At 34.2% G+C, this 227017-nt stretch overlaps 25 protein-coding genes, 1 non-coding gene and 1 pseudogene across 34 annotated transcripts; 12 read left to right on the top strand and 15 right to left on the bottom strand.

Moving 5' to 3' along the window:
* Nucleotides 1-10319: 10319 nt before the first annotated feature.
* LOC110723996 (prolycopene isomerase, chloroplastic-like) lies at nucleotides 10320-16867 on the bottom strand. Its single transcript, XM_021903411.1, has 9 exons — nucleotides 16299-16867; nucleotides 15097-15320; nucleotides 14689-14799; nucleotides 13808-13861; nucleotides 12721-13008; nucleotides 11843-12034; nucleotides 11605-11763; nucleotides 11144-11380; nucleotides 10320-10774 (listed from the first exon to the last, which is right to left on the bottom strand). Exons 1-9 carry the CDS (start codon nucleotides 16465-16467, stop codon nucleotides 10460-10462), a joined length of 1749 nt encoding a protein of 582 aa, XP_021759103.1. The 5' UTR covers nucleotides 16468-16867; the 3' UTR covers nucleotides 10320-10459.
* Nucleotides 16868-17576: 709 nt separating this feature from the next.
* LOC110723992 (alkane hydroxylase MAH1-like) lies at nucleotides 17577-19420 on the bottom strand. Its single transcript, XM_021903407.1, has one exon. The coding sequence runs from the start codon at nucleotides 19217-19219 to the stop codon at nucleotides 17711-17713; it is 1509 nt and encodes a 502-aa protein (XP_021759099.1). The 5' UTR covers nucleotides 19220-19420; the 3' UTR covers nucleotides 17577-17710.
* Nucleotides 19421-42757: 23337 nt separating this feature from the next.
* On the top strand, nucleotides 42758-44664 carry LOC110723974 (alkane hydroxylase MAH1-like). Its single transcript, XM_021903394.1, has one exon. The coding sequence runs from the start codon at nucleotides 42987-42989 to the stop codon at nucleotides 44454-44456; it is 1470 nt and encodes a 489-aa protein (XP_021759086.1). The 5' UTR covers nucleotides 42758-42986; the 3' UTR covers nucleotides 44457-44664.
* Nucleotides 44665-44818: 154 nt separating this feature from the next.
* On the top strand, nucleotides 44819-46106 carry LOC110723981. Its single transcript, XM_021903398.1, has 2 exons — nucleotides 44819-45210; nucleotides 45784-46106. The coding sequence occupies exons 1-2, from the start codon at nucleotides 45017-45019 to the stop codon at nucleotides 46010-46012; spliced, it is 423 nt and encodes a 140-aa protein (XP_021759090.1). The 5' UTR covers nucleotides 44819-45016; the 3' UTR covers nucleotides 46013-46106.
* Nucleotides 46107-46210: 104 nt separating this feature from the next.
* LOC110723956 (probable serine/threonine-protein kinase WNK11) lies at nucleotides 46211-48629 on the top strand. The gene has a single exon (XM_021903375.1). It carries the CDS (start codon nucleotides 46954-46956, stop codon nucleotides 48511-48513), a length of 1560 nt encoding a protein of 519 aa, XP_021759067.1. The 5' UTR covers nucleotides 46211-46953; the 3' UTR covers nucleotides 48514-48629.
* Nucleotides 48630-48738: 109 nt separating this feature from the next.
* On the bottom strand, nucleotides 48739-51937 carry LOC110723965 (uncharacterized protein At5g64816-like). The gene is made up of 2 exons (XM_021903384.1): nucleotides 51735-51937; nucleotides 48739-49359 (listed from the first exon to the last, which is right to left on the bottom strand). The coding sequence occupies exon 2, from the start codon at nucleotides 49296-49298 to the stop codon at nucleotides 48918-48920; it is 381 nt and encodes a 126-aa protein (XP_021759076.1). The 5' UTR covers nucleotides 49299-49359; nucleotides 51735-51937; the 3' UTR covers nucleotides 48739-48917.
* Nucleotides 51938-53232: 1295 nt separating this feature from the next.
* Nucleotides 53233-54645, bottom strand: LOC110688972 (LRR receptor-like serine/threonine-protein kinase ERL1). Its single transcript, XM_021865750.1, has 2 exons — nucleotides 53797-54645; nucleotides 53233-53742 (listed from the first exon to the last, which is right to left on the bottom strand). The coding sequence occupies exons 1-2, from the start codon at nucleotides 54643-54645 to the stop codon at nucleotides 53233-53235; spliced, it is 1359 nt and encodes a 452-aa protein (XP_021721442.1).
* Nucleotides 54646-58914: 4269 nt separating this feature from the next.
* On the bottom strand, nucleotides 58915-62350 carry LOC110723938 (LRR receptor-like serine/threonine-protein kinase FLS2). Its single transcript, XM_021903354.1, has one exon. The coding sequence runs from the start codon at nucleotides 61314-61316 to the stop codon at nucleotides 59094-59096; it is 2223 nt and encodes a 740-aa protein (XP_021759046.1). The 5' UTR covers nucleotides 61317-62350; the 3' UTR covers nucleotides 58915-59093.
* A 100-nt stretch (nucleotides 62351-62450) lies between these two features.
* Nucleotides 62451-69779, bottom strand: LOC110723948 (small GTPase LIP1-like). The gene is made up of 7 exons (XM_021903365.1): nucleotides 68995-69779; nucleotides 68041-68132; nucleotides 67810-67951; nucleotides 66268-66572; nucleotides 64727-64780; nucleotides 64495-64625; nucleotides 62451-62871 (listed from the first exon to the last, which is right to left on the bottom strand). The coding sequence occupies exons 1-7, from the start codon at nucleotides 69095-69097 to the stop codon at nucleotides 62679-62681; spliced, it is 1020 nt and encodes a 339-aa protein (XP_021759057.1). The 5' UTR covers nucleotides 69098-69779; the 3' UTR covers nucleotides 62451-62678.
* Nucleotides 69780-74014: 4235 nt separating this feature from the next.
* Nucleotides 74015-77466, top strand: LOC110723928 (ras-related protein Rab7-like). Its single transcript, XM_021903344.1, has 7 exons — nucleotides 74015-74566; nucleotides 74684-74710; nucleotides 75083-75182; nucleotides 75262-75408; nucleotides 76321-76401; nucleotides 76646-76809; nucleotides 76922-77466. The coding sequence occupies exons 1-7, from the start codon at nucleotides 74511-74513 to the stop codon at nucleotides 76992-76994; spliced, it is 648 nt and encodes a 215-aa protein (XP_021759036.1). The 5' UTR covers nucleotides 74015-74510; the 3' UTR covers nucleotides 76995-77466.
* Nucleotides 77467-80322: 2856 nt separating this feature from the next.
* Nucleotides 80323-84628, top strand: LOC110723913 (iron-sulfur assembly protein IscA, chloroplastic-like). Of its 2 annotated transcripts, none has more exons than XM_021903335.1 (3): nucleotides 80323-80629; nucleotides 83142-83357; nucleotides 84192-84402. In XM_021903335.1, exons 1-3 carry the CDS (start codon nucleotides 80467-80469, stop codon nucleotides 84326-84328), a joined length of 516 nt encoding a protein of 171 aa, XP_021759027.1. In that variant the 5' UTR covers nucleotides 80323-80466; the 3' UTR covers nucleotides 84329-84402. The 2 variants fall into 2 exon arrangements, with proteins under 2 accessions (XP_021759027.1, XP_021759018.1); XM_021903326.1 differs by having other exon boundaries at nucleotides 80341-80629; nucleotides 83136-83357; nucleotides 84192-84628.
* A 734-nt stretch (nucleotides 84629-85362) lies between these two features.
* On the bottom strand, nucleotides 85363-89980 carry LOC110723904 (probable ATP synthase 24 kDa subunit, mitochondrial). Its single transcript, XM_021903319.1, has 7 exons — nucleotides 89811-89980; nucleotides 88931-89030; nucleotides 88627-88771; nucleotides 87895-88005; nucleotides 87625-87771; nucleotides 86946-87068; nucleotides 85363-85731 (listed from the first exon to the last, which is right to left on the bottom strand). The coding sequence occupies exons 1-7, from the start codon at nucleotides 89847-89849 to the stop codon at nucleotides 85668-85670; spliced, it is 729 nt and encodes a 242-aa protein (XP_021759011.1). The 5' UTR covers nucleotides 89850-89980; the 3' UTR covers nucleotides 85363-85667.
* Nucleotides 89981-91176: 1196 nt separating this feature from the next.
* LOC110723894 lies at nucleotides 91177-94087 on the bottom strand (annotated as a pseudogene).
* Nucleotides 94088-95065: 978 nt separating this feature from the next.
* LOC110723889 (RNA cytidine acetyltransferase 1-like) lies at nucleotides 95066-110603 on the bottom strand. The gene is made up of 26 exons (XM_021903298.1): nucleotides 110380-110603; nucleotides 110172-110263; nucleotides 109383-109554; nucleotides 109151-109273; nucleotides 108876-109049; nucleotides 108564-108674; nucleotides 108314-108447; nucleotides 108081-108174; nucleotides 107898-107996; nucleotides 105364-105500; nucleotides 104371-104465; nucleotides 102711-102834; nucleotides 102507-102594; nucleotides 102327-102426; nucleotides 102165-102217; nucleotides 101344-101520; nucleotides 101213-101250; nucleotides 100419-100524; nucleotides 99609-99788; nucleotides 98499-98607; nucleotides 98351-98423; nucleotides 98127-98274; nucleotides 96684-96812; nucleotides 96189-96314; nucleotides 95884-95949; nucleotides 95066-95801 (listed from the first exon to the last, which is right to left on the bottom strand). The coding sequence occupies exons 1-26, from the start codon at nucleotides 110482-110484 to the stop codon at nucleotides 95565-95567; spliced, it is 3090 nt and encodes a 1029-aa protein (XP_021758990.1). The 5' UTR covers nucleotides 110485-110603; the 3' UTR covers nucleotides 95066-95564.
* A 3108-nt stretch (nucleotides 110604-113711) lies between these two features.
* Nucleotides 113712-119098, top strand: LOC110723879 (protein SLOW GREEN 1, chloroplastic-like). Its single transcript, XM_021903286.1, has 5 exons — nucleotides 113712-114918; nucleotides 115734-115880; nucleotides 116986-117066; nucleotides 118029-118232; nucleotides 118746-119098. The coding sequence occupies exons 1-4, from the start codon at nucleotides 114277-114279 to the stop codon at nucleotides 118212-118214; spliced, it is 1056 nt and encodes a 351-aa protein (XP_021758978.1). The 5' UTR covers nucleotides 113712-114276; the 3' UTR covers nucleotides 118215-118232; nucleotides 118746-119098.
* A 207-nt stretch (nucleotides 119099-119305) lies between these two features.
* LOC110723874 (glucan endo-1,3-beta-glucosidase 8-like) lies at nucleotides 119306-121441 on the bottom strand. The gene is made up of 3 exons (XM_021903272.1): nucleotides 120776-121441; nucleotides 120094-120670; nucleotides 119306-119839 (listed from the first exon to the last, which is right to left on the bottom strand). Exons 1-3 carry the CDS (start codon nucleotides 121117-121119, stop codon nucleotides 119318-119320), a joined length of 1443 nt encoding a protein of 480 aa, XP_021758964.1. The 5' UTR covers nucleotides 121120-121441; the 3' UTR covers nucleotides 119306-119317.
* Nucleotides 121442-123199: 1758 nt separating this feature from the next.
* On the top strand, nucleotides 123200-130705 carry LOC110723857 (S-adenosylmethionine carrier 1, chloroplastic/mitochondrial-like). 2 transcript variants are annotated; one of them, XM_021903255.1, is made up of 13 exons: nucleotides 123201-123366; nucleotides 123645-123718; nucleotides 124505-124612; nucleotides 125034-125116; nucleotides 125288-125364; nucleotides 125824-125914; nucleotides 126730-126783; nucleotides 126863-126958; nucleotides 127207-127296; nucleotides 128418-128469; nucleotides 129338-129399; nucleotides 129513-129593; nucleotides 130334-130705. In XM_021903255.1, the coding sequence occupies exons 2-13, from the start codon at nucleotides 123664-123666 to the stop codon at nucleotides 130463-130465; spliced, it is 981 nt and encodes a 326-aa protein (XP_021758947.1). In that variant the 5' UTR covers nucleotides 123201-123366; nucleotides 123645-123663; the 3' UTR covers nucleotides 130466-130705. The 2 variants fall into 2 exon arrangements, with proteins under 2 accessions (XP_021758953.1, XP_021758947.1); XM_021903261.1 differs by lacking the exon at nucleotides 123645-123718 and having other exon boundaries at nucleotides 123200-123366.
* Nucleotides 130706-131049: 344 nt separating this feature from the next.
* LOC110688802 (PE-PGRS family protein PE_PGRS33-like) lies at nucleotides 131050-131676 on the bottom strand. Its single transcript, XM_021865590.1, has one exon. The coding sequence runs from the start codon at nucleotides 131674-131676 to the stop codon at nucleotides 131050-131052; it is 627 nt and encodes a 208-aa protein (XP_021721282.1).
* Nucleotides 131677-135388: 3712 nt separating this feature from the next.
* On the bottom strand, nucleotides 135389-142239 carry LOC110723842 (ubiquitin carboxyl-terminal hydrolase 17-like). 2 transcript variants are annotated; one of them, XM_021903238.1, is made up of 11 exons: nucleotides 141595-142235; nucleotides 139078-139867; nucleotides 138902-138990; nucleotides 138371-138456; nucleotides 138108-138258; nucleotides 137910-138024; nucleotides 137636-137793; nucleotides 137445-137529; nucleotides 137135-137347; nucleotides 136881-136942; nucleotides 135389-136123 (listed from the first exon to the last, which is right to left on the bottom strand). In XM_021903238.1, exons 1-11 carry the CDS (start codon nucleotides 141867-141869, stop codon nucleotides 135757-135759), a joined length of 2391 nt encoding a protein of 796 aa, XP_021758930.1. In that variant the 5' UTR covers nucleotides 141870-142235; the 3' UTR covers nucleotides 135389-135756. The 2 variants fall into 2 exon arrangements, with proteins under 2 accessions (XP_021758930.1, XP_021758938.1); XM_021903246.1 differs by lacking the exon at nucleotides 135389-136123 and having other exon boundaries at nucleotides 136915-137009; nucleotides 141595-142239.
* A 1936-nt stretch (nucleotides 142240-144175) lies between these two features.
* TRNAS-GCU lies at nucleotides 144176-144257 on the top strand. The gene has a single exon. It is a non-coding gene; the product is annotated as a tRNA-Ser (tRNA).
* A 2901-nt stretch (nucleotides 144258-147158) lies between these two features.
* On the top strand, nucleotides 147159-148726 carry LOC110723834 (mitochondrial uncoupling protein 5-like). Its single transcript, XM_021903226.1, has one exon. The coding sequence runs from the start codon at nucleotides 147450-147452 to the stop codon at nucleotides 148413-148415; it is 966 nt and encodes a 321-aa protein (XP_021758918.1). The 5' UTR covers nucleotides 147159-147449; the 3' UTR covers nucleotides 148416-148726.
* Nucleotides 148727-153276: 4550 nt separating this feature from the next.
* On the bottom strand, nucleotides 153277-165990 carry LOC110723806. Of its 5 annotated transcripts, none has more exons than XM_021903184.1 (23): nucleotides 165607-165990; nucleotides 165403-165493; nucleotides 165061-165285; nucleotides 164662-164792; nucleotides 164502-164573; nucleotides 164249-164383; nucleotides 163737-163855; nucleotides 163358-163651; nucleotides 161994-162081; nucleotides 161811-161916; nucleotides 160491-160604; nucleotides 158421-158584; nucleotides 158224-158338; nucleotides 157597-157821; nucleotides 157326-157513; nucleotides 156659-156826; nucleotides 156471-156576; nucleotides 156199-156342; nucleotides 155420-155575; nucleotides 155097-155297; nucleotides 154230-154424; nucleotides 154069-154140; nucleotides 153277-153965 (listed from the first exon to the last, which is right to left on the bottom strand). In XM_021903184.1, the coding sequence occupies exons 2-23, from the start codon at nucleotides 165442-165444 to the stop codon at nucleotides 153852-153854; spliced, it is 3174 nt and encodes a 1057-aa protein (XP_021758876.1). In that variant the 5' UTR covers nucleotides 165445-165493; nucleotides 165607-165990; the 3' UTR covers nucleotides 153277-153851. The 5 variants fall into 5 exon arrangements, with proteins under 5 accessions (XP_021758876.1, XP_021758885.1, XP_021758893.1 ...); XM_021903193.1 differs by having other exon boundaries at nucleotides 156199-156336; XM_021903201.1 differs by lacking the exon at nucleotides 165403-165493 and having other exon boundaries at nucleotides 165607-165989.
* Nucleotides 165991-167801: 1811 nt separating this feature from the next.
* LOC110723790 (protein CURVATURE THYLAKOID 1A, chloroplastic-like) lies at nucleotides 167802-172755 on the bottom strand. Of its 2 annotated transcripts, XM_021903173.1 has the most exons (6): nucleotides 172186-172755; nucleotides 171546-171614; nucleotides 171346-171401; nucleotides 168374-168478; nucleotides 168203-168274; nucleotides 167802-168085 (listed from the first exon to the last, which is right to left on the bottom strand). In XM_021903173.1, exons 1-6 carry the CDS (start codon nucleotides 172304-172306, stop codon nucleotides 168014-168016), a joined length of 495 nt encoding a protein of 164 aa, XP_021758865.1. In that variant the 5' UTR covers nucleotides 172307-172755; the 3' UTR covers nucleotides 167802-168013. The 2 variants fall into 2 exon arrangements, with proteins under 2 accessions (XP_021758865.1, XP_021758857.1); XM_021903165.1 differs by having other exon boundaries at nucleotides 171346-171614; nucleotides 172186-172444.
* An 801-nt stretch (nucleotides 172756-173556) lies between these two features.
* On the top strand, nucleotides 173557-182602 carry LOC110688717 (14-3-3-like protein D). The gene is made up of 5 exons (XM_021865508.1): nucleotides 173557-173584; nucleotides 173946-174673; nucleotides 176830-176952; nucleotides 181451-181567; nucleotides 182287-182602. The coding sequence occupies exons 1-5, from the start codon at nucleotides 173557-173559 to the stop codon at nucleotides 182305-182307; spliced, it is 1017 nt and encodes a 338-aa protein (XP_021721200.1). The 3' UTR covers nucleotides 182308-182602.
* Nucleotides 182603-200439: 17837 nt separating this feature from the next.
* Nucleotides 200440-203748, top strand: LOC110723778 (cyclin-D4-1-like). Its single transcript, XM_021903154.1, has 6 exons — nucleotides 200440-201175; nucleotides 201358-201444; nucleotides 201614-201712; nucleotides 201811-202030; nucleotides 202190-202311; nucleotides 202641-203748. Exons 1-6 carry the CDS (start codon nucleotides 200855-200857, stop codon nucleotides 202899-202901), a joined length of 1110 nt encoding a protein of 369 aa, XP_021758846.1. The 5' UTR covers nucleotides 200440-200854; the 3' UTR covers nucleotides 202902-203748.
* Nucleotides 203749-210784: 7036 nt separating this feature from the next.
* On the bottom strand, nucleotides 210785-220857 carry LOC110723769 (ATP-dependent 6-phosphofructokinase 5, chloroplastic-like). Its single transcript, XM_021903143.1, has 13 exons — nucleotides 220212-220857; nucleotides 218057-218147; nucleotides 217909-217982; nucleotides 217229-217340; nucleotides 215962-216057; nucleotides 215712-215813; nucleotides 215521-215595; nucleotides 214693-214833; nucleotides 214421-214537; nucleotides 214224-214328; nucleotides 213628-213708; nucleotides 212655-212783; nucleotides 210785-211316 (listed from the first exon to the last, which is right to left on the bottom strand). Exons 1-13 carry the CDS (start codon nucleotides 220535-220537, stop codon nucleotides 211149-211151), a joined length of 1617 nt encoding a protein of 538 aa, XP_021758835.1. The 5' UTR covers nucleotides 220538-220857; the 3' UTR covers nucleotides 210785-211148.
* Nucleotides 220858-222897: 2040 nt separating this feature from the next.
* On the top strand, nucleotides 222898-224710 carry LOC110698231. The gene is made up of 2 exons (XM_021875655.1): nucleotides 222898-222997; nucleotides 223726-224710. The coding sequence occupies exon 2, from the start codon at nucleotides 223796-223798 to the stop codon at nucleotides 224324-224326; it is 531 nt and encodes a 176-aa protein (XP_021731347.1). The 5' UTR covers nucleotides 222898-222997; nucleotides 223726-223795; the 3' UTR covers nucleotides 224327-224710.
* Nucleotides 224711-227017: the final 2307 nt, after the last annotated feature.

The raw sequence follows: 227017 nt of genomic DNA, 5'->3' as shown, positions 1-227017 counted from the left end.
TTTATTTTTAGGTAGTTAAAATTAGCGGCCTATTTCTATTTAAAAATTATACTTTTTTTTTATGAGTTGTCATTATTTTTCTTTCATTTTTTATGTACATTTTCTTTCTCTCTATTTCTCTCTAACCGCAAATACATATTTATATTCCTAATCATTAGTTTTAAGAAATCAACAACTTTCTTAAATTCTCGTGAAAAAAATCTAAATATGTCACTATATAAGAGATGGAGGGAGCATTGTACTGTGGTACAGACGATAAGTAGATCTCAAATTCTCAACTCATAAGAAAATCCTTCTACTTACTCATATGAACAATGATTAAATATTATCATAACATTGAGTTTTATGACTTGAAAGTTTAGATCAATGAAATTTGAAGCATTTACTCATAAGACTAGGTTTGTTTTTTTTTTTTTTTCTTTTTTTCTATTTTTTTGGGACAAAGACAATACTTATAAGAACTATAGTTTTATTTATGTGTTTTCATAATACTGAGTACTGACATGTTTTATAGTGACATCCCATAATTTTAGGGTAAAGTAAAGAAGGGCCTCCCTATCATAGGGAGAGGAAAGGGAATAGTGAATACAATTCAAAGTATCAAACCTAGTAAGTACTGTAGGCCAACTACCACACTATCCACTGATTAATTCCCTCTCTTGATTATATACTAATTAATTTCTTAATCAAGTTTCTAACTTGTCGTGTTTAGATTACACTACCACTTATATGTAACTACTTCGCTAATAGTACATTTTGATGCCAAATGAAATGACAATTTTTGATGCCTTAATAAAGGGAGTAACGCCAATGTCAATATATACTTATCAATATTAATAATTAAGTTGTATTAGCATCGGCGTTATGGTTTAATCACTCGAAAATAAGGATTTGATGTATCTAATGGCATGCTTGACCACAAAATTGAATTTGGTGTTTAGGTTGTTACTAAGTTTGGAGGAAGTCACTATGAGGTATTAGTCGACTTGATACATTTTTCTCTTAAAAATCTACCTGTATTAGTTGTATGAGTATTTCGAAATTTATAATATGTAACACCCACATCCTAAGGCAATTGTTAGGTTCTTCCCATCTACTCCTTTAGATTAAGACAAAAAAAAAGACCTTAATTTTCTCCCTAATCTTCACCATCTTCTACACGTTGAGCAAATTCTGCCCCCAGTTTTCTGAGCTTCAGTCTCATCTATTGATTTAACCGCCCATAAATGATGGAGAAATTAGAAGTGAATTAAAGTGCCCACTAAACAAGCACAGTCAGGTAAGTGGGAAAGTATTTTAGGTTCTTTTGGCTTACCTTTCCATAAAGGAACATAAAAGATCAAATTAAACCAACTTATATACAAGTACGTAGTACTACTTTTTTTTTCAGGTTTTTTTTTTTTTTTTTTTTTTTTTTTGATGTAGAAATAGCTACAAAGACAAATAGTTTAGATGGAATTTGATATCAGATTTTGAGTTTTAGCCCTAATATTTTAACCAACTAAGTTAGATAATCATCCACAAACTAACTCATAGATAGTAGGACAAGTACTAAAGTACAAAAAAAAAAAAAAAAAAAAAAGGTTGTTCATCCTGCTTTATAGGAGTTAAATACTCTGTAAAAGTTAACAAGTTCAAACAATTAAGACAAGTTACAAAACAATAAAGCCCGTCCCGTCAAAAAAAAAATATACAGAACAAGAGGGATAGAGCTGCCAAAAGTTGACCCGATCCAAAATATCGACTCAAATCCGATTATTAACCGACCCATCTAAACCCGAAAAAATGGTGACCCAAACCCAACCTGAAACCAACCCTAGACCCGAGTTGACCCGAGTATGTGAGACCCGAATCCGAACATGAACTGACATGAAGATGACCTGACCCGAATGTAACCCGTAAATTATTGACCTGAACCGAACCCGACTTGAACCGAAATTGACCCAAACCTGTTTTAACCCGTCAAAACCCGAATTTAACCTGACTTGTTACTAACCTGACCTGAATTTAACCAGACTCGTTCCTAACCCGACCTGAAATTAACCCAACCTGTTATAAACCCGACTTGAAATCAATCGGACTTGTTATTGACCTGACCCAAATTCAACCTGACTTGTTATTACCCTACCCCGAATTTTACTAGACCTATTACTAACCCGACCCAAAAATCCAACCCGGTCTGTTACTAACCCAACTCGAAATCAACACGACTTGTTATTGACCCGACCTAAATTCAACCTAAATTGTTCCTGGCCCGATTTCAAATCTCCTTAAATGCAATTTAGACCACCTTATTATTATGTTAAAAGCATTTTATCTAGGGAGATCAAGTCAGTCCAGGCTAGCAAAAGATAGGAGCATCATCCTCAAATTTAAGCGTTAAATATAGTATATATTTGTTGTATGGTCAAAGGAGATAATTATCTTTCTAAATTATAGACTATAGTTCCCTTGTATATTGCCATATATATTATAATCAAAGAAAATAATTAGCTTGATAAAAATGATAATTATGTATTTATAGTTAGTTAAATCCGAATATGACCTTACTTGGACATGACCCGACCTGATTGTAACCTGCAAATTATTGACTCGAACATAACCCGACTTGAATCCAAGAATGACCCGACTTGAAAATGACCCAACCTAATTATAACCCGCAAATTATTGAATTGAACCGAACCCGACTTGACCCCGAGAATGACCCGAACTGATTATAACCCGCAAATTATTGACTTGAACCGAATCTGACTCAAACCCGAGAATGGTCCGACCTAATTATAACCCGCAAATTATTGACTTGACTCGAACCCGAGAATTACCCTAACCCATTTTATACCTGAAAAAACCCGAATTAAACCCGACCTATTGTTCATCCGATCCAAATGTAACCCGACCTGTTATTAACCCGACCAAAACCAGATAAGAATGATGACCCGACGTGACCGGTTAAGCATGACCCACTCCAAACCCAACCCGCATAGGTTATGGAATTAATCCAAATTGACCCGACCTGAGTTTACCCGACCTACTCTTACCGACCCAAACCCGACACGTTTACCCGAATTGATAGCTCTACCCGAAACCTCAGCTCCAAAATTTATCAAAAAGCGTGGATATTAGTCTTCAATTTTGGAAAATTTTGACTTTTTTTCATGCCGAAATGTTTACCATGATCACTAATATCCTCCGGGAGTCCAATTGGCTGGGTGGAACCATCCAATTTGCCTTTAAATGACCAATTTACCGATTTACAACTTGCACCAATTTCATTAACTCAAGCCTACCATGAACATTTATGACAATAGATAATGATCATATATGGTTCCAAATGTCATTATATGACCCCGAAATGTATCCCCTAAAATCTCAATGCTTTTCGACACCGGTCCCGGAAACATTCGAAATTTCTCAAAAAGCGTGGATATTAGCCTTCAATTTCGGAATATTTTGACTTTTTTTGCCCGGATATAAAAATTACCGAAATTTTTACCATGATCCCTAATACCCTCCGGGAGTCCAATTGGGTGGGTAGAACCATCCAATTTGCCTTTAAACGACCAATTTACCGGTTTACAACTTCCGCCGATTTCATTAATTCAAATATACCCCGAACATTTGTTACAACAAATAATGATCATATATGGTTCTAAACGACATTATATGACCCCGAGATGTATTCCCAACAATTTCAAGACTTTTCGACACCGGGCTCCGAAACCTCCAAAATTTCTCAAAAAGCGTGGATATAGCCTTCAATTTATGAATTTTTTAACTTTTTTTGGCCCGGAAATAATAATTACCGAAATGTTTACCATGGTCTCTAATAATCTCCGGGATTCATATTGGGTGGGTGGAACCATCCAATTTGCCTTTAAACGATCAATTTACCGGTTTACAACTTACACCGATTTCATTAACTTTAGTCTATCCTAAACATTTATGACAATATATAATGATCATATATGGTTCCAAACGGCATTATATGACCCCGATATGTATCTCCTATAATCTAAAGAATTTTTGACACCGAGCCCCGAAACCTCCAAAATATCTCAAAAAGCGTGGATATTAGCCTTTAATTTTGGAATTTTTCGACTTTTTTCGCTTAGAAATAAAAATTGCCGAAATTTTTACCATGGTCCCCTCTGGGAGGCCAATTGGGTGGGTGGAACCATCCAATTTTCCTTTAAACGACTAATTTATCGAATTACAACTTGCACCGATTTCATTAATTCAAGCGTACCATGAACATTTATGACAATATATAATGATCATATATGGTTCCAAACGGCATTATATGACCCCGAGATGTACCCCTAAAATCTCAATCCTTTTCAACACCGGGTCCCGTAACTTCAAAAATTTGTCAAAAAGCGTGGATATTAACCTTTATTTTGGAGTTTTTTGACTTTTATTTGCCCGAAAATAATAATTTTCGAAATGTTTATCATGGTCCCAAATACTCTCCGGGAGTCCAATTGGGTGGGTGGAAATTGGAATTATCCAATTTGCCTTTAAACGACCAATTAACCAGTTTACAACTTGCACCGATTTCATTCACTAAAGCCTGTCAAGAACATTTATGAGTTATGACAACATATAATGATCATTTTTGGTTCCAAACGTCATTATATGACACCGAGACGTATGTCTAAAACTTTATTTCTTTTCGACACCGGAACCCGAAACCTTCGAAATTTCTAAAAAAGCATGGATATTAAACTTCAATTTGGAATTAAAAATTACCGAAATGTTTACTATGGTCCATAATACCCCTCGGGAGTTCAATTGGGTGGGTGGAACCATCCAATTTTCCTTTAAATGATCAATTTACCGGTTTACAACGTGCACCGATTTCATTAAAACAAGCTTACCACGAACATTTATGAAAACAAATAATAATCATAAATGGGTCCAAACGACATTATATGACCACGAGATGTATTCCCTACAATTTCTAGACTTTCAGACCCCGGCCCCGAATACTCTAATATTTCTTTAAAAGCGATGATATTAGCATTCAATTTTTGAATTATTTGACTTTTTTTTGCCCGAAAATAAAAATTGCCAAAATGTTTACCATGGTCCCTAATACCCTCCGGAAGTCCAATTAGGTAAGTGAAACCAACAAATTTGCCTTTAAACAGCCAATTTACCGATTTACAACTTGCACTGATTTCATTAATTCACGCCTACCACGAACAATTATGACAACATACAATGATTATATATGGTTTCAAACGACATTATATGACCCCAAGATGTATTCCCTAAAATCTCAAAGCTTTTCGACACCATGACCAGAAACCTCCAAAATTTCTCAAAAAACGTAGATATAAGTCTTCGATTTTTGAACTTTTTGACTTTTTTTGTCCCGCAAATAAAAATTGCCGAAATTTTTACCATGCTTCCTGATACTCTCCGGGTGTCCAATTTGGTGGGTTGAAATATCCAATTTGCCTTTAAACGACCAATTACCGGTTTACAAATTGCACAGATTTCATTAAATCAAGCCTACCACGAACATTTATGACAACTTATAATGATCATAAATGGTTCCAAACGGCATTATATGACCCCAAGATGTATTCCTTAAAATCTCAAGGCTTTTCGACACCATGAGTTGAAACCTCCAAAATATCTCAAAAAGCGTAGATTTTTGAACTTTTTGACTTTTTTTCGCCCACAAATAAAAATTGCCGAAATTTTTACTATGGTTCTCGATACCCTCCGGTGTCCAATTGGGTGGGTTGAAATATCCAATTTTCCTTTAAAAACGACCAATTTACCAGTTTACAACTTGCACCGATTTCATTAAATCAAGCCTACCACGAACATTTATGACAACATATAATGATCATAAATGGTTCCAAACGGCTTTATATGACCCCCAGATGTATCCCATAAAATTTAAAAGCTTTTCGACAACGGGCCTCAAAACCTGCAAAATTTCTCAAAAACGTGGATCTTAACCTTCAATTTTGGATTTTTTTTTGAATTTTTTAGCACGAAAACAAAAACTCCTGAAATGTTTATCATGGTCCCTAATACTCTCCGTGAGTCCAATTGGGTGGGTGGAACCATCCAATTTACCTTTAAACAACCAATTTACCGGTTTACAACTTGCACCAATTTGATTAACTGAAGCCAAATTTGTGACAACATATAATGATTATATATGATTCAAACGACATTATATGACCTCAAGATGTATCCCTTAATTTTTTGAAGCTTTTTGACACCGGTTCTCAAAATCTCCAAAATTTCTCAAAAAGCGTGGATTTTAGCCTTTAATTTTGGAATTTTTGACTTTTTTCGCTTGAAAATAAAAATTTCCGAAATGTTTACCATGGTCACTAATACCCTCCGGGAGTCCAACTGGGTGGATGGAACCATCCAATTTGCCTTTAAACAGCCAATTTACCGGTTTACAACTTTCATCGATTTTATTAACTCAAGCATACCACGAACACCTATGACAACATATGTATTTCCCTATATATGGTTCCAAATGGCATTATATGACCCCATATGTATTTCCCTAAATTTCAAAACCTTTCGACACCGGGCCCCAAACCTGCAAAATTTCTAAAAAAGCGTGGACATTAATCTTCAATTTTGGAAAATTTTGACTTTTTTTCGCCCAAAATTAAAAATTTTCGAAATGTTTACTATGGTCCTTAATACCCTGCGGTAGTCCAATTGGTGGGTAGAACCATCCAATTTGCCTTTAAACGGCCAATTTACCGGTTTACTACTGGCACCGATTTCATTAAATCAAGCCTACCGCGAACATTTATGACAACATATAATGATCATATATGGTTCTAAACGTTATGATATGACCCGGGGATGTATGCCCTAAAATCTCAATTCTTTTCGTCACCGTGCCCCATAACCTCTAAAATTTCTCAAAAAGCGTGTATATAAAGACTTTAATTTAGAATTTTTTAACTTTTTTTTCGCCCGGAAATAAAAATTGCCGAAACTTTTACCATGGTCCCTAATACCCTATGGGAGTCCAATTGGCTGGGTGGAACCATCCAATTTGTCTTTAAACGGCCAATTTACCAGTTTACAACTTGCACTTATTTCATTAAATCAAGCCTACCACGAACATTTATGACAACATATAATGATCATAAATGGCTCCAAACGACATTATATGACCTCGAGAAGTATCATCTTGAATTTCAAGACTTTTCGACACCGGGCCTCGAATCCTCCAAAATTTCTCAAAAAGCATGGATATTAGCATTCAATTTTGTAATTTTTGACTTTTTTTGCCCGGAAATAAAAATTGCAGAAATGTTTACCATTATCCCTAATACCTTCCGGGAGTCCCATTGGGTGGGTGGAACCATCCAATTTGCCTTTAAACGACCAATTTACCGGTTTACAACTTACACCGATTTCATTAACTCAAGCCTACCATGAACATTTATGACAACATATAATGATTATATATGGTTCCAAACGGAATTATATGACCTTGAGATGTATCCCCTAAAATTTCAAGGCTTTTCGACACCGGGCCCCGAAACCTTCAAAATTTCTTAAAAAAACGTGGATATTAGTCTTTATAATTTTGGAATTTTTCGACTTTTTTTTGTTCGAAAATAAAAATCGCCAAAATTTTTACCATGGTAATTAATACCCTACATTAGTCCAATTGAGTGTGTGGAACCATGCAATTTGCTGTTAAACGGCCAATTTACCAGTTTACAACTTGCACCGATTTACCGATTTACAGTGGCCAATTTAATTAACTTGCACCAAACCCGAATTGAACCGAAATTGACCCTAACCCGTTTTAACCCGACTTGTTACTAACCTGACCTGAATTCAGCCTGCCCCGTTCCTAACCCAACCCGAATTTAACACAACCTGTTACAAACCTGACCCGAAATCAACCCGACTTGTTATTGACCCGACCCAAATCAACCCGACTTGTTATTGATCCGACCCAAGTTTTACCAGACCTATTACTTACCCGACCCAAAAATTCAACCCGATTTGTTACTAACCCGACTCGAAATTAACGCGACTTGTTATTGACCCGACCTAAATTCAACCCAATTTGTTCTTGACCCGATTTCAAATCACCTTAAATGCAATTTAGACCACCTTATTCTTGTTGATCAAAGCATTTTGTCAAGGGAGACCAAGACGGTCCAGGCCAGCAAAAGAAAGGAGCATCATCCTCAAATTTAAGAGTTAAATATAGTATATATTTGTTGTATGGTCAAAGGAGATAATAATTTTCCTAAATTATAGACTATAGTTCCCTAGTATATTGTCATATATATTATAGTCAAAGGAAATAATTAGCTTGATAAAAATGATAATTATCTATTTATAGTTAGTTGAACCCGAATATGACTTGACTTAGAAATGACCCGACATGATTGTAACCTGCAAATTATTGACTTGAACACAACTCGAATTAATCCGAGAATGACCTGACTTGGAAATGTCCCAACCTGATTGATTATAACGCGCAAATTATTGACTTGAACCGAACCCGACTTGAAAATGACCCGACCTGATTATAATCCGCAAATTATTGACTTGAACCGAACCCGACTCAAACCTGAGAATGACCCAACCTGATTCTAACCCGCAATTTATTGACTTGACTCGAACCCGAGAATTACCCTAACCCGTTTTAACCTGTAAAAACCCGAATTAAACCCGACCTATTGTTCACCCGACCCGAATGTAACCCGACCTGTTATTAACCCGGCCTAAACCCAACCCAAACTTGATAAGAAGTATGATCCGACGTGACCCGACTCAAGCATGACCCAACCCAAATCCAACCCGCATAACTTATGGAATTAATCCGAATTGACCCGACCCGAGTTGACCCGACCCACTTTTACCTGACCCAAACCCGATCCGTTTACCCGTATTAACAACTCTAAAGAGGGATATGGAAATTCATAACTTTTATAAGTCTAGATTAAGTAGATTAAGGGTGTGTTTTCTTCAGCTTAATTTTTGTTCAGTTCAGCTCAGCTTCAATTAGTTCAATTCATTTCCTAATTTCCCTTTTCTCATAAAATATTCATTTCAGCTCTATTCAGTTAAGTTCAACTCCAATCAATTCAGCTCACCTTAGTAAATCAGAACATACCCTAAGTTGATGAAAAATAATAAGCTAAACGAAATTTAAAATCCGAAGTCAATGTATATAGTTCAAGTAAATAGTATTCAGAGAGATAATTATTAATGATGCACCTTAAGGATTGTGCCTGAAACCTGAACATGTATGTTTATAGATCTACTATTTTTTTTTGAAGTAAATAATGTAAATATCATTGCTTATAATTGTTTAGGTTACTTTTGTGAAATTTAATTTTGACCATTATTTTTTTAAGAAAACATATTTTACATGCAAAAGTTATAAAAAAAAAAACACCCTTATAATTGTGCATGTACTCGTATATTCCTAATAAATATCATACGTGTCGAGTAGGTCAAATCAGCTTTAAACGATAAGAGTAGTTCATTCTAGATTAAGTGCATGTTAATATATTAATACTAGATATTTATTGAAGTCACCTGGATCAAAACTCTTCTTCATTTACCATAATCAAGTCATCTTACAATTTTTTCTAATTTAGGGGAATTCATAATTAATTTTGGTAAGTGGCCTACTCTAAAAGAAGGTTCCAACTGATGAAAGTGTTAGTTCAAATTTCCAAATAAACAACAAAGTAAATTGATTGTTTCAAATTCAATGTCATTGGTTTAGTCCCAACTACTGCTTTAACTTTAAGTCTAGCTCGTTCTCTCTTCAAGAACTCTTGCTATATTCAAGATGAAAATGAAATTGATGACAAAGTTAATTCAACAACTTTCATATTAATTTATTTCTGGTTGAAATATGAACATCGTTACCTCAAATACACTGATACACATTGAGGTAAAAATCATCATATCTAAGATATGGAAATCGAATTTAATTTCTTGTTCTTTTTGTCAAGGATGGTGCATAAATGTAAATGTTGATGTAGCTTACGTACTTTGTAGGTTATTTAGAATTTTGAACCTCCAACATCTTATTCGGACTAGCTTATATTTTAAAAAGTTACCATTTTGTCATAGATATATGTTCTAGTTGTATGCTATGGTAAAAAATTTGACCAATGTGATACAATCAATTTCAAAATTCATTTTTGCTGTATTTTTTTATTTTTAAAATGTATGAGTTATGAGTCTTATGAATGAACTTGTTTGTGTTGCACTAGATCATTTGCTGACTATGTAGGATGAAGTTTTTCAAAAGAAGCTGATCATTTACATCTCAATTCAGAGTCTAAAAAATAGAATTATGCATTTTGTATACAGGATTTGTTAAATCAATCCAGAATGCTGAAAATTTTAGTATGCAATGAGGAATAGATTTATACACCAGCTAAAACAGTAAACACGTATTCGATTAATAATATTAGATGCCAATCGCATCAAGAAGCTGAGAGTGTTGAGATACAGAAACGAGGGAATTAGCAACAATGGCTCCACTTGCAGCAACAGCAGGAACACCAATGCCTGGAAATGTAGAATCTCCACAGCAGTATAGTTGTGGAATAGAAGTTGCATGCCCAGGAAAAGTGCCTTTGCCAGCTTCAATTGCTGGACCATACGTTCCCCTATTTCTTCGAAGAAACCTTTGATGTGTTAATGGTGTACCAATCATCTTTACTTCACATTTATCCCTGTTGAAACCTGGACCAAGTGCTCGCTCTACTGCTCTCCACATTACCTGTGTGTGTTCACAAATGATCTTTTTCATCAAGTGCTGAGTAAATGTAGGAAAATTTTAAACATGACTATAACTAGGCAGTGAATACCATTTGCTTGCCTGTCAACCAAATCCGCACATACCATATCAACCTCAAAATATCAGGGTGCTATAGGATAGAGACGAGAGAGTGGCTGCATAATTTTCTTTCCGGATTGAGAGGGGATAGAATTTGCAAACTAGTGCATGAACAAGAAAAGCAACTTATAATGGGTTGTTGAATTCTATAGTTATTCATAGCCTAGTGAGGGAAACACAGCCAAGACAGCAAAATATTTTGTGACCAACAAAAAAAAAGGAAAGATGAACAACGAGAATTAGGAGATTCACCTCGGCTCTTTCTGCTTTGAGTTTTTTGTATTCATCACTTCTACGATCAAGCCCTTCCCATATTTCAAAAGGTTCTGTTCCTGGTGTGTATGCATGTAGTACATGCTTACCAGGAGGTGCTAAATCTGGACTCAAAACACTGGGAACTGATATCAAAACAACATTCTGATCTGCATCAACTCCTCTCTTCCAATCATTCACAACAATATGATGAATACCAAGGTCTTCACGTAAACCCTGAAAGCTCAAGCCTTAAGTAATGGTACAAACATTCTGTAAAAATCATGCTAAGAGACAAGTATGATGGAAGATGACAGGATCACAGGAAGAGAAAATTGCAGAAACATGCATATTAAACACAACATTATCACAAAAACTGAAGAGCAACAACGTGAACAGAATTTTGGCACAACATAAAGCCAACCAGAAATAAGCAGACTAGAAAACTGAAGATAACTCACCTCTGCATTCAAACCCAAATGAAGATGCATAAAAGATTCACATTGTGGGGTTGAATTAACTCTCTCTTGAAATGTCTTAGGTACAGATTCTTCCGGTAACAGATTCACGGTGTCCCACATTGATGCATTACTGACAACTGCCTTCTTTGCGCGTATAAACTGTGGGAGAGCAGAATAAACATAAGATTCTACACAGCAGATGTATCTATCTGCCATCTCGTTCTCTTTATCCACTTACTTGACCGCTTCTGAGTTTAACACCAACTGCTCTTCCATTTTCAACAACAATTTTCTCAACATGAGATCGAAGGGAGATCCTTCCACCAAACTTTTGAATTCCTCTAACCAAGGCCTCAACAATTGCTCCACTTCCATGTAAGGGGTACTCAAGAACACATCCTGGCTTGTACCACTCAGCAAACATGTAAATCTGCAGAAAAGGAACAGATAAAGTGACTGATTATTTGTCACAACATCTTCACAATGCAAGCACTTATTTATTAAAGGATTTAAATAGGTGAACATGCAAGCACTTAATTATTAAAGGATTATTTGTCACAACATCTTCACAATGTAAGCACTTAATTATCAAAGGACTATTTGTCACAAAATCTTCACAATGCAAGCACTTAATTAACCTAAGAAGATCAATGTACTTCGTATTATACAATTCCAATGTAAAAATTGTTAGAGTCGTGTCTCTAAGACAATAAGCAATTCAGTACTCAATCCACAGGAATTAGATATCTTACTAGGCCAGTCATCTTCGACTGTAAATTAGAAACACAGGAGACTATGCTCTTGGCACTTTCCAGACTGTTATTGCTCATTTTTTTGGTTCAGTAATTGTCTTAAATACAAGAAAAGGCAGAATATAACTTTTCCAGTACCTTACTGAGTTAATCTCAAGTTCTCAGCACATCAAATTTGCTGTTATTCAGAAAAGTAGTACAAAGACAGATTTTTGGTCTTCATTTTTTATACTGCCAATGCCAAATTTAAAAAATGCAACCAAAGTATTCTACTAACATCCATTATATTGTGAGAAACGAGAATAATTTTATAATATTTCATGCAACTAAAGATGTGAGCTGGTCACAAAGGGGTAATAGTTACCATCTCTGCTGAGAGAATACCATTAGATTTGACACCAGCCAGAAGGAAAGCCAGAAGATCCACCCAGTTCCGTACAAAAGGATCTTTTAGTCCCAGGGAATCAACTATTTCAGAAAAAGGTCGGAGAAGCTTTGTTGCACCTAAAGCTCCTTGAGGTCCCATTGCAGCAAAAGACTTCAATAAAGAAGGAGCATATCTAGCTCCAGCAGTTGAAATGACACCCAGATCACCTCTTATAGACAAAGGAGGGAGAGCCATTGCTGCTGTAGATAGAGGCATTATGGCATCCTGTTATAAGAAGCAGTTTGTTAAAGGTCAATACGATTAAATCATCTATTCCCTAACTATAGAATTCCATGTCACATTACACTACAGTTCCCCATAGCCATGAGTTATAAAATAAGCCTCCTATAATTTTATAGATGACTTTGCAAACAGTGCTCACAAAAATTAGCATGCCTCCATGAGTTACCAGTTCTCATTTCCCAAGTTTGTGGTAATAAGGAGCTGAGCTTAGCTGAGAATGGCAAGCTCAAAATTCACATCTCGATTTGGACCCAAACAAAATGCTTAGTTTAGGCCAGATTTTAAAGCTAATTATTTTTCTACTTGAAACACTTACAAGACTTTTGTGAAACTCATGCGATTGCAAAAAGAAATTGTCCTTATAACTTTATAAGTTGTACTTGTATATAAAATTTGAATAACCCTACTTTTTTTATTTAATTCACCCATTTTGACTATTTGCATGAAACAAAACTACTATCTGTTATATATGACTTTCATCAAAATTGAGCTCAAATTGTTAAGGACTGTATTAGGCTTAATTAGCTCATGAAGAAGGTGGGTTCATCATCACTCCTATATCACTATATAAAGCATAAGTGATCGTTTATTATGACAGCCATAACTACCAGATAGCAGTTTTAACATGAGTGAGAACTTCTTCAGTATCAATTTACCACGATAAGTTTGGGACACAATATCTGAGAAAAATAGCATACTTCAAGACACAACAGAGACCCTTTGGATCTTGACGCCCCCCTAAATGTTCAAACATAAGAAAAGAGAGGATAGTGGTACTCACAAGAAGCTTTTTCCACTCTTGCACTGCATTGGCACTTGCATACTTCTCAAGATCCTGTAAATCTACTTTGTTGGGTTAGAACTGGAATAAGTGCACTTGGTAAAATTAAAGCTAAAATATAATCACACTTAAATGTCAAACAATATGTGCCAAGAGATACTTTTTAGACTATAGAATGAATGTCTAACTATCTATCTGAAGAATGGAAGTGCGGCCAAAGTCATCTGTCTACCTAGCTAACAAATAGTAATTTGCTGATTCTCCTATCGTTTCATTTCACTTTAGTTTCTTCTGCTCCCTCTTTTTTCATTTGATGTACCCAACTTATTTTTCTCACTTTTGGATGCTCTTCTTTAATCGTTAATATTTTTAATTCCGTATTATCAAAATAACAAAAGGTTACTTATTGGAAACTAAATATCAAGAAGATTTTAACAAGACCTGAAATGACTATATATATATTTTTTTTCCTTGCATATTGGTTAGAATCCGTGGTCAAATTTTGAGCTCTTTAACCAAGACACCAGTAAATAGGTACATATTTTGTAAACTAAGGGAATCCCATACTTCTTTACTGGTCAAACCAAATTAGTACAATTCTTAGGAAATAAATAACACTACGCCTTTATGAGTTAATTTGGCAGAGAAAGGCTTTGTAGATATAGCTTGGCTACAATATTTATAGAGTAAGTGCACCAAACAGAGCAGATTCACTCTTCCTCCCCATAAATAACACTCAAATTTCTGTTTCATGATATATTCTAATACCCTCCCTCACAACATAATTAAATCTATAACAGAATACAATATTAGAATACAAATATATTCTAAAAAAAGTTAAGCAAGAAAATCAAAGAACAAACTAGCAATTATGGAATCACCTTCAAAAATTCTGTGGGTCCAATTCGTGACAAAAATTCTGCTTCAGGTAAATAAACCATCCATGAATCATACTTTGCACAGGGTATTGTTTCACCAAGGGCATCCAACACCTGCAAGAAGGAAATTAGTAGAGTTCAAGGAAGCTATAAGATATTCTGCATATAATTTCAATTTTTTTCTTGATATGAAGGTATGTTAGTAAATATCCTTGACAAATATGTATTGCTCATTCACTTCTTGTGGTTCTAGATTAAGTATAGTTGTTACTTAATAAATCAATTTAGTGATTCACTTGGATCTATCAAGCTAGTTTCATCTTGCCAAACAGAGTATAATACTAAGATCAAGGATCTAGAAACATTTAAACAAAACACAAGAGTAAAGTTAAAGGGACTGAAGAAAATTACTTGTGCAAGTGGATTTGCCTGAGGACCTCTTGATTGAAATCCAGAAAACAGAGAAGGTCCAGAGTCAAATTTATAGTCTTTAACTTCAAATGCATGAGCAGCACCCCCAGGTTGGTCATGACTTTCTAACACGAGAACATCTTGCTCATATCTTGCTAAAAGTCCAGCACAACATAGTCCTCCGATGCCACTCCCAATGACTACTACATCAGCCTCAGGTCTGCCTGCAAGATGTGCAAGTAGGAAAATATTATTCAGATTGCCTCTACATTGAATTGCAATCCTAAAGCATGTCTTTTAGAAGGAGTTCATGATTTCTTTTGTTTGAGAAATGACACAACCCCCTCATCACAAATATAGTTGTAAACATAGGGATGAATGAAGGGAACATTTAAGGTGTTTCCAATTAAATCATTTTGCCCTTACCATGTAAGACAAGAACAAATGCAAGGAAAAGCAATGCCTATTGTTAATCCGACGGTTTGCTCCTTAGTCATATAAGTCTTACATGAAATCTAATTGGATTCCTTTCTCGACATCCCATCATTAGGATTTTAACTCATGTCCTATACTTTTATATGAAAGTTAATATGAAAACACAGGAGAAACAAAAAGGCTACCTTCTCGAGTGCCAAAAATCTTCCCACAACACTTAATGCCCAAGCATTCTAGTATAGTGGCATAGTCCAATACTCCATAGAGCAAAGAAAAGGTTGCCTAAGATGACAAGGTCATTGCATATAGCTCGAATGACAACGCTAAGTAAGACCTAATTTAACCTCTTAGGATCCAGCATACCTTTGCCAAAACAACCCTCATAATTTACATGTCATCCCTTAGGATTGCCCCGGATACCATATTGCAAGACCTAATCTGATACCAAATTACTAACAGTTTTATACCACATTCACAATTTAACATCCCTAATTTCATCATGTCAACATAATTCTACTAGAAAATCCAACATTTGAAAAAGCAATATAATCGAAACCCTAATCGCAAATTTCTATCGAAATCAAGGGTTACTACTTAAGAACTGGAAATAATTTATCAAATAAACGCAAACCATAATTTGGCCGGAATATAGTATCACAACTATAATTAACAAGTCTAATGCATAAATTATGATGAATTAAACCAAAATCAAGAAATAGCAAATGAAAATTTTCGAATTGAATCAACTAAAAGAGATTGAGAAAAACCTGAAATGGAAGAAGGGAGACCGTTGGTGGAAGAAGGTGGCTGACCGTTGGAAATTCGCGCCAAAATTGAAGATTTATTTGAATTTGATTGAGAATTTTGAGGGAAAAACTTAGTTGAAAATGGGAGATGATGGAATTTAGGGAGGATTGAGATACCAGAAAACGCCATTAAAGCTGAAATAGTAGAAATGAGGAGTGAGAGATAGGAAGTTTTTTTTGGGTAGAATTTGATCCATTTTTGTTTCCTTTTGGCCTTTTGATTTCTATAGCTCTTAACTAACCACGTTTGCTTCCTTTGGTCTAGTATTCTCGATTGGACACGGGCCGATCAATCCAAGCTCACGTGTCATGTCAGCGTGTCTCGTGTTTAAATGAGTTGTACTTTAATAGAGTTAAGAAAGGAATCATGTTGCATCGGACTTGTGTTGTATTAGCTTATCAAACCATAGAGAACTTGCATGCAGGTTGATCTATCTTATTTATGCCAGACTTAAAAAAAGAAATTTGATGCACAACCCACCCATGAGCCATGACTCACTAGTGTACCTTTTGTGCTGAGTTGAATCATTTTCGTGTCATGTCTAACCGATCCTCGTGTCGGCCTAACCCATGTCCAACTCTAATTTATTTCTATTATTTAGTTGACCATATTAATTTTTTTTTATTTTAAAATAACTAACATGGTTTGACCAGATGTGTTTACCATCACGCAAATTTGACCTTATAGTAATTACAATAGTACTATTATATATGTGAAATATTTAAAATATAATCGATTTCCAAATTTTCAATATATATGATAATAATGGCCTGACTTATATAATAAGCCGTGCTTGTGACATCATATTTATATATATATTCATATCAGTTTTTACCTTATTACTATTAATTTTTAGAGTAATGATATGCGACCTTTAATGCAACGTAAAATACATTTTACTGATCAATATAAGTAGGTATTTCGATTAATTAGAGGTGTATGACAAAATCATATATTAATGAATATAATTAATATTTAAATTTAAATTTCAGCTCTTTTTATGTATGTTGTCTTCAGAATTATATACTAGTATGCAGTATAATACTAAGTAGTGTTGAAAATTAAAACTCTAATTTTAAAGATTATTAAATCGTTATATGGTTGAGACTTTAGAAACATAAAATGTTAAGGAGGATGCTATCTTTAGGAAGAAAGTACCAAACGATTTGCATGTGATACCACATATAACGCAATAAATTCTGCGTACAATAAGACAATGTAGGGCTAGTGTAACTTCACATTAACGTAGCTTGTTTAATTACATACCTAACTTTATTTATTCAAGCAAAACCACAAATTAGACACACTCAAATATCATTAACAACAAAATCTACACAATTATTCAGTGATTACTACTAATTAGGTTTACTAATTACTGAGAACGAAGTATCTTAACCTTAAACCCATACTTCATGTGAAGGATTATAGAGAGATTAGGAACAACAAGATGTTCTTTTACCGGTTCAATGTCATAGTTTTGGATTATAGTAGCCGCGATAATCTTCATTTGTGTGAAGGCCATTTCTTTCCCTAGACAAGTTCTTGGCCCAGCGTTGAAGGCTAAAAACTTGTACGATGGCTCATGTCTAACCTTCCCTTGTTCCGTTATCCATCTCTCCGGCTTAAACTCGTAACAATCGTCTCTCCATATAGATTTCATCCTTCCCATCGCGTACATATTGAATATAATTTCCATGTTTGGATTCACGGGGTGACCGCTTGGCAATATGTCCGGCTCAAGAGGGGACTTGGCCTCGAACACTACTGGAGGGTATAATCGTAAAGTTTCACATAATGCGCTATGAAGATACACTAACTTGCCACTCACCTCTTTAAAGTTTGTCCTATTTATTAGTACACCATCTAATTCTTTTTTAACCTTAGAAGCAACACGTGGGTGCTGTGAAAGGAGGTAAAAGAACCAAGTTAACGTGGCACTAGTTGTGTCACGTCCAGCTACAAAAAAGTTCAAAATTGTATCCCTTAAGAATTTATCGCCTTGATTATCAAGTGGAGTCTTGTGATTCTCATCCTGTTTAATATATAGCGTTAATAGATCGTTACTCACCTCAATATTGTCTTCCTTTTCCTTGGAAAATTGCTCCTTACTCAATTCTTCTCTTTTAATAGCTATACATTTATAGATGAAATCATCAAGAGTTTCCCAAGCCTTCCTATGCTTCTTCTCTTCTCCAACATCCAACCACCTTAAGAACTTCCAAACACAAGATGGCACGACATGTCGATAGAAAATCACTTCCTCAACATCGTCCAAGGCCTTCGAGGATGGAACCCTAGGCAAATCGACGGATAGAGACCTTGGATCATGGTCCATAATGATGGTACATATTGTATCGAACGTGAACCTTGAAAACAAATCTTGCAAATCGACCTCCTTAGAACGCTCGGACACATGATCAAGGACCGAGATAAGTCCATTTTCCACCTTATCCCATGTTTTCTTGACCAAAAAATGATGGAAATTTGGATGACCAAGGAAAGAATGAGCCATTTTTCGATGATATTGCCAAACCATAAAATCCGTGTTAAAAATTCCATCTCCTAGTACATCAAGAATTGCATTTAACTTAGGACCCTTTGGATAATTCCCAAAGTTCTTGCTCATAATATAGTGAACGTTGACCGGGTCAACGGTAGCAAGCAAGTACATGTTGGTGAACCAAGGACCCTTAAGAAAAAAGGTCAATTGAGATTTTAGCATGATCTCAATGAAATAGTCATGAATTCGATGTACGTTTATGAGGAGTGCCGGAAGCATCCCAACTATAGGCCAATTCGTCGGGAGCCCGATGTTGTTTCGATAGAGGTTGACAAAGAGAAGCATGGAGAGGAGTACTAGAAAGATTTCAAGGTACTCCATTGTTGGTAAAAAGGAGTAATATTATGGGCTTAAGCTAGAAAAGATGAGAAAATATGGTGTATTGTTTTCTAGGAGAATTATTATTAATGTTTTTGTTTATTATGTATATGGATGGATGGACTATAGTGATGGCCCCTTTATATAGAAAGGAGTTAAAGAACATTATTGATATAAAATTGTGGAAGAAAGATAATGAATAATGGATGCAACCCTAATTAGGAAATCTTTGTGCAAGATGTAAATTAAAGAGAAGCTATACAATGTACAAAAGATTAAAAATGGAAAAAAAATTGTCCTTAACATACATTTTTAAGACACGTAAAGACATTATGAAACGGAGGAAAAATAAATTTTGATAAGGATTAATAAGTTCTGAGATATTCAGATTGAAAAGTCACATAAGTTTAGCTTAGTTTAGAGTTAACAAGGGTTATCAAAATTTAATATACAGCTAATAAGTTTAATAATTGCTAAAAAAAGCTCATAAGTCATGTTAGTTAAGATAAAATCAAATACGGAGTAAGTTTCACAGGTTTAGAATTAGCGAAAAATTAGGTGAAAAAAACACACTTTAAGGATAGTTTAAATTGGTAGGATTAGATGGGTGGAAATAATGTACAGTTAATAAATGTATCAATTTTATTTATTTTTTTAATATGTGATCAATCCACATTTCAAATATAGAAATGGTAAGTATTAGAGATATCATCAATATATCTCTTGGTAATTTGGTATCAAATATTATTATGCTAGTATCTTCGACATTATTTTTTGTAATCAGATCATGCACTAATGTTTACGCTTTGATCTATACACTACGTACATCTTATCCATCGCATGCATTTAATCAAACTGAAACTTTACCATATGGAGTATTTTATTTTCAATACGTGGTGACACACCTTTTTTTTTTTTACACTACTGTACACTGGATGTACACTATATTAAAAAAAAAAAAAATAAATAAATAGGGTCGCTTTTACAATTTTTGGGTAACTTTTATCAATCTAATCTAATATATATCATATAACTAATACATAAAACTAAACTTTTAGCCAGGTCACGACGTTGCGACACTTGGCGTTCCAACTTTTCGCCAGGTGTCGCGCCACGTTGGAGTGATTTAAATAAACTTCATAAGATAAGAAAAAATATAGAATTTTGGGATAAAATTTAAAGTTTAGAATTTTATTTTCGATAAAAGACCAATATTTCAGAGATACAAATTGAATTATAATTTATCTAAAAAAATTATTAGATTATAATTCTTAAAAATTATCATATAAATTAATTTTTTTTTATGACATAATTTTTTTTGGAGCGAAGGAATTAGTTTAAAGTGTAAAACATCTATTTATAATATATACTAATCGGTTAAAATAATATACTTCACAACTAATAGAATTTTATTACTACATAGACCTGTCAATTAGGGTTGAGTCATGAGTCATCTCGGATTGGGTTACTTTAGGTTACGAGAAATGTTCAACCCTTGCCCAAAGTTTTGGGTTCGGGTCAACCCAACGGGCTTTGAGCATTTATCTTATTTAATTTATTATATGTTTATTTTCTTAAAGTATTAAATCGAACATTTCCACCAATATTAGTATTAGTCATTATATGCCTACTAGATAGTAAATCGTCACAAAAATACATCAATAAACTAATTTGTATCAATGGTATATTTTATAATTTGACATATAGATTAAAAATTTTATCTTTAAATTCAATAAACAACCTGGGCATCGCACGGGCACAAAACTAGTATATATATAAAGGGGAGTTTTTTCCCGAGTTTTTAGAGAGCCACGTAGGATCTAATTTTCTCAGCGCGCCATGTAGGATTATAAATCTTAGTAGTAGCCAATTAAATAAGAGATTATTAATTTCTTTTAGAATTAAATAATTTAAATGCCTTGTAAGCAAAATTGGCGAATGAGATTTTTAAGTTTAAATTAATAAAATATTATATATTATCTTTTAATACTAGGAATTTTATCTAAATATATAACAAATTTTAGGCTCATAAATACAAAAAAAAAATTATTTAAAAAAAATCAAACAAACCGTGCATCGCACGGACTTCATCTAGTAAATATATAAATATTTTATAATTTTTATTTATATCAAGGTAACTTTTATTCTTATTAGGATAAGTTTTGCTCATTTGATATTAACATTATAACAGATGTACAATATTCGATTTATTTAAAAGTTTGTCTAACATGTGACACTTAATTTGGGACAAACCAATACAAATGAAAAAATCAGATGAACAATAAAGATTGTACATCAATTAATTTGGAAAGGATATTATTGGAATTGAGAATTAAACAGAGAAGTTGATAATTACAATGTTATTATTGGATTTCATGTTTAAAAATTAGCACTGTTCCTAAATTAAAAACCCACTTTTCAGCCTATTTGATTTGTATACACACTTAAGGGCTTGTTCTAATTGGCTGAACTGAATTGAACTGAACTAAATTTATTGGAGCTGAAGTGAACTGAATATTTTATGAGAGAAGGAAATTAAGAACTAAACTGAACTGAAGAGATCAGACCCTTAAACTTAGAAAATGATATTGAATAGTATGCCCTTTCTTTGCCCATTAATTAATTTGTCGTCCTGTTTTCTGCATGCTAATAAGTAATAAGTTGGATAGAATACGACGACATAGTGTTAGAAGCTTAGAACACTCTGGATGATATGATACAATACCAAACTTTGCTATCCAATATACAGTTGTATATTGGTGTCCCTATCAATTCAATATCTACGTATGAGATAGGAGATTGGAGTAATTACTACTTTTTTGACTTTCAGACGTGAGGTTAAGGGTCGAATCTCACCAAGCCTATTCTAAGATAGATTTCTTATAAATTTTTCCCTTTTCGGATGGACCTTCTCAATGTATTACCTATAAATTAGGATATATATCCTATGATTTAAATATGGGTAATATCAACAAATAATTAGCAATGTCAATGAGACAGTGTGGGGTGAATGTTGGTCTTTCTATCCCCAACACATAATTTCATCTCCATCCACGGGTCCAAACTCCATCCCCATTCTTACCACGGCGGATACAATTCCACAACCATTCTTACTAGATTATTGATAGTGTATACAAAAAATTCCTCTCATAATCCATCAAAATCCTTCATTTTCATCACTAACACATTAATTTTGCTTAATGTTTCTTCCATGAGGATGTCATGATAGCAAAAGTTGTGTCACTAAATGGCACACTTTTACAAATGTAGGACTAACTAATTAAGGGTAATCACCCATTGTCCACTATCAATTTCCTTTGTACAATATCAATAAATTGGTAGTGCACTCCATCACCTACGATAGATAGAGACGACGTACTCACTATACTTCCCAATTTGGAGTGTTGTAGTTGACTAGTTGTGGAATTTAATGGCAATTAAAATTGAAGAGATGAGGACAAGAAGTAACTATAAGTACAATAGATGCTCATATGGGTGGTAATTGATATTTGGTAGTATGAACAAAAATATGAGATTATTGAGATAAGATTGTTAGAAGTTGATGTTTTAACCATGAATAACCTGTTTGTCTTTATATCACAAAACAAAATATATATAGAGTATACAAAGGTATTACTCACTCCCTTTGTTTTATAATAATCGCAACACTTTGACTGACACACATGTCAATACATAACTTTGACCATTACGTCCACAAATCCACTAGACAGTAAAAGAACAAAGGCGTACCATACCTTGTTGCTTTATGCTACAATGCACAAGTAAAAAAAACTACTTATTTCCTTGCAAGATTGTTTAAATAGTAAAATGGCGACACTATGAAAATATAATGAACGAGTGCGTAAAATTGAAAAATAACTCAATTTCAATATAAGTACATTCTATTAAAATGTGATTCATGCTTGATTGCTAGGGGAATTGCATGTGAAATGTCTATCTGATCTAAAAGGCTTAAAGAGCAAAAATTTGGAGACATAATATTTAAGAGGTTTGGTGTTAATTTTTTAAGAAATTTTGGAGGTCCCTAAAATCACAATTTTGAAGCTCCTTTGAGATGGCCTAGCTTATTTGTGCAATGGCACATGCCGTGTCGACGTCGTTGTCTATCAGCTTCAGTGAAAACAAACAATAATGAAGATGATACTTAATCAAATGAATTGTGATTTGTGACATGAATGGAATTATTATCTTCAACTTTTGTGTTATGTGTCAATTGCACTGTCTAAAGATGAAATGGAAATGGAAAGGCAACTATTAATTAGGAGTTTGAAAAAGAGGCAGAAATGCCATTATAATTAAACTAGATGATTCCCGAGCCATGCTCAATTTTTATCTAGCTCTACCTTCATCCATATACAAACGTTTTAAAAAAACTAAAAAGTCATTATTATACCAATACTCAAGAAATCATAAAAAAAAAGCACCTTATTATTATGGTATCAAATTGTTCAAACATGTTCATTAAAATCCAAAAACAATTTAGTTTCATGTATAGTCGTTCCATATTACATTAATAACGAGAATACTAAGACATACTTTCTCCGTTCTGTTAATATTGCAACAAGGAGAAAATTACGCATCCCAAAACACATTTTATATGCTAAATATCTATAATTATGTAAGAATAAAAATTATAAAAAGTTGATATTGTGTAAGTATTATATGAGACGAATCCAACAAGATCCCACTTGACTATATGTTGCTTAACGTATAACTCATATTATATGGTCAAACAAAAGTGATGAATAGTGCAAAAAGTCTATTGTTGCAATATTAATAGAACGGAGAAATTATATATTTCTATAATAAAATAATAAGGGTAGGTCATCTCTAGTCTCTACAATAAAATAGTCAACAGAAATCAAAATAGTCAACATAAATCAAGTTTAATTTTGTCCCTTTAACAAATTTCCAACATATTGTTTTACAAATTTATGGCTATATATCCTCAAAAGGTCAAGCTCGATCGATGAGTACATTTAACTGATATGAACGAATATATTCAAAGATTATATATCTCCATGAAAGCAAACCTTTAAAAGGTGACTACATTCGATAATTTCCACACAAAGTAATTGCAGACCCTCAAAGGCACTAGATTTGTCATGGCTTATATTTGCGTATCGGGCATGGAAGGCTTCGTGAGGTCCATATATGTTATGCTAACCAAAGTATACGGAAAGTTTAGGATCATCTGCTCTTAAGGAGAATTGACATTACTTTGTCACGCCCCTTTATACGAGAGCCTATCACGCTTAAATTATGGATGCAGTATGGGTGTTCTGGCCTCATCCACTCCAATCCCTTTGTCGTTATTGTGAGAATAAGGCCAAGTATCATAATTAATTAATTATATAGTTTGGAAGTGTAATGTTTTGTCCAAAATAACACACCTACATATTGTCAATTACATCTTATCAATTATATCATGAGTAGTGACTACTACACTTTATGACTATATAATATGTACTTCGCACCATTTATAACAATATCGACTCAAATCCGATTATTAACTGATCCATCTGAATCCGAAAAAATGGTGACCTAAACCCGACCTGAAACCAGCCCTAGACCCGAGTTGATCCGAGTATGAGAGACCCGGACCCGAACTGACTTAATTGGAGATGACCCGACCCGAATGTAACCCGTAAATTAATGACCTGAACCGAACTCGACTTGAACCGAAATTGACTTAACCTCGTTTTAACCTGTCAAACCCCGAATTTAACCCGACTTGTTACTAACCTGACCTAAATTTAGCACGACCCGTTCCTAACCCGACCCGAATTTAACCCAACCTATTACAAACCCGACCCGAAATCAACCCTACTTGTTATTAACCTGACCCCAATTCAACCCGACTTGTTATTAACCCGATCCGAATGTACTAGACCTAAGGTTCTTTGCAAAAGCTTTAGAGAGTCGAGTTGCCCTATGATAATCTCCTTGACTCTTTCCCGTGTGATTGGGTCTGTTACAAACCCGACCAAAAAATTCAACCCGATCTGTTACTAACCCGACTCGAAATCAACACGACTTGTTATTGACCCGACCTAAATTCAATCCAAATTGTTCCTGATCACCCGTTTCAAATCACTTTAAATGCAATTTAGATCACCTTATTATTATTAATCAAAGCATTTTGTCTAGGGAGACCAAGTTGATCCAAGCCAGCAAAAGAAAGGAGCATCATCCTCAAATTTAAGAGTTAAATATAGTATATATTTGTTGTATGGTCAAAGGAGATAATCATCTTCCTAAATTATAGACTGTAGTTCCCAAATATATTGCCATACATATTATAGTCAAAGGAAATAATTAGCTTGATAAAAATGATAATTATCTATTTATAGTTAGTTGAACCCGAATATGACCTCACTTGGAAATTAAATGACCCGACCTGATTGTAACCTGCAAATTATTGATTTGAACATAACCTGACTTGAATGTGAGAATGACCCGGCTTGAAAATGACCTTACCTGATTATAACCCATAAATTATTGACTTGAACCGAACCCGACTCAAACCTGAGAATGACCTAACCTGATTCTAACCCGTAAATTATTGACTTGAACCGAACCAGACTCGAACCCGAGAATTAACCTAACCAGTGAAAACCCGTATTAAACCCGCCTATTGTTCACTCGACCCAAATTTAACCCGACCTGTTATTAACCTGACCCAAACCCGATAAGAAGAATGACCCGACATGACCCGACTAAAGCATGACCCAACCCAAACCCGACCCGCATAGGAATGAAATTAATCCAAATTGACCAAACACGAGTTGACCCGACCCACTCATACCGATCCATACCCGACCTGTTTACCCCCGAATTAACAGCTCTACCCGAAACCTCCAAAATTTCTCAAAAAAAACGTGGATATTAGTCTTCAATTTTGGAAATTTTTAACTTTTTTTCATTCGAAAATAAAAATTGCCGGAATGTTTACCATGGTCCCTAATACCTTTCGGGGGTCCAATTGGCTGGGTGGAACCATCCAATTTGCCTTTAAACGACCAATTTACCTGTTTACATACTTTACAACTTGCATCGATTTCATTAACTCAAGCCTACCACGAACATTTATGACAACATATAATGATCATATATGGTTCCAAAAGGCATTATATGACCCTGAAATGTATCTGACAGGGTAAAGTCGTATCCCCTAATCAAAAGTAATTCCTAAATCCTCTAACCAATGTAGATAGGGAAGTAGGGTCGAATCCACAGAGAAACGAGTCTTTCTATTCCTAATTAAATAAAGTAATCTAAATTATAAAGTAACCAATATGTAAGTTTGGATGTGAAACTAAACTACGGAGATTAAGAAAAGGGAGAAAACAATATATAAAAGGATCTAGGGTATAGGCTCACCAATAAATAATACTCCAGGGTAAAACATAGTAATCAATCATTGACATTGCATAAATAAAATGATTAACAGGCTCTCGCAATTTATTAATCAACATAGATCTAACAGGCTCTCGCAATTTACTAGATCTAAGTTCTTATTGAAAATAGCCTTTAATATCAAATTAACATCTGCTCGATTCATCAATTTAATATTGCTATACTTTTACAAGCCGCAATTGTAAAACGTTAAAACAATTCAATAAGAAATTATCACGCAATACCAATAATCAATAATAGTCAATCATCAATGCATCAATTAACCAGATTGTAAAGGGCCTTCGCTATGTATTACAATCACACAATTAATTTACCGGTATTAAACCTCATCTCTCGAATCTCGACTTAACCATTTATAAATTAATCTACCTATTGAAACTAGACCTAAACATTAATTCTCATCTCTCGAATCTCGAATCAATGTAGTCAAACTCATGCATAAAAGATAGGCCTAATCTAGTCACAGAGCATTAAATCCATCAATAGGAAATTAATCTAGCATTGACAATCAACAACAATAAATTACCCCTTCATATTATTTATGGATTCCCATCAACCCTAAAAATAAAATTACTCACACATAGTAAAAACTAAACTAATCAAAGTAATAAAATAAGTCATGATGAAAGGAATAAAATAAACAACTAAGATTAAGATAAGAGAAATCGTTACCAAAATAAATCTGGAATTAAGAGTAGATTAAGAGCAAAGCTTTAGGAGAAAGAAATCTAAGAGAATAATTAAGAGAGTAAGGAAAGAGTAAAAGAAAAAGAGAATGAAAGAGATAGATCCTAAAATCGTATTACGGAGGAGTATTTATACTCCGTACAAATCCTAAACTAAAACAAACTAAAACGACGCTAATCGTCAACTAATAAATACACGCGCCCGATCGGGCGAGGCACCGCCCGATCGGGCTCGCCTTTTTGCTCATAATACTAATCTCGCGTCCGGCCGGGCGCGTCACCAGGCGCCAACCATAGCTTCTCCCGCCCGGCCGGGCGCGCCTCCGGGTGCCAGCCTCTTTGGCCGGGCGGCTCACTTGGGCCACTATTTGGACTATGATTGGGCCTCAATTCTTCGGGCCAATCTGGGTTTCCTCTTCCAGTCTTGAATACTTGGTCCAAATGCCCCGGTATCACCTATACCGAGCCCTTAATCACCGGTTCGATGGCTCTAACCGGCCCTGGGCTATAAAATCTGGTCGTGCTTCTCCAATGTTCGTGATTGCTCCAAAATATCTCGGGAAAATACTCCAAAAGCATAATTCCCTGCAAAAGTCAACCAAATATACGAAAACACTAGAAAACACCAATTAGTAATAAAAGTGGCTCTAAAGAGCCAAAAACACTACTAATTATGACCAAGGGACGGGGGTAAAATACTATATAAAATAGACACATCAAACTCCCCCAAGCCAAATCTTTGCTTGTCCCTAAGCAAAGATCTCATCAATGAATCAATAAATATACTTTACCCCAAAAAGTAAAAATCAAGCATAAACGATCCAGGGTAAATCAAATAAACATGCTTCAAAGTCAACCAATCAAATCCATCTAATTACCAATCTTCCCTAACAATTGTCAAATAAAGCAAACCACAAGAGCATATAGAATTCAAGACTAGTGCTCATACACTCAACTCTCATTTTTGTGGCGAGTAAAAGATGTACTCGATCGCTCTCCATCCAACCCCTTTATGTGAACAATCCCCTCCCAACTCACACTCTCGTGTGTATAAAACAATGAACGCTCACTCCTACTAGTCGACTCGAAATATGTCAAATCATAACTTGCATTGACAAACAGCACTTTCACATTCATACAATTCTATGCACAAAGGTCGAAAGGTCTTTAAAACTTGTAATGTAAGGCTAGGGTAAAGGGTAGGAATCATTTGGAAACAAGTGAGAGAAAAGCTATGCTTAAAGGAGCCAATCCTAATAAAGCCCATGATCAAAATAAATAATGATCAACATCTCCTACATAACCAACTCTAATATCAACCAAATATACTCCAATCATAATAAATAAACCCAACTCTTACAATTTCACTAATAAGATATAATAATGAAGAAGTAGAGTGAATAAACAAACTTTATTTTCCAAACTTGAATATTTTTTTTTCATTGAAGCTCTATTATTTTTCTTTTGATCAACCTCCAACTAAAACATTTGAACATTTTTTTTCTTTTCTTTTGAAGTTCACTTATTTTTTTACATTTTTTTTCTTGAACTTCTTTTTTTTTCATAACATCATACTTTATTTTTTCAAGAAAATATAACTCTTAAACTCGTCAAAAATAAACATGAATAACAACAGAACAACTTCCCAAAAGCCCACCCAAGTTGTGCAAATAATAAGCACACTACAAACTCCCTCACCTCACTCACTAATAGCTCCCCCAAGCCAAGCTTGGGACTAGTAACCAATGGGACAAAATAGGCTTGTAATATGGCTAATAAACAACAAAAAGTCAAGGCAACAACATAGGTAGCAAGAAGGGAACAAATGTATCTACAATATCTGGAGGCTACCTAAAAGAACAAATGCCTTCGTCCTCCACAGTGTGCATAATAATGAATCATATAAACATTACTTATAGTTGCAAATCAATACTCAAATTCAATGACATACCAGGAACTATGAAACTATCACACATTCCTTACCAAATCAACTAGTCAAGCACTATATTCACAAGTAGTTGGACAAAATTGACGCAAGCTAAGGTTTCAAGGCAATCCAACATCAAATCATGATCAACTAATCCACAATGCTTATCATCAAATACCAAGAATCAAAACAATTTTTCTCAAGTAAGGGGCACAGGGAAGCATAATTTACAATTCATTGGAACGTATTTTTGAATTTTTTTATTTTTGAATTTTTTTGTATTTTTCATAAATAAGAAAGCTATAAAACTAACCTAGAAAGAAGGAAATCTAACCTAAGAAAACACACCAAAAATAAAAGAAAAGAAAAAAAGAAAGATACCAAAACCAAAATCTTCCCCAAGCCAGAATCAGACAATGTCCTCATTGGCTCGGGAAACTAGCCCAGCATAGCTAGTCCTGATCATCCTCATCCATCGAGCCGAAACCCGCACCTCCACTGCCACCTGCACCACCTGCACCAGAAGAGCTACCACCAAAATAATCAGCGTGAAAACTCCCTCCCCCCGCCGGTCCCCCGAAAGGAATCTCCTGGCCGTACCCGAAGAAAGAAGAATAGTTAGTGTAAATACCACGGGCAGTGGGATCCCTATCGTATCCCTAGGGTGGAGGCTGAAACCAGTCAGGGTGAATAGCGTCGTCCGGAATGTTGCCCCGACGAGCATAATCATCGTACATAGGGTAGAGAGCTCTACCCTGGTTCCGCTCTAGGTACCCTAACCTCTGGTCTAAGGAGCCTACCATCCTCCTAAGGTCAATATGGGAATGCTCGATACGTCCTAAGTCCTGACCTATACTCTGAAGATCCCAAATTGGGTCAGAGTCAACATGAGGGACGGAGTGGGACATACGAGGTGGAGAGAAAGCCACCTCGGGTTGAGGCTGGGGTGGTGGTGGTGCCTGCCCCCTAGCGTTGGCAACCAAAACATCATAAGTGTAAGAAGGTTGCCTTGGGGGAAAGGCGGTCAAGTCAGGACTAGGTAGGGGAAAAATGGGCAAAGGTTGCTCGCTCCCAGTCCGAATACACCAAAATGGTGTCTGCTCGCTATCCGGTATAACCCACCCCAACTCCTCAAAATACCTAGCAGTCATATAGGTATCTGATCCACAGTTGGTCAGCTGGTGGGGTCTGTCCACTACAAAACCGGCCTTTTTCACTGCTATTCGAGTGATAAGGCCACCTAAACGGATAGGGGTCTTGGATGTGGTGCTGGTCGTGGCATGCCTACTCAAATGGTGAACTATAAACCTGCATATGTTCAATTTCCCGTACCCGTACACATAGTGTCCTATGACAGCTAGTTCGTTAGATTGAGCGTTATGGGGCTCGGCCCTACCTAAAAAACACAAACCCGCAAATCTTTGCCAGATTTTTGGGACAGGGTGGTGAATAGGTTTGATACTAGCATGTTGGGGGTCGGAGGTAGGAAAACCAGTCAAAGCATTATATATGTCACCCATTTTATAGTCCGCATGCCACTGGTGAGATAATTCAGAATTTAATTCAAAAATTTTACAACATTCTACAAAAGTTAAACTAATATTTCTATTGTTTAACCTAAAAAATAAATTTGGCCCATTTCTACTACTAACAACATGGAAAGTGGACAGGAATTCACAAGTAAGTTCTCGGAAAGTAGGATAGTGCATATCAACAAATTTTCTCATGCCAATGTCATTCAAAAATCGTTTTACAAAATCATACAAACCAAATGATTCTAGGGTAGGGCGGTGTACCACCGAGAAGGAATTACCTCACGACCGATTAAGTGCTCTAGCCGTTCCTTTTGCTCTCGGCTCACAATCCGGATCGTCGGCCAGTACGGGAGTTGCAAGTCCGGGTCGTATTCCTCCCTCGAACTGGAGCTCCTACCAAAAATGGACCTAGCCCTTTTTGAAGCCATGTTAGGAAATGGGTTTGAGAATTTATTGAATTAAATCTGAAAATTTTTTATATGGGAATGTAGAGGATGAAGAGAGGATCACAAATATGTAAAGAGTTTGGAATTTGGGTGAGAATTGGAGGAGAAATCTTAGAGAGAAGGTAGAGAGAATTCGAGTTTTAGAGAGAGAAAGTAATGGAGGAAAGAAGAAATGGAGGAAGAAAGAAGAAAAGAAAGAAGAAGAAGGGGGCGGACGCCGCTCGCGCCCCGTCGGGCGCCTTTCGCCCGATCCGGCGATCTATCGGTCCTATTTTGTCCAACTCACGCGCCCGATCTAATGTTCAAATTTTTGCCTCTTCTCGCGCCCGGTCGGGCGAGAGTCGCCCGATCGGGCGGACAATTAAGTCCGTATACGACGAGTTTTGCGCCCGGTCGGGTGAGCTTAGCTTGATCGGGCGAAAACATTTAATTTTTAGACCCTTGCTCTCGCACCCGGTCGGGCTAGCTTCGCCCGGTCGGGCTCGAGACTTAATCGGCGAAATAATATTTTTCTTCTTTTCTCCAAAATTTGGCTAACTCTTTTCCTTCAAACCTGTACAAACACTCATAAAACTCGTTAAATTCCCTCATCTCTCCTCTCATAAGAAAAAGGAAAGAAAAACTAGTCTAAAAAGCATTAAAAATACGGGTTGCCTCCCGCAAAGCGCTGGTTTATCTAGGTCCCGCACGACCTTCTTACCACGTACAATAACTAGGATCCTTGGCCTAACGCTTGGTCGGGTGGTTTTTCACCCGGTCTAGCGGTGTTTAAGATACGGTGTGGCTTCCTGACATACCCTGTGGGACGCCAAATCACCTTATCTGGTGGATCCTCCTTGACTTGGAATGGTGGATCTACCATGCTACGCACTAAAGATCCTTCATTGATCGAGGATTGCTTCAAATTTTCCTTGCATGCAATACTTGCAACTCGATCTGGCGGAACACTTACCGTAGGCTCAAATCGCACAACTTGCTTGATCGGTTCCACCTTTTCAACCTCAAAACCAAGACCAACATTGTAGAGTGCTCTTTCTATTGCATCGACTTCCTTCTGCCATTTGTTTATCTCATCTGAAAAGGATGCAACACAAGATACCGCCTCCAAGGGATCTTTTTCAAGAGCTTGGGGCTTGTTAGAATAATTTTCAACCACATTTGCATTGAAACATTTCTCCTAAATCATGGAGCTTTTAGGGGCATTATTCAGATTAAAAACAACTTTATCATCCCCTACTGATAATGTTAAATTACCACTTCTTACATCTATGACTGCTCCTGCAGTGTTAAGGAATGGTCTACCCAAAATAATTGGGGTTTTCATATCCTCAGCCATATCAAGAACAACAAAATCTACAGGTATATAAAATTTACCTACTCTAACGGGGAGATCCTCTAAAACACCTAAGGGGTATTTGAAAGAACGATCGGCCATTTGTAGAGTTATATTGGTAGCTTTTAATTTATCCATATTCAACTTAGAACACGCAGATAATGGCATGACGCTAACACTAGCACCCAAATCACATAATGCATTATCAATCAAGAGATTGCCAATATGACAGGGGATAGAAAAACTACCCGGATCTTTTAATTTAGGTGGAGACTTATTTTGAAGTACGACACTACATTCTGCAGTGAAAGCTACCGTCTCTACCTCACTAATAGACCTTTTTCTCGTCAATATTTATTTCATAAATTTTGCATACGAGGGGATTTGTGTGATCAATTCAGTAAAGGGAACTGTTACTTTCAAATCTTTTACCACCTCTAGGAACTTACCAAACTGCTTATCCAAGTTTGTCTTCAATTGACGATTGGGGAATGGAAGTTTGATAATTGGCTTTGGAGCACTATTACTCTTGTCTGGAGTAGCCACCTTCTCTGGAGTTGTATCCTGAAATGTAGAATTAGATATGTTAGTATTATCTTTTAGCCCTGCAGGGCTATCAACTACATTGTTTGGTTTAACGGAATTAAGATTAGCATTATTTAACAAAACAAGTTCATCAACTCCGGGCATAGAGGGCCCTTCGTAGTTTGAACCACTCCTTAGAGTAATTGCAAATGCTTGATCCGTAGGCCTAGTCGGCTGTGCCGGCAGAGCTCCCTGTTGGCGGGCTTGTAGGGTAGCGGAGAGTTGCGCAATTTGATTATCTACAATTTTATTGTGCGCTAGAATTTAATCAATTGTCGCATCTCTGCTCTCCATGTGCTTTTGCATATTAGCCAACATTGCTCTAATTTCCACCAGAGAAGGGTCAGAAGATGAGGAGGGTTGTTGTGGTTGGTTCTTCTGGCTAGCATTTGGATGATAATATTTCTGCTGCTGTTGCTGTGGCGCCTGTGGTTCTTGTGGTGGTGGGTTTTGAACATTAGTGCTCCGGTAGGAAAGGTACGGATGATTCCGATACCCAGGATTGTAAGTGTTAGAGTATGAGTTATTTTGCCTATAAGCTTGGAAGGCATTGACTTGCTCCACGGAACTCCTACAATCTTGCTCCCAATGACCTACAATACCACAATTTTCACAGAAAGCCTCATTAAAATTATTATTAATCGCAGAAACATTAGCTACATTAGCAGTGCTCAGATTATCTAATTTTTGGCAAATAGAGGTTAGTTGAGCTTGCAAAAAGGATACAGAGTCTACACTATGCTTCCCCTTGTTCACAAATCCCCTAGGATTCCCATATTGGGAATTGTGTATCGCCATGTCTTCAATAACCTGACCTGCATCTTCAACATCAAGATTCATAAATCTCCCACTAGCTGCAGAGTCTAAAATTATTCGAGAAGAATTTCCAAGGCCATTATAAAAGGCTTGGATTAACTGCCATTGCGCTAAATTATGGTGGGGGCAATCTCTTTGTAAATCCTTGAACCTCTCCCAAGCCTCATATAAAGATTCATCGGCTTCTTGGGCAAAGTTCTGGATCGCACTCCGTAGTACTGTTGTTCTCTCTGCAGGATAATACTTGTTATAGAAATTCAAAACAAGAGTTTCCCAATCAGTTATACCAAGTGTAGTTCTATTTAAACCATTAAACCACAATTTAGCTTTTCCAGTTAAAGAGAAGGGAAAGAGAATCTCCCTGATTTGGTCTTGAGTGACCCCGACTTGCCTGATGGTGTTGCAATATCGACAATAGTCGGCAATGTGAAGATTCGGGTCTTCACCCTTGGCTCCACTGAATTTCTTCCTCTCAATCATCGTTATAAATTGAGGTTTAATTTCAAATTGAACCCCATCAAGAGCCGGAGTAGGGGTGAGATGTGGAAAATCCGTAAGCTTTGGTTGTGAATAATCACTAAGCTTCTTTGGAGCCGTCATCTCTGATTCTGCGTTTGATGATACCTCTGAATCGCTAGAACCAGTAGGAGGATCTCGGTGATTATTGTTATTATCACCAGAATCCGCCAGGATTTGCTTGTAGAGATTTTTATGTCTATGGAAGGAACGTTCGATCTCAGGATCGAATGGTATGTAACCTGATCTGGAACACCTGGGCATAAACAAAAACTAGAAGCAAATATGAGATTTGTCTCAGAGAACTAACGCACTCTGAGACAAAAGGGAAATAACCTAGACTACAAAATTAATCAAAAATAAAAATAAAACCGTCTCCCCGGCAACGACACCAAATTTTGACAGGGTAAAGTCGTATCCCCTAATCAAAAGTAATTCCTAAATCCTCTAACTAATGTATATAGAGAAGTATGGTCGAATCCACAGAGAAACGAGTCTTTCTAATTCCTAATTAAATAAAGTAATCTAAATTATAAAGTAACCAATATGTAAGTTTGGATGTGAAACTAAACTACGAAGATTAAGAAAAGGGAGAAAACAATATATAAAAGGATCTAGGGCATAGGTTCAACAATAAATAATACTCCAGGGTAAAACATAGTAATCAATCATTGACATTGCATAAATAAAATGATTAACAGGATCTTGCAATTTATTAATCAACATAGATCTAACAGGCTCTCGCAATTTACTAGATCTAAGTTCTTATTGAAAATAGCCTTTAATATCAAATTAACATCTGCTCGATTCATCAATTTAATATTGCTATACTTTTACAAGCCGCAATTGTAAAACGTTAAAACAATTCAATAAGAAATTATCACGCAATACCAATAATCAATAATAGTCAATCATCAATGCATCAATTAACCAGATTGTAAAGGGCCTTCGCTACGTATTACAATCAAACAATTAATTTACCGGTATTAAATCTCATCTCTCGAATCTCGACTTAACCATTTATAAATTAATCTGCCTATTGAAACTAGACCTAAACATTAATTATCATCTCTCGAATCTCGAATCAATTTTGTCAAACTCATGCATAAAAGATAGGCCTAATCTAGTCACAGAGCATTAAATCCATCAATAGGAAATTAATCTAGCATTGACAATCAACAACAATAAATTACCCCTTCATATTATTTATGGATCCCCATCAACACTAGAAATAAAACTACACACACATAGTAAAAACTAAACTAATCAAAGTAATAAAATAAGTCATGATGAAAGGAATAAAATAAACAACTAAGATTAAGAGAAGAGAAATCGTTACCAAAATAAATCTGGAATTAAGAGTAGATTAAGAGCAATGGTTTAGGAGAAAGAAATCTAAGAGAATAATTAAGAGAGTAAGGAAAGAGTAAAAGAAAAAGAGAATGAAAGAGATAGATCCTAAAATCGTATTACGGAGGAGTATTTATACTCCGTACAAATCCTAGACTAAAACAAACTAAAATGACGCTAATCGTCAACTAATAAATACACGCGCCCGATCGGGCGAGGCACCGCCCGATCGGGCGATGCACCGCCCGATCGGGCGATGCACCGCCCGATCGGGCTCGCCTTTTTGCTCATAATACTAATCTCGCGCCCGGCCGGGCGCGTCACCAGGCGCCAACCATAGCTTCTCCCGCCCGGCCGGGCGCGCCTCCGGGCGCCAGCCTCTTTGGCCGGGCGGCTCACTTGGGCTACTATTTGGACTACGATTGGGCCCCAATTCTTCGGGCCAATATGGGTTTCCTCTTCCAGTCTTGAATACTTGGTCCAAATGCCACAGTATCACCTATACCGAGCCCTTAATCACCGGTTCGATGGCTCTAACCGGCCCTGGGCTATAAAATCTGGTCGTGTTTCTCCAATGTTCGTGATTGCTCCAAAATATCTCGGGAAAATACTCCAAAAGCATAATTCCCTGCAAAAGTCAACCAAATCTACGAAAACACTAGAAAACACCAATTAGTAATAAAAGTGGATCTAAAGAGCCAAAAACACTACTAATTATGACCAAGGGACGGGGGTAAAATACTATATAAAATAGGCACATCAAAATCAAGTCAAACAAGAACATTTATGACAACATATATTGATTATATATAATTCCAAACGGCATTATATGACCCCGAGATGTATCCCTTAAATTTTCGAGGCTTTTCGACATCGGGACTTGAAATCTCCAAAATTTCTCACAAAGCGTGGATATTAGCCTTTAATTTTGGAATTTTTTGACTTTTTTTCGTCTGGAAAGCCGAAATGTTTACAATGGTCACTAATACTCTCTAGGTGTCCAATTGGGTGGATGGAACCATCCAATTTTCCTTTCAACGACCAATTTATCGGTTTACAACTTGCACCGATTTCATTAAATCAAGCCTACCACGAACATTTATGACAACATATAATGATCATATATGGTTCCGAACGTCATTATATGACCCCGAGATTTATTCCCTAAATCTTCAAGGCTTTTCAACAGCGTGATCCAAAACTTCCAAAATTTCTCAAAACACGTGGATATAAGCCTTAAATTTTTTATTTTTTTGACTTTTTTTTTGCCTTCAAATAAAAATTGCTGAAATTTTTACCATGGTTCCTAATACCCTCCGAGTGTCCAATTGGGTGGGTTGAAATATCCAATTTTCCTTTAAACGACCAATTTACCAGTTTACAACATGCACCGATTTCATTAAATCAAGCCTACCACGAACATTTATGACAATATATATAATGATCATAGATGATTACAAACGGAATTATATGAATATGAGATATATCCCCTAAAATTTAAATGCTTTTTTCGACACCGAGCCTCAAAACCTGGAATTTTTTTCTAAAACGAGGATCTTAGCCATCAATTTTGGAATTTTTTTGACTTTTTCGCCCAAAGATAAAAATTGCCAAATTTTTTACCATAGTCCCTAAAATCCTCCAGGAGTCCAATTGGATGGGTGGAACCATCCAATTTGCCTTTAAACAACCAATTTACCGGTTTACAACTTGCACCGATTTCATTAACTTAAGCCTACCACGAACATCTATGACAACATATAATGATCATATATTGTTCCAAACGGCATTATATATATGATCCCATATGTATTCCCCAAAATCTCAAGACTTTTCGACACCGGGCCTCGATCCGCAAAAAATTCTCAAAAAGCGTGAACATTAACCATCAATTTTTGAAAATAATGATCATATATGGTTCCAAACGACATTATATGACCCTGAAATGTATTTCCTAGAATCTCCAAGCTTTTCGATATCGAGCCCCAAAACCTCCAAAAATTTTCAAAAAGCGTGGATATTAGCCTTTATTTTTGGAATTTTTAGACTTTTTTCTTCTGGAAATAATAATTGCCGAAATGTTTACCATGGTCCCTAATACCCTTCAAGAGTCCAATTGGGTGGGTACAACCATCTGATTTTCCTTTAAACGATATATTTCCCAGTTTATAACTTGCACCGATTTCATTAAATCAAGCCTACCACGAACATTTATGACAACATATAATGATCATATATGGTTCCAAATGTCATTATATGACCCCGAGATGTATTCCCTAAAATTTTAAAACTTTTCGATACCGTGCCCCGAAACCTCCAAAATTTCTCAAAAAGCGTGGATATAAGCCTTCAATTTTGAATTTTTTTGACTTTTTTTCGCCCGGAAATAAAAATTGCCAAATTTTTTTTTACCATGATTCCTACTACCCTCCGGGAGTTCAATTGGGTGGATTGAAGTATCCAATTTACCTTTAAACAACCAATTTACCGGTTTACAATTTGCTACGATTTCATTAAATCAAGCCTACCACGAACATTTATAACAACATATAATGATCATAAATGGTTCTAAACATCATTATATGACCCCGAGATGTATTTCTTAGAATTTCAAGACTTTAAAACATCGGGCCCCGAATCCTCCAAAATTTCTCAAAGCGTGGATATTAGCCTTCAATTTTGTAATTTTTTTACTTTTTTTTCGCCCGGAAATAAAAATTGTCGAATTGTTTACCATGATCCTTAATACCGTGCGGGAGTCCTATTAGGTGGGTGGAACCATCCAATTTTCCTTTAAATGACCAATTTACGGGTTTACAACTTGCACCGATTTCATTAATTCAAGCCTACCACGAACATTTATGACAACAAATAATGATCATATATGGTTCCAAACAGCATTATATGACCCCGAGATGTATCCCCTAAAATTTCAAGATTTTCCACACCGGGCCCCGAATTCTCCAAAATTCCTCAAAAATTAGTCTTCAATTTTGGAATTTTTTGACTTTTTTTCGCCCGAAAATGTAAATTGACGAAATTTTTACCATGGTCACTAATATCCTCCGGGAGTCCAATTGGGTTGGTGGAACCATCCAATTTCCCTTTAAACGGCCAATTTACCGGTTTACAACTTGCATGGATTTCATTAACTCAAGCATATACTACGAACTTTTATGACAGCATATTATGATCATATATGATTCCAAACGAAATTATAAGACCTCGAGATGTATCCCTTAAAAGATCAAGACTTTTCTACTCTTGTTCCCGAAACCTACAAAATTTTTCAAAAAAGTGGATATTAGCCTTCAATTTTGGAATTTTTTAACTTTTTTTCGTCCAAAAATAGAAATTGCCGAAATGTTTACCATAGTCCGTAATAAATTTCGTGAGTCCAATTGGGTGGGTGCAACTATCCAATTTGCATTTCGTGAGTCCAATTTAACGGTTTATAACTTGCATCGATTTCAATAAATCAAGCCTACCACGAACATTTATGACAACATATAATTATCATATATGGTTCCAAACGTCATTATATGAACCCGAGATGTATTCCCTAAAATCTCAAGACTTTTCGACACCGGGCCCTGAAACCTCCATAATTTCTTAAAAAGCTTGGATATTAGCATTCAATTTTGGAATTTTTTTGACTTTTTTTTTGCCCGAAAATAAAAATTGCCAAAATATTTATCGTGGTCCTTAGTATCCTACAGGAGTCCAGTTGGGTGTGTGTAACCATCCAATTTGTTGTTAAACGGCCAATTTACTGGTTTACAACTTGTACCGATATTACCCGTCAGACCCCAAATTTAACCCCACTTGTTACTAATTAACCTAACCTGAATTCAGCCCGACCCGAATATAACCCAACCTGTAACAAACCCGACCCGAAATCAACCTGACTTGTTATTGACCTGACCCAAATTCAATCCGACTAGTTATTGACCCGACCCGAATTTTACCAGACCTATTACTTACCCGACCCAAAAATTCAACCCGATCGGTTACTAACCCGACTTGAAATTAATACGACTTGTTGTTGACCCGACCTAAATTCTACCCAAATTATTCCCGACCCTGTTTCAAATCACCTTAAATGCAGTTTAGAACACCTTATTATTGTTGATTAAAGCATTTTGTCTAGGGAGACCAATTCTGTCTAGGCCAACAAAAGAAAGGAGCATTATCCTCAAATTTAATAGTTGAATATAGTATATATTTGTTGTATGGTCAAAGGAGATTATTATCTTCCTAAATTATAGACTATAGTTCCTTAGTATATTGTCATATATATTATAGTCAAAGGAAATAATTAGCTTGATAAAAATGATAATTATCTATTTATAGTTAGTTGAACCCGAATATGATCTGACTTAGAAATGCCTGACCTGATTGTAACCTACAAATTATTGACTTGAGCATAACCCGACTTGAATTCGAGAATGACCCGACTTGGAAATGACTCAACTTGATTATAACCCGCAAATTATTGGCTTGAACTGAACCCAACTTGAAACTAAGAATGACCTGACTTGAAAATGACCCGACCTGATTATAATCCGCAAATTAATGACTTGAACTGAACCCGACTCAAACCCGAGAATGACCCGACCTGATTCTAACCCGCAAATTATTATCTTGAACCGAACTCGACTCGTACCCGAGAATTACCCTAACCCGTTTTAACTTGTAAAAACCCGGTCGAATTAAACTTGACCCATTGTCCACCTGATCCGAATGTAACCCGACCTGTTATTAACCTCACCTAAACTCGACAAGAAGTATGACCCGACGTGACCCGACTCAAGCATGACCCAACCCAAACCCGACCCGCATAGGTTATGTAATTAATACGAATTGACCCGACCCGCATAGGTTTTGGAATTAATCCGAATTGTCTCGACCCGAGTTGACACGACCCAAACCCGACCCGTTTACTCGAATTGACAGCTCTATTTATAACCATGTAATATAATTTCATAAATAAGAATGTTATTTTTGGACTTTTCACGATGATTACTCTCTATCCCCTTAAAGTCTTAGCTTAATCCTCAAATTGTACATGTTTCATCATGAATAAGTTTTTAAAAAGAAAAGAAAAAAAAAATACTACCTCATATTTTTTTTAGTTGTAACTTTGGGGTATTATTTGATAGATATAAAATAATCATTCAAAGTTGCAACAAAAAAAAAAACGGAAGTAGTAGTACCATTAGATAACGATAGATATAGACGTATATGTGGTCGTACGTGTTAGAGATATGATATATCGGAAAATATATGTGAGAATTGAATTTGAGTTTACTCTCTTTTGAATTTGAGTTTGGTTTTACTCTAAAAGACCAATAAGATATTTGAGTGTGGTTGACTCTAAAAAAACCAATAAGAGATTTGAGGGTGGTTTACTCTGAAAGACCATTAAAAAATTTGAGTGTGGTTTACTCTAGAAAAACTAATATTTGATTGGAGCTCTGTTTTGCTCTGGAAAAACCAAAATTGTTATATTTGTAGGTTTGAAAAGAATGGCGTTCCTGCTTGATTAATGATTGATGAGTTCGAAAAGATGAACGTTCTCATCGTTGAAAAAGAAGAAACAAAAATTGAAGGCGACATCACAAGAGTGTGCATCTCGACTTCAACAAATTCAAGAATTTCCAATCGCAACGTTTGTGTCATTGCCGTTACAATTGCGGGAGAGTGTTAGAGATATGATATATCTATATTTTCCGTATAGATTTTGTTATGAGAATATTATATTTAGTATTATCTTATGTTAAGATATTATTTATTAGAGAATAATATATGATATATCTTTTAGGAATACTGTTTCTTATCTTATGTTCGTAGATTTTGTATAAATACTCTACCTATTGATGAATAATAAATAAGTCATTCTATTCTATTTCCTCTTTAATTTGTCAGTACGTTCATTATATATACAATTAATAATTTACTATGGTACTAGTGTACTATCATGGCTCCAATAATTAGCTTAAACTGCACACGCAACTACACAAGTATTGGACTACAACTCAATAAATGTGAATTCAAGGTCGTTAGTTTTACAAAGAAGGATCATATACGTTACATTTGATTTATACATGCATCTTTAAGATTATGCAAACAAAAATTAAAATGTGTTTCTAAGGTACTCCCGATTTGTCCTAATTTAATCCACTGCGTAATAAACTTTTTATAGAGCTTAATGCCATAAGTTGTAGGGGCACATTATCATCCACTGTGTTAACTTAGTTTTAATATGCTATTTTAATTTAATCATTGTAGAGTTTAATGAGGAAATGTGCGTGAGACCCTATGATATTATTACTTCCTTTGTCCCTTAAGTTATACTACCTCTGATTTTTATTATTCACAAATAATACTCCAAAGTTATAAATAATAAAAATCGGAGGTAGTATTAAAATTTTATAGGGATTTATCTTAGCTAACTCGAAAATGTACAATATAGATTTGAGTTTCCTTAGAGTCAATAGAGGATTTTTGTGGGTAACTTTAACATGAAGCTCTTCTTAAAGAAACTAGTGGCATCCACAAAATAATAAGGATATTTAGGGGTCTACTATGGTTGATAATAATAAATTTTACGCAAACAATATAATGCAAGTATGCAACTAGCTTCTACATTGATTGACGTCTAGCTATGTTGTTGTTCGTTGTAATAATGTATTAGTAACATCAACGTTGAATATTCTTGGATTTGCATCACAATTTGCACACAATAAAACAAAAAAATAAAAAATTATTGAATTTGCATTATTACATCTTGCGTATTTAATACTCCATCCGTCCCATAATATATTAATACGAAAATGACATGGAAGAAAGAGAGGATAAAGACATGAGGTAAAACATTTCTATATATGCTCTAACTAACTTTGTACGACAATCGAAAGAAAGCTTTAATAACATCCCAAACTCCATGAAGTTCTAAGAAACTTTTCAAAGGCTTGAAAATTCTTGGCCTATAAATTTTTAAAATTTTTATTTTTATTTGTTTAATTATTTTTTTATTATTGATTTTTGTAATCTAGAATGAATAAGCATAATATATACGCACGAGTACTACGACACTATTATTTCTAGGAAATTCAAATACTTTGCTTAAAAAAATGGAGTTTCTTGTTATCTTCATGATATTTTTGTCCATTTTCTTCCTTTGCTACCTTTTTCGCAACAAAAATGGCATTCCTACTAATTGGCCTATAGTAGGGATGTTGTTTGCACTACTTGTAAACGTTCATCAAGTTCACGATTGGCTAACCGAATTGTTAGAGAAATTAGATATGAATTTCCTCTTTAAAGGTCCTTGGTTAGCCAACATGAAGATGTTTATTACACTAGATCCATCAAATGTTCACTACATTATGAGCAAGAACTTTACAAATTATCCTAAGGGAACCAAGTTTAATGAAATGTTCGACGTTTTTGGGGATGGCATCTTCAATGTAGACTCTGATTTGTGGAAGCTCCATAGGAAAATGGCGCATACTTTCATTGGCCACCCTAAGTTTCATCAGTTTTTGCAAGATAAAATTTGGGAGAAGGTAGAGAAAGGTCTAATTCCGCTCCTTGATCATGTATCTAAACAAGGGTTAGTAATCGATTTACAAGATTTGTTTTATAGATTTTCGCTTGATACTATATGTACTCTAGTTACAGGGTGTGATTTAGGATCTTTGTCTATCGATTGGCCTCATGTTCCATTTGCAAACGCGTTAGATGATGCTGAGGAGGTAATATTGTATCGACATTTTGTTCCTATGAGTGTATGGAAGTTTTGTAGGTGGCTTGGGGTAGGAAATGAGAAGAAGTACAAAAAAGCTTGGGAAATATTAGATGATTTTGTCTATAAATGCATTGCTAAAAAAAGAGAGGAGAAAAAACAAGAATTAATGAAGCCTCAAGTAGTTGGTGTTGATTTATTGACATTATACATGGATGAAAGCCAAAGTATAAACGTTACAAGTGCTAGTGACAAGTTTTTAAGAGACACTATACTAAGTTTTTTCATAGCAGGACGTGACACAACTAGTACTGCTTTATCATGGTTCTTTTATCTCCTCTCTAAGAACTCGCGAGTAGAATCCAAGATCCGAGATGAATTAAGCACAATGGAGACGGTCCATGATTACCACAACTTAATTTATGTTCATGGTGCATTATGTGAGGCCTTAAGATTGTACCCTCCTGTGGCTTTTGAACAAAAGGCCTCAATTGAGTCGGATGTACTTCCAAGTGGCCACCAAGTTGATCCGAATATGCAAATTATATTCAACATGTACGCAATGGGAAGGATGAAGGCGATATGGGGAGAGGATTGTTACGAGTTTAAGCCAGAGGGATGGATATCTGAGCGACGGAACATTCGACATGAACCATCCTACAAGTTCTTAGCCTTTAATGCAGGGCCAAGAACTTGCCTAGGAAAAAACATGTCTTTCTTCCAAATGAAGGCCGTTGTTGCTACAATACTTAGAAACTACACGTTCCAAGCAGTCGAAGGACATCAAGTTGTTCCCGATATCTCTTTGATTCTTCGTATGAAGCATGGATTCATGGTTAAGGTTTATCGTTATTAGGTGTATGTATGATTTCTCTTAATTATATGGTGTATTAGTCGTCTTACTGTGCTTTAGGTGTAAGTTTAGATCATTATTATGATGATTTCCTTAAATAATTGGTGTTTGTAAGATAAGGTAAGGTAAGGTATGTTGAGTTGCTTTTATGTATGTGGCTTTGTTATTCATGTAGTCTTATGCCTAGCTAGGTGTTTACGCATTTGCGTGCCAGAGATGTGGATGTATGATAAAAGAACTCTCGTTCATTTATGTATAAAATGTTTTATCAATGTTAAATGACATGCTCAGCTCGATACAAGTAAGACGAGCTGAATAATAATAAATAAAAAATTATTAAAAGTTATAGGGTCTAATTAAAAGTAAATGAACTTTTATTTACATCCTTATTTAAAAATAAAAAATAACACTTTTGTTTACATCCATTCACCTTAAAAGACAAACTACATTTAAGCCAAGGATACCACGTACAACTAACAAAAAAATATGATCCAATCATATCTAAGATCTACAAAGAATAAATCAAATTACTAAGCAATTTTTTAGTTACCTTATGAAAAACAATGAATAAAATTCAAATTACTTCTGTTTTTGTTTTACTATTACTTTCTCATCCTATTACTTTATCAAAAGCGTTTGACGTTTCTGAAGGAAATGGTGTAAATTCTATTGTAACATCTCTTCTTATTAGTTCTTGGGATAAGGTTAAATACCTTTTGCAGGAGGTGCAAAACAAATATTTACCTCCCAATTTGGAGTAAGTTCTTTTTGTTTTTATTTGAATTAATCACAATAAGTATATAATAAGAGTAAATTGTCAAATGCATAATTTTTTTTGTTTAAATATACATTTTTGACGTTCTTGGTTGAAATTTTACTTGTATGTTTATGTGCATGCAACAATTTTGGATCAAACAAAATTAAATTAAGTTTTCATCAACCCTTGTTCAATTAATAAATTACATATTAGGTATTTTTTGGCGATACAAGATGGTCTAGCAACGAAATATATATTGTGTTTAATGCGTCTCATAAACACACACTTTCTATCTCAAATACTTGTTTATGGATTATTTTCTCATCATTTCAATGAAGAAATTTAACTAATTAATAACATACTTTGCACAACATGAGATTTTTATTTTTTTAAAATATGAGTAGGTGCATATCAAATTCTTGGATTAATATAAGAAATTTCACTAGGAAACACTTTAAAACAATATCAAAGACTATCAAAACAAATAATCGATCAATTTTTTTTTTTTTTACAATTATCTTAACAAATAGGATGGACTAATTAATATATTATTGATATTATGTTGTTAATTAGTTTCAGGATCCAAGAGAAAGATGGAGCTGATGAATTTGAAAGCCACGATTCGAGCAAACGAATAAGAACGGCAGCAAAGAAGAGTTTCAAAGAAGGGGAAGCAACCCTGGAAAAAACAGCTGAATCCGCAGCCACGGTAATGGATCATGCAATGCACAAGGCAAAGGATAAGGTGGAAAACAAATTTTCTCATCATAGACATGGAAGAGAAGCTGATGATGAACTATAAATTCATAATCAATTTAATTTAATTAATTTTCTAGCTATAATCTTATTAATTTCTTTTCCATGCATTGTTTTTACCATAACATTATGTATGTAACACCAAGAATTTCACATATCTACTAATATTACGTACTCCATTGGTGAATTAAGCTTCCACAATTTAACAATTATAATTTTATCATTGTGCATTAATGTTGCAATTACTACTAAAAAGAAATAAATAAATTATAATTTCTTATCTAAAGAAACGTTTTTACTAGAGATATATAGGCCAAATTAGATTAAATTTGATTTTGCTTCAAAAAAAAAAAAAAGGGTTTAATTTGATTTTAAAATTTTATTTTATTTAAAAAAAAAATTCAAAATTTGGAATCATTTTTGGATATTTTCTGTTATACTTGAAACTTTATCCTTCGTATTTTGAAAAAGTCCTACCCTAATTTTATATCCCATAATATTTTCCTAGTTTGTTATACACAATATAATTTATCTTCTGAATTCGGATATAATTTATCTTTTAATATCTTTTCTAAAACAAAAAATTTCAGAAAAAAAAAATATCCAAATCTTTTTCAGTTACTCTCTAAGAAACATAAACCAAGATTATCTTAGATTATAAGTCAAGGTTAAAAACCTAATAACCTACTCCTTTATAAACTAAGATCCAAAGCTAACTTTCTCTTGGAAAAAACTTAACTGCTCTTCTAAACTAAATAACCCTAAATTTTCTCATCAATTTTTCTCTCTTTGAAACACAAATTTCATTACCCTTTACCTTCATGGATTGCAAACCCACAAAAAATCAATCAGATTCATCCAAAATCACTCGTTTCAAGCCATTGTCTTCTGTTTTCTTCCCTGTTCATTGATAAACAGTTGATCATTGTTTGATACATTCTTTAAAAGAACTCAGGAAAGAATTAATTTTGTTAGTACAGTGAAATCATGGGTTCGAGTTCAGGGGTAGACAATGTCGATGAGCTTGAGGTCGAGGATGAGGGTGTTGAGACGGATTCGACAGGGCGGTATGTAAGGTTCGAGGAGGTATTGGGAGAAGGGGTGTTCAAGAAGGAATACAAGGGGTTTGATGAGTTGAAAGGAATAGAGATTACTTGGAGTAAAGTTGAGTTATCGGAGAACGTATTCGACTCAGAGGAATGTCAGAGGAATGTGAGAGCAGAAGTTAAGCTGTTGAAGTCTTTGAAGCATGAGAACATCATGTGGTGTTACCATTCGTGGGTCGATAGCGAAACAAAGACAGTTAACATAATTACTGAATTGTCTACCTCTGGAACTATGAGTCAGTATCGCAAGAAACATAATCTTGTTGATAAGAAGGCAATTAAGAATTGGGCAAGACAGATTCTGAAAGGATTAGATTACCTGCACTGTCAGAATCCTCCAATTATTCACGGAGATCTTAACTGTGATAACATCTTTGTGAATGGATACTCTGGCAAGGTTAGAATCGGAGATGTTGGACTTGCGGCAATGCTTCAAGAAGACACTACAGTTCGCGCTGTTAGTGGTAAGCCTGAGTTCATGGCACCAGAGCTTTTCGGAGAGGAGTATGATCACCTGGTGGATATCTATTCTTTTGGGATGTGTTTGTTGCAGATGGTTACCCGGGAATTGCCGTATGCTGAGTGCAGTAACTCAGAGCAGGTTTATAAGAAGGTGAGATCTGGTATCAAGCCTGCTATTCTAGACAGAGTGACAGACCTGCAGTTAAAGCAGTTCATTGAGAAGTGTTTGGGTCCTGCATCAGAGAGACCGTCAGCAATTGACCTTCTGAATGATCCGTTTCTTGCAGTGATGACTGATTCTGGATTGTCTGCAGCATCTAGAACTCCGAGTCAATCTGAATCTGCGTGTTCATCTTCTGTAGTAACATGGGATCAAGTGCCTAGTCCACCTGATTCATCATCTTATAAATCATGTGATCATGTGGCTAGCTCACCTGTTGTTTCTCTTGTTGGCCCATTGACGGCTGTTGTCAGTGAGAATATCGAGTTCAAGTTAGATGGGCAGCTGATCAAGGAGATTGACTACATATCAATGGTTCTTCGGATTGGTGATAAGAGAGGTCATGCTCATAAGATCGAGTTTGTGTTCTCTATAAAAAAGGATACAGTTCACTTGGTTATGCAAGAGATGATTAAGGAGCTCCAGTTGTCAGTCAGAGAAGCAGTCCTTGTAACTGAGCTTATGGAAAATCTGGTTAAGAAACTTGTAAACCCAGAGGCAGAATCTTCAACATCAGAAAGTAATGTCAGCAAACCCAACGAGCCTGCAAAACCGCCTAGTGACACAAACCAGGACGCCCAATTACTTGCATCCAAGAAACCAAGTGAACATGATCATGCTGGTGAATCACGGATAGCTAATTCAACTGGTCAAGACAAACAAGTTACAGATAGTAGAGTAGGCAACAAAAAAGTGGTAGCCAAGACAAGTTCGAGATCGTTGAAGAAGCTATTATTCTTTTGTGGGAGCAAATTTTAGATTTAGATTGAATTTTCAGTGTAGTAGAAGTTATGTACACTTCACCAATTAAGTAATATGATTCAATTTTAATCAAAGCCTGTTATGACTATCATTTTTTTTTCTTTAAGTATTTTTTTGAGGTATCTATCATGATACTAGTATAAAAAAAAAAAATACTCTATATTAATTATAGAAAAGAATTCAATCTGTACCAATACTGCCGAACAGTAAATTACTAACCAATTTTAACAGAGAATATTATCTATAAAATCATTCAAAAAATTAAGCAAAAAGTGCAAACTTGAATAAGCAGTAAGCTAAATATTTTTCAAATATTAACAGCAATTCCTGCTTCTACCAATTTCAGCACACTAAACAACCAACTTAACCTTTCAGAAACAAAATCCAATGGTTCCTATGGCCTAGGATGCACGAGATGCAGAGAGTTTAAGACATTCACTTTGACATCTTCGAAGACAAACATCATTCCAGTTTGGAACATGATGCTGATTGACACAAACAGTTCTTGCACAAGCATCAGTGCATGCATCGAGTTCTGAGACTCCGCAGACAGTAACACAAGTATCAGGGATTGGATCCTTAGAGAAAGCACCAACCTTCTTCAACATACGTTTTGAGGTGCAAACCCTTTCACAAACGAATATGTCATCTGAGCTCTTTTCCCGGCCCCTTGCACTCTTAATCCTCTGCTCCTCATCCCGCTTTCTCTTAATTCTCCAGGCTTGCCCTGCAACAACAGCTGGAATAGCAGCACCCAAAAGAGACCACCAAACTTCCACCATGGTATTGAGATAATTGAGCTTTTTCTTTGTTTATTCCTCAACTCTTGCACTAGGCTTTAAGCTGCATTTCACAAAAGATAAACATTAGCAACAAATAACCAACCAAGTTCAGAAGTCGATCATAATGGTATTCAAGAGAAATCTTCATAGATCACGCACAAAAAAAGTTGGACCAGAAAACATGCATACAGTAGGGCATCATGATTACTTCAAGATATAAGATATAAGAGCAGTAGGGAACAAAAAAAGTTGGACAAAAAATGGAGTCTTTGAAAGAACAGTAGTATGACGCAATTGCTTGACAACTATGACAAGTATCTTTGTAGTGCTTGCAAAAAAAAAAAAAAAAAAACCAACAAAAAACCAAAAAAAAACAAACTGAATAGATTATGGCTTTACATATCACGAATTTTCTTCTTTCGACAATAACCCATTCAGCTAGAACTATTGATAATTTGACAGTCCATAGCTCCAATACTCCCTCAACTCCTCAAGGCAATGAAGTATATCAGTCTAGACAAATTTGATACATCAGGACTAAGAATAAAGTTTTAAGAAAAATGAACAACAGCAAATCCAGCATGAATCATTATATCAATTCTTGCAACAAAATTAATAAGATCCAACAAAAAACCAATCAAGTGTGGATGTATTATGCTAAATGTAGCAATTTCCCAGCAATTATAATCACACAGCAATGCCATTTCAGCCTTTTGGGCATACCACTCACTAACCCCACCATATTAAGACTTTGAAGGTCCAATGTGACTTTAAAGAATTAAAACCATAACCACTAACATCAATAAACACACTCTACAATTATCTATGTGACAAAAAGCAATATTAATAAAAGCTATAACAAGAACTCAATCTTGAGTTTTACCCAGTAATCCAGTAGACCAATATAGAACCTGTGCAACCTTGAAATAACATAATTTACCCCAACATCCCCAAAGTGCCTTGCACTTGCTGAGACAAAGATTCCAATCATACCCTTGACTGAAAAGGCATTCATAACATGCTATCTTATGACTAAAAACAGAAGCATAGTGAATTGTAGATAACAACTAATTTAGTTCATACACTTCATAGTAACCCTACACTGAAAATTGCCCACAGGTTGCTCCTTCAATTAATTTGACATGAAAATGATGAAAACTTCAGTGGTTTGGCAATCCTGCAGTTCCCCTTAGTAATAACAAAAGAACAATCATTATATGATTCAATGATTGTACCAGAATATGCCAACCGCAACTCAAATCTATACTTAGATTCAGAATCTTCTCACAACACTTGCAAAAGAACACATTTCAAGAGCATGACTGATCTCATGTTCTGCCACAAAATCACACAATGTATTCATCAATTCAGGATACTATATCACTAAATTACTACAATTATTCAACAAATATTTCCCTGTAATACCTGTAATAGGCTATAGAGTAGTGATCAGTAATATCCAAAATTCCTCCAACCAAAATCAACTGTCGGCTAATCACTCAAACAATTAACCAAAGTTTAAACCCAATATTTACCCTAAAGCCACAAAAAAACTGAACAAAACTTGGGGTGTGAGACATCTATAAATCAACAACTCCCAGCCTTGAGACTCTGCCCCCATTTTGTACTTGCTAAGGAATCATTTCAGTATTGGAGTCATCATTTAACTTGCTGCCAAAAGAAAAATTCCTAATACAAAGTCCTAGGGAAGCCGTCACCTTATCCATGTATATACAAAACCATACAATGGTTTCAAACTTTCAATAATATCCTATGCACAAAGAACACTGCATTGATACTATAAATTCAGCACAATAAGATATCACAATGTCCTCGGTAAAATTGGACGGCATCTTCATAAGACCTTTGGCTAAAGTTTCTCATTGATCACAAACCATGAACTTTATATTATACAGTGTAATCAAAGTAAATCAATTCTAAATTAAGTTTTCTAATGCACATAACCTTATAGAAGAATAAGGCCATACTACCATCGAAAATATGATAAACACTATTCACCAAAATTCTTCAACAACTTGAAAATCAACTAACAGAGGCAAAATTATTCAATAAAACTTCAAAAAATCAAGGTTACATCAATGGCATTAAACTCAATTATGCTTATAAACTCAAATGCACTGTTCTATCTTCAATTTATCAAACGAGGAAAATTGAAAGCGATGCCCAGCCTACATTATCATACAATAAAACACTGCAATTTCGAAGAATCACCCAAATTGAGGAAACCTAATTACACAAGCACCTAACAACCATCTTCTTCCTCGGAAAACACCCAAACTTACTTAAATTAAAGCCAAATTCCAGAAATATATAACAAAGAATTAAAACCCTAGAAATTCATAAAGAAATTCGGAAACAGCGTTGTAATTCAGCTTGAATTGGAAGAGGATAAGGAGATAGAAGAGAGAGATATACCAGGGCAATAACAAAATGATGGTTTTAGCAGCGGAGAAGGAGATATCGCCGGAAATGTTTGCAGACGTCGGCGATGGCGGCGGCGGAGAAGGCCGTTGGTGGAGGAGGAGAGAGAGAGAGAGAAAAAGAGAGAGTTGTTAGTGGAAATGGAAGCGGCGTTTTAATTTTTAAGTCATCATCAAAGATACCAAGTTATACTACTCCACAGTATTTTATATATATATACTTCTTCCGAATCGTATTATATGCAACTCTGGGCTAAATAAAAATACTACGATTACGAATTGGAGGTAATACTGCATTTTGCTAAATGAAGGTAGAGGAGTTTAATTTTTCAAACATAGACCTTAATTCTTACGTGGTTAATTGACATTATTTAGCGTGGTTAATTGACATTATTTGACGATAGCTTAGGGCTTATTGTGAGGAATCAAACTCAAATACCTCATCTTAAAATAACTTGATTAACTTCAAAATGTAACAAAATTAGAAAATCTTGTGATGAAAATAATTGATTGACGAACTTAACTTCGAAATGTACCAAAATTAGAAAACCCCGTGATGAAAATAATTGATTGACTAACTAATACGAGTAGTTATAAATTCAAATTTGACTGAACTTGAACTCGAACTCAAAATCAAGTGTTTGAATTAAGTCATTTGGATCGGTTCACGTCGAATCATATTCCGTTTTGTTGCCAATATGGTTATTTATTTTGATCAAATATGTGTCAATTCGGATTTGGTTGGGTTGGTTTAAAATCAAGTCAAAATTAAACCAAGTCATATCAAGAATAATCCAGGTTTTAGTATGTGTATCAAGGGTTGGGTGATTGAGTTTGCGTCAATTTTACCAAGAATAGCTAAATCGAATAACCAAAAACTAATTATTGAGTTTGAAATTACAATTAATTGTATCTTGTTATTGTAGGGGTAGGCAAAGTGCTAGAAGCCTAGAACATTTTAAACTTTGTCTTTTTATCGGGCATTCAACTCAGAGTAGCACTTGAACTCGAGAGGGTTTTAAAAGGGAGACTGTGTGCATGGAATTAATCATACATATATTATATATATCATGCCTCCTAGATTGGAATTTTTGCAAAATATTTTTATATATCTTACAATTTTTTATTTTTTATTTTTTACAGTATTTATTTACTTTGGCCTAAAGAGTAAGAAAGCCTAATACTTTATTTATGAGTTTGTAATATGTAAATGCCAACAAAAATTAATGGATAACATACTTGTAAAAACAAGTAAAACAATATAATACATGAAAGGAAATCAACCACCAACAGTAGTTTCCTACCCTTGACAAACAATGATCAAGCTCATCTCCTTCTATATTAAACAAAATTATTTGGAAATCCTGATAAGCTTCAATTCTGACATAGAAATATGATGAATAACAAATCAACATACACACTACTACAAATACAATCGCAGAGCTGGGCACTGCGTGCTAAGATTACGCGAAAATGCAGAATCAGGAATACTATTACAGGTAGAAACGACGTTTACAAGGAGGGAGCGGAGCACCACACAGGCCAGGATTACCCGAAAATGCAGAAGCCGGAAAGCTTGTGTTGTGTTGAGGTGTTCTTCCACTCAGTTGATTATTTGAGACATTAAACACTTGCAAGAACTCCAAATTCAAAACCTCCTTCGGAATACTTCCTGAAAGTCTATTACTTGACATCTCTAACACTTCCAGGCTTATCAGGTTCCCAAACGATTTTGGTATGGTTCCTTCTAGTGGGTTCTTGGACAGTTTCAAGGAAAGTATGCGAGCAATTGCCGGCTTATTACCTATGTCTTCATCAAGCGGACCTGTAAACATATTGCTAGACACGTCGAGGTAGAAGTATTTGTCTGCTCTATTAAAAATTTCTCCTAAATAACCAGAGAAGTTGTTTGAGTGAAGATCAAGGGTTCGAGAGGATAGGAAGATTTGTGACCTCCTTCGGAATTGTGGAGTAAAATCTGTTACTGGATAAGTTAAGATACTCTAGAAAATTCATATTCCCTATCCATGATGGCAACTCCCCTGTGATTTCGTTACCTGATAAATCGAGGTGACTAAGATATATGGGGGTAGAAATTGATTGTGGCAACTCCCCTTTGATCCCTGCCTCAGCTGAGTAGGTAGAGGGCCAATGAGATGATTATTAGACAGTTGCAGAGATGTTAGTCTGAGATTGCCAAAACTTAAAGGTATTTGACCGAGAAACCGGTTATTAGAGAACAAGATATCATACAATGCAGTTAGATGCCCCATACTTGGTGGCAACTTTCCTGTAATCATATTGTTCTCTAACACAATTCTTTGAATCTTGGTAAGATTGCCTATGCAATAAGGTAACATACCGGTCAATTTATTGTAACTGAAATTTAAAACCTCTAATGAAATAAGGTCACATATGGAAGAAGGAATAGGTCCTGTGAGTTTATTATGGTCAAGGTATATATTCCGCAATTTGGAGAGTAGACCTACAGATTTTGGTATGATTCCAGCAATTTGGTTATGGTCCAGATGTAAATCTTGCAACACAGAGAGTTTACCTACAGATTTTGGTATAATTCCAGTAATCCTGTTATGGTCCAAATGTAAATCCTGCAACTCAGGGAGTTCAACTATAGAATTTGGTATGGGTCCAGTGAGTTTGTTGTGGTTGAGAAATAATGCTTGTAATTTGAAGAGTTTACTACCTATGGAATCTGGTATGCTTCCGGTTATACGATTGTATGACAAATCTATGTAGGTAAGGTTTTTTAGTGTACGAATATCGAGTGGGATCGAACCAGAGAGATTATTTCTTGTAAGATAAATCTTGTCAAGTGAAACCAGATTAGAAATCGAAGATGGTATTGAACCTGAAAATTGTTGAATAATTTTGAGAATTGGAGACATAATTCATGTTAATTAATTATATTACTTAGGCAAAGGTGTTGTGTATAATTAATAAAGAATATTATAAGTTTTTGTTCGTGGTATATCGATTCGGGAGCATCGAGGCATGTGTGCAATGATAGATCATTGTTCAAGACCTTCTTGGAGGTTGATGATGGAGAAATTCTCTATATGGGCAATGACTCTACAGCTAAGGTGCTTGGCAAAGGACAAGTGGAGCTAGTCTTTAGTTCGGGAAAATATCTTATTTTAAGAGATGTGTTGTATTCTCCCGAACTTAGGAGGAATCTTGTATCCGGTGCAATCTTGAATCGATTAGGTTTTAAGATGGTGTTTGAGTCAGATAAATTTATTTTGTCTAAAGGAGGTCAATTTGTAGGACTTGGTTATTTGTGTAATGGTATGTTTAAATTAAGTATTTCAAATACTTTGAATGATGTTGTGTATGTTGTTAATGATAATTCTTCTCTATGGCATTTGCGACTTGGTCATGTTAATTATAAAAAGTTATATTTTATGTCAAAGCATGATATGATACATGTTTTTGATCCAAGAATAGAGAAGTGTAGAACATGCATGTTAACCAAAATCACAAGGAAACCATTTCCTCAAGTTGTTGAGAAAAATAATTCATTGCTTGAATTAGTGCATAGTGACTTGTGTGATTTTCACAACACACCTTCTTTAGGGAATAAGAAATATTTGGTAACTTTTATTGATGATTATTCAAGGTTTTGTTACATTTATTTGTTATTCTCTAAAGATGAAGCCCTTGATAAATTTAAAATTTACAAAAGTGAAGTAGAATTGCAAACCAATGAAAAGATTAAAAAGCTAAGAACTGATAAAGGAGGTGAATACTATGACCCAAGTTATTTCCAATCTTTAGGTTTAGTACATGAAACTACCGCAACATATACACCACAACAAAATGGTGTAGCGGAAAGGAAGAATAGGACACTAGAAGAAATGGTAAATTCTATGTTGTCATATTCAGGTTTAAGTGATGAATTTTGGGGTGAAGCCGTTTTAACAGCTTGTTAAGTGTTAAATCGTGTTCCCATGAAAGGGAAAGATGTAACCCCATATGAGCTTTGGTATAAAAGAAAACCAAACTTGAGACATCTTAAAGTTTGGGGTTGTAGGGCAATTGTAAAAGTGTCGGAACCTAAACGTAAAAAGTTAGGTGAAAGAGGAGTTGAATGCATTTTTATAGGATATGCGGATCATAGCAAATCCTATAGGTTCTATGTAATAGAACAAAATGACTTTTGGTCGGTTCACACCACCATTGAGTCAAGGGATGCATTGTTTGATGAAAATCGATTTTCTTCAATTCCTAGACCAAAGGATATAACTCCAAGTGTCAATGCTCAAAGTATTGATCAAATTGTCATTGATCAAGAGATGGATGACCAAACTCATTTAGAGAAGGCATCTACATCATCATCACAACCTAGGAGAAGTAAGAGGGCAAGGAAAGAAAAATCTTTTGGCCCGGACTTTCATGTGTACTTAGTTGAAGGATCAAGAGAATCTGTTTCAACACAATTTTCATACATTTTTAATGTGGAAGATGATCCTTTGACCTATTATGAGGCCATGAGGTCTCGTGATGCTCCATTTTGGAAGGAAGCTATTAATGATGAGATGGAATCCATCATGGGAAACAATACTTGGGTTTTAGCTACTTTACCACCAAAATGTAAACCAATTGGGTGCAAATGGATCTTCAAAAGAAAATTGAGGATTGATGGAACGGTTGAAAAGTTCAAAGCCCGGTTAGTGGCACAAGGTTTTACACAAAAACCTGGTATCGATTATTTCGATACATATGCACCTGTTGCTAGAATCTCAACTATAAGATTGTTGATAGCACTAGCGGCTATCCACAATCTTGTGATCCATCAAATGGATGTCAAGACAACATTCTTGAATGGAGATCTAGAGGAAGAAGTTTACATGCGACAACCGGAAGGGTTTGTTGTGGAAGGTCAGGAAGAAAAGGTTTGCAAGTTGATTAAGTCTTTGTATGGGCTAAAGCAAGCACCTAAGCAATGGCATCAAAAATTTGATGAGGTTGTGTTGTCTAATGGTTTTAAGTTGAACAATTCAGACAAGTGTATTTATAGCAAATTTGATGACAACGGTCAAGGTGTCATAATTTGTTAATTCTCAAAATGGGGGAGGATTGTTGAATTGCATAAGATTGTTTTGTGATGATGATGTTTTTGCAATGTATCTAGTTTAATTCTCAAAATGGGGGAGGATTGTTGAATAATTTTGAGAATTGGAGACATAATTCATGTTAATTAATTATATTACTTAGGCAAAGGTGTTGTGTATAATTAATAAAGAATATTAAAGCAATTAACCTTGATTAAAGGTTGATAAAGAACAACTCAAAACTCTGGTTTGCTGCCCCTGTACATCGCCCGGTCAGACGCCCGATCGTGGTGGTGCTCGCCCGATCGGGCGCGAGGGTAGTCTGGAAATCGTAATTTTCGCCGCCCGATCTGGCAGTCGTTGCCCTATCGGGCGCGAGAATGGACTTCTGGAGTTTGGGGCAGCCGCCCGATCGGGCCACCACCGCCCGATCGGACGCGAGAAGATGCCTGGATTTGACGTCGATTTCCGCCCGATCGGGCGGCAGCAGGCCCGATCGGGCGCGTGTCAGAGAGGAAGTTGAAACTGACGGTTTCGTTAGTTTTGCTTGAAGGATGTCAGTTATTTTCGTGGCTGTTGGCAAAGATTATGCTTTAATATATATATGTTCTAAGAACATATGTTGAATATACTTGAGAAAAATCAGAAGTTTATTTTTCTTGAAACCTCTTTGCAACTTATTATCATCATCATAAATCCAAAGGATTATTTACATTGAATTGTAATCATCCTACTTGTGATTGCAATTGTTTCTTCGTTGTATCTCCTAAGTAACTTTCCGTGAAACCCGGTTGTAGTATAGGGTCGGAATTATACTTTTGGGAAAGTGATTCCGTTCACGCCTCGAAGTTTTCCGTTCTAATTTGTTTGATATTTTTGTGACCCTTGTTTACACTCAAATTCCCCAACAATCCAAAAGTATAAATTGACAAAGATGGGAAATGTTAAGGAATTGATGGCCAACATTCAAAAGTTGGACAAATTCGAGGGTGTTGATTTCCGAAGGTGGCAGAGGAAGATGCATTTCTTCTTGACTACAGTTGGGGTGGCTTATGTTCTTGCTACTCCGAAACCTGAGGAAAAGGAGGAGGATTTTGTATAAATTAGCAACGGATTTTTTTTCCGTTGATGAATCTAGCAACGGATTTTTTTCCGTTGCTAAATTTAGAGACAGATTTTTTTCCGTTGCTAAGTTAGCAACGAATTTTTTTTTCCGTTGCTAATATGAGCTAACGGATTTTTTATTCCGTCTCTAGATAATTTTTGAAACTAATTATTTAAAATATTACATTAGAGACGAATTATGTAAGTTAAATTCATCTCTAAACTAGAAACGGATTTTCAATCCGTCTCTAAACTGGAAACTGATTTTTAAATCCGTCTCTAAATTAGGGACGGATTTGAAAATCCGTTTCTAAATTAGAGACGGATTTTAAATTCCGTTTCTAAACTAGAGATGGATTTTAAATTCCGTCTCTAATATTTCTTTCATTTATTATCAATTATGTGCGTAAAAGTAAACAGATAATATTTGGTATAGTTGGTAAGAGTTTCAATATTTGACATTGAGGTCACGGGTTCGACTTTATTTTTTCCGTTGCTAAATCCAGCGACGGATTTTTTTTTCTGTTGCTAAGTCCAGCGACGGATTTTTTTTTCCGTCTCTAAATTCATTTAGCGACAAGGTTTTTACCAACGGAGTGATTCCGTTGATAAATCCGTAGCTAACTATGTCCAGCGACGGATTTTTAGCAATTAGCAACGGATTTCAGCTGTTGCTAAAAGGCCAAATTTTTGTAGTGAAATAGCAAGCTGCAATATATGAAGATATATTATACATGGATGGAATGAAACGTATTTTGGAATAAACTAAGTCCAGTTGTGTTTTAATTTGGATAATCAAACCATAGTAATGGTACTATTAAGCAAAACTACTGTTGACTTCATAACTAGTCTTTTCTCAACACAATACAAAAGCAAGCTGTAAGTAAAACCCAGAACCAAGATTTCAGGTTTCAAGTGGAAGTTCAATAGAGCTGATGAAGTGAACTAAACTGAATTGAAATTTAGAAAAATAAGTCTAAATGAAAAGAGGCCTCAAGCTAAACAGGTTAAGTTTAGATAATAAAATTACTTAGTAGTAAAAAGGGATACAATTGATTCTTGCGAAAGGTGCAACAGGCTAACATATACTTCCATTTCCTTTAAGCAAACCATCTTTCGCTATATAACAGTAAAATAATATAACTACTCTGATAAGCAGAGTGTATATGATACTACAACTATAAACGATTACAAGGGGGTAATGGAGCATCGCATAGGCCAAGATTTCGCAAAAATGCAGAGGCAGGAATGCTAGAGTTATGAGGAGGTATACTTCCACTGAGTTGATTCCTTGAGACATCAAACAATTGCAGCTTCTCCAAATTCAACACCTCCTTTGGAATACTTCCGGTCAAACTATTCCTTGATAGCAAAAGCGTCATCAACTCCTTGGCTTTCCCAAGTTCGGGTGGAATTCTTCCTGATAGTCTATTATTCATCATCTCTAATACTTGCAGTTGCGTCAGGTTTCCTATCGATTTTGGTATGGTTCCTCCCAGTGGATTCTTCGACAGTACCAGGGAAGATATGCGTGCCATTACTGGCTTGGTACCTAAGTTCTCATCGAGTGGACCTGTGAACCTATTGCTTGACACATCAATGGAAGTGTACTCCCAGCCTTCTTTGTTAAAAACTATTCCCAAGGAACCAGAAAAGTTGTTCGAGTGAAGATCAAGTACTGTGAGTTGATGAAGGTTAATGAATTCCACAGGAATTGTAGAGTAAAATCTATTATTAGACAAGTTGAGGGAGCTTAGATAACCCATATTGCCCATCAATGAAGGCAGCATCCCTGTGATCTGATTACTCGATAAATCAAGGTAAGATATATACTGGAAGGAAGATACTGATTGTGGCAAGTTCCCTTTGATCCCTGTCCCAGCTAATGTCAGATTATTCAACTTTAGCTTGAAAATCCAAGAAGGTATTTTCTCCAACCCAAGTGGATTGTAGGACAAATCAAGGTTGTATATGCTTCCATTAGCAAGTTCAGGAGGAAGTGGACCAATGAGCTGATTGTTAGACAATTGCAATGTATAGAGGCTGAGGTTGGCAAAACTCGAAGGGATTTGACCGATAAACTGGTTATTTGAAAACAAGACATCAGACAGTGCAGTTAGATGCCCCATAGTTGGTGGCAGCTTCCCTGTAATCATATTGTTCTCTAAGACAATGCTCTGGATTCGGGTAAGATTACCTATGGAATAGGGTAACACACCCATCAGATTATTGTGACCGAAATTCATGAACTGTAAGGAAACAAGGCCACCTATGGAAGAAGGAATAGATCCAGTGAGTCTATTATGGTCGAGGTAAAGATTCTGCAACTGGGAGAGTTTACCTAAAGATCTTGGTATGATACCAGTAATCTTGTTATGGTCCAGGTATAAATTCTGTAATTGGGAGAGCTTACCTACAGAAGTTGGTATGGGTCCAGTGAGGTTATTATGGTCAAGGTATAAGTTCTTTAGATGGCAAAGTTCACCTGAAGAATAAGGTATGATTCCAGTAATTTCATTATGGTTCAGATATAAATCCTGCAGTTGGGAGAGTTTACCTACAGAATTCGGTATGGGTTCAGTAAGGTTGTTATGGTTGAGGAATAATGATTGTAATTTGGAGAGGTTACCTATGGAATCTGGTATACTAGCAGTGATGTAATTATTTGATACATCTATATAGGTGAGGTTCTTTAGTTTGCCAATACTAAGTGGAATCCTACCAGAAAGAAATTTTTTATTAAGATAAAGCCGGTTAAGTGAAACCAGATTTGAAATCGAAGATGGTATCGAGCCAGTTAACTGATTCCCCTCTAGCTCCAAAGTCGAGAGAGACTTCAAGGATTGAAAAAGAGAGCAAGGTATAGTGCCAGAGAGGCTATTATTACCAAGATTGAGAGACTCTAGCTTATGAAGATTACCAAGTGATTCGGGTATTGAACCATTTAGCCTGTTGTAGGTTAGTGAAAGATGAGTTAAATGAGACAACTTCCCTAGTTCAGGAGGGATTGGACCACTTAACCCAGCTAGAGCATATAGGTAAAGGCTTTGAAGATAGGTAAGGTTGCCAAGGAAAGGGGAAAGTGTACCTATTACACCAAAATCGCCATCGACACCAAAATCACTATCCACAAAGCCAACTCGGCTGACTCGAGTTACTCTCCCGGTGTCAGGATCACAAATCACTCCTTCCCATGCTGTGCAACAGTCAGTCGTAGAGACCCATGTGCCTAGTCTTTGGAACCAGTCAAACTGTATCCCACTCTTGAATTGAAGCAATGCCTCTTCATCTATAGGATTACAGGATTCTACCAGTAGAGGACAGAATATACTGTTTAAACCCAATATTATGATGAAAATTGGGGTAACTACTGTTGGATAATTTTTCTTAAGGGTTTCCATTGTTGGAGATAATTCAGTGAGGGTTTACTACTAAAAGAAGAAGTATGCATCTCTATATATACCCGTCTAGACAAGATTACTCGAAAATATAATATTTCTTTGTATAATCAACATTATCTGTAATCTGATCTGATGAAGCAGTAGTATAGTACTCCTAGTAGAGAAACAATATAGTTTCTTCCATGGTCTTAAGGCAATTCAGTCAATCTGAAATGGTTGAAATACGTACCATGTGCATCCTCTAAAAATTCAAAGTTAATAAAATCGCAAGCTGCGATATTTCTGACTGTCTAAGGCTTGACAGATTGCAGCTATTGTTATCTTTGGTTAAACTAAGTGCACTTGACAAAACTGTATTGACTTTCTCTTTCCTGTTGCTTTGAGCAGACGACAGAGGCGCGGATTGAACGAAGTAAATGCTGAAAACCAGCACTGCCGTAGTACACGGTAAATGCTTGGAAGTAGCGAGAACAGAAGGAAGATGCCAAAGATTGCGGCAATCAAGTGGCAGATAGTGATATTTTATGGATTGACAAAAAGTCAGTTAGTACTATGAGGTTTAAAAGGCTTTAATGCGAAGGGGTTCAGGATCAAAGATCCAGATTGTTTGGGGTGACAATCACAGTATTTGTGACTATCATTTCGGGATGGAAGGAGTATGTGACTATGTGTATTATATTTATGAGACTAAAGAAAAATCCTTAGTAACCCTCTGATATAGAACCTCAAGCTCTGCCCCCAGGCCTGAACCCCTTTGCTATACACGGAAGGTTAGCCTAGGAATTCTGTCCTGCACCCTATAGAATCTCATCATCTCATGCGCGAACATGTTAAGATATGGTCTTTCTAGGTCCTAGAAGACCTGCTGAAATCTCCCACGCATAATTGCAAATATACTTTGTGATATTTTGCGTTTATGAAATCCACATGAGAGGGAGTGGTGTGGCTCGATAAGAGCATACCTCAAATTCCAGGAGTAATTCCCAGGCTTGACTCTTCATCCCGTTTCACAGGCTGCTGACTATCACGGTTCTTCTGAGGTAGGAATGAGTTTACCTTCAAAACATATGTTATTCACATTAGGAATTTTTTTTTTTTCGGGGGTGGGAGAGGGGGAATGTTCACTTGTTCAAATAGCAAAAACCATGTTACTCTATTCAGCAAACTGATAATTGAATTATACACTTGATTATTGGTAGCAATATTACAAGCTGAGAGGAGGCCAAAACTTCCAAAAATAAATAATTGGCCAGTTCAACAAGGAACTTGTAGAAAAATAAAGCACATGACATCAGTTTTTTTTAAATATAAAAAAATCACAATATGGTTACCAAACTATTGACTATAAAACGTATATATTCTTCAAACATTAATATCCGTACGTTTTGTTTTAGTATAACTGAGCTCTGAAGCACTGGCCAAATTATACCGTGGCACATGATTGACTTCCGGGGTCAACATTGGCCGCTGAGGATAGAGCGTGGGTGGAGGAGTAAGGTTGTGTTGAGCGGGCAAGGGAGGAAGCACATTGTACTTGTAAGGATCCCCGCTTAAACTGCAAGAAGAAACAAGTTACTCTACATTGGATCTGGTCAACACAAACACTACATAGAACAAATGCCAAACAAGTTCAAGCTTCAGCATAAAAAATCTATCTAATATAAAATCCTCTGTTCAAGTAAATATTGTCGTTTTTCTTGAAACCACCAAAATATTATCCAATTTTCTGGCTGCAAGGATTAAATCTTTGTTATATGAAATGCTTCATTCATTAAACATAGCTCCGGCAACAAGTTAGCAATTGTATATTAGATTGTCAATTTTCCATAAACCATCAAAATTGTATCCAACTTTCTGACTGTAAGGAGTAAATCAAAGTTATATGAAATGCTTCATTAATAATAGCTTCTGCAACAAGTTGGAAATGTGTATCTAACTCTCATCCAATATCAATTTACAACTGATGAAATTCAAGCAAGAGGGGGATTTACCTCCAAGGATTATATTTCATCAACAAAAATCACATTGTTCCACCTCCTTACATTGAAGAATTAAACATGAATTTACTACAATATCCTTCAACAAAGCTGTGGCACACCTACCCTCTCCCAAACTTCATTTTCATAGAGGGCATCTTTGCTATTACTGCCTCATTTCTTTGAAAAAAAAAATAGATAAAAGCCACATTAGGTTTGCTCAAAATGAAACGGGACAATCTTTTAGGAACGGCCCAAAAAGGAAAACAAGGCAATCTTTCATAGTCCAAAAGTATGGTTTGTCCATTTATATCATTGGTGGCCTAATAAATGAATGTCAAGATTTTTGGTCATGAGTGCTAATCTACTTTGTACTTCAGTTTTGTTAACCAACTGTGGGCACTTCTACAATTCTACTGACTGCAGATCAAAACAATTTTATAGGTTACATGTTAAAAATCAACAAAAACTCCTTGTATTTTGGGTAAAGGAAATTCCACTTTTAAGGTCACACACCTTACACATGCTTGATTAGATTTTTGCACTATATAAGGTATCCTATGTCATATAACATCAACTTCTTAAAAGTCAAATGAACATAAGTAAAATGTCATTAGATTTTTGTACTTTATTAGGTATCCTATGTCATTATTGCACTTTGTAATGAACACATTAATAGCCTGAAATACAGCCTCTACAGTTTCCATTGGCCTTTAGAGATGAAGGTTTATTCTTAGTCAAAATCAAGTGAAATATGTAAGGAATAGAATTAGAATGTGTCCAAATAGGCTAGGTAGTTTAGAATCTTCGCTGCTTGGGTAATTAAACTCTCTCCAAATTTTTTAATTGTTCCATTTTAACTTTTGCACTAAAAAATCGCATCTTTTCAGACAATTTTTCTAGAAATATTTTTGAAAAAATCACATGACATACTTTTGTACTTCGTATAAGATATTATTGTATTTGTCCCGGGTATAATCACAAAATATCAACTTTTGTACAAATTTTTACTTTTAAAAAACAGAGGGCGTTTTAAAATTTAGAGCATAGCCAAAAAAATAAAATAAAATAAAATAAATCAAATCACTATTGCACTGATCACATGTCCAAAGAAAGCAAAAGTAAAAATAGAAACAGCTTGATTCAAGTCTGTCAGACAAATTACAGAAAATGATACATAAAGCAGGATGACTAAAAAATACCTTGTACGGCTTACGGATTGATCGTTGCTACTTGTTATTTCATCAGATGATTGAAATGATCTCTGAATTGGTGAAATTGACCATGGATTTGATGGGGGTAATTGATCTGAAAAATATCTCCTTCTTATCAACTGTAGAAACAAATGTTTGACAACGTAAGCAACAGTGTCCAGTCCAGATATGGGAGAAGTGAGTATAATCTCCAGAAAGCCTACAGAACTAAGAGACAAACCATGCGGAAGAACTTCGTCACAGCTTCTTTATCAAACCTTGCTTCTTTGGCAGCCTGCACAAATAATAAAATGTATTTCAATATGTAATCAACTTATGGGAAGTCACAGGAAGGTAAAGCAAAGAAGTTCAGTAATTTCAACTTCTTCTAACAGATCATGCCAAAATATCAGAACTTATTCACTAATTACAATAGTAACCTAACAAAGTCACAAATACAATAAAAGATTAGCAAAAGATTGACAGTCTAGCAAACGTGATACAAGTTCAGTAGAATGGAGAGTACCTTTTGCACAGATCAGTTAGTTCTGCTACTACAAATAAGGATTGCAAATTTGTAATGGAACCCACAAAAGACACACACACAAAAAAAAAAAAAAAAAAAAAAAAATAATAATAATAATAATAATAATAATAAAACAGCTTATACCAATTCAGCAGTTAAATCACTACATCACCTAAACCAAAAACAAGAACTTGCAAACCCCTAAATAGCCCATCAAATTTACCTGCACCATGGGATAATAACTCTTTATGATTTTAAATGGAATTTCAGTACTTTATTTAATATTAGTTTCCATAAAAGAGGGATGACAACTACACCCCTCCCCCAAGAAAGCTCTCTATGTCTGAAATACTCCGTAACTAGACTACAAGAGGATCAGAAAGTTACGATAACTTACAAACCACTCAACTAAAAATGAGAACCTGAAAGGCAACACCCCCCCCCCCCCCAACACCTCATCATCCCCTCCAAAAAATATAAAAAATAAGAAATGATTAAAATAATGAAGGCAGCCATGGAGCCAGACAACCAAAAATATAATTAAGGATATGTGTGGAGACTAATCCAGTGATAAGTCTGATAACTACATGGAGGCAGACCCTTGTTCCACAAAATCAAGCACTAAGACTTTGTTGGGATTGCATTTAACTTATCAAGCAAAGCCATGATGTTCTGATTATCTAGTCTATGTGAATTAAAATAGGAAATGTGAAGAGGGAATGTCAAAGAAGAAACTGAACAGTCATTATAAACACTAGCAAGTTTTCGAGGCTTTTCATCTTAAGTTCTGAATTGTTATTGGCTGCTTTATCAACTTGGTCATTGAAATTTCACTATCCAAACTAAACACTACGAAGTTTATGCTAATATTTCTAGCTAAAATGAGGTAGATACAATCATACAACTCATACAATATTACAATGTCTTGACCTATCCAAGATCTTAGTATCTTCAACTCAAAGTTTAATTGTATGACAAGAAGCTGACTATAATTTGATCATGTTTTTAATTTTTCAAGGACTAATTCTTCTTTATCAAACTTTCAAGTAGATACTAGCCACTAGGCAGCCATTCGTTTAAGAAAGTTGGAAAGATAGTAAGTCAATAATTCAATATATGTTGAACAAAGGGAAATAGATATTATTGAAAGCAATCTTCTAATTAGAGCTTAAAAAAATAAAAAAAAAAAAATAAATAAAAAAAAAAAAAAAAAGGTTGACCTAGAAACTCTAAAAATTAGGGAAACCAAATCTTACAGCTAACAATGCTCCATAGCCTGGGAAACTCTCAGTCAGTGGCAATTCCTCACTTGGCGGAAGAAGCCCCTGCTTCTCAACCCATTGCCGAGCCACATCCACAAGATTACCACTGCTTCCTTGAGTACCTTCTTTTGCTGCAATATCTGCTTTATTACTGACAACAATGTATGGGACAGGAAGGCCACCAGGACCTCCAACCCCCATTGGAGCAGAGAAAGTCCCAACTGCTGCAATTTCTGCAGCCCACTTATGCAAACTTGTTTTTGTTCTCCGTTGTGAAAGATCATAAACAAAAATAACACCTGCATATAAAGGTTTGACACAGTGAAAGAAGATACCAATACGTACTACTGGTTTTGGTTCAATAAATCACTATTTTCAGAACAGTTGTCCAATGAAGGGATTCAGAAACTATGTAAGACTTCAATCAGAATGAAGTCCACTTAATATTGCCTTTTTTTAGTCTTCGGATAAAATTTGTTTTACAGACAAAAATCCCAATCTAAGTTTACATTTTTTCTATTATTTGAAAATTTTAAACTCAAACATATTAGACATAGGACTTTGCAAGTTACATTCACCATTCCTCATCAATTACACTATCCCCAAAATTCAATTTCAATTCAATATCTAGAAAATGACATGGTCCTTGGCTCATGAGACATGACTGTTCTCTACATAGACCATGGCTTGTGAATTACTGAGGAAACTCATATTTTCAAAGTTTTGAAAAAGTATATAAAATGTGCCCTCTGTTTGAAATCATAGCCATGTTATCCCAAATTCCCACTCCTCATAATTAAGGACATGACACTTTTTTTCTGCAAGACCCGTTGTAGTAGTAGGACTAGTCCAACACTCTCCTCATTACTCAGCCTTAGTTTGGGAAAGATAACCACAAACCATTATCATTTGAGAAAAATAATATAACATGCACATTATCAGATATACGATTAATATAATATATGTGACTATTATTTCCATGCGGGAGCATCATAGATTAAGCAGAAGCAGAAGTTCGACTATATTAGGTTGCAGCACAAGAACTTACAAGTACATGTTGTAGAGCATTTATTCACTAATTGTAATGTACAGAAATGTAGCTATTTAAGGTAAAAAGGTTATCTAAATTCGTCAAATTGATACCTAACAAACATTAACCTCAAGAAGGTATACTCCTCATACTTAAGGCAGACAGTGATTACAGAAGTTTTAGATTTCATCATCCACCAACGATATTGAGAGTTACATACATATTTAAATTTAAGGATCTTCAATGCTCATAAAATCAATAGTGCAATCCACGCCTCAAAAGGCCAAGAACTATATCCTTGCAATAAAATACTTAGGTCTTAACCACTGTGTAAAGGAAAACTTTGTTACTTATTTACGCTACAGGTACAATAAACATAAAAGAAATTAGAACCTAAAAGCCACCCTTGCATAAAACCACTAGGCCGCTAATTGCCTCTCATGGCCTCGTCGACTAAAGAAAATATTTCATCACTAAAATAAAAAAGCATTACTTAACCATCTTACCATTAATTTGGGTGTAGAAAAGCGATCGACAGTCTTTATATCGCTCATGGCCTGAGATATCCCATAATTCAACAAAAAAATCTCTTTCAGCATCACCTTTAATGCTATTTGAGGAACTACTAGGGCTTCCATAAGTAATGTGCTGAAGGCAAAAAAAGAGTAAAACATCAGCAACTACCTCAGTAATTGTTTCAAATTGCACAACAAATGCACAAGGAAACTTGAAGTAACCTTCACATTAACTGAACATCCTATTGTTCGAGAAGGACGAGTGACTGTAGAACCTTTAGTAATTAATTGTACAAGAGAAGTTTTTCCCACACCTGCCCCAAAAGGAAAAAAAAAATATTTCAATTCAAGAATAAATAAACCAATTTGCAAAGTAGCACTAGACATTAATACAACTACACACTACTGCACTAGAATTAAAATTGTTCAAATCAGAAAAAAACTAATATACTCGTATTAAGCACTGCCATAGTGCTGGAGCCACTACAAATTAAGTTAGTCGGCTTTAAAGGCAAGATGGTGCAAGCATTACTCAGAAATAGAATTATTACTACATGTATTACAAAACAATAGGAGACATCAGCTTTGTTTGATTTGCAAAGGAGATAAAAAGATTGCAACAATTTGATTCCTGGATTCATATGAATTTGTACAGCTTACAACTTACACAACAAAACAATTATGACCAACCAATTGTAACACAAACCCAGAAGGCTCTAATAGAGCAACGAAGCCACTATCATCAAACAACCTTCCAAACACAAGACCACACATTACTCATGTACCTCACTCAACACTTATTAGAATGCCATAAACATAATACAATTATTATAAAGCATAAGCAAGTATGTCATAACTTCATCAAAGACTTCTATAATTCAAGTCCAAACAACCCCATTTCCAACCCAACCCTAGTTAATTCATCATTCCGGTAATTCGAAATACTCAAATTATAAACCAACAAACTCTAATTTTCACCATTCCCATCATCTGGATCATCATAATCAGCTCAAATCACCATTTTTAACATATAAGCAACTATACAAATCAAACACTCAAAATCACTGCACCATTATGATAGATAATATACAGATCATAATCAAATAAAGCATCATATGAAGATTATAACAAATGAAACATCATAAATTGATTATTAATAAATGGAAAAAAGAATACCTGAATCTCCAACTACAAGAACTCGAACCTGCCCACAAAGTGAAAGTGGCCCTCCATTTTGCTCCTTGTTATTATCTCTCTCCCTATCCCTCCAGAACATCATCTCCCAGAAAAATCTAACAAAAACCCTTTTGATGCTTTTCAATCATACATCAATTTTAGCTCCCATTGAACACAATGTAGGATTTTTGGTGTAACAAAACCCCAAGAACAAGTTCCTCTGATTATCGATTAAATGCTTAAAAATCTGGAAAACCAATGAATCCCAGAAAATGAAATTGCATAAACTAGTGATGCAATGGTTCAAGGAATCACTGTGAAAAATGACACAGATCTGGGTAAATGAGAAATTGTGATGAACTTGGGAATAAATAAAAAGTAATGGAGTATTACAACGGTAAACGCCAGCAAAGGGTGGTGGATTGAAGATCAAAACACACACTCAGAAGAAGAGAGAGACAGCGAGGAAGGAGAGAAAAAGGAAAGCGTTGGAACTGAAAAACTGTCTTAGGCTCTTAGCAATATGGCGGTGTATGCCACGCTCGCTACTTTTTTTTTTTTTTTTTTTTTTTGGTGTTGTTGTTGTTGTTGTTTGGAGAGCCACGGGCGATGAGAACTCTTGGAATTGGGAGGGACGCTCTAAGAGCATCTCCAATGGTAAGCTACAAAGGCTTGTAGCTTGCTTTGTCATGTTAATTTTTAAGGCTACAACCTATTTAAGCTACAAAGTATTCCAATGGCAAGCTACAAGAAGTTGTTGCTTGATTTGCCACATCATTATTTCAAGCTACAAAGTACTCCAATGGATGGCTATATAATTTTGTAGCTTGCATGTAATACTTTATTTACTACACTATATGAGCTGAAAATTTCATTGCTATTTTACTTACTTTTACCAAAAAAATTCTAATTTATAATATAATTTTATAAGTTGTGCCTGCTATCAATATTAAAATTTATATGCAATAATTTATATAATTTCATATAAGTTGTTTTGTACTCGTATTATAAGACGACTTGCTTGCGATTTAATTATTTGAGCTTGTACGAAGTATTTAATATTTTCATCAAGAGAATTGATAACCTTTTCCATTTAAAAAAAATAAAAAAAAAAATTATTGATAACTTTTCTCCCTAAATTTATTTGCATATTTTATTATCAACATTTGACAATACAACTAAATAAAACTAATTAACAAAACAACCTTCCTTAAACAAAAAAAAAAAAAAAAGAACCAACTTAGCAACTTAAGATCAATTCAAGTTATAGCTACCAAAACGTGACCAAATATGCTCAAATAAATTAGCCTTTAGCTGATGATGCATTTGTCTATCTCGGATTGTTGCATCTCTTTCAAGATATGACTCAAAATTCTCTTCGATGCACATCATCAACAACACTTGGTGAAAATTCATCGTTAGGAAAGTTTTTGTTATAAGTGTGACGCTCGTCTTCAACAATCATATTATGTAATATAATACACGCATCCATAATATCGTGGATATTGCGTTTATGCCAACAACGTGCAGGCCCACGAACTATAGCAAAACGAGATTGGAGTACCCCAAATGCCCTCTCAACATCTTTCCTTGCACTCTCTTGCTTTTCCTTAAACAAAAGCCTCTTCGGGTCCCGAGGATGGTAGCTTGACATGTTGTCTTGCAAATTAGGCATTGTAGTATTGGGATAATAGTAGCCAGGGTGGTAGTGTGTTTGAGGGTAGGAATTTTCGGAGGTGAAATTTCCACTATTTGATGAATTTCCCAAACCAAAATGTTTACTAAATGGATTATCCGTATCATCCATCCAAATTTTTTACGAGGAATTAATCGTAGATATGAAAGTATTTGTAGATTATGTTTTTTTGAAACAATATACTGGTTGTATTCTTAAGGTTAAAAAACTTATTTATAGATGTATTAGCTAATAATTCAAAGTTAAATATGGTTACCAAATATTGTACATTGGCTAAAATTTTGGCGAAATCTTTTATTGACAAAGTCTAATTTGTTATCATATATAACGTAATAAAAAATTTTAAATTTTAAAATACCTATAATCTTGTACAAGTGATCTTAGGAATATAATGAATGTTACTAAATTTTTTAACAAAAAGAATAAAACAAAGTATACCTATAACCTATAAGCTAGGAAGCACATTAGTCAACATTAGCTAGAGCATGTCAGTTACACCTTCTGATAAAGATGAAAAATTGATTTTAAAATGTTTTTTTTTTAGAAAAAGATAAAATAAAAAAAAAATAAAAAATAAAAAAAAAGTTGTTGCATTATCTTTTGAGCAATTGTAGATCACGTAGAGCATTTCCATTAGCCGTGCATACCACTCTCCAATTTTTTAAAATAATATATAAATCTTGAAAATTTCCAAGCAGTGTTGCTCAAGTGAGCAGTGCTGCTCTTCCAAGCAGGTATGTCAATTTTGTTCCAATGGTCAAGCTACAGTTTTAATATTTTTAAATATTGCAAGCAAGACCCTAAAACTAACCATTGGAGATGCTCTAACCAATTGAGTAATTTTCCAACTCATTACTCCTTCAGTCCCCTTCTTTTCGTATATGTTTTTATTCGGTTTACTCTTTGGGTTAATTCCTATTTGGGTTTCAGTTTTGGGTACTTTTTTTTCCAAATTAAATTCATCCTTTGGGCTAATCCGAATTTCGGTTTTAGTTTTGGGTAATTAGATTTCACTCTCATTCCAATTGTTGTTAATGAGGATTTAACACACGATTTTTTATACCAAATGCAGCCTCAATCACCACTCCACCAACAACCAATTGTTTACTCTATTACAAATACAGCATTAGAGTTAAAAAAAATGTTTCGTTCATTTAGTGGCTATGTTTCCATATCTATTTTATTAACTATTATTAAAACAGAAGATGCTGACGTCACCACTACCCACGTGTCGCTCTCTTAATAAAAATAAAAAAATTAAAAAAATTAAAAAAAAATAAAAAAATCTGGCTAAATGCAATGATGATGTTATTTTTTTTGCTTTGTACAACTATTTTATATTTAACATTTTTGAAATTTAAATATTAGAAGGTTTTACATTACAACTAAAACATATCAATTTATCGTAGGAATTGAAACAATTTTAAATAGCACACTAATAAATGACTTCCTACACTGAGTTGACGATGTTCAACAGATAATATCATGATTTTGATGAATATGAAAATTTTTAAAACTACAAAATGTATGTAATCTTATTTATATTCAATTATTCAAGTATAATAGCGATTTATTTTTAAAATGTACAAATTAAAAATAGGTTTTATATAAACCGTGTATCGCACAGGTTCTAACCTAGTTAGCACTATTTATATGCTAATTAACATTTAACTGCATTTGGTGATTGATATGTATGCCAAAATAAAATCAAGTTAGATCTTATTATATTTCGTCTCAATATTCATAATACTCCGTATCAAATATATACATATCTACAATTAGAGATATCAGATATGAAAGGTTTAAATTATATGTTAACAAGCGTGAAAATCAAAATGTTGCAACTAATAGTGAACGGTGGAAGTTAGTGATAAATGTTAATGTAGTCATATCAAATCTTATTGGATTAGTCTCATTATATATTTTATTTTGATATTTACAGTAGATATTATATTTTTTTATGAGTATGATAATGGATGAATGTAACTCCGAATCCTCAAACACATTTGATTTTTGGTTGGTTGATGCAGATTCAAGTCATACAATTTGGGTACAGGTGTATTCAATTTTGTCAAGTTTACTCCGTAGCAATACGAGCATATTTTATAATAGGGTTTATTATTCATTGGTCCAAGACTGATTGAATCAAATCAAAGACCGAATACTTAAAATTACTGCATCTGTTTTACTCACAATATCCACACATTTTCGTTTAACATCTCTTGTCTATCTATTCACATTTTTTCATAATCTCATTCACATTTTTACAATATCCCTTTTTACCCTTTTCTTACACTCACGTAGCACATCAACACTCTCTCAATTCGCCTTAAATTGTATGCAAAAGATGAACTATAAATGAAGGTTGTATGTTAATTTACAAAATGTCCAACATCATTGCACCACTTTTACCTTTACCACCCTTGGTCCCTTGCTTGAGTTATTCTTGGCCCTCTCACTCCCTCAAATGACACCATACTTTTTGCCCTCTACCGACCTCACTAGAGGCTAGAGCTAAGCATTTGCTTCTCTCTTTTCACCTTTTGCTATCGTTTGCCTCACCATACCACTCATGAGATTAAACTATTTTTGCATGACCTAACTTAGGTTAAAAACCTATCAGATTGTTTTTGATATTCATAACAATGCATTTTTAGAGACATATAGAATTTGGTCGGCACACATTATTAGTCTTAATTAATCACATTTCTAACCATAACAAATGACCAAATTATATCTAAAAATAAATAGAAGGGACAAGGGTGCTTATACATATTCGTCCTTAGATGGAACACGTGATGCAAGCTTGCAAAGTTTTATGTCATGTTGTAAGTTGCATTCAAGTATTATCCAACACACAACCCTACTTGGTTCAAACTCGAGTCAAGTCAAATTTTTTGACAAAGTGTTTCAATCAAATCAGCCTTTTGGTTGAGGACTTGAGGTAATACCGGGTCCTAGGACCAAGATATTAGTTCGAGATTTCGGGTCTTCCAACCCAATCCGAGTTAGGACTTGTTCTTTTCAGCTTATTTTCAGTTCAGCTCCAATAAATTCAATTTAGTTAATCAGAACAGGCCCTTAGCCTTCTAGACCCATTTTCAACCGGGCCAAGCTTTCTTGATCACCTCTAGTTCAAACCCAGTGTTTGTGTCTAAGCCCAACCCACAAAGTGTCTTAGGCTGGCCGACATAGCTTCAATCCCACCAATCCCACCTTTAGAGAGACATCCTACCATACAACAGTTATCACAACAAATCCTAACAAAACTGAAATAAAAAGCTCTTGTTTAAAAGGTCTTTCTATCTAAAGTGTGCTCCTCAACAAACTACAGTTGAGGCTACCACGACCCATTAAACCAACAATATTCAAACAAAAAACCCACCTTCAAATTTTATTTATTTATTTTGACACATTCAATTTTTCAAATTTTATAAACTTTTAATAGTATCACATCATTATTTTTTCCACCCCTTTTTATTATATTTTTATTTTAAAGTTGTGTCTTTAATAATTGATAATATGCACAGCTAGCTAACTGCATCATCTTTCTGTGATCACATGAAAGTTTTCTGCTGCTGCTTTTGTCAATTGCTATCTTCCTCAAATTTAAACTGTACAAAAACAATCATCCTTTTCCCCTGATTTTTAAACCAACCAAAAAGATAATATTTACCCAAACCTACCCTATTTATTATTTATTTATTTTATCATATTCTTATAAATTCATCTTTTCATACAAATAGTAGTCTTGCAAAAACAAAACAGTGGTCACATTATTAGTCATTGAAGTAAAAAAAAATTATAGTCCAAGATAACAATGTCGCCGCATATGCAGAGAACTTTGCTCAAGGTTATTGTCCTTGGAGATATTGCGTAAGTTTTTTTTTTTTTTTTTTTTTTTTTTTTTTAAATAATTTTGTTTGAGATGATGAGATTAATATGATGTTGTTCCTTATTAAATTGGTTTATTTTTATGTGTTTGTTTTTCAGAGTAGGAAAGACTTCTCTAATTACAAGGTAATATTCATACAATTATTTATGTACTCCCTCGTCTTTAAAGGTTTTTCTGTTTTATTGGTAATTGTTAAAACAAACAACTTTTAGAGACGAAGTGAATGTTTATTTTTTGCTGAACTCGTAAACTTGCAAAATATATGAGCTAGTTTTGTGTTTGACTAGCCTATTTCTAGCGTTTTAATGGTCCTTATATTATCCCTCTAGTCCCATCGCGAGACTAATTGCTATTAACTCTACTACCCTTGTACCTCGAGGACACAATTATTATGTTATACGTAGTACTATGTGTACGGGTACATGCTAGTATTATGTGTACATTTTTCCATATTCATTTATGCAACGTTTTTGTTTGTGTTGAATTGTGTAATATAGATACGTGCAAAAGAAATTCAATCAACAATACAAAGCAACAATCGGGGCAGATTTTGTGACGAGGGAGTTGCAAATTGATGGCAAACTCGTTAGCCTTCAGGTTAACTCTCTTTTTCTATTAGTAACTTAAAAAAAATTATGCAAAACTTTGGCTAATAATATAAATTGTATTCGGACAGATTTGGGATACAGCAGGGCAGGAAAGGTTTCACAGTTTAGGACCTGCATTTTTCAGAGGATCAGATTGTTGTGTTTTAGTATACGATGTGAATGATCAAAGATCGTTTGAAGCCCTCCAAACATGGCGTGATGAATTCATCAAACAGGTAATATATATATGACGCCCGATAGTAATTGTTGCATTCACTTTTCTCGATCAATCCATAAAAGATAAGCAAGTAACTATTAATTAGTCTTGCAAGTCCATCTTGCATTGCAATATGAGAAAATAAAAGTTTTCTTGGAGATAAACAAAATTTGTTAATTAAATAACAATTTTGTTATAAGTCAACAATTTTCATAATATGGGCTCCACCTTTGTTAATTTTGTTACCAATATGCCACGCTGATAATTGTCCGAATAAAATTGTTGATTTATTTACGAGATGCTATATTAATTCACGATATTTGTTTATCTCTAAGATAAACTTGGCTTTAATTTCCTCGTGCAATTCTTACAATGTTTATCAACTTGTTTTGGAAAATTCAAAATCTATTAGTTATATAGTTTGCCTTACAATGCAACAAAAGACAATCTTCAATAGAAATGGAGGGGAATCAGAATATTTATGGATTTAAATTGTCTCAAATAAGTATTTCCTCTGTTTTTTTTTATATAGTTGCAACACTTTTCTTTTCACGCTTGTCAATGCATGTTTTGAATCAATAATATCTTTGATTATCAATATGTAAAACTTGTGTATAAATTGTCAAATCTAATCAAAGTGAAACATGTGAATAGTATAAAAGTCAATACTCTAGTGTGAGCATGTTAGGATTCTTAATTTGTCTATCCACAACCATTTGAATTGTTTGGCATGCATAATATTGAACGTTCAAGAAATTAGTGCAAACTAGGGAGACAAGAACTAGCAAGAGACACCTAGAACCTACGGCAACAAACCATAAATAAAAAGTTTAAAAGACCCACTTTTCTAAGCAACTCATTGTTTGTAGGGGTTTTGATAATTATCATTTTTGACTTTTTATTTTATTTTATTTTTTTTTATAATTATCAGACAGATATCCCTGACCCAACTAAATTTCCTTTCGTGGTCATTGGAAACAAGATTGATCAAGATGGTGGAGCCAATCGCAAGGTTAGATTACCCTCCATTTCAAAAATATTGTTTATTAGATTAATTGTGGCGTTGTATAGTTTTACATCCTCTTTTCCGCCCCCAATTTTTGCCTCATTACAAATAAATTAAATTTGAATATTTTTTTTTTTTTTTATAAATTAGGACAACTAGATTATATTATAAGTACATGATTCAAATACAGATCTGGAATCTTTCAGGGTTTGAAATTGTTAATATTGTATATTGTTTTTATACAAATTAGGTGCAAGAGAAAAAAGCAAAGGAGTGGTGTGGGTCAATAAAATCAGGGCCAAAATCAAGCGGCATTCCTTATTACGAGACTTCAGCAAAAGAAGATATAAATGTAGATGATGCTTTCTTCAATATTGCCATTGCTGCCTTATCTCATGATCGTTCACAAGAATTGTAAGTAGAACTGTCTGTTTTTTTCTTATACTCGCATAAAATTAAATTGTTACATATTTAACTTGTTATTTTTGTAATTGTAACCTTATTTTTTGTTGTTTTTTCCATGCAGATACTTTGAAAGTATAACAGAATCTGGTTCGTTATCAGAAATAGTCGAACCAAGAAGAAGTTGTCCTTGCTAATCTAATTTCTTCACGATGCTTGTTCTACATTCTAACTATTATCGGAAGTTATTTGATTCTTTTAATTTAAAATTTTAAAGGTATACATTTTGCTTGCGCCATTAATAAATGGAAAATGAAAAGAAAAAAAATCTGTAATTTGATGTTATTGCTATTATTTGTTATCTTGACAGATAATGAAAAGTTACAACTGATCCGACTATATTATTTTTTGTAATTGTACATTCGATAATAATGTCTAATATCATGGGGAAGTGAATAGCCTTAAAAGAAAAAATCCCTAAATAATATCTCTAAGTAATTTAGAGCATATATTAATTTGATCATTGGTTATAAAGTTGTTGGCCAAACATATTTTGTAACAAATTTTTTCCCTAAGAAAGTGAATAAGTAAAGGCAAGCTAAGTCAAGTAGTAAAAGGAACGAACACACACTAAGTAGTAGTACAAATAAGAATAGTGGATTTTGTGGTAGAGAAGGTGTATAGTAGTATATACTATATAAGGAGTAAACGTGGGCAACGGGCTGTGCCGTGCCGCCGCGGGCCGTGTTGTGCCTGAAATTGGCACACCCAGCCCCCGGCACGGCAAATTGGCACACCCCAGCCCACGGCACGGCACGATCCACGTGCCTTGCGGGCCGTGCCGGGCCACGGGCCAAATCGTGCCACCTTTTTTTTTTTTTTTAATAAATAAAAAAAAAACGAAGTAAACGATATATATATATATTTTTTAGTACAACTTAATACATGTGACTAATTTATGTTTATGTTAATATTAATATAATTTGTTTACATTTTTTGAACAACTTTATTTTAATTTAGGTTATATAAATTATTTATCTAATTAATAATTATGTTTAACTTTATATAAACAAATAAAAACAATTTTATTAATTTAGCAAAAAACAACAATGCATATAATAAAAAAAATACGAGTGCGATAATCCGAAAACACAAAAAATTGAAGAATAACTTATTTTATTATATGACGGTAGTCGGTACGAATGTACGATAATTTAATAATACAAAATAATTAATGATAATTAAAAATCGTACAATAATGATAATTAATAATACGTGTCGGGTCGTTCCTAGCGGGCTCGTGTCGTGCCGTGCCGTGCCCGGTCATGCCTCGTGTCGTGCCGGCCTCCATGCTGCCCGCCGTGCTACGTGTCGTGCCCATGCCGATTTCCAAAAAAGTGTTTACAGCACGGCCCACGGCCCACAGGTGGGCCGCCGTGCCGTGTCGGGCCCGTGCCCATGAGGAGGGTGGAAAAGGTAGGAAAGCTTATGTATAAGTATAGTTACTTGCATGTGTATTTGTTGATTGATGGCTCATAAACTATATTTATACTTGAAGATGGAGCTTAAACAAAATGGTTAGAAGATTCCAAAACTTTCTTCATCATTCTTGTAGCCATAATAATCAAGAATGGTGAAAAATTCTCTAGATTATTTTAGTGGATTACATGATACAAGCTAGTAGAAAAATCTAAAGAAATAAAGAGCAATATTATTCATGTTACATGTAGACCTGGTTATTAGACAGGGTAGCTCAATAATAATAAGGTCAAAGCCTAGCTTGTAGGGTCCTTAATGGACATGGTCTTTAATGAACATAACCCTTATTAGGTAGGGTCAACATATTTGTCAAATTTAATACATAAAGAAAATAGATAATGTAAAAAAAAAATTAACAGTTTTCGTATTTATATGTAGTACTTAATTATGGCTTTATCTAGGGGTGTCTATTTAGTTTTCGGTTTGGATTTTGGTCAAATCCAATCCGATCCGAAATAAAATTCAGTTTTTTAATTTTCAAATTCAATCCAATCCGAATTTCTAACTGATCCAATCCAAATAACCAGACTTTATCTAATATCCAATCCGAATTTCTAATTAATATGTTAAGGCCTTGTTTGGTTGACAATAATGTAAGAATTGGGATTTCCTAGGAAGTTCTATTTCCCACAAAAGAGAGGAATTAACTTACTCAATAAGTTGAACTTTCCATTGAAAATGAAAATTCCTACATCGAATCAAACAAGTTTTGAAAATTCCTAGGAATTATAATTTTATAAGAATTGAGATTTAATGTAAATTTTTACTTCCTATATCGAACCAAACAAAGCCTAACATATTGGTGCAAATCCAATAAGCTACCAATCTGCAAAAAGACAAGCATATATGAAGTACTCCATGATTTTATTTTTTTATTTTTTTTATGAAGGGATTTGTTAAACGTCGCCCGCAAATCTCCACATAAAGCCCACAAATATTTTTACTTTGACTCTTTTGCCCTTTTTCTAATTTTTACCGAAACCGTAATTCACTCTCACGAAGAATGTGGAGCTGGAGTGGATCGCCGAGGGACACCGAAGAGCCGTCATCGTCGCCGGAAAGCGAGATAATCCGGGGGGAAAATTACGAAAAGTAGGGGTGGCGTCTGGTCAGGACGCCGCCACCATGGCTGTGGCGTCCTGGCCAGACGCCACCCCTACTTTTTGTAATTTTTTTTTTTTTTTTTTTTGTAATTTGTTATTTTTTTTATTTATTTATTTTTCTTTTTTATTTTGTAATTTTATTTAAACTTTTTGTAATTTTTTTTAAATTTTATTTAAAGTTTTTGTTTTTTTTAATTAAACATTAACACAAAAAATTCTGATTTAAAAAAAAATATATACATTAGAAATAAAAACATTAACACATAAAACAAAAATATTAAACATTAACAAAAGAATTCTGATTTTCCAAAAAAAAAATATTAGACAAAAAAAAAAAAAAAAAAAAAAAAAAAAGTGGTAGGGCGCCTGGCCAGGACGCCCAGCCCCTGGTGGTGGCGTCTGCTCCGGCCGCCGGGACCAGGGGGCTGGCGTCTGACCTGGACGCCCAGCCACGGCGGTGGCGCCTCTGGAAAACGCCACAACCGTGGCTAGGCGTCCAGGTCAGACGCCAGCCCCCTGGTTCCGGCGGCCGGAGCAGACGCCACCACCAGGGGCTGGGCGTCCTGGCCAGGCGCCCCACCTCTTCTGGTTTTTTTTTTAAATTTTTTTTTTAAAAAAAACCCTACCACCGTGAGCCGTCCTTCCCTCCGCCTCTGTGGCCGCCAAGTCCTTGCCTTGCCGCCTCAACATTGTCGTATTTTCGGGTGATTAGAGTGTGGGTATGGGTTAGATTTTTTTTTATTTTAGGTTTAGGGCAATAAGGTAAATTCAATATAGATTTGTGGGCTTTATGTGGAGATTTGCGGGCGATGTTTAGCAATCCACCTAAAAAAATGTTTAACAACCACAATTTTTTTATTTTTTTATTTTCTGATTTTCGTTCCAAAATTTAACGGCCGTGATTTGCCTACCACTTCTCTCCTACACGGCTTAAACTCCAAAAGCGCAGAAAAATCTCCCCTAAATTCTGTAATTGCGTCGATTACAACATTTTCCAGAAAATTTAGACCTCAAAAAACTCGTAAAAATGGCGTCTTCCTCTGTTACACTTCAATATTCTTCAACAGTTTGTCGATTACCCAGTAATTCTTCCACTTCATTGAGCTTTAATCAAATCCCCTTTTCAGTTTCCTTCCCATCTAATCTTAAACGCTTTGGTCGTCTCTCTATTCGATCATCTTCTGCTTCTGGTATTCTTTCTCACTTAATCTTTGCTTTTTGTTGGTTCAATCAATTTATCTGGGATATTTTGTTTGATTTTTCATCTGTTCTGTGTTTATGGCTGTATTAATTTTGTTGGTTAGCTTGAAGTTTTTGTGGGGTGTTTTATAGATGGTATTTTTTTGACTAATTTGATATTGTTTGCTACTGTATGGTGTGATTTTGATCGGATCTCAGTATGTTCTAATTGGGTTTTGTGAATATCTATGCTTTTGAAATTTAGTGTTGTATACTGTATGATTTGATGCTATCTACTGATTCATCAGCTAATTTGAGCTAGCAGTTCTTTTGTTTTTATTAAATTAATAGTTTTGAGTATGGTAATGCATGCTTTGAACCCTAGTTTTATTGATTAGGGATTTTGAGGTTTCGAATCGAAATCCTTGTATGTTAGAGGTATCTCTAGAAATCTGATTATAGCTGTATAAACCTAATAAGGGTTCATGAATATTATAGTCTGTGGTCTGGTTTTCTCCAGGAATATGTTGGTTGAAATCATTGAATTCTGGCTTGCGAACACGATTAAAGATAGAAAAATATTCCAAATTGAATGGCAACATAAATTTTTGGCAACAGACTTCTATTTTTTAACAAGAGGGAAGAAAATGTTTTGTGTAGTTCTGTAGTTTTATTTACTCTAAAGTCAACCTACATCAACCCTAAGAAACTATAAGGGGAAAAAACTAAAGCTCATGCTTCAGCTGAGTAGTAAAGAAGTGAGACATTGTAAACCACTTGTGATTTGGTGAAAGTGAAAATCGAAGCTATATCAAAATTCCATTTATGACGTTAGATATTGAGCTGACAGTAGGCTATGTTGTAGAATTGAATGACATCCTCCATATTAGGTTTGAGGAAATCCATGGTCTCATTGTGGGGAACCATTAGCTATTACCCTACACTTAGCACCCACTTCCTCATCTTCTTCCTCAATTTCTTCTTTTCTATTAGTTCCTTGGTTGTATCTGATTACCCTTGAGATTGGAAGATCATCCATATTATATCCATCTTATATTATTTCAGGCTAGGTCACTAGTGCCTCTTTCCAAAAATAGACCTTTCCATAGGTAGAGTCCTTTCATTATCATCTCCTATTTGTTGTTTACGATGAGGCTCTTTGAAGTGTTTCAAAAAAAAAAAATAAAAAAAATGAGGCTCTTTGAAGTTGCAACAGCTTGAATTTTAAATGCATATAGCTCCAATATTTAAGTTTGGACATCAGTGTGCCTGGATTTGGGATGTCTTTTAAGTTTTAACTCATTATCTCGATGAATCATATTGCGCATATTACTTTTAGGAACTGGAGAATCTGTTACAGCTTACAAAAATCATCTAGAAAGAGATGAAAGAGAAGAAAGTCCTCTATGTTTTTAATAAAAGATTTGAATTAGCTAATTATTTATAGTTGGATAGGTAAGATCCATGCAGGTGTCAGAGAAAAATAAGTAGCAAGTGCTTCTTGTGTATCTGCAATTTGTCTGGTGTTTTTTAACTTACGGGAAATACCAACTAGGCACATGATATGTAGCTTTTTGTCTTTGCAGCACATCTAAATTCTGTATATGTCAATCCAGGAGATTGTGATTAGATGGGTATATATTGATTCATAGCTAGGATTCTCAAAATTCAACTTAGGTAATATTATAACTGCTGCAAGTTTCAAGGGGGGGCCATTGACATGGAAGCCTAAGTTGCAAGAGTTGCTCATTATGTATAGGAATGGAATGCTTTGCCCTGGGATGATTATTTTATCACGATAAATCTTGGAAAAAATCTCATCTTTCAACCTCTACTTGATGTTACACTCTATATGCAGTGCCATTGGATATGGGATATTATGAATCCATGTCACAACTTCAGAAAATGTTTGCATAAAATTATAGATATGGATATGCTAGATAAATTAAACATAGAACTAAATAATGTTTTAGTTTGCTGGTGCTCCCAGAAGTAGTCAGGAAGGAGATCTGTTGTCCGGTCCTACTTTTTGGGGCTCATTCCATAAGAGATGAGTAAGAGAGGAATATACACTGAAGTAATAGTGTGATAAGTAGTAGCCTGTAGATCAAAATTATCTTAGATCCTAGGAAAATACCAGTGCGGAAAGAGTGGAGCTCGCTCACAAAATTCATAGTTTTGGGACTCTTCATTTAGTTTAAGGTATTATTTGAATAGAATAAGAGCATCTTAGTCTTTGTGATATAGCTGATAATAGTGACAAAAAGATAAAGGCATTAGGCAATGTCTGCGATTCTGCTAATCAAAGGGCTGTATATATATAACCTTGTTTTTACCTCAATTTATTGAGGAAGCTAAAATTATGCTACATTTTGAAAAGGCTATACAAGAGAAAATTCCTTAAAATGGAGATAAATCATAAGTCTTGTATATCTTTTGCTGAATTTTGACTTTGTATATTGACAGGCTATCACTACTCTCCATATTTCCAACTCACTATTTTTATGCTCTGTTAAGTTTCAGCAGCACCAGTCGAGGGCTTGGCTCCAGCAATATCTCTAACTGACAATGCAGTGAAGCATTTGAAAAGAATGAGGTCTGATCGGAATGAGAACTTGTGCTTAAGAGTTGGTGTTAAACAAGGTGGATGCTCTGGCATGTCTTACACAATGGATTTTGAGAGCAGTGAGAACACAAAAGCAGATGATTCTGTGATTGAGGTCAATGGTTTCACTATCGGTGAGCATTAAATACTTTAAATAGTAGTGTCAACACCCCTTTCATATCCCCCCCCCCTTTTTTTTTTTTTTTTTTAAATCTAGCACACATGAGAACGGGGAAAATATGCCTAATATATCTAGTTACAAACTTACAATTCACCCCTTCGTATCCTTTTTATTTTTCGCTTGTGCATTATCTTTCGTGGAGCTTTTCTAGATGTTGCTTGTAACCTTAGACCTAGTAGACCCCCTTCTTCCCTGGTTATTCTCTGAAACAATACATGCATATTTGATGATTATCTTTAGGAAAATTTGCAAATTGCAACCATTCAAAGTTCGTATTTTGCAAATTGCAGCCATTTAATTTTTTTTTTGCAAATTGCAGCCCAAAAGTTCATATAAATTGTAAATTGCAGCCCGATTCAACTTTTTCATCGGTTTACAAGTTGAAAAATCTTCGATTAAGGTTTTAGGGGCTATTTTAGTCCTTAGGGGTCCGAATTGAGCTCGGAATGAGCAAAAAAATAATGCAAGTATCTCGTTTTGCATAACAAAAATGCATCGATTTGTGGGAAGCTGTAAATATGAGACATTTACGTTATTTTTTTGCTAATTCCGAGCTCAATTTGGGCCCTTAAGGGCTAAAATGACCCCTAAAACCTTAACCAATGATTTTTCAACATGTAAACAGATGGAAAAATTGAATCGGGCTGCAATTTACAATTTATACGAACTTTTGGGCTGCAATTTGCAAAAAAAATAATTTAAATGGCTGTAATTTGCAAAATACGAACTTTAAATGGCTGCAATTTGCAAATTTTCCTTATATTTAATACTTGTTATGTGTTTGCAGTTTGTGATCCAAAAAGCCTATTATTCCTGTACGGAATGCAGCTTGACTATAGTGATGCACTTATCGGTGGAGGCTTCTCTTTCCAAAATCCAAATGCATCAAAGACTTGTAGTTGTGGAAAATCATTTGCAGCGTAGGCTTGAAACTATATGTACATAACATACGCAATGTATGGTGTAGCTTTGATTTGTTGGATTGTGGATACATGGGCATTATGTTAGCGTGTTGAGTCTTTCAGACGGTGAATTATGTTAACTTGTCCTCAAGTCTCAGCATGAAATTATTCTTTACTTTCATATGTATCTTTTGGATCTAGATCATGACTCAATAGAGACAATACTGCTTATCACTTCTGTTCAGCAAAGTTCACAAAACGTGCTACTTTTAGACATGAAGATACCATTTAAGTGAATAAATAGTACAATTAGATGATTTAATATGTATTATAATACCTTTTGATGGTGTATATCATGATATGTTTCTAGTATTAGGAGTACAAACAAAGTTTAATGAAAAGACAAATTCCAATGGTACTAATGTGATACCTGATGGTACCATTAAGCTTCCAATAATATTACTCCGTATATATGTTTGTAATGGTATACAAATATACCATTTAAATTTAATGATTTATAGAAAGACCAATATCGTCTGGTTTGTTCGTGAACATACCAAATATGTACTCAGAACTAATCTTTGCCTATGACAGTACACTTGCATACTACTATTGAAACAAAGCAACGGTAGATAAGCTTTTTGAAACTTAAAATGGAAATATATACACAGTGGATGATTAGTGTAAATTAATATACAAACAAATTAATTTATCAACTTATTAGTAGTGCTTATTTCAGTTGTAAATTGATTTGTTTTCATGAACTTATCCAATCTAGAAATAATATGAATTTTATGAATTTTCTTATGTAGTTGGTTAGGGCATGTAATACAAAGACCTAAGGTGCATCGGTACAAAGAGTGGGACCATAAAGGGGTTAAAAGAGAGACGGAAAATGACTTTGTTGGAGAGAGGAAGGTTATGAAGTATTTGCATTTACATGAGTACGAGGTAATTGATCACAAGGGATAGAGGAGGAAAATTTTTGTCAGTATTTATACGGAATAATCACTTTTAGTTCATATAGCAAACTCCACTTATGAGATTAAGACTTGATTGATTGATTGTCACCTCAAATAAGCTGTACATATTCAAAATGTATGTAAATTGTAGTCATCATAACTTTTTTAAGCAATATCATGTGCTCAAAAACCAGTATTTCTAAATTATCACATCTCAAAAACCATTCAATTGATATATATTCTGCGCATTTCCTGGCAGAACAAAATCCAATTTATTTCAAAACAAAATGGGAGAAAAGGTGGGTATTTCTGCCAATGAGCTGAACAACTACAGCCTTCAACTCTCCTCTCCAACAAGTGTTTTTACACAGCAAATAGTCAAATTTCCAAGCTAGAATCTCAGATGAAGTTTCGGATGTCCAATGACTTGGGATCAACCATTTGCTCGTCCTGGAATTCCTCCCTGAATAAGGAAAGAAGTTGACAAGGAAAAGTAAGTTCCAAATAAGTAAAAAAGGCAAATGGAGAGATGCATAAGCACTCAATAGTCTCATAGAGCTAATGCTTGCTAATATCTTGTTTGGCAAACAGCATTTAGCAATGACTAAAAATTGCTATAACCATGCAATTTATCAATGACTAAAAATGCTTGCCAATATCTTGTTTGATAAATGATAAATAGCATTTTCATTAATGAGCCAAAAGTTTCTTGTATATAGGAAGCAGCATATTAAAAGCAAAAACCATCAGCATACATGTTTTTTTTCTTCCTCTCACCGAGCTAATTCGTTCAGAATCCTGGTCAATAGAAATCATATTTGCTTTACTAGGATTACTAGCTCCTAAGCAATTGGAAGTCATTGACAGGGAGGTAATCAGGTAACTCTAGCAACATACAATCAACTGCAATATTGCAAATCTGAAGGCTCAAATATGAAGGCTCTTCCTACAATATTCAATACCTCAACAAGTATAACATAATTCTGCCTCAATCTTATTTGCTTAAAAAATTCAGCACCATATAAACAGTATGGCATAATATCCCTAAATTACATCCACGTTATAATTATTCCGCAATAAGTTCGTAAAAAGATGAGCAATTTAGGTGGAAACCAAAGTACTATTATATCAGAAGTGGGAAATCAATAACCAAGCAAGTAAGTTTCTCAGACAAGAATATATTGAGAAATTTGGATCACAAACTAGTTTATGTACAGTAATTAATTTTGTAATAATCAGAGAACAGTGATATACGACCACTCAAGGCCAAATTGATAGTTTCGACTGGCATCATCTGTCATACACAGTAGAGTAAGAAAACTAGCACTTTTGATGAGATTTCCCAGCAAAGCAACAGATGTAGATGATTAAAGAGAAAGTAAACCAGTTCAAGTCTAATCCTTTACCCATAAGAAATACCAAAAGAGAACTAGAATAAAAAAGACTAGCTGAAAATCATGGTATTTTGAGCTTGCTGCCTTTAGGTTACTGTGGGTTTGCTGCTAATGATACTTGGGAAAGAAACGCTTACACGGTAACAAGTAGAGGGTTCTTGAAAAAATATTAAAATTTTATCTAAATTAGATTTACTAATCAAAAAGAAAAAGGCACGCAATGATATGAATAAACCACCAATGATAAAATGCAAGTCATTAATGAAAAAAAATAGCAACGTACTTCTTTGCTTGAGTTTCCATTGCCTCAGTGGTCTCCTTCTTTAACTCTTCAAGCTGTGCCTTTGCAATTTTAAGTTCCAGCTGTTCCTCATATTTGGGTAAATCATTTGGGTTTATTCCAAGCCTGTTTTAACAGACAGATCCATAATTATATCAGATAGATCATCAGTAATTGCCCAAAGATGCATATACTCAAACATCTTTTTTTTAAGAAGACATAAAATCATATAGGACCTATTCATCTCCTACATGAATACTCTGTATTTGTTTTCTACTACACCCAACAAAGAGAAAGGGGAAAATTTTCAAGTAAGCAAATTCTTTGCAATTTAATAAATTTGAACACTCAATTTGAAATATCAAAATAGATGGAAAGTCCATAATTTTTTTTTTTTTGACAAATATACTCTTCTTAGTTTCAATGCCCTTCTTGTCCAATTCTATTATCAAGTTGATTAGTGTGTACATCAGTATGCATGACTTTAGAAGGATAGATACCACAGCATTACACCAAGGATCAAAGCTTGCCTAAAATTTGAAGAATCACAGATGATAATGAAGACAACAAGAGGAGACTTGTTCAAATCCATCAATCTTCCTTATTTGTTTATTTTCAGGAACCTCAGGTTGGTGAACAAAGAGCAGTTGAAATTTTCAAAATAGTTTAAAGCGTAACTTACTTCTTGTTGATCTTATCAAACTCAGCCATTAGAAGACTCATTCCTTGGTTGTCATTTCTCACAAGAGGTTTCTTTAGTTGTTTTTCAACTTTATCTAAAGCATCAAACATCATGGCCTCAGCACCAAGTTCATCAGAAAGACCCCTCCTGCACAGCATTATGCCAAATAGAATTAGTCTCAAGAGATAAAACATCACTGGTAACTACAAAGAATATACAGATAAGGGGGACATTACAGCAAGGAAAGCATTCAGAGAATTGTACACATACTTGAGTCGTATCTCCTTCAAAGTCAAAAGATAAGTACGAGCATCCTGAATATTCTGAGTTCGGGTTTGGATTGTGTATTGAATCCTCTGTGACTCTGAGAAGAGATCTGCCCTGTTTAGTCAAATGGTTCAAAAAAAAAAAAGAATGATGAGAACTGAAAACACAGAAAAATTATCAAGAATTCCCAATATCAAGCAACTAGACACAGATTAAGCATCCAGGCTCTCTTAAGTGACAAACAATGCTCCCACAATCTCTTGTACAGTTTACATTCCCACAACCAGTAATCAGAAGTGAAAATATATCAGTTGTAAGCTAAAGTAAGTTACAAGCAGGCACGCAGCCTCCCATGCAACTCACTCTTATACTGTCCTAACTACAAACACATGATACTGTTAATACTAATCCTGCATACCTTTTTATTATGTCATGAAGTTCAATTTCTAGTCATTTAGAATATAGGAAATTGATGTGGTGTGAAGTATGTGATGCAATGATTAGTAAAGACCTTATAAAGCAAAATGTGTTGAGCATGAAGCAACCTACTAATCAAATCTCAGCCTATAACTCAAATCTAAGATGCAAGTTCGCATTACCATTGTCAAAAACATTGGTCTATCATAGAGAGGAATCCAAGGAAGCAATGCTAAAGGGAAAACAAATGAACTAAAAAAATAGGGCAGAATTATTATTTTACAAAATAAATAAATAAATAAAATGATAGAGACATACTTTTCTCTTACAGTCTTCATGACATTAGCGTATTGTTGTACAGCAGCAGGATCCTCTGGGGCTATGGTGATCTTTTCTTGACGAAGTACACCAAGAGCAGTCTCAAACTTCTTTTTAACGTCCAAAAAAATGCCCTTAAGCATCTCTTTTCAGTCGAGCATCATTATCAAGAAAAAAGAAGACAAGTTAATCATTAAGAAAAACAAATTGCTTCATTTAATTTTCTAAAAGAAACAAAACTTGATAAAAGGATCATCACTATATAAGATGATTTATTTTTTTTCTAGTACAAAATATGACTCACCATCTCCCTTTAGAGCCTTGGGAGCGGGAGCAGCTTCTTTGGCATAGTAACGAGCAGGAATCACATTGTCCTTTGGTAAAATAGTCTGAATAGTATACAGCTGTAGAAATCAAATCAACATATCATAAGTTAAATGAACAGAAAAACTAGGGAATTATGGATTTATATCAGAAAGCCTGCAATACTACAAACAAACTACAAGAATCAAGCACAAGAGCCCTGTTAAAGCTAATACTCGTTAAGTAAATCATAGCCCCAAAATGCAGTCAAACAAACGTATAAATCCCAGTCCAAGCAAGGAAATGTATCTACAACTCCCAAACCCCCCAAAAATTATTAGCAATACGAAATCATCGCTGCAATAAGAACCAACACTTTACGGCTAACAAATGTTTCTATAACATTGTTTCCATGTTCCTTCCCAAAACATATTACCAATACATTAGCACATTCATATATTCAATTAAGAACAGCTCCAACAAATCAAAATCATATACATTTCTCTAAATAAGCTGAATTACGAAAAATCAAAATCCGGCATCACATTGCCACTAATCCAATTTCTGTACTAAGTGAAAACAAAAACCCTAAGACCAATAAAATTAACAACTCAATCTAACAATTGTTTCATAAAAAAAAAAAAAAAAAAAAACCTGAATTTATTCAATTACACCCCATTTCTCGGAATATCAATACAAATTTAGGACATGTAAAGTTTAAATTCATTACATAGCCTAAATCGAACCAACATTTTTATGAGTCAACGATCAAAAGATCATGAACAAATCGTAAGGAACAAAATTAAAATTGCAGATCAAAATGTAGCATATAAGTCGAAGATTTTGAAATCGGATTATGAATAGAGAGATAAAAAATAGACCTGCTTAGATTTGGAGAGGATGCGAGAAGCGAGCGCCATTATCGAAGAGCAACGAGTTGAGTATTGAGTATGAAAGCTGGAAATCTAGGGTTTGATTTTACGAACCAGTTGAGAGAGAGAGAGAAAGGGGCCGATTAAAAGATCAATAAAGCTTCACTTAAATCAGGACCGTCCGTCTCAGGTGTGTGTTATTGTGTTGATGTTTAATTTCATTTCATGAATTTTTTGTTTTTCTTTTTAAAAAAATTTGGTAAAAATAATCTAAACCCGACAATCGATATTAGTCCTATAAAATTATACTAGTAAATGGTAGGATTGTTGCACTTTGACCCGGATAAATACTCAAATCGGCCCATAACACCATCCACGTGGAGACCTGCTTTCGACCACTTGGACACTTACCACCCACTTGATAAGACATACATGAGGGGCAACACGTGGCACCTTCTTAGAGGAGTTAGATAAATACCCTAACATCTCACTTCTAAGTTCTAAGGTACACAATTATAAACATAACACACTATTTCTTAACCATATTGAATCGGTATTGGCTTTATTATCAAAGCGGTTTTCATCTGACAAAACCCCAAGGGTAGATGATCTACGTTGATTGTGCAGTAAAATATTAGGCGATAAACCATTACCGGTTCACATACAAGTTAACGAATCACACCGAAAACAAATAGCCGTCCAATTCCTAAATGAGATCATTTTACAAAACTTACCAAGGGGCAAATTAGTAACAAAAAACACTAACATTACCCTCACAGCCTCACCCCTTATAAAGATGTGTACTCCATATTAAAGATTAATCAACAATTTTATTACATTCTTTTTCTCAATTTTATGAGATCTTCCTAAAATTTCAATTTAACGCAATTATATGATTTATATCTTCTCCTCCCAGATCCAAAGTTGAATCCCTATCCTAAAGTAAAGCCTGGTGAACAGTGATAGAGCAAAAGTTAAGTTTTTTAGTCAAGACATTAGTAGTTTTGGTAAAGGTTTTTACAACAGCATAGTCTAAGGGTCTGTTCTCTTCAGCTTAATTTCAATTCGGTTCAGCTCCAACCAGTTCAGTTCAGCTCCAATCAGTTCAGTGGATTGATAAGATTGAAGCTATTAATACAAACAGAACAAGTAAATTTGGTTTGATAAGATTTTTAGACTGAAAACCATTTATCTTCATCATTGTGCCCCAAAGAAAAATTTGGAACTCTAGCAAATTGATGTTTCATTTTTATGTGCCCAAGAGAGCCAACGAGACAAACAAAGCAGTTAAAGAACACCAGAACAACACTACAAGCAAGGTCGGGCGAAAAATCCAACACCATACAATACGGCCTATAAAACAAATGTAGTCCAGAAATAAACCAGAGTTCTGCAAGATCCCTTGCTCAAATGCCCAATATGGCCTATGTAACAAATGTAGTCCAGAAATACACATGCTCAACATACTTATTCCTCTGTACAGAAAGTTGTTTGTGCTGCATGGTCAATAACTTGATATTCACAGTAAATCACAGACTTGCAACAAAACTTTTTCAACATCTACTTTTGTTTCAACACTTTATTAAGCAAGCAGCTCATGCTATATATCAACATCTTGATCAAAAGAAGGAAGCTTGTTCACAAAATTTGCCAGATACCCCTTTCTGAAAACAGGAATCGAGAATCAAATTATTCGTCACACAAACAATGGTTAAGAATTTATCAATTGAATAACTAAAAATGCCAGGGCATACCGTGCAGCAAGGTCATCATTGGGACGGTTATGAGGTGTCCAAACTGGATCACCAACAAACAGTCGCATAGCCTACACAAAGTTGAGCTAACTTAGGATAACAGTAACATTAAAAAAGAAGATGTAATATACACAATTGCAAGGGTCGTGGATGAAAAGAGATTACACGATTACATAAGAAACATATAGACCAAGTAGAAGCTGAAACACGCTAATTCAAGAAAAGTTTGGAGCTCTGTTAACAGATTTGTGTTATTGAACCAGGCCACCATAAGTCTGCTTATAATATTAACGAGTTTGGTTTATAATTTTTTTAAAAAAAATATTTTTATATTGTCAATTCTCAAAAACAATTTGTCATGACAGTATGACACACAATACATGATTTTTGAAATTTTGAAATCACAATGACTAAAAGTACCAGTAACCATACCTTGATATAATTGTCTGAATCTAGAGTAAACCGGTGGTAAATTCCTGCAGGCAATACAATCATTGCACCTTTCTTCACCCATATGCGTATCCATTTATCATCACGATCCCTTACATCAAAATACCCTTCAACAAAGTATAATATGCACAATATTATCAGTTTTACAGCTCTACATGAAAAGGAAAAAAAAAAAAAAATGCAACAGAGAGCTGAAGATACAAGCTCAACATAGAGCTACTTAACCTACCACTTCCAGCTACACAGTAACGGATTTCTTCATCAGTGTGCAGATGTTCCTCGAAAAAGTGCTTGATCTTCTCATCATAATTTGGAAGCTTTTCAGGGCAAACCTCACAGAAGTCCTTAAGGCATAAAGAACAGCATAAACGAAGGTAATATAAACCACACTTAAACCATGATAATCTTATAAGAATATATAAGCAGGAATTAAAAAAGAAAACCATGTAGGAATATCCACGAGCTTCACGAATTTTCTTCAATTCCTCACAGTTTCATAATTGTCAGCATCCAATCTCCAACTGAGAACCCCAAGGTCTACAATTTACAAGAGAATTAACAATATTTAACTTGCAATATCAATAAATATTGCACATTTTGTAAAGCGATTCATGTCACTTACCATCAAGATGCTTTAAAGAAACAAATTGTTTAGGTTCTTTGTGATGTGGAAGCCTCTGATCCTCATCACTGTCATCCATGTACCATGCTTGGATGACTCCTACTCTGGGATCCTGCACAACGTGAAGAATCAATCATATCGTGACATAGTATTATCATAATTCAAGTCAATATACCTTGATATATGAGAATCCCATGCAAAACATAATTGACTAAATAATATTTCACTCTTCTCCTATGTTCTTCTGGCCATGCTTCCTACATTCTAGAATTTGTTACTTCTATATACACCCAGTTGTACCGTACACTCGGGGTCATTTAACGAGCAAATAATATTTTTACTCATTTTGTTGGTTGTATATATATAAGCCAATGACCTCAGGTGTACATAATAAGCATAAAGAACCAATTCTATGATGAGCATTATCAGTTCACGGAATTCACCCTCTAAAGAACCAAATCATCGCAGTGACTAAAACCAGGATTTTATTCATCTAATCATCAAAATGAGTCTTCGGTGCACCTTGCACTCGGGTGTACACAACCCTTTGAGTAATTTACAATGAAATTCAATAATATACTAACGAAAAAACAAATGTAAACGATATCATTGTTCACATATCCATTCTCAAATATATTAGGGAGCTGATATCAATAGAGATTCAAGCCCTAATTTAGGAAAATTATAATATTACAACTCATCCAATTATAATATTTATCAAGAAAAGAACCAAAACCCTTAAGACTAAAAACCTAATAACAATATCCCATTCAACCAATTGTTTCGAAATAATTCAGAATTTGATGAACTGCAAAATTCATTACAAAACCTAAATCGAAATAGCATTTATTTGCTTCAAAGATGAAAAGATTATGTGCCAATCGCAAAGAACGACTGTAGATCAAAATGTAGCATATAAATTGAAGAATTTGAAATGGAGTAAAAAAGGAGAGAGGAAAAGAAATTGACCTGCGTAGGATTAGAGCGACAAGGAAAAGCGCGCGCCATTTTCGAAGAGCTTGAGTTTGGAGTATCAAAATCGGGAAATTATAGGGCTATGTTATGAACCAGTGGAACAGAAAAAAGAGAGAGGAGGGGTTTTTAAGCAGGGGATTTGGAGGGGAAAGGGTGCAGTTACTAGTTAGCAAAAGTAAGAGTCACATGATTAGCACACTAGGGTCAATGCCAGAAATTAGACGGTCAATGTGGAAAATTAAGATTAGTGGGTAAGTTTATGTGCTAGATAAACGAATTTTTGTTAATCTTGGTATTTTTGTAATATATTGAAAAAGCGTGGTCATTTATTTATTACTTACGGGCTGTCTAATTACTGTTCGCAACTTGCATTCACTGTTTGGTGAGGAAATTACACATGTACCCCTAAACTAGTATATGAAAAGACGCATATACCCCTCCACTGATAGTTGAAAACACATTTATACCCCAAATAAACAAATTTTGTTTGATTGGACACATCTCAAAAAAAAAAATTGTAAAATCAGGTCTAAAGTAATGTAAATAATAATAATAAAAAAGTTAACAGATTGTCTTTAAAAAAAAAAAAAAAAAAAAGAGTAATCAAGTATAAAGTACAAAAATAAAATTAAAATTAAAAAAATTAGTGTTATAAAATATCGTGGATGATCATTATGCTCCTTATATCATTCCGGAATATTCTAAATATATGGTTTATTCTTATCTAAACATATTTGTGGATGTCCAACTTGTATCACTCTAGAACTTTCTAGAGTTTAGGGCTTATTATTCTCCAAGCAAACACTATATATATATATATATGGTTCAAAGCAAACACTATATACTCCATTATATAAAATTATGATTTATTCTTATCTAAACATATTTGTGGATGTCCAACTTGTATCACTCTAGAACTTTCTAGAGTTTAGGGCTTATTATTCTCCAAGCAAACTTTATTAATTATACTATATATATATATATATATATATATATATATATATATATATATATATATATATATATATATATATATATATATATATATATAAGTAGAATACACATTTCAATTCCCTCTCAATCTTTTATATTTCTCCTTGTTATTTTTGACAATTTTCCTGTAAAAAATGACCCATAATCAAGTCCTTCAACCTATTTATATTTAGATTATACAAAAACCAAACTCGTTTACTAAATCTAGTCTAGATTAATCTACGATAATCACTTCACAATAGTCACTATAATAAGTTTTGATCATCCATATTAATTTATACTTCCATGAGAAATCCGGTCACCTAAAACTGATAACTCGTTCTATTTTTCAGTACTCCATACTCTTTTCAGTACTCTATATTCGCATTAAACTTCTCAATCTTGCATCAAACCTGAACTTAATTATCTACTTGGAATCCAACACTATTTTTTCATAGATGGAACCAATTTATATTGTGTGAGGATGTAAATCACGAGTAAACTATTAGCAGACTTTGTTTTTTTAAATATCAGAGTGTAAAAACAAGCAAAAGAAAACAGGAAATTAAGGACAAATACCAAAAATCAATGTAAGTATTACCTACAATACAGACGTGTGCAAGAAAAGCTTACAAGGAATAATAAAACTCTCTTTTTTCTAAAACAAACTACGTGCACCTAACATTTGGGGTGAGTAGTCAAGTACTAACCACATGAGACAAAATTGTGCATCCCTTGATGGTAAATCAAGGATGGAAGCAATTGAATGACATTTCCGAGTGATTCAACCACTACACTCGAGGGGGCATTTCTCTGCTCTCCTAATCAAGCTAAATGAAGCATCCTGCAATTGAAATGCATGTCATTCTACAGCCCTGGAGAATCATGTAACTCTTGATGTTAATGATGATTGTTCTCTTTGTATACATTCTCCCCTTGGACTTCCGCTTATGATTCTCTCTTGTAAGTCTTCTCCTCTAGGATCCCCACTTATGATTTTCTCTTTTTGTTAGATTTGTTGCCACGCTCATCTTTACTCCTTTTCTTTTCATTCTTACTGTCGCTAACCCTGCTCTTCTTCTCTGGCTTACTTTTGTTGGATTTAACACTGACTAAGCCACTTGAGGATATCTTTCCACCAAGGGTTTTCTCAAAGTCAGCCTCTACGGCAAATTGTTGAAGCAACTCAGGATCCAACAAGCCTTCAGCCTTGGCCTTCATGTCACTCTGATACAGCAACCAGTCTTAGCGCAATTGTAAAAAAATGGAAACATAGGAGTTTAAGCAGGCACAGACTTAATCAGATTACCTTCACTTTCTTTGACGCATTGTCTAGATCCTCCTCTAAAGTTATTTTGTGAGGTTCCATCACAATCTATAAAAGAAACATTTGGTAAGAATGAAGACATCACATTTAGTTGTTACAATTTTGATAGTAAACATCAGTAAGTAGGGTTTATGGCATCTCTTTATGAAAATATGAGAGCTGATATTAAACTTTAATCTAACATAAAAATATACCATATACAACCATGACCATTATGTGAGAATGCATAGGAAATTCATCTTAATTCCAAATTCAAGGCCAGAATTCTTGGAATTTCCTTGACTTACTTCTTTTAGACGGGGAAGGGCTGATTCAACGTCTTTGGTAGCAATACCATACAAGTATTTGTGGAACTTCTTCATCCCTTTTATAAACAATGACAATATTTGCTGCCTTTCAAGTTTCATCTGACCCTGAAAAACGGCAAAGGAGATACATTAGCAAAGTATCACATACTAATAATTGCACATCTAGGATCTGTCTATGCGACAAGCTTTTTTCAAAAAATACTCATACATTTATCCAAGTTCATCATTTACCGTAATACTTGTAAGAGAATCAAATTTGACAACAATCAATAGTTTTGCTCTAAATGGAGACATCATCAACATGAAAACCTTTCCAGATGCACAGGTAATCCTATCTCCATTACATATTAGTTGCATCTTTGAGTATTATTTGTAAGAGATAAAATATTCCAAAGTTGCAACTAATATGTAACGGAGGTAGTACAATTAATTTGTAAAGATTTATTTATCAACAGCAAAGACAAGAGATGGAACCTCGATGTATGATACGTCTTGATTCTGCAAGCCAATACAGAGCAAAACTGATGCCTGGGCATATGACAATGTAACAGGTACCCTCTCTTGAAAGTATAAATGTGAAAGGACAGGAACAAGGTCTAGGATCTGTAGAAAGCAATAGCAAATAAGATATAAGAAATCCAGAAGAAAGCCCATTTCTGTGCATGGTGGTTATCAAACATCTGATGATGCATCAGCAGATTTTATTGAAATCAGTCCAAAGATGCTTTAAAAGGTAGTACATGATATTTCGAATGACTGACAACAATAAAATATGAAAAGAAAAAAAAATCCGAAAAAAGGGAATCCTAAGATTCCTACCATATGATACACTACCAACAAGTGTTCTCTGATCATAGACCTCTCAAGTTAAACTTCCATTTGACATATAACTCTTTTTCTTTGCCTGAAATTAATTGGCAGATATGATTCTATAATTATAATTATGATTTGGTCAAAAGAGTCATCCTTCGATTTCTCAGATGAACATCCATGCATAGCACATCAGTGAATATATAGCTCTTTTGAAAATGCAAATACTAACTTCAAAGGTCTCTCAAAATAATAGCATCTCCATGTTCTATTTTTATTATTTCTAAAGATTAATCCCTTATTCCCTTACCTATAGAGGCTTCTAAAACATGAATATCAGCCATTGCACTTACTCTTTAGTGTCTACAAATTGAAATATATGTTAAAACTTTTCATCAAAGTATTTCCCATTTTAAGCTTCCCTCCAACCGTCTTTCCCTACAGTATTGTTTATATTGTGTGTCGAACAAGACATTTGGACAGCTTTTAGACAAGTTCCTCTGTCATCCCCTTAGTGTGGTCCCAACATCTCAATATGCAACCTAAGAAAAAAAAAACTAATTCCCTTTTTTTTTCATACTCACTAATTCATGTCCCTTGAACAGCCTATATACACAGAAAGCCTCAAGCGACTTAATTGTCAACTCTTCACTGAGAACAAAAAAATGAAATATGCATGTGACCCCCCCCCCCACCCTGAAGATTCACATTACAAGATTTTGGGGGGGGGGGGGGGAGCTGCAAGGAAAATACTAGGCCAAACTGGTTTAGATGGAGAGGAATTAAAAAAATGGTTTCGTGGAGAGAAATAATAAGGTTGTTGAGAAGGTTACTAATCATGACAGAAAAATGGTGGTTGTGAAGGAGACCAAAAAAAAAAAAAAAAACTGGTGCGTGAAACAGAGCTCTACATCACAAGGGATAAGGAGCTTTTATTTTCATTCAAGTAAGAGGAATATCAAAATGAGACAGACCAGAATGGTTACGTGGAAAATCAAATTGGAAGGGGGTAATAAGGAGCTTTTCTACTTTATTACAGGAAGGAGGGACCATAAATAAGCTAGCAAGCTAGATGCTTCTTTGAAAAGTAAATCTGCAAAATACTACCAGACGGTAATCAGCAAGATTGTCTACGTAAGCTTGCAATCTCTTCATGTCATGAGGTGATATATACTCCTCTATAGTCTTCAAAAACCCATCCATGTTCAACCCTGATGATTCTGACTCTGCAAAGTTGATTTTTGGGTCCAATACACTGTAAAAGAAGAGCAAATCAGAAACTTGATTCTTCAATGAATTAACATGCAGACGCAGTCAATAGAATTGCTAACCTCATTGCAAGCTTGTACTCCATGGAGCGAAATTCATTGGAACAGAGTAATCTACTAAACCTTTGCTTGAAATCTAAGGATGAAAGAACAATCAATAATGATCCCCGCACATGAAAGAAGCATTCATCTCATTTGGAGAATGACTCACCTCGATAAAACGGAGCCAAGAATCCCAATTGATCAGATGCATCAACTTCAATATCATCATTATGTAATGGCTTTAAGACCATGCAAGTATGTTCTCCAGTCACAGCATTCTGATTTAGCACACAAATGACATCCACACACACAAACACAAACTTCCATTAGCACAAGCAAGAATATAATATGAACTTGACGAAGAATAAAGGCAGTTGTTGAATCTTCTTAGTTTTTCTCAATTATGTCTGACTCATATTAGGCAGGATGACAAATCAAATACTACCTCCATTCTCTTTCATTCTACTCTTTCCATTCTTATTTGTTATTCTACTCAATCTACTTTATTCTACTTTAGGCATACCCCTTTACCAAGTTACACCTCTTATCCCACAATTACTACACCTTTCCACACATTCTTACTTTCTTCATCTTTTACTTGCACAGTAACACCCATTCAACGTTTCACAGTCATAATATATCTCCTTAATCAAATTTTTCTTTAATTATGTATCTGCAATAACCGAGTAAAACATAAAGGAGCAGAACATATTATAATCCAATATATAGGTGGAATATGAATCCAGATATAACAAAACTCCCTACGAATTAAAATAAAATCAATTTCATTCATCCATTACATGAAATGAGATTTAGCCTAAGTACAACTTTAAACTTTTCAAGGTAATGAACAAGAATATAGATTAAAAGCTTTACTCAGCAGATTCCATGATCAGAAGAAACTGAATTTTAAGCCTAAGACTTTTGGTTACTTTGAAACACTTTCTTCGAGTTTTATTTGTTTTTTTTTTCCTCTTCTCTTTGGTCCGTGTGTTAATATTTTACAAACCCTCCTTAGTCCAAATTCTCAAGGTACTACACCTAGAGTAACTTTGGAAGTGAAAAATCTTATACAAAGGGATGCCATTTTCCAAAAGATCATGTTGCAAATTGCTTACTTGCAACCAATATGAAAACACATGTTGCAACTTAACAGCAATTTGCGAAGCCCGTCCATAACTCCATATACAAGTCAGATTAATTATATAACCAAAACTCATAATGACAATTCAAAAGCCTCTCACACAAATGTAAAAGGTAGGAAAGTAAGAGCACTAACCGGAATCTGGCCAATATAAAATGGAACAAATTTGTGTTTCCTCCAAAATCGAAAGAGGTCAAGTGTAAGGCCAAAGGATACACCAATGTAATGCAGTTTCTCAGGACGTCTTTCACGAAGATGCATAAGTAGTGGAGGAAGGTTTGTTCTGGGCTTAATATTTTCTTCAAGCAAAGACACCTGCATAATAATATGAGAGAAATTTAGCCTAGAAAGTGTGCCTGGCATACCAACACAAATACACTAATCTCATAGGACAAGCCCATTAAAACATAGTCCATTAATAATAAACAAAACACAACTAACACCAAGCCATATAAATCCAAAGTTTCTACATAAGGTGTTGAAGCGCTATAGAAGAACGTGTGCTCGTATAAATCCAAAGTTTCTACATAGCTTCTATATCTAACCTATATATAAATCTCCCTACTCTTTGTTTATGGTTTTGTTTTTTGTTCTACTCACTTTACTTTATTCCATTTTAGGCACACAATCATTACCATCATACCCCTCTTACCCAACAATATATACACCTTCACAACCTCTCTTACTTTACCTTACAACCAGCTTTTACACCCTCTCTCTTACTAAAAGGAGCTAGTATACTTATGAGTTAAACTTTAGACATTTCAGCTTCCCACATTACTAACACCAGGCCATGTAAATAACTAGCCATGTTTATATAGTTTGTATTATGGGTTTTCTATAATCTGTCTGAAAGTAGAACTAGCAAAAGAACCAAAAAAAAAGAGAAACACCCACTTCATACAACGGCACGAAAAATAAAGCATTTACTTATTTGAGTTTTACCTTTTCTGCTGCTTGAACAATACTAACAGGTGGCTCATTAATATCCTCATCATCATCATCATCATCATCTGCTTCAGATGTGGAAGTCAACTGTCCTTCAAAGTACCTGATGGCCAGCAGCATTAAATATCAGCATGATATGGTGTGCAGTGTAGAAATGAAAATACTATGATCCAGAAGAGAGTACTGGCTCCAAAGTATATCTCATCACTTTCAAGGAAGCCTTCAAAAAGAAATAAAGCTACCAAGGAAGCAGAACAAATCAAAGAAAATAAGATATCAAATATTTGTCTCTCATTCACCAATTGTCAATCGGATATTAATATATTTTTAAATACAAGCAATGTATAGTCCTAAACTATGACAACTGCTTCATCTTCTAATTTTAAGGGGGGAAAAAAACCACTGTGGTTTTACAAAGGTTATCACAAGCAAACAAAATATTCAGGACAATGGAAAAACAAGTGGAAGTATGAACAAACAGCATCAAGTCATTCACTCGTTAATTTCTCTGAATAGTAAATAAATGAGATTCAATGCTGGGAATCCAAGGATCTGATCAGACTTATAAATGAAATGTCTTAGTCTAGGTAATGCCTTTCTATTAAGAACTTTACATAATATGGACATGGATACACAGTTGCTATGCACAGTATTCGGTGATTGCAATTGTATATGCTCTTTTCACTTTATCTTGCAGCCTTGGAAGTTGAAACATTCCAACAAGCATGGCTGCAGTATATACACATAAATCCCACAGCTTTAAATGTGGCCAACTATTAAGTTGTTTATACCTTGCCAAGAGCTCCACAGCAACTGAACCATACCCAAGCTGCAGAAAATCAGGAAAAATCCAACATTAGAGTGACAAACTCAAGATTTTAGAATAACTCAAGAAATCACAAAAACAAGAGAAAGCATTCACCCGCATGGCACTAGGATGAGTGGCTATCCGCACAATGCGTGCACCTGAGAGACTAGGGAAAACTGTCTCTCGAAATTGCTCACAAAACTTCCATGGTATTTGGTCTCCATGAGGAGAACGACCATCACTTAAGCTCCTCAGAGCAGATTTTAGAGAGATTTGTCCTTCTAGACAGACCTGCAGAAAAAATTTTAAATTCAAATAAGCACACTACATCACAATACTGAAGATAGAATTGACATATCCATCAGCACTAAAAACAATACATCGTACTGACATGCTCTAGTAATGCTAATCAAGAAAATTATGCCACACCAATTTCCCAACTAAGAACAAAAAATGCAAGGTATCATAGCGAACAAAAGTCTAGCTTCCCATGTATTGTTGGCGCTTATCGAAGATTATATGTGTTGCCAATACTCCCTTAGCCCCACAATATAATGCTTATTTCATTTTCATGGTCAAATTTTAAAAAGTTTGACCAAATATTCTCATATATATACATATATACAAAAAACAGTCATGTGATACATTGTTAGACTCGCGTCAATGCGTATTTCATTGTATCAGCTTTATATAATTTTAGCTATTGCGAAATTAAAGATATTGTTTATCAAAGGTATGTCTTGAAGAAGGTACTAATGCACCATATTATGGGATGGAGATGGTAGAAGAATTATAACAAGAGAGAATATTGCCTTAAATAAAAAGAAATACAAGTGCACACAGATGTGCCCTACAAGAAAACAACTACCCCAAAACACAAATTTTGACAAGGAATACAAATTCAAAGCAACTTAAAATGACAGAATAGGTCAAACCTGAATTACACACAAAATATCAGGAAGATGATTCTTTGACTCATCAACAGGGCCTACATAAACAATGTTACCATGATTTTTGAAACAAAATCAATTAGAGAAGTTGAAACCATTAATTCATTGATTGCTTATAAGGCTTGTTGAAATCAAACACAAACATACCGAGCAGCACAAAAAGGTGATGTGCTGGAGCATCGGCCATAAGTTGAAGGTCATTTGGGGAATTTTTGTAGTGAGATGCAACATATAGAGCCATCATTCTCTGCAGGTTCAGTACATATAAGTATCCTAGAAGGCAAATAAAGACCATGCAAGTTATAACCAAAGCAATGTCCGACATACCTGTAGAAATAATTCACTGTCTTTGTGATAGGAAAAAAGTGTGTCACGATTAACATAATAAAGATCACATTCACTGGGAGGAGGCAACCTGGTTATGAACAAGAGATAAAAATTACTTTTGGCATGTTTTCAGGAGGAATAAGGGCAACCAGTAATTGACCAAAGAATTAATGATGTCATATTGATGTTTGTCATGTATTCAACCTGTTGATATTTGGTATGTAATTTGCAACATCCAAACACAGTAACTCATTAAGCCAGAACTCAATGGGGTCACCAGAGGCATATCTGATAGATTCACTTAATTCTATCTTCTTGAAAATTCGGCCTGCAACAAAGAATAAGAAATTCAAATCGTAATCATTATCAGGATACAAAATGTTATCTTTTTGTATGCCTATGTTCAAAAATGTTCCATGCAGCATTATGCCAGTAAGGTAGTAGACCATTTAGCAAATTAGCACACTTTTATTCCACAGGGAAATGGTCTCATATCACAACCAGTTTGGCTTTATGCCAATGGAATAATCAAGAAATTATTGCTGTCCCTCGATGTAGGCATTGACTGGGGAGGACATAGAAGAATATAAATTAAACTAGAATTTAATTAAGAGCTGCTACAAACTCAGAACTAACAAAGATAATAAGGAAAGTCAGCACCAAGTGGACAAGAAAAAAGGCCCAAGAATCTTATGCCCTTATAAGAATAAAAAAAAATAAGGATATAGAATTAAAGATCATTTAAGCATTACAATAAGCATGAAAATGCCAAAGTTCAACAAAAGAAATGTCACAAGCAAGCACTATAAACTAAAATAAAAAGATTTGGTACAGACCTTTTAAAGGTTCCGCAAAGAATTAAGATTTATTCATGCTCTTTTTTAAAGCTTAGACCCTTTTTTGTCATCATTTGTCAAGTGTGTGTGTGTGTGTGTGTGTGTGTGTGTGTGTGTGTGTGAGAAAGAGAGAGAGAGAGGGGGGGGGGGGGAGGTTGAGCGGAACAAGTTGCCAACACGGCCATTTAAAACTACAATAGCACAAAAGGCATCCCTTCAATTCTTTCATACCAAGGAGAATCAATAGGAAACTTCAATGCTCTTTTTTTGCCACTCAGCCTCCCCCCACCCACTCTCTCAAACACACAAAATCAAAGAACCCATGACCAGGATCCAGCAAAACTTTGGGTTGACCCTTAATCTCACAGGCAATTAGAATCCCCCATTTTTTGTGCTTCATGTTCCAGATCTAGAACTTTTGCTCAAAACCAATGCTACATGGAATGCAGTATGTATGGATTGCAATCCACAACCTAAAGTTCATTACACTAGTCTGCATATCGAAAGTTCTAAATTGTGATTCACAGGGTGAAAAGTGAATGGTGTAATACTGATCTAAACCCTAGATAATTTATTTGAACTGACAGTAACAGATGATTCGTGGTCTCCAGGCTTAACAAACCCTAGTTTTGCAATACACAACCCATATCACAAATTCACACATCACTACATCAGTTCAAACCCTTGATCCAGGTAAAATTGATGTACTCACTTTTTACTGAAGAGAGAATCAAAACACTATCCTGGACCAAAATTCTTCCATCAATAGATCCTTCTACCCATACATTGCTAAGTACAAGTAGATTCTCTATCATCATTATTTTTAATGCTTTGATTTTATTTTTAAAACCCTCAGTAAAATCTAAATCAATTCTCAGCCATATCAGCATAGGCCATATACTAACAGTCTTGCAGACATGCGAAAATAAAGAGCCAAGAACAGCTGCTTTCCAAATTTAAAGATAAGGAAGAAAAACAACTAATAATTACAGTTGATCAGTCAACAAACCAACAAAAAATATCCATACCGGTAAGAGAACTATCCAAATTCTTAGACATCTGACTCTGCTCCTCTAGTTGCTGCAGAAGCTTCAGTGATAATGATCGTCCAGTACCTTCATAACTGTATTAAAACAACCAGAGGAGCAATGCAATGAGGGAAAATTGATAGTAGAAGAGAGTATTTATTAGTATGCTTTGCCTTTAAAACCCAGTTAAAGAGTTACAACAGATATTTTCACAAAATTAACGACAATCTCAGGCAATCAAAGTGAGGACATATGGTAAGAAGGCACTAAAATGCCATCCATTCTAGTGAATTTAGTGCATTGTCACTTTTCCTGATAGTGCCACTTTAACATTAATAATTATTACGCCTCTACTATCCACAAAAATTAACAAATACTCCCTCCGGCCCTAACAGTCTGCCCTATTTTCCTTTTTAGGTCATCCCTAAAAGATTGCTCCATACCATGTCCAAGGGGAACCACAAGTATACTCTCACAAAAATTACTTTAGGTCCCGACACTTTTCTATCTCATCAATGTCACTGAACCAGATGTTAGAGTAAAACATGGCAATGAGGTAAACAATAGGGACGGAGGGAAGACACAATGTTTTGGCAATACTGGTGGCATTTCTGTGTGATCTCTTTTCTTTTGTTTTCTTTTCTTTTTCAATGGCAATGGGGTAAACAATAGGGACGGAGGGAAGACACAAAGTTTTGGCAATACTGGTGGCATTTCTGTGTGATCTCTTTTCTTTTGTTTTCTTTTCTTTTTCAATGCCATAATTTGCTGTTATTTGTAATTAAAGAATGAAGGTAAAAGTAAAACTTCAGTGATATTTTGAAAATGAGACAAAGCAGAACAATTTTCAGTCTAACAAGGCCACAAAAAGAAATTTTATGAAGCACTATGACAAAGTAGAAATCATTCTTGAAAAGGAAAGAGAAATAATAACAATTCACATAGAAGCATTGGCTTTATCCTTAAATATTTAAACAGAAAACAATATCATACCCATTAACCGTAGACGATATGAAGACAAGATAAGGCCCTAAAAGAGATTTCACAACAGATAAAGGAACAGCTGCTGCTTCATCAATTACCAAAAGCTCAACTTGAGATAGCTTTTCATGTTCATGGGGTTGTATATACTGTTACCACAAATAAGGATCAGTTAGTGAACAAATAATTTCACACAAAAAGGTTCACAATTACTGAAGCAACACATATTTGATGAATCATTATATGACATTTTGAGCAGATGTGGATACAGGTAGAATAAGTAGGATACCAAAGATTGGAGAAGGTCATATCTCATTAAACCGTCTACACATATAAGGCCAACAGCAGAATATTCATCTTCCACATGAATTGAGTTGAATCTAGATGAATAGTTAGTCTGGTATTTCTTAATTTGAGGAATAAGGAAAAATCATAAGTTCTAGGAAATTTAGCTCACAAAAAACAGAAAAACTAGAGTGTCCTTGTTAATGAATCACTCTACTCATACAGACGAGTTTTCAAGCAAGATCCTACTAGACCCAATTCAATAGAAGAATAACACTTTACAGGCACCAAATGCCCCAATCTTCTTAAATCTTACCTACATGCCTTTAAACACTTAGCTTTTTGGAGTTCCCAGCGATACTAGTTTACTGTGGCTACTCTGTTTCACTGGCAACATCAAGTACTATATTTTCAGAATTAGCATTTTCATGTTTAGCTGAGACTCCGTAAAGTTTCTGCTACAACAGCAAGAATAACTCAAACTTCACAAAGACCAAAAAAGTTTGCAAAATGCACAAAGATTTCCTCACTTAACATCCTAAGATGCCTTTAAAGTTACAAAATTAAATGAGGCTACACATCAAATATCTTAGCCATCCCACCTTACATTCAGAAATACTCAGTCAAATTTATAATATTACCAATAGTCACATAAAATTGGCCATGTCAAGTATCTGTAGAGACAAGGTACTGTTAAAGGACTCATTGCTCTACGTAGCATTCTATATAGAGAGCAATTTATAAACCTATATTATTTTGGAAAAATAGGCCGAAACAACACCAAATCTAAGGTGCACACAACTGCACAAAGCCACAAACTAACGCGGGGGAAAACAGTAACACAAACTTCAACCAAGGGTGTGCAGAATCACATAAAGTGCAATATTGAAGCATAAATAATTAGAAATTGATATCACCCTTTGCCGTCAATAGTGTATGCAGCAATGCACCTTGGCCGAAGTTTGAGCTGCTGTTTGCACCCGTAATAATTCTTAGGCATAGTTGACACTATTCCAGCAAATAGTTTTTACCATTAACCTTACAAATGTAAATCATAAGATGAAGCGGGACACAAAAGAGGGATCAATTTATTAAATGGTAGGTGGCTAACTAGTTAAGCATTAAGCCACACTCTTCCACATCCCCCACCCTAAAGGATATGTACTGTCTCTACTAGCAAAACCTCAAGAGGGGGGAAGGAGGCATCATCTATGCCTTTCTTCATTTTTCCAACTAGACAAAGGGAGATTCTTAATACTTCAAATCATATTTTGCAACAAGGTTCACTTTGCTTTATGCTAGCTGACACTCCCTCCATTTAATCATGCAAAGCACCAACAGTGTCCTACACTATACAATTTTTAACTTAACCACTTATCCATAAATTAGAGTATATCATTATATTGATTAAAAATTACAAAAAATATCATAGAGGTACTTTAATTTTTTTATAGATGTATGTCATGTACTAAAGACATTCTTTTTGAATAATCTTTATCAATTCACTAGAAATTTACATGCAAGATTCAGCCACAATAAGCATAATTGGATAATGCCGTACGAAAAACGCAGGAAATTCATTTATTTTGTCTCTGAATTGCCAGTAATGTTTTAAAAGGACAGGACTGTATGAATGTCAAGCCACTACCCTAATGCCTCGCCACATATGTTTTAACAGATTGGTTAAGTGAATGTGCCTGGTCACCATAAGAAGGCTCCCTTTAACATATATTAACAAAAGAAAACATCTGCCTTCAGCCATTGGATCTAAAGACTACTTTTCTCGGGCTCTAAGCATGGGTCACTCACAAGTTCCATAAGAACCCATTCAAACAAAGATTACCACAAAGCAAAGTAAGGTAGGCAGTTGGCTGACAGTGTATTACATAAGGAAGACAAAACTTCAATCTAATCAATGGAATATAAGAGAAATTATACTCGAACATATTTAGGGAAGAATAATGGGAAATGAATACATGAGAAACTTCAGAGGTCTCATCTAGGTCCAGAAACAACCTAATTTCTATTCATCAATCCACAATGGAACAACACTACAGATACGAACAAACAGACAAACATTGAAAGTTCTTAGTTTGATTCCTCATCAGAAACAATCACAAGGAACTGCCTCAAGCAGCCATAATAATTAAATAAATTGCTTAAGGAAAAGAAAAAAAAAAAAAAAAAAAAAAACCAACTATCATAAAAGCATGTTTGTTGAAGCAAAATATTACAGATCAAGTCAAATATTATGTCCTTACCTGGATTGTTTGCCTATGTTGTTTGTAGATATTAATCCGCACAATTGCCTTCTTAAAATCCGGATTAGAGCTTTTGACCACGTCATAGTCCATATGTTCCTGTTAAAAAAAAAGTCTTAGTTTCAAGGTCATAAATTCTCAACAGGTGTACGAATCATTATTAATTTATGAAGAACTTTGAACCTTGTACTCCAATGAATCAAATCCCTTGCAGATAAAATCAAACAAGGTCTTCAAATTTTCAGGACTTGGTGCTGTTACATAGATATTAGAATACCTGTAGATATACACTTTAACAATCAATATCTACAGAGGTTAACAGCAATTTAAAAAAACACATCTAACATCATTCCTTCCACCTTTTGCTTGTTAGAAAAAGCAAAGGGAGGAGAAAAGGAGGGAGTTGCAAATACTACCCAGCAGCAACAGCTCCACCAACTGCCAAACCAAGTGCTGCCGATTTACCACGACCACGAGCAGCAAGTAGAGCAATAGTACTACGGAGAGTCTTATCCAAGATGGCATCAAGAAATGTAATGACTGCTTTTCCCTATGCATACAATAATGTAAAATTGAGCACTTAAACTTCAAAACAGTCAATAGCCTCATCGAAAAATCATATGAACAAAGAGGGAAAAACTTTATTTCTCATCTTATTTCCGGTACCTGATCAAGGGTGCAACACTTTTTAATCAAAGGACCAACAGGAAAATCCTCATTGAGTTCCTCTTTCAAATTCTTTAAATCACGTTCAGCATCTGAAAGACCGTCAGAGTCCTAAATCCTAAGCTCAAGTTAATACAGAATGATTAAATGTAGAACAGAAGAAAAAAAAAAGGTTGTTTGAGCCATACTACATTTTCTTAAATTTTATAAGACACACTTTGTAATTATCTTATGAATCTACACTCGAGAAACTAGGTAGTGTATACATAACTTTCTGGCTCAATCAGAACACTTTCAAATAGGATAGATTACCTCTCTAACAGGAACAGGAGTGATTGACCTTATATGAGTTGAAATAGGTAATATATTCAACTCATCATCCATAACTACACATGATTTGCAGGAAGCAATTGATAATAAAAATCGTTCATTGAAGCGCCCTGTGGCATCAGAATGGGATTCTGTGCGAAATCTCTCATGAACATCCTGCACTTGTTTAAATAGATCAAAAATTAACAAAATATGTACGAAAGGAAGTAACAACACAGTTTTTATCCAGGGAAAGTGGGCTTTAAAGCAACTCATACCATAACCATGGTGCACAGACTTGTTAATGAAGACAGAGAGCGCAAGAGCAAAACAATCAGTCCTCCACCCTCCACAGTTTCTATAGTTCTTGCCAGAAGGTTTGGCGTCAATGCTTCAAAATCCTTAAAGCAGCCAACCAACAAATTAAGAAAGCCACAAAGTACCAATTTAAGTAATCAATAAAATACAGTAAAAAGATGATCAGGCCAGCCAACAGAAAATTTTAACTACCTGTAGTATGCACATGCCAAAGGTATTACCAAGCACTCTTTCCGAATCTTTGTATAAGCAGTATGTTATCCCTCCACTTTCGATAAAAAGAGAAAAAGGATCAACCTTCTCAGGATCTAAAAGTCCTCTCTGCATTAATTTCTTCACCTGCTTTGCACGTTTTTTCTTGTGGCTGCAGAGAGCACACCATATTGGTCATAACAATACATGATACGATAATATACTATACAGGAGGAAAGGGGGGGGGGATTCTGTAACTTGATATACAGCCCAACTGATAGCATGTAACCAATTGAATGCAAAAGAAGTAAATCTACATCCATAATGACATCATGTCTACAACACAACTGAAAAAAAATCACGAAAAAATCAACAGCAGGAACAAGTACATCGTCTAAATGAATAATGTTCAACCAGCAGAGACAAATTCATTAGTCCCCCAGTCTTCATGTATATATGTAAATTTTTTCACAGTTAAAACCATCCTAAAGGCATCTAAGTGAGTCAGTGACCTAACCACATAAAAATACAAAACCCGACAAGTGTTACCGAGTTAGCAGTAAAATCTTTCAGCACTTCTTGACAATAAACCGAAGCAAACTCGGGAAAACTCTTATCCACTCCTATATTCCACAAAATCCCCAATTTGGGAAAATCCTCACACAAAAACCAACTAATTCTCATAAAAAACAAAGCTAATTCAAATTAAAAAAGACATTCTTCAAATAAAAACATTCAATAAATTAACAAGTAAAATAAAAGCAATAAAACTAAAAAATTGAATGTTACCTGCTAAGTTCTAGCTTGTCTCTATAACACCAGAGCACAGTAGGCCTAGCCTTAACAACAGCTTTACTAAGCATATAATGAAGATTAACAATCTGTAGAAATTCAACAATAATTAAAATCTTCAACAATCAAATTCACATACTAAAAACACAAATTAATAGCAAAAAATTGATTGGAAATTAAAAAAAGAGGAGAAAGAAGAAAGTACTTGGTCGCGAGATTTGTCACCGATGATGACGAACAAAGAACGGTGCCTGGTTTTGACGCCATTTTCGATAAGGGTTCGGATGCGTTCGTCGACCTTCTTCCTCATTTTTGGTGGCTCTGTGTTTAAGGAAGAACCAGGGTTTTGGGTTTAAGAAACGGCCGCTAAATTTGAAGAGAGTTTATTATGTTTTGTATACCTGCTTCGGTTTTGTCTGGTTTATTCCGTGAAAGCCAAAAGACGAAAGTCATGTTGGAGTCATATTACGCCTATTTAATTATTAGGTTTTCCATTTGAAACAAACTAGATGAACCCCGTGCGATGCACAGTTTGTGTTCGATGCACGGTTTGTTAGTATTACTATATTAATTTTAAAATATTAGATATAATTCCTAATCTCAAATTAATATTTTGAATTTAATTAATTTAAACTTTAAAATTTCATTAGTTAATTTTGCTTACGTGAAATTTGAATTATTTAATTATAAAAGAAATTAATAATCTCTTATTTAATTGGCTACAATTTGAATTTATAATCCTATATTTTTTAATTTATGTGCTAAAATTGGTTATATATTTAGATAAAATTCCTAATATCTAAAGATAATATTTTATATTTAATTAATTTAAATTTAAAAATCTCATTTGCTAATTTTGCTTATGTGGCATTCGAATTATTTAATTATAAAATATTTTAATAATCTCGTATTATCTGGCTACAACTAAACTTTATAATCCTATGTGGCGCACTAAAAAAAATTAGATCCTACGTGGCTCTCTAAAAACTCGGGGAAAAACTCCCCTTTATATATATATATATATATAGTTTTGTACCCTGGCGATGTCCGGGTTGTTTATTGAATTTTAAGATAAAGTTATAGTTCGAGTTAACTCATGACCAGACCAAACAGGTCTATGTAGTAATAAAATTCTAATAGATTGTGAAATATATATGTTATTTTAACCGATTAGTACATACTATAAGTGAATGATTTACGCTTTGAACTACTTCATTCGTTCCAAAAAATTATTATGATACAAAAAAATAAATTTATATGATAATTTTTTAGAATTATAATCTAATAATTTTTTAAAATAAAATTATAATTCAATTTGTACGTCTGAAATATTAGTATTTGTCGAAAATAAAACTCTAAACCAACAATTTTATCCTAAAATTCTATCTTATGAAGTCTATTTAAATCTATCCAACGTGGCACGACACTTTTAGCCAGTGTCGTTGCACCTGGCTGGCTAAAAGTTTAGCTTTATATATTAGTTATATTATATGATAAGTTAAGTCCCGTGCCATGCACGGTCATTATAAAATTTTATAACAAATAAATAAAAGTTAATGATGTTAATTCAACGATAATTTATCCAAAAAAAAATATTTGTAACAAAATAACTTGAATTTTAATTAGTTTATACCAATACTAAATGCGTAAAGGTTATTGAATTGGATTATATAAATAAATAAATAAACATAATAATAGAAACTTAGAAGCTATAAGGTTTTATATTATATAAGAAAATTAAAATATTAGTCTTATTATTATGATTTGTGCATGGCACGGAAAATTGATTGAATATAATTCAAACAAATTAAACTATTAGTCTTATTATTATGATTTGTGCAAGTACAGCCCAAAATTAGGTGCGGCGGATTTTGTGAGAAGAATAACTTGAAATTTTAAAATACAATCCCAAAAGGCCCGGATTGTATTTTAGGAGTATTACATACTACGGAGTACATATTTCAAAGGAATAGATCTAAATTAATAATTACTCTCGTCATTAATGATAATAACAAGTGTTTATTGGTACACAATATTATACTCATACAAAATACTAGTGTAAAGTTATTATTGACTTTATGGACTTATTGTCATTAATAACAAAAGTAATTTTTTACAAAGACTTTCTCTATATAAACTTTTAAATTTTAATTTTTTACACTTGATTGTGATATTGACAAAATTTAGTCTCCAATGTCCAACACAAATGACAACAAAAGTCATTTGGATCCAATCATCATGATAGGTCTTATTCAACTTAAATCACATTTCTCAAATAGTTTTTACAATATCATAATAATTGTGATTCATCTCTACTAGGGCATGTTCTCTTACGTTGAAATCCAATTTTGTTCAGTTCAACTCCTAATTTCCATATCTTATAAAATATTCATTTCAGTTCAGCTCAGATTCAGTTCAGTTTAGTTCAGTTCAGTTTAGTTCAGCCGAGTTCAGTCAATGAAAACAGGCCCTTGGAATTTACTATATTTGATATGGAGTACATAGTAAAATTGTACTCATATATAATTATCATTTATAATTATCTCAAATACTTTGTATTGGGCATGTTTGGCAAAAATATACTCCGTAACTGTGAAGGTAGTTGTCAGCTATGTAGGTAGCTTTTAGCTGTCAACAAGATGTTAGCTCTGAATATAGATAATTTAGGTATGAGTGTTCGGTAAAGTGCGGTTGGTTAGCTGTTATATTTAAAAATCAATATTTTATATTTAATACTATAGATTAAATTTTCAAAAGCTACTTCTAATTTTAAAAGTTAATATTTCTAACTTTTCTTCTAAGTTTTCATAAAAGCTACCTTCACCACTAAAAGCTACCTTAACCACTGCTTTGTCAAGCACTTACATTTTATGTTAAGTACACTAAAAGTTACTCAAACGTTAGTGCCGAACACGTCCTAAGTTGAAGTCAAATATTTTGAATACTTTGTAAAAACAAATCGATTACAAGTCAATTTTATTGCTTTTAGATTAATTTCAGTTTAGATCAATTCCTAATCAGCGCGTTTCTGGTGCGGCAAGGTGCTATATTAGTAACCCTTCTAGTAACCCCTCAAGTAACCCCATTTAAGTAACCCCTCTAGTAACTCCCCAGACAAAGTAACCCCTGACTAACTTAGTAACCCCTGACCAAGTAACCCTCGACTTACCTGATAACCCCTAGTAACCCCTAACACTAACCCCAAGTAACTCCTAACCTAGTAACTCCAAGTAACCCCTAACCTAGTAACCCCAAGTAACCCCTAACCGACTTAATAACCTCTAACCTAGTAAGCCCTATTAGTAACCCCAAGTAACCCCTAACTGCCCTAGTAACCCCTAACCGACCTAGTAACCCTTAGTAACTGCTTAAGTAACCGCGACCTAGTAACCCGTGAAATAAACATCCAAAACAACAAATCAGGGACCACAAATTCATCCAAATCAAAACAAAATAACGAAACTTTTAAGTATCAATTTAAATCAATTTTGCATAAAACAAATTTATATAAGAAATGATGCAGATGATAAAGGAAGCAATCGTTGGTTTGAGTGAAAATATTAAGACAACGACGAATGTTTGGGTTGGTTTGGAGTTCAAGGAGCTTCGACGACGACGAAACGAAGACAGTGACGACAATCTGGCTTGGAGCTTCGAGGAGATCTGGACGGAGACGACGAACCTGATGGCGGCGGAAGACCTAGCTCGACCATTGATGGTTAGAGAGAGAAAGTTAGGAAGAGAAAATGGAGGAAGGTAGAGGAGAGAGAGGAGAGAAAGAGAGGAGAGAGAAAATATAAAAAAAAATACTACATATAAAAAATATGGCTGACCGTACGGTACAACCAACCGCATATAAAACTTTGTGATTATAATTTCCTTCTCCCCTTAATAATTCAATTCACTTTAATAAATCCAACAAAGTTTTAATTTCCTATATTTCCAAACCCCCAAACGTGGTGGAATGACACATTTTGAAACCTTTACTAAAAAAATTGCGTAGCGTCAGTTCTCCCAAGGGTTGAAGACTTGAATATCGTTTCGACTCCATGGATATCGTCTTCCATTTCTCAATGTAGTTCCACCTTCTTCTGGTTCGAAAATGGCGTTTTTGTCAACAAATACTTTCACTCTCAATTCATTCACCAACATCCCCTGCTCCAAATTATCGTCCTACAACGTCCGAATTTCTAAAACTAGCAATCCAAATTCTGTAACATTCCCCAGAAATCAATCACTCACCACTGCATGTAACCCTAAAAACAACCCCCAATCTCCAAACCCCACAAATTTAATCACTCATTTTCTCTCAACCCACAAAAAAATCCCCAAAACCTTGACTGAAAATGCTGTGAAATTGCTTGTTGGGTCCTTAATTTTGATGGGTTCTCTTAGTTTTAGTTCACCAGTTAGCGCAGTTCAAGTTCAAAGTGGTGTAAATTTAGAGGAAGAGAAAGAAACCCAGAAAGAAAATGCTGAAGATGAAGAAAAATTTGAGAAGTTATTGGAGCAAGAACCCAGAAACGTGGAAGTCTTGAAGGTGGTTGTGAATTTGAAGATGAGAAAAGGGAAGACTAAAAAGGCTGTTAAATATGTTGAGAGGTTGATTGATATTGAGCCTGAACAAGTTGAATGGAGGCTTTTGCAAGCTCTTTGTTGTGAAATGATGGGGCAATTGAGTACAGCTAAGAGATTGTTTAAAGAAATTCTTAAGGAAAACCCACTTTTGCTTAGAGCTTTGCATGTAAGTTTGCTAGGATTTTATGATTAATTATCTTGATTTGATTATGTTTGCTTTAGTAGATGAATGTTAAATGTGTAGTTAAATTTTGTTGGAAATTGTGGGATGATTGATTATATGATGCTGTGGTTGTGAATGTTGTTAGTTATTGGTTTTGGTGAAAGTTTGATTTTGCTAATGAGGTTTAATATTGTCCAAAAAAAAAAAAAGAATAATGTCAATTGTTGGTATGAATACACGATGAATAATGTTGATTGTAGAATGCACGATGTATATTGATTGTTGGGAAGTTTTAGTGTAGATTGTGGATTATGAGAGTGCATAGTATGAAGCTGAGGTGTTGATTGTAATATACCTGTTGAACATAGCTCTTATACATATACTTGCTGTTCGCGAACAAAGTACTGTATACTGCTGTGCTGTGTGTGTTATGGTAGGTTACTAAGGTTAGTAGTGTAGATTGTGGATTATGAGAGTGCAATGTATGGAGCTGAGGCTGCAATTGTACGATGATTTTATACTGCTTTGTTCTTTGTATTTTGGTAGATTTGTAGTGTAGATTGTGGATTTTGAGAGTGCATTGTATGGGGATGATGATTAAGTGTCCTGAAGTCTAATTTTCTTTGTTAAGTCCCCAAAATTAAGAAAGCCATAGTTTTAGGGGATGTTAAGTGCATTGTTTGGGGCACAGATTTAGGTGGCTTGAAGTTAATCTGTAATATTAAATGCTCCAAATCAAGATAGACATGATTTAAGGGTCTTCTGACTTATATTATCACGTAGGACATTTTGCTTATCTTTTCTCTCTTATCTGTCAGGGTTTGGCAATGGTGATGCATAAGAACCATGAGGAGGCAGCAGTTTTTGATATGTTGAACGAAGCTCTTAAACTTGCTGTTCATAAAAAAAGGGTTGCTGAAGAGAGAAATATCAAGATTTTGATTGCACAAATGCATCTAGTAAAGGTGATATTGAAATTATCGCTTGTTGCTCTCCTTCACTATGTTTTATCATGACTCCATAACTTTTCTACTTAGTGATCGTACTATCATCTATAATCTTTTTGAAAATTTAATTAGCTACTTCGTATAATACAAGCAGCAACTGAAATAGGAACAAGTTTGACAAGACTGTCAGATTAACGTTGCTATTTTTAACACCTCTATCAGTTACTGCTGTGGTTTATAGTTGTTTCCCTGTAATGTGTCAAATTAGATGTTATTCAAGATGCCTTAGGAGTCTAGATTTCCATGTAAATCTTCAAGGGCTATAATTTTTTAAGTTATGCAAAGAATATGAGTTTGTTGAATTAAAGCCCTTTATGTATATATTGTGCCAGATCAAGTGGCTTTTTAAAAAAAGGTTTTCAAATGTATCAATTTCCAAATGAATTTTTTTACAGAATTGATATAAATTTTCAAATATATCCTTGTTAGTAAATTGTAAATGCCACTGTCATCACCATCGTGACCTCATCTTGATTACTTCCCCCTAAAAGTAGAGCAGCTCGAGCCAGCCACAGTAGCCAGCAGCCTTTACTCTTACTAATCTGATTTGAGTAGAGAGATTGTGTTTCGTTGTAAAAAAAATATTTTTGAAATAGAGTTCCCCAATTTTATACCAATCAATCAATCAATAAAAGCCTTAATCCCATAAGTGGGGTTAGGTACATGAATCTAAAGTGATTACTCCGTATAGTCATCCATAAAAATAATAAGAATAATATGAATATCTCATGGGAAATCTGGTACAATCATATAGGGATTAAAGACAAATACAGAGGGAACTGACCAAATTTTGAAATATGTGAGCAGTGTGCCAGAGCATGGTATTGAATCAAACTTGAGCGAATTGAGGCAGACCTTATAAAGTTTATGCATAGATACCTAATTTCTTAGCATAGCATAGATTTCTGGATACTTATTAGAAAGGATGTATGTGCCCAAAGTAGAATGAATTTCTAAATTTTTATTTAACAGGGTGCATGTACCTAAAATAATGGGCATGACATTCTTTCAATAATCTAGTTTTGACCTCTTACATGGTCATATGTATTTGTGTTTATTGCAGGGGAATTTTGATGAAGCTTTGAAGAAGTACGGAGATCTAATTGCTGAAAATCCTCGAGACTTTCGACCTTACTTGTGCCAGGTTAGTTTTCACAACAACTACAAGCATATTGCACTCTTCAAATCAGATGTCAATTATCTAAATTTCACCTTGCCTTCTTCCCTTGTTATCCTTCTATAGTCCTATCATTTTCAGAGGCTTTGTGTTACTTCTTTGTAGATACTGCCAGAGTCTGTGACCTAAATGGCCGCATTTAATTCTTGTTTTGTTTTATTTTTCTGTGATTATAAGTTATGTAAAGAACTCATGCAAAATTGCAAATAACCTTAGGCACTTATGCCTCATTGTTTCATTCTGTAAAAGTTATAACTGTTGGTAACGCTATTTCTTGCATTGTTCATCAATGCAAATGTCCTGAGTAAGTTGCTTAATTTTTTGAAATATTGAAGAAGCTCCTTGTTATTGATGACCTAGATTGAGTGAAGTAAATCAAGCTTGGGATGGATTTTTAAAAATGTTTTGGGAAGCAGCAAGTTAGGAGGGAGGTTGAATTATAAGGACTATATTTGGACAATTAGTTTAGAACTTTGAATTATTTGAACCTCTACGGCCCTCTAGTTGTTCTGTTGAGTGGTGGACTTGCTATAAAAGGTAATTTTTGTAAGATGCTCGTCAAATATAGAATCACTAGAAAATATATACTACTGGTCTTTACGAGGATTGTGATCGGCTACATGTAAAGGATGGGCATAACAAGGAATTAGAAACATGAAGTATGCTACTGTTGAATGAATAGGCTCACACGGTGGTACCATGAAATGTGAACATTCTCAAAGTTTGCTGACTTGAGGGGGTTGTTATTGCACTTTCAGTCTTCTGTAATGCAGTGCATTGGCCTTTTGTCCTCCATTTTGTGCTAGTCAGTCTGTTAGATTATCAGTCTGAGATCTCTGCTTGCCTCGAATCTTTGGATCTTGCATCTTGTTATCTAGCTGGCTGCTCATTCATTCTAATCAAGTAATCATCCATATATCATATTTCAGGGAATCATTTACAGCTTACTGGACAAAAAGAAGGAAGCTGATGAACAGTTTGAGATTTACAGAAATCTTGTTCCAGAAGAATTCCCACAAAGAGGATTCCTTGAAGATGTTGTAATGGCAGCAAAAACAGAATCGAGGGAACAGCTACAGAAGGAGTTTAACTCTCAGTTTTCATATAAGAGATAACTAAGTTTTGAATTTGTGGTAAGATTCTTTATCTGTGTTATATTCATGGCTTTGTCACATTGACCCTTGTAAGTTGGAAGTTGCCTTCTTCATCAAAATCTGTAAACTGACTATAAGTGAATTCAACGAGAGAGCTGCTTCTTGTGATAAAAGTAAATGTCTATTCATTTACTAGATTGTACCCTGCACCTAAACACGTTGATTTTGTTTCTTCATTACATGAGCAGATGGAAAGGGTTTGTTAGCAGAAAGCTACTCTTTGGGTCCCTTAAAATAAACACTCAAGGGTATCATAGGAAAATTCAAAGTATAGCAATTTAGCTAGAAAGTGGCCTATGATTTGAGACGGCTTAAAAAGGTTGTTGCAATATTGCCTTTCATTTAGGTACACAGTCTATGAAAAATATTTATTATGAGACCTTTAGCCTGCAATAGATCATCGAGGTAAAGAAAATGACATCCATGACATTACAATCTAAATTACTTAATTATGAATTTGCTGATTTAAATTTCCATTGTTTTCTTGTACAGGTCCCTGGCTGAGTTGATGAACCCCTTTGCTAAGAAGATCCTGTCTTAGGCAATTTATGGAGGCTGGAAGCTCTTTATTTTTCGATAAATGACCTGAAAGTCACCAGGAACCACAAGCTAACCTCACTATCCCTTGCGTACAATGGCATTGTGTGTACATATAATTTTCACTTGGTAAACTGAAAGTGTTGGCTGATCTATTTAGAAGTGTTTTTTAAACATCAAGCTCCTTTTTCTGGCTGATAATCTTGTAGACACTAGCCTGTGCATGGATTCTTGTGCTGCAAAATGTTAGAAAATTTTGTTTTATTATTCTTGGAAATGATATTTGGTGGTTGAAAGTTAAAACTGTTTGTTTGTAATTTGGATGATTTATTTATTTTTGCTTGGATCTAACATGGTCTATTGTCAGCTCTGGTGAAGTACATAAGAAGTTGTAGGTGAGACTATCTCTCGCTAATTTATTGTACATGACTATATTATACAAGAAAATCCTTGTATATGACTATATTGTACAAGCTGATAGAGTTTATTACCTCAGGATTCAGGACTAAGGACTAACTTGGGATACCTTACAGCAACAAAAACAACACAAGCGTAAATACCAAAATAACTGCCTTTGTTGGAATCATGCTAATCCTTATTGCCGCACTTACTACCTCTATTGGAAATAGGCACCCTTGTTGGGAGGCATTGGTGGACGTAATCGTAGCAAGGCCGTCAAATTGGCAAGCTTCAACACTTTGATCATTCAACTGGAAATACATGTTGAAGGCATATGAAATGTTACCATTAGCATCAAGGTCATTGCATGAGGACCCGTAACCGAGGGAAGTGCAATCCGACCTTGAGCATGCATACTCTACGGAGCCTACTATCTTATCTTGGTTCTTTGCGTCTGTGTTGAAGATGCACCATTTAGACTCCATGTACTGCACCCCCTTAGCACCAATGGGCATCTTGTCATTGCCCTTGCCATTAAGGTCCATTGGAAATTTAGGTTGGCCATCGTAACGGAAGATCCCCCAGTGCCTCTCAAAATCACCTGGGTCTATGCTCTTCATGTTCTCATCAAGCAACCCAAAGAGGTAAGCCTGAAACAATGTTTTGTGTAGAAGGTTAAGGATACAGTACAAATAGAAGAATACTAGCATATTTTCCATTTTATGAGCTAAATATGGATACAAAATGAACCAAAACAATCAATTTAGGTTATCTTTGATTCAAAATTATATTAGTAAAAGATATCCAATATTTAGGTCTGATTCAAAACCCAATATGTATTGCATGTAACATTTTTGAATCGAAATAAAAGAGGGATATATGAAAGAGCCAAGTCTTGTATTACCTCCATCGGCCCTGGCCGCATTGGGGTGCCCTTGTTAGAAGCCAACTTCTTAAGCAAACCATCATAGAATTTCTTGGCAAACTTAGTATTGGCTTTGATGTGTCCATCAGTAGGCCATCCAATCTCCCCAACAACAATCTTCAAATCCCCATAACCATTTTTCTTCAACGCCCAGACAAGCGTATCAAAGTTAGCATCAAACACGTTACTATACGTGTGACTATTGTCGTTGATAGTTTTAGCACCTCCATCAAAGAAAGCAAAATCCTCTGGGAAATTTGGGTTTTGGTAAAGACTAAGAAAAGGGTAGATGTTGACAATGAAAGGTGCACCCTTTTCTTTGAGGAAGCCTACGATGTCTAGCATGAGATCCTTTACATCTCCTCGAAAATCACCACTTGAGGGCATGGTTGAGGATGACTCGTACACGTCTGCATTGAGGGGAACAGAGGCCTTAATATCTCCATGGCCAGATTCTTCAAGAGCCTTCATAATATTTTGTAGAGCTGGGAATGTTGTTTGCTTGAAACTATCATTGTAACTTGCCAAAAGTGGTTCATTTCCTACTGCTACATACCTGTAATATAATTATTATGAATCAAACTATATCTTATAGGGGAAGCACTTAAATTTTGAACATAATTTCATACAAAATTATACATTTTAATGATCATACATTTACCTTATGTTAACTCCTCCATCATAAAGATGTTTGGTAACATTTTTCTTAACCCATTCTTTAGCATGTTTATACTTGTTCAGTCGTCTAAGCATGTCATTAGGGATGGCAACCATGACTTCAATCCCCGTCCCAGCCAAGGCATTAAGCGTAGAGGAATCAGCGTCGAAAAGCTTCACCTTGTTTAGGCCATTGTCTTTCAACATGCCTACCACATTGGATGGTGGTAGTGGATGTGATGCAATGTTTCCCCAGTTTACTCCTATATTGTCTTTTTGATCTGCACCATTAACCATAGCCACTAACATAATGAAGGTCCATAGCCATAGGACCATGGCTCGAGCCATGGTTAGTTGATGGTCCGAGACAAGGATAGAAGTCTATCAAAAAATGAAATTTGGATTTGCAAAAAGAGGAGAATCTAGTTGGCAAAGAGAATATAGAGGAATCAAAAGTTTTGAATTAGGTTTAGAAAGATGGTATGGGAGGTTGGGAGAAAACAAAGGTAGTTTTCTTTTATTGAATGTCCTTTGTATGCGTTTTTAAGATAAACATAGTTTGTTTTAACTTACTATTTAAAGTTGTTTTTCCTCAAATTCAAGCAATGATTACATAGTTTACTAAATTATCTCAATTTCTAATTTTGGTGTTTTTAGGATTGTATATAATACATTTTTTTTATTAACGCATTTTTGTAAACAAATCAAATTATGTATAGTTACTTACGCTTTATTTTGTTGTATAATATTGTAGTAGAGTAGAACCTCGTAGAAAGAACAAAAAAATTCTCAATAAATACTCGTATTCTCTATCTAAGAACAATTCTTTTTCTAACTACTACTATGTTGCTAAAGGTTTATGTTATAGCAGGCCGTTTCCACTTGCCAATTTTGGATTTACTACTCCTAAAGGAGATTAAGTACGGTGCATAGAAATTGAAAATCTAATGAATTACAAAGAATTTAAACGTGACATATTCACTCCTCTAACATCACCAATTAAAACAATTTCAAGATCTTCGATAGAACATGGATGATGGTAAGTTTGGTAATTTGATTAACTCCGCGATTAGCTAGCCAATTTACCACTCGATTTACTTCTCTATAGTAATACACATGGGCGGATCTAGGGGGGTTAAGGGGGTTCATTAAACCCCCAGATTTTTTGAAAAAAATTTATAAGTTTTGATTTTTTTTTTTTTTTAAAAAATAAGGTTAATTTTTTTTTTTGTGAAGTAAATAAACAAGTATGTAACTTTGACACATTGGTAAGGGAGTGACTAATAGAGTAGTGAGGCTCCTCTTGATCATGGGTTCAAGACCAACCACCCTCATTTTTTTGTTTTTTTTCCCCCTTTCGATTTCTTCAGTTGTTCTTCATGAGTTAGTCCATAGTTGGGTCAATAATTTTAGGAGTAGTATGTTGGTCATTTTGTTAAGTTAGAGAGTTAAATGAATTTAGAAGTTAATGAGTTTATTTAGTGGGTTTATGGGTTAAACATGGCATTATACTTTCAGTTTCTTAGCTTATTATTTGTTGTTTGTTAGCCTACATATATGGCTCTTGTATTTGGTGAAGTAAGCATGAAGAAATATTATGAGTTCTTTATTTTACTTGCTTCATACTTATCTAATATTATTATTGCTTTTATCCTTTAGTACGTATTAGTTTCAACGGTCCTCTTATTCCTCTACTCCTCTTAATTCTTAAATCATTATTTGTTTGTAAATTAGTGATAATTAGATTAATTATTGATTTGTTTAATTAGTTTTGATATATTGTTGACGTACAAATTGAATTTAGAAACTTAGAATTTAAAATTTTTACTTGGTCTTTTAATTGATAATTAGAAAAAAATTTCATTACCAAATTTGTGTTTATTGGGGACTTGGGATTTTTGTTTTTCGAATTTTCGTGTAATATTGATTTTTTGCAATATAATTATAGATTTATCATTTATAGAAGTAGTAATGTTTTAGCACGCTTTCAAAGTATAAAACTCGAATAATGCTTTTGTAGGTTTTTTTTTATTTATTATTTTATAACTGTTTAATCCATCCATTTGTAATAAAAAAATTTGAACTTATATATTGAATATTTAATTAATATATGAGCATCGTTTGTTTTTTAAGATTCCGAACCCACAATTCGGAATTCCTGAATACGCCACTGGTAATACATGTAGACAAACTTCCCAACTTGATAAATTAACCACACAAACACACCCACCCTTGTAATCTAGTTACACTTTGTGAGAGGTAGAGATGCCAATTGATCATTTAGTTCGACTATAAACAACTTCCATGTGACGATGTAACGTTGAATTCAATTCGTATCAGTCTATCCTAGATTATCTTAAGTCGTGTCCGTTTTGCTAGGTCCGTCACAAAAGCTAACGAAATAAAACTTGAGTTGGCCCTCCCTTGTTACTTTCTTGATGGCCCAAATTTTCACATCAAATTAAGAAGCTCAAAGCTCAAAAAGCCCACATTCAAATTCTCTCTCCTCTCTTTATCTTCTCCATTTTGCCTGAAAATCCTGCAAAACCGCTGCAACTCTCTGTTTCAATCCCAACACTCCTACTTCTTCCATTGGTACTCCCTATTTTTCTCTCTCCTTTGACTGAAAGTTTATTTCTTTGACTTAATAACTGTGTTCCTTTGCTTCATATACTAGTATAATTTTCACCATTTACAATATTGGAATTATGCAATTTTTTTTCCCTTTAAATGCATGTAATTTTAATTTATCACATTTTAATTGCATCTCTATGTATTAATTCTCCTCAAAATTTTATTTCTTAAAGATTTTAATCACTCTTTTTTCGCTGTTTAATTGCTGAATATTTTGCTATATTATTTGGGTAATAAAGGAGGTTTTTGCAACTGGGGATGGGTCCTTTGACCTTAGCCATTGGTAACAAGAACTCTTCAATGGAACAATCAGGTATTATTTTTTCAGGGGTTTAAATTTGCAATATGATATAATGTTGTAATTTTCTTAAGCTAATTTAGTTAGTAAAAAAATATAATCATGATTGTTAAAGGTTTGATTTTAATAAAATTGAATATGACCCACCAATCTAACTACCCATTTTCAATATATATTTTGAAGCGAGATTATTGTGGCAAAATTTTTATTGGATTTTTGTGAGAAGAAATCGAGGTAGTGTGATTTTGTTGCCGGGTTTAAGTAAAATAAAAAGGGAGGATAGTTTTGTTACATAATTTCATAATGGATGAAGGAATTTGTTTTCGTGTTTGTATCAATTTGCTTCAGGAGTGTAGGTTTTGTTACACAATCCTTTAGCTTGTGCGTAATGTGTACCGCCTTTACCGGGTTTAATGAAAATTTGATGTCTTGTATTGATCGTGCACCACCTCCAATTACAATGATCATAGTACCTTGTGTGCAGGCACATTAGACTCTTTGAAGTTTCCTAGTATATGCGAAGGACTGTAATATCAAGTGTTGTCTGATTGTATGTCAAATATGTTGTATAACTGTACTACCATGGAGAGCAGATAGTTGATGCAGGTGTAGCAAATGCATTGATGAAATTGAGCTTAAAGCTTAATTTTCGCAGTCATTAAAATGAGGGCTAACCGCCTAATGTTGCGACTGAAAGCTAAAGATCTTTTGCCTTCTTGTTTTTGACATCTCTATAACTTGTTGATCTGATTGATCTACCACATTTGTGAACGCTTCTAAAGTGATGTAAGCATTTTGCAGATATGGCAGTGCCAAAAGTGCAAAATTTATCAACAGGCAGTAGGATGTCTTTTGCTTCTGTTAGCATCGGAGAAGAAAAGCCCTTTGATTTCATTCAGACATTGATAGGTATTTTCTAAGATTCTGACATATTCTTCTTTGATTGACAAAAGTGAAAACTTGTGTTCTTGTCAGAAACTTTAAGGAGCCTGAATCACATGTTTGTATCACCGAATGCACTGGAGGTTGTTGGTCACATCTTCCTGTACCAAATCTCATGGGAGAGAAGAACTTTAAGTAGCCATGACTGTGAACTTTTCGAACTGATTTTTTAGTGTTATCTCTGAAATAGTATCAAGATAGTTCTTATATCAACTTTGCATCTACTTGGACATGCTTCCCTCTTCCCCCACCCCCCTAAATGCTGAGTGTTTCAGATACTAGTTTAGGTGTTCATATCTTATGCCTTTGCTTGTTGACAATTTGCTTTTGAGTAAGTTGAACTGTCTAAAGTTAAATTACTTCTGCTCTGATTTGCCTGTTTTGGTAGATGGCATTATTGCAGGAGGTACTGCTGGTGTCGTTGTGGAGACTGCTTTATACCCAATTGATACAATAAAGACTCGATTGCAGGCAGGTCGAATATAATTTTATTTTTTTTGCCTTTTGTGTTAATCTTAGGTTGTAGCATGTTCATCGCAATAAGCATGTCTGCATATGCTATTTTGTTTCTTTTTTCATTATTTTTTTTTGGTCAATACCAGTAAAACTTAATCTGAAGCAAAGACTTCGATTTTATAATAGGTAGCACGTGGTGGAGGGCAAATTGTCTTGAAGGGCCTTTATTCTGGATTAGCTGGAAATCTTGCGGGAGTCCTTCCGTACGAATCTTTTTATGCCTGATTAAGTTAACAGTAACAATGAATGACTTCTGCTTCACTTATTTGTTTATTTTTATATCTATAGCAGTTGAGATGAAATTCTATCCTTTTTACAAACATATACAATAAAAGATATTTCTTGCAATGACACACCATACTATTACTTCTGAAGTGATAACCATTGGTTTTCTAACCCATATTGCATGCACACTCAACCTCGGAAAGCAGTTTCATGATTTATCTATGTCTACTGTCTTAATGATGTAATCCTACTTATGTCTGTGATTATGGTTCCACCTTCTTGATTTCTTAATCTCTTTTATGAAGATAGAAAATTATGGTTCTGGGGTAATACACTGTCATGATTCAGCACACTGTGGTCATGGTTTGTATATTATATGTATTATGCTCCTAAATCTTTTATAATTATAAGTGATTTATAGTCCTTTGTCATTGCAGAGCTTCTGCCGCATTTCTGGGTGTTTATGAACCAACAAAGCAAAAGTTGTTGAGGTTGTTACCTGAAAATCTAAGCGCAGTTGCACATTTGGTAGGAATCATACCTTTTGTTTTACTCTTTTGTACTTCTCAAGATGTCATTATTTGTAGTTTGCCTGTAATTATTTTGTTTTGGTACTATTGAAGTAGAACTCAACTGTGATATAGTGCTACTCAACTTAAATCCAAGTTACAACTATTCCATAGAACTCTGTGTATTTAGATAAAGCGGAAAAGTTTATTACCATCTAGTGATTAAAGATAAAGTGAATGGGGGTATTAATCTTTCCATAGTTCTCTATGTATCTAGGTTGTGAGAGATATGGCAGGTGGAATTTTTTTTTACTATATAGTGTTAAGAGTTAAGGGCCTACAGCTTAATTTAAAATCTAGTTGTGTTTGTTCAGTACACATGTTATGTGTGCAGGAGAAGGTGGGGCATCTTTAGCTTATTATGTTGTGAGAAGCTACATCATTAGCTCTGGCTTGTGGCATTATTGAATTTTAATTTGACTGTGGTACTGCTTTTAGTGAAAGAAAGCTTCTTGGTTTCTTTTCATCCAAAAGTTTCATGAGGTTTACCACCGTGTTCTTTGGGCAGGGTATGACCTTGACTCCATAGTCTTATATGTTTCCTGTAATGGTTAAGTTCAGAAGTTTTTTCTTCACCAATGCCATGTTTTCATTTTTTGTAAATTTGCTATTTATTTTTCACCAAGGGAGAATGAACATGTCTGTGCTGTATATTCAGCTGGTCATTCAACACTTCATTGCAGATTTCCTTGCCTAATTAGTGTTCTATGTTTAGCTTATGTTTTCTCCCTCATCTCTTTATCTATGTCTTTATGTTTTGTCAATTCTGTGCAGACTGCAGGTGCTGTTGGTGGAGTTGCCGCTTCTCTAATTCGTGTTCCCACTGAAGTAATTATCTTCATTTTTTGTAGAAGTATAATGTTCTGAAATATTGTTCTGTGCTATATTAAATGCTACTCTGTTGCAGGTTGTTAAGCAGAGGATGCAAACAGGTCAATTTGCTTCAGCTCCTGATGCTGTGCGTCTAATTGTTGCTAAGGAAGGATTTAAAGGTCTATATGCGGTACTTAATGTTTACTTACCCTCTTTGTAAATCCATCGAAGTCCATATGCGGCACTTAATGATTTTACCCTCTTTGCAAATGCATTGAAGGTTATATGCGGTACTTAATGTTTTTAGTTATCCAATTCAGCAGTTCTTACCAGTGTTTATCTTTCTTGTATTTGTAAAGTTTGTTACAAATTCATTATTATACTTTGGAATCTGGCGAGCATCTTTGAAATACTTCTTTTTTTGGGTGCACATTGCAGGGATACCGATCATTTCTGCTTCGAGATTTGCCCTTCGATGCTTTACAGTTCTGCCTCTATGAACAGCTTCGAATTGGTTACAAACTGGCAGTGAGTCTTCTTGCTCTTGCTCAATTGTTTATGTTGGGCCATCTCTATGAAGTTGCTGTAATCTATTGTAAAGGCTGCAAGTGTGCAAATTAAGTTGCACCCACAGATGATTATGAAGCAGAAACAATGGTTCTTTACAAAACACAAACAGGAACCAAGCCATTTACAATCCCCAAGTAGCTACTATATACTAAAAAGCGTTCCTAAACAACTTTATGTGTCATGTGGCATTTCTCCTCATTTAATCGAGTGTTTTATTTCTTATGTTTAAAAAGCATGGATTTTACAATATTTGAACCATCAAGCTCAAATTCAAAATGTAAAGTGTTAGCCACTAAGCTATTGTCATATTACATGTTATCATATCAAAATTAAACATAAATAAAGATCTGAATCATGACATTAATGTGATGACTCGATGCATCGCCCAGGCGCAAAAGCTAGTTGAGATTTAAAGCAGATAGATTGGCCACAATTACAGAACTGAATTGCTGGGCCTTTAATAAGTTGTCGTTTCTTGCAGGTCGGGTTAATTGTTTAATGTGTACTTACTTTTCAGTTTCCTCAAATAATTTTGTTTATGCTAAGATCCAATTAGTTTAGCCACGTGTTATATGTGGAGTATAAAACTCAGAGTACTATGTCTTATTGCTGTAATGAACCTAAAGAACTTACAGTAATATATATAAGCCTTTTCATGTTGTAAGTAATCATCTACGGGGAAGATCGTGCCTTGGTGCAGTGGTCAAGTGTCTACTTGCTATCTGAAAGGTCAATATTTTGATCCCTGGAAACAAACAGCCTCTTTATGAAAATAAGGATAAGGTTGCATACATCTGGACCTACCCTAGCGAGAGCCTTGTGCACTGGATACTACCTTTAAGGAATTATCTGTAGGGTGCATATATGTACTGAAGAACTCATTTTTCCTATCATTACTTCATAATTTTCCTGTCCCAACTACTTTAGCAATGATACACGCATGAGTCTTTGTTATATGCCCATGTCCCTTAGTTGATGAAAAGGAGAAAGGAGACATTATATCCTAGTACTTTGTATGCTTTTCTTCATGTGTAAATTCATACTAATATATGCTTATCTTGAACCTCCATATATTTCAGGCCAAAAGAGAACTGAATGATCCTGAGAATGCTGTTATTGGTGCTTTTGCTGGTAATAACAAATACAATTTGCTTGCTCATTGAGTAACATATAGGCGCATGCATAATCCTATTTTTATCATACGTTTGTTAACGTGGCTTTTCTAGTAATTAGAATAGGCAGTATGGTTCCTGCTGTTTGTGTGGTAATGTGGAGATTGCAGGTCTCTGTAGATGCTTTTTGTGCTGTTTGCATCTTTGAGCTTGCTAACTGAGATGAATGATTAGAAACTGAAGAAGAGCTAATTATGATTATTTTTCTCTTTTATAAAGCCTGAGATATTTATACCACACTTGTTGATTTTTAAATAAACCGATGAGAAACCTTGTAATAGGATAATGCTTGGAACATCAATTGCGTGGCCTGAGTTGGCTATTACAGATGCTGGCTAAAGCTTGACTATGCTAATTTCCATGATACTTGTTCATCCAACATTGTCTAGTTGAATGCCTGAACATAACATTCTAATTTCGTATGATTCTTTATGGAAGAAAATTACGACAGGGGCAAACTTGCTTATAGGAATAAGACTTGCGAATCTTGCCATTAAATTCATGCATAACATATAACATATCCTCTATTACTGTATTATGTTAACAGTTATAAATTTCCTTTTCTTGTGAGTTCCAGTATTCGGAGGAACATCTATGTGATATTCTGTAAACTTATGAAACTTTAAGAGAATTTGAGGTGTAATTTCTGTACAGATGCAACTGAAGACAATCTGATTTTATTTCAGACAATTTGGTGCTTACCTTGGCCTTTTGTAATAACAGTTAGAAGTCTTCTTGCATGAGCATGATTTGAAATTGGCATATTAAAAGCTATCATTGGCATGTATTGTTATGGGTTTTATATCAGTCTTTATCAAAATTTTCAGGTGCTTTAACTGGTGCTATTACTACCCCTCTTGATGTTATTAAGACTAGGCTAATGACCCAGGTATCGTATTGTTCTTATTCTGATTTGTATGGCTCTTCAATTTTTGTTTCATTTTCTTTGCTTGTTGCATGGTCTCTCATAGTAACTGTTGGCATTATAATTTTGCTCCACAGGGATCTGCAAATCAGTACAATGGCATAGTCGATTGTGTCAAGACTATTGTTAGGGAAGAGGGAGCCCCTGCCCTTCTAAAGGTAATAGTGTTGTAAATGCTATTTTGTGGGTCAAAGATGGTTTTATACTTTTTAGTTTATACTATATAATGATGTGGCAGTGTGACCGCATATCTGTTTGAAATTCCAAATAGATACAAGACTACAAATAACACTATTTAAAAGATGCAGTTTTTTTTTTTTTTTTGAAGATTTAATTGAGTTACTTAAATATTTATTCTTAAATATGTCAAGTCACCATTTCTGCTCCATCTTCCTCAACGTGTGGCCGTGTAGGAACTAGGAAGTGCAAATTAAAAAGTTGGAACTGTTAGACCAAGATCTTATTCCCTTAAACTTGTTTTCTTTGGCAAGCATCTTAACCACTTGGGAGTTGGTTTTTGAGAAGGAATTGTGGAACTTATTTTTAGTAGTGCTGGTAATAACTTTCTGCTAGTTTGCTCAGGCTAAAGCATGTCACCAAGAGTTTTTATGACATGGGCTCTAATGTCAGTTATTAATCTGCAAAATTCACTTCTGACATGAATTTTCTTTTCGGTATATAGCCCGTAGTTCAGACAGGCCAAAAAGGCTAGTTGGAAGTAATATTACTGCTTCGTAATAAAAATAATGAGTTGGATTGTAGTTTGACCCCAAAATTTAATTGGAAAGCTTTAGCTGAAGTGTAACTATTACATTCAACCCTTATCGTATTGCAATGTGATCATTTTAATCTTGTGCTTCTTATACATCTATGGATAATATGATACAATTTTGTGCAGGGGGTTGGGCCGAGAGTTTTGTGGATTGGTATTGGCGGTTCTATATTCTTTGGTGTACTTGAAAGCACAAAGCGGTTTCTAGCAGAATCACGAACCAAACGAATTGAAAATCCAGTGAAAAAGCAGGATTGATGTCTTCTGTTTGCCTTGGAGGTGGATTGTGATCTGTATTTTTCATCATTGCTTTGTAGATCTTTGTCAAAAAATAGTACTGTAGTGAAATGCATAATGATCAGAGTTGTTTGTTGAGGCCTAAACTAGAAAATCTTCTCTTTTTCAATAATAGTTGCTAATTATACGTTAGTTCAATTACTCATTGACATTATGATACATACTTTTAGCAGTTATAAATTTTCAAAGGTTGACAATTCATATCAGCCTGTTAACCTAACTATACGTTTTAGCAATCAACTAAGCCAAATGCAACACATTTCGTTTCTAAACATCCATAATATAATATATTTACAATGTCTCCAATTATAAGGGAAGGTGACCAACCAAAACCCATAACTAAAATTAGTTGTTTCTCTTTCAACTTTCATCAGCAATCCAAACTATACTATCCTATAAATACCCATCATAGCTAATTACTATCTCACTACACCATAAGCATCAATTACCACTTACCAGTACAACTTTTCATAGCGATTTCGTTCTATCCTATTTTTCACTATGGCCAAGCAGTTCTTCCTTTTTTCTCTACTCTTTGCTCTGTTTCAGATGAGCTTTGCAGCTCGGCATCTATTACAAACACTTCCACCAATCCAACCATTGCCAAAGCCGAGCATTCCTCCAATGCCTACTATCCCAACTTTGCCCCAAACAGGATTGCCACCATTGCCAAATCCAAGCATTCCACCGATGCCATTTAACCCCTTGCCTGCAGTCCCAACTGCTGCTAACCTCCCACAGCCTGCAGCATTGCCACCACTTTCAGCTGCTGCCAGCCCTCTCCCAGCAATGCCTGCAGCGCAAACTCTTCCACAACCGACAGCATTGCCACCACTCTCAGCTACTAGTCCTCTCCCAGCAATGCCAACTACACCAACTCTACCACAGTCTACTACATTACCACCACTTCCAGCTGCCAATCCTCTCCCAACAATGCCCGCTGCACCAACTCTACCAAAGCCAACAAATGTGTCCCCATTGCCTGCTACCTTGCCACCATTGCCATCCATGCCTTCTGCACCTAAAATGGTGTTACCTCCTTTACCGGCTATGCCAACTACCATACCTACAATCCCAACCATGGCACCATCTCCATCCCAGTAATGAAAAGCATTGATCACTTCTCTATAAAGCATTTTCCACCATTTACTCCTCACTTGGGTGGACATCATATCTTAGTCTTCTGGTCTTAGGAGACAAAGGTTAATACTTGAAATTATAGCTTATTGTAATTCCTCTTTGTTTTGGGGAATATTTATTTTTTATTTACCACATTTTAATGCTGCTATATATCTATCTTTCCTACGAGTAATTATTTTTTTTGTTAAATATTAAATGCATTGTGTTGTGCTCTGTGTTTGAATAATAAAGGGTTGGGGAACCTCGACACAACCACAAGTTTGATGAGCGCAAATTATTTTCAAAGAACTAAGGCAAAAGTTATCTCAAATATAAGTTTTGGTCGAAGCATCTATATACATACATATGCTACCATGTAAATTTGGAAAACCCCTCTCAATTATGTTCTCTCACCTGTTTTTCCCTGCATCACCAATAATGCAAGACTTTTGTTTAATACTACCATGAGAAAACAAACCATGTAAGAGGCCAGAGAGAGCATTCTACAATTAACTTGGTAGTAACAGAAAACCATCAACTCATGTCATGGAATGTGACCTAAAAATATGATGGTATAATATTAGCGCTTTGTTGTTTATAATCGAAGTCTGGCTACATGTAACATGTTGAATAGGGAGGGACTCCTTTTGCACATGCCCCCTCCATTTCCTCCTTTCAGGTTCGTTGTTTACAATTGCAGAGCTGATGTCAAATATCCGATTGATGTTGATAAAGGTTATGTTTTCGTGTATAATCTATTACTTCATCAGCTGTTAGGTACTTCACTGACAACCCTCTTGCGATGCAGTCCCTGAAAGCACAACAAACATAGATATTGAAGCCCTTAGTTATAAATTTCTTCCATGAGTCAGTGAGACAGTGACTATCTCACCTTATTCGAGTTGAACTAATTTTGTTTGAGATGGGTTCATCCACAATCTTAATATTATTCTGCAGAAAAAAGATTTAAAAAAAGGAATAAAAAATCACAGCTCATGAATGCAAAAAGCTCATCTAACAAGACAATTAGAAAGCTAATTGCCCGTTGCAGTTGAGAGGTCATCCTTCTCCCTCATATCCCCCATTATATCTTCTACAGCCATAGGAAAATTATTGGGGTCTAACTGTCTAGGGCAATGACACTTTCATGTTAACAAAAATAAAACCTCAATATTATTTGCCAATGTTTGTCAAGAGAATTACAGGAGTCCCATGGGGTTTCTAGTGCTAAAAATTGCAATGTTACAGAGAAGGCCAATATTACAAGTTAGCTCATTTGTTCTATCTCTATTGACTTAATGGACATATTGTACTTTTATGTCCTAACTATTCAAACATATAAAAGGATATCTCAACATCACACATCTCCATCAGAGGATGCATGGAAAGAAAATGCTCAAAGACCGGATATTTAAGCATTACAAAAATAGCTAGCAGCATATTACCTCCCACGCATCTACCATAATAAAGTCTGAACTTTTGCAGGCTAGTTGACACATTTGTATACGATGTTCAGCAGATAAAAGGCCCTACAGAAAAACAAGCACTATCTCACTTCATAATTGGAAAATTTGCAAATTGCAGTCATTTAAAGTTCGTATTTTGCAAATTGCAGCCATTTAAATTTTTTTTTGCAAATTGCAGCCCAAAAGTTCGTATAAATTGTAAATTACAGCCCGATTCAATTTTTTTATCGGTTTACATGTTGAAAAATTTTCGGTTAAGGTTTTAGGTAGAGGTGAAAGTTCGGTTTACGGTTTGGATTATATCCAAAACCGAATCCAATCCGAATTAATTCGGTTTTGGAAATCTCAATCCGAATCCAATCCAAACCGAATTAATTCGGTTTTTCAAATCAGAATCCAATCCAAACCGAAATTTGTTCCCTTCTTTTGCAACATTCAAATCCGAAACTCGAACTTTACCCTGAAAATTCCTACAATCATTTCTTGTTTACTACATTCTTTGTGAGAGAGTAAGATATTGAGAAAGGAGAATTGAAAATTAGGTTCTTTTTTTTAAGTTTATATATGAAAGGGGAAAGTGGTTGGATACTTTGAAAAAGAAAATGGGCTTAAAGTATTGGATCAAAATTCGGTTTGTAATTCGGTTTTCGGTTTTTTTTAAACCCCAAACCGAATCCAATCCGTAATCCATATTTTTTAATTTTTCTAATCTGATCCAATCCGAATTAAAAAAAATCCAAACCAAATTACTAATTCGGTTTGGTTTTCGGTTCGGTTCGGTTTTAATCCGAATTACTTTCACCCCTTGTTTTAGGGGGTCATTTTAGTCCTTAGGGAACCGAATTAAGCTCAGAATTAACAAAAAAATAACGTAAGTGTCTCATATTTACAGTTTCCCACAAATCGATACATTTTTATTACACAAAACGAGATACTTGCGTTATTTTGTGGTTTTGATCCTAGAAAAATTGGAATGAAGGAAATGAAGTAATCAATGTGCAAGGCTCAAGTACTACTATCTACTTTTATATTTTCGCCTAAACTTTTACAAAGTATTCTTCATGCTTTATTCGGTTTTTTATTAGCCCCGTGATTGTTATTAAAAGTGACAGATCAAGTGTAAATATATTGTGTTTTATTCGACATTGCACTTTTGTTAAATTTAGGTTCATTAAAGAGTGGTGCTCGTTTTCCTGGCATGATTGAAGAGAATGTCGATGATGGAGGTGATCTAATGTAGGAGTAATGGTCTCAATCCGTTACGTACATCTATGATTAGGGCATGATTGAAGAGAATGTCGATGATCATAGATGTTAGTCTTTGTAAAAATAAAATGGTCTCATTCCTAATTAGTCTCAAACATCTATGATCTGAGATAAGTAATCAACATACCAAATTAGACAACACTTTGTTGGTTTTGTCCTCTAAATATATGATTACTTTCAAATGTGATGTATGTGTTAAATACCATCCATATAGTGTAACCATTTGTGGAGTTTGATATAAAACAATTTTTAACATCGGGTCGGGCTTTGCCTAAAAAATTCAACCCATTTTGGGCATATTAAGAAGCCCAAATAAAATAATTTGTATATTTCATCTAAAAATATGTATATTATGTACTATCATTTTTTACAAGTGTTTTCAAACAGAAATCCTAAATTCATGTCTCACAGGTCTCACATTCTTCATTGCTCTTCTATAACTTTCAGCCTCCATCCTCATCTCCTTGTCTCCAGTGAGATGATTTCCAATTCCAATTGGTCCTATTAATAATAATCCTCAATTAGTTTCTCTAGTTTTAGCCGATACTTTCATAATAAACCAACCTAATTCGTTTTTGTGTCAACCAAACAACTACGACAAAAACATGGGAGTGAAAGGATTAATAGAGGGTGGAATCCCATCCATTATCGCTGGATGCTCAACCCACCTTCTTGACTTTATCAAAGTCTGAATCCAACTCCAAGGCGAACCCAGTCTGGCACCCACCACCCTCTCTCCCGCTCTCGCCTTCCACCGTCTTTCTCGCCCCACACAATCACCCTCCCCACCCAACCCCCCACCCCCTCGTGTCGGTCCCATTGACGTCGGTGTCCGTATCATCCAACAAGAAGGCATCACCGCCATGTTTTCCGGCGTCTCTACCACCATACTCTGACAAACCCTCTACTCTACCCTCTACAAATTGTACATAGTATACATAATGACTTATAATATGGCACATAGTACTACAAGGTGTCGATAACTAAGCTGTAAATTAAAGGAGCTAGAACAAAAGTTAAGGTTATACTACTATACAGTGAAATTGACAAAATTCACATTTACCATTAACTTAACTGTGTCACAAAAGCTCAAACCTGAATAAAACATTTGAGCTTAATTTTGCTGTGCTCATAACTAGCAAAGCACCAAGTGTGGAACTCACAAAAGATATGTAGCTAAAAACTGGATTAAGTTATTGTTAATGTACACTCCCATTGAAATGTACGGGAGATACCTAACAATCTAACATATACAAAGTATATACCTATAGGCTATAGCAGAACTTCTCTAATACTTCATCGTCCTTCTTTCCTGTGATTACTATCTGTTCCCCAGCATTTAAAACTCAAAAATGATGGACCTAAATTCCAGAGTAAGGTCTCTCCAAGAACCATTTAAGCTTAACGACCAAAAACACTGCCTCTCCCAAACAAATAATCAGAGTATTCATCCGCACTAGCAGAATCTTTGGTGCTTGGTGTACTACATGTGCCTTCTTCCGAACAGCTGAACAAGGAAGATACCTCACTTGATGAGTCTACCCTCGGAATGCTTTCAACAGAGTGAGTAACCCACTCCTCTACATATGAAGAAGGGTCTTTTGCATAACCGTTTCTACTTGACTGATGCTGCATCACCCAAGGATCAACACTAACATCAGATCTTTTATGCCCGACCTTGGACAATACGTCTTTTTCACCGTAACCAGATTCAAAAATCATGCCATCAAAAAATTCCCTCCTTGATGCTAGGGATCTTGGAGTATCCCTGCAGTAAAAAAGTTTTATAATCAATAGTGATCCAAAAAGCATTGAGATATTTTCTCCCAAAAACAGTTCACTACAAAAACTGTAGACGCTTGAACTTCCATTAAATAAACACCATACTTTCATATACAACCAATTAGAGGTATTCCAAGAGAGAAGTAGGGAACCATAAGCATGTAACAGGTAAATCCTAGTTATAAATGACCAATATCTAGATATATTTCGTTGAGGTTTGTCCTTTTCCTCTTACATATATAAGCTCTTCAGTAAAATCATACTTCATATTAACATGGAAGGATGCAGAAAGAAGCCAAAATATAATACATGTCTTCAGTTCAGTAACATCTTGGCACCCAAAGTACCATCATCTCTCCCCAACCACATGCGCCCAAAAAGAAAAAGGAGTTCCTAGCATACCTCATGCCTCATTCTGTAATGCTTGTAATTTGGAGCAGTACTACAATATTGTACCCACTTCAAAGAACTCATCTATAGTCGTTTGACACTGATTCGTTACCAAACTGAGCATATATAGATCACTCAACTTCTCCATGAATTGAATGAGCTACCCAGAATGGTTAACTACTTAACTCTATATTATCATACCATAAGCACATGCAATTGAGACAAAAATCAAGTAGCCCATATACCTTGCACTAGAGCTAAAATCTAGCAGTAATTGCATCAGGCTTTTCAAAATTGTATTTTAACTTTTATTAACTTGAACAATGAACAGTAATTGTTAACAGAATCCATACCTCGCATAGAGTAGCATATATGCCTCCTCTGATAAGACTCTCTTCAGATCCACGCTACTAACCTGCAGCAGGCCACTAATCAATCCATAGGCAGTAAGGCACCGTAAGATACAGACTATAGTCTGTAGTCTGTACAGAGTGAAAGGTTAGCTAATGAAAAATAGGCTCCCGTAAATTTGATATAATATAGCAGACTATCAACTAAAGTTCCTAAAATCTTCCAAGGAGTTGGCAAAGCCGCAAAGGAGACATACCGCACTGTCGTCAATCTTGAACCATTCTTCACAATAATTCTTCACATAGCACACATAATGGCCAGAAAAATCAGCCCTCGAGACATCCAGATGAACTACCACAGCATATAGACTATATTGAGAATATTTATCAGTCGAATCACTCATATAAGGAGACATGTTCAGAAATTCTGGAAACTGAACCGCTTTTTTCAACTTTGTGAAATTGCCAGCCTGGAAGAGAGAGTTAAAATATAAGCATCCAAATCTGTAATAATTCTTCTTGGTTATGAGAAAGAACAATAGACAAGGGAGGCTATTAAATAACAACCTGAAATCGCTTCAACACAATTGTAAGGATGTTTGGTGCTTGGGAGACAGTGAGCTTCTTCTTGGCTTTCTCATAAGATTTACATCTATTGCATAAAAGTATAATGAACAATTCATGCATCAGCAGAAGAAATTAACCAAAAATAAAAAATAAAAAGCTGAAAATAAGGGACAGGAGAGAGAGGAAAGAACCTGCTGCAGTAGTACTTGTTATTCCCTTGTAACATTTCAGAAGCTGTAAATTTTTTGAGAGCTTGTTGAAGAGTTCTGACATCCCCATCTATCTCTACACTGAGATCCTTCATCTTTTCATATTTCTCTGACACATTATGGCACTTCATGCATTTTATCTGAAAATCATATCAAAGCTCATTAGTGATGTACAAGCAAACATCCAAGTGTGTTGAGTACAACAAATGAAACAGTTTAGAGTATCAATTATTGCCATCAACAAAAAGCCCCAAACCTTAGAATAAAGATAGCCCCCAAATGTCATGCCAACAAGAGTACTTTCCTCTCCCAATGGACCTGAAAATCCAGACAGCTCAACACAAACTGATTGCATAGTATCAACAGCATATCTGGCATATCAGCAACAGGAACAATAAGACCATTTACGCTTATGCAGAACTCAAGGAAATTGAAAGTTCAGAAATTATGTCACCTTAGAAATTCATGAGCATCTTCTTCTCTTCCATGACCAAGATGACTAATATTAGAGAGGATCCGGATAGGTGATAACGGACTGTAACCTTCCCTTCCTTTCAGCATAAGATGTTCAAATTCACAAATAAAACACCATTCATCCTTCCAACCTGAAAGGAGCAATGCAATAGAAAAAATGAAAAGCATAAAACCCAGGCAACTAAAAAGGGTTCAAGACTTCAAGTCACAAGACGCTCAAAGATTAGAATATTAGGTACTTGCATTGTTTTGAATGAGTCCCTTGAAGGAGATAGATTGTCAAAGGCCGAGTGTAAGCAAGGCATTGGAGCACAGCATTTGCATAACAGCTGCAAAACATTTGGACACAAGATCCTATAAGCAGATAATAGTGACAGAGCAAAGAGAACAAACTGTAGTTAGTGGGCGAGCTAGATATATCCGTTTCCGAATTAGATGAATAGATCAAAATTGATCATTAAACTGTAATCGTATATTAGTATCTATGAAGAAGTAGCTTGTTGCAACTCAAGGGTTTATTCATGAGGGCCAGAGGCAGGGCTGCATAGATCAAAGGCGTATTACCCTTGTGAAATAATGACAGATCACTTAGAAGCATTTGGGTAATATTATTGTCCAAGATGAGTTGTGTATATGAAAAGAAGGGGTGGCATAGTCCGACATTCTCTTCATATAGTAGCTAGTAGATAAGAATTATATTACTTTCATTCTTACACCAAAACTTTTTCCAAAGTGCAGAGTGCAAACTACGCAAGGGAGATTATAAGAAAAAACCTGTTTCCACAATTCGTAAGGCCAAATGGTTTCAACTCAACTGCATTTGAGGCGTACAAACTCACAAATGCATCATATTGAAACACTGTCTGCAGGATTAAAGTAAACCACATTACAACGCGTAAAAAGACAAGAAAAATCAGAATGAAGGAAATGAAGTGATCCTAGAAAGAGACCTTGCTATCAGGGTTTCTTGAAATTCCAAGCGAGCTGTTACAAAGAGGGGGCTTCTTCTGATGAGAGGCTTTTAAATGATGCACAACTTTCTGGAGAGACGATTTAATACCATTATGTGGCAACTGGCTTGAACTACTACTGCTTCTTGATTGCAATAAACTATTACCAGAATTCTTACTGGCCAAGGGTTTGACTTTGTCATTCTTGATTGTCTGTGAATGCTTCAATACCTCGTTATCCACACACGGAATTTCTTTGGACTTGAAAGAGTGTATGTTACTTGAGACAGCTTTATCACAAGAATTATCTGTAGTACATTTTGGTGACAGACCTGGATTGGAAGACCTAGATTTCCTTCTGTCATTTTGCCTTGATTTCTCTCTGTTCAATTTCTTCACAGGACTCATCAGTCTAGTGGATGCCAGTCCCATTGAAATATTCATGTCCAGTGTTTTATTCTTATCTTCTTTTTGGTCCATATTAAGTACACTAATGTTTGAGAAAGGTGTCCCAATTTCCCTCCTTTCAGAGTAAATGTCTGAAGATTCAATTGTCACAGCAGATAGACGGGGCATGGGAGAATCCAAAACATCGTGATTCAGCTGACCACTTGTGAATTTCTCGTCCACCCTAGATAAATCTTCAGCAGAACAGGTATCATTTGTCGCACATTGCCCCATCATTTCTTCATTTTCATTTAAATTATCTCTCTCAAATGCTCCAGGGCTCTGAGGGTGGCAGTCATACTTATGACCTTGTCTCCAGTGAATTATTTGGCACTTACTAGAGCTATAGTATCCCCAGTAATAAAACAAAAGTAAGAAAGACCAACACAAACCACCAGAACAGTTAAGCAAGTCAAATTTCCAAATGCTAAGCAATACCCATGTACAGGGTAAGCGGGAAACATTGAGAAGCAAATAACCCACATTGCATTAGTTCAAAACCAATTGTGCTAAACTAAAAGTAAGATCAATGAATCATGTAAGCCAGATAGTATCCACAAGCCTTGACACACAGCTGAAACAATATTTCTGTTTAACCAGTATAAAAGCACAGAGAACCAGCTGATAAACTCTCAAATAGGGCTTTCGCATCCTGACACAACTCTTAAATGTCCAAAACACTACCTTAAATTCTTAATAAATCATTCTTTCCAAAATATTTTTAACTAATCTTTAGGCCAAGCCAACTAAATATGTGTGACTTCCATTGGAGTAATACAGCAAAAGCTTTAGTTCCCACCTACACCCCCATGAAATTGCACATCACTATCAAATACAAATTCTCCAAGGTATTCATTGGTTATCCTTGGAAACCCAGCCCCACTATAGAAATTACAAGGTGGAAAATTTATACAGAAATAGCATTAACTGACCAAGATTGGAAATTTTGATTAAAGTGAAATTTTTTGATACTTGGTAATTGATTATTGATCTTGAAGACAGTACAGTTTATGGCTTGACTAGTAGAATATTGAGATAGTTCAAGACTTTAAGCTAATAGTAAAAATTAAATTTGACTTGACTAAAATGTGTGTATATCTTCATGGCTTCATGAGGTTGAATTTGGTGAGAGATTTTCACACTTTGTTTGGATTGAAAGAAATAGAGGGAAAAGAAGGGAAGGAAAATGGAGGTATAGACTATCTTTGATTTGAATAACAAATGAGGAAGGAAGGAAATTGGAGCGGAGAGAAATGGAGGGATTATATTGTAAGAAATTGATCCCTCCAACAATAGAGAAATTTGGAAGGAAAACTCACCACTCTTCCAGTCTTCCCTCCCCACCTCTTCCCCTCCCTCCCCTTCTTTTCCTTCCCCTTCTCTATCCAAACACACTCTTAGGAGCCGGACTCCAAAACTTTTACAGCCCTTACCGGGCACAATTGGCAAATTGAAATTCCAATTGTCTTATATCTCATTATTCTTTATATGATTTTTTTTACATTTTTAATATGATTTTATTCCTTAAAAATACATGCCTGATCACAAGCTCAAAACTCAATAATTCCATTCACAAAATTCAAGCACCAGCTCACATGACCCAACAGCCACATGCCCACATCAAAAATAGATCACATTTGCCTTTTCTCCCAATATCAAACAATATAATTGAAAATCTTCTACTCTATTCATTTTGCATATGTTTATCAATCATTCCAAGATGATTCGCAAATCAGTAAATCACAACTCCAGCTCATACCATTTTTATGATTCCTACTTCAATATTGTTATCTCTATACATTTACATGAAGCAAATTCGACATTACTAATTTACTATACATTATCCTCTAATTAATTCAATTATATAGTTATAACAGAGATTTAATAAATAAGGAATCACAATTCTCAGATTATTCCATATAAAAATCAAACATTATCCTCATCTAATTGGTCCAATAATATAATTACAGCAAAGATTTAATATCACAATACTCAGATTATTCAAAATGAAATTAATAAATGATTTAAATATTCAAACCAATCAAATCAAGCAAAAAACAAAAAAATTACCAGTAACGAACAGTCTTGCAACGGGAGCACCTAGTAGAGGTAAAAGAAGAGCAAACAGCACACTCATACCGCGGCGAATTCATCATCATTTTAGTACTAAATCCACTAAATTCTCTCTCCTCCTTAAACACATCGAAATCCGCCATTGCAGGAGCTTGACGAGAAACCAAAACTTCAATCTCCTCCTTCTTCGTCTCATCATTCTTCAACGACCACCGCAAAACCACCGTAAAAATCAACAACGCAACCGATAACAACACCGGAATCTGCAGCATTTACCGGAAATCACCCCACACCAAGGAGGAGCAACAACCTTATCAGAAATCCAAAATTCTGACTCTCACACATAAATCCGGCGAAGTGAACCGTCGATTGCGGCGGCGACGACGGCGGCGGCGGTGAGATGCAGGCGAAAACGAGGGATTTGAGAGGTGATTTGGGGATTTAGGCTTACGCATCTGATGAGAGAGATTGGGGAGTTTTAGGAAAAATGGAGGAATGAAAGATGAAGAAAATAAATTAGTTAAATTAGGTGAATAATTACTGTATTGAGCTAATAATGAGTGTGGTTTTTGTTTTGGTTTGGGAAGAATATTGAGGAGAGAGAAAATGGTAGTGAGTTTGATGGATTAATTAGTCGTCAAATTGCGTGTTTATGACCGATGTTTTACCAAACCAACCAACCTCATTAGGCGATATGGCGTATTATGTGTGTTTTGGCGGTTTCTTATTTATTTAGTATTTTTTTATTTTTAATTACGCAAATATATTGATGTTAACGCACGGAATATATATACATAAACGATTCAGACTATTGATCATTGAGTACTCGTAGTACTTAGGACCTGTTCCGATTTAATGAATACAACTGAATTGAATTGAACTAATTGAGGCTGAACTGAACTGATTGATGTTGTACTAAACTGATTGAGACTGAAATGAATTATTTATGAGAAAAGAAAATTAGGAACTACACTGATTGGAGCTAAACTGAACTAAACTGCTAAACTTAATAGAATTAAACTTGAATTATTAATGAGAGTAGAAAATCAGGAACTGAACTAAAATAATTAAAATTAAACTGAACAAAACAGACCCTTAATATAGTAGTAAATTTGGTAATGATATTCCTTCACTCCCGCTTCCCGCACTCCAAAAGATTGATGCCCACGAGGTGCTAATTGGGTCAAAATGTTTTCAGACAATTAAGAGAGTTTTGATTTGTAAAGTCTCTTTTCCTTGTAAAAAAATAAAAAATAAAAAAATAAAAAAATATCTAAATAGAAATTAATAATGGAAATTAGTTTTCTATATTAAAAGAAAGACAAGGATTCCATAAAATAATTTAGAAAATTTAAGATACTTTGTATGATATAAGCATCTAATGATAAACATAAATACTTGTCCAAAAAAAAAAATGATAAACATAAATAGGTCATAACATAAAAGCCTAATTTAAGATAATGATATAGGCACATAAGGCTTAACTACGTTTTAAGAGCCGTTTTTATACTTAAGATTTAAGAAACACCTTTTGGGCCTAACAAGGAGACTTGATGGTTTATATTAGGAGTTAATTTTTATAGCAGCCCAAATAAGATTCTACTAAAAAACTCCAAAGGCTCTAATGTTGGCCTACGCCTCTTGCTCGGAGCTTACAAGAATATGAGTGACAGAATGAATGAATCTTTGGTCCAACTATGAACTATATAATAATTGGTTTTTGCAATCTCTACTACGAGTATTACTTTATTACTTATGTAGCTATATGTTCCAAATAAGTGAGATTAGAGGATGAGGTAAAGAGAAAATTGCCCTCACTTGTTAACATTTGAGCTCTAACTTTGTAGGATGAGCCAAATTTTACTTGTGGTTTATTTTACTTTATAGGTAAACTTATATACTTCTATTGCAATACTAATTACTAACATGAGAATTGAAGGTGTTGCATGGAGGTTCATATAGTTGTTGACCACTACAGTAATTATAGTGAAATTAGTTATGACAACCGAGCTTTTCGAATCAGGTCATTTCATTTATTTATGAATAAGATTCGTTTCAATTTTCTAAGCACAAATTTTACTTCGTTTATACTTAGGCATGTGAATAAATATGGTAATATAGTTGCTCATAGTATTGCTAGGTGGGAAACTCCGATTGATATGGAACGAATTTGTATGAATTTTGCCAAAGTCTCGTGACTTTGGCTTTGCTTGATTTTGAGTTGATAAATGAATCTCGCTTTTGCCTTAAAAAACAAATAAGGCTCATTTGGATTGTTTTTGGGTTTATACTTTTGGTTTATTGGGTATTTAGTTTAGACCAAATTGGTTTGGATCAAGCTAAAATGTGTTTAACAGGTTTGGGGTCGAATATTTGGGTTGGATAATCATTTATGGGTCATTTTACATCTGCCAATTACAATTATTAAGAAAAATAAAATAGTGAAAGCAATGGTCACATATATAAAGTATTAAGACTTAAATTAACTTTGGAAAGAAGAATAACAGTATATGGTAAATATAATACTGTAATAATATAGCGTGTAAATAATATTTATCTGAAAAAAGAATCATTAATAGTCGCTTTGGCCGAGTGGTTAAGGCGTGTGCCTGCTAAGTACATGGGGTTTCCCCGCGAGAGTTCGAATCTCTCAGGCGACGATATTAATTTTTTTTTTTTGGATTGAGTTTCGGTGGTCGACGTAAGTTGCGTAGAACACACATGCATGGAAGCAGGCCAGTCAGCACCCTCCCTATATCCAACCTTCTTGTCTAATCTCTTACCCCACCTAACCATATTCCTTTCTAATAATTCCCTCCACGTGCCAGGTGCTCAATGGGACCTGCTTTTATTTATCCAATCACCTGCTTATTATTACAGCTGACAAAATATCACTAATCGACACACCAGTAAGTAGGATGTCAATATTAAGTGGATATCCACTAACCCGCTTCACCCGCAATAAATAAATGGATGAAAACTCGAATTAAATGGATGAAAAGCGGGTGACGGATGAAGCGGATAATGGATCGGATATGGATGATACTTTTTTCACCCGCTAATCATCCACCCACCCGTTTAACATATATTAATTTTTTAATCTAAGAATTTTAATAATAAAATCTGAAATGTGCAAGAAAATTATATGTATTTTTTTTGTTGCAAATTAATTTTTCAAACAATATATTGTTATTGTTTCCTTTTTAATTAATAAAATTAATAAAACTATTGTACAAATAACCGAAAATTAAAGTTATGTGAGTTTTTTTCAACTTTAATACTCATTCATTAGTCATCCGCTCCACCCGTTTCATCCGCGGATGATGGACGGATGGATATGGATGATGGGTGAAGCGGATGATGGGTGAAGCGGATGATGGATGGATGTGGATGGAGCGATTAGAGTAATGGATGGATGCGGGTGAAGCTCCACCCGATCCGAATCCGATCCATTGCCATCTCTACCAGTAAGGTCTAATCGGTTGGAGTTTATGGCGGATCTTGGACTAAAAAGTTTAGGGGGCCAAGGTTTGATCCTCCAATCTCTTGGTAAAAAATAACAATAGTTAACCACTATGGTATAACTTTTTAATTGTAATTATTAAACATTATATTATTTTTGACCAATAACTTGAAAATTAAGGGGTGTCGGGCCCTGACCCACCTCAACGAAGGTCCGCCCCTGATTGGAGTCATATTTGGTTAAGAATTTCACAAGGATCATCATATGGGTTTAATATGTTCGTGCAAATCGAATGAAAGTTTAGAATTACTATAAGCCAATATTATACTACTCCGTATGATCGGATTATTTTCGAGTTGAATCAGTTTAGATAATTGTTGTTCTAGTGTTCTGCCTTCATCTATAATTGTCATTTGTCAACCCACTGTTCATTGACTGTAGTTTAGCAATTAATCCTAGTTTTGTGTTTGTCGCTACTACAGAGCATTCTTATATCGCAATCAACTGTTTAATTACTTATTGCATTATCACAGATCTTAATTGACACTAGTTCAGTAGAGTATCATTGTTTATGTATTGTCTGATGTCATCTTTGGGCTTTGGGCCTCACACTTTATTTGCCAACTGGTTCATTGTTTACATTTCACGTATTCCGTATTATTTAAATAAGCCACCTCACTTGTACACTCTTTCTTTTGGTTCTAAACTGCCCCTCCAACTTCAAATATCATACTTATAAGTTATAACTAATATTTGTCCTATAAACAATTTTTTTTTTTTTATTCTTATTGGTAAATACTAGTGTGACCAAATATCAATCCTTATAATTTTTTTAAATTTTGTTTAGTACATATGGATCAAATATTTGAGAGTTAAGAACAGGATAAATAGATCTCCACCCCTAATCAACCTCAAACCTCTATGACCTGAGGTAAACAACGTACCAAGCTAGACAAAACTTTGTTAGTTTTTTCCTCTAAATATATGAATACTTTTAAATGATGTATGTGTGAAATACCATCCATACACGAAGTTACCGTTTGTGGAGTATGATATAAAACAAATGTAAATGAATATAGTAAAAAGAAAATCGGACAATTTTTAACATACAAGTTATAATGGGTTTTCACTAGAGGTGATCACATTGGGTCGGGCTTTGTCTAAAAAGTAATCCATTTCAAGCATATTAAAAAGCCCAAAAAAGCTAACATCAAGATAGAATAAAATAATGAAATAAAATAATAGTAATGATAATAATAAATCCAAAGATTATGTGTATATATTTCATCAAGATAGAATAAAAAATCCAAAGATTATGTGTATATTTCATCAAGATAGAATATGTAAATTATGTACTTGTACCTAAAAAAAATGATGAAGGTATGCAAATCTAGAGAAGGTATTCAATGCATTATTCTACAATAGATAAGTATGAAAATTCCCTTTTTAATTTATAATATCAATTCCATAAGTATATGAAAATCCTCTTCATACATACTTCAATTACTTTCTTTATATCACTTAGCTCGAATATGGTAACCAATAATTCTAAAATGAAATTGGCAATATTTCAATAATTCCCCCAAAAATAAGAAAAACCCAAAACCTATACCTTCAACTTGATGTTACATGTAGCTTTATGTTGTGTATAGCATCATCTTAATCTACTCTTTGTTACTCGATACTTTGTCAGCTTGTAACTCATTTAGATAAAGTACACCGTAAGTCCGTAACACCAAATTCACCAAGTTGAGGGTAGCTAAAGTTATGTACAAAAAGATTGTCATAAGTTAATAACAACCAACCAAAGGCGTATATATTCCATTCCAATTATATTCTTACATAGTATTTCCAAAACCACAAGGTTGAAATTTTGCTTCTAGAGCGTATAAAAGTTTAGGGTAAAAAGCACAAGGGTAATAAAGTCATAAAGGGAAAAGAAAAGTGGAGGTGCTAATTCATTGGCAATATCCCGCGTATATTGGAGGCAACCATATTAGAATAATCGTAACCTAGCCCCACCCGTTTCATCGCGTTAAAGCCAACCTTTCCTATTTCCCACCTCCCTTCCTTGTTTCCCAAAATCACCTATAAATAGTCCCTTTAAAATCACCAAATATCTCACATCATTTTTTACAAGTGTTTTCAAACGTAAACCCTGAATTCATATGTCTCACAGGTCTCACGTTCCTCATTACTCTTCTATAGCTTTCGGCCTCCATTCTCATCTCCTCGTCTCCAGTGAGATGATCTCCAATTCCAATTGGACCAATTAATTATAAATCATCAATCCTCATTCCTCAGTTAGTCTTCTCTAATTTTAGCCGATTCTTTCATTATAAACCAACCAATCTAATTAATTCTTTTTTGTGTTAACCAAACAACTACGATGGGAGTGAAAGGATTTGTAGAGGGTGGAATCGCATCCATTATTGCTGGATGCTCAACCCACCCTCTCGACCTTATTAAAGTCCGAATGCAACTCCAAGGCGAACCCGGCATAGCCCCCACAACCACAACCACCCTCCGTCCTGCTCTCGCCTTCCACCCGTCTTCCGTCCCCCACACAATCACCCTCCCAACCCAACCCCCACCCCCACGCGTCGGCCCTATCGGCGTCGGCATCCGTATCGTCCAACAAGAAGGCGTCGCCGCCATGTTTTCCGGCGTCTCCGCCACCGTACTCCGACAAACCCTCTACTCCACCACCCGAATGGGCCTCTACGAAATCCTCAAAACCAAATGGACCGACCCACAAACCGGCTCCCTCACCCTCGGTCGCAAAATCGCCGCTGGCCTCGTCGCAGGCGGAATCGGCGCAGCCGTCGGTAACCCCGCCGACGTCGCAATGGTCCGCATGCAAGCCGACGGCCGTCTCCCACCGTCGCAACGCCGGAACTACAAATCCGTCGTCGAAGCAATCCAACGCATGGTCAAAGACGAAGGCATCACCTCTCTATGGCGCGGCTCCAGCCTTACAGTCAACCGCGCCATGCTCGTAACCGCGTCGCAATTAGCGTCGTACGATCAGATCAAGGAGTCGATAATTGATCGTGGGGTGATGAAGGACGGGCTTGGGACCCACGTAACGGCTAGTTTTGCGGCGGGGTTTGTGGCGGCGGTCGTATCAAATCCGGTGGATGTGATTAAAACAAGGGTTATGAATATGAAGGTGGCTAGTGGTGAAACGGCGCCGTATAATGGTGCGCTTGATTGTGCGTTGAAGACCGTCCGATCTGAGGGGATCATGGCTCTTTACAAAGGGTTTATTCCTACCATTTCTAGGCAGGGCCCATTTACTGTTGTGCTTTTCGTTACCTTGGAACAAGTCCGTAAACTCCTCAAAGATTTCTGATTAATTCAAAATTAGAAAATAATGAAAGGGTATAATGGTAATTTAAGTAATGATGATGACGAAGATAATTAGGAAAGGTAATGGTACATTTAATGTTTTTGTTGGGGGTTCCTTGAACTTGGGGATTATAGGAGTGTGATTTGGTACAGTGTTTAACAGCTGTTTGGGGGGTAATTTGGTAATTTCGTATTCAGCGTGTTGAAATTGTAATATTCGTTGCGTATGTTCATGAGATGTTTCAACGAGTATGATTAAAAATTGGGGTTTGTGATTGTGTTTTTTGAATGGAGTATGTTTTTTGATATTGTGTTTTTGTTAGGTGTTGATCTATTATATGGAGTGTTTAGTTTAATATTTTGAAAGATTTTGTTTGTTGGTTAATTTGGTGATTGCATAAAAAGTTGATGTGTAGGATGTTTGATCGACAAAGGAGAGATGTTTATTTAAATCAATAGGTTATAGGTGTATTCAATTAATTGTTGTTGCAAATCATTTTATATTACATGTCACAATATACAATAATTTAAGTTTAAATAATGGGTTTCTTGCGGTGTTAAACACCACGAGTTAGAGGTAAAAAAAAAAAAAATACTCCCTCTTTTTTTTGAAGGAAGAGTTTTACAATCTTTAATTTGTAAGGGAGTTTTTAACACTTTTTGGAGTATTTATTTATAATGCATATTAGGAGGAAAGTCAAATACTCCATACAAACTTTGGAAGAAAGTCAAAATTTGTGTTGGACTTTAAAGATTTTAATTGACTTTTATTATTTTTGAGGAATTTTTATTTTGACTTGTTAGAACTCTGATCCATAATAGTAGATATTACATTAGACAGTTAGCATACGGGTAATTAATACTCCATAGCACTTGTTGATAAAGCATGTAACACTCATTTACAAATGAGTCTCATTTAATTTCATTCATATCTTAGTAAAAACTAAAAACAGGATTATAAGATTTATAACAAATGAACGATACTTGATCTAGCGGCTTCAAGTTAATTTAATTTAAGAAAACTTATCTAAAGAACTAAGTCACATTAAACAGAAAGAAAATATGATTAAAAACAACTCAATTACATAATTTTAATCATGTAAATACAAATAAATTGAGGGCAACGTTGTGAACTTGCTACACAAAAAGTAGCCACAAAATAAAAATAGGGAGAAAAGTATTGAAAATGTTCTATGAATAATGAATTCCAACTTTAATTTTGTATTTAGAGAAAAGTGTACATAGTGTTATTTAATGATGGTTTCACTAAATATCAACAAAAAGTTCAATGCAAGGAGAAAAGTCAATTAATTTAATATCACAAGTTCACAACTGAGAATGCATGTCAAAATAAACAAAAATGAGAATACCTTGTAATTTTCAATTGTTGTATTGTTAAACTAATAGTAGATCTTTTATACTTTGTAATAGGTACGTGTGAATCAATTGAGCATAATGTGAACATTTTTGCACAACATTTAGAATTCTAGATGGATGATAAAATTAACAAAATAACCAAGTTGTATTGTACTAGTATAAATCTAGGAAATAAGAATGGATCAACGCTATCAACTGAAAATTGTTCAAGACTTGGTAAATTCAATTTGTAAGATAACCTTATTTACTCCAATTGTATGGTTCTTTCAAGATATCAAAAGACCTTCATCAAATCAATTCTTGTTTTTAATATTACATAATCATGAACGCATAGTTACCAAATTGATAATACACATAAGTCTTATCGTTCTTTTTATAAGTTTGTTTCTTATCGTTATTCATATTATCTTGAAATGACAAAAAATTACTGTTAACTTTTCTAAAATATGTACTAATACTATATATTTCCTTATTCGCACTAAGTAATGATGGATAATAGAGCCAAAAAAGCTATAATTTATAACACAATTTGTAAAAATTATGGCATAATCGCAATCTTAAGAGATTAGATAAACATGAAAATTTTATCTGAAACAAAGTCAAATGCATAATTGGCCTTTTATGCTTGGATTTAGCCTCATTGTCTCTTCATAACGTGTGTTAGACTTATGATTTGAGAGTAATTACAAGTTACAATCACCACTTGCTATGCTAATCTACTACTAATAATATAGGATTATGAACTAATTCTTCAAACTAGAGTATAATCATATAATATTTGGTCAACCTAATTGATTATATTTGGTATCTATCTAGAGGCAATTTCTATGATAGTGATGTATTATTATATACTTTAATTAACTTTAAGCATTGTAATAGACTTTATTAACGGTCGGCAATTCAAAGGTATGAGCTTTAATTTGGACTTATTCTTCCCTAGTTACAACCTTACTTGGCTAATTAAAGGAACTACGGAGTATAAAATTCAAGAGTATATTGCGTCAAGTGCCGTTTACATACAAACTTGCTCCTGCAAAGCTGGAAAGACAAGGTTATACTACTTCAACAATATATAATTAGTACCAGTTAATTAGATTAACTACTATGCTTGTTCTAGCACGTAAAGATGATATACATCGTCCATTCCAATGTCAATTGATTATTAATCAATAATCATGAAAAGTTATCTTGTGTACTTGATTATTTGTCTTATTTGGATTATTTGTCTTTACTCGAAGTTATGTGATGTAGAACGGGGTTTACTTTGGACTTCTTCCAAATTCTAATCCATCAACACTGGCGAATCTAGACATATAATCAAGTTGGGACAAAATACATTTGTTTAAATTCTATTATGATCATATAATGATCAAATTTTGTAGAAAATATGAGAAATTCCCAACTTTTTTTACAAAGTATTTAAATTTGATTGATTTTGTTGTACAATTAGGGAATTGATACAAGGTTAGAATGAAGTGACTAATTCAATTACACCAACTTGAATTGATTATCAAAAGTTAAACTAAATAAATGATTACCTAAAACTAGCTTGAACAAAACCTGATCCAAACAAGTTCAAATTTATCACGAATTTTATCAAATAGATACATTTTCATATTCAAAATAAGTGACAAGACCATGCCCAAGGGTGAAAATATAAAGCGTAGAATTGGTAATGAGGTGGTATCACCCGTCCTGACTTTAGCCCTACACTACACCACCCTTAGTTTCGTTTATAATAATCAACATGACACATGACAGGTCGATAAGTGATCCGCTAATACATATAACAAGCCCTAATTATCCACTAGGCGCGACACATACTCAATTGGTGATCTCTAGGCCAACGTACGAAATGGCTCAGCGCCACCTTAAGACTAGAGGAAGACATGGAGTGTGTAAAGTACAAACATATGAAAATAAAAGGGGGGTGTGGATTCCACAAGTTCTCTATTCTCCTAGTGTATTAGTCAAATTAGCATATACCTAATTCCCAAACAAACACAAACACCCTAACTACTACTAGTAAGTACTTCGTAGTAACTAACCCAAAGTTCCAAAAGTTGACAGGAACCTTCATTACACACCCCTTCCCCAGTTTGTACCTATGTGAATATATGCCTTAGTTACAAGCCATGTAACTTGAATTTTCTGATTTTATTCCTCCATCGCGACCGTACACGTGGTTGATCCATGTTACCAACTTGGCATTCTAGAGCATAATGCAGTGCACTGAATTTTGATGCCTAGAAAAGAAATGACGTTGTTATTCATACAAAAAGGTCCATAATATTGGTACACCACTATATTATATAATAATCCATAATAAGCAGTTGCTCCATTATTTTGAATCAATCAGAGTATATCATGGCATAAATTCTTGCTAACAGCCAATTAACCTAATCAATGATACGCTATATTATTGTTGGGTCGGCCAGTAACAATATATAGCAGCTATATAGATTTGGTTAATGTATGTGCTAATATTCTATAAATCAATAATTTAATCATGTCTCTATCATTCTGCCTTGTGCTATTACACTATTGGGCATTGGCAGTTCATAGAGACTTCCCCGAATTTTAAATTCGGGTTTTGCTATACTCAACTTGATGATTTTTCATTTATTTTTATGTACAATTTTGATCGTTAATATGTCGAGATCTCTATATACTCATTAGTCATTACAGGGTATATAACAAAATAAATTGTAGTCGTAATAACTTTACGCTTATGTCAAAAATGAAAAATTAAAAAGAAAACAGTAATAGAATCACATAAGGTGCCAAAAAATGAGATCACAGAATGTGCCAAATAGTGGAGTAATCAAAGATTGACAGAAGCTGACAATGACGGACAAAATCACAAGACCCACAGCCCACCCATTAAAGTATGTCCCATGATTGTAAACTTGGAACATTTTGGGATATGTATTTGCTAATGTCGCTGTTCTTTCTTTCTTTTATTTAATGTATTTATCTGATTACTATTACTTGGTACTCTTGTTTGAAGAGGCAAGTCTATAAGTTGAGTGATTCAAAGAAAAATACTTTTTAGTAGAGGTGATCAACATCGGTCACGCCTGTTAACCCGACTCAAAAATAGGGCGAATAAGCTCAAACTCGACCCAAAAAAAGCCCACTACTTTTTACGGGTTTGGGCAAGAGAAATTATGGTTAGGCCCGACCCGGTCCGATTTTTTTATCACCTTGACTTTTTAGTTGATAAAATCGCCAAAAATAAAGTAGATATGTGCAAAGTTGGAATGACCAAAACTTGCCAAAAATATTGCTAAGGGAAATATTACATACTTCCTTGACCCCAAATCAACGTGGTAAGGGAAATATTACTCCGTAGAATAATGCAAGAGAAATACATCAAAATACGAAAGAAATAATTATAAAATACTAACTATATATAACCTAATAAAACCCAAATACACAACGAGTAAACAAGAACAGAATATATAAAAAATAGTAAGAGACGAATCTATTAAACAAGAATACTTTGCACTTGTATTATTTTGGAACAGAGTTAAGCATATTTCACAAATACTCAATTGCATAGCTTCTTCCTAATATATCAGAATATGTAAAGGAGCAGTAAGCAATATACTATTATCCTAGTCTTCTAAGCTACGACATCTCGGATCTACAGCTTTCTTGCCCACCTGCTAAACATATTCCATACACCGATACACAAGAATTTTCTCAACTCCATAGATATAGAATCAACAATGAATTATAGTATTTTTGGTAATAATGGGGAAGATTCGGATGAATGACAAAACTCCCCACTGGAAAAATGGACAAAAAATCAGTAGCTGTTTTCTATACACACCTGACTGAACTATATCTGGATTTTTTTTTTTTGGAATATTGTATATACTAGATTTACCTATAGAGCTAGCACTGCTTCTTAGACAGAAAAAATATGGTGGCTAGGATAGCAGTGGACACGATCAGACCCTCTTTGATTTCAGCGCCTATCAGGATCAGACCCCCCAAATTGAATAAGAAAAGTCTTTTTGTAGTGAAATATACTCTCTATGCTGCGTACACAATCCTACTGAAGCATGGAATGTGCTTCTATTATACACCTGGGTGGCTCTAGATCCGAGTCTGGAACACGATAATTAAGCAACTGCTGCATTCTTGACGTAAATGTATCATCTAACACCTGCATTTTATATGAATATGACAGTTTGTCTTGTTAAGGACAAAACATTTACTCAGATATGTAAAGAACAAAACATATTAAGCTGTAAATATGGTGGACTTACTTGTAGAGCAATTCGCAGTCCCTTGTACCAGGACCTGTTTTCTTTGTTGTTCTCCAAACAATTCAGAACCTCCTACGATGCAAAAAGGAAGGTATATTAGCTAAAGCATACAATATAAATAGATGGAGTTTGAAACCTTATCCAGGGGGGTGCCGTCTAACCTGTCCCATCTTATCCCAGAAGCCTCGGCAAACTGTTAGAAATACAGGGTTTTCGAGTATTGAGTGGAGATGCTCTATAGTTTTTATCAACAAATCTTGAAGAGGCTGCATTCTGCTCTGTACATCTGACTCAGCAGAAGTTTCTTTAAAATCGTGAATTATTTTCTTCCACTTAGTTGAGTTTTGCAATCTCGTCTGCAAAACAAGAGAAACTTCAGAAGGTGAAATAACAGAAGCATCTCTGTCTTGTTTTTAATGATCTAAGCAAATGTCTTTGTATCCAAGCCCAAGGAGTGCAAACCTACTGTGAGACAGTGAGAGAACACAACTTTCTGTGCATCACTTAATAGGAGTGATAATATGGAGTTTTGTCAAAAATTAAAGCTGCTTCAGTGTTCCCGCAATTCTATTATGAAAAATGACGGCATTGATGATGCTTGTATAACGTCAAAAAGATTTTATATTAATTACTGTGATTTTACAATATGTCAAGAAGAATAATTTTTTAAAAAATACCATATTATAGAGATATGAGTTAATTGGATATAGCTTAGGACTCGTACTTGCATGCTTAAGTGACAAAATAATCTTAATTTTATAAGACTTTTTCGGGAAGATGCTTCCATCTCATTTAATTTGTAAAAGGAATATCTTAAACTTTGCTCCCTGTATATTATCTACCCTTTTTCATGAGTCTGTTAACTGCTTACCTCTTAATATACGTAATTATGCTCCTAATAGAGATCTACTGTTAATATAAAATCGCATAAGAGGGCTTGCCAGTCAATACCAGAAATCATTGTTCAATATAAATTGTGAAATACGAATGCAAATGGTTATGTAATAAATTATGTTAGCACCACTTACATTTTCCACTAGCTTCTCAAGAATTGCTTGGATGTAGTTCCTGAATTTGCTTCTAAGCATTATTGTAACTTCAGTAAGATGCTCTCCAGGAACAGCACTTCCAGCATCATTGATACAAGCAGTCCAGGTCTTCAGCTGGGCCTCAACCTTTGGAAGCAGCACATCAAGCATTCTTCTCATGGAATTCAAAACAACTCCCAGCTGACAAATTATAGGGAGAAATATGTCACTATTTGCTTTCAAATAATTATACATCTGAAGAAACAATTATATATTTTAATAATCTAACTAACGAACAAAACATTCTTCCTCACAGCACTCACCTCTGCAGGTGCTGTATAAAAGCTGTCAGATCTTTTAGCGAATTTCTGAACATATTTAAGGCCCAGGTTTGTAAGATTGTCCTTCAATGGTGACAAAACATCAGCATATTGTTTCTCCAGGGCCTCCACTACTGCATTTTGAACATCTGCCATCACCTGCATGCAAAACAATATAAATGGACGAAGAATTTTTTTTCAAAACAAGACACAAGTAAACTTTTGATGCGATATTGCTCGAAGGCAATTACACTAAATACTACATGCTTGGTAATATTAAAGAAGTAAAAAGGGATTTCTATCACTTGAACCAATCTAGGGGGAGGGGAGGCTGCATTAGGCAGCCAATAGAAGCATGAACTAGGTATAGATTTTCCCACAGATTCCTTAGGCTATAGCGCTATTCTTTAGGCAGCCAATAGAAGCGTGACTTAGGTAAGGATTTTCCCATAGATTCCAGAGGCTATTCATTAAGCAGCCAATAGGAGCGTAAATTGGGTGGAGATGGTCACATAGGTTCCTGAGACTATTCATTATCGAGTATTGTACCAATTGCCAAACCAGCCTCACCAATATGGTGGAACCTTGTGTGTGTGTGTGGGGGGGGGGGGGGTGGGCATTTAGGTTAATGATGTAAACCAATTAATCACTACAAAAAATAAAATATCGTTAATATTTTATGATTCTCGCTGTTGTTATACTTGAGAAAAATTCCATATTTCCAGAGCTGCATGTGCAGTCAATTCCACACCAAGAGAAGAAGATTACAGGGGTGGACTTACACTCTCCAAGACAACAGCATATTCTGGCCAACGACGAACAATAATTTCATATTCATTCAACGTCTGCCTCAACTGATCATAGATCTCATCAATGGAAGGACATGTCAGCTGTTGAGCCTTGTGATCAGAACATTTCACCTGCAACTACACCAAAATCAATCAATAGGGAGACTTTCAGAGATATTCATGAATGTTGACAAAAAATTTAGTAAGTAGAGCTACATCCAGTATAATAGAAAATGAACTAGGAGGTAAAGGTGATAAGTTCATACCATGCTAGTCTTGCAGAAATCAAGTAAAGTTACATGCTTCTCCTTAATCCAGTTGCTTATATAGGAGCCCAATAACTCCTTTGCATTAACTCCACCTTTGACAGAGCTGAAAAAAAGCGTGTTAACAACAGATTTGGGACAAAGCAAGTTTTGTCCATAACATCAGAAGCTAGAAAGGACTGGCTTACTTAATGTTCCACAGAGCAAGATCTCTTTCAAAGTCAGCTACTGTTATAACAAGATCTGTAACATGAGGCGAGGGCCCAGCAGGAGGGCATGCCTTAAGAAAGGTGCGCAGTCTGGCAGACAGCTCAGCACTGTATATTGATGAAGTGAGGTTTGGAAGGTCCAAGAAACTGCCACAATAAGGAGACAGTGAGAGAAAGAAGAAAGACATAAAATGAAGGCAAATCAAGCAAATTGAATTATCACTTCCTGGAATGATTATCAAGTTTATATCAATGGAGTTGCACCAAACAAACAGCTAAAATAACCAGTAAACGATTTTGAAACGAAATTCATTTGGGCATAGAGGCATACAGCACAATTGATGCATACAACAACAACAACAAAGCTTTAGTCCCAAAATGATTTGGGGCTGGCTAACATGAATCATCGTCATAAGGAACTGTCGGATGAAGATAAAAGGACGAAACAAGATTTTTTATAAGGGGTGCAACACGAGGACTTCCCAGGAGGTCACCCATCCTAGTACTACTCTCACCCAAGCACGCTTAGCTGCGAAGTTCTGATGGGATACAGCACAATCGATGCATAAATTATGAAAATCAAAAGTATTCAGGAAATCTTGAACTAGGACACCTGGGTGGTCCTTCTTTAAGAAAGTAGTGATACCTGGGAAGAATGTTTTGATTATTGATCTCTATGTCTGTATGAATTTCATTTTTCACAATCAGACAAAGAGATTTCATCTTTTGATACGCAGTTGTAGATGCCATATTGTCCATTGTGGCGCCCTCATTGCTGAAGATAAATTCATCCATTTCTCCTAAATGTCTTCTTGACCTTTTCTTTGCAGCAACCTACGATGTTAGACAATAAATTTTGTTGAGAAGGAATAAAGTAGAATTACATAAACCAACACAAATTATTCCATTTATAGCACCTGAAAGTATTTGCATAGTTTTAATCTTATTTCAGGAGATAGCATATCATGTTGAAGGCCATAAAGCTTAATAGCTGGAGCAATAGCAGGAGCGACATTTCCAGTTGCTGACAAAAAAACAGCAGCCAACCCCGAGAGTGATGTTTCATCCAACGACTTGTAGTTTTGAAAAACCAGAGCAAGAAGGTCCTCAACTTTATCAGACATTACTCCAAGGATTCGTTTCTGATCATTAATTGAAACATTAGGGATCAGTTGCAAATATCTTTTGTAACAATTAGCATATTAAAATAGCAACAGAAGCATGATGCAGCATGTGAGCCAAACAACCCCTATTGGTGAAAAATCCTTCACATTTTTACAGCTTTCTAAATTCTAAACAAAGAGTCATAGTCCATTCAAGATACACAAGCTAAAAGTTTAGAGTACCTTCAAGAGTTTTGAAAACAAATGTGGAATTAACTGGATTCACAAAGTTTCCATTTTATAAAACTAAAGTAATCCCCTAACAAGCAATTCTCCTAATCTGAGAGGGCATATATTTAGCAAGCATGAGCATCAACATATACATAAATAATTACCTATTTTAGGATGATTCTATCAAGGAAAAAAAAAAAAAACACTAACCTCTTGTGAACTCAAAGTATTGTCGTCTTTCACAATCACAGGAGACAGCAAATCATAAATCAAAAGCAAACAATCTGCAGTTGGTGTAGCAACATCCATAACGTATGAAAGATATCTGCATAACAAAATTTTTTGTGATGATCTGCAGAATATCCAAGACAAAGGCATGGAAACATACAATGAATGAGAACTCATACCTCAACTTAGTATAGGCATCTGACACACCATAGAAACGCGCAAATTCAGTCACAAGCCACTTCCACTGATTATGCAGTAACAAGTTCCTTTGCTGAAAATTTTGAGCTTTCATTGCAGTCTCCAGCACAAGATCGTATGCAACAGTTTCTGCAACAATACCACACTAGGAACAACCAAAATTTTCTATGAAATAATTGATGCAATTAAACAAGTCTAATAACATAACTATATTACAACACTCCAAATTAAATCCTGCCAACACGAGATCTAAATTGCTCCAGATATATGCATGCAATGCAGGCTTACCCTTAAACTACAAAAATGATAGCCACACTATATTACAGCAGAAATAGGTGCTTATGAGAAGGGTATTAATGAACATCCAACATATAAAACACCCATACGAGGCAAAGTAAAAGAGGCTATAGGGAAGTAGAAACAGAGAGAGAACTGCCCATCTCTTAAAACTCTAGATGAAAGGACATCCTAATTTTGAGCAATATCTTAAATTCTGATCGGCTGCTGATTCAAATTTATACATATGCCTTCCATAAGAAACAGCAAGACTAGGTACTACTTTGGTAGTACTTCTCCCGTTCTTTTTTACTTGACCTGCTTTGACTTTTACACTATTCACCACTTCTCTTTTGACCGTCTTTTATGAATAATAGGTAAGGAAAAACATATTCATGTGTGATCTTTTTGAATTCATCTCAATAAGTACTATCATACTCTATAACTTTTATAATTTTTACTTGCGGATAATTAAAGTTATTGATTGTTAAAGTTTTGCATTGACAAGTGTGATAAAAGAAATAGGTCAAGTAAAAAAGAACAGAGGAAGTACATAATAACTTAGAAATTCTACAAGACAACACTATCCATCATTCTATCCATTAAGAGGACCCTCCCTTGTCTCCCAAGTCCATTAATCCATCAATAACTTTAAAAGACAAAACATCCCATCAATTAAGAGAAAAAAAACACGACTATAGCTAATTTTTCCCTTGGATTAAGAGGGAAATACAATACAGTCTATCTAATCTACCTTGCATTTCCTTACAATCCATTAATAAGATCTTCGTATGTTTTCTGAACGAGGCTTTCAAGTGCCCGATAAACAAAGTACTGTGCCTGAGGTGCTAAAGCCCAAGTCGTTAGGGGTCAAGAGACTACATCAAGGCACAGGGAGGTGCAAATAAATCTTTTTCTTGCAGTTTTTTTAAATAACAGGGCATCATACCTAGGCTCTGGGACGCTCATCACCCTAGGGTTGGACACCTATCACCCCAGTGCGCCTAGATATTAAAACACTGCAACTGCCTTCTACTATAATGCCAAAACCCGGTCAGTCTTGTTTGCACTTTGTTCCATCGTACATTCTTATTATCACTAGATTTGACCCCCAACTTATCTCCTATCACCTCATTCCTCATCTTATCTCTTGCACGTCTAAAAATGTATAATCAGCTCTGCACCATAATCTTAAAAGCTTACGGTCGCTTTATTGGCCAATATTTGGCTCCATACAGGACAATTGGCTAAAACCACTAGATAGAATTTCCCTTTTTGAAAAACATAGGCCAACAGCGTGGCTATAGCCCATAATGATCTTTGTTAAGTGACACAAGTCTTGAATAGTTGTTCAATAGATTCAATACCGGAAAATTTAGAAAAGGGATAGATGGTTGAAAATATAATTAAAATTACTGTACTCGCATAATAATTACTATGAGACAATAATTATTACTAGCCACAGCTTTCAGCAAAGCAGGTCTCCTCAGAATTCTAAAACAAACGTAAAGTTCACCATCTGCATTATATTCAGCTTAAACAAGTTATTATAATGTTGCCATTTAGAGTTTTGATTAAAAGAGTAATAGGTACTGACATACCTAATTACCTACTACGCTCAAGGATTAACAGACAAATATCTAAGCAAAAACATATACTAGACTCCCTCACTACTATCATGAAATCAAAGGGTTGAAAATATTCAAGAGTAAAACAAAATTGAATTCTGGAAAAAGACAGAGGGGCTTAAATTGATAGAAAAAGAACCAGAATACCTTCAGATGGCTATTATCATCCTGACTTGTTGAGTAATTGATGTATAACTGTACTTTGCCAATAGGTTCATGATCAGGCTCATGATATATAGGCCACCAGCGGCTCTTGTCATTCTGCAACATCCATTTCATATGATATGCGTCAATAAATATTTAAGGAGGCTCATGATATATAGATATATATACTACCTCCGTTAACGGTTATTTGCAACATTTGCCAAAAACAGGTGCTATATATTATGTGCAACAAACTGATTTTTTCCTCTTTTGGTAAGTTTTTTTGTTTGAAATGACCAAACTGCCCTCACTTAACCAACTTACTCATTTAATTATTTCACTAACTATACTCTATTATAACCCTAACTTAACTCATCTAATCTTCTAAAGAAAAAAAATCAAATCTGTAAAAAAAACCAAACCTCTCAACATTCATCTAGTTCATCACATTTCTCACTCCCCATTCATCATCATATTCATCAAAATCTCACTCCCCTTCGTGGTTCATCAACAAAATTTCTCTTTCCTCCTTCATCATCAAAATCTCTCTCCTCCTTCATCATCCCCATCTTCCATGGAGATCTAAAATTGGAGGTGGTTTTGTGCGGCACGAGTATCGTGGATATGGTGGTCAAGATTTTGTGGGTTTCGTGGGTGGATCTAAGTGTCGGGGGTCTAGGTGGTGTTCAAGGTTTCGTAGGTGTTGTGGGTGGTCTAGGTGGTGTTGGGTTTTATGGTGGTAGTTGGGATTAATTCAATTCGTGGTGGTGGTGGTTGGGATTAATTCAATTCGTGGGGGGAAGGGGGTGGTTTGATTGGGGATTTCGTGGTTTTGGTGGTTGTTTTTAGTGGGTTTGGTGGTTGTTTTCGATAGGTTATAGTGGTGGTTTTCAGTGGTGGTATTTAGTGGATTTTGGTGGTTTTCAATGGGTTTTGATGGTGGTTTTCTGGGTGTTGGTGGTATTCGGTGGTGGTGGTTTCAGTAGGTTTGTTGGTGGTGGTTTTCGGTGGGTTTTGGGTGTCGGTGGTGGTGGTTTTCGGCGGGTTCTGGGTTTCGGTGGTGGTGGTTTTTGGTGGGTTCTGGGTTTCAGTGGTGGTGGTGAATCTGGGTTCTGAGTTTGGTGGTTTATTGATTTTGGTTAATTGTGGTTTTTTAAAAATTAGATTAATACTTAAGTACTACCCTTATATTTCAATAATCATGTTTTAAAACTTTCGCCTAGGAGTCCGCGCATGTCCCTTTCGTTGCAAATAACTGATATATATATATATATATATATTATATATATATATAGAGAGAGAGAGAGAGAGAGAGATGCTTACAGTGGCATCCACGACTGATGCGACTTGAGCCAAAACACACCCACAATGATTGCCTCTTGAGTCCAGAACTATGATATTCAGATCATCACTAAGACTATCTGGAAAGCTGTGTCAACAGTTTCAATAGAATCAGAATATTTTTGCATGCAAAGAAGAGTTGAGCTAGCAAATAAGTATACATACAAAATATGAGTTTCACCAGAGCCCGGCTGCATCCGCACTGCATCTTTTTCAGAAGAGCTTTTCAGTCTTACTAAACAATAGTAGGTTTCTGCCAATCACCAAATGAATTAAGTTTATACTTCTGAAACTTCTCAGTAATAAACACAATAATTAAGCGCAGCAGAGAAAGAAACCTAAAATTTGATAGTAAGATAAATTTCATAAATATAAGAAATTGTAAACACATTCACACTTCAAATTCATACCAAGCACGTAAGATGATAAATTTTGAGGATGAAGCCTGAAATTCATGCTAACTGCACAGAAGTATCCTTACATCTAGATAGTTGCACTGGTGCAGAGGAATTTAATAACAAGACTAAAAATACAAGTTCTTGACATTGGCCAAATCCTGTTAAAGCTGACAAGTCTCATAGATTCCGGATAGTTCAACTACATTTTTTTTATTGACCATCAAATTATATAAAGATTAGATTGTCAAATTAAATTTGGTGAATTGGTTAAAATAAACACAATAATGCCATATTAACCAATAAATCCCAATATTCCCAAACTGTAGTAAGTTATTCAAATGACCAAGGGTGTCCAAAATATGTTGGAGGCCATACTCTAATTATTAAAATTAATCCTAAGAGTGATATGCATAAATTGAAAATATAAAAATACATTTCATAAAAAACTATCATTATAAGAATAACTTTTACAACGATTATAAGTACCTAATGCCATAGAGATTGAGAAACTGTAAATAAAACACGCAAAATATTGAATTTTGAGGTCCTGACATAACCAAATTTCTCATTTCATATTATCTAAAAACTACAAATGTACTTGATATGTGTGCACATTAAAAAAATTAGAATTTCAATGACAGTCCATAAATCTTTGGAAAACAGATCATAACTACATGTATCAATGGAAAGACTCTAGATAAAAAAACAAAAAATAACAATAGGTAAAAACGGTGAGCATTAGAGTCTTCATCACTTTCATCACCCCCCCCCCCCCAACACATTCGTTCTGAGTTCTGACGTGTGATCCTCTTACCTATCCTTGTTTTGTTTACTATTTAAAGTCGTAAGAACATTAAATTATATACAATTCTTATTTAATCATTTCCTTGTGCAACACATCAAGTTTTTCGTATACATGAAAGATCAAAGAGGATAAGCAAATTTAAATTCCTTGGCTAGGAGCCTAGGAGAAAGTCAGAAAAGAATAAGTTAAAGAAGAAAACACACCATTATTGGGATAAAATCCACAATAAATAAGACAATTATCTTTTAGCAATTGACCAATTGCTAGGAGGAAGACCATACATTCAGCTATTGCATGCAAAAATTTCAAAACTGAAACAAAAATACCTTGCACAACTTGGGATTCTGTGGTCTGGGAAGAAGCCAAGCTACTCTTTAAAAGAACACCAATCTCCTTCATATATTGAGCGCCAACATTCACATATGCCAAACTCTTGCTTGAAAGAGAACCATTTTTTGGTATATGACGTGCTGCTTGTACTCTTTGTACAGCTTCCCATTTCATCGCTAGTTTTGATTTTACATTTGAGACATGACTTTGAATTTTCTCAAGGTCCATCTTTTGCATCTGTGGAAAAGCACAGCCGGTAGGTGGATTTAAACCCATCTTCACCTTTCTCACTGCACAAGGTAAATAGCTTCATGCTACCAATAAGACAAAGAGATAGAATCATTAAGTACTACACTACCAATAATCCATATATACCTTGAACTTTGATTTTTCCTATTGTTTTCTTTGGTTTAGTAGCAGCTGATCCACTAACTAGCTCAGAAGATCTTTTTGACATTATCTCCTCCTCTGACTGAAGAAGTACATGCCGCAAACTAGCCAGATAAAAGTTGGTATGTCAGTGGGGGAAGAGAGGACGACTTTATGTTATCAGTTTATAGCTTTAAGAATGAATACAATGCATTTCATATCACATCAAAGAAGCCAGCAAGGGCTAAATTTAGCACATTATAAAGCCAAACCAATCTATGACATATAGGATTACAGGAGCATCTTGTAGGCATATTGTAAAACAATGCTTAATTTCTATAACATATTTCACCATGAAGAGCATGCTTTCATAATTTAGCTTACCTGTACCCTACACAACACTGCACTTTATGGGGATATGAGCACTAGTCCTAGTTGAAAAATACCCTCTGAGGCCCTGACTGCTTCAAAAAAACTAACTCTACCATAATACAAGCCATGTACAAAGATGAACACACCTGAATGCATCTCGTAGTGTTGCACATTCATTATTCAGGAAATATTTGGCTTCTTTACTACCCTTGGCCCATGAGCTGAGACATAGTCGTACACACGCATCATAGGAAACCACGCCATTCCAAGGGCTGAGACCACTGTGTTAAAAGCATTGATACTGTTACTCATTGGATAATGTATCCAGTCATGTTTAAGAAGCTAAGCAGATATTCTACTCAATGAAATACAGCTGCTACTATCTATTCACTGACATACCTAGCATGAAAGTTAGGTACACGGGCTGATGAAGAATCAGATGATCTTCCTTCATCCATATCAACAGAAGTCCTGAAAAGTAAGAGGAGAACAATGAATAAGTCAGCGTTCATATCCTCCCATTTAAAGAATACCATAGTCTTCAGGGCATAACACATACTTTAAGGTTGAGTGCGAAGGTTCTCTATTAGGAAGCATTGCTGATGCATCAGAGTGGATATTTCTAACAATGTCTGACTTACTTGCAGTATCACGTCTTGATGAATATTCTTGAGCAAATCGATCGGTTTTCTGCTCATAGATAATGAAATGAATAGTTTCAGCATCTCATCAATATGCAATCCTCTGAAGTAAAAACCAACAGTGAAATATGAAAGGGATGATAAACTTAAAAACAGGAATCAAATTTCAAGTTTCCCAACCCCCCCCCCCCCACCCGGCCCCAAGTCCCGTGAGCTCGAAACTGCTAAAGTCACAGCACACTGCAATCCAATGTTGAATCAAACTTCACAGAATTTAGCAGTCAATTAGTCATATTTAGCAACAAGCTTAAACAGACCTTATCACCTACAAAACCAGTACGCTTCTGCTCAACCCCATTACTGAAAATGTCATCTACAGGCGACGACGACTCGACTGAGTAATTTCCACCATTAATCTCCTCATCTGAATCACTTTCCAAATCCATATCTGATCCATACCCATTTCTGCTACTCACAGTCACTGGTTTAGCATTCGATACTGACCCTACAGGCCTAAAATTCATTTTTCTGAATTCAGTTTCCTGATTCAAAATTCACATAATTTCATAAAAATCACACTATAACCCCATCATCATTTCATACTTTATGACAAAATTAATCATATATAATCATAAAGCATGGGTTGCATGATCTTTTACCTTAGTAACCCATTTTAGACCATCATTCTTAAATCCCCCCATGTAAAATTGACTTGAAATCAAACACCTATTTCATGAAATTCACACAATTCTAACAAAACCCATGTCAAAATTTCAACAAAAACCCCAAGATTGCAAATTTAACAATCTCTAATCCAATAATAGAAAAAATTAATAAAAAATACTTAGTATAAAAATGCTTACCTCAAAATTATCGTTCAATGCAATTGTAAGCAAGAATCCCAAAAAGAATTCGAGAAAAATGAGGGAGAAAATGGGAGTGATTGTGTGAATGAAGTCACTGAAACGGCTTACCTAGGAGTCAAGGAAGTTGCTTTAAAATAGTGATTTTAATTATTTTTTTGGTAGGAAAAAAAGAGAGAGTGGTCTTAAGTACATAAAGGAATATTACACACGTTAATGATATATTCTAATTAAGATTTCTATAATCAAAAATGATTTAATTTATTTCTATGTTAGTTTTATTCCAATTTTATGAGATATGGAGTTAATTAATTAGACTTTGCACATGTAAAAAATAAAAGTTTAAGGAATTGATAAGAAAAAGAAACAAAAAAAAAATATAAAAAAGGAAAGGGTAGAGAGGTGGAAAAGGGTCACTTTTTCTAACCCAAAATGAAAAAGAAAAGAAAAAAAGTGGTGGATTACAGAAACAAGACATTGATCATGTGCTGTCATCAGCTATAGGAGTAAATAAATATACTCTCTTTTGGATCTATTACGAGGGTTGATTCTTGATTTTTTTTGTGTTTTTCCACTTGCTAAACAGGCAACAAAAAGATGTACAAGTATTATGGGTATTATAGTCATTTGACACAAATGTTGTAGGAACTAAAAAAAAAGGGTAATGCTATACATAGCCCTTAGGACTATACTTAAGCATTAAATTTACTCTTGAAAAATGTATAAAGTTAGGAATTCATGACAAAAACACGCGTAAATCGGTGTAATTAGTATATTTTTGTGATTTGATGTCTCTTACTATACCATGGATTAAATTTTTTTTGGTAATATTTACTGTGGTTATTTATTTAATTTTTATTTTTTACTTCCACTTTAGTCATGAAGAAACCTAAAAAATTTGATAATTCCCTTGACGAATATGACGATCAACATGGTTGTGTTTGGGTTTAAATTTGCAACCTTGAGGTAACTAATTCTAAATTTTCAACTCTTTGTTTGTGTAAATGAGGATATCTTACCTTCTCCCTAGTATATTCAAAATTTAGATTTAAATACTATGAAGGTCAAGATTATATGCAGTTAAATTTTTATTTTTTTAATAAGTGATTTAAGTTTTAATACACCTTTATAAAAACCGAAAAAATTAAAGCATATAAACAATGTGTTCGTTAATTTCATACGGATGGGCATAATGTCATTCAGACACAGAGGACTATGAACATGCATTAAACATTAGGAAATTACATAACGAAACTATGAACATGCATTAAGCATTACCAAATTAGAGTTATGCATGCATCGTTTGATCATACTTATCATGAAGAATAATCCTTCATGCTACCAAAAAACAGAAAAAAAGAAAAAGCGCAAAAAAAAAAAAAAAAAAGTGGGAAAATGAGAAAAAGTGGGATGAGTAGATGATGACATAAAAAGGTAAAAACCGCGCAACTTTTAACGGTTCTTCTGAGGAGCGGATTTGCGGGGAGACCGTTTGGCGGGATTCAAGTCTATTGTGGGGTCGTCACAATTATTTGAGAGGTGGGCCCTTTTCTTCATTTTTTTTTTCCAACTAAACAATAAAGAAAAAAGTTTATGCCTTTTGACTGAATTTAGATTCATTCTTCACTTGTCGTTTGTTCTTTCTTGTCTCCATTTCTTTATCCAACTTCACTCATTTCTTGCTGTGTTTTAAGCGGCATTATGTACACATAACTACTCAGTGTTTGTGCGAGTAAGAGATATCTCAACCGGTCCGTGTTTCCCTCTCGATTTTAAGAGATCTTACAAATTGATATTTACTGTGGCAATCAGCACACGTTAAAATTTCACATGATACCAACAACAAATCATATCGATACCAACAAAATATTTTTACGTTCATTGGTGACGCTATCTAAACTATAAAAAAATATGAACATGTGTTATGACAAATTTTTTTTGAAGTGTAGTAAAAGTGAATGGACAATTATACCCTTATTAAGAGTCATTAGTCCAAAAATTCCTTGTATTTTACTCGCAAGACATGAGATCTATACCAGCAATACATTCCTGGCATTTACAAGAGCCATCAGCTTTGGCGCAATAACAATATAGTCATGGTCTCTCGATAAACCTAAATCGGAGTACCATTCTTACTCCTTGCCGAATTTAATAGTCTATTCAAGGAAAATAACTTTAACAGGAACAGAAAAAAAAAAAAAAAAAAACACGGCCAAATAAACAGAGCAGAATACGAATACAGTTATACAGCTAAGCAAACCTTCATTTCACGTATGATCAAACGATACATGCATAACTCTAATTTACCCTACTTATTCACAGTATATTGTCTAAGCAAAAAACTTCTCGTATAAAGAACAAGCTCTCACTCTACAGTAATTTCGCATAAGCTAAAGTCCAAATGTCATTATTTATCGCTCGTGCCCAATATTTCTTGTTTCAGCTCTTCAATCTTGGATCCAAGTTCTTCTCTATTTTTCTGGAAAACAGAATGAACAACAAAAGCGTCAGCCAAGTTCTTTATAACAAAATAAAATTTGGAACTATTGCCAAGTTTATTGGCTAACTATGAAATGAAGTTCTAGTAAAGCACTACCTTAAATAGCAAATAACGTGTGGTGAACCAAACTGAGTAGCCTAGACCCACAACTTCCAGCAATTTTGGGAGCTGTTCAAGTAATTATACAACTTGTTAAAAGGACAAGTAATAAATAAGAAGTAAATGTTAAATATTAATTGAATTTTTCCTCTAGCTTAAGGAACATACCACTGGAATAGAATCAATCGCACCAACAATGGCTGAAAGCAACCACAAAGCAACAACGGCACCACCACCATACAGGAGAATTGTCGGCGAGTCTTCAACATCCAACTGCAAGCAGAATAGCATCAATTTAGTGGTTATCAGAAATAACTCAAACAAGACAGCAAAGCATGCTAAAACTTTATGGATTTGCTCACAAAGTTTATTACAAGGTCCCGGGACATCATTATGATTCAGTAAAACATATTGAGTGTTCTTGCTACACTTTTTTGCTACTGTTTTCATGGTTATATTATTACTAAATGGTACTAAGTTTTAAAACTTAGGAATGCATGACAAAATCATGCATCAATCAAAATAATCATTTCAGTGTTGTTTCCATGGATATGTTATTAAAAAAATTCCTAAGATCATAGGAAGATACATGTATGACATATCACAGATTGATCAGTGTTACCTCCTCCGTTTCAAAATAGTTGTATCAATCATTCACAATCTCCAATGTACTAGTTTGACACTACAGAAACGCTTCTAACAAGACCTTTGTTGACTACTGCATGTATCATTACTAATGAATTGGGTATATAGGGTTCTAATTTTAAATAATTAGCCATATTTAACCAGTAGTTAATAATTAATGCAAAAGGCAAGGTAATGCATTATTATCAGAAGTAGGGAATACATTTTCAGAAAATTAATGCAAAAGGCAAGGTAATGCATTATTATCAGAAGTAGGGAATACATTTTCAGAAATAATTGCAGACGGAAATATGTTAATTTAATTTATCATGTATATGCTGCTCAGGTAACCGCTCAGGATTGACATGCATATCAACCGAACATTAAGCATTGCTGCTTTCTTGGATTTCAATAAATCTCATCATGGCAGCATGTAAACCATGTAAAATCAAAATTAACTTCTCATCAAAATAGTTTTCACACCAAAAACATAAAGTGTGGCGGGCCAACTGATTTCACTTGTTCAAATCATGCTTAGTCTCGGTAAAAGAGAATTGAAGAATACTTAAAGTTTTCAGGAAACACATACAGGAAAAAAGAAGGGGGGGGGGGGGAAGAGGGGGGTTACTGAATAACAAAAAAAAACAAAGTATCAAAGTTTACGCTGCTCAGGTAACCGCTCAGGTTTGACATGGTTGTCAACCGAACATTAAGCATTGCTGCTTTCTTAAATATCAATGATTCTCATCATGGCAGCATTTAAAACATATAAAATCACATGAATTCTATTTTGACTCAACAGTAAGCAAAATAGCTTCATTTTAGTGATTTTCATAAACAACCCAAACAAATCTTGCTCTGCCTTGTGACTTGTGAAACACCATTGGCTCCAAGAAGCATATTATTCACCGCATATGCCATGAAACATATAGTGTGCTCTTGCTATGGTTTTAGCAATGCTTTTACTTGATGCTGAGGCCACAAAGTTAAAAATCCTAAAATGACCCAAATATGCAAGTGATACTAATTGCTCATGCATTAATCTAGTAAGTGCAGACTAAAAGAATACATTACAATTTAAGATTTTGGCCAAAAAAAAAAAAAAAGCATAAACGTTAAGAATAAAGTGTCTTTATACTGCTCAGGTAACCGCTCAGGATTGACATTATTGTCAACCAGACATTAAGCATTGCTGCTTTCCTTAATTCCAATGAATTCTCATCATTGCAACATGTAAAATAAAAAATTCCAAATTAAACCTTTTTTTTCTTTTACCAATATTCCTTTTACGCAAAAAACTAATTCATTGAAATTCAATCAAAGAGCTAACAGATTTTATTTACCCGAATTATAAGTGTATACTCATACATTATTCTCAGAGTATGGACTTGAAAAAAAGGACATTTTCAGGAACATTAAAGTACAAAGGCTCAAACTGCATAAAAGAGAGAGAGAGAGAGAGAGAGAGAGAGAGAGAGAGAGAGAGAGAGAGAGAGAGAGAGAGAGAGTGAGGGGGGGTATTAAATTCAAGCTGCTCAGGTAACCGCTCAGGATTGACATGATTGTCAACCAAACATCAAGCATTGCTGCTTTCATTAATATAATGAATCTCATCATGACAGCATGTAAATAATATGTACTGTAAAACAGTACAAAAACTTTCTAGACCCAAGTGTTGATACCCTAGAAAACTTATACAGGAAATTCGAGTTTAATGGAAATGCAAGCAAAAAACAAATTACTTTCACTAATTCAAGACTTCAAGTCATAAATTACAAATATTCCAAGTGGTCATCCATTCTTCTTAGGCCTATAAAATTTATAGTACATTAGGACTGCTCAATTCTAATGAAGAAGTATGATAAAATATCCAAAAAAGGCACAATAATTCAAGGCTTTCCAGAGAAAATCAGTAGATTACCCCAAAGAATAACTTTCAGAACAAATCAACATTTGAGTCTATGTGCTAGTTGGTCAACCCAAAAAAATGGAGGAAGCTAAAATTCATGGGAATTACAATTTTGTGTCGTTGTTTGGTTAGCACTGAAAAGAAGAAACGGAAGAATTAAAAATTCCTAGGAAATTCAACTTCCCACAAAACATGAGAATTTAGTTATCTAGCCCCCTCGTTCAATAGAAATTCATGGGAATCGAAAACTCCTTTGGTGCCAACTAACCAAGTCATGGCCATTTCCTAGGAAAAACAAGGGGAAAATTTCCCTTATGCGTGTCCTGCAAAATGGCCCGGACTTATTCAATTCACACAAAAAATTTCAATACCCATGAATTCAATTGACAAAGGGGATTAGGTAACTAAATTCCCATGTTTTATAGAAAATCGAATTTCCTAAGAATTTTAATTTCCTCCAATCTTCTATTTCATGCTAATCAAATGACCATCCACAATTGTAATTCTCATGATTATCAACTTCCCCAAATTTTTTTTTTTGGTTAAACCAAACAAATACTTAGATTGCACCTTTTGCCAAATTTATCTAGAAAGAAAGAAGACATACATCAATGTCGAGCTTATTAAAAAGCTCCTTAACCGGCTGCAAAGTATCATCATCATCTGAAAAAAATTCAACCTCGTCATTGACACTCACGGGCGAAGCATTACCAAGTGTTATATCATTGTCAACAAATGTTGATGGTGGAGAGTCATCTTCAATCGTTGCAAATGCTCCATCACTTTTCTTTTCTGTAAAATTACTACCTGTATCATCTGAGCTTGCTCTCAACAACAATCTGCTTCTTCTTGTATCAGGATAAGAGGAAACACCTCCTACATGTCATACATTTAAAATCATCAAATTAATACTCCCTCAAATTTTAAAACATTGTCACATTTGCATTTACAAATATTTTCAATGCACAATTTTAAGCAACAATATCTCTAATTAATATTTTGCTACTACACATCAAAACGAATCGAACCATATCTTATGAAATATTAAGTAACACCTTCAAACATTTGAAACCTTCAAATTACTAATCTCTGAGTCTCTTCACCATTGCAGCATATGATTTATTACAGTTAACAATGCTGATCTTCGACCGACAGTATCATTTATTAATATTTTGATAATACACGGAGACGAATCTAACAACACCGCCCACAAACATTATTTTTTATTAGATATCTTCCAGTAATCTTATTTTAATAGCAGGATTATTTATGATAAATGACACATTTAGAAACTGCATGATAATCAAAACCAAAACGCCGGAAATAAATATAGGATAAAAAATTCGTAGAATTAGCTCATAATTACCATAAAATTCGGCAACAAATTTAGATATGAAGAATCAGCATAAAACAAAAGCAAGCGTGAAAAAAATATCAAATGAGAAACCTGAGAAATCGGAAAGCTTCTGGATAGAAAAGCGTAAATGAGAAGTGTTAGGTAAGAAGCGACGAGAAGATGAAAGTGGAAGCGGTGAAGTTGAAAGAGCGCCGCTAGTACAGAGCGCCATTTTCTTCTTCCTTCTTCAAAACTCCAGAAAATTAAGCAAAATTTGAAAAATTAGGGTTTTATTTTTGGGGTTTATTATCAATTTCGATTGAATGAATGTTGTTGTTTGAGTGAAGTGATTAACTGATACTTGAGGAGCTGCTAATTTATAGGGCTGATTAAGTGAGTATTGAATTGGGCTTAGGTTAATTAGGTCCAAAAGGCCCAGTTATAGTTTGGGCTATTCGGTAAGGCCCAAAAAGTGGGCGGCGCAGTGGAAATAAAAAAAATTTAAAAAAAAAAAAAAAAAGTGTAGTTTAGGTAGCCGACTGATGGAATCAGTATACGGGGAAAGAATCTCCTGAGTTTCTTTTTGCCAGCTCATTTTATACTTATCTTTGCCCACCTCACTCTTTTCTTTGCCGTTTCACGCACTGTTCAGACAGTGTACATCTCTCATTCTCTCCTGCTTTCAATCTGTTGCTCGCTTTTTTAGGGGCATAAAATATTATACCAACTTCACTAATTAAACCTTTTTCAAACCTGCTCCCATTTCGAGTCTAGAGAAAAAATTGCAAGTTCTTCCTAAGAAAGGATTTTCAGTCCTCCAGAAAGAATTTGAAGATCCTCCGTTACATGCTGCTCCAAGATCGTCATTGATTCATTATAAGAACCAACATGAGAAGTGTACTCATAAAATCAATAAGTCCGGTGTTTAATCTTGGGTAATTTGAGTCCCAAATCACGTTACATGGTCTTCACTAATGTTATTGCATTGTACTCCTTCCGTTATTAAATACTTGCTCCATTTCTTTTGGACACACATGCCGATGCTAAACTTTGATCATTAATATATTTAATTATCAATAAGTATAAATTCTAACAATTGAAAATTAATAATCTATTTATTGAGATGATTACAACAAGTACCCACAAGGTATAAATCACAAATATTAGTTAAAGTAAGACAAATGAATAGTGCAAAAAATAGAAATGGAGCAAGTATTTAAAAACGGAGCAACTCCCTCCGTTTTTAAATACTTGCTCAACTTTCCTTTTCCGTTCGTTTTTAAATACTTGCTTCATTTCCTTTTTTGGAAATCTTTTACAATATTTAATTCATTTCTCACACTTGGTGGACCTAACATAATTCTCTCTCCTCCTATTATTCCACTACTTTTGTTTTTTACAATTTTTTATTTTCTCAACCACCCACTACCTCCATATTTTATTACTTTCTCCAATTTATCCTAAAACTCCGCGCATAGAGAAATGGAGCAAGTATTTAAAAACGGGGGGAGTATATTATAAAGCTCTTAGTGCTCCTTTTATCCGACCTAGTTTTTCAATTGTTGACTTTCATCCTAATATATACAAGTAAGTATGTATTACGGACAATTTAGTTCGGTTCATTTCCTAATTTACTTCTCTCATAAACAATTCAGTTTTGCTCAATTCAATTCAACTAAGTGTACTAAGGGCATGACCTATTCAGATTATATTTAGTTCAGTTTTTAATTTTCTTTTTTCATAAAATATTCATTTCATTTCAGCTCCAATAAGTTCCATTCAGTTACATTTTTTTTTTTTTAGTAATTCAACGTCATGTCCAAATAGTATCCAATAGAGAGTAAGTCGACGCAAAATCAAACGAGAGTAAGTCAAAACACTAAAAAAATCCCTCACCAATTATCCACGTAAAAGGCAAACAAACACCGGTCCCACACCCCAACCCATCCACTCTGGTCATCATACTCGCACTCCCATTTCATTCTTATCCTATAAAACCTCCTCCTCAACTTCACAAAAAAAAACCCCAACTTTTCTCACATCATCACTCCACTTTCTCTCTCCTCCTTCACTCTCACTCAAGCTCTCATCAATGGCGGCCACTCCAACTCCTCCCCCTCCTCAATCCCTAACCCGCGATCAATCCCTCTACCTCGCCAAACTCGCCGAACAAGCCGAACGTTACGAAGAAATGGTCACTTTTATGGACAATCTCGTCACCTCCTCCGCCGACGTCGAACTCACCGTCGAAGAACGTAACCTTCTTTCCGTCGCTTACAAAAACGTCATCGGATCTCTTCGCGCTGCTTGGAGAATCGTGTCGTCGATTGAGCAGAAGGAGGAGAGTCGTCGGAATGATGATCATGTTCCTCTTGTTAAATCTTATCGTTGTAAAGTTGAATCGGAGTTGTCCGATGTTTGCGCTTCGATTTTTAAGTTGTTGGATAATTATCTGATTCCGTCGGCTACTGCGACGGAATCTAAGGTGTTTTATTTGAAGATGAAGGGTGATTATCATCGCTATTTGGCTGAGTTTTTGTCGGGTGATGAAAGGAAGAAAGCTGCTGAAGAAACTATGGTTGCTTATAAGGCTGCTCAGGTTTACTTCTTAATTGCTCTTAATTTTGAATTTGATTTGTTAATTGTTGGATTTTGTTAGTTTTAATTGCAATTGTGAATTTTAGGTATTTGAGTAAAAAAATTGGGGTTTTTTGAGGATTATTTATGAAGTGTAATTTAATTAGGTTTTGTTAATGTTAATTTTGTAAAATTTGGTGGATAATTATTAAATCGCGGTTAATTAGAGTGTTGTTCTTGAACCTTTTGTTGATGTTGTGGTAATTGATTGAAGTGAATTGAGTAAATTTAGTGAGTTGATTTACTGATATGGTTTGGTGTTTTATTAGATTCATTTATGAGATTGGATCGAAAGTCCTCTTGTTCAGTTTGTTGATAGGATCACCATGTTTAATTTGGAGAACGGATTGCTACTCTTTTCCAGGTTTCCACTACCATAGTAATATGCACAAGTGTATATCGCCGCCATAGGTCATTATGTCATGTTCTTTTTGGTCTGATGCCAAACTAAACCTGTATATGTCGTACAAAGTTACGAACTTTAGCCCCTCAATCTTCCCCCACAAAATATCGAGTTGCTTTTGGGTGTAGTTTGTCTCTCATTTGTGTGGCTTCTGCATCACTTATGTTATATTCTTGAAGCCTGTTTGGTATGATGGATTTTGTGGTTGGAAATGGGACCACCAATGTATCTGCGTTATAGGTTATTTGATGGTATAGTGACAACTTCCTTTAATTGGGGGTAATTGATTCCACTCATCTGTTACCGTTTCCAATATTGGATAACATTATGTTATTCACTTCAGTTTCCCCCCTACTCCTATTCCATTCCATTGTAAATTTGTAATACCCAACTATTCATAATTTCATATAAATAATGGTCATCAGACTCATCACTACTTTTTTCCGCCTGGCACCAACTGAGAGTCTGAGACCTGTATATGTTTTATAAAATTACGAAGTTTAGCCCCTTTATCTACCCCCACGTGATATCGAGTTGCTTTTGGCTGCAGTTTGTCTCCCATTGGTGTGGCCTTTGCATCACATATGTTATATTCTTAGAGCATGTTTGGTGTGATGGAGTTTATGGCTGGAAATGGGACCACTAAAGTGTTTACATTATAAGTTACAATTTCCTTTACTTGAGTGTAATTGATTGATTCCACTCATCTGTTACCCTCCCCAATATTGGATAACACATTATGTTACTCACATCATTTTCTCTCATCTCTTATTCTAATGCCCAACTATTCATGTAGCATATAAGTACTGGCCTTTTTATCTATCCCTCACTCATTTCATTCCTTTCCATTTCCTTCAAGTCTTCAACTATAACAAATGCTCTCTCCTTACCCCTTAGTACAACTTTGATTAGTTAGTGGAATTTGTAATATTAGGAGAAAGCATGAGAATAACATTTTTAAACAATAATCTGAGTGATGTAAATTATTACGGAGTATGTCTCTATGTTTTACTTGTAATCCAATGTTTCAATGATAATGGAGTCAAGGAACCCTTTTTTGGGCACTAAATACTGTGCTTTTTGAAAGATATGCCACATTCGACCCTGCTGGTCAGAGCTCTAACTTTGGCGGTTTGGCCACACAGTTAGAGTTGTGATATGGATAATAATAAGGTAGTCCATTATTATCTTTAGACAGAATTTCATTTTGTTATAATTATAAACAGTAATTTTACAATTGTGTATTTGAAAAAAAAAAGTCAAAGCTGATATAATGTGGCCACTAAAGTCGAGTGTGATATATTTAGGGAAGGTTGGAATATTTATTGTTCAATAGGTTATTTGCAGCCATTTATATAAACAAATTGAGAATCTTGGATGGTTTTCTGTGTTACTAATAGTCACAGTCACACACACACACAACTGACTACTAACATTGGGCACGGATATATGGATATGTTAATTAAAAAAATTTGCTTGGTTTGATCCAAATAATGTGTTGAAAATTTAGGCAGTGCCACAATTGGTACTGGAGGTGAAACACAATAGCCAAGAGATATTATGGTTTTTAATTATTATATAACTCTCATTGTTCCTAGTTCTGACAAAAAAAGTTGTTTATGATTTAAAGTAACTTGTTAAGGATTTTACCAATCACCATTTTATGTATCTAACTCTCATTGTTCTTTGTTTGCTTTTTTGTCATTTATGTATAGGATATTGCTCTGGCTGATCTTGCTCCAACACACCCTATCAGATTGGGGTTGGCACTGAATTTCTCTGTGTTCTACTTTGAGATACTTAATTCAGCAGAAAAGGCTTGTAGTTTGGCAAAACAGGTATGTTTGTAAATTGATTTCTATGATAAATGTCAAAGTCTATGTAGAGGGACCTATGTCTGAGATGAAGTATTTTCTTTTCTTCTTCTGGAAAATCAAACAATTGAAAAGTCTTTGCAAGAATCATTCTTAGACAGTGCTTAAAAGATGTTTAGGTGTTTACCATCAGTCTCTCCTTCAAATACTGTATCTAAATCTTCATAGGGAGCTTCCCTTGCAGCATTGCTGTAATAATGTGTTTTTGGTCCATTACTAAGTTTTTTTTTTATTTTATTTCTTTTTTCTTTCTTCATTTTATATACTGAGTAATTTTTTTTTTTAATTTATTTATTATTATAATTATTATTATTATTTGGAAAACCAATGTAGAATTTCAGTGCATATGTGTGTTTTGTTAAAAGGCTTCTATGAATTTGTTGCTGTTTTGGTCTGGTTCTTGATAGCAATGGTCCTAGCAGTCTAATATGAAAGGACGATTTGGAATATAAAAATGAAACTCTTTGAGTTTTTTTTCTCACTTGTGTATTTGAGGCCTTGAGGGAAGAGGGTTAGTGGTACTCAGTTATACATCTTTCTGACTTGAGTATGTTTACTAAGTGTAACTGTGTAAGTGGCTCTTAAGTTGAGCCAGTGTTGGTAAAATGGGGAATATTCTCTATAAATCCGGCTCAAATATTCCATTTGTGTTGTTGGTAGTCGACTAGTCGTAGCAATACATAAGCCCAGTTTGATCAGTATGCTGCAGTTTTGTGATCAAAATAGCCTTTCTGTGTAAATCATATTGTTTTGTAGTCTAATATTTACACTATTAAGTGTTAACCTTTATCAAATTCTCATTTGCATCCTGTGAATCAGATTGATAGATTATCTTTTCCTTAGGTTGTTCACTTGTTCTTCACTTATGTGGTTAGAACCAAGGGGCTGAAGGAAGTAGGGCAAGAATAAATGATAGTGTAAAGTGGACAATGCTCCTTTCATGAAATAGCTGGATGTGAATCTTAAGATTAAGATTGTGCTAATTTCTTTATCAATCATGGTATTTAGAATTAGATTATTTAAATTTGGGTTTCTTGAAGGAGACTGATAAAGTGACAATTTTTGTCTAGAAAAAGAATTCTTCTTAGCTGTGAGTTGCCAATCTTGCTTCGTGTGGCTTGAATTTTAGAGTTTCTCATGTCACTTGTATTTAATGCCCTATCATTCTTTTGCGAGGTGCAAAAGTTGCAATTTTAGTGTTTCATATCAACTTATGCTAGTACACACCATATATATCGTTTTTCTACACCAATCATTTCTCTCGTATGACATGAATATATAAAAGACCCATGAGCTGGGGAGAGGGAAGGGAGAAAGTGTCCTCGTGATGAGAGAGAGAGAGAGAGAGAGAACAACAAGCCTTTTTTGTGTGGGTGGGGTGGGGTTACCAAATAAGCTTTGTTGTATTTATCGCAAACCCTTCAAAATCATAAGTAATCCTTTATTTGATGATTGAGGAAACATTTTATAGCTTTCCGTGTTCATTTTTGCATACTTGGGGTATGGCTGGATGCCTCTCTTTCCTATAAATATGCCCTTGCTTTACAATGAACAAAGTTTTGGCCTAGTAGATATATGTGCTTGTAAAGGTAGCCATAGTGGTACTTTTTAATTAAAGGAAGTGCATAAAGACAAGTGTTTCAGAGTTAAAAGGAACATAGAAAATATGTGCTGAAATTGGGAGTGCAATTGGGAGTGCAATAGTAGTTTCTTAGTTAATTCGTTATATGAACTTCTCTCTGGAGTCCACGCCTACGTGTTATGGTGGGGTTATGGATTTACTCTCTCTCTAAAACCAGCGTGTTAATTCTTTGTCTCAAAAAAAAAAGAATATGAACATTGTGGGGCTCTGATGTTTTTTTTTTTTATAGTCTTTAGGGCAGGTTTATGCCTTTTTGCCTCTCCTTTTTCTTTTCCTTAGGGGTAGCAAAAGAGATATCTAATTTGGATATTGCAAGTGTAGGGAAGAAGTTGTCTAATCAAGAATTAGAAGAATAAGAAATGGGATATCGATTGGCTAAAATCAGGTGTACTTAGCGCATTTGTTATTTGAAATTTCCTAGGACTGTGGAGTCATGGTGACTCGGCAGGCTTTCTATTTCCTACATTTGGTACTAAGTTCTAGAGCATCCCCTTCTTTTTCTATCTTATTGGCTCCCCCCCACCCCAACCCCCCCCCCCCCCTGAAATAATGCCATGATAAACGTAATAATTATGAGAACCACCAAAGAACATAGACATAGTTTCTTACTGTAGATCTCTTTTTTCGTGATTTTGATCGTTGTCGATTTTATTTATGCCAATGTGGTTTCAAATAGAACTTTTCTTTTCAAAGCTAATACCATAAGTCAAGTAATTAACTACTCCGTGTTTTAAAGAGAAGGAAGGAGGATTTGAGAGGAGGTAGTTGATATGGGGAAAAGATAGATAATGGTGGAGCGAGAAAGAAGAGAGAGAGATGATTGGAAAATAAGTTAGGACTTAGGAGGAGGAACTAGAGAAGGTGCAAGTTGGGGAGGAATATTTTTTTGTTACCATTGTTGGTGGATATTTTTTTTAATGTTGGAGGACTATGACCAGACTTGAACCTCATAGTTTTTTTTTGTCCAGTTTCTAGTATTTGCAGGCATGACACTGTGGAGTAGAAGTTGTTAGTGGCTTTCAGATCAATTTAATTGGTTCTAACCCTCATAGTTTTTAATCATGGCACTAAGGAGTAGAAGTTGTTAGTGGCTATTTCTATTTGTTTTTGTTTGATTCTGATGAATACTTTTCTTTTACCATTGTTAGTGGCTATATTTTTTTTTTATTGGTAAGGAGGACTTTGACCAGTCCTCAACCCTCACGGTTTTTTTGGTCCATTAATTGCGGGCATGACACTTAGTGGCTATTAAATTAACTCTACTAAGAAAGGTTGGCTTACTTGGTAAGGTTCTTACCTCAAATCGTTGAGGTTTGGGGTTTGAATCTTTTTAAGGGGTGCTTAGGGCCTTAGCGGTAGGTATTTCTTTACCTCCCGCCTAACTCTCAAGTGTCTGGCCCGCAAATACTAAACCAAAAAAATCGTGAGGGTTGAGGTCTAGTTAGGGACCCTAACCTTAGAGTCCTTACCATTAAAAAAAAATGTTACCGTCTTGTCCACTTAGAAGTTAGAAAACACATTCTGTTTATTAGAGGTATTGAAAAACAACTCTACAATCACTATCTACTGCCCCATCATCACCTCCTTGCTGTAGCTCAGCTTTTTACTCCATATATCACCAACCATTAGTGTCCAGCAAGAGGAAGAGAGGGGGGTGGGGGATAGAGATAGGCAACACCATTACCAGCTTCCAAACTTAAATTGAAGATGAGTCACCAAGAAGTGACCAACCAAAACTTTTATCTGATTTGATGTTTACCTGGTCCAATGTGATGGTGGTGGACTGGTGGTGCCAAATGTGGCTCATACATCATTATAAACTAGGATGGGCGGATGACGAAGTCTTACAATACTTTGATTGCCAGCAAAGTCAACAGTGATGAAATTTGAACCTGTCCTTCATCAGAAGAGTGATGTGCAGGCTGAGCAGCTAGTTGACTTGAATGAAATTTGCTCCATTTTTGCAGCTTGAATCTTCTGTAATCTCTGTGATTTCCAAGTAGTGAAAAGGAGAGAAATAGGGAAGGGTGAGGAGGCACTTGAACCATTTCAAGTGAAGTGTGTAATGAGAAGAGAAGGTTGATGGCCTTATCACTATTGGTTTTTGGGCTTAACAAAGGAAAAAAAAAGTCGCCGATCAAACACATTTACAACGGAAGGGACGAGCAAAAAAAAAAAAATCATTTCCCCCACCTTGTCCGATTCCATATCATTTCCCTGTATAGACTTTGAAGCAAAAATGCGCTAAGAATATTCCTAAGAGTATCTTGATCTCAAGATTTTAAAATGTTGATCCTAGATGTTGGTGTGTTTTTATCATCAGTTGCCTGTGTAATCATTTTGGGAACAAGTAGTGTTTATTACTCTTATAACTTCTGCATTTTGTTGATAAATGGAATTTCTTGATTTATTCTTTAGTTTCAACAATTTTTAAAAATTTTATCATAAATTGATTGAAGAAATGTTAGAATTTTGATATTTTAGTAGAGCTTTCAATTTGTGTTTAGAATCACTAAATTCATGTTGTATTTGGAGTCAATTTGTCAGTGCACTACACAAGGACTGTGTATTAGATTGTTATAGTATTTGTATTCACCACATTCTTGATGACAGAGACTTCAATTTTGTTTTATGCTAACCAAGGATTGTCTTTTAGATTGTTGCATTATTTCAGATATGCATGTCACTTAAATTGGATCCGTATTGAGTGGTGGATGCTTTAACATTTGAAGGCATGCTATATGACTAATCCTTTGTGGCAGATTAGGTCTTATTTTTACTATTAAATCTTTAGATTAACCATTGTTGTTGTATGTGAAGGCCTTTGAGGAAGCCATAGCTGAGCTTGATACTTTGGGTGAAGAATCCTACAAAGACAGTACACTCATAATGCAACTATTGCGGGATAATCTCACTCTTTGGACATCAGATATGCAGGTACGTGACAGTGCTTTTATGTCAAGCTTAACTCTGATGGTAGTTTTCATGTTGCTGCTTTTGTTCTGCCAAGATAGAGTTGTAACTTGCTAGCCCAATTAATTTGTTGGAGAAGCAGGGGATATAATCGATGAACAGAAAGTTACCTTTCAAACATACAAGTAACCTGCAATTACACTCTAGGCAATGATGATGGGATGATCTTGTTACCTCTGTAGGTTCTTAGATACATACTACTATAAACTTTGATCATAGTTACACTTCATGTTGCCTTACCGCTTGATCCAGATCTTGTTAATAGGTTAATAGCTTACTTAATCACTACCCTATACCATAGCCTTTTCTAAATAACATGCCCCGGTTTTTTTAATACCGTTTGTTTACTTGATTACCCTGTACCATAGCCGTTTCTAAGAAGCATATTGGCCCTGGTCTTGGTAATATCAATTGTTTACTTGATTACCCAGTACCATTGGCTTTTTAAGAAACATATTGGCCAATAACTGTGTTAACATTAGGATAATAACTAACTATTTTAACATCAGTTTGTCTTGTCATATTTTTGGAATGGAAATAGTTGATTATACTCTAGGATCCATATTTACTTCTTTGAGGGTAATACTGTAACTGTATGCTGTCGCATAAAACGCCTTGTACATATGTTATAGAAATTCCGGTCCTCTATGAACTGACCATCTCACCACTCTCTGGACATGCAGGACCAAATGGACGAGGCATAGATGGGTAAACTCACAACTCTGCTCCTTGAAGGAGGTGGGCTTGAATGTCATTGATTTCCTGTTATCTGGACAAATATTTATGCACAGAACCTTTGTAAATGGAAATTGTATGATTATCCAGTCAACTTTTTTTCTTTTTTTTTTTTAATTAGTTTTGATGGCAGTTTTCATGGGTAAATAATTTTAGAGACAACTGTTGTATTAAGCTCCAATACCGCATGATAATTGTCTTCTAATTGTAATCTTAAAGCATAATCTTTATAAGACTTGGAATGTACCCTTTTCGTTCTCACCATTTCCCTTCCGGTATCAATAATGTTTTAGGGTTCCCTATTGCTACAGACATATGTCGAAGAAGAAACATAGTTGGCCTCACTAGCCTCACATCTTAAGTATATGGCATATCGAACCAGATCATGTATGGAGATAATTCCTCGGTGCAACGTTCAGTGGTCACAAACTGTACTATTTCATAATAAGGCCACACCTCTTTCCTCTCCCAAGTCCCAAGCCAAATGTTGCAGAAGGATGAAGTTAATATCACGCATTAAAACTTCATCTGCCCTAACATTCTCCATTAAACTGACAAGAAGCTTCCATTTAAGAAATGAAATTCTAGTTTCTACTCTAATCCCAAGTTTTTATTGACCAAATTAGTTGGTCAAATGCTTAAATTTTACATAAGTATAAATATTTTGTCTAATTTTATTACGGAGTACATTATGTTAACTACTATACAAGTATTAAAAAAAAAATCTCATTATTTTTGGTCAGTGTAGTGAACGTAATAAATGTCCCAAAAACTGAAAAATTATGAAAGATGGAGTAAATATTAAGAAAGTGAAGTTGCATCAAATGAACTTCTGGTTTTTACGATGAAAACCATGGTTCATGCACGTATAACAATCGTGTCAGATTTCTTTTGTGCAGCTACTCACAACTCAGTCTCATAAACTTTTTCCTCATCTTTTTCTTTTCATTATTTTTACGAGTAATTATTTTCAACCATTATTATCATACATTCCTAGATAAGATAATATATTTTGTTCATAAAAAAAAAAAAAAGATAACTATTTTTATTTTCCTTATATAAAAAAAAAAAAAAGGTTTTTCTAAGCTATGCCCCTAAAGTAGTCGAGTTTCTAAGGTATACTCATGTTTTTTCAAATTTCTTAATTGTGCCCCTCAACTCACTACCATTAATGAATGGTACTCTCCTTGGGACTTCCACATCACCTAAAGTTAACTATAAATTTTATAAAAAGATGATAAAAGGTAAGAAAATGATACGAGAAAGAAATATTAACCACAACAACCCTATTAATGAAAACTAAAGCCACGAAATCACACTCTCAATTAACTCTTAAATAACTAATAAGGGTACATTTTAGTATTGATAAGAAGTTGAAGGACACGGCTTAGAAACTTGAAAAAGCATGGGTACACCTTAGAAACTCGACTACCTTAGGGGTATAGCTTAAAAAAACCAAAAAAAAAAAAAGTATTTTTGAGTTACCTTGTTGCCAAGAATCAATTAGATTTTATGCTTTGGGAAATAGAAATTGAACGTGGTCGATGATAGGTGTTTGGGTAAGGTCGAAAGTAGATGATAAACTTATAAAAGTTTTATCATTAAAGCAATGGTATGTGTAAAATGAATCAACCTAAAGTTTCTAAAGATAAAAAAAAGGCTTCTATTTTGGATATAAAAGACATACTTCGTATCTTATAGTATATGATTTTGTTGATTAATTTTGTCAATTTGATTGTTGTATTCATGAGTTGCTGATAATATTCAAGGTAGTTGTATAAAAACTGTGTATATGCACCTTTTACCTTAAAGTTGTGATCATGCATTATGTCTTTAGCATATTGCAAAACCGTGTTCTTGCTATCCTAATTGAATTAGTCCCGCTCTTTGGTGATGAGGTATAAATTGTTACTTATCATGTCTCTATAGAGGTAAAAGTTAGGGTTACTTTTGGACTTTTATCAAATACTATAGAGTAATTAATTAACAGACATTAACAAACGACATTTCGAAGAGTTAATATGTAACCATTGTCTCATGCACGATTTTGCCTAAGAAGCCTTAAATACTGATTAAAAAAATCTATTGTAAAAATGCATATAGAGAGAAAGATGGAAATTTGACTAATTGATAAGTACAAATACTCCTTCTATTCTTAATTGTTCGTCTCCAAGTCATATTTTACTTTATTAACTTTTAGTTATAGTTTTTGTGATAATAAATATGTTGTCTTCTCCTAAAGACATTTAAGGTATGAGATGATCTTTTAAGGACGACATAAAAAGAAAAATGAAGCTAATATAAGAAATGAAGGTGTATAATTTAAGCAGTATCCGTTAAGCCGGGACGTAAGAAATAAAGTTTAATGACAATGGTTTGGTGAAGGTGAAATAATCTAGTTATCCTTTGGATGTTTTAAGTTCCGAAGAAAGAGAATTCCAAATTTAAATAGTTTAGCCAGTCGTGGATCCTTGACATTCAATGTGGACGACTGTCATTATACAGCCTGAGAGGCTGAGATCCACATCTCCTCTTCTCACTTTTAATGCTCTATATCTATTCTCCCTCTTCTACCCACACTAGCTAGCTTTGGGATTTATCACTATTTAACTATTTCTCCGTACTATAATTGCTACAGAATTTAATTAAAGAACCTCATCATCATCATAAAGTATTTCTGGCGCGTTGTAAATACATACGAGTATACAACTAGAGACACTTTGAGGGTGGTGATCTCTTACCCTTTCCCCTCACTATCAAAGCGTCCGACCCACAAATACCGAACCAAAAAAAAAATGTGAGGGTTGAATTACAGTCAGGGTCTTTCGCCTTACCTTACAAAAAAAATACGAGGAGTACTTTCTATTTTGGGTAATTTTGAATATTTGTTACATTTTAGTAATTTATCTCACTTTATTTCATTATTATACAAGTGCCTAATCATCCATCCTAATACAAACTAATCATTTTCAAAATGTAGACTTCGATTAACTCTAAATTTTTTTCAAACAGTCTAGCTAGTTAATTTGAGTTGGGTTGACTCATCATGAGTTTCGGACTAATAAGCCTTCTTCTTATCGACTAAAAATTGAATTTATATAATTTGTATAACTGGAGTTTTAAACAAAAGAGTTCAAACTATAGAGTATTTCTATTGCATTATATATACATAACTAATCTCGGATTGTAAGTAATAAATAACGAAAGGTCTATCTAATTAGGGAGTCTTGACACTCATATATACAATTACAGTTTAACTCATATATACTATCTCTATTATATATTATGTGCAACTTTGAAATTTTTTATATCTCACAACTATTTTTTATATCTCACAACTAATAGCCAAAGTTACACATAATATGTGACAGATGTAATATAATATTTTAAAACAGTATAATTTTAAAATTCTTTTCTTATTAGTTAGTATATCGAAAGTATATGGATAGTCATGAATCAAAATACATGTTTTTTTCACCCAAAACTTTAGTAAACTAATAAGTTGTTGTCTTGTTGCAAGCAAATAAATCAGTCTAGGAGTGTGTTGGCTTCTGGTAGAGCGAGAGTATGTGTAGGTGGTGGAGGGGCACTCGTAAGATCAGAGCTCGAATCTCAAGCACCAAAAAGCCCTTAGTATTTAGAGGACCACCCCCCCCCCCCCCAAGTTGGGTCCAATCCAAGGGGATTTCTATTTATTGTGAATAAGTACTTATTGAGGAATAATAATTACTACTGTTGAATTAAGATGGACTGTTAATGGATTTTGACTAAACCCTAATTAAGTACACGTGACACTAGTGGATACATTTATGATAATTAACTCATAAAGCTACTATATATACCATATGGTCTCTTAATACAGAATTTTTGGGAGTTTAAACCCTCCTTTAAGTTAACATATGGTATGTTTAATAATTTTAATATTTCCTCCGTCTCTTTTTATTTTGATGATATAGAGTTTAATTATTAAAAAATTTTATTATAGTATATATTTTGTGCTATATACAACCTCCATTTCTTTTTTGTTGCAACAATAATAACTAAGACATAAAAAATTCCTTTATTGCAACTTTAGTTGGCCTGTTCTCATAGACTGAACTGAACTGAAATGAAATGAATATTTTATTAGAGAAGGAAATTAGAAGCTGAACTGAACTGAACTGAAAATAAACGTATGAGAACATACCCTTAGTATAAAAATTGAAAAATTAATGTAATATATTGTTAAGTTTGTTTCAATTTTAACATAATTTTTTTTTTTAATATATGTATATAATAATCTATGATGCGTAAATTATGTAAAATATAGCCAATAAAAAAAGACAGAATATATATTGCAAAAAAAGTTGGAGATTGTGGTACAAACTAGAAAGGCAATCTGAACAACCTTACTCTTTAAAAAAAAATGGTACTGAGAGCATCTCTAAAGAAGAAAGAGGAAAAAGGAAAAAGAAAAGATGCATGGCTTGAAGTTTGTGTTCTTAAAGTCTTGAAAAGAGGGGTGATAATGGCATAAGAAGTGTTTTGGTTTATCAACATAAATAATCATCTTTCACCAAAGCAAACATAAGTATCCTAAGTTGGATGCATATGTTTCGTTTTGATCTTCCCAACAATTTTTTCTACACCCTTTTTAGGGTATACAAGTATATGACTATGCTAACAAGAAACAAAACACATGAGAAACTTGTAAGATTGTTTGGTTCCTTTGATTGAAAATTAAATATTTTTCCAATTCAAGGTTTTTCAAATTAATATTGAAGAGAAAATTTTGAATTTAACTTGTAGGTATATTATGAGTAAAGGTCATTAACTCAAAGTATCATGTCAATAATTCTCTAACCGAAATTTGTTGCAATAGATGCTTGAATTGAAATTGTAACTTGTTGCAACATCAACTTGAAAAGGAGAATTAGGTCCTGTTCTCTTCACCTTAAAAAAATAATATTAAGTAAAAACAATTTCAGTTCAGTAAAAATAAGTTCAGTTCAGTAAAAATAATTTCAGTTCAGTAAAAATAAGTTCAGTAAAATTCAGTTTTTTTAAAGAAGAATTATAATAGAAAATCAGTAAAAATAATTTAAGTTCAGTAAAAATAATTTCAGTTCAGTAAAATTAAGTTCAGTTCAGTAAAAATAATTTAGTTCAATAAAAATAATTTCAGTTCAGCAAAATTAAGGTGAATCAAACAGGGCCTTAGATATAGGTGTGGTCAATTTCAAATTATATGCTCCATACATGAATAAATAAATCTATTATATGATTTGGGCTTTGATTGTCTATAATTTGGGCTTAAATTGTAATTATTTTTTTTTCTTATTCCAAAAATGCTTTGGGATTGATATACTCCGTATGATATAGGTTAAATAGCGCTTATATATAGTTTTGGTTTTAGGTTTTGGTACTCGATATTGAAAAGGGTGATAATTAGGTATCCAACATGTTTTGTTTCAAAATTTTGAAAGGCAGAATAGAAACTTTTAGCAATATATTCCCAAATAGTACCTAAAACTGAAATTTGAGATTCTAGTTCAAGTTATAAAAATGTTAATTCCTAACAGGTTTCGGCTCCAATTTCAGGTTCCATGATATTTTGCTCACCCATAATAGTTAGGCTTCTATAGATGTTAAAAGTTGGAATAAAATGTAACGCCAAACTATAGTCTATATATGATTTTGTGAAAAGAAATTACCCTTCAAAGAAGAAATAAATCCAATTGGTTTCATAAAAGTAATTATATAGGAAACTCTTTTGTGAAAGTATACTTAAAGTTAGTTAAAGCTAGGCATGGGTCGATAACTATAGAACACCAATTCAATACTCTATTATTCTTAGGTATCTAAAGAGATGTTTTTTTGTTTTTACAAAGAAGCAAGGGGGTGAGTTGTTACCTAAATCATTGATTTCTAATGCAACACTCAACAGTAATGTTCACAATAATAAGAAAACAGTTAAGTACAAAATACTTTGTATAATACATTAGTCTAATGAACTTAATTTTTCTCAATATAACATAACTTTTATGTAAGTAAATTAATAATAAGGGTCTGTTCTCATTGACTGAATTGAGTTGAAGTGAATTAAATTGAACTTATTAGAGTTGAATTGAACTGAACTGAATTGAACTGATTAGAGCTGAACTGAACTGAATATTTTATAAGAAAAGGAAATTAGGATCTGAACTGAACTTATTAGAGCTGAACTGAACTGAAAATAATCGTATCTGAACATGGCCTAAGTTAAAACAATTAAACCTAAAAGTTGGTGTATAATGTGAGCAATTAAAGATTAATAAACCAAGTTGCCTTTTTTTTTTTGGAGGTAATATCTTATATAAGTTGTTTAAATTAATTGTGTCATGAAGTCATGGTTAATTTGAAAGGTTGATGGGGTTATCAAAAGGTATACACATGTATTGTTGTATATTCTGATACCATTAGTAGTCTTAACCCAAAAGAGAATCATATTTGTTATTAGCAAACTTTTGTTTTGGGGTGGTCTACTTTGTCATTTTTACATTCAACTTCTTTTAATCTCTATTAGCGTGCAATGATATATAATTAGTAATAACATGACAAGTGCCAACAACAATATAAATCCATAACTAACTTCAGAGATTAAGTTTTAAATTAACTACTTTTCTTAAGTAACTTGGTATCCAGTAACACATCTAATTCTTATTATATGATCATATTCTTATAATTAAAATAAATTTTACGTTTATTTAAATCGAATTAAATTTATACTTATACGACAAAATTGCAATTAGTAAATGTGAGTATGTGAGCAAAGTGACCCTAAACCAACTTTAAAAAATCTGAATTTGGCAGTGTCTCCGTATCTTTTTAGTGCAAAGCCGTATGTGCACATTTTTGAAGGGTGTCATGCTATTTTTAAATAAGAAGAATTTAAAAAAAAGAGGAGTCTTTTTTATTAGCTTCTTGTCTTTTTCCTTTTTTCGGGGTGGCCGGTTGGGGGTTGGGGTGGGGTTGAGGTGGAGCAAGGTATGACGAAAGCGGAGGGATGATTGTTATTCTATTGAAGTTGTTTCGATCTCAAAATTGTATATTTGTTTATCTGATATGACCTAATTAAGAAAAGTTAAGTTGAATAACATAACTTAAAATTAATTCGACATGATGCTGATCACTAAGTGTATTAAATTGATTTCCGTCTGAATTAATACTTGTTATAAAGCAATCTTGAATTTTATGTTATAATGTTTGAAAACTTTCTTATATATGGCTGGCTACACCACCATGATAGGGTTTACTTCGTTAGCATAATAGGGGTTGTTACTTGGTCAATGTTAAAAGGTTTACTTCGTCAGTGTTATAGGGTTACTCAGTCAGTGTTATCTTGGTAAGTGTTATTGGAGTTACTTTATTCTTTTATAAGTGGTTACACGGTGTGACCGTCCACACACAAGACGAGCCGAAACTGTATAATGATCGATACATCTAGTGTTACAAAAGGATATTAAAAGCTAAGATAATCACTAAGATATACCAAAAAAATCACTAAGATACACATCATAATTCTAAAGAAAATTTTCAAAATGATATCTTTTAACATCTCTAATGATACTTGCCCCATAACCGCTTCTCCTCACCCCCATCCATACATTCATACTCCGAACACTACTAGCTTTAGAAATGTAACCTCTCTTTTTTATTTTATTTTATTATTTTTTTTAATCATATTTCATTTTAAAAATATTTAAAACTACGTAAGATATAATGATATAAGATTAAGAAATACAAACAATAAAAGTATTTAACAATTTTAATGTATTATAATAATTTCTTTTGTTAGTAGTAGTGTTTTGCAAATTTGAAATAAAATAAACTTTGTTGTTTGAGAAAAAATAAAATAAACTTAATGATAGAGTATAAACATATTCCTGGGTTTCAACCATCAGCTTAAGTTTTTGGTTGAGTTGGTCCACTAACATGGTATCAGAGCCGAGATTTTTTAGGGTTCCACAAAATTAATTTTTTTTCTAAAAAATCCGATCCTTTTTCTGTTAGTGGACCAACTCAACCAAAAACTTAAGCTGATGGTTGAAGCCTATGTTATTGATAGGGTAAAGTCGTATCCCCTAATCAAAAGTAAATACCTAAATCCTCTAACTAAAGTAGATAGGGAAGTAGGGTCGATCTCCACATGGAAACAAGTCTTTTTACTCCTAATTAATTATTATAATCTAAATTATCTAAGTAACCAATATTTATAATTGAGTATGGAACTAAACTACAAAAAAAAGGAGTAGGGGAGAAAACAATATATAAAAGGATTTAGGGCATAGGTTCACCAATAAATAATACTCAAGGGTAAAATATAGTAATCAATCATTGACATTGCATAAATAACATGATTAACAGGCTCTCGCAATTTATTAATCAATATAGATTTAACAGGCTCTCGCAATTTACTAGATCTAAGTTCTTATTGAAAATAGTCTTTAATATCAAATTAACATCTGCTCGATTCATCAATTCAATATTGCTATACTTTTACAAGCCGCAATTGTAAAACATTAAAACAATCCAATAAGAAATTATCATGCAATATCAAAAATCAATAATAGTCAATCATCAATGCATCAATTAACCAGATTGTAAAGGGATTTCGCTACGTATTACAATCACAGAATTAATCTACCGGTATTAAATCTCATCTCTCGAATCTCGACTTAACCATTTATAAATTAATCTGCCTATTGAAATTAGACCTAAACATTAATTCTCATCTCTCGAATCTTGAATCAATATTGTCAAACTCATGCATAAAAGATAGGCCTAATCTAGTCACAGAGTATTAAATCAATCAATAGGAAATTAATCTAGCATTGATAATCAACAACAATAATTTACCCCTTCATATTATTTATTAGATCCCCATAAACCCTAGAAATTAAACTACTCACAAATCATAGAAACTAAACAAATTAAAGCAATAAAATAAATCATGATGAAAGGAATAAAATAAACAACTAAGATTAAGAGAAGAGGAATCGTTACCAAAATAAATCTGGAATTAAAAGTAGAATTAAGAACAAAGGTTTAGAGAGAGAATTCTAAGAGAATAATTAAGAGAGTAAAGAAAGAGTAAAAAGGAGAAGAAGAAGAAGAGGTAGTAGTTCCCTAAAAACGTATTACGGAGGAGTATTTATACTCCGTACAAAAATCCTAACCTAAAACAAATTAAAACTACGTTAAACATCAACTAATAAAACACCCGCTCGATCGGGCGCGCCTTTTTTTGCTCCTAATACTAATCACCGGGCGCCAGACTTAGCTTCTCTCGCCCGGCCGAGCGCCAGCCTTTTTGGTCAGGCGGCTCATTTGGGCCACTATTTGGACTTCGATTGGGCTCCAATTCTTCGGGCCAATCTGGGTTTCCTCTTTGGGTCTTGAATACTCGGTCCAAACGCCCTGGTATCACCTATACCGAGCCCTTAATCACCGGTTCGATGGCTCTAACCGGCTCTGGGCTATAAAATCTGGTCGTGCTTCTCCAATGTTCGCGATTGCTCCAAAATATCTCGGGAAAATACTCCAAAAGCATAAATCCCTGCAAAAGTCAACCAAATCTACGAAAACACTAGAAAACACCAATTAGTAATAAAAGTGGCTCTAAAGAGCCAAAAACACTACTAATTACGACCAAGGGACGGGGGTAAAATACAGTACAATATAAAATAGACACATCAGCTATATACTCTATCACTCCCCCTCGGCGCGAATCAATTCCACTTTAAAGGAGGGGTGGATGAGATTTGAACCCGTGACCTATATGTCACGTTGGCTCCTATACCATGTTAGATTTCGGGAAAACTCCTTGGGTTGGAGTGTGTACCATTGAATAATATATATAGTGTTACAATACTAGTCCTAATCTTGTTAGGAAACCTAGTAAGATAAGAATACAAACTATATCACAAATATATACAAATATATCCTACTCTACGATAAATATTATAATAATCATATAATATCTATCACTTAATTTAAAATATGAAGTGAATTTTACAGTGGATGGAGTATGTGGTGGGGCAAGGTGAATTTACAAGTTTTCTATCTGATGAGTATGAGACCGTGACGGAAATGAACTTTGTACTCGCCCTAGGTGGATGGCGAGAATGCGAGATGGATGGGATGGAATTTTGGATGGAGTAAGGGATGGAAGTCATGGCATTCTAACAACCGATCCCTCCGCTCTATTAGCATCCCTAATTTGACGTATAATTACTCAATTAAGTTTGTTGTTTATTGTAGATTATGTATGACTATTAATTTCTCAATAAATTTGTCTTGTTATGAAAATGTTATATACGAGTACATATATCGGAGAATGTTAATTGCAAAATAGAGTTTAATCGGTCTACTAAGAATAACAATAGTTTTACCCTCCGGTACAATCATTCGCTTTTTATCGTTGATTCCTTATGTTACATATAGGTGTGTACTTTGTTATATGCTTTCATAAGAACAATCATCTCTTATGTCTATATTAAAAATAGATAAGTCATATTGACTTATTAGATTGCCGGGTCAATATGACTTATCTGAGAATCCGACTCTGATCCAACTGAAAATCCTATCTAAACCTGACCCAATCTGATTTCGACATTAACTTTCAATTTTAATTTGACTCAATTATCTATAGCAACCAAATAATAATCAATGTCAAAGACCTATAGGTCCATATATTAAATAATAAAATATACAAGTACATATAAAAGTCAGAATTGGATCGAATAAGTCGGATTCCAAGTGTAGAATCCAACATGGCAACACCGACCCTCCTCCGGTTCAGAGCCGGATTTTTTAAATGGAGCCGAATTCAAATTATTATTTATCGAATTTGGCTTAGATATTTTTATTGTGGGATCAGATCGAATCAGGGTCGGATCCAAACTAGATTGCCATTTCTTAATGACAACCAACAAAGGACTTAAGGAGGTATAAACAAAGTTGGAATTTTATTCCACAAACAACCACTCAAAGACTAATGTAGCATCTAACCGTTGTAAGGAAAAATTAAAAAAAAAAAAGGACTAAATATCGCACCATGCCATCACGAGACATGTGGATCAGGATTCAGGATTGCCCTACACATGATTGTTGGACTTTCTAAACGCTTGTATAGTTGTATTGCTCGGCTTGTGTGATTAATTGATTATGCAAGTGCGGCATAAAATTAGGGAACAATATATTGAAATTGCATAAAAATATGCTTAGAATTTTCTTCTTACATTCAGGGATATGTGGAGAATTTTAATTTTTTTTCAAAATTTTAAATGATATATTGTAGTAATCGAACAACGCTAATAGCTAGTCTTGATCTAGTGAATAGAGTCTAGTCCGTCTTACTAGAGGTATTTTAGTGGTGGAACTATGATAGTTACATTTGGGAGTTAATCGGGGACACTAATTAACAATTCAAAGCAAGCTACTATGCAAGGTAAAGGAGGATTTAGGATTGTTAAATTGGTGGTCAGGCCCCTAACTAATTGATTGTTCAATTGATGTGTTACTCTGTCTTATGTTTTTCTTTTAAATGTAACAGCTTTAAAATTTGAAAGGACACGTGTCACCAAGGCCTTTTGATAAATTTGTGTATACATGCAAGAAAGTATGTACACACTTACTGCAAGCCCCCCCCCCCCAAAAAAAAAAAAAAAAAAAAAAAACCGGGTTTGGATGGTTGAACTTGAGCATTGTTCAATTGAATAAGATCACTCCCCTACAGAGTTTATTACAATTATCCATGACAATATTGTGGGAGCGACACAACTATATTTCATTTGGATGTATTCCATAATACATTGTAATACGTAGTATATGGGACCTTCACCACTGTTTTTATACCAAATAAGTACTAGTGTAATATATACGGAGTATATATATGCGCTCAGTTAAAATTGTTTTTGGAGAGTATGGAGAGCACTACCAAAGCATGAGTTATAAGTCTTTTAATTAGGGTTATGTTTAGTTTACCTGATTTGATGTAGAATAAAATATTGTCAATTGAGGATGTCCTTAGATTCGTATGTATATTAATATTAATCTATACTTATAAACATAAGGATAACCTATGGTCTGATTTGATTATTTTTTAAACAAGCAAATATCAACATAAATAAGTTAAATTGAACATAGTCCAGGTGTATGTTATCAAATGAAATAAATATAAATTCATGTACTTGTTCGATTATAAATTAATTACCGACGTTGTTTCCTAATTTTCTGATGAGGGAATTACTCCTACATCTATTAGAATTTACGAAATATTTGTATATTTTACACATATTAAATGATAAATATTAATTATAATGTTCCAAACCGTTGGCACAAACTAATAAAAATATGTTCATGAATGAACAGATTAAAAATCTTTCAATTCAATATATTACACGTACATAGTTATTGCTAATTAATTGAAGAACAAGACCAACTAGTTAAATCGAAATACAGTACAAATTGTTGAACAGAATACTTTAGAAACGAACCAACATTTACAACAATTATTTATATAACAGAATACTTTACATTGAATCACCATACCTGGTACATTTTTACTGGTTTAAATGCAATATAAATTACCGAGTAGCTCATTGGTTTTCAGTTACAAGTATAAATGTTGTGTCCTTTACATCACTTTTTTAATTAGTTATGGTAGTTTCTAGTTATCTGTTTTTAGTGTTCTAAAATGTGTCCTCACTGAAGTACAACAAGTTTTAATTAGTTCTTTATCGAGTTATAAAGGTTGAAAATTCTATGGTGTTTTAAAGATCAAGGTTGTTATAAAATAAAATTATAATCCGTAAGAAATTTAGAAAATATATATAAGTATACAACAAAATTCAGAGCTTTGTTGAGGGTGAGGGATAGCTCAAGTGGTTAGATCTTCCGTCCGGATTCCAAGAGATCCTGAGATCGAATCTCACCCCCCGCCCTTGTGGCTCTCTAAACACCCAAAAAAAAAAAGCTTTTTTAAAAATAGTTGTTCGAATTTAGTAATTGTTGCATAATTTAAACCAAGGGTAGGTGCATACACGATTACGAATTTAATTGATAAATATTTGGTCAAAAATCAATGTGATTTACGCTTTAGAAGATTTTGTTTCTCATTTCACTTAATTCCGATAAGTAAAGAAGGTTAAAACTTAGGAGAATTATGACTCATGAATAATCCAAAGTGAGCTCAATTTGAGATTAAGATAGAGATGAATAAGAATTGCAAATCTAGTCAATCTTGAATTGATCGGCATTTAATTTTGTTTAAGTTTATGAATATATAAGCCTCTAGTTCGATTGTATCACATCCAGTCTAGTTTTCAGGTCTTTAATTTAAAATTTTAATCTTTGATCTTATCTTATACGATGGTTCGATTCAATCTAGTTCGATGTGATGATCTTGGATCAATGGACAACCCTAGTCATGTCACTCAAGTGGGGTCATGGGATAACATAGAGGGTGGATGTTATTTAGGCAGGGTCGTGGGGGTGATAGTGGTGATTAGTCAGGTCGGTCTAGGATAGTGGTTGATGTTGGGGGTGGAGGCGGAGGCGGCGTTCAGATCGGGTGATTATATGGTGGATTGAGGAGAAAAAAAATATGAAAAGAGGTGAAAGCGTTAATAATCCAAGCGGTTTAAGTATTTTTGTGCGGCAAATAGCAATCCACTCTTCATAATTCACAATTGCATCATTAGTACACTTATGCTTGCATCATTGACCCATCCTCATTGAACAGTCCCTTTTATTACATACAACAAAATGTTGTGACATAACCTTGTAGTGTTACGTTTATTGTACATACATTAAATTGAAAACCTTTTTCCTAAACATTAAGAAAATCCTTAAATTGAAAAGAGAAAATGAAATGAAGATTTCAGATTTAATTCAACCAATTTAATTTTCTGCACCACAAATTGCACCGTTAATTTGAAATTGACATGCTGGCCTTCTTAAGTATACTTGTTATATTTCATGATTCTTACTTTGTTTATGTGATTTGGATTTGACATCTCCTAAGATTAGAAAGAGAAGAGTAAATAATAATATTAGAGACAATGCACATCACGATTTGTATTTGCATTGTTTATCGAGTATTATGCATTAATATTAAGTACTACTATATGCTACAACGTCTTTATTCTTTGACACCTAGGCTAGGCAATTTCTATTTATGGATGTTATGTTTTCGAATTTATATAATTACTAAATATGATATGATTATATTTTTCTTATTGATGTTTCACTCAATTCAAATGATTATTATTGATCAAATGACTATTCAAAATATATATATATATATATATATATATATATATATATATATATATTATTGATGAAATGAGGATATTGTTGATTACTTACATTTTTTTTTTATAAAAAATTAAAAAAAATTGTCTTTTATATTGTGTTTCGATCTGTCTACACTAATTTTATATTGCCACGGCGCATAGGGTACTCCATATACTAAAATGTTGCTAGTTTTTTGTAAAACACTAAAACGTTTTCATTGACGTGTCAATTGTATTTTATTTAAGATACTTGAAAGTCACAATACATATCTTTTTTGTTTTTCTCTATTAACAAAAAAAAAGTATGGCTATGCATATAACCACTAGTATACATATTAGAATGGGAACACAATTTAAAAATGTAAAAATGTATAATAAAGGCTAGGTGTCAATTAGCTAATTTAAGAAACCAATTATACTTTTATTTTTTGTAATATGCTAATGTGATTGTGCTGTTCACAGGTAAAGATCTCAACTCATTTGGCAAGAAATAACAAGATAATAATAATACGAAGTATACCACTTGAAAGGAAAAAAGATTAAGAAAGATGATCTGATTTGTAGAAATACAAGAAATTAAGAAGTTTGATTTTACATTAGGTTTTTTTTTTTAAATCAAATATTTAATCTACTCTCTATCTCTCTCCTTTTTTTTATTTGAAATAATAAATTTTAATAGAAAATCATACAACATGTATAATAAAAATAATCAAATTTACTACACATAACGAATTGGATCAAGTAAAGGGTATTCCTTTATCAAATTACGTAGTATAAACGTTGGTGAGACTTTGCATTTGTGAGATATCCTCCTCAGTATCGATGAAACACACAACCTTTCTGGAGAAAGATCAATCGATTTGTCGTAGCCACAAAATGATTTTTCGTTGAATTTATCTTATTGGAATTGAAAATATTGATAATTATTGTGATTCAATATAATTCTTGCCAACGAATTAATTTAAATTCACATCACTCTACTAATACTTGACTGAATTCACTCAACCAATCCCACCATAAGGAACTCACTACCCTCGAAAGATTTTATGAACCCTAACGAGAAAAGAGAGAAAAAGCAATAATTTTTTTTTTTTTTGGCTAAACTAATGTGCAAATCTTGTATTCCCTCTATGGAAAAATAAATACCCTACTTTGACTTATAATTTATGTAATTATAAATTATAATAAGTTGATAATATTCCAAAATTATATATTGAGACATTCTAACAAATACCCCTTTTTAGGATAATGTTATATGTTGCCCTTAGGGCTAAGAATAAACATTTCATATCTTTCACAATTTGGCATAAATTTAGGAATAAATGGTAGAATGACGCACAAATTAGTGTAATTAATGGTAGTTTATCATTTTTAGCTTCTTATATGTAGGCAATGTAGCCATAAGAGTTATGTAAATCATTTTTCTTATTTTTAACGGTTTTTAAGTATAAAGTAAAAACAGATGTTAAAGTAGCATATGTGAATATTGCAAAAGCCAAAATGAAGCAATTATTTTGCTTTAATTATTCCATTTTTATATAATTACAACAAAAATTAATGAATACTTGGTTTGATTTTTATAACACATAATCATGTTATATTCACCTTAATAAATATTCAATAAAGATAAATCGAGTTCAAGTAAAAATAAATTGATTTAATAATAATAATAATAAAAAACTTATGTTTATTGTTGTAAATAAGAATTGCTAAATTCAAACAATAAAATGTAATGGGTCAAATAATCAATTAATTAAAAAAAATAGTTTTAATCATTATAAATAATTAAAATTAATTCAAGTTCAACAAAAATAATTTAAATTTATTAAAATTAATTTTTGTTCATAATAAATTTAGTAAATATCAAGTGCAGAGAGTAATTAAATTTAAGCTAAAAAAAATTATATTGTACTCCGTATTAATTTATGATGTTACTGATTTTAGTGGTGACAATTTGACAACTGTTTTTACTTATTTAACTTTATTTTTTTTGGTTGATTAAAAGGTCTATATAATAAGCTTACTAGATTAAAAAACCTTACAATTTTGTCATTAAACCGAATGAAAATAAAGTCGAGAAAATGTCAATTTCCTTTTTTATTTGTCTAAAAGCTAAGTAGTTATAATTTTTTTTGACCGGTAAACTATAGGGAGGGGCCCCATCCTATCACAGGAGTAGGGTTGTGAGGAGTCGAACCCCCATCACATGGGGAGAAGTAAGTAGTTATAATTAAAGCCCTTTACCATGTTTAATTTTTACCAAGTTAATATGGATAATAATGAATTATGCATACTTTCTTAGTGGTTATTCGATACATTAAAATAGTTATCACTTAACACCTATTAGGGCTTGTTCTCATTGACTGAACTCAGCTGAACTGAACTGAATTGAGCTGAACTGAATATTTTATAAGAGAAGGAAATTAGGAGCTGAATTGAACTGAACTGAATATTTTATAAGAGAAGGAAATTAGGAACTGAACTGACCTGACTTGAACTGACCTGACTTGAACTGAACTGAATTTCAACGCATGAGAACAGACCCTTAATCAAACTTTTTTAACACAAACAAATAAATCAACAATGATTCAAACTATCTACTAGTCTATAACAAATATATAGTCAAACCAGATAATACAAATAGCTAGCAACTATAATTTTGATATTTAGATTGCCTTATTAGATATGTAAATGCTGAATTTTGATTTCAATTCAATAATAGAAACAATGATAATTAATTAAAAAAATACGTATCACCTAGAGAAAAAGGTTAAGCTTAATCAATGTTCTTATAAACAACGGATCTTTTGTTTATTCTATTGAAAAATTGAATAGACAATTTAAGATTAGTCAAGGAGTTCGGCTTTAATATCTTACCTTCACAGGATTCAATACTTAAATTAAGGAAACCGTAAATCTTATTTACATAATACTCGTGACATTACATATACAATGTCAGTACATCATTTATTATGCCAATACCATAGTTAATTGTATGTTACATAGTTGAATTTCATAATCTTACTTAACCCTTTTTCTTTCTTCCAAAGCCGTGTATTAAGGGAATATCGAGTCAACAAATCTTAAAAGATCTGAAGAGCTTCATCTTTTCAAAATCTACCGGTTAATAATTTGGAGTAACGGACCAAATAATGTTGGTGTTTACTCAATATGAGATGTCATTCACTCATATGTTCAATATTGAGTTATTAATAACATCTCATATAAATAATAATTTTACCAGTCGTAAATATATTCAATAATCCATAAAACATTAAAACGACAATTCATATTGAGTTATTGGATGTGACGACTTTATAATTTAACCTTCCTAATTACACACTAAGAAGTAGAAAAATAATACTAGAGAGTTGGTGTATATTAATATACAACAATAAAAGCTAAATCATTTCAAGCCCACAAAATGTCACCCTACTTCCCATTAAAACCAAATCATGACAACTTAATTTAACGATTGACAAGCAATAACCACTACGAGTATATATCTCTATACAACACGGAGCACTTTTTATATTGAATACTGCAAATAATAATGGTCGAAAATACTGTTAATTCTTCATGTATTTCATTTCCAACAATAGAAATCTTTTGTCAAAAAAAATAAAATTTAGAATTCATTCTTACATTTTAAAAAAAAAAAAAAAAAAAAAAAAAAAAAAGACTAAATTCAACAATTGTTTTTTTTTTGTTTTTTTTTTTCTTTTCTTACAAAACCAAGATTTTTAAATTTTTTTAAAAAAAATTCATGCTCATATAAAATTCCACTACTTTTCTTTTTCATTTCATCCCAATTTTCTTGCCCTTTTTTAATTTTTGGTTGCTAAATCCGAAGAGTCCACAGCTTTTCTTTCTCTGATTTTCTCTCTCTGATTTTACCCTAAAAACACCCACCCCCCTTACCCCCTCACTCATGTTCATTTCCTACATAAACCTCCTCACTTTCTCTCTCTTCCTTCACTCTTCCTCTTCTTCTCTTCACTCCCTTCTTTCTCTCTCTAAAACCCCACCATACCCTTTCTTTCTCTCTCTAAAAAAGCTTCGATCTTTCCCCAAATCAATGGCCGCCATTGTTGCTTTCTTCCCATGAATAACTCTTGATCAAAACTCAATCTGGGTTTTCCCCCTTTTCACCAAAACTCTCTGTTTTTGGAGTTTTTATCATCATCAACATCTAAAAATGGCCGACATTTTTCTGTGTGATGAGAGTAAAGATTTCTTCTTTGATGATGATCTTGATGATTCTTCTTGTGGGCCCATTGATTTCGATCATCAATCCTCAGAAATCTTCATCAACCATCATCATCATCATCGTCAAATCAGTAAATCTCAGCCGTTGATTGTTTCCCCTGAAGAACAGAGTATAGATGATGATGAAGCTTTTGCTTCTATGGTGGAAAGAGAAAGTTGCTACTTTCCCAGAGAAGATTATCTCTTCAGATTCCGATTTGGGGATTTAAACTTTGCTGCTCGAACCGACGCTTTTGACTGGATTTTTAAGGTTTCATTTTTTCCAGATTTTTTTTTCTATTTTTTTTTCAGATTTTTTTGATAAAAATTGGGATATATTTGATTGGATATTGATTTTTCTAAAGATGGGTTTTCTGGGTTTTATTGATTTTTTAATATATTAATTAATTTAAATTGAAAAAGTTTTGATTTTTAATTTCTAATTTTGTGCAGGCGCATTCTTACTACAGTTTTGGACCATTGAGTTTTTGCTTAGCTGTGAATTATTTGGACAGATTCTTATCAACAAGAGAATTACCCGTGAGTTTACTCTTACTCAATCCAAATAAATGAAAAAGATTACACATTTATTTCTTTTTAATTTTAATTTGTTGGATTATAAAGTGATGATCTTTAATTCATGTTTTATTATTGTAATGATTATGTAAATAATTAATAACATATGATCATGTCTTATAATTATTACTAGAGTGGTAAAGCATGGGCAGTGCAATTACTAGCTGTGGCCTGTTTATCAATTGCAGCCAAATTAGAAGAAACTAGTGTTCCTCAATCTGTAGAATTTCAGGTAATTAATCCTTAATTAACCTTAATTTATTTCTTATTATGCCAATTTTTACAGATAATTAAAAAAAATTATTTATTTTTCTAATTTTTTTGGGGCAGGTTGAAGATCCAAAATTTGTGTTTGAAGCAAAAACAATAAAAAGAATGGAGCTAATGGTGTTGGATACATTAAACTGGAAAATGAATGCTGTGACACCATGTTCTTTCATAGATTATTCTCTCAAGAAATTATGTGATTATCATAATGATAATTTTTATCTGTCTTCTTCTAGTAATGTGGTGAATAGATCAATGCAGCTCATTTCTAGCATTATTAGAGGTATTAATCCAATACTACTAATACATTGGTTTATTGATGATATTTTCTGTAACATAAAGTTTGTATTTTTATTAATGAATTGGTTCAATTTTAGAATTTATACTGTTGTATCCAATGTATTTAGGTGTATGATAAAATGGTTGTGAAAATTAAATGCAGGTATTGACTTCTTGGAATTCAAGCCTTCAGAGATTGCAGCAGCTGTTGCCATTTCTGTTACTGCTGAAATCCAATCTTTGGATATTGACAAGGCTTGTTCTTGTTTCATTCATTTGGACAAGGTAAAAATAATTCAAGTTTATACATTCAACCTTACATTGCAAATTGTTGTAATTAATGCCCGTAAATTAACCTCGTTGATCATTGGTTTGCCTAGGTGACGGATAATTTACTCCGTCCATCATTCGGCCACCTATGTGTCGAAAATTGAACTTAATCCATCGTTCGGCCACCTATGTGTCTAAAATGAACTTCGTGGTCACCAATGTGGTCTAAAAAAAAACTTGGGTGTATCATCGGGTGTAACCCTATGTGATGGAAAATTGAATTCGTGTATTGGTAGGACAATGTGACAACTAATTGAGATGGTGTCGTGTTTGATGATGTGCAGGGAAGGGTGAAACGGTGTGTGGATATGATCAAGGAAAACGCGGTGAATAACCGGAATGGGAATGTAGGGGTGGTGGTGGTGCCTCAAAGTCCAATTGGGGTGTTGGAAGCAGGATGTTTTAGCTATAAAAGTGATGAATTAACAACAACAACTACAACTACAGTTGTTGCTGTTGGGTCATGTGCAAATTCTTCTCAAATTACTGGAATTAAAAGGAAAAAATTAGACACATCATCATCATCACCTAAGTTGGACTCTTAATCTTCATCATAATCTGATTTTGGGGATAATTTTTATATTTTTAAAATTATTTTTTTAGAAATTTATGACAAAATTTTTGGTTTGTGCATCAGTTTTTGGTTGAATGAGAGCTTTGGTGTGGTCCTTTAGAGGTGGGCCCCCCTAAAATAAAACATAGATACAAAGGCCCATCTACAAAGCCCACATACCAAATGAGACACAAACAAAGTTAGAGAGAGAAAGAGTGTACTTTTTAGAGAGAGAAAGACTGATGCAATTTGCTAATCAAAGTTGGAAACTCAGAAATTGAAGTGGATTCATGCAAGAGACATGGTGATAAACTGATGATGATGATGAACAACATGGTAAAAAAAAAGTTACTGCTTGGAAATACAGATGTTATGTTATTTTATGTTGTAGAGTACCTCAATGAGGTAAAAAATATGAGGGGGTGGAAAAAGATTATGATCAAGAGGGAAATTCTTTTTTTTTTTTTTTTAATTTTATTTTTTACTTTTTTTTTTCTTTATTTATTTATTGGGGGCATAGAGTAGTAGATATCAATCAATTCTCTTTTGGAAAGAAATTAGAAAGAAAGACAAACACAGTGAATCACAAGAGGAAGTGCCTTTTTATTGGTATATATAATTATAGTCAATATTTTTCCCTCCCAAAAAATAATTGTAGTTATTGTAGTCAAAATTCTAAATTATTCATATTCCCTTGAATATCTTCCCTTTCCTTTTGTTAATTTTCACCCTTTCTATATTTTAACTATGTATGGTGAACTTTGATCAAAAGTAATGAAATATAATCAAGACTCCATTTTTTTTTCCCTTTTAATAAATGGGGTGGAGTCGTTTTTGAATCGAGTTTTATCTCTTTTTTTATTGCATTTTGTTATTGTATTTTAGTGGTAATCTATTGATATGAAATAAAAAAATTACTCCGTAAATCATTAATTTTTTTTGATTAATTGAACTTGATCATTAGTCAGTGTATTTTACCTTCTCGCCTTGTGAGCTATGCCCCCATAAGAAGAGTTGTCAATACTTTTCCAAGATTACGGAGTAACTATTAACTATTTACCAATGTTGAATCGAATTTGAAACATAAACGATATACGTAGTATTAATTTACTCACTAAATCTGTTATCACATTGCTTAATGATTATAATTATCAATGGTAAATGTTATGGAGTTTTTACTAATGGTATGTTTCAGCTTTTCAACCCCATATATTTTATTTAACTCGGAACAAAAGTTCAAACTAACTTGCCACCATTGAGTATTATTGACCTTTGTTAGAAGTTTCATTTGCCGCAACGGCTGTAAACGAATGACACCTGTCACCAGCCGAAAGTTTGAATCAAGTACTTGTACTGGTTTCATGGTTTGTTATTAATGTAGTGGGCTGGGCCCGGGTTATGCAAAACGGGTCCATACTGGGCTGGGATTATGAAACCTAATAATGGGCTGGGGTTGGTCAACACCCGTTTAAAGTCCTTTTACTTTATTGAGTGGGTTTATTTTGTTTGTGTTCTTGAGTTACTTTGTTCTTTTACAAGCGGCTACATGATCTTGCTAGTTGTATAAAAAATACGTTTTTTTTTTTCTTACAATTAGTGATTTGATAATAAAGATTTACTTTTAATTTTAACGTAATTGAAACATATCTTTCCAGATTTAAAATACGGATTGATATTTTTCTTCAACCTTTTTCTGAATTTAGCGCATACAAATGGATACACGTGCTATAATCCTAATAACACCCTAAGAACTTTTATTAAAGTAAATGGTTTGTTAAATTGTCATGAACCTTACACTTTAAAGACTTTGAGCATGACATCTTATAGAGCCATTACATTTACAAATCTGTATATGTTGAGATCATTCAACGTCTCTTATTTACTTCCTCTGTTTGTAATCTATAGACTATAGTTGTGCTTAAAAAATTTCACGGGTAAGAACAAATGTTTTGAGAGTAGATTAATTAGGAATTTTCTATTGTGTTTTTGGACCGGGTGATTAGTAAATAAGAATATTTGCTTTGAAATTACGTAAATATTTTGATAAAGTAAGTAAATAATTTGTATGACGGTTTGATGTAAATGTATTACGAATACAATATTATGAGATTATATATTGAGACGAATCTTAGGTAAAGAAAAGTGAAGCTAAAATAATGGAAGAAAAACACAATTATAATAGCTCAGGGCATTAAGCATTATTTCAGCAAAAGGAATTTGTATCACCTTTTGACTAGAATCACACTTATCATGCTATGTCTTATCTTTCTTCATTGCCTAATTCAACTATTGAAGGATATTGAAGCTGATATGTCATGTCAATCGCATATGTCAAGCACAGTGACTTAATCTATGTTCTCTTAAACTTAAATTAAAATAGGATGTTATATTCTGAGTTATTTATTTAAGGTCTAAATTGCTGTTAATTAAATTAGTAACAACATATATACATCATTTATAATACTCATCATATACTAATATGCTGTTATTTAGTAACAACATATATACATTTATAAATTATAATACTCATCATTGACATCATATTTCTACGACGGATGAAGTCCTGATCTACCAGCAAACACTAAAGGCTTGTGTATGATACGTCACAGGTTCAAATTTATAGCGAGTGTGAAGGCGGGAAGGGTTGGGAGTGTGAGGGAGTAAGGGGGGACCCTAAACTTTTGATAAGCTAGGTTGGTTTTGGCTTTGGATGGGGGCTGGAGGCTAGTAAGACTGGTCAAAATCTGGACTTTACACAGTGAAAAAGGATCATTTATGCTGAGAATGCAGAGGTTAACTTAAATTTTTAGGGGCAGCCTTTGGCAATTAGCATTGGAAACCCACGCGGCAGTAATTTTCTGACCATTTTCACCATTTTTTTTTACTAGACTACAAGTCGTATATGGGGATTTACATGTTACATCTAAAGTTCTGTTCGTCTTTGTATGATTATTTTAGGTCATACTTTATCTTCAAAGTAAGTATCAGTCGAATTTTACAGCAGTAATAAAGACATAAAGTTTAATAAAGTTGTATATCGAGTTGAAAGTGGGCATTTTGTTAAAGTGGTCAATTTAAGTTTAAACAAAAATGATTAGGGACTAGGGTTTGTATACCTAATAGAACTAGTATGGTTGATCTAGTCCGAAATGACTTAACTTGAAATGACTTAACTTGAATGCTCGTTTTATTATTCATTATAAACAAATCTTTGTATGATATATTTTCCATAGCAATTTCTCATTCTCTAACCGTCCTTTGGAAAAGAGTTCAAGCTAGGTCCACTTACAAGGAGACAATGACATTATTAATACTCAATTCAGCAATTCTTACACCAATATAAATCATATATATTCAATTAAATCTCTCTTACTAAATTAAGCTTGGTCTAGTGGTAAGAATTGTATCTTTCAACCGTAACTTGGGGATTCAATCCCTAATAGTGGCACTTTGAGAGTAGGGGATCCTTTACCCTTGCTCTCCCACTCTCAAAGTGTCTGACCTGCAAATACCGGACCAAAAAAGTCGTGAGGGTTGAGGTTCGGTTAGGGTCTTTCAGTCTTTCTCCTTACCAAAAAAAAAAAAAAAAAAAAAAAACTCTTAAAACGTCTATAAGTTCAAAATCATATCTCCCTTTGTGGTTTTCTATACATAAATACGGAGCAATGAAACAATCATGAGTTTATGGTCTTCTTAATTAATGGAAGCCCTTCCCTTCATTCACTCGTATAAGTTAAGAAGAATAAAGTACAACATTACTCCACTGACACATAACAGGAGATAAGCCAAAGTATTTAAATGTAATCTTACAATTACATTATTACAGAAGTAACATCCTCGTAACAATACATTATAATTACTCCAAGTAGCAGTAAAGAATAGAATAAAAAAATTAACATCAATTGTAATTTTGACTGAGGAGACAAACAACTAAAGATGGTAATTAATTTAGAGTATAAAATTTTATTAAGGTAAGTAAAATACAAAGGAGTTACTGAGAATTCGAGATCCCAATGCAATGAAGAACATGCAAAAATGAATAAAACTTATGTAAATGAGAATGAGACGAATAATCAGAAACCAAACCATAAGGTATTCAGGTATGTCTTACTATTGTACATCCCCCCATAGGCTCCCCACTTTAAATTTCTGCAAAGTTAATACTACGGGTTTGTTCTCATACGTTTATTTTTAATTCAGTTCAGCTCAGCTCAACTTCTAATTTTCTTCTCTTATAAAATATTCATTTCAGTTCAGTTCAGTTCAGTCAATGAGAACAGGCCCTGCGTATATAGTTAAACATGATTTTTTAATTTTACTTTTTTTTTTTGAAAAAAAATTTATATATTTATTTATTTGTTACTTGGTCTACACTATTTTAGGTAAACTAGCAATTGCATATCTTGTCCATCTTAATTTATCATGTATGTCATGTTGAGGTATTTGAAGCATAGGAAAATAACTGAAATAAGTCATTTTATTGCATAGACCAGTCTGTCACGAATATTGTAATGATGTAAACTAGCAATAATATAATAACTCAATAATCGAATGAAGTATATATTGTCAATTTACTATCAAACCCATATACGTTTGAACGAATCACGGAGTAAGGGCCTATTCTGATTTACTGAATTGAGCTGAATTGAACTGAATTGAGCTGAAATGAATTGTTTATGAGTGAAGGAATTTAGGAACTAAACTGAACCGAACTGAAATTAAGCTTAAGAGAACATGCCCTAACTCACGATCTACATAGAATAATTGTGAAACTAATATGAAGATTGAAATTGATGTCAAAATTTGGAAAGACGAGATATATATTTTTTTAATTAGTGAATATAGCGGGTTAAGTGTTACTCCCTCTGTTTACGCAACTTTGACCATCAATATCTTTAATTGTCTATTAGTAAAAATTGTAACAAAATTATATTATGAAACTAGACATTATGACTAATCTAATGATATATTATGTTATAACATTTATTTATTTTATAAAGGTGAAAAAATTAAGTCAACCATGGTACGTGAATAGTGCAAAAATCAAAGTGATACATTTATAAAAAAAAAAACGGAGGGAGTATAATAGTTGACTTGATCATAACTAGCATACTAACAGGGGTCTATTCTCTTCAGCTTCATTTCAGTTCAGCTCAGCTCCAATCAGTTTAATTCAGTTCAGTTTGATTTAGTTCAATTTAGTTCCAAATTTCTTTCTCTCATAAAATAATTCAGTTTAACTACAATCAGTTCAGTTCAATTCAGCTCAGTTCAGTAAATCAGAACAGGCCCTAGGTTTATTAAATCTCGAGAATGGGTTTAGTTCTATTATATGACTCGTTGCTAATACAAGAAAAATCAATTAGATGAAGGGTTTTAATAAACATACGGAGTATATTCTAATTATATCTATTTGAAAATTTATAACAAAATCACGCGTCATTATGTGTATATATTTATTAACTATTTTAATTGACAAATCAAAGACGGATTGATTAATTAATTAAGCATCAGTAATTAATTACGATGCTTGTTATAATTATCAAGATCTTACAAAGAGTGAAAGATTATTGAGAAATTAAACAACACGAGACCCAAAGTAAAGAAGTTGCTGCAAGTCTAGGTGGTGGATCTCAAGAGTATTTCCAACCTCCAAGAAACCACATACTGCCTACAGAATTAGGCATTGAATAAAATAATTAGATAAAAACAGAAATAAGAGAAATTTTAGCAGTATTCCATTTTTATTTGAAAATAATTCAAGAATTCAAACAAAATGATGAATGTGACAAACGAAAGTTCAAAATACGTAGTAGATGGGTTATTTGGTCAGAGTTCAGAAGTCTTTTACCCCATTCCTTTGGGTTGTAGTTAGTTAGTTTTACTATTGATGTCTTACAAATGTTTCAATTCAATGGAATTCCACAATGCTCATAACTTGTCTATTTTTGGTCAAGGAGTCACGAGTGCAAGATTCTAACTAGATATGATCTCGTGTTTTTTTTTGGTCGTATATCAGCATAAAACGTGATCAACTAAATTACTACAGAGTACCTTCGTTTTAAATAATTTGCAACGATTTAATATAATCTACTCATATTTTATGTCAATTCATTACAAATAATATAAAATGGAAGTAGTATTATAGGAATTCTAGTTTAGTGGCAACTTGTGATATTAACCTAATCTCAATACTGGTGTTGTTTGGTTGATGTGGGAATTTAATTCCCATAGGAATTTATACTTCATGGGAAGTTAATTCCTTAATGAAATTCCTAGGAATTTCTTAAATGTGTTTGGTTGGCAATAAGGGAAATTAGAATTCCCATGAATTATGGTTTACCTAGGGGGGCCAGGTAATTTACTTCCCATGTTGTGGGAAATTGAAATTCCCATAAATTCTCACTTCCCCCATTTTTGCTTTCTTATGTCAACCAAACAACTCCTCATTTTCTCAATTCGCATGAATTTTCAATTCCCCCATTTTAGAATGTCAACCAAACAAGGGCTAGGATTTTTTTTGAAACAATAGTGCTAGTAATTCTTTCATCTAAATATTCATAAGATTAGTTTTGAAATTCCTTTTTTAATCCCCTTTTTTTTGTTTATATCATGATTAAAGTATCTATGGACATTTCATTGTTCTCACCCCAGAGAATCATGGATCCGTCACTACTTAGTGTTCGTTTTTTAAAATATATGTAAGCATATGCTAAAAATTTAGTAGCAAGTCTTTGATATTGTAATCCTATTCTTATGTCTAATCATGGCAACCACATGCTTGGTCCAAGGCAACCAATTTAAGAGATTATGTGAAATTAAGAATATTTTAATATTTACAATTTACTACGAAGGATAAGATAAAACTTATATCAGAAACAAAGTATTAAGAACTGCGCGGTTAAAAAAATTAAGTAATACTACTACTTGAGATGTAAAGGCTTTGACTAGTCAGCTCCTTGGGAAAATTAAGTTACTGATACTATATTGTATAACTGCATTCTTATTCATGACACATGATTGAAGTTTTGATTGGTAAATTTGCCAGTTTTTTGGTCATTTTTTAGAGTTTTTGTTCAGGCATATTTTAATGGATATAACAGTATTTATGGTACTCTTTATTGGAAATATGGTGTAGGATACTTAACAGATTCTTATTACAGAGTCAAGTACCAAGTATATGATTATTCGATAATCTTAATTAACCCTTTAGGATGTTTGGATGTGAGACGTTTGTTTTAAGATACTCCAAACTTTTAAAAGCAAATTGCTAATTTTGATTTTTGAAAAACCTAATAAATGGCTACTCTATGTAACTCCGTATATAACATACAACTTATAGTCTTATACACAAATAATAGCAACTCCGTAACACCTAAAAGTTAACCAGTTAAATAGAGCCTTGATTTTTTTACTATGTAGAAGATTACAAATCAAGCTAAAAAAACATCGTATTCACGAAAAGTTTGCATACTCCAAGCGAATACAAACTTACAAATATAACCAACCGTATACATAGGTTCTATAAACCACCAAATATACTACCTCTGTTAATTATTACATGCAACAAAGGAATATTTTATGTCTCACAAATAATATCCATTTGTTACACATAATAATTAACGAAGGTAGTATATTGTTTTCTTAATCCTACATCAACAATTACATAATTTATGACAATGATTTCAAGTATTAATTATTTGTTGTAACAAACAAGACTTGTATGATACTTTATTTTGGACTATTCTACCACAATTTACATTGCAAAAAAGCTTAAATAGGCAATATGCTAGCAGCTAACCTCACACACACCATTGGCAATGTTCATCAATATATGCTGACTTGTACATCGCAAATTTGACAGCAATCAAAGCATTAGATTGATAGCACAACTGCTATAAACTGAGGTTACCACTCCTCTTTCATTACGATAAAAAATAATTCAAGATTACAAATGTAACGTACAATGTACACATTCCGTACAATCCATGACCTGGACGGCTGGACCAACACCAAATTGGTCAAAACAACTACGTAGTAGTAAAATTTATTTCATCGCCTTGAAAAAATTGGCATGAAAAGCTATACTGCAGAAAAATTACATATAAGAGTGTTTAAATCAATCTATCTTATTACCCTAAATGAATATCCACTTTAAATTGTTTCCTCAATAAGTTAGTGTTTCTCCTGAGTCCTGAGACGTGGAAGTTCTGTACGTAAAAAATATGAAATCAATTGTTTAAATAAAATCAGGCTGGCCAGTTGAGGTCAAGCAACGGTGCCACATACGGCTGTTAGGATCCACAAGCCGTGGGTATTTTATGACTTCAGGTATAGGGAAGTAGGCATAATGAGTGTTACACAAACCCACTGTGATTCCACTGAAGCCAGCAAATGCTCCGTGAACCTGCAAAAACCATTTGCTCTTTTCAACTTCAATATTTGGTAGCATATCTAAATTGCAGACCAATATTAACCAGTAAGATGGTGGTAAAAGTCTCTCTGTGGAAAAGGGGGGGGGGGGAGAGAGGCGGAAATCTGGGATCGAATCCTACATACACCACAGTTATTTGTAACTCTCTAGTATCTATACAAACCAAAAAAATACCATATTTCTCTGCACTTAACTTTTAGCCATGACCTAGTAACCTTAATTATAAAATATAGCTATATGCTACTAAATTCAAATATCTTCAACTAGTTTATAGAAACAAATGACAAGTATATAAGTTATAACTTGAACATCCTATTGAATTTAAAGAGCACAGGAGAAAACAAAAGGCCTTAAAAGCTCAAAACAACTCCAAAATGTTGCTGACTTGAATTTTTGTGTAATGGGTTAGTCTATCGGTTTACATTGTGGTTGCTACCTCTACCAGGACCAGAATGATTATTTCTGCTCGATGGGTCTATATCCACGAACCAAAGCCTGCTGATTTGGGCCCTCAGTATCCCAACTACTAGGGTGCTCTTATGGACATGAACAGGTCATTTGGCACTAAGTCATAGCTTACATACCACCCTAGGTTTAGCCTTATATTAGAAAATAATCCTTGGGTGTAGAAATTACACAAAACCAATCTCTAAGTCCATTTTTCATTCAAACGAACGCCTTTTAATGGATTTATAGATCAACTTTCATTCAAATAAACCCTCTTTTCCATATTGTTTCCTCCGTATTGTAAATCTGGACTTGAGAATGAAAATTAAGGGTACATGTCAAAGGTAACATTAAAATTAAATGTCTGGAAAAGCAATTGGAGGACGATATGGAACATGGGTGAAATGAAAAGGAAAGAGGGGAGGGGCACAGTCTTTTTCGCGAACTTTTTAATGGCAATGAATAGAATGCCCAAAAAGACCTCTTCAAATAATACTTAAATGCCATGTAAGGATCTGAATGCTATATTATGGTAATTTAGCTTTATAGCTCAAGATCCTTTCAGCATACTATGATAGTACGACTTTGTCCACGTCATTTATATATTTCCGATGCCATGAACCAACAACATAGGATAAGGACTCAAGCAGTCAAGCTAAACTTAATAAAGCATGATGCTTCAGTTTACTAGCATTCCTTTTGACTTTTTGCTAAAAGTTTAAAATCCTAGCAAGCATTTTGTAAAATCTGTATTTATATTAGCAAGTTATAGCTAGTTATATTCCATCCCAGAATCCCACCCCCTCCAACAAAACCAAAATAAGAAATTTGGAATCATAAATGTAGAGGAAAATGAAGACTTACAGCATTTTGCCCTAAAATAGTGCAGAGGATCCCATCTGAGGCATTTGCACGAATTGCACGAAGCATGTAAGTAGGATCAATGTACTTGACATCAGCTGATGTTCCAAGCTCCTTAAAATATTTCTTTATCTAAGGTAAAGCAAATAACATGCAGTTAAGCATAGTATGATACAGAAAGATGATCAATGAAAGTTTTTGTTCAAAGCAACAGGCTACGTATTGTATAAGAAAATTAAAACATTAGAATCCTTTCTAATGTTTTGGGAATTCATGATTGTTATGTATTACCATTAGGATCTAGCCCAAAGAGAGCACTCATTGGTAACCATATCACTAATAAAGCACCAAAACTTCAACAAAGATATCATACAAAATAAATAAGGACACCAACAGTTGTGCATAAGATTCTGCCTAAGCAAGGGTCTGATCAACATATTTTCAACTATAAAGTATAGAAATATGCCCTAATGTTCGTTGTAAATTATAACCGCAAGTAAGCAATTGATACTCGTTTCTCATAGTGAAGCACTAAAATGGATACCAAGAGGGAGGAGGAAAGTCGGTTAAACACCCTCATTTTGAGAAAGTCGGTTAAACACCCTCATTTTGAGGAAGTAAGGTTTGAGAACTTGCCACAAGACTTTGTGGTAGGACAGACTTGCAATACTTACCTTTCTCCTTGCAACCTCTTACATCATCAGTATAGCACATGTTATTACATCAGGAAAATGCAACCAAGATTTTATAGCCCCTCAATATTTTGTACTGTAAGTGAAAGCCGATAAACATTCTATTCATCAACCCTCCAGAATACCCAACAAACCCAAGCGGCATATAAATGATTTCGAATTCCAGAGAAGCTCAAACAGACTTCAATTTAACCATTAGATACAAGTGTTTATCAGCAAGGCTTTGAACCTCAAGTTATCTTAGTGGAAAGAAAGAAGTCAAAGGAGAAGAAACCAACACTAACCTCTTGTTGAATATGCACACCAATATCACCAAAGACAGCGTTACCGGATGCATCAGTGGCATTACTTTTCTCAAGAAGATTCTGCATTTAAAAAGAGGAACAAACAATTAGATGTGCTGAATTTTACATTTCTAGGAGTGGCAGATTTCCCCCATCACTAAATAAAATATTCAACTTGCATTAACATACAAAAGGGGGAAAAAAGGAACAATCAGCCAGCAATATTCATAATCTATTTATTTTCTACCCACATATTTTTCTCAGATAAATCCTTCCTTACAACCTCTTGTTCATATTGTACAGACTTACAGTCATTAATGGACAGAATATTAAGATTCTTCCAGCAAAACTGTTTATGGTCAGTTTCATTGGTACACAATAAATATAAACTACAAAGACTCTCTCGTTAGGTTAAAAACCATCAAAAGAAAAACCACAATAAGGGGCTTGAGAAATTCAGCAACTTTAGTAGCTGACAATTGGATCCCTTTTAACGTCAAGGTCAGTCCTTGATATATATCTTGCTAAAGCAAACTATCAATTAGGCTGCAAACGCTCCAACAAATTCAAAATGTAAGGATGGTACGAAAACTCACCAGCGCAGCTCCCTCAGCTACACAGATGACAGCTGATCCCTTTGTATCAAGTAGGTACTCGAGATGCCTCAAAATACCATGCGGCCCATGTATATGAAATGGTACCTTGGATGAATAAAAAGTAACACACACTTTAGTGATAGGTCAAATCTCAGGAAGTTAGTGTGTAATGCTTAATTTGTAGTTCAACAAGGTACCTCTGGTATCAAGCAAATATCAACTTGGCCACTAGCAAGGGAAGCATGCATTGCTATGAAACCACTGCTTCGACCCATCAATTTTACAAGGCCAACACCACGATAAGCACTATGTGCCTATTAAATGGAGCAGTCAAAAGTAAGATTAAGAAGTATAAACTATGTATGGGTTTAGAAGCCAAATTGTTAACTGTATCCAACTTGTACCACAAATAAGCAACTTGAGAAAGAGATAAACCAGCAAGAGGCTGATTCATGATAAGAGGTCCAACCTCAATGTATGCAGAGTTAATGGCTCTTTGTGCTTCCTCAACAGCTGTATCAAAACCAAAGGTCTTGTCCATAAGCAAAATGTCGTTATCTATAGTCTTTGGCACACCAACAACAGAAACCTTCATTCGTCTTTTTCGGCACTATAGCAAAAGAAGCAAAGAACAAAGTGAGTTCCTCCCTACCTCCCTACACATAACAGACCCACACAGGTGACAGCCTACAAATAAAGTTAAATGGCACAGGTTTATATGTCTTAGTCCTCATATGAATACAAATAAGGTGCTTGAGTTATGAATGTGGACATGAGAGGGAAATCGAAGGCCTGAAGTACTTTCAAATAACCTCATATAGCTTGCTTGTTATCGCAAGCACAAATAATGGAATTAAAGTTTCAATTGACAAAAAAGGAATGTTTGTCAACTACTATATATTATAGAACAATTCCCAAAAGTTATAAACATTCAAAAAAATTGAGAATGATAAATCCCTTCCTAGGAAAACTTTTATAGGACCTAATTTAGCCTTTTTATTTTTTAAAACAAATTTAGCCTTTAATAAACCATTATTAAACAATCAAGGTTGAATGGTGCGAGTAATTACTCTCAATTGTCAATTAGAGTTGGGCGAAGTCTAAGATAGTCTCAAATTAGGTCATTAATTAGCTTAAAGGCAATTTTTTATGATATATGCCTCAAAAAAATGTAACAGCTGCATAAAAAAAGAAATTGAAGTGGTACATAATAAATAGGTAGTTGACAATTTTTCCTAACAATAGTAAAGGAAAAGGAAAAAGTAAAGTGTTTGGTACAATATGAAGTATCTTAAACCTCGTTATGAATTGCTACTGCACCAGCATGTGTTCCATTTCCACCCAGAACAAAAAGCATATTAGTTCCTCTTTCCTGTAATCAATAAGAAATCAGAGGCATCCTATATCAATCATGGTTTCAAGTAGCCTTTTTACTATTTTCAAATGATGAGATGCAGGAGTGAGCAACAAAAACAAACCTTAACCTACCTCCATACTGTCCACAATTTCTCTGACAGTTGGCCCACCTCGTGAAACTCCTAATAAACTCCCCCCAGAGAGGTGAATGTTCTGAACAACTTTCCGTGATAGCTGAATATAACAGAGAAATGCATCTTACGTCAAGATACATAGACAAAAAAAAAATATTCAATTCGGATGCAAGAAGAACAAATTGTATATTTAGCACTAACATCAAAGTCTGTCCAATTGATAAAAGAGGCTGAAAAAGAAGACTTACTGGCATTTCCTTTATGCCCTTGTCTGTAAAACCACGATACCCAAATGGAATGCCTACAATGTTTTTTACACCATATATGTCAAGTGTGATTACAATCTGCACCAAAAAGAAAAATCAGGAGATAAGGAAACTAGAAAAGCTGAGAAACTTATTTACTGCATAACATTCACAAAAAACTTCTCAAATTATTTGTTTCTTCCATGGGTTAACAATGATGTCTTCAAAATTCGCTATCAATTTACTATATAAAAAATTAATTGTAAACTTAACAAGGGAGTTTATGAGATGTATACTGAGGAGTGCACTGAAATGTGGGCTTAAGGACGTGCAAGGCAATTTAACTCCAATGTTCTCCCCCCCCCCCCCCTTTTTTTGTCTAGGCAAAGGTGATTTCAATGAAGAGCACCCAGGGCGCATTGTCATGCTCCGACTCATTGTCCCCCATGCTAGCGTCATTGGGGTATGGGTGTAATGGCAACATAGGGGCACTAATCAACAACCATGCACTCTAGAGCTTTATTTAATAATAAGCATAAATTCCTAGTATAAACCTAAATGAGGACAACCAACATAAAAATGGGCTGGTTGAGAGCCTAAACGGGATTTAAATGGGCTGAAACTTGAATTTGTCATATGTGTTGGGCTAATGAAGACAATCGTCGAGCTAATTTTCTAAGATGAAGCTTAGAAACTTGATCTAATGCATAGCATAAAGGTTGGTGCTATTCAAAAGGTTCTAGAGTCCTTAAGATCACTTTTGTAGGAATAGAACCTTTTACAAAATTAGAAAATTAGTGGGTAAAAAACTAGAATTTTCTAGGTCTTGTAGCCAGTAGGTTTATAAATAGGCACATCTCATATACACATCCATTCCAACAAACAGTTATACTCTCATCCATAGCAATACAAAGCAGTCCAAAAAAACATAGCTATATAACATATCAAAACCATTAGGTGGATAGATTGCATCCAAAAAAACACTTCAGGGTAAATTTGTAAATAAAATTCAACAAAACAAAAATGAGATAAGGAAATAAAATTAAAAACAAACCTAATGTTATTTGCTTGATTCAAATTCATACTAAACTATCCTAATACATCCCGTTAAGTGATAAATTCGTGTTATATTCATATCCTCTAAATCCCCAAATCTGAAATCCAAAAATTTCTTATAATCTATATATACAATTATTCACTATAATACAATCAAACTATCATAATACAAATTTCAGGTTTTTTTCCATAAAAATATAGAATTTAAACGAACCTGTCTAATGACATCATTAAGACCCGGACAAAGACCTCCACAAGTAACTATTGCTGCATTCACTTCTTCGGGTCTGAAATATATCTCTTCTCTTGGTCCAGCACGATGTACCCTAAAACAAATTGAATGAAAGACATAATCATTATTTTACTGATATTAATGGAATTCATAATTTGAATACTAAAAACCAATTATTATATAAACAAGTAATTAAACAAAATATATAATATTATTAAAACTCTAAAAAATAACTTAATTTTGTCATAATTCATCTTTACCATAAGAATTGTTGCCTCAAAAATTAATGATAAGAATTGGTGCAAAATATTTATCAAGTTGAACCTACGCCCTTTCACTAATAACATAAATACCTTACCATCTATTTTTGTATTCATTAATTCACCATACAACCATTAGTCACTAATAATCAACTTTGAGTTTTCCCATTTCTTATACTAATTGTATTAAACATCTCTCCAAAGTTTAATTCATTATATCATTTGATTTTGTAGTCATTGTTATTGTATTACTAACCATATATCTATCTCATGACTTTATAATAACAACAATTCTGATTTCTAACTCTCTTAAGATATAAAATACTTAACAACAATTCTAATCTTGTAATATAATGACTTAAGACACTATATTGGCCAAAAACTAAGAAACAATAAAATTACCATTGCTCCACCCAGGTACAATCAGGATCAATGCATTCTGCACCAGCTGAATCTTGCGAGGAATAGCGGATGACCTGAAATTGTTAATATGAAATAATTAGATTCATATATAATTAGACTTTTCTTAAAATCAAGAAATATAATGCACCTTTAACAAAACTCTGTCATTGTTGTTAATGTACCCATTCCATTTCTCATCTGATGGATACCCACCTGCAAAATCTTCACTCACCGGAGACCTTAAAATAAATATTCAAATAAAATATAGTTAATAATGAAAAAGAATAAACAAAATGATCAATAACACTATCCATACAACTATACATCGATTGTAATAATGCAATATATTAGTCCCTTTCTTAATGTAAAAAAAAAAAACACAACTATCATGTATCTAACACAATATTTTCACTTTCACGCACGTCAATATGTAACTTCAATCATTGTTATTTTTAATTATCAATAATCCAGAATTTTTTTATTTTTTTTTAAAGATATTTTGAAGATACATAAAAAAAACCAAATTTAACAAACCCCATTTGACTTTTTCTAGTATATATAATAGCAAATGTAAGAGTGAAGCATATTAATACTTCATTCTTTTTATTTGGCACGTTTCTTTAATCAAATCAGCTAACGCACAAGTGCAACAATTAATATCTTTAATCATCAATACTTCATTATTTTTAATTGGCACGTTTCTTTTATCAAATCAGCTAATGCACAATTGCAACAATTGATATCTCTAGTCATCAATAAGTAGAAATTATCATTGAGATGATTATAAACGAACAGAGATCCTACATGACTATGTTTTATCATAATCATAGATTTACAAAAGGTAGTCAAATTAAAGTTTGTTGTGTTATAGTAAATAAAAACAAACAAAGAAGCGTCAAAAGTTTTGTAAATTTCACTAGTCATTATCATCCATAAATCCATTCCGTATCTCTCACAAAGTATAAAGCACTAGATTATACTCTCTCCCCGACTCTTTTTGTTCTTTCATTTCCCAATTAGGAAAGTTTACAAAATTCTTCTCATTTCTTTCCATATATGGTAAAAAGTTCCTTCAATTTTCTTTTATTTATTCGGTGTATGCGCCAAATATTTTATAACCTTTTTTCTCTTTTCGATACAATTTTTTAAACAATTTTCCACTAATTGCTTTTCCTATACATGATTATACATTTTAATTATCATTCTCTTTAATGAAACTCCATATTAATTACCATTTCTTTTTTTTTTGAAAAGTGGGATTATTTAATGTAGTAGAGTATCTAGTACTTTAATGGTTTCTAGCTCATCAAAATTTTCTTTTCTTAATTTACACTCAATTCTAAATGAAAAGAACAAAAAAAGATCGGAGAGAGTAGTAGTTATTCTAGTTAACTACTCTACTTCATTTATAAATACTAAACATGTCATACAACTCATACCTCATTTTAATGAGCCAATTGAAAACGTATAATTGAACTATTAATCCTACATCCCAACAAACGTTAAAATTCATGCAGCTGAATAGCTTGCTCTTATAGGAGAATCACAATGTAGCTGACAGCAGTCAACAATAAACCTCATCTTTCATTCTCTTTTATCCAAACCCAACTTCTTCATATCCTTCTTAACTATTTCCATCCAAGTTGGCCTTCCCCGAATTTTTAGATCCCCTCATCCCAATCCTCTACTTTCCTGGCTGATTATCTCAATATCTCCTGATCACTGCCTCACATTCCCAAACAAATGCAATTAGTGATCTCTTATTATATTCCCAATGTCTGCAACTTCAACTGCACTTACTAATACAAAATCCTTCCAAGAACACCCTAGGTGTTGTAACATGCAAATATGCAATCACTCATCCTAACAGTCTAACAAATCCACCTGCCAATTGTGTTCTAAATCCGTCCAAATACCACTCACCTTAGGTCAATTTAATCCCAAATCCTTTCTATATTACAAAATAGTATATGCAACCATTAATTCCGCCTTTCTAATAGCCCCATTAAGCTACTTATTTTCTTTCATAATTCTTACTACTAAGGACATGTTCCGATTTACTGAAAACAACTCAACTGAAAATCAGGAACTGACCCTGAGCGGAGCTGCCTGAACTGAAATTAAGTGGAACAGAAGAGGCCCTAAGTACTAACCAAACAACAACAAACTACTGACACACATAATTCAGTCTACTGCATCTCAAATTCACAAAATAATCAATTTCAACCATATCAAAACCATTAAAAAAAAAATTGATAAATCAAATAATCAAAACAATTCAAAATAAAAATAAAAAGAATTACCGCATTTTAAGGCAAAATGTAGAAGGCCTAGGTTTAAGATCCTTGAAAACATCAGTAAGATGCGGCAAATTAAACCGCTGCTCAAAATCACGCTCATACTTAATCTTCCAATTTGGATCACTCAGATCAATCTCCTCCGGTGGATTCCTACTCTCCGCGCAACCTAACACCGACAAATTCCCGCTTTTCCTGCCACGTGTCGTTTTCGTCGGAAAATTCAACCGAAACCCTCGGTTTCCGACGCCGGAAAAGAAATTACTCGATTTCGCCGCCGTTGACGGCGGTGGGGTGAAATTGGAGGCGATCGCCGGCGAAATTGTCGCCATTGAAAGTAGAAGGATCGAGAAATTAAGGGGTTAAGGAGTGGAGTAGGAGAGAGAAAGTGAAGAGTTTCGTGAATTAGCGGTGGACGGAGTCGTCATGGGAGAAAGGAGATGCGCCGTCAATTATACGGAGGTGAATGAAAAGGGAAAAGGGGAAAAGTAGTTGGGTTTTATAAAGTCAACGTGTTTGACTGATTATTGTTTTTGTTACGGAGTACTGTACTTGACAAACGGCTTTGTTTTAGTTCGAGTTCGGTTTGTGTTTGTGACACTTTTTTTTTAGTGTGTGAGACTTTAGTTTTCTTCTATGCTCACAATGTTGTTGCTTCTTGTGTAGTTGTGTTCTTGCCTTTTTAAATGGAAAAAAAAACTTGCTTCTTGGCATTAAAATGTAAGAAATTAATGTCTTAAGTAATTACTACGGATATAAGAGTGAGACTATTGGATGACCAATGATCTGGTCATGAGAAGAGAGAAACAACTTTTGGTTTAAAAAATTTGGATGAAAGAAGGATGAGAGATGTTGATGACCTGATCATTGGAATGACCAAGACAAAGCTTTGGTCATGAGTATAATAGTTGACAGGTAGCAAAATACTATTGGAAGGAAATGGGAAAGAGAGAGAAATTGTTATTTGCTATTTCCTATCATGACCAAAGTTATTTTCGACAACCATTGGGAGTATTTGGTTATGTGACTTGGTCATGGATGAGTGGAAAGAGAGATAAATTATATAAAAATCCATGACTAAGATTTTTTGGTCATCAATTGGGTATGCTCGGGTGTTCTTTTTAAAGGAACGATGTCATGTGTCACTCTTCAATGTATGTATGCTATGTCACAATGCCACGTCATCATCCAAAATATATGTGACACATAAGCTAACCACTTTATTTAACAAAATAAGATATGCTTTGAACAAAATTTGAACCCATAGTCTCCAATACATATCGGTAATACATTTATCATCTCAATCAACTATTATTAATGTTTCAAGTTTCACATAATATTATATATTCCTTTCATTTATTAAGTAAATTAGAGGTAGTAGAAATTATTTATTTATTTTTCACAAAATTAGAATATAAATACATATGATGTAAAAAAAAAAGGCATCTGAGGCAACACCCGAACTACTACACACACGAACTATACAAATAGTCAAACATTATTGTTAAATTAGAGCAAGAAGTACACAAACTAACAATACGAGGCATCACCTGGGGTATACACTAATTGAAAGTTAAAACACGTTTACGTTGGAAATTAAAATCGTTGTACAACCAACATGAAAACCTATGCTACCAAGTTGTTAGCACTACACCTACCACAAATACACAACACAACTGCACATATCACATTAGGAATTAAAAACCATTGTACTTGAGCTTGATTAGACATTAGACCTAGCTATTCCTAATTTTTCATGTCATATTATTGACTTATAGCCTTATAGGTAACATGATTGAACCTAATTAGCTCTAATTAGACTTGATTAACTCCAAAACTTATTTCTTAAGGTGATCAGAACACTCCCTTATAATACAATGCGAAGTATGTATAAATTATCATTATCAAATAATCACACATAAGGTTTAAATTTATTGCATGAGATTTCAAATAAAGTAAGAATGGTTAAATTTAAAACCAATTTTCCTCTAAATCACATCTTATTTAATATATAATGCAATGAATAAATGTTTATTCAAAAAATAAAATATTTTATGTAAAAAAGATAGTGACAATTCTAAATTATCTTAATTCTTTTACTTCAAGAAAAATTAAAAAATATTTTAGGAGAAAGAAATTGAGAGCAAGGTACTCCAATAAATCAAGCCCATCAATGGGTCCATGGCCCAAAACATAGACAACATGAGCAAATCTGTTTCAACATTGGCTCAAATACATAGGACATTCACAATTTAAAGCTTCAAACAATAAACATTACATTACATTATATTATATGACATTGATGTATGTATTTGTCAAAACACAGAAACCATGTGCATGTAAATGCATGTGACGCAAGATATATTATGCTTCAAAGGCTGGCCAAACCCATAAAAATCCCTTTGTACAGTTGTATTTTCCTTCAAAGTTAAGTACTCCATCAATTTGCTTCCTCAACTATAACATTATTAGTCCTTAGTCTCATAATTTTCTTCCTAGTTATGATTTTAGCTAGAGATATTTGTCGCCTAAATTTGAATAAATCAAATTTAAATGATGATATAGTTTAAATAAGCCAAACTTTAAGTCATTTTCATTTGATTATTTTCATGCTTCTTTCATGCTCTTAAGTCACATCAATTCTTTGATTTCAATTGGTGTATTTAAGTTGTGGTCCAACTAACTAAAAGTTATCCTACAAAAAATACTCATCATATTTGCTAAGCAACAAAATATAATAGCAACAAGATGGAGTTCACAAAGGTGCTCATGTTGTTTTGATCATCATCCTGGTATAATACTATGATAGCTTTCCTCATCTTTTCAACTTTCTACCCTTTGTCTTTTTGTTTCTTTAGTTTATTTGTTGGTTTTTATGTGTTTGTGTATGACGCATGTTTTACTCAATGGCTGAGACGACCACAAAGGTTCTCTAGAGATCATGTTAGGAGAACCACAAGACATGTCTCGTGCATGCGCCGACACAAGAATACCATTTTAGCTCTTTTTGAATGAGAGAACTAGATAGTTTTCATTATATTATATTATTATCACATGTTTACTTTGTAATTAGATATCTATAAAGATTACATTATATTTCTGGTAAAACATAACCTTTTATCCGGTTTTATTTTTAACAACCAAAAGGGAGATATTCACTGATATTAAAATAATCGTACGTAAACCTCACATTCCTAAATTTTGCATGTGAGCTCCGTAGACTCCTATTTAGCGGAGAATCATTTTGTATAAAGCCCATCATTGTGTAACTCCATGTAATATGTGAAACCTGTATGTGATTACATTGCATTGTATACACCTAGACTCCTATTTAGTGGAGAATCCACATAGTTGGATAGTCAAATATTTTGTAATTATGGGCCTTTATTTAAATGGTCCCACAACTCCCATGTTAAAATAAAGGCATACTAATCACATCTGATAAAACTAGGTGTTATGATATTAAAAATTAGGTTACACCCCAGTAAAGTTTAACTCACTTTTTTTGTAACTGATGCAGCTTAAGAAGAGTAAATAAAAGCCAAGAAACAAAATAAGGAGATCATCAAAAAAATCAAAGCAAAGACAGAATGCAAAGTCACAAAGGCAACAACATCCAAACATCCCAAGAAGAAATTATCAAGAAAGAACTAGAGATGGACATAGAAAAAGATTTAGAGGGAGAAATCAAAGAAGAGATATATCGGCTCGCGCTCCGCCTTCATCGGCTATACCAACACCAAAGGGACAAGCATGCTTCTCATGAACAAGTACAGAGTAACAAAATCAAGGCATTATCTGAGGTCCACATTAGTATTAAGATGGAAGGAGGGACCAAAGTTGAAATTAAAGAAATTAAGAAGAAACCTTGGGATAACAACAATATTGGTAGGGTTCAACTTGGTAAGAATAATAAATCATCTAAGTTGGATCATAAGAGGTTTGATTGGGCCAATAGTCTTAGATCAGGCCCATTAAAAGCTTGTCATAATATGGGCCGTAAAAAGATACAGATTGGAAAAGAACATCCAAGGAAAGCTTTAAAGGAGAATATAATTGTTGCTAAAAAGCAAGCTAGTGAGCCCATTAAGGGGCGTTTGGTAATTGGAGTTGGGGCTTGATCATAGCTATTGAAATTTAGCATTTGACTTAATTATTCTAAAAAGTAATTATATAATTCGTATTTATTTGGTTTGATAAATAAGTTTTATTTGTTGAGTTAACAAAACACAATTTGGTATACAAGTGCTTGAAAATAAGAAGATGGAGCAATGTTTTCAGTCATATTGGAGGATTTAAGGGGAATGGCTTCACGTCAGAGAATGGTTTACAAATTTGTAATGAACATATTTTTATTACTTTTGTTTATTGTCTTTGTGATTCCTAGTTGTTAAAAAGATTGTGACTGCTCTCTTTAACCATAAAGAGAAAAAAAAATATATACTTAGTGACTTTATTATATTAATTACTTTGTATTATTTTTAAATAAACTTATACAAAAACATTGAAGCATTGTATAGTGATTTGTAAGCTTGTATTAATTTCGTAATTGAATTCTCATTCAACAACGAACATGAAGTTTAAATCCTACTCACTTTTTTCATTTTCATCCATTTTTTTTTTCACTTTTACTTTATACCATTTATATAAATTCTTACATTATTGTAATGGCAAGTTTGAAGGTGGGTGGTGAATTAACACTGTTTAGAATACGTGATTGTAAAAATTGAATAAAGGATGGTTTGGATGATTAGTCATTGTCATAGAAAAAGTTTGCGGGTAAAGGTTACGACATATCCAACGTGGGCCGGGAAGAGTGTAAGGTAGGTCCAATACTAGAAAGGGAACAAACACTAGAATGACCCAATTAAAGCCCACATGAAACGTGTTGATGGGCCCTGGGCCCATTTACTGTGAATTACTAGCTTGTAGCAGCTAATGATTTCCCCCTCCTCGGGAGCTCAACAATAGTCATGCTTCACCCCTAGGCCCTACCCAAGTCCCCCATACTCATCCACTTTGTTAATGACATTCAGTAATTATTTATAGGCTCGTAGCACAATTGTGTTCTTAGTACTCCTTTCGTTCCATTTTGATTTAATCATCATATTAAAATGCAGAAAGCCGTTTGCATTTTGTGTTAAATTCTCCTATATATGTAATACAATATTGAACTCGGCACCAAATCAATTCATCAAAAAGCGACAAAGCTAATTTGAAATGGTATGTATTAAGGGGTACTTTAGGAGGTATAATTAAAACATCTACATGGTATGTATTGTAGCCATATCCTTTAAAAATGAGTTGAACACGAACTAAATCTTCCTGAAAAATAAGTCCAAAAGAACAAGATTTCGCAATCAACATCCTTATGACAATAAGGCCAAGTACAAATAATGGGCAAGTTATCAAGTTTGTTTACATTAGAAGCATAAAATGAAGTTGTAAAAAAAGTGAAATGTTATGTAGTAAGGGACTAGGGTCACATAAGAATCTCGAGTCTCTAAGCTAAGAAGTAAGAAGGGATCAAGTTGTAAAGACAAAAGGAATGTCTGAACAAGGCATTATTATTACTCACTCGATCATCTAACAAGTATATATTTCTTGGGATCATATAAATTTTAGTCCACCCATTGTTAAAAAAAAAAAAAAGCACTTCTTTCGTAAGAGTATAAAGTACTTGTGTATAATGGTATGCATGGCACTGAAAAAGCTATCTTAGCTTCAATTCCTTTTTTTATTTTTTTAGTTTTTTTTTTTATTGTGTAATTAGCTTAGTTAGATTCTTGAGTGACTCGATTCTTTATTCTATTGGCTAAATTCTGCAAATGAATTTTGCTTTCGAAAAAGTGACAAAAGTTGAAGGACGAATCTTAAGTATGGACAATTTTTTGGCTCTTGATCTTCTGCTATTTTACTATTTCTATCTTTCTTTTTCATTCACCAAACTTACACGAAATTGTCTTGCTGAAAAAGTTGTACCAGTAGCTCAAAAATTGTTCCGTGGGCTAGGTTCTATTACTTATGTATAATCCAAATAAATGAGTTTGGACCTATTAAGGATTTCTAAATAGATTTAGTCAACAACTTAAGCCAATAATCCACCAAAGTATATCCAAAAAAATCACCACGGAAAATTGATGCCTTAGCTTGTTTGGTAATTAACAATAAATAGGGTTATGGAAATGAATTTTATAGGACTAAGGGTGGTATTTGGTGGTAATAAAATTTTAAAGAAAATAAACATTTTTTTGTCAACAAAAAAGAAAAAAATAAATATAATTTTTTTTTTTTAAAGTTCCTTGTAGAAGCTTTTTCAATTAATTTATTCAATTTTTACGGTGAAATGACACTAATACCCCCTTTTAATTTAAAATCTTATATGAACTACCAACCCCACTATTAGCTTATAAGTCATTTAACATAATCAATCACCTATTTACTAAACACTTTTATACAATCAACTAGTAAAATAAGTGAGAGAGTGAGGGATAGCTCAAGTGGTTAGAGCTTCCCTCCCGATTTCAAGAGATTCTGGGATCGATTGTTTATCAAATCAGTTAATACAATCAACTAGTACAATCATCTTCATGACTTCAACTTTCAACTTATTTCCAAACACAATCAATTAAGTTTGGAACACGATGATACCTTTTTTTTTTTTTTTTGGCAATACAAATTATACTACGTAAATGGGGTGAAGGGATCGGATTTAAACGTACTTGTGACCTACAGCTTGGGATTTATTTGTTTCATCTCGTTTTTAACTTATTATCTAATTTCAGATTAAAAAAATACATACAAGTAAAAAA

This window comes from Chenopodium quinoa, unplaced genomic scaffold (assembly GCF_001683475.1).
Source record: "Chenopodium quinoa cultivar QQ74 unplaced genomic scaffold, ASM168347v1, whole genome shotgun sequence".
Taxonomy (NCBI): domain Eukaryota; kingdom Viridiplantae; phylum Streptophyta; class Magnoliopsida; order Caryophyllales; family Amaranthaceae; genus Chenopodium; species Chenopodium quinoa.
The sequence above is the reverse complement of the archived record's forward strand: the minus strand, read 5'-3'. Positions and strand labels throughout refer to the sequence as shown.

Bases quoted from the DNA above. Each gene is read 5' to 3' on its own strand.
- LOC110723996 (XM_021903411.1), bottom strand. From the start codon at position 16,467: ATGGCGTTTTCTGGTATCTCAATCCTCCCTAAATTCCATCATCTCCCA. The intron at 13,862-14,688 runs GTGATTCCATAA...GTAGATTTACAG, and splicing joins GACCCACAGAATTTTTGAAG to GATCTTGAGAAGTATGCAAG. The intron at 13,009-13,807 runs GTGAGTACCACT...TTCTTATAACAG, and splicing joins AAGAGTGGAAAAAGCTTCTT to GATGCCATAATGCCTCTATC.
- LOC110723992 (XM_021903407.1), bottom strand. From the start codon at position 19,219: ATGGAGTACCTTGAAATCTTTCTAGTACTCCTCTCCATGCTTCTCTTT.
- LOC110723974 (XM_021903394.1), top strand. From the start codon at position 42,987: ATGGAGTTTCTTGTTATCTTCATGATATTTTTGTCCATTTTCTTCCTT.
- LOC110723981 (XM_021903398.1), top strand. From the start codon at position 45,017: ATGAATAAAATTCAAATTACTTCTGTTTTTGTTTTACTATTACTTTCT. The intron at 45,211-45,783 runs GTAAGTTCTTTT...GTTGTTAATTAG, and splicing joins TATTTACCTCCCAATTTGGA to TTTCAGGATCCAAGAGAAAG.
- LOC110723956 (XM_021903375.1), top strand. From the start codon at position 46,954: ATGGGTTCGAGTTCAGGGGTAGACAATGTCGATGAGCTTGAGGTCGAG.
- LOC110723965 (XM_021903384.1), bottom strand. From the start codon at position 49,298: ATGGTGGAAGTTTGGTGGTCTCTTTTGGGTGCTGCTATTCCAGCTGTT.
- LOC110688972 (XM_021865750.1), bottom strand. From the start codon at position 54,645: ATGTCTCCAATTCTCAAAATTATTCAACAATTTTCAGGTTCAATACCA. The intron at 53,743-53,796 runs GTAACGAAATCA...TGAATTTTCTAG, and splicing joins TAGTCACCTCGATTTATCAG to AGTATCTTAACTTATCCAGT.
- LOC110723938 (XM_021903354.1), bottom strand. From the start codon at position 61,316: ATGGAAACCCTTAAGAAAAATTATCCAACAGTAGTTACCCCAATTTTC.
- LOC110723948 (XM_021903365.1), bottom strand. From the start codon at position 69,097: ATGATGTTCTGGAGGGATAGGGAGAGAGATAATAACAAGGAGCAAAAT. The intron at 64,781-66,267 runs GTAAGATTTGGT...TTATTTGTGCAG, and splicing joins GCTATGGAGCATTGTTAGCT to GCTGCCAAAGAAGCAAGGTT. The intron at 62,872-64,494 runs GTATTTTTTAGT...TTCTTCTTGCAG, and splicing joins CAATCCGTAAGCCGTACAAG to TTTAAGCGGGGATCCTTACA.
- LOC110723928 (XM_021903344.1), top strand. From the start codon at position 74,511: ATGTCGCCGCATATGCAGAGAACTTTGCTCAAGGTTATTGTCCTTGGA. The intron at 74,711-75,082 runs GTAATATTCATA...TGTGTAATATAG, and splicing joins AAGACTTCTCTAATTACAAG to ATACGTGCAAAAGAAATTCA. The intron at 75,409-76,320 runs GTAATATATATA...TATAATTATCAG, and splicing joins GTGATGAATTCATCAAACAG to ACAGATATCCCTGACCCAAC.
- LOC110723913 (XM_021903326.1), top strand. From the start codon at position 80,467: ATGGCGTCTTCCTCTGTTACACTTCAATATTCTTCAACAGTTTGTCGA. The intron at 80,630-83,135 runs GTATTCTTTCTC...TGCTCTGTTAAG, and splicing joins TCGATCATCTTCTGCTTCTG to TTTCAGCAGCACCAGTCGAG. The intron at 83,358-84,191 runs GTGAGCATTAAA...ATGTGTTTGCAG, and splicing joins GGTCAATGGTTTCACTATCG to TTTGTGATCCAAAAAGCCTA.
- LOC110723904 (XM_021903319.1), bottom strand. From the start codon at position 89,849: ATGGCGCTCGCTTCTCGCATCCTCTCCAAATCTAAGCAG. The intron at 89,031-89,810 runs GTCTATTTTTTA...TGATTTCTACAG, and splicing joins TCCTCTCCAAATCTAAGCAG to CTGTATACTATTCAGACTAT. The intron at 88,772-88,930 runs GTGAGTCATATT...TCGACTGAAAAG, and splicing joins CAAGGCTCTAAAGGGAGATG to AGATGCTTAAGGGCATTTTT.
- LOC110723889 (XM_021903298.1), bottom strand. From the start codon at position 110,484: ATGAGGAAGAAGGTCGACGAACGCATCCGAACCCTTATCGAAAATGGC. The intron at 109,050-109,150 runs GTATGAGTTGCT...AAACAAGTGCAG, and splicing joins GTCTGTGCACCATGGTTATG to GATGTTCATGAGAGATTTCG. The intron at 98,275-98,350 runs GTTAGCAATTCT...CTTCTTTTACAG, and splicing joins GAGTACAAGCTTGCAATGAG to TGTATTGGACCCAAAAATCA.
- LOC110723879 (XM_021903286.1), top strand. From the start codon at position 114,277: ATGGCGTTTTTGTCAACAAATACTTTCACTCTCAATTCATTCACCAAC. The intron at 114,919-115,733 runs GTAAGTTTGCTA...CTTATCTGTCAG, and splicing joins TTTTGCTTAGAGCTTTGCAT to GGTTTGGCAATGGTGATGCA. The intron at 115,881-116,985 runs GTGATATTGAAA...TGTTTATTGCAG, and splicing joins CACAAATGCATCTAGTAAAG to GGGAATTTTGATGAAGCTTT.
- LOC110723874 (XM_021903272.1), bottom strand. From the start codon at position 121,119: ATGGCTCGAGCCATGGTCCTATGGCTATGGACCTTCATTATGTTAGTG. The intron at 120,671-120,775 runs GTAAATGTATGA...ATTATATTACAG, and splicing joins GATGGAGGAGTTAACATAAG to GTATGTAGCAGTAGGAAATG. The intron at 119,840-120,093 runs GTAATACAAGAC...ACATTGTTTCAG, and splicing joins TGCGGCCAGGGCCGATGGAG to GCTTACCTCTTTGGGTTGCT.
- LOC110723857 (XM_021903255.1), top strand. From the start codon at position 123,664: ATGGGTCCTTTGACCTTAGCCATTGGTAACAAGAACTCTTCAATGGAA. The intron at 127,297-128,417 runs GTGAGTCTTCTT...CATATATTTCAG, and splicing joins GAATTGGTTACAAACTGGCA to GCCAAAAGAGAACTGAATGA. The intron at 128,470-129,337 runs GTAATAACAAAT...CAAAATTTTCAG, and splicing joins TGTTATTGGTGCTTTTGCTG to GTGCTTTAACTGGTGCTATT.
- LOC110688802 (XM_021865590.1), bottom strand. From the start codon at position 131,676: ATGATGTCCACCCAAGTGAGGAGTAAATGGTGGAAAATGCTTTATAGA.
- LOC110723842 (XM_021903238.1), bottom strand. From the start codon at position 141,869: ATGCTGCAGATTCCGGTGTTGTTATCGGTTGCGTTGTTGATTTTTACG. The intron at 138,259-138,370 runs GCAAGTACCTAA...TGCTCCTTTCAG, and splicing joins AGGGACTCATTCAAAACAAT to GTTGGAAGGATGAATGGTGT. The intron at 137,794-137,909 runs GTTTGGGGCTTT...TATGATTTTCAG, and splicing joins GGGGCTATCTTTATTCTAAG to ATAAAATGCATGAAGTGCCA.
- LOC110723834 (XM_021903226.1), top strand. From the start codon at position 147,450: ATGGGAGTGAAAGGATTTGTAGAGGGTGGAATCGCATCCATTATTGCT.
- LOC110723806 (XM_021903184.1), bottom strand. From the start codon at position 165,444: ATGGGGGGATTTAAGAATGATGGTCTAAAATGGGTTACTAAG. The intron at 158,585-160,490 runs GTATTCTGGTTC...GGTTGTTCCTAG, and splicing joins ATGATAATAGCCATCTGAAG to TGTGGTATTGTTGCAGAAAC. The intron at 155,576-156,198 runs GTAAGTCCACCC...TTTTGCATGCAG, and splicing joins ATGCTGTTGTCTTGGAGAGT to GTGATGGCAGATGTTCAAAA.
- LOC110723790 (XM_021903165.1), bottom strand. From the start codon at position 172,306: ATGGCGCTCTGTACTAGCGGCGCTCTTTCAACTTCACCGCTTCCACTT. The intron at 168,479-171,345 runs GTATGTCTTCTT...TTCTGCTTGCAG, and splicing joins TTAATAAGCTCGACATTGAT to TTGGATGTTGAAGACTCGCC. The intron at 168,275-168,373 runs GTATGTTCCTTA...TTACTTGAACAG, and splicing joins CGATTGATTCTATTCCAGTG to CTCCCAAAATTGCTGGAAGT.
- LOC110688717 (XM_021865508.1), top strand. From the start codon at position 173,557: ATGGAGCAAGTATTTAAAAACGGGGGGA. The intron at 176,953-181,450 runs GTATGTTTGTAA...TTGTATGTGAAG, and splicing joins CTTGTAGTTTGGCAAAACAG to GCCTTTGAGGAAGCCATAGC. The intron at 181,568-182,286 runs GTACGTGACAGT...CTGGACATGCAG, and splicing joins TTTGGACATCAGATATGCAG to GACCAAATGGACGAGGCATA.
- LOC110723778 (XM_021903154.1), top strand. From the start codon at position 200,855: ATGGCCGACATTTTTCTGTGTGATGAGAGTAAAGATTTCTTCTTTGAT. The intron at 202,031-202,189 runs GTATTAATCCAA...AATTAAATGCAG, and splicing joins CATTTCTAGCATTATTAGAG to GTATTGACTTCTTGGAATTC. The intron at 202,312-202,640 runs GTAAAAATAATT...GATGATGTGCAG, and splicing joins GTTTCATTCATTTGGACAAG to GGAAGGGTGAAACGGTGTGT.
- LOC110723769 (XM_021903143.1), bottom strand. From the start codon at position 220,537: ATGGCGACAATTTCGCCGGCGATCGCCTCCAATTTCACCCCACCGCCG. The intron at 217,983-218,056 runs GTGCATTATATT...TAACAATTTCAG, and splicing joins ATGACAGAGTTTTGTTAAAG to GTCATCCGCTATTCCTCGCA. The intron at 214,834-215,520 runs GTTTAAGATACT...CTTTTGCTATAG, and splicing joins CAGTAGCAATTCATAACGAG to TGCCGAAAAAGACGAATGAA.
- LOC110698231 (XM_021875655.1), top strand. From the start codon at position 223,796: ATGCAAAGTCACAAAGGCAACAACATCCAAACATCCCAAGAAGAAATT.